Source organism: Tamandua tetradactyla, chromosome 20 (genome assembly GCF_023851605.1).
Source record: "Tamandua tetradactyla isolate mTamTet1 chromosome 20, mTamTet1.pri, whole genome shotgun sequence".
Taxonomy (NCBI): Eukaryota; Metazoa; Chordata; class Mammalia; order Pilosa; family Myrmecophagidae; genus Tamandua; species Tamandua tetradactyla.
Window position 1 is genome coordinate 43,150,775 of NC_135346.1, and position 288,358 is coordinate 43,439,132.

The following is a 288,358-nucleotide window of genomic DNA, read 5'->3' on the forward strand; positions in this document are numbered from 1 at the left end:
ACAGCCTCTTTGGTGTCTTTTCTCATTAATTTAAATATTTTGGACCTTAGAGATTTTGAATTTCTAAATTTAATGTTGTCCTATTTTGTCTTTATATGTAGTTGCATATCTCTTTTATTCACCTGCATTTTTGCTATTGCTAAATTAGTAAGATCTCCCAGAAAATAGCATTAAACATTTAAACAAGCATGACAGTAGTAGGTAATTATATAGTGTTCCTGATGTGTCAAGTATTTAACAAGTATTACATATTTAGAAATTGGCTTGGAATATATATTCTTAAATGTGTTAAACCAGTGTTTTTCTTTTCCAGGTTTCCTTGATTAATTTAAACAAAGTCTATGTCTTTGCATCTGCTTATTCTCCTCAGATTATTCATTGCCTTAAGTTGATTATTTTCATATACTATTTTCCTCCTTAGCTATGTACAAAAACCATTCTAATATATTTCTCCTGCCTTGGGCAAGGATTCCATGCATTCAGTAAAATATAATAATATATTGCCATGCCATGTAGTAATAAACCATACAAAACCTCAATTATGCATGGTTAAAAACCAGAGAAGTTTAAATCTTTTGTATTAAGTACTGAGAACTCCATGGGAAAAAGAATAAATATGAGAACTGGCGTTTATGTTCAAGCTAGCATCAATCTGCTTATGATACACGATTGTTACATTTTCAAGAATTTGGTGAACCTGCTGCCATCACAGTAGTAGCTTCATATTGGCCCCGATGGTAGTAATTACACCATGTAAAACAGCAAGCCTTACAAAACTAAGCTTTCTAAAATTAATGGACATTACTTTTTAGAGTAGTTCTGGGTTTACAGAAGAATGGAACAGAAAGTACCAGGAAATCTCAAATACATCCTCTCCCACCAGGCACACACAAATAGTTTCCACTATTATTAACACTTACATTAGTGTGGAGCATCTGTTACATCTGATGAACCAATACTGATTCATTATAATTATTTAAACTCCATAGTTCACATTTGCATTCACTCTTCGTGTTGTATGTTGTGTGAGTTTTGACCAATGCATACATCCCTTCCCCCTTGACTCTCCTCCCTGCTGGTAACAACATATCTTTTTATGATTTCTAGAGTTTGACCTGTTTCAGAATCTTGTTTCCCTGTCTTGCCTTATTGACTTAGGTAGGACTTCCAGTACAATACTGAACAGGTATGGTGAGAGGGCCAGGCTTGCCTTGTACCCAATCTTAGGAGGGAAATATCTGCTTTCTCAACAGAGATGTAGGTTTGTGAAAATATTATTTATCAAATTTAGTAATTTAACTTTTATTCCCAATATGTTGAAAGTTTTTACCTTGAATCGATATTGAATTTTGCCAAATAATTTTTTCCTGCATCTATTGATATGATCAAACAATTTTTCTTATTTGCCCTGTTGATGTAGTAGATTGATTACATTAAGTGATTTTCTCCTTTTGACCCAGCCTTGCATACATGGGACAAAGCTTACTTGGCTATGATGTATAATTCTTTTTATATATTGTTGAAATTGATTCTTAATGCTTTGTTGAGGATTTTTACATCTATGTTCATGAGAGAGATTTCCTTTCTAGTAATATTTCTTCAATTATAATTATTAAGTAAATTTCAAATTACTGGATATAGCAGTATTTATTTCTACATAATAGCAACAATTAAAAAATGAAATATTAATTTACAAAAACAGGAGAATATTAAACATCTAGAAATAAATTTAATCTAAACTACTGAACATTATTTCAAAAAATTGAAGAAGGTCGAATTGAACAGGGAGATATACCAAACTGATCTACGACTTTTATGCAATCATAGTCATAATGCAAGCAGGTTCTCTTTATTACTATTGATAAAATATTGAGTACCAATATCCAGACATGAAAAATGTATAGGACTTCATTAATAACAAATTTCTAGCCTAGTCAACATTAAAATATGATAAAGGAAGAAAACATTGTGTTTCCATTTTAGACAGAGGGGAAGGGATGGTTTAAAAACTGGCAGGGCATAAGGCAGACTGTCATCATACTGACAAAATCACATGTCCTGACCTGGATGATTTTTTTCTAGATATATTCATTAGAAAAAATCCAATGAGCTTTGGCAATTAAGGTGTATTTATTTTATTCAATTATACTGTACTTCAATTTTATATATACATACACAAGCATAAAAGATAAATGTTAACCTACCTTGAATAAAATGTATGCATCTTTTAAACAGAAGGAAGAAGTACAAAAGAATGACTGGCAAAACCCACAGTATTTACTTCTTTTGAATATTTTCCTGTGATAATCACTGAATAAATGTTTCAGTTTGCTAAAGCTGTTGGAATGCAATATACCAGACATGGATTGGTTTTATAAAACGGATCTATTAAGGTACAAGTCACAATTGTAAGGCCATGAAAACATCCAAACTAAGGCACCAGCAAGAGATTTCTTCTCGGAGGAATGTCAACATCTGGATTGGGTCCTCTGGCAGCTGGGAAGGCATAGGGCGTCAGCTGGTCCTTGCTCCTGGCTGGGTGCTTTCTGTTCCTGATTCCAGTGGCTTTCACTCTACGTGTCTGGATTTCATCTCTTAGCTTAGCATCTCCACATGTTTGAGTCCTGGTTTCATTTCTCTGCTCTTGCTCTGTTGGTTCTGAGCTCTTTCTCTCTCCTTCTATAGATAGATACCCTTTTTTTTAAATAAAACCAAGAATTTTTCTGTATACCAATCAGGAATGTTTCAAGATAACACAGAAAGACCTGTATTTGGTCATTTTTATACAGTTTCTTTCTGATAAATGTAGAAAATAGAGGGACAAATCAATATGTAGTATTTTGATTTTCTGCAAATACTTTTGTTCAATGAAAACTATTGCTGAAAAGTAGAAAGATAAATTATATTACTCTGGGGCATTTTTTGTACATTTTCATAACTGTACACTATATGTAGCTATTATCTATAGTTAATATGAACAGCCATGATAATTGTCAATAAAAATTTGAGAGGAAAAATTTTTCCCATGTACAATCTGAGATAAAATTTCATAAATTTCCCAATAATAAATGTTCTAGTTTGCAAGATGCTAGAATGCAATATACCAGAAACAGAATGGTTTTTAAAAATGGGAATTTATTAAATTGCAAGTTTACAGGTTCTAAGGCTGCGAAATTGTCCAAATTAAAGCAAGGCTATAGACATGTCCAATTTAAGGCATCCAGGGAATGATACCTTGGTTCAAGAAGGCTGATGACGTTCAGGGTTTCTCTCTCAACTGGAGATGCACATGGTGAACATGGCAATGTCTGATAGCTTTCTCTCCAAGCTTCTTTGCTTCATGAAGCTCCCCTGGGGGTGTTTTCCTTCTTCTCCAAAGGTCTGTGGCTGCATGGGCTCTGTAGCTCTCAGGGCTCTGAAGCTTTTTCCAGAATGTTTCCACTTTTAAAGGACTCCAGAAAACTAATCAAGACCCACTTGGAATGGGTGGAGTCACATCTCCCTTTAATCAAGATTAATACTCACAGTTGGGTGAGTCACAACTCTGTGGAGATAATCTAATCAAGTTTTCAACCTACAGTGCAATGGCTGCCTCCGCAAGATGGATCAAGATTAAAACATGCCTTTTCTAGGGTACATAATTCCTTCAAACTGGCGTAATAACATCAAATCATAGTGATCCTTTATGCACTTATTGAAATAGTAAGTGTTAATATCAATTTAAAATATCTTCCCATTTTCTCCCCCCCAAAAATTCCCTGAGTGAGATATTATTAGAGTTGAGGTTTGGAATTTTTAAAATCAGTTTTATGGTGGCATAATTTATATCTAGTAAAATTCAAAAATTTTAAGTTAATATTTCAATGAATATCTATCATCTATCTATTTACATCTGGTAAAATTTTACAATTTTAAGTGTATATTTACATCTATCTATCTGTCTATGTATACGACCACTCAAGTTGTAGAGCCTTAGTGTCATCTAAAAGTTTTCTTACTGCCTTTTTTCAGTCAATCCTCTCCCCCTACTTCAGGCCCCTGGCAGTGACTGATCTGTGTTTGTCACTCTTCTACAATGACGTCTAAATGGAGTCATATAAAATGCAGCATTTTATGTACTGCTTCTTTCACTTAGTATGATTCTCTTGAAATTCATCTATAATAATTTTGCATAAAGCAAAAGTTTTCTTTATTTCTGAGTAAAATTTTATTGTGTAAATATACTACAATTTCTTTACCCATTCACCACTTGATGGAAAACTTTCTCAAGGTAAATTTTCAAAATATGTTTTCTTTTCAAAATCTGAACCAAGTAACATGAGAAAATACACCTAAAACCCATCCTCTTCTAAAATTTCCGTCATCTTCCAAAATCTGCAATAATGGTAGTCACAACAGCTTTTATAAACTGAGGGCCTGCTGTCTTCCAGACACTTTTGTAATTTACAGTGTATTATTTTCTGAAATTGTCAGAAAACAATTAGTATTTGTCTGGAATTTCTTTTCTCAATTTGGTTTTGGTAGTGAACCTTCTAATTCCAAATCTTTCACAGTCACCTTGGGAAGAGGTTGAATTTCCTTGAATTATATGGGAGTCACTGGGAACAGCTTTATTGCTAGCAAATACCGACTAGGTCAAAGTAACCTGCTGAAATGTTAAACAATTAAGCATGTCTCCATTTATGAGAACAACAGAGCAATGTCATGGCTAAAGAAGCAGGCTGTAGAATGTTCTTGTTTGATTTTGAAGGTCAAACCTGCCACTTATGAGATGAATATTTGTCGCAGTTACTCAATGTCACTGGGCCTCCTCCACCTACAAGCTGAAAAAATTATAGTAGCTATCTCCTAGGGGAATAATTACATGAATGAATACATGCTACATGCTTAAAACAGTATCTTTCACATACTTTTTTTTTTTTTTTTTTTTTTAACATGGGCAGGCACCAAGGATCGAACCTGGGTCCTCTGGCATCGCAGGCAAGCACTCCTAGCTGCTGAGCCACTGTGGCCTGCCTCTATTTCTTTTTTTTTTCACGTGGACAGGCACCAGGAATCGAACCTGTGTCTCCGGCATGGCAGGCGAGAACTCTGCCTACTGAGCCACCGTAGCCCACCCTCGCATACTACTCACATACTAATTTTTAATACTAGCAGTTATTAATTAGAGAATAGACTTATTTATGAAAATCTGTGTATTTTTGATGTGCAAACTGCATCCAACACATAAAAATATAAAAGAACTTAGTTCTTAAAATCAAACGTAAGCAAATAATTCTACAAAATGCTTTGTTTCATTTATTCTTTATATTTCAAATAATATTTAACTAAATAAAATGCACTCAGAGGATTAAAGAATTTTAAACCCTACTGAATCTAGATGGAACCATTTTCCATGGGTTTGTATTCAGTAATTTGTCTGGTTTGCTCTTGGAGAAATCCTAGGCCTGTTCTCATATTCATGTATATATATATTTTTAATAGGGATGAGAGAAAACAGAAACAGTGATTTCAGTTAGCAACAGGGGTAATAAGTAATGAAACCAGTAGTTCAAGTTAGAGCTTAGAGAGCTACTTGTAACGGTCAGGTGCTGGCAGGCACAAAGAGTGGGAGAAAGCCAAGCATATACACAAGACAAAAAGAATCTGAAGCCCTCAATAGAACAGCTGGGAATAGAAAAACAGTTCAGGACTGAGAAAACGAAGAAATGACTGATAACACCAACTTTAAAGCTTATGAACCAATGCATGTTTCCCTCACAAGCGATGCACCGTTCCTGGAGGTACTGCAATACCAGGTCGAAGCGTGGAGTGGACGGAGCAAGCTCCTGTTCCATCTCCCTGCTCCAAAAATCCATTTACTATATTGTCCTCAGATAGAGGACGTATCAGATATTAAATTGATAAGAACAGATACTACATTTGATCTTAGCCAAAAGGCCGAGAAGCGATCATATTCATATTTTAAATGGAATCTCTAATCAGCCACCTTCCTCCAAGCCCAACCCCTGCAGGCCCAAATCCATTGGTCCTCTTCTGAATTAGGTTTTCTTTCCTTTATCATAATAAAGATACTGAATCTGCTCATAAAGACATTCGCAGACCCTTTTGAAAAAACAAAACAAAGAAACAAGATCCCCTTAGAATGCATATTCCTCCTAAAGAAAATAATTTAGTTCTTCATATTCATAAATACTCACCCAAATCAGAACTACAGATGGCTTATAAATCATAATCCTTTTATCCAGAGTTTACAGTTCCATGACTCATTTTCTTTTGGCATTTGCTTCTTGCCCTATAAACTTTAAAATCGATTTTTTTAAAGCCTCTTTTATAATCAGATTTTCTATGCCTTTTATTCCTACTAATGTTGATTGTCCCACATTATTCCAGAGTCTGGCTTTATCATTCAAACCTAAGTCTATGAAACAGGTTTAATTACCGATTTAAAGAGTCCATTGCCAGTCTAAGCTTCCTTAAATTCTTGGCTTTGTTATTTCAAAGTCATTTTATGATAACAAGCTAAACAGATTATAGATCCTTTCAGGCTAATGTGTTTTCACTTTGACTTTTCACTTTGACTTGGACATTTGAAGTAATTTCATTGCGGATATTTGTTAGAAAGAAACTTCATAAATATACATTATATTGTAATTAATAATGAAAATATAATGGGCGGGCCATGGTGGCTCAGCAGGTAAGAGTGCTTGCCTGCCATGCCCGAGGACCTGGGTTCGATTCCTGGTGCCTGCCCATGTTAAAAAAAAAAAAAAGAATATAATGCTAGGTTTTCATTCTTGTATAGTCTGAGATAAAAGTAGAAGCATAAATCTCCTGTCTTTTGAGTTGTTAAAGATTTTGCAAAGTGTTGCTAAAAATAACTCCATGCCATCAAGTTTGACCTTTTGAAATTCAAAGGGGTTTCAGTCAATCTCTTTACTTTTCTGTTACAGGAACCAATAGCTACTCTAAAGAAATTGAAAGAAAATAGGATTTAACTTAAAATATCTTCAAATATACTTTCCTGAGTTTAGAGCTTTGTTTTCTATTTCTTTTTTCTTTTTCCAACTCAGTGATTTCAAAATACTTTTAATTTCAGTATCATTGTTACATCATATTTTTGTTTTTCAAGGTCAAATAACCACTACAGATTACAATAGAAAGATGAACTAAGCTTCCTAAAATAGAATGCATAGTTACATGTTCATATATGAAAAAAAAAAATGTCTAAAAAGTCAAGCACAGGAGCCTACATAACTCTCACAGAGGAAAAAAAAAACATTGAATGCATTTGGTGATTACAAAATTTTTTTCGCTAGATAAATGAATCTTCTTCCTAGGAATGTTGGTCCTGCTTCTGTTTTCTTTTCTTTTCTTTTTTTTATTTTGTGTGCTATGTGGTGGGGGTCACATTTCATTCTTTTTTCATGTGAGTATCCCCTTATTGCAGCATCATTTGCTGAATTTTTGTTTGTTTGGTTTTTCGTCTGTTTGTTTGCTTGTTTGTTTGTTTGGGAAGTGCGTGGGCCAGGAATGGAATCTGGGTTTCCCGTATGGCAGGTGAAAATTCTACCACTGAACTACCCTTATACACTCCTGCTTCTGTTTTCTTAATGAAGCATTAACAGTGTTTTGCTTTGTCCTTCTTAGAGGAGCTGTCCATCAGCTTCACAGATTTTTCTCATTCATCAGAAAACAAATGAACATTCACTCTGAAATTCCATGACCTGTAAGGGATGTCTGGCCAAGGTAAGGTTCTGAAGAAATAAACAATATTTATTTTTCGCATAATTTAACCAACTCTTGTTTTCTGAAATAACTATGTTTTTCAAGTTATTGCAAAAACAGAACACAGAACCACAAAGTTTGGGTTTTATCTAGCTATCTTTTTTTCCCCCATATTAAATCTATGTAAATTAAAATTGAGTTTCAGTGTTTCTCTGTCACTAAATTATACTTATGTACTGGATAGATTTTCACCAAATGTGGAGGAGTATTTAGAATGGTCCCACTTAAAACAAAGGCTGAGTCATTTGTGAAACTCACTTGTGATAATGAGGGAGAAGTGTGGTTTCCTGGGAGAATTTCAAAGAGATAGCTGGTTCTCCACAGCAGCTGAAATTGAAGGGCACAGAAACTATTATTCTGATCTAAAAAGATTTTCTATGCATATCAAGATAATACAGAAGATAATGACAAAAAGTTTCATATATACACTCTAAATCAATAGCAAAAACAGTTGTCCAGAATCACAGGTAACAATTTGTGATTGAGAAACTTTTTTTTGTTGTTACATTGGCAGGCACTGGGAATCGAACCCAGGTCTCCAGCATGGCAGGCTAGAACTCTGCCACTGAGCCACAGTGGTCCGCCCAATTAAGAAACTTTTCACATAAGTTTCTCTGATATATTATACATCACCATGAGTGGCAGAAGGGATTCACATTTTGAAGCAAAGAAAGGGAAGAAGAGAGAGAGGGAGGGAGGGAGAGAGGAAAGGAGAGAGGGAGAGAGGGAGGGAAGGAAGGAGGGAAGGAGGAAGAAAGAAAAAGATTTTTTAAAATTAAAACCTAAGCAACCATTGCCAAACACAAGATCCTGAGGATGCTCCCTGACATTTTCTTCCAGGAGTTTATAATATTGGCTCTAGTATTTAGGTCTTTGATCTATGTTTTATAATAATGCAATTTCATTGAAATATATGATATATTCATATACCATGTAATTGTCCACAATATATAATCAATGGTTCACAATATCATTGTATAGCTGTGCATTTATCATCACAATTGACTTTTTTTTCTTTCATGTGAAAAATAATATATATACCAAAAAAAGCTATAAATTTCAAAGCATACTGCAACAAATAGTTGTAGGACAGATTTCAGAGTTTGGTATGAGTTACAATTTCACAAATTTAGACTTTTACTACTAGTTGCTCCAAGACACTGGAGACTAAAAGAAATGTCAATATAATGACTCAGCAATCATACTCCTTTGCTAAATCCTACTTTTTCTGTATAACTCCACAATTACCTTTGATCTTTCTCCTTTGATTGTTTAGAGTTATTTAGGCTATGCCATTTCTAATTTTGTTCATGTCAATACTATGGGATAGGGAGATGGAACTAGTTGATGTTCTAGAGAGGCCAGGCCCTCTGCATTCCAGGATTTATCTGGTCCAGGGACCCATCTGCAGGTTATAGGTTTCTGGAAAGTAACCCCGGTGCATGGAACCTTTGTAGGATTTCATGTAATGCCCTAGGTGTTCTTTAGGGTTAGAAGGAATGGTTTTGGTTGGGATTTGGTAAACTATGGTAGGTAGTAATGCCTAACTGAAGCTTGCATAACAGCAGCCTCCAGAGAAGCTTCTTGACTCTATTTAAGCTCTCTCAGCCACTGATACCTTATTTGTTACACTTCCTTTCCCCCTCTTGATCAGGATGGCATTGTTATTCCATGGTGCCAGGGCCAGGCTCATCCCTGGGAGTCATCTCCCACACTGCCAGGGAGATTTTTACCCTGGATATCATGTCCCACATAGCATGGAGGGCTATAATTTCACTTGCAGAACTTGGCCTAGAGAGGGAGAGGGCATATCTGAGCAACAAAAGAGGTCCTCCAGAAGTAATTCCTAGGCATACCTATAGGTTGGTTAAGCTTCTTCACTAAGTAAATAAGTTTCACAAGAGCAATCCTCAAGATCAATAACTTGACCTATTGATTTGGGTGTCCCTAATGTTTGACATGGTTAAGCAGAGGTGGCCAGCGCCTGTCTTAACATGGTATCAGAGGTTTCACTCGTGGTAAAGATTAATATTTCCATATTTTTCTTCCGTCCTTCAGGGGACTTTGCGAGTACTTTTTGATTATCTGTCTAATATACTCTGGGATGTATCCAGACATTACATTAAGTTATACGAGATTAAAAGTCCTCATTCTTATTCAGAGCTCCCTGTGTTTGGTTGTTTAAATGATCTATCCAGACAAATTGAGTTAGATTATGTGCTACAGAAAATTGAGGTTCTGGATAAAATAAACCTCCTCCTTTAGTCTCATAGAGTAAGTAAAGTTCTGAAACACAGAAAATATCTTCCTTACCCGTGTATTCTGAATTACCTTAATCCTGACCTGATCGACTTTGATCTTATCTCTAAATACCAGGTTATACACATATAATACAGCCTCTCCAAATCCAGAAATAACAATTACTTCTTCAGACTAAGTGTGACTTCTATAAGAGCTTACAATGGTAGGCCCCAATTTTCTTATAGGTAATTTATAAAAGAGACCATACAATATTTGCTCTTTTATTTCTGGCTTATTGTGTCTCAACAAATGTCCCATAGGTTCATTCTCAATGTTGCATGCCTCACAACTTCATTCCTTTCTGTAACAGCACAATATTCGATTATATGTACACACCATCGTTCACTGTTATACTTGCATCCATTGGGCATCATGTATAATGTCCAAAGTCAACGGTACATCAACAGTCTCCATTTTAGATAATTTTGTTGCTCCCAGAAGAAACATACCCTCACCAAATAGAAAATCCAAGCCTCTCCTTAATTCTTGTCCCTTTTCCCATTATTTACCACTGGTATTGCTGTGGCACTGTTGATATTTTCCTATTAAACATAGCCCATATTATGTAATAGCAGTTTTCTCCTATATCCTAAATTATACACTTTTGTACAAGATTCACACCTCTGAAGTAGTTCATGCAAGAACTTATGCGCATTTGTACTGTTAATTGATGGGTTTATACAACCCCTTTCAGTCATATTCACTTTCAATATGGCAATATGACTTATAGACCCACTAGTGAACTGTCTTCACTTATATCTATTTCCTTACATTTAAGTTCAACCTCATTAGCTAACCATTCACACATCTCTAGCTTCTGTGTATCTCCAGGCCCCCTATACTATATATTATAAGCTTCTGAATTTACCTTTACCATGGTCAAAAGAGTGGAATCATACAGTACCTATCTTTTTGTGTCTGGCTTATTTCACTCAGTATTATGTCCTCAAGTTTCGTCCATCTTGTCATGGACTTCAGGACGTCATCTTACTTACTGCTAAATAATATTCTATTGTATATATACACTACATTTTGTTAATACACTCATCTGTTGATGGACACTGGGATTGTTTCCATCTTTTATCGTTTGTAAATAATGCTGCCATGAACATCGTTGTGACAATGACTATTTGTGTCACTGCTTTCAGCTCTTCTGGGTATATATCGAGTAGTGGCATCGCTGGGTCATAGGTTAACTTGATATTTAGTTTTCTGAGGAACCTCCAGACTGTCTTCCATAGCAGCTGTACCATTATACATTCCCACCAGCAGTACATACATGTCTCAATTTCTCCATATCCTCTTCAACATTTGTAGTTTCCTGTTTGTTTAATAGTAGTCATTCTTATATGTGGAAAGTGGTATCTCATTGAAGTCTTGATCTGCATTTCCTTCATAACTAATGAAAAGGAGCACCTATTCATGTGCTTTTTAGCTAACTGTATTTGCTCTTCAGAAAAATGCCTATCGATATCTTTAGCCTATTTGATAATTGGGTTATTTATTCCTTCACTGTTGAGTTGTATGATTTCTTTTTGCATGCAGGATATCAAACCTTTATCTGATGTGTGATATCCAGATATTTTCTCCCATTGAGTTGGCTGCCTCTTCACCTTTTGACAAAGTCTTTTGAGGCACAAAAACATTTGATTTTGAGGAATTCCTATTTATCTATTTTTTTTCTTTTATTGCTTGTTCTTTACTTGTAAAGTTAAGGTAGCTATCTCCTATTACTAGATCTTGAAGATGTTTCCCTGCATTTTCTTCTAGGAGTTTCATGGTGCTTATATTTAGGTATTTGATCCACTTTGAGTTCATTTGATTATATAAGGTGTAAGGTAAGGGTCCTCTTTCATTCTTTTGGCTATTTATATCCAGTTCTCCATGCCCATTTATTGAAAAGACTATTTTTTCTCAGATCAGTGGATTTTGGGGCCTTGTCAAAGATTAGTTACGCATTGATTTGATGATCTATTTCTGCACTCTTGATTTGATTCCACTGGTCAATACTTCTATTTTTGCACCAGTACCATGCTGTTTTGACCACTGTGACTTATAATAAGCTTTGAAATCAAGAAGTGTTAATCCTCCCACTTTGTTCTTCTTTTTTAGGATGCTTTTAGCTATTCGGGGTCTCTTTCTCTTCCAGATGAATTTGTAAACTAGCTTTCCCAAGTTTTCAAAGTAAGTTGTTGGAATTTTGACTGGTACTGCATTGAATTTGTAGATCAATTTGGGTAGAATTGACATTTTAACTACATTTAACCTTCCTATCCATGAACAGGGAATGTCTTTCCACCTCTTTAGATCTTCTTTGATTTATTTCAGCAATGTTATATAGTTTTCTGTGTGCAGGTCCTTTACATCCTTAGTTAATTTCATTCCTTTATACTTAATTCTTTTAGTTGCTGTTTTGAATGGAATTTTTGCAATTGACTCCTCAGTTATGTCGTTACTTCTGTATGGAAACATTATTGAATTTTGCACATTGATTTTATATTCACCACCTTGCTGAATTTCTGTATTAGCTCAAGTAACTTTGTTGTAGATTCCTCAGGATTTTCCAAGTATAGTATTATGTTCATCTGCAAATAATGAAAGTTTTACTTCTTCCTTTCCTATTTGTATGCATTTTATTTCTTTTTTCCTGCCTGATTACTCTAGCTAGAACTTCTGGTACAATGTGGAATAATAGTAGTGACAGAGAACATCCTTGTTTTGTTCCTGATCCTAGGGGGAAAGCTTTCAAACTCTCACCATTGAGTTTGATGCTGGCTATGGGTTTTTCATATGTGCCCATTATCATATTGAGAAAGTTACCTTTGGTTCCTATCTTTTGAAGTGTTTTTATCAGAAAAGGATGTGGAATTTTGTTGAGTGCTTTTGCAGCATCAAACAAGATGATTATGTGATTTTTCCCTTTCAATTTGTTAATGTGCTATATTACATTAATTGATTTTCTTGTGTTGAATCATTCTTGCATTTCTGGTATAAACCCCACTTGGTCATGGTATATAATTCTAATGTGTCATTGGATTCTACTCTATTCTTCTAATGTGTCATTGGATTTGATTTGCTAGTATTTTGCTGAGAAGTTTTGCATCTATGTTCATTAGGGAGAGTGGCCTGTAGTTTTCCTTTCTTATAGCATCTTTACGAGGTTTTGGTATTAGAGTGATGTTTGCTTCATAAAATGAGTTAGGTAGTGTTCCTTTTTCCTCAATTTTTTTGGATAAGTTTGAGCAGGATGGGTGTTAGTTCTTTTTGGAATGTCTGATAAGATTCCCCTGTGAAGCCATTTGGTCCTTGGTTTTCTTTGTAAGATTTTTGATGATTGATTGAATCTCTTTACTTGTGATTGGTTTGTTGATATCCATTTCCTTGTGAATCAGCATAGCTTATTCATGTGTTTCCAGGAATCTGTCCATTTCATCCAAGTTGTTTAGTTTGTTGGCATGTAGCTGTTCATAGCATCCTCTTATAATTTTTCTTTTTATTTCTTCAAGGTCCGTGGTGATGATCCCTCTCTCATTTCTGATTTTATTCATTTGCATCTTCCCTCTTTTTTCTTTGTCAGCCTTAAGAGTTTTCCATTGCTTTTAGTGATTTTTCAAAGAATCAACTTTTGGTTTTATTGATTCTTTCTATTGTTCTTTTGTTCCCCCATTCATCTACCTTTGTTTTAATCCTTCTTATTTCTCTTCTTCTATTTCCTTTGGGGTTAGTTTGCTGTTCTTTCTCTAGCTCCTCCAGGTGAGCAGTTAAGTTCTTGATTTTTGCTCTTCCTTGTTTTCAATATAGGTATTTAGGGTGATACACTTCCCTCTCAGAACTGCCTTTGCCACATTCCATAAATTCTAATACGCTGTATTCTCATTTTCATTCATCCCCAGATAGCTGCCAATTTCTCTAGCAATTTCTTCTTTGACCCACTGGTTGTTTAAGAGTGGATTATTTAATCTTCATATATTTGTGAAAATTCTCATTCTTTTGTTGTTATTGATTCCCAGCTTCATTCCATTGTGATAGGAGAAAGTGCTTTGAATAATTTCAGTGTTTCTGAATTTATAAAGATCTGTTTTGTGCCCCAACATATGATTTATCCTGGAGAATGACCCGTGAGCAGTGAAGAAAAATGTATATGCTGGTGTTTTGGGGTGTAATGACCTATATATGTCAGTTAAGTCTAATTCATTTATCAAATTGTTTAAATTCTCTGTATGCTTGGTGATCCTGTTTGGTTGTTCTAGCTATAGAGGAGAGTGGTATATTGGCATCTCTTACTATTATTGTGGAAACATCTATTGCTCCCTCCATGTTGCCAATGTTTGTCTCGTACTTTGGAGCTCCTTTACTGGGAACATAAACATTTATGATTGATATTTTTTCTTCGTGAATTATCCCTTTTATTAATATATAGTGCCCTTCTTTGTCTATTATGATATTTTTACATTTAAGGTCTATTTTGTCTGATGTTAGTATAGATGCTCCTGCTTTCTTTTGGTTACAGCTTGGATGGGACGTGTTTTTCCATTCTTTCATTTTCAATCTATTCGTATCCTTGGTTCTAAGATGAGTCTCTTATAAGAAGTATATGGCTGGATTATATATATTTTTTTTTTTACATGGGCAGACACCGGGAAACGAACCCGAGTCCTCTGACATGGCAGGCAAGCATTCTTGCCTGCTGAGCCACCGTGGCCCGCCCTGGATTATATTTCTTAATCCATTCTGCCAATCTGTATCTTTTAATTGGTACACTAAGCCTGTTACCATTCAAAGTTGTTACTGTAAAGCCTCTCTTGAATCCACCATCTTATCCTTGGGACTTTATTTGTCAAATCTATATTATTGTCTTTCATTCTTTTATCCTTATTTTACCCTTACTGGTAATCTTCTGTGCTGTGCCCTTGTTCAGACCTCCTGTACTGTTCTATTTTTTAGCTGACAGAGCACCCTTTAGTATTTCTTGTAAGGCCAGTCACTTGTTAACAATTCTATCAGAACTTGTTTTTGAAAATTGTTATCTCCCCCTTAGTTTTAAAGTACAATTTGGTTGGGTACAGAATTCTTGGCTGGAAATCTTTTTTTTTCAGTATCTTAAATATATCAAACAACTGCCGTCTCACCTCCATAGTGCCAGTGTTGTAGTCTAAGTTAAATCTTATGTGGTTTCCCTTGTCTATAGTAGATGATTTTTCTCTTGCCATTTTCAGGATTTTCTGCTTCTATCCAACATTTGACAGATTGATTAGTACGTGTCTTGGGACAGGTCTGTTTGGAGTTCTTCTATTTGGGATTAATTTGGCTTCTTTGAGTTGCTTTTTTTTACACGAGCAGACACCAGGAAACACAAACCCGGGTATCCATCATGGCAGGAGCGAACCCAGCCTACTGAGTCACCATGGCCCATCCTGATTTGCATACTTATGTCTTTTATAAGGATTGGGAATTATATCCTCAAATAATCTTCCTAGTCCTTATACTCCTCCTCTCCTTCCTGGACATTGATGATTCTTATATTTGTGTACCTTGTTTTGTCCACCATTTCCTTGAAAGCCAATTCAAATTTTTCCATTTGCTTTTTTTATCATTTGCTCTTTTGTGTGTTGTGGTGTGGGCAGGGCCCTGGTGAGAGTGTGCAGGGGTAGAGGGAGGGGTAGGGCAGGATTCAAGTGTGTGCAAGGCACAGGCTGTGTAGCACAGATGGGCATGTGATCACCTGCCAGGTGTGGGAGCAGAGTGTTTGTGCCAGGGGGTGGGCCAAGGTTGTGCATATGTGTGGACAGGGGGTCAGGGTCCAGGGGTCAAGAAGTTGGTGCATGGATGTCTGGCTGTCCAGGAAGACAGTGTTGGTCTGTGTGGGTGTGTGGCCTGGGGGGTGGGGCCCTGCATTCACATGGCCTGGGGAGGCAGGGGGCAGGAGTCGATGGTGTGGGCACCAATGCATGAGTGCCAAGGTGGGCAGAATGTGTGTGGGCACATGCATGTGTGTGGGTCTTGGGGCGCTGGATGCTTATGTGGTCTGTGCAAAACTTGGGATGGGATAGGGCAGGGTTGTGTAACTGCATGTGTTGGGACCTGGTGTGTCCCAGGTACTTAGTAGAGTGCCTACAGCCTGTATGCATAGGTGAGCACCTGCAGGGTGGCAGGAGGGGGAAGGTGGGGGGTGAGGGGCTGGCCATGGGGGTGTCTTGGGGGGGGAGGTGAGAGTGTGCATTTGCACGGGAGAAGCAGGCTGGAGCAGGCTTGTGTGCATGCACAGAATGGGGTGTGTGGCAGGGCTGTATGGGTGGGGGGATTAAGGTGAGGATGCTTGGAGCATGGTGGGGCAGTGGATGTTGGGGTTTAGGCATGTGGGGTGTTGGGGGGGGTCACAGGTCGAGGGGCAGGGGTGGTGCACATGGGTGCAGTGCATTCAAGGAGCATGGCTTGGCTCACTTCCTAGTCCCTGACTCCCTCTCTGTACACTCCTGAGGGCTCCGTCCTCCATTTGGAAAAAGGTGCATTAGGCTGTTTCCACTAACTGGATGGTCTTCAGATCTTTGCATCTCAATTCTTCAGCTTTTGCAACAGCAACTCCCTGTGTGGTGTACAAGACCCTCTCAGTCACTTACACCATGGAATTGATGTCCAGGTGAATTTTCTATTACTTCTCTAGCTGTTCCTTGGGGCAGGAGCGAACTCAGTATATCACAATCTGCCATCTTCCCAGAACTCTACTTTGAACGATTTTGAATTAATTTTTGTATTTGGTGTGAGATAAGGGACCTCTTTCATTCTTTTGCATATGGATATCCAGTTCTCCCAGCACAGTTGTTGAAGAGATTATTCTTTCCCAATTGAGTGGAATTATCAGCCTTGTCAAAAATCAGTTTGCATTAGATATGAAGGTCAGTTTCTAAACTCTTATTTTGATTCCATTGGTCAATATATCTTTCATTGTATCTTTGTAACATGATTTAAAGTCAGGAAGTGTGAGCCCCTAAACTTTGTTCTTCTTTTTCAAGAAGTTTTTGGCTCTCCAGGGCCTCTTAGGATTCCAAATATATTTGATAATTGGCTTTTCCATTTCTGCAAAGTAGGCTGTTGGAATTTTTATTTGAATTGTATTGAATCTGCAAATTACTGTGGGCAGGACTGACATCTTAATGATATTTGTCTTCCAACCTATGACACAGTAAGTCCTTTCATTTATTCACATCATCTTTGACTTCTTTTAACAATGTTTTGAAATTTTCAGTATACAACCCTTTGCAAACTTTACTAATATATTCCTGGATATCTGATTCTTTTTGTTTCTAGCATAAATGGAAAATATTTCTTAGTTTCTTCCTCAGTTTTCTCATTCCTAGTGTATAGAAACACTACTAATATTGAATCTTTTTCTCATACCTGGCAACTTTGGTGATTTCATGTATTTGCTCTACCAACTTTGTTGTAGTTTTTTTTTGGGGGGGGGATTTCTGTATATAGGATCATATCATCTGGAAATAGTGAAAGTTTTACTTCTTCCTTTCTAATTTAGATGCATTTTATTTCTTTTATGTGCCTTATTGCTCTGCCTAGAACTTAGATAAACTTACAATAAAATGTTGAATAGCAGTGGTGATAGTGGGCATTATGGTCTTGTTCCAGATGTTAGGGGAAAAGCTTTCAATATCTCACCATTGAGAACGATGTTTGTGTAGAGCTTTTCATAAACATTCTTTATGATGTTGAGAAAGTTTCTTTTAATTCCTATTTTTTCTAAGAGTTTTTATCAAGAAATGATGTTGAATTTTGTCACATGCCTTGTCTGCATCAATTGAAATGATCAAATGTTTTTTCCCTTTGTTTTTTGAGTTGATTTTCTTATGTTGAACCACCCTTGAATACCTGGAATAACACCCACTTGACTATGGCATATAATTCTTTTAATTTCCTGGGGATTCAATATTCCAGTACTTTGTTGAGAATTTTTGCATCTATATGCAACAGAGAAATAGGTCTATATTTTTCATTCCTTCAGAAATTTTCAACTGACTTTGGTATTAGCATGATTTTGGCCTCATAGAATGATATAAGCAGTGTATCCTCCTCTTCAATGTTTTGGAAGACTTTGAGTATAATTGGTATTAATTCTTTTTGCTGTGATTTGTAGAATTCACCTGTGAAGACATCTGGGCTTGGAATTTTCATTTTGCAAAGTTTTTTTTTCTTTCTTTTCTTTCTTTTTTTTTTTTTTTTAGGTGCACGGTCTGTGAATGTCTCCTACATGAAAGGTAAGCATTCTACCACTGAACTCCCTGAGCACCCTCTTTTTGGAAGCTTTTTGATGATTGATTCAATCTCTTTGCTTGAAATTGGTTTGTTGAAGTCTTCTAATTCTTGCACAGTTAGTGTAGGTTGTTTCCATGTTTCTAGGAATTTGACCATGTCATCTAAGTTGTCTAATTTGTTGTCATACTGTTGCTCATAGTATCCTCTTATGGTCCTATTATTTCTGTGGGGTCGGTAGTAATGTCCCCCCTCTCTTCTGATTTTATTTATTTGTGTCAACTCTCTTTTTTCTTTTGTCATTCTGGCTAAGTGTTTGTCAATTTTACTGATCTTGTCAAAGAAATAACTTTTGGTTTTGTTAATCCTCTGAATCATATTTTTACTCTCAATTTTGTTTATTTCTGCATTGATCTTTGTTATTTCATTGCTTCTCCTTGCTTTGGGATGTTTGGTTTTTGTTATGTAGTACCTCAGGTGTGCAGATGAGTCTTTGATTTAATCTCTTTCTTCTTTTTTTGAATGTAATTGTTTAGGTCTATAGATTTCCCTCTCAGGACTGCCTTTTCTGTGTCCCGTAAGTTTGATAAGCTGTGTTTTCATTTTCATTCATCTTAAGGTATTTCCCTTGCAATTTCTTCTCAGACTCACTGATTATTTATGAGAGTGTTATTTAACTTGCATAAATGTGTGGATTTTCCAATTCTTCACCTGTTATTGATTTCAGCTTCATTATATTGTTGTCAGAGAAGATGCATTTTATGGTTTCAGTCTTTTTAAATGTATTGGGACTTATTTAGTGACTCAACATGTGATCTAACCTAGAGAATGATCCATGTGCACTTGAGATGAATGTGTATCCTACCTGTTTAGGGTGCAGTGCTCTGTATATGTCTGTTAGGTCTAGTTCATTTATTATGCTATTTGTGTCCTCTGTTTCCTTGTTGGTCTTCTATCTAGATGTTCTTTTGGGTTGATGAGAGTGGTGTATTGAAGTCTCTAGTTATTACTATAGATTAAGCATCACTCATTGCAGAAGACACTCCCCTTAGCTGATTACAAGTGGAGTCAGCTGTGGATGTAGCTGATGTGATCATGATTTAATTCTATGAAATGTCCTCATTCAAATAGACAGGCCAACACTTGCCCAATCAGACACACAGGTACCACCACTTTGCCAAGTTGACATATGAATCTGACCATGACAGTTAGTTAACTAATATCAATATTATTATTACTCTTAGGTAATTTTTATAAATCTTACTTTAGTTTTGGTAATCATGATATTATTTTATTTTTAAAAACAGAACTCACATAATATTGTTACATTTTTATTTTAGTGCTTTCTGAATACCAAAATGATGAAATAAACCAAATCAGTCTTCCAAATAATACTGGTGAAGAAAGAAGGTATATAACTTAAGGGATGGGGTGGAGTGGGGGCAGCTTTCTTTCTCTTCACACATTTCTAGTACATCTATCAAATATACTTCAACAAATAGCAATATATAATCCATGAATATCCATCACCCCACAAGTATTTATTAACAATCATCATGTGAATATCTACTTAATATACATAAATATAGAGTGGGAGCTATTTTAGGGTATGAGGCATGGATGGTTTATTCCTTTAAGGAATATGTTTTATGGCTCAGTTAAAGAAGACTAATCAACTCACATGATTTAATCACGAGTAACATAATGGACTATAAATGTAAGGACTAAATGTTGTGACATAAAGAATTGATTCTTCACGTACTGGTAAGAAATCCTCCAGTTGCTAGTGATGAAACCCAACCCAAATTAGACAAATAAAAAATACAAATTTATGGCTCACATAAATGAAAGGGCCAGTGTAGATTTTGGGGATAGTTGGATGAAGGGGCTTAAATAATTTTATAAGTAATCAGTTTGTCGCCAACTCTCCTTTCTCTTATCACATGAGTTGGCTTCATTTGCATGGAGGTCCTCACTATAAACGGTCCAAATGGTTGCTGGCATCTCCAGATTCATAGACACAAAATGTATCACGCCAAAACCTGAGAATGCATCTCACTGATCTGAGATTTCATGCCCACTCTAAACCAATCACAATAGACAAGGAGATGATGGTTTCTAGTCAGGCCTAGGTGGTTTCTCATACTGGAGCTGTAGAACTGGACATGGGGACTGAGAATGGTGGAGAAGTCATTTCCTAAAAAAATTAAGATATTATCTTGCTCTGATATGCATTACCTAAGAATAAAAATTGTTTTCTACTTTACCAAAATATGTTACTATATTTAAGGATATTAATAAATCTATATAAGCCAATAGAGTTCTTATGGAAACATTCCCAGATATTCTAAAAATGAGCTGATTGGTGGTGCAATACACTGTCATGACAAAGTTTCAAAGACTATAGGAATTTTTGTCTTGTTGTCTAAACCAAAGGTAATAAAGATTCCTAGAAAGACTTGGACTCCTTAGATACTTTAACAGCAAAGGTGTTTATTGCTTGTGCCTTCCCTCAGTAGCTCAGAAAGATAATAAAAATACAAAAAAAATTCCTACAAATTAATGTGGGGAAAGGTGATTTAAAAGATTACAAGGAAATAAATTACATGTCAGTTCTTTTCAGGTCACCCAGTTTAATAGACAAAGATGTTGAAATCCTTAATCCTGAGGGCTTCAGATTATATACATACGTAGATAAACAGATGACACATTGATCGATGAGAGATGGGAGGTATGTAGATAAATATGTGAATCAGTAATCTTTGGCAATAAGCAGAAAGAACTTTCAAATATATTTATCAAACAAAGTAGGGGACAGGGATTGTAATATCCATCTTAATTTTATCAAAGATAACAATAACTCAATACTTAATTTACATATACCATGTATGAAAGTGTACTAAGTAGTTCTATGAATTAATTCTCAGCTCACAACAACTCAGAAAATTTGGCAATAATATCCCCAAATTATACATTAACCTTTGATTTATAAGGATTAAGTAACTTGCATAAAGTCCTATCACTAGAAACCAGTAGGCATATTTGAGTTCCAATCTGTCTGGAGCCTTGAAGGCATATAAAAGGAAGAGATGTACCAAGAATATGATAGACATGTCTTAAAACATGCTAGGAGAATGTGTTCAGAACAGACAACATACGGGTTCAATTGTATTTGTCACGATATCTTTCTTAAGTTATTAAAGATCCTTACTTTTTTGAAGAACCAAAATATGGTAGAATTTTAAAATAAATATTTATCATTCTACAATTAATAATTTAGCATCAAAATATATTCGATGTGTAAATTATATTTAACTACTTTATTTATATTTTTAATTAAAGAAAACTGGAGACCAAATGTAAGGTATAGCATGATTCTTTCCATCTAATGTAATGGAGAAATAGGTAGTATATGAACTTTTGACCTTGCCATTTTGTCCTGATTTTTTGATCCAGCACTTTTAACTCCCAGTTTATTAGGAAACATTTTATCACAATTATACCCCATGAAAGGACCAGTTTCAGAAACAGCTTTATTGATATTCAAATAATATCACCACGTCTTTTCTCTCTCTTTTCTTCATATGCATCTATCTTTTAGTTGGTTTTGCTTGACTTGTGTTAGATGAACATTCTTTCATGTTCTCTTTAGTATGTGGCCCCTGGCAGTCCAAAGTTACATCCCGACCACTTTAAGGGCAAGAGCGAGAGGGTGGTAATTTGGAGGCTTTAGGGACCCGAGAAAAGATCATGCTCTTAAAGCTAATCTTTTCCTGTGGGTGTAAACCCGTTTAGGCTATTTTTCAGTTGAGGCATGCCCCAGGTGAGTTTTAATCTTTTGACTGGAGTCCTCTAAAAGAGAATGAAATTCAGAGCAAGAAACTGAGAGAAAGCCACAGAAGCTGAGAGATAAAAGCCAAAGAAACAGAGAGGAATCAACTGCAGCGAGAAGCTGGAAGCAATGAAACTCAGAAGAGAAGGGGGAACAAAGACACTATCGTGTGTCTTGCCACATAACAGAAGAGCCCAGGAATGCTAGCAGCTGGGTTCTCAGGAAGAAGGTATAGTCTTGATGATGCCTAGATTTGGGCATTTTCACAGCCTCAGAACTGTAAGCTTGTTAACAGTACATTTCCATCCTTTAAAACAAGCCCATTTCTGGTATTTTGGCAGCTTTAGCAAACTAAATCAGATGATAGATAGATAGAAAGACAGACAGATAGATAGATATTTTTTTAACCATCTCAGAAAAAAATCCCACGACTACATCATTAGTTCTGGTTAAGCAGAACTGTCTATCCCTAAACTCATCACTGCATGTGCATCAGTGCAGGGCAGAAGGTACAGGCTTCCATTGCTTTGATTGGCCAAGTCTGGGTTCCATGAACACACCTAGAGACAGATGTGAATTCAATAATGCCAGAGACGATCAGACGGGTTCTCTTTATGGAAGGGGTCATTCTCCAGTGGAAAAATCAGGAAACCTAGAACTTTCCAATATGGATGCTCTTTATGCTACTGAAAACAGGTTTGACACCAGATCAGTAATTCTTATGATAGAAACCCCAGATCTGTTAACTGTTCTTTAAAACCTACTTAATAAGTCAACTCAAAGCTGATGGCAGTGTTCTTTCAAATACTTTAAGATAATTCATATCCACATCAGTACTGTGAGTTAAATAGTATTATTTTCATAGTGCAGATGAGGAAACAAATGTACCTGGGGTTTTTGTATGTCCTCAGAGCAAGTGATTTACTAATTTACTCTTTTCCTCGTTAATTTAAGGACATAATTTTTCCTTCTCTGAGTTTAAGTTATGACACATAAATTCTACTGCCTATTGAACTAGGAAGGTAATATTTCATGGAATAAACAGAATAGAGGTGAACAAAATCACAAATGCACACAAGTGGACAGTTTTACTCATTCCCAGGTTATTCTGCCATGTGAAAATGCAAGCTATATATATCAGGTCTTAAATTTTCTAAGAGAGGGTGAGTCCAAATGCATGAAATTTTCTCAAATTTAAAATTTGACTACTTAATTTTTTTTTAAAAAATCTGTGTGGGCCACACAAAATATTCCTTATATTATTCATGTGTGGTCTAGCATTTTGAATACTCAGTGCCTTGGCTCCCACTCAATGTTAACATTTATCCTGCAGAATCAGGAATATTTGCTCCACCCTTCTCAACCTGCTGTTCCTAGAATAAATGAAATTCAGAAGACTACTGCACTTCTCTTTAGATAAATGAGCTGTTTACTTTAATCTTGCTCTTCATCATTTCTCTTTACACTCTGCTTTTCTGGATGCATTGTTATTAAGTCCCCATAAATCTTGAAGGAGGTTGGAAGAAAAGGTGGATAGTATGAAAGAAAACAGCTAAGAGGAAGATGAAAAAGTCCTTTCTAGTTACATGGGGATGCAAAGGACAATTTGAGAAATGTTTCAGAGGGGAAATCAAATTATTTAATCCCATGGGGTAGTTGAAAGAAGGGAGAAGTTGGGAAATTCTCCTGGCTTTTACTAAATGAATTAATTGAGGTCAAGCACTTTTTCAAATCCACATGGTCATTTGATGGTATAGACTTAAACCCAGGAGTTGTGATTTCCAGTCATCTGTTGTCTATTTTTTAAAACCCCTCATAGGTTCGATTTCATTCCCTATCCTCATCTACACCCCACCCCCACTCTCTCTAAATGTTACACAGTGAGGTGATAAAATAGCACAGACATGTTACTTATTTTTGTACATGATCATAAGGATATATGAAACATGGGAAATGGATATTGGGCATAGAAACAAGTGGAAAGCAAACAAAAGAAACAAAAAATAAAATATACACTTCAACTTTCTTTCAGTAATCCAACTCATTATTCTGCAGTTTCAAAATTCACTCTACCTCCCCAGAGGATGCTTATGTAAAGGGACAGAGAAAAGCCAGCATTTACATTAACTGACCTCTTTACCCGTAGAAGGAAATGTCTGGAGAGAGAGAATTAATTCATTTTCTTTAGCTTTAATTATGGAGATACTGTGGGGTTAAAGGGATTTGCCCAAGTTCATTTTAAATATTTAAGGGTGTCCTGTTTCTCAGTCCAGTATTTTTCTACTTCATTTTAAAATGTTTTCCCAAGTTTTGAGCTTATTGATGATGTGTTGAGGCCACCAAACTAATGATAAAAGATGAACCAAAAAAGACAGATGTGTTCTGAAATTTCAACAGAGAAAATGAGGCTAGTGCTTATATTCTGGCCATCCATGAGTTTGACCCCTGAGAGCTGGTTTCCTCTGCTCATGGGCTTTTCATTTTCAGTGAGTCTCCATTAGTGAAAGAAGACAAATAAACCATCGGAGGAAACTAATCTATCCTCATTCAATTAGACTGCAAAGCAATTACTTCCCCCACTAAGAGAGTGCAATTAGTCCCCTTTGAAAATTTCTTCCAGCTCCATGAGAAAAGCAGAACCTCTGAAAATGTGTGATGAATGCAAAATTATTTGGAAGAAAATCTCCACAAGCTTTTTTTTTTTTAATCCATCTGCAATTTTGATTTTCCCTCTTTAGGTCCAGCTTCCTCATGTTTGGTCTTGGGTGCCTCCCTAAGATGACTCTCTACACATCTCCTTTTCCAGTAGTGACTTTTTTCTCATAGTCAAAAGAGGCACCACACTCAGAGCTGAGAAGGGTTGGAGGCAGCACGATGTAATGGAAGGCGACAGGGTCTTGAAGGAAGGACCTATGATTTCTAGCTGTCTGTGTCACAATTTTAAGCAGACTAGTTTCCTTCTTTGGCTTTCAAAACCCTCAATTTTAATTTGAAGTATTTTGATTCAATGGGCTTTAGTAACAAAATACTTTACAAAAAATCCCATGAAGTATTATGAAAGGAAATAAGAACTTGGGATCGTTCCACTTGAAGTAGACGCATTGGTGGTGGGGTTGGGCAGAAGGGGTATTTTCTCTTACTACTCTCCCTAACAGATCCTGGGCAAATAGGGAACAAACCACTGAATTGCATAATCTCTGCTGTTATTTCCATACTAATAACTCTGACTTCTCCTAGCTTAGTGGTATGCTCTATAGATATCTTATAGATCAAAGTTTGAATTCAAGGATCTGTGACCCTCAGAAATTTATTTATCTTTTCTGTGCAGATGGTTTCCTAATTTGTAAAATAGGGAACATAAAATAAATTTCACTGTTTGATTTTTAAATAAACATTAGCATATTTTTTTCCTGAAACTTGCTTTCTTCTAAAATATCTTCGCATCCTTTCTGGAAAAGTGCATAATTCTCCTTCATCTTATAACTATTCAGTACATTTAAACAGCATCAATATATGGTGATCTGCATGCTCTATTTTATGGAACTTCAGGGTATGCCTTATTTTTTCTATTGCAAATAATGTTGCAATGAATATCTTTGTATATGTCTCTTTCCACATGAGCTAATGGATATCTGAGCTCTGAACCCAAAATGGAACCATCTATTCAGATTCTTCATCATAGTAGGTAATGCTCCGTTACTACTCAGAATTAACTTTGCTAATTTACAGTCCCCGTGATCTTGAATTAAACTATTTGCTTAAATAACCCTACCAAATTTTTATCAAAAATTTAAATGTGGGAAATATCTTAATTATAACTATATTTCTAAACATGTGTGAAACCTAGCACATATAATATGTTTATAAATAAATCCCTAACCTGGGCAGACATGTAAGTTTGCTAATAGTAGACATGAAACTATTCTGAAAATAATAAAGTGTTACATAAGTGGCAATTTTTCTTGCAATGGCAAGCAATTATTTAAAATTAAAAACTTGTGATTACGGCTAATTATGAGTTAATGTTAACAAACGTCATGATTGTTAAGGCAGGCTTAGCATGAGACACAGCTCCAAATTGAAAACTTACTTTAAACCTTGACAGACCTGGGTTTGAATTTCAGTTCTACCCCTTATGAGTTATGTTACCATGAACATTTTACTAGGCCATACTACATCTTAGTCCCTAAGTTGTAGAGTGGAGTTTGCATAGCCTATTTTTCAGGGTTGTTTTAAGATTCACATATAATGAATATAATAATCCTGATCTGGCCCATAACAGCTATGATGTATTACTGGTTAAGTATATACACCATGCCAGTCTAAAGGTCTATGCTAAAATTTATATATGTTTTCCTTTACTTCTCCCACAAACTCCATGAGACAGATACAAATTTAAATTTTTGTGTGTTGGAATTGGGAATCACATTGTTCATCTGTCACTTCCCCCAGTAGAAGTGGAAAAGGCCAGGTTTCACTTTGGTGGTTAACGACTTTTGGAAGGAGCTTTGGCTCTAAGTCTGATTGCAGAATGAATTGTTGTTAGGAGTTTAAATAAGGACATGCAAAACTCAGGCATTTGTTTATCCATTTTTTGGAAGAAGGATCTAGAGAAACTTATGAGTTGGAAATGGGACAAAACACCGTGTGATTTGCTAATTATTTTTAATTCCACAAAAAAGTCACCAGCCATCTGGCATTTGGCAAAGGAAAAATTCATTCACTTTGGGTCCTGGGAAATGCTAGGGGCTTAAAGAACGTCTTAAAAGATGAAGTCAATACTCTGTATAGATAAAAGAACATACTTATTAACTCAGCTTTCTTACCCTGGCTTCTACCAGCATCTGACACCCAGTATTCTCACGACCGAAAGTGAGGCATTTACTTCCCAAGTGGTTTTCATCATGACACTAGAAATATCAATTTCATGGCACACAGAAAATATTAAAGTGAAACAAAACCCCTCCAGGCAACCAAACATAGACCTAGTAAAATGTCTGAGCTCTCTTGATCACACAGGTTCTTCAAGTTTTCCAAATCACAGGTAACTGCAGACCTTCACGATCTGGAAGATTTCTATCTTCTAAAACTGGAAGACCTTCTACATCTTCTACTTCTCTCTGGATGTCTAGGAAGTTCATGACTGTGGCTGCTGGTCACTGCCTGGCCCTTACTGTGACCTTCTGGACGCTGTCAGTGTTTGATTACAGTATTTCCCAGCCTCTAACAGGGCACCTCTCTGATTTTGCCCTGGCATGCTAACTTCTGGTGGGGGCTCCGTCTCTGGTCTTAATTAAGCTTTGTGATCTGCAAGTAACTTTACATTTTATTTTTGGCTCATCCTTTGCTCTCATGGCTCTATTTCAGTGCACATCATTTTATTACATGCATGCCCTAGAATAAGAGTTAGATATGTTGCATTGCCTATTTGCCCAACTCTTATCATTTCTCACTGTTTCCTATATCTGTTATATTGCTTTGTCTCATCCTTTCTTTCCATATCTCTTATATATTCCATTCATTTGTAGGTTGTTATTGTATGACTAGATTGTCACTATAGCCTCTTAGTAAAGTTTTTCATTATGGACTTTCCCTTCTGGAGAATATTCCAAAATTGCAGCTGAAATTCCTAAAATCTATTTTCAGAGGTATACTGTGGAAAAGTTCCAAAAGCACCCTGTTGACCTCAGAAAAATTCCTATATTTCATTATCTTATTGTCAAGACCTTTTAATATGGATCTGGCTTATTATCCAACTTTGTTCTCTTATATGAATTCTCAAAACTAGTCTGACTTTTCTGTTTCTGCTCTTAAAAACATCCTTTTTATTTCCATTTTTGCAAGTTCAAAACACGCCTGCATATTAAATTAAAAAAGAAACAACCCACAAGTTGTGTACTGAGAAAAGCCAGGGAGGAAAATATACATTAATGTTAAGAATCACATGTCTTGGGAAAATTCAATTATGGATGACATTTCATGTCTTTTTTTTTTTTTTTTCTAGTTTACAGTGAACACACTCTTTAATGAAGAACTATCACTTTTATAATTCAGGGAAGCAAAGTCAGTCATTTTCCTACCTCAGTATATGTTCACCTCTTCCTTCTTGGTACTAGAATTTGTTCTTTAATATTAGCATATTGCTTCACATAATAAATGACTATATTTCCCAGTCTGCCTTACAGCTAGATATGGCCATATGGCTTCGTTATTGCCAGTGAAATGTAAGGGGAAGTATTGTGTGACATTTCTAGAAAGTCTGCTCATTAGGAGCTAAATTCAGCTAAAAGAAAAACTTTTTCCTTCTGTTTTCCCTCTTCCTTTGTCAGGCAGTGAATTTTCATTGGTCCACCAGCCATTTTGAATCATAAGGTGACCTTGAAAACAGAATCTTCATGCTAAAGTGAAGGAGCAGAAGAACAGGGGACCAAATCCTGACTCATATCATGGAAACTTCTTTCTGGTCTGATTTGTCTAGCTGCAGACTGTTTGTACATAAAAGAGGAATAAAATTCTACCATTTTTGGTGGTTGTTGCTACAGTTCTTTTATTTATTTGTTGTTATATGCAGTGAAACCTAAATGTGACCTATAAGTCACATTGTACAAAACAACTCAACTAAACCACTTCTTGATTCCTGACCCATAAATTATAAGTAACAACAAAGAGTCAGTCCATTTGTTAAGGAATTATTTGTTATGCAGCAATAAATAACTTAATTGTAGTACATTAGGCAAAGGGTACCTGTGTGTAGGGTGAAATACGCTGAAAGTAAACAATGCGATGTTCATTTTTACTAAGAACTTAAAAAAATCATATTGTGCAGTTTCTCTCCCACTTGCAAAGTGTACTCTTTTCATTGACCCTTAATTCCTGGGGAAAAAAGTCGAATACAATTTCTTATTCATCCTCCAGGAGGTCATGGTTTAACACAGAGGCAGCAAAAAGCATAAGGTAAGTTTATTTCACTAAGGGCCATGCTCCAGAGCAGTGTTTCTCAACCGCACACAATTTACATTTGAGGCAGAACAACTGGATAATTCTTTACTGTGGGGGAGTAAGGGACTGCCCTGTGTTTTGCAGAATGTTAAACTGGCCCCCTGGCCTCTACTAGATTCTAGTAGCAAATAGCCTCTACCCCCCTCCGTCCCCGCCACCCCTCACCAGTTATGATGACCAAAATTGCATCCAGACATTGCCAAACATCTTCAAGATGCCGGGATAAAATTGCCTCTGGTTGAGAAATCGCTGATCTAGGAAGGGATGGCAAGTTGGCTCCTTACGGTCTCATGCATATGTACATGCTGGTGGTTTCACTCTCAAACTACCTTTCATCTTTCCAGCATTCAAAATTCTACCTCTGTTTTTTTTGTTTGTTTGTTTTGTTTTTGTTTTTGCCCCTTTTGTTGCTTGCATTTATGTCCTTAGTGTTCTGAGCTATTGGCAAAGGGACGAGAAATGATTTGGACACTGCTGGGCAAAGTCTCAAGTTAGAAGGAACATCCTTTCTGAAGAACCTGGAAGTGGAGACCAACAAGTCTTCGCTGAGTTATAATGTCTCTATAGGTATCAGGTGTTTCTCACTGATGTATCTGTGGATGTGGCTCAGCCATGCCATGCCACTGGCTCTCAAGTAGTCAATCATTGCTTTTCCTAGGCAATCTAATTTGTCTTGTCCAGGGTCCCACAGAAATTTCCAATCTCAATGGGTGCCTTTCTAAGACTTTAGGAGTGAGGTCAGATTTGTCTGCCTTTATTTTCTTTCAAATATATTTTTCGTGATATAAAATGTATGTCCTTCTCCTTTCATGGATTAGTCTTTTGAATTCTAATTAGCCAGCTCATGCAGTCTAAAACCTTTTGCTTTTAAGGATTAAATTATTGGAAAAATGCTGCAAGAGCCTATTTAATTTTTGTTCTATATATTTGACTTACCACTCTGATCTACTTTAAAGCAAATAGCTATATAAAAATAGGGGGTGATAAGGAAATACATCCCCCACAGTTATTATATCAAAGTATAGCCCCTCTACAACTTAAAACAGATTATTGTCATGTATTATAAAAAGTGTAATATTAAAGTGTTATATGGCTATGAAGCCATAGACACTTGGTTATGAAACCATTATGAAACCATGACTCACATTACTCAATCACTGAAGATTATTGCCATTTTGAACAAGATTCACAACCAAATATTAATTAAAAGAGATTCTATTATTTCTTTGCATATTCTGGAGGCTGTTTCAGAGAATCAGATTCACATCTGCCTAACAGGTTGTCTAGTGCATCCTGTTAATCTCCAAGAATCCAGATGCACACCTTCTCCTTCTCTGGTCCAATTTACTTCTAGGTTAAAGACGAAAGCCACCATACCCAATCAAGGGACAGCATGTTCCGACATGTGAAAGAAAAAGAAACAGCTTCAGTGAAGTTGGGATCCTCTTTACACAGAGACCTAGAAAAAAAAGGCTCAGAACACAAAAGTAATAACGATCTGTGCTAAGTTCTGTGAGAGCACAGAGAGGAAAATTCACTCTCAGTCTTTGAATGGAAGAAGGTAGAAGGGTGGCCCAGGGAAATTTATATAGAGTAAGTGACAGTAAGTAGGGTTGTGAAAGAATTTACCAGAAGGAAAGAAGGTAAAAATGTGTAATACATCCCTTCTCCTAACTCTTGATACTGGTATATTATGAATAGAACTGTGTCCCCCCAAAAAAGTATGTCCTGACCTGTGTTCTGTGAATGTCATCCTATTTGGAAATAGAATCTTTGGGGATGTTATTATGTAAACAGGAAGCCAAGCTGCATTAAGGTAGACCGTAATCCAATGTGAATGATATCCTTATTAGAAGAAGAAAGTTGGACACAGACAGACAGAGAAGATGGCCATGTGCTAGAGAGAGAAGTTAAGTGATGCCATAAGCCAAAGAACACCACGGATTGCAGACAAGCTACCACCGGTACCATAAAGGCTTAGAGGAAACATGATCCTACTGACACTGACTTTGGACCTCTAGTCTCCCAAACTGTGAGACAATAAATTCCTGTTGTTTTAAGCCACCCAGTTGTGGTACTTTATAATGGCAGTCCCAGAAAACTAAGAGACTCTTTGGTCCTGAGAGTGTGGGGTTGTTATTAAAAATGACTAAAAATGTGTAACTGGCTTTAAAATTGAGAAATGAGCACAGGCTGGAAAAATTCTGAAATGCTCGTTAGTAAAAGCCTGGTTTGCCTTGAAGAGACTTTTTGGTAGAAATAGATAATCAGATAAACAGAATGTTGCTAGAAACATGAACATTAAAGAGATTTCCGATGAGAACTTGGGAGGAATTGATGAATACTTTGTTGGTAATTGGAAGAAAGCTGATACTTGTTGTAAAGTAGCATAAAACTTGGTGAAATTGTGTTCTGATGTCGGCTGGAAGGCATAAATTGCAAGTGGTGAACTTGAACTTGGGTATGTAGTTGAGCATTTCAAGCAAAATGTGGAAGGAACAGCCTGATTACTCCCCGCTGTGTATAGTAAGATGTGAGCGGAAAGAGATTAATTAAGGAATGCGCTGCTTAGTGAAAAAAAGAAAGCACTTCATGATTTGGAACATTCTCATCCTAATCAGATAGCTTGCTCTGGAAACAGGATCAATGATAGAGCTAGGAAACTGTTTGCTAAAGAGACTAAGTATATGACTCATGGATCTAATCAATAATCTCCAAAAAGACTAGGAACAGAGATCTGTGGAAGATCCTCTTGTCAAATGGCTTGGACCTCTGTGAATTAAATGGAAAGGGAACATATTTTTTACAATTTTATATCAGAAGAATCAATGTCGCTCTGAGCCGAAAGTGATAGAGATGGGACAAAATGAAAGGAGAGACTTTAAGGTCTAGACCATGAATGCAGAGATCTGGACTAAAGAAACATCTTTGAGTCAAGAAATTGGGGCCCACCCCCTTCAGCACTTAAAGAGGATGGAGTTGCTACCCAAGAAGGCCCAAAAGACAGCATTGAGTGACAGACAATTATTCTCAGGACTTGATATCTAGTTTAATTTTCCCTGTTGGGTTTTAGAGTTGCTTGGGACTGGGGACCCCCTTTTGCCTTCCAATTTTTCACTTCTGGAATGGGGAAGTCTATTCTGTTCCTCTCATGCCATATTTTGGAAGCAGCTAACTTGTTTTATAGTTACACAGGTCCACAGATGGACAGGAATTTCACCCCAAGATGAATCATACAAGAATTTCATCCATACCTGACTGAATCAGTTTAGAAGGTGAAATGTGAGACTTAGAGTTGATGTGGGATGGCTCAAGAATTTGGGGGATATTGGGATGGGGTAAATGTATTTTGCACGTGCTAAGGATGTGTGAATTGGGAAACGGAGGGGTCAGATTACATTGTGTCCCCTAAAACAGATATGCTCAAATCCTAACCCCCAATCCCATTAACATGACTCTATTTGGAATAGAGTCTTTGAAGTTATTATTAATTAATATGCGGGCTATCCAGATTGGGGAGGCCCTAATCTGCTATGAGTGTCCTCATAAGAAGAGAAACTTTGAAAACTGACAGACAGGGCAGATCGTCTTGTGACAGAGGCAGAGACTGAGATATGCTATAGGCCAAAGAAAATCATGAAGTGTTGGCTAGCCACCACAGAACCCTACAGGCTTAAGAGGAAGGATGGCACTGCCACAACATTGATTTTTGACCTTTGAGCTTCCAGAACTGTGAGAAATTTTAAGCTTCTTACTTAAGCTACCCAGTTTGTGGCACTTTGTAACAGTAGTTCTAAGAAATTAAGTACCACATTTCTCTCATTCCTATCTATTACCTCATATAATTTATGGTACATGTGGTGTTTATGAGTGCACATTATCTCATCAACTTTGGTATGCATTTCCTGAAAGTAAGAACCATGTATTACTCTTACTTATTCCTAAGAGCTATTTAGTGAATTATATGAACTTAATAAAGGCTATTTTTTCTGTGCCTACTGATGAAGAGGTGATAAAAGTTCATTCACCTCCTGGTGTCCTTTCTCTTTCCTGAACCTAATCCTCCTAGACAAAATTCAAGTTACATTAAACAGAGAATTTCAGAGTCTTTGGGCCATAGAAAGAAACTGTGGAACTTTAACACAAAAAGTTTCTTTACTTATGTGGAACTTGGAATAGAAGTCTGGAGGAAGGAAATTCCTCAAATGATCACAGACATATTATTTTCAGATTAGCTAACATATGGCTGGTTTAAATGCAGTTCTAAAGAGGCAGTAAGACAAAAATTGATGGCTCACTTTTTCAAGTTTCATAGACCCTTTTAAACAGCATTTGAAAATGTCAGAGTTTTGGTTGACACTATCCAAATTACCTAAATAATTTTTTGTAGTTGACAAAGAGAGCTGGAAATTCCACAATAGTTAAAACTTTAGGGGAAAAAAAAGATTTTTAAAAGAGTGCTGTCTTCTCATTTATGTGGTAAATTCACAACCACCTTTCTGTGCATTTTTTCCACCTTCACTTTGAGCAAAACCACAAAATAGGAAATAAAATCACATTGCTAGAATGTGAAATTTATAATCTCCTTTGTTGTTTATCTTGAACAATAGAAAGAAAATGGGAATTCAGAAAAATAAAATTAGCAATATAATCTTATCACTGGAAAATATCATTCAAAATCCACCTTTATATGTGTCTCAAAAGTAAGGTACCCTCTCTACTCTGGGTTAGACCACACTTTGATTCATTTTTTTTTACAGTAAGACAGAAATTTCAGAACTCCATAAGACAGAAATGGGGCAAAAGATTTCACATGATCATGATTCCTTATTGTGATGGTTTGAAGTTATTTGCACCCAGGAAAAGCTTGTTTCATTTTAATCCATTCTTGTGGTTATAGGCTTATTGTAGCTGGGACTTTTGATAAGGTTATTTTGATTGTGATATGACCCACCTCATTCAAGGTAGATCTTTATCCTCTTACTGGAGTCCTTTGTAAGAGGATAAAGCACAGGGAAAAAGCCTGGAGATGCTGAGAGACCACACAAGAAAGCAGAGGGAATGTCACTGTAGCCAGAAGCTGTGAGCAAGGAAATCTGGGTATTCTGGTTTGCTAGCTGCTGGAATGCAACACACCAGAGACAGATTGGCTTTTAATAAAAGCGGATTTATTTCATTAGTTCTTCAGAGGAAAGGCAGCTAACTTTCAACTGAGGCTCTTTCTTACGTGGGAAGGCATAAGGTGATCTCTGCTGGCCTTCTCTCCAGGCCTCTGGGTTCCAATATCTTTCCCTGGGGTGATTCCTTTCTGCATCTCCAAAGGCCTGGACTGAGTCACAAGTGCTGAAATGAGGTATGCTGAGCTGCTTGGGCTGTGCTACATTGAGTCTCTCATTTAAGCACCAGCCAATTAAATTAAACATCATTCATTGCAGCCGGCACGCCTCCTAGCCGACTGCAGGTGTAGTCAGCAACAGATGAGGTTCACACGACATTAGCTCATGTCCACAGCAATAGATCTAGGCACCTTCACCTGGCCAAGTTGACACCTGAATCTAACTACCACAACAGGAGAGAAGGACCAGCAGATGCTGGCCATGTGCCTTCCCATGTGTCAGTGATATCCTGGATGTCAGTGGCCTGTCTTCAGAGTCTGGGTATTGTCCTGTTGATGCCTCAAGTTCGGCATTTTCATGGTCTTAGAACTATAAATCGTAAATTAATAAATCCCCATTGTGAAAACCAACCCATTTTTGGTATATTGCATTTCATCACCTTTAGACAACTAAAACGTATCAACTGCAATGTCCATTTTATTTCCACATAACACTTTTGTAGTTTTCAAATCCCAATTTAAGGTCAGCATCTTCCACTTTATGGAAGGTCAATAACCTCATAGCTAGCACTGCACTTGTCTGAGGGAAGGGAAGAGTGGATTGGCCAAGACTCACATCCAAGATTCTGGCAAGCTCTACCAGGTTATAATTCCATTGTTTAAAGTTTTGGTTCATAATGAGACCCAGTTATAATTTATTTTTACTGTATTTAAAATCCCTGTGAACCAAGTTTCTCCCTAACCTATTTATGGGAATATAATTATCAAGGGAACAAGTGAGTAATATTCTTAACCCGAAGTGAACTTTAACTAAGAGAAGAGTGAATATCAATTCTCTTCCCTCAGAACATTCAACCAATTATTAAAAAAATATGAACTGATACTTTGGCTTAAGGATTTTAATTGTATTTTATTTATTAAGGATTTTACTTGCATTTTATTTATATTTATAAAAATAAATAATACAGCTTATTCTAAAGAAAAAAAATATGTCTTGCCAATACCTAGAAACCGTATGCTAATTATAAAAGGTATAATCAGGCTGATAGCGTGTGAGAAACTGTTCTGAATGATTGTTTCATACTCAATTTGCTAGTTTATAAATACGGAATATTACAGTATTGTTCATTTGTCTTTTTCTTAAAAAGTCTTTTTGGGAGAAAATGCAAGCTAGAATATTGCAAAACCACAAACCAAAGGGAACATTTTAGAACTTTCATCTGTAAAATTCTAAGAATGCACATGAATTTCTGGCATCATTTTATATTATCTGTACATTATCTGAAATTATAGTATAAGTGACCTGAGATTGTGTTTTTGATTTTCATTATCACCTGTTACTTGTTTTAATTTTACTTTTTTTGTGGCATTTTTTTTTGTGACTACATGAAAAAATACACCAAACATGAATGTATACTCCTGAATTCTGTGGTAATCATTTCTGCTCCTTCTGTGGGCTATCACCCCCTATCTCCTCAGGCTTTTTATTAACAGGTTGGCAGCTCTGTGTCTCTACTGAAAGTCAACAGAAGATCCCCTTTAGATATTCCACAGTTTTGGTCTTAGCTCTTTAGCCATAAGTTTCAACATTTGGCAAACATCTTGAGCAGCCACAAATGGTTTCTTAGTCTGCTCAGCAGAGTGAGAGGATTAGAAATTTCACTCTGAGCTTTTCTTTACCTTTCCACACAGACCCCCAGTGCAAATAATGCCCCTTGTGGAAAACCAGTGTGCATTTTAGGTTCCCCATTTTTCCAGTTTATCACTACAACCCTGTGCTTTCAGTAAAACTTTTCAAGTTTCCAGCATAAGCCTACTTAGGATATGCTGGATCCTCGGCCTAAAATCAGAAGTGACAGAGCACCTGTCTTAGTTTCTTTGGGCTGCCATAGCAAAGTAACACTCACTGGGTGACTTAAAACAACAGAAATTTATTGTCTCATGGTTCTGGGGCATAGAATTCTGGAATCAAGGTGTCAGTAAGGCCATGCACCCTCTGAAGTCTGTAGAAAAGAATCCATTCCTCTCTTCTGGCTGCTGGTGGAGGCTGGCAATCCTTGGCAGTGCTTGTATTGTGACACAACTCAATCTCTGCCTCTTTTGTCACACAGCCACCTTCTCCCTCTGAGTCAGAGTTTCCTCCTCCCTTTACATGAGGATGCCACATTGGGTTAAGTACCCTCCCTACTCCAGGATGACTTCATTTTAACTTAATTAATTTCATCTGTAAATGCCCTATTTCCAAAAATCTTTCACATTCTGAGGAAATGGGTACCAGGACTTCAACGTATCTTCTTGGGGGGTAACAGTTCAACCCATAATAACTCCCAAGGGTAAAACAGTAATGGCAGCACTAAGAAAAGCAGCTGCCCAACTGACAATTATCCCATTCTCCTCTCCAAAATGTTAGAGTATATGTCCTCCTGGCTTCTCCAGCTCTCTGGTGCCTTTAAAGATACAGTGTTGGTAATACATACAGCTTTATCCTGTTACCACAGTGGAAGCTTTGGCCTGTAGTAACTGCATTCTACTTGGAAGCAGAATTCTGGTGAAAGTTTTGTAAATAGATTTTATTGGGTCAAGAAGTTTCTTTTTTCTTTTTCTTGGCTTGCTAGCAATTTTTTAAGTGAAATATGCTGAGTTTTATCAAATCATTTTTAATGAAATATGCTGTTTTATCAAATCATTTTTATAAATCTCTTGAGATCAGATGGTTTTCAATTTTAATCTCTTAATTTGAGAGTTGACATTAATTGATTTTCCAATGTTAATGATGCCAGTAACTCGATTAGCATCCATTTTAAGTTGCTGACTCTAGTTTACTATATTTGGTATGTGTACACACACATACACATATTTTGGAGTTTTGTTTCAAGAATATGTTAGTTTCATAAAATGAGTTATGGGTATTCTCTTCTTTTTATGTTATCTGGAGGCACTTTTGCTAGATTGTAAATGCTTCTTTTTTAAAAGGCTTTTGAAAGAAGATACTAAGGAAGCTATTTGAACTTAGAATTTTCTTTTGGAAAGAAGCTTAACTACTTATGCAATCTTGTCAATAATTGCACAGTAATTTAGCTTATCTATGACTTCTTGAATAAAGACTGCTAACTGATATTTTAAAATATTTTCATCCTGTCCTTTAAATTCCATGTGCTCAAAATTGTTTGTTATATATTTTAAAATCTTCAGCTCCTTAGTTATAGTCACTTTTAATTTGTTTTATGAATTATTAAGCTCCTATTTTTTCTTATACATTTAAAAAAATTTTATCACTTGACAAATTTCATTAGATATGATGTATTAGTCCATTTTTATCTGTCAGAGTTTGTTCATAAAAGCAGAGCCATATGAGATGGAAGAATAGATAGATAAGTAGATAAAAGAGAGAATTTTTCATGTAAAAGCTCTCCTCCTTTGCCTTTCCACGATCCTAAAACTAGCTCCACGAAAACTTTGCTATATATCCCAGTCAGAAAGAGCCTGAACACTCATATTCATGAAACGGTATCAAGCTATCCATAACTTTCTTTGATTGTCTTTTCTCTTTTAAATGCTTCATAGAGGAAATTCTGAAGGACAATCAAACTCTCCTGCTTTAAAAGGCAAAAGCATAATAGTAGCCAGTAATTTTTATTAGTACTTTGGAGATATAATGTAAGAAATCAAGGGAGTCAAATTCTAAATTATCTCTGTATAAAAAGTAATTTTATTATTTTTCTATAGAATAGAAATAATCTTCAAAATGAACCTTCATCACCTTAGTATAAAATAAACCAAGCAGAATTGTTCAATTATGCTTATTAAGACTTCATTTAATACTTCATTGAGATATGTGTAACTCTTTTTTTTGCATGGGCAGGCACCGGGAATTGAAACCAGGTCTCCTGCATGGCAGGTAAGAATTGTGCCTGCTGAGCCAAGGTGGCCTACCCAAGGTGTGTGTAATTTTCACTCAAATTTGTCATCATGGAATCATGATGACAGAAAGTGGTGAAACACATTCTCTACTTTAGAAAATACTAGGAAGAACATTTGGTGCAAACCAACAGACCTGTGAAATAATGTGTGAAATTTGAACTTTTGATTTTGAAGCTACTTTATTATTTTCAAAAGGACATGAAGAATTCTTATGCATCAACATCTGTATTCCTACTGACCAGATGGTATCTTGTTCCTGGACTTTCCTCAAGGGAAAGCAAAATTCTCATAAACTGTCATTGTGTTATCTCCAAAGAAGGGATTCTAGTTTTAGTAGCCATCTATTAGTAAGGGTCTAAATTAATTTAAAATGACTGTACCCTGCCATTGAAACTTTACGTTTCAATGGGATTAGGATTGGACTCAAGATCTTGTAGTATTTGTATACAAATAAATTCAAATCTTTTAATTTGCCCAAAGATAAAGGACAATTATATTTATTAATTTGTGATTGCAATGTTCTCAATATCTGGGTGTCACTTAATTTTCTGAACTCAACTGAAAGCTGAACAGATCAGGCGTGTTCTAAGGAAAGCATCACCTCATTGTTGTTTTCTTAGTATAATATTTTTATTTGAATGTTAGTTTCCATTTTTAACGTATAATATGTGCTCATTGCAGAAAGCTTAGGAAACATGAAATAGCAGAACTTTAAATTTTAAAAAATTCACTCATAAACTACCACTCCCAGAGGACAATTGCTAACATTTTGATATTTTGAATTTTTCACCCCCAAACGTATGCACATACAAATTGTGTGTGTATGTGTGTGTACATACAAATGTGTCAGTGTATATATACACATATGGTAATGTTATAATTTCTATTTTGTAGCCTGCTCTTTTGTTTTATTTATTATTAATTATATGTAGTAAACATATTAATGAATAGTAAATATGCTCATTCAACCTGATTTTCCACAGCCATATGACATTTAATTCCATTGAATTAATTTAAATCTCATGCTGTTACATACTTAAGTTTTACCTTTTTCAATTTGTGCCATTATAAAATTTTTGATCCCCAATATTTTGATTTCCACAAGACAAATAACTAAAATTAGAGTTGTTGGGACATAAGAACTATAATTTTGATACTTGTGATACAAAATGAAAAGCATTTATTTTTACCAAGATAAGGAAATAAAACAATACATAATTTATCAAAGCATGCATGTACAATGGAAAATACATCACATTCATAAAATGGAAAGATAGGAATTTTTTAATAAACATATGAGTTTAGGATTGAAAAAAATGACTTTTCTACAACTTTGGAAAACAAAATAAAATGGGATATTTCTTCAGGAAACCATCTTTTACTTTATTTAATTGTTTACAGAGAAGAAATTAAAAACCATACTTCAGTTAACAAATTATTACTTCTACGAAAAGTTTGATAACTTTGGCTTCTCTTTTGGAAATCCCTATTGTGAATAACTTGTATTGGACATTTCTTTTATGTCAAACCCCATTAAGTTTAGTTAAATGAATTTAGTTCTAACAACTATTTTGAGAGAAAACTTTTGTGCCCATTTTATAGGTAAGAGAAAACTGAATTATAGAGATGATAACCCATCCACAGTCAAACAGAATGGAGATCAGAATCCTAATTTTCTCAATTCAGAGCTCAAAATAAGGAGTTTGTTTATTTGACCACATGCCTATACTTTATCCTTCCAATTCCTCTTCCAGATAGCTATTATAAGGAAATTAAATTAAAAGGATAAAATAAAGATCTAGGCATAGAGATGGGGATTGCTGACTCATGCATATAAATATATGACTATAGATACAATAAATAGTTTTATATGCTATTTTAGTTTGAAAGCTGCTGGAATACAATAGACAAGAAACAGAACGGCTTTTTAAAACAGGGAATTTATTAAGTTGCAAGATAACAGGTCTAAGACCATGAAAATATCCAAATTAAGGCATAACAAGAGGTTACCTTCACTCAAGAAAGGCCGATGAAGTTCGGGGTTTCTCTCTCAGCTGGGAGGCATATGGTGAATTCTGCTAGCTTTCTCTCTGAGCTGCCTGTTTCATGAAGCACCCCTACAGGTGTTTCCCTTCTTCATTTCCAAACGTATCTGGTTGTGTGGACTCTGTTGGTTCTGGTGGCTCTAAAGCTTTTTCCAAAATGGTTCCCTCTTAAAGGTCTCCAGAAAGCAACCCCACCTTAAATGGGTAGAGACCATCTCCACGGAAACAATCGGAAAAATCCACACAGCAATATTGAATGAGGATTGAAGGACATGGCTTTTCTGGGATACAAACTGGCACATATGCATTGATACAAATTTCAATTTATATAATTATTACCTTACCTGCTTACCTGTAAGTTAATTGATATTATTGATTGCTCTCTTAACTTTTCCAACATTGCTATAACATATGTATTAAAGCGCACAAACCTTAGATGGATAGCCCTATGATTTTTGTACATATGAACAGACCCTTGTAACCACAACCCTGTTCAAGATGCAGAACATTCCTAAAGACTGTAGATGGATCTCTAATCTGTCTTCCAGTTAGAATCCCCATCCAAGGTACTCATCCTTCTGACCTCTATCATCGTAGCTTAGATTTACCTCCTAATAAAAGCCATATTCATGAAATCATATGATATGTGTTTTCTTTCATGTCTTGCTTCTTTCGACATACACAATGCTTGTGAGATTAGCCCATAATATTTCTAAAATTTCTAAAAGTAATTTCTGTTTCATTTTGGTAAGTGAATAAAAAACAATTCAGTTATCCATTTTACTGTTTGTATGATAAATATTCAGACTATTTTCAGTTTACACTGTTGTTGTAAAAAAAGTCTACCTGAATACATTCTTTGTGACTTTTAATAAGCCTAAGAACTTTTTGTAAGATTTATGCCCAGTAGTTATATGGGTTATAGAGCACATGTAAGGTCCGCTTTACTAGAAACAGCTAAATAGTTTTTTAAGATGGCAATACTACTATGCTTGCAATATAATTGTCAATGCATTGGTGACACTTGGTGTCATCAAACTTTTTAGTATTATTCATTCTGTTGTGTGTCATACCAAATTGTGTTAAAGATTTGTAACTTCTGTGGTTATTAATAGCGTTGTTCACCTTTCATTTGTTTGGCATTTGATAATCTTGAGAAGTGTTTGTTAAAGGCTTTGGACAGTTTTTTTTATGTTTTTCTTTAGCAGATTTTTTATTTCCCTTGGCTACAAGTGGCTTGCCATTTTTTTCCCTTATTAGTTATAGTTAGTGGTTTTTTTTTTTTTTTTTATTTAAAGCTCTTTGTTAGAAACATTTTTATCCCATGGTCATTACAACATTCTATGTTTTCTTCTAGAAACTTTATAATCTTAGCTTTTATATGTAGGTATTCAATTCAACTTGCGTTATTTTAGAGTCTCAGTCAGAAAGAAAAAAATATGTCAATCTACTCCAGCACAAATGTCAGAATGGCCAGCAGAAGCACAATTTACACAGACTCTGCTGGAAAGACGTTTTATTTATATAGAGAAGAGATAGGGCAGGGTCAGCCATTTAAGGGGCTTTGGCTCCCCATAGCCAGTTGGTCTCAAACTGTGACCAATACAGGGAAATATTGTACACATAATACCTCTCTCTTTTGTTTGTGGGTCATAGTGGTGAAAGATGCTCTTTCTCTACCAAGAACAGATATACCACTAGGATGGGAGCTGACTTTCATAAAACATGCCCACCAGAATTAGACTGTCTCCAGCGAATATTTACATATGCTTGGTGCAATAGAAGGAATGTATCTGGCAGTCCCCTTATCTCTTGGGAAAGGGCGACACACTTGGTCTTAAGCACAAGCCATATTTGTGGGTCACCAGAAAAAGTGGCAGGCTGCTCTGGAACTGCTCCCTACCACGATGAGTATGGTGTGAGATAGGTGTCAGGGTTATTTTTCCCCAAGAAAATTTCCAGTTATTCCAGCACCATTCACTGAAAAGGTATTTCTTTCCCTCTTGAATGATATTGGTTCATTTTTAGAAAACCAGATGATCATGTATGTGAATCTATTTCTGCAATTTCTATTCCTTTCCATTGGCCTAATTACCCCAATATCACACTGCCTTAGTTACTATAACTGTATCTTAAGTCCTGAAATCTAGTAGTGTTACTCTTCCAATTTGTTCTTTAAGATTGCCTGGCTGTTTTTTAAGATTGCCTGGTTTTCAAGGTTCATTTGATATCCATATAAATTTAAAATAAATTCATCAGTTTCTACCAAAAAAAAAAAAAAAAGATAGTCAGGAAGTCATGTGATTGACTTGAATCTATAAATCAATTTGAGAAGGCTCAATATCTTAAAATTGTTTTGTATTAAAATCTACAAACTTGTAATATCTCTCCAGTTATTTTGATCTTAAATTTCTCATCATTATTTTAAAGAATTCAGTTGAGTGAATATATGTATTTTTTTTGGTTAAATATATTCCTTGATTTTTGGACTTTTTTGATGTTATTATAAATGGTGTTTTAAATTTTATCAATATTTGCTTTTAAGATATAGGAAATAAATTGATTTTTGTATTTGTTCTTGCATCCTGCTGCTTTTGTATATTTGCTTATTAGTTATAGATCTTTTTTAATTGAGGTAAAATTAAAAAAATATATAAAATGACACACTTTAAGGTGTAAAATTCATTAGATTTGGCATATACACAAAGTTGTGCAACCAATACTATTATCTAATTCCAGAATATTTTCATCATCCTAGTAAAAAACCACCTGTTTAGTAAGCAATCACTCTACACAGCCCCTGGCAAGCACTAATCTGATTTCTATCTATTTTGGATACTTAAACCAAATCGTATTAAATAATGTGTGGCTTTCATGCTCAGTTCCTTTCACCTAACATTATGTTTTCAAGGACCATCCATTTTATATCATGTATCAGTACTCCATTCCTTTTTCTGGCTTAATATCCCATTGTAAAAATATACTACATTGTGTATTATCTCATCAGTTTATGGGCATTTAGGTTTTCACTTTGGGGGTATTTTGAATAATGCTGCTATGAACATTTGTGTGCAAGCTTTTGCATGATTATATGTTCTCAATTCTCTTGGATATATGTCTAGAGGTAAAATTGTTGAGGCACATGGTAACTCTATGTTTAACCTTTTGACAAATAGTCACATTGTTTTCCAAGGAAGCTGCACTATTTCACATTATCATCAGAAATGGATAAAGGTAACAATGATTCCATGTTCCCACCAAAATGAGTTATTTTCTTTTTAAAATTATATCCGTCATAATATTTGTGAAATGTTCTATTTCCCTAACTACTAATGATGCTGAGTATCTTTTCAAATGATTGTTAGCCATTGGTATATCTTTTTTGGAGAAGAGACTATTCACACATTTTGTCTGTTTTTAATATGTTGTTTATCTTTTTATTGTTGAGTTGTGGAATTTCATTACACATTCTCTATAAAAGATTTGTACTTCTGTGATTTGCAAATATTTTCTCCCATTCTGTGGGTTGTCTTTCATGATAATGTCCTTTGATATAAAATAGTTTTTAATTTTGATGAAGTTCAATTTATCATTTTATTTCTATTGTTGCTTGTGCTTTGGGTGCCATATATAAGAAACCATCACTTAATCCAAGATCATGACAATTTACATCTTTTTCTTTCTGAGAGTTGATAGTTTTGATACTTACCTACAGGCTGCTGTAGGTAATTTTTGAGCTAATTTTTGTATATGGTATGAGGTATGGGTCCAACTGCATTTTTTGTAAGTGGATATATAGTTGTTTCTGCACTAATTGTTGAAAAGATTATTGTTTCCACCATCAAATTGTCTTGCCCCCTTCTTTTACATCAATTAGTCAAAAACAGATGTGTTTATTTTTGTTCTCTTAATTTTATTCCATTGATCCATGTATCTATGTCCAAGCCATACTATTTTGATTACTGTATCTTTGTAAGTTTTGAACCCAAGAAATGTGAATCCTTCAACTTTGTTCTTTGTTAGGATCACTTAGATATGTTCAATTTTGAAAAAAAAGGCAGTTGAAATTTTCACAGAAATTGCATTGATTCTATAGATTACTTTAGGGATTAATGCCATGTTAACAATATTAAGTCTCCCAATCTATGAACACAAGATGTCTTTACATTTATTTAGGTCTCCTTTGTTTTCTTTCAGCACTGGTTTATAGTTTCATTATAGTAATCTTGCACTTTTTTTTTTGGTTATATTTATTCCTAAGAATTTTATTTCTAATTGGAATTGTTTTCTTAATGTAATTTTCAGTAGACGTATTGCAAGTATACTGAAATAAAACTGAGTTTTTATTTTGATTTTGTATCTTGCAACTTTACTGACCTTGATTATTAGGTCAAATTATTTTGTGGACATTTTAGGATTTTCTAAATATAAAACAATGTTACTGCAAATATGGATAGTTTTATTTCTACTCTTTCAATATGGATGCATTTTATTTGTTATTCTCTAATATTCCTGGCTAAAACGTCCAGTATGGTGTTGAATAGAAATAGAAAGAACAGACATTCTTGTTTGTTTCTGATTAGAGGTTAATTTTTTAGTCTTTCAGCTTTAAGTATGGTGTTAATTGTGAGCTTTTTATCAGTGCTTTCAGGATGAGGAAATACTCTTCTCTTCTTAGTTAATGTGTTTTATTTCATGATGTAGGAGTGTTGGATTTTGTCAAACACTGGTTCTGCATTCCCTGAGACAATCAATATGGTATATGACACTAATTAAATTTTGAAACATTGAACCACTCTTCCATACCTAGGATAAATCCCACTCCTGGTGTACAATTAATTTTATATACTCTTGATTTCAATTTGCTTGTATTTTTTGAGGATTTTTGCATTTATGTTTGTAAAGGACATTAATTTATAGATATCTTTCCTTGTGCAGTGTTTTTTCTAGATTTATTATTAAGATAATATAGGCATCATAGGAAGTGTTAGGAAGTGTTCTCACATGTTATTATTTATAGAAAAGATTTAAGGAGGATTGACACTAAAAATTTATTTAAACATTTGATAGAATTTGCTAGTGAAGCCATCTATCTAGTCTTGAGATTTCCTTTGTAAAATGTTTTTTATTTTTGACAACTGATTCAATCGTCTTACTTTTTATAGTTCTATCCATGTTTCTACTTCTTTTTAGTCAGTTTTGGGAGTTCATGTGTTCTCAGCAATTTTCCATTTCATTTAATTCACTTAATTTGTTAGCATATAATTGCTCATATTATTCTTTTGTAATTGTTTTTATTTTTGTAAGGCTGATATTCATGTCTGCACTTTTATTCTTGATTTATTATTCTGAATATCCTCTTTTTTCTTTCTTAGAGTATCTACTTAAAGGTTTTTCAATTTTGTTGATTTTTTAAAAACTTTTTTATTGTATAATATAACATATACACCAAGCAAAGAAAGAAAAAAAAACACAATAGCTTTCAAAGCACTCTTCAACAAGTAGATGCAGGACAGATCCCAGGGTTTCTCATGGGCTACCATATCATCATCTCAGATTTTTCTTTCTAGCTGCTCCAGAATTTAAGAGGCTAGAAGGAATAAAATTTTTTTATCATCACAATCAACTCTCTTTTCTTTTTGGTGAAAGATAACATATGCAAAAAAGCTTCAAATTTCAAAGCACATTACAACAATTAGTGGTAGAACAGATTTCAGAGTTTGGTATGGGTTACAATTCCACAATTTTAGTTTTTTACTTCTAGCTGCTCTAAGATACTGGAGACTAAAAGAAAGATCAATTTAATGATTTAGCTATCATATTTGTTTGTTAAACCTTACCTTCCCCGTATAACTCCACCATCACCTTTGAATCTTTCTGTCCCACTCTTTAGGGGTATTTGTACTATGGCCATTCTAACTTTTTCATGTTGGAAGGGCTGTCAATAATATGGGGTAGGGAGATGGAACTAGATGATGTTCTCGAGAGGCTGGGCCCTCTAGTTTTCAGGACTTATCTGGTCCAGGGACCCATCTGAAGGTTGTAGGTTTCTGGAAAGTTAACCTAGTGTATAAAACATTTGTAGAATCTTATATATTGCCTGAGGTATTCTTTGGGATTGGCTGGAATGGCTTTCTTTGGTTGGGGTTTGGCAAATTAAGATAGGTAACAATGTCTAACTGAAGCTTTCGTAAAAGTACCTCCAGAGTAGCTTCTTGCCTCTATTTGAAATCTCTCAGTCACTGATTCTTTATTAGTTACACTTATTTTCCCCCTTTTGGTGAGGATGGAATTGTTGATCCCATAATGCCACGGCTGCAATCATCCCTGGGAGTCATCTCCCAAGCTGCCAGGGAGACATTCACCCCTGGATGGCATGTCCCACGTAGGGGGAAGGCAATTATTTCACTTAGGTGCACTTAGAGAGAGTGAGGCCACATCTGAGCAACAAAGAGATCCTCCAGAAGTAACTCTTAGGCATACCTATAGGTAGGCTAAGCTTCTCCATTACCTACATAAGCTTCACAAGAGTAAGCCTCAAGATCAAGGGCTTGGCCTATTGATTTGGGTGTCACTAATGTTGACACAGTATCAGGGATTTCCTGACAGTAAAGCTTAATAGTTTCATTTTTTTCTCCCATCCCTCAAGGGACTTTGCCAATACTTTTTGATTATCTGCTTAATATATTCTAGGATGTAACCAGGGATTGCATTAAGCTATACAGGATTCAAGCCCTCATTCTTATTCTGGGCTCACTGTGTTTCAGTTGTTCAAATGAGCTATCCAGACAGGTTGAGTTAGATTATGTGCTACAGAAAATTTAGGTTCTGGAAAAAATAGGTCTTCCTTCCTTTGGTCTCAAAGAGTAGGTGCAGTTCTAAAATGTAAACAATGTCTTCTTCACTCTTGTGTTCTGAATTACCTTCATCCCAACCTGATTGGCTTTCATCTCTAAACACCAGGTTATAGATATATAAAACAGCCTCTCAAAATCCAGAAGTAGCAATTACCACTCCGAAAGAAATGTGTCTGCTCTAAGAGCTTACAACATAGGCCCCTGTTTTCTTATAAGCGTTTTCTAAAGGAGACTATACAATCATTATTCTTTCATTTCTGGCTTATTTTGCCTCACCAAACGTCCCACAGGTTCATTCACACATAGTTGCATGCCTCATGACTTCGTTGTTTTGTAGCAGCACAATATTCGATAATATGTATACACCACTGATGGCCAATCTACTTCTTCATTGGTGCATCCTTCAGCCACTTGCATTCATTAAGCATTATGTGTAACGCCCAAAGTCCACAGTTCATTAACACTCTCAATTTGAGATAATTTCATTGTTCCCAATAGAAAGATAACCAGTAAACACACCCTCACCAAATAGGAAATCTAAATCTCCCCTTAACTCTTGTCCCTCTCTCCATTATTTACCCCTGCTGTTGCTATAGTACTGCTGATGTTTTCCTTTACAACACAGCCCATAACATGCTATAGCAGTCTTCCCCCCTTTATCCTGGACTTAAACATTCTCTGTACACGAATCATACCCTTGAAACAGTTCTTACAATAACTCATTTATATTTCTAGTGTTAATCAGTGGGGCACATAGGTCTATACAACCACTTTCAATCATGTTCGCCTTTAATATGATAATATTACTTACAAACCCACTAGAGAACTGCCTTCACTCCTATCTATTTCCTTACATTTGAGTTCAACCTCATTAGCAACCATTCACCATATATAGCTTCTACATATCTTCAAGTCCCCTATATTCTGTATTATAAGCCTCTAATTTTACTTTTACCATGGTCATAAAAGTGTAGTTATTCAGTATCTGTCCTTTGTGTCTAACTTATTTCACGCAGCATTATATCCTCAAGGCTCATCCATTTTGTCGTGTGCTTCAGGATGTCATTTTGTGTTACTGTTGCATAGTATTCCTTCATAATATATATACCACATTTTGTTAATCCACTGTCTGTTGATGGGCATTTGGATTGTTTCCATCTTTTGGTCATTGTGAACAATGCTGCTGTGAACATCGGTGTGCAAATGTCTGTTTATGTCACTGCTTTCAGCTTTTCAGGGTGTGTACCAAGTAGTGCTATTGCTAGGTCTTAGGGCAACTCGATATTTAATTTCCTAAGGAACTACCAAACTGTCTTCCATAGTGGCTGTACCATTATGCATTCCCACCAGCAGTGCATAAATGTCCAAATTTCTCCACATCCTCTCCAACAACAGTTTCCTGTTTGTTTAATAGTAGCCATTCTTATAGATGTGGGGAGGTATCTCACTGTGGTCTTGATCTGCATTTCCCTTATCCAATTTTGCTGATTTTTACAAAGAATGAACTTGTGATTTCTGAGATTTTATCTGCTCTTTTTCCAGTCTCTAATTTTTCATCTCTAACCTTATTTCCTTTCTTCTGTTTTCCTTAGACTTAATTTGCTCATATTATTTCTTAAGGTGATACGTTAGGTTATTGACTGGAGATCTTTTTTAAAAATTTTGCATATGCACTTGCAGCTATAAATCTTCCTCTGAAAGCTGCTTTTTTCTGTATACCATAAGTTTGGTATATTGTGTTTTCATTTTTGCTTATCTTGATTAAAAAAAATTCTTTGGTATTTCTTCTTTGGTCCGTTACTTATTTAGGAGTAATGCTTTTTCTTTTATTTCTACATATTGGTGAAGTTTTAAAATTCATTCTGTTTTTGATTTCTACTTTCATCCCCTTATGGTCAGAGAAGATGTCTTGTATGACAGTAAATTTTTTAAGGTTATTGACACTGGCTTTGTGGCATAACTTATGGTCTGTCTTGGAAAACATACTATGTGCACCTCAGAATGGTCTGTAATGTTCTTTCCTTTTAGTACCTTTTTCTGGCTTTGGCATCAGGGTGATATTGGCCTCATAGAATGAGTTAAGTAGCTTTCCTTCCTCTTCAATCTTTTTAAACAGTTTGAGTAGGATTGCTACTAATTCTTTCTTGAATGTTTGACAGAATTCAAATCATCTGCTCCTTGACTTTTCTTTTTTGGGAGTTTTTTTGATGACTGATTCAATCTTTTTATTTGTTGTTGGTTTGTTGAAGTCTTCTATTTCTTCTTGAGTCATGTTGATTGTTCTTTTTTAGGAAGTTGTCGATTTCATCTAACTTGTTTAGTTTGTTGGCATATATTCATAGTACGCTCTTCTTATCTCCTTTATTTCTGTGGGGTCAGGGCTATCCCCCTCTCCCATTTCTGATTTTATTTATTTACATCCTCTCTCTTTGTTTCTTTGTTAGCCTAGTTAAGGGTCCATCGATTCTATTGACTTTCCCAAAGAACCAACTTCTTGTTTTATTGATTCTATTGCTTTCATGTCCTCAATTTCATTTATTTCTGCTCTAATATTTATTTACTTCTGTTTGCTTTGGGTTTCATTTGCTGACCTTTTTCTGGTTCCTTCAGATGAGCAGTTAATTCTTTTAGTTTCAGTCTTTCTTCTTCTCCTTCATTTTTAGTATAAGGGTTGAGGGCAATAAATCTCCCTCTCTACACTGTCTTTGCTGCAACCCATAAGTTTTGATACGCTGTGTCCTCATCTGTAAATATTTTAATATTTGAGATAGTTACTGATTTCTCTTGTAATTTCTTCCTTGATCCTCTGGTTGTTTAACAGTCTGTTGTTTAACCAGCATAAATTTGTGAATTTTCCAGGCTTCTGTCTGTTACTGATTTCCAACTTCATTCCATTATGATTTGAGAAAGTGTTTTGCATAATTTTGATATGTCCCCACTTTGTTTGTCATCACTTCTGTTATGCCTTTAATCCCCATGAATTTTGCCATTTGTTTTTTCAAGCTTTCAAATTCTTCTGCATGAACACTTTGTGTCTGCTTTATATCCTTCATGTCTTTTTCCATATTTTTCTTGAACTCATTGAATTGATTTAGAAGATCTGTTCTAACATCATTAATCAGTTATTTTAATTCCTGTATCTCATCCGAGGTGTCAGTTTGTTCCTTTGGTTAGGCCACATTTTTATTCTTCCTGGTATGAGTCATGATTTTCTGCTGGTGACAGGTTCTAATTATTTTGCTTAGTTTATTCTAGAAGCCATTTTGTCTCTTTTGCCTAGGGTTTTCTTTTCGTTGGATTTGTTCTCTATTTGTTTTTCTCCCTCACCAGCCAGTTGTCAGATTTGTTCTGACCCCCAGTGTCTCCCAAACACCAGGTACCTACAGCAGCCTTCCTCAGGGGTGGGAATAGGCACTTGGCAACACAGCAATGTTTCATTTTTGTGGGTAAGAGAAGCCTACTATCTCCCAGTGTTACTCTATTTTGCTATGTCCTACAGCATCTGGGTTTGTTTTAGGGCAGTGCTTTAACAGTTGGATCATCGTGTTTCTCAGCCCAAACAAGGGCAGGTTCACACGGAGGGGGTCTAGACCCACTCCAGTCAGCCTGAAATAATTTTTAGGATAGTCTCTGAAAAAGCCTTTCAATTCTCTGGCACTTTCTGTTCTGCCCAGAAGGTGGCACTTTCGATAACAAGGAGCACACCAACAGGCTGACTTCAGGGTTCCTGTTTCTTTTCTTTGTTTGCCAGAATCTGGCTCAATTGGGTCTGCATCCCCCACTTTATTTGTGGTGGAGTACACCCCCAGCTTTCCCAGTCTTTAGTTTTCTGCCTGAGAGGGATCAGGTCTTTCGTTGTTATTTCTCACAGGATGGGGGGAAAACTTTAGGTCCCAGGACTGGACACACAGCTTCTGTCCACATTTTCTCAGACTTTTTGTCTCTCATTGACCTAGGCCTTGAAATGCTTTTCCCTGTCTCCAAGCTCTCCAAAAGGCAAAGGTCTGTCCCATTACTGTGAGACAATTAATGTTCTTTGTCCTTATTGGGAGGGGTCACTCCTGCTGTTTCTCTGCCCATCCCATGATGTGAAACAGAGTGAGGGGGAAAGGAAAGGATTGGGTAGTCTGGAACAGAAATTTCCTACTTCTTCATATTATTCTACTTCTTCAATTTGGGATTTGTAGGGCCCCTCTCCAGTCCATATACTCCTCCATATTTCCAAATAATTCAGAATTATTATTTTTTAATGCTGACTCTCAAAGGAGAGATTTTCAGTAGCTGATTACATTTCCATATTGAGGATGTCCTTCACCGTTTTCTTTCATTTCTAATCCAATCTTGTGGGGGCAGACCTATTGCTTGTATGAGATCTTTTATTTTCTTTTTCTGGTGCATGGTCAGGGAATTGAAACCTGGGTCTCCCGCATGAAAGGCGGGCATTCTAACCACTGAACTACCCATGCACCCTGAATGGGATCTTTTGATTGTTTTTTTTCCAAGGAGATATGATTCTCCCAATTGTGGGTGGGACCTTTTGATTGGATTATTTTCATGAAAATGTGAGTCCACCCATCAAGGTGGGTCTTAATTAGTTTACTAAATTCCTGAAAAGAGCTGACACAGAGAGCAGATGCCAGACATAGATGTTTGAAGATACAGGAGGAAAGAAGCCTGGCAGGAGCCAGAAGGACCCACAAGAGCTAAGGGAACCATTTTGAAATCAAACCAGGAGGGCCAGCAGAAGTTGTCATGTGCTTTCCCATCTGACAGAGGAACCAAGATCTGCCTTTCCTCTGAGAAGTTATCCTCTCGTGGTGCCTCAGTTTGGACATTTTCATGGCCTTAGAATTGTAACTCGTACCTTAATAAATCCCCTTTGTAAAAGCCAACCCATTTGTTGTGTATTGCATTCTCGCAGCTTTAGCAAACCTGTGCTTCCATGTGGCATTATTTTCCTTGAGCCTTAGGAAGTTTTTATACAGCTTTTTATAGTTTAGTACTGCTGGCAGCAAATTTTTAAAACATATAACCTTTTCCATCTTAAAAAATATTCCTTACTGAAAGCAAAATTTAATTGCTAAGTAATATTTTGTCTGTGTGGAATCTGAGTTGACAGTATTTTTTTTTCTTTTAGCACTTTAAAGACTGATTTTCATATATTTTGTTTAAAAGTTTGCCATCAATCTTATTATGTATCCCTTTTCTTTATGTATTTTTTATCTGGCTACACTTAAGATTTCTACTGTTTGATTATGATATATCTATTTTGGGTTTTTTTGTATATATGCTGTGTGGGATTTTGCTGAATATCTTATATCTGTTATTTGATGATTTTCAGCATCTTTGGAAAATGATTGGACAACTTATTTCTTCAAATATTTTTTATGCCCTAGTCTTATTCTTAACCTCTTTTAGGAACTCCAAGTATAGTGTACATCTTGATGTATCTAGATATTTCTTACATGCTATTCATTTTAAAGTTGATTTTACATTCACACTTCAGTTTAAATTTTTTTATGAATCTGCTTTTTCATACACAAAGCTTGTTTTATTCTTTTTGCAGTTAGTTCTTAAAAGCTGCTCAAAGAGTTCTTAATTTAAGACAATGTATTTTACAGTCCTAAAGTATCCATTTGATTTTATGTAGATTTCATACCTACTTATGTTCTCTGTTTTTCATCCATTTTGTCCATTGTTTTTTCAGTTGTCTTTAACATATTGATGATATTTTATGCTTATGTCTTTGTCTACAATATCCAGGATCATACTCATCTCTGCTTATTTTTCTATTGACTTGTTTTTCCCTGTTGATAACATGCCATTTTTCTTTCTTCCTCATATGCATATTGTTTGTTATGTGCCTTATGTACCTTGGAAAATATATATTACGTTGTCTTCCTGTAAAGTGCTCAGTTTTAATCCTTTAAGGCAGCTATATAGGTAGATCTCCTTGATCAAATGAACTTTTAGTTTCAGTCTTTTTATGGGTGTATTTATTTATTTTTCCTTTGTGCTATAGGATGGTTCTAATTCCCAATCGATGGCGTCTCTGAAGTCACAATTGAAATCCAAGATGTCTGCCTTACAGATTCCAGACCTCAAAATCTGTCTCCCTAAAACTTTGTGATCTCTAAAATATATGCTCAAATTTCTAGCCTCCCAATGTTTCCTCTCTCCTAACCCTCCTTGCATTTTCACCTGTGGATGTATAGCTTAAGAATTGGCAAAGAAACCAAGAAAGGTGTTTTGCACAGATTTGCAGAACTCCTTCCCTGTTTCTTATCTCTAGAAACTTGTTTCCCAGGGCTGAACTCCAATTCTATGCCCTCTGCTTGTAGAGACAACTGTTCTGTACTTGCAATCTATTTTCCTACACATTTCAGAACAGAGGTTAACAAACTTTATACGGGAGTTGTTGTTTGCTGACCACTCTTTTTACAACATGCTCTCAGGAAAAAAGCAAAAGGGAATGTGGCAGTTAGATTCAGTTGTCAACTTGGCCAGGTGAGGGTACCTAGTTCTGTTGCTGTGGACATGAGCCAATGGCATGTGAACCTCATCTGTTGCTGACTATATCTGCAGTCAGCTAGGAGGCGTGTCTGCTGTAATGAATGATGTTTGATTTAATTGGCTGGTGCCAATTAAAAAGAGAGCTCAACGTAGCACAGCCCAAGCAGCTCAGCATACCTCATCTCAGCAGTCATAGCTCGGTCCAGGGCTTTGGAGATGCAGAAAGGAATCACCTGGGGAAAGATATTGGCACCTAGAGGCCTGGAGAGAAGGCCAGCAGAGATTCCCTTGTGCCTTCCCATGTAAGAAAGAACCTCAGTCGAAAGTTAGCTGCCTTTACTCTGAAGAAGTATACATTAACTGAATAAATCCCGTCTTATTGAAAGTCAATCCATCTCTGACGTGTTGCATTCTGGCAGCTAGCAAACTAGAACAGGGAAGGTGAAGTTATCACCTATGCTTCCCTTTTCCCAATAAGCATACCCTGTTTTCCAGAATATGCAAAGTAACAAACATACTTTTAAAAATATCTTGTCTAGCTTTTATAATTTTTTATATAGTTGGATGGTTAAGTCTTATGCTGGCTATTCCATTTTGTCAGAATTCTGCTTTTTTTATTCTTATTTAACCATAATTATTTATGGTTTAATTAAAAGATATAGTAAATGTCAACTATTCTGTAATGCTAAATTTCTTCTGCTGTCCTCAAAGGATTATGTGAGACATAAAGTTTAGAGAAAGTAGGCAATGAGAATGAAGGTAAAATCAAAAAATGGGAGAGTGACTCTTTGTTCACACGTTATTATTCTGCATCCAACTGTGAAGTTATATTGTCCCTCTCTCAAAAACTGAACATATTTCTAAGTAGCAGGTTTTTACTTAAAGCTATTTTATTTGGTTTGAATAATTTCTCATTTAATCAATATAAACATAGATATCAGATTATTCTGATCATAGCAATATATAATTATCTCAGAACAATATACAAATAATTTGAAGCATGCTTGAAGTTTGATTTTCATTAACATATACAATTAAGAGATGCTAAATAGATACAAGTTATTATATTCTACTGATTCTTTTTTTGTAAAAAAAAATCTGTACTTTGTGAATGCAAAAACAAGATTATTTCTGAGAAAATTGCATTGCATTAAAACATAAAATGTTACTTGAGAAGAAAGGTTACCTTCTACTAGAGTATGTAACTCAAAGCTCAAATATCTTAAAAAAAATTTTTCCTTAAAAAGGTTGTTTTCCAAATGTAAAGAAAATAAAATAAGTGATATTTTCCCTAGGTAGCTAGAAAGAATTGGGGAAAAATCCCACAAAAATTAATTAGAGACAAAACTTATGTCTCAAGGTCATGCAGACATTTGAATTCTGGGCTTAATTCAGTTCACATCTTTCTCTCCACTCTGAAGTGATGTTTGTGGATGTTAAAAATAAAGCAAAGTCATTTGCACTTAACAGCATTGCATTTGTAAAATCACAAACCTATTGCCAGTAAATGTCCTTGATTTATCATTTGCCTCTGATGAGTTCAATCCAATATGAAATAAAGAATACTCAAATGGCACAGAGAGACATTCTTAGTTTGATCTACCTAAGGTAGATTCATGTAGGAGAAAGCATTGAAACATTTCCAAAACAGGTGATCAAGAGTATGTACAGTCTCCCCTAAGTATTGTGTCCCCTACTTACTGTTCAAATAACTGATGTTCTCACTCAAATATAAGCTCTGACATTTAGAATTAAAAATTAAAGAAGTCAGAGAAAGTTCTATTTGACATTTGTATCCTGCAACTTGTTGCAATTGATGACTTAGGGACAGATGAACTTACTTTGCATTGAAAGAGTCCCACAGATTCCTAATAAAAATTCAGCACTTAAAAAAAATTCAAGTAGTTTATATAGGATATCTATTTTAACTCTCCCCAAACCACATAAGTGAGTACTCTTATCCCCATTTTGTAGCATATGAGACTGAGGCTCAAGATGGAAGTGGCTTGTCGTAATCCTGAGAACTAGTTAGTATTGAACCAATACACAACTCAGGACTCTCTGGAGTCAAAAATAAGGATCTCAACTGCCAAAGCCTTTGCCTAGCTAAAATAAGAATTATGCACAACTGATCTGGTGAATTTTTAGAATAGCCAATTAAACTTTAAGCTCATAGAGGGAAAAGCTGCTTCTATATACCTCCATCTAGTATTTATCTGCATTATTTTATTTGCTCTTTTAATTCATTTAATAAATATTTTTGAATACTCATTTCCCTGGGCATTATAAATTTAGAACAAGAAAGACAAAATCTGTCTCATGAAAATTACATTCTGGTGGGGAAAAATGAGGAAAGATAAGGAAAACAAGTAACTAAATATGAGGATTTCTAATAGTGATAAGTTCTATCAAAGTTATGAAATATAATAGAGAGAAATGGGAGGTGATTTAGTTAAGGTGGTCAAGGAAGACCTTTTCTCAGAAGTAACACTGAAATTGATATAATGTACAACTCACCATCAAAATGTTAAAGTATGAATTTTGCCCCTGCCAAGTCTTGAGTTTGGTTAATTAAAATGTGAATTTGTCCTCCATTACTTTAAAATTGCTTAGAATGAAACAACTGAGCTCCTCAGATGGAGACACCTCTTTTGATTGCTACTATTCTTCATTTCAATCACCAATATCACTTTATAGTAAAAACAATGTCTTGAAAAGAATAATTGGCTCCTGGGACAGTGTCACCTCAGGGAAAGAGTGATTATTTTTCCATTGCTGGTGCCCTATTATTTTAAAGGATTTGTTTGGGCTTCACTGGTCTTGCTGAACATGATTCTAATAGTGAGAGAGATGCCATCTGCTTCAGTGGAAGGGGTATTTTATTTCAGGAGACGGTGGTGAATTTTTTTCTTCCATAATATGTTAAGAAAAGCTTTAATCAACCACATGTGAATGGGAGAAGTTTAGTCAGAATACCTCTAGTCATTTGGACACTGTCATTTTGTTGGTTTTCCTAAACTGAATACCTGTTCACAGCTCCTGTGAACCAAACTCTTCCCTACAGTGTACCATGAAGTAAAATTCAAGTAAATTCAGGTAGTATAACAAAATCACACTTCTGTACTTATTGCCTGCTCACTTTACTATATTGACCTCTGAATTAAAATTTTCTCTGTCATATTTGCTGATAGCATTTGATAGTATAAAATAAAGGTCTGTAGGCAGAGGCACCTGAAACTTGCCTCACAATGGGGAAAAAAATGTACCAAGAAGAGAAAGACTTTAACAATGTTCTTTTTTTTAGGAGAACATGATCTTCAAAGTGCATTCAAACTCTGAAAAGTAGCATTATAAATTGTAATTACATATTATTTTACTGTGACCAAACTATGATTAAAAGAATATTTATATTCTTATTACCAGAAAGGTACAACACAGTTTTTCTTTTACTTCCTATTAATTGAAGTGATAAAATCTCTAAAGATGAGAGTAAAGCCATCTGTTCTTTTTTGCTTCATTTAATTATTTTGAATTGGCTTTGACAAGGTGTTACTGGAGATTTATTGCAAAGGATTTCACTTCACTGGAGCTTAGGCTCTATCTTCAAAACCAGGAAGAACCTGCATTTTGTCACTTGTCTATCTGGTTTTGAAATAGCTAGAATTTCCAAATCAAAATTCAAATCTGTAAAAGAGGCATAATATGCCAGGTGTCAAATACAATGAATAATTACTGTGGACAAGATTTGGTAACTAGAATTCCTTTATTTTGTTTACTCCTTTATATCTTGTTTGAACAATCAATATGTCTTCCTAGATTTTTGTTCCACAGATGTTCAGCACTGATTCTCTAAGACTTTCTTTGGAAAGCCCATTTGGGTAGGTGATTTGAAGAAAAAAGTTTGTTTTTCACCACCTGCTGTCTCTTTGTAATGGTGTTGAATAGTGATGCCTCCTCCCCATGAGAATGTTCTAAGAATCCTATGGTTTCATTTGCATACCAAGCTACTTCATTTAATTTATTCAATTGCCTGAAGTCCCCAGAATAATTCAGTGTCTCATCATTATTTACATGAAAACTCACTTCCCCATTTCCTACCCTTATCCCCTTCAACAAACCACGGCACACTTGAGTGTTTCCAGTGAGACATTAGGGGACCAGAAAGCTAAATGAAATTGTTATCTATCCATCTACTCAAAATTCTCCGTCTACATCCTTAATCTACATCCTTCCACTGTAAATGCAAAAAGAAACAAAATTGAGCAAAGACACCTTCACAACTAGTCTTGAGGCAAAGACACTGTCTTAACAGTATGTAAATATGGTGAAGAATTAAGGTAAGGCATTGACTTAAATATATTTATTATTGTGGGAAGGTAACATTTTGTTTATCTCTGACTTTTGGTTATGGGAAGTAAAGAATTTCCTGGTGTTTAAATAATCTGAAACTAACAATTTTTATACTTGCAGCCCAAAGTAGACTATACAACATCACAAACACTGCCAGTGGTAAAGCATGTCATTGCAACATGTTTTGTCTAATGCTCAGTAAATAGCTGTGACAAATTTAATATATACATATTCCTTGACCCATTACCAAGTGTAGAAATCTAACCTATGAAAGTAAAGTATGAAATCATATATATAAGAATGTTTATTGTAGCTTAATTTAGAAGTTGTATTTGTTGAATGACTGGATTATGGATTTATGCAATTTCCCACCTCACATCAGTCAGACTTTTCTATCTGTACTGATTGCTATTAAACTGAATGCATTGCATTTCTTTTGAGTCTCAGTTCTATATAGGTAGAGAAACTTTACTTCTAAAAATAATACTTATTCATAATGAATGAATTTGGTCTTTACACATGCTGGTTAAATAACAATATGGACCTTTAATGCCTTCAATGAGGGAAGAATATTTTTTATTTTACCATGTTTTATGAACTTCAGAGAGTTAACCTTTTCTTTTTTGGTAAATAAGGGATATAAAGATGAGAAGTGAAATCACTTTCGAAAGAACTTACAAGTCTTTGAATATACAACTAAGAAATCCTGAGTTGAAAGTCAGCTGATTTCTTCTATTATTCTTTGTCTATACAGAAGCATAAGTCAACAGGTATCAAACATGTACAGGTATTTTAAAACATTGCTTTAAGTAGATCTAAGTTATAAAACTTTTTGAGTAGCACTTATATAAATTAAGATCTATCATAATGGTTATCTTTCAGTAACCCATTCAATGTAATTAATAGAAAGAAGAAAGGAGGAAGGCAGGAAGGAAGAAATAGAAAGGATAACATATTTTGACCTACATAAATTCATAAGGTTACCGCCGTAGTGGAATCATTAACTCAGTTAAAAAATATATGTGTAACTAATAAGAAATAAGTAAACTTTATAATCACCATCTTTTAAAAATCATTTGAAATAAAAAGAGGACTTTAAAACAAATACAAGGAAATATTGATGGATTGTATTAAATATACATATTGGTTAAGCTTTCATTTTAATTTCTCTTTTTATGTCTTGATTTTTAGGGCATATTTATTGATCAATAACTGAATACATCTTAATCTTAAATATGACGCATTCAAAATTTAAATTAACAGAGGTTACACAAATATCATAGCAAATTAGTTCCTTTGCACTAAGTATATATGTATGAATCATTTGTGAGTAACATGCACAAATGTTGATAAATGTAAATGTTTTCTAAATAAGTGGAGATAATGATTTTGTATTTAATCACCGAGAAACTATAAAAGGCTAATCTTAGTTGTTGTTTTTTTTTTCCCCCTCAGTAAACTGAAGTAGATGGTATTGGTGATCCTTTTGAGCTATTGAAATAGGTTTCTGCAAGGAGAGTAAATTGGTATTACAACTTTGAAATATAATTGAGCGTTACCTGATAAAGTTGAATTTGCAGAAACCTTACCTCTCAGCAATTCCATTCTTGGGCATATGCCCTATATATTCTCAATCCTTGTATATGCACACCAGAATAAAAGTCTGAGAATGTTTATAAAATCACTTTCTTCATCAGATATCAGTACATAATCCAAACAACCATCAACTTTAGAAGAGATAGATAATTGTGATATATTTTTACATTGGACTATTCTACAGCAGAGAAAATAATTGTATTATAGCTACATGCTTAAAAAATATAAAATAAAATTCCATTTAAAAAGAGTTCAAATGCAATAGGAAACTCTTAGCTTTCTAAATTTATGTAGCTAAAAAAATAAAGATAATTTTTATCCTATGTATAGAGTTCATAAATACAATTTTTTCAATATTTAAATATTATTCTCAATATTTAATTTAAAATTATTTAATGGTGAATAGTATGAAATTGTGTAATATTTCATTTTAAATAGGTAATTGTTCTTGTAAAAATAAGATCCCAGACAAAATTTTAAAAGATAAACAAAACAAATAAAATTACTTAGGATTTCAGCATTTATCATTAGCTCTTTGTTACCTGTGGCGTGGTTGGCGTGAAAATGTGAACTTCACCTATCGCTGTGTCTTGTTTCTGGCATCAACTCTATTAAAAACAAAACAGATAAGAACTGGAATTGTTATACCATTGACTCTCACTTATACCATTGAAATTCCCATTCCTAGGCAACACTAAATCCTGTATTTCCTTTAGGGTAGATGCGCACCTGTGTATATGTGAGTATACACGTGTGAGTATGTACTCACAAACACGTACACGTTATCTATCTCAGTGATGACATTAACTTCCATGAGCTGTGAAATGTTTGGTGAATCAAACGGAATCTGATTGATTGATGAAATATCAACATTATCATGTTGTGAATTGTCCATCACAAGGGAAGTTAAAGCAAATGAGGCCCAAAAATAAAATAGTAGGAAACATTAAAATCAACTCACCCAAGTTTTTTTTTTTTTTTCTCTCTCCTGTATTACAAGTCATATGCTCAAGTTCCAACTCAGTGGGAAACATGGGAGGTCCTGAAATTTTAAAAGAATCTTTAAGACGCCAGTCCAGTCAAGACTGAAGATTTAAATAATGCTCAATTCTTAAACTACCAAGAAGTAGATTCCCCCTAATGAAACGTCCGCAAAATATATTTTCATAGGTAAATCAATGTGGAAAATACATTGTCAAAAAAAGACAGCAGGTTTTTTTCTTTCTTTTTTTTTTTTTTACTGCAGAACATTTCAGAGCATGTAAAATACTAAACCACATTTTTTATTATCCACTTAGGAAAAACACTGTGCACGTTGTTTATCAAACTCATTTGATTGCTAATGGGAGCGTATATCTCATGGGATTAGAGAATTGTGGAATTGACTGAGAAGCTTTGCTACAAATTATTTGATTATATGCTCTAACTATTTAAAAGTTACAGTAATTAAATAATTTAGGGCATGTCAATATAATATTAAAATATATGACAGAATGGGAAGAAAAAAACTGGATAAAATTCTGTGTAGTTGTAGTCTGTATGAAGATATTAGGAAAAATAACCTATAGAAGCATATTTATCCTTTTTAAAAATCTTTTGAGATGCTATTAAAGTATTTCCTTGACTTTTATAGTTCCCTTTCATCCTGTTGTAGCATTTCTTTTTTCTGACCTAGACCCTAAAACATTAATCTAGCCCCTTGAGTTAAAAAAAAAATAACGCTCAGAAGCCTTTGAATACATTCACTTTCTTTTTAATCAGGCCAAAGAATTTTCACTTTAAATATAGAAGTGTGTCTCACTCATGTGTCTCTACAAATATCATGTTGCCTACATCCTATTTGGCTGGTTTTAGATCCTCAGTCCCCAAAAAAGATAAAACCAAGTGGTGAGAAAAGTCAGGTGGATGTTCTGAATGGAATGGAATAAAAAACCACTTAACACTCCATATGAAACAAGGTTTTCTTTAAGTACTAAATCACAGAAAAATATACTGTCATGTTGTTAATGTTGTCTAATATGTATTTTCAGAATTTCCAAAACTAGTTCACATCTTCCAGTTTCCTCCACAACTTTATAAGGGAGTACATGTAAAAGATTGTTATTTTTTAATTTCTATTCAATGATCAGAAATGTGTAAGACACAGCAAGTTTATAAAACCTGTATAAAGTCACATGAATACTATGAAATTCATAAAATAAGAAGGTTGAATTATATGTCATTAAGGGCTGAATACAAATCTAATGTTAGAGGTTCCATACTGTGATAAGGTTCTTTCTAGTCACAGCTTTATCCCAGTAGCGTGAAGTATGGCAACATGTCAAATGTAGTATATGGATGTCTGAACTCGAATCCATTGCTTGTGTTCTATTTGTTTGGGGATGGGTAGAGGGATATTAAAACCTTTTGGTCTACAATGATGAGAGGTAGATTTTTGTCTGCTGACAGCGTGCAGACTAGAATACAATGGCATTCAGATGTTGAAAAGGTTAAGTAAAGAAAACAAATATATAAAATAAAGTAAATGATGAGGTGATCAATCGGCTTTGATTCTATGCTTTGTTCTGGCCTTTGGAAAAGTTTGGCTGCTGTGGTCTAGTACCCAGATTCCAGATCCCCATTCACAGTTGAAATACTCATAATTCTAGCTACTGGGATTGTTGGCTGCTAAGGGAACATAGATGAATCCCTTACTGGGAATTGCCCTTGGTTGTAGGACGGTACCCCACCCAGGAATGCACATTTTTCTCTGGATTGGCAAGTAATTGAAAGATTCAATAACAGGCTCAGGTAAAGAAGAAAAGACATAGCATTCTTGGATCAGTTGAGGATATCTCTAAATGCAATCTCAGCTCTTGAGCTCTGTGGGATTGGCCCAGGCCTTGGCTGCAGTTAAACCTCTCCCATATCCCACCCCTGACTCCTTTACAGGTATTACCCCTGTGAGTAATACCCAAATGAAACTCTTAACCCCAATCTCTTTAAAGTCTACTTCCTGGGAAATAAGGCATAAAAAATTGTTACCGGGAGTGGTCCTATCAAGTGAACTCTAAAATGGAATTTTGGAAATATTTACTCCCTGATTACCTGGCAAGAAGGACTTTTTCATGGCATGCTTTAAAGGTACAGCTGCTAAAACCTTCAAAGGGGTTGAATTGGAAGGTGATACCGATGGAAGAGAATTCCTGATGGGGCAATATCTCAGGCACTTGAGGAGTTGAAGCGTAGTAGTGTTCACAAGAACGATGGAGGTAGAAGCTTGCTGTTGGGGCTTTGAGTGCATTGGAGAAAGACAATGGAATTGTAGAATGTGAAAATCACCTGTCTGAGGGGAGTGCATGGGTCTCCTTAGCAGCATATAAAAAGATTCTTAACTCCTGCAGTCAGAGGGTAGAAAGTGTGAGCATGAGGCCCAGGATTAAATTATAAAGTTACAATTATGAAGATGATCAGTTTTTATTTGCAGTTATTTTTGTATCCATAGACCAAACCTTACCTATATTCTGTGATCCAGTTTTATCAAAAGTATGTTAACTGGAACAGGTGAGAGTTTCAACTTAGGAATTAGAAAATCTGACAATTGGGGCCTCCATCTTCATTCAATAGAGCTGCTGGCCAGAGCAATTCCCTTGATTTTCTGCTCCTCAGATTCCTCATCTATAAAAATAAAGTGGGCTGGGGCAATGCAATGGTGGTTCAGTTGCAGAATTCTCACCTGCCATGTGGAAACCAAGGTTCAATTGCTGCAGCATGCCTGTTCTAGTTTGCTAGCTGCTGGAATGCAATATACCAGAAACAGAATAGCTTTTAAAAAGGGGAATTTAATCAGATGCTAGTTTACAGTTCTAAGGCCGAGAAAATGTCCCAAAGATAACTTGACTCAAGAAGGCTAATGAAGTCCAGGGTTTCTCTCTTAAGTGGAAAGGTGCATGGCAAGCACAGTCAGGGTTTCTCTCTCATCTGGAAGGACACATGGCGAGCACGGCGTCATTTGCTAGCTTCTTCTCCTGGCTTCTGGTTTCATGAAGCTCCCTGGGAGGCGTTTTCCTTCTTCATCTCCAAAGGTCTCTGGCTTGTGGACTCTCTGCTTCGTGGTGCTGCAGCATTCTCTGCCCTCTCCGAATCTCCATTCTCCAAAATGTTTCCTCTTTTAGAGGACTCCAATAAACCAATCAAGACCCACCCAAACGGGTGGAGGCATGTCACCTAATCCATCTTAATGACCACTCTTGACTAAATCACATCATCCAGGGAGATGATCTGATTATAGTTTCAAACATACAGTAATTGAATAAGGATTATTCTACCTCTATGAAATGGGATTTTGATTAAAACATGGCTTTTCTAGGGGGCATACATCCTTTCAAACCAGCACACTGCCCATGCCAAAAAAAATAAAATAAAGTGGGCTGAATATTGCAAGTTTCCTTCTGGCTCAAATATTCTATAAAAATAGTTAAAAATAAATAAATTATATTTCATCTTGATAAAAAAGAAAGTAACCACCAGTTAACTTGAAGAATTAAATGCTCTTAAAAAGAGGAAATGAAAAAAGAAATTATTATCATTTAATATGCATAGAACTTATTTTTCCAAATAATTCAAAGTACCTTTCATTATAATCTCATGGATATTATGCCAAACTCATGAGGAAATCTCTCAAAAAGTTGACTCTAATATACTCTTTATCCAATGCATAAAGATTTCCTTATTTTAAAGAAAATTAACAAGGAAATTGTGTAGTGAACAAGTTGTTATTAAAAAAATCCAATATTCCAAGTTTAAAAATTCAAAAATGGTGGAGTAAAAAAAAAGACAAATATGCTCCCAATGGTAACTTGATTAGAATGAAATAGGGAGTTAAGAATCCTAAGGCAGTATGGAGGTGGTTATACAGTGAAAGAATCTATGTTTTTCACTGAAAGGAGCAGTCAATTGTAAAGAAATATTCATTTTTTTAAGAAGAAAATAGAAGTCAAAACTTGGAAAATACAAGTGCACTAACCCCTTAGTTATCTGAGTTGCAAAGCTAGAATACAACACCCTATTAAACTTTGTACTGCTCATTAAGTACCAAAATATTGGACTGAGGGCTGTTGAGAATAGTCTTTCTAAATTTTACGTATGAAATTTCTGACAAGATAAGTAGAACTCAAGTACATTTAGCATAACACCACCTAGAGAATTCAGCCTTAGCTTTTATCTTTAACTTATTAAATGCATGGATGATAGGCATACGTTAAACTGGAAATACAGGGATGTTTTACCTGAATGTGTCCTTTCTGTTCTAGCTCTAGCCACAAATGAATGGGTCATGGCAAAGGGGAAGGTGGCATTGGTGACAGAGCATCTGAACCAGTTCCTTACAAGAGCATGGTACAATGCTCAGTCTTTGGCATGAAGAAGATCTAGTTTCCAGGCCATGCTTCTCAATTTATTAGCTGTGTTACCTTGTGTCATGAGTTGATTTGTGTCTTACACAAACATAGGTTGAAGACCTAACCCCAACACCTCAGAAGGTGAACTTATTTGAAAATATGGTTGTTGCAGATGGAGTAAGTTAAATTAAGATGAAGTCATACTGAAGTAGGGCAAGTGTCTGATCCAATATGAAAAATGCCCTTATAAAAAAAGAGAAAGACATACACAGAGATAAGGCTGAGGCAGCAATTGAAGTGCTTCCGCAGCAAGCCAAGGAATACTAAGGTTTGCTGTAAAACCAACAGAAGCAAGGAAAAGACAAGGGAGGATTCTTCCCTATGGGTTTTAGAGGGAACATGACACCACCAATACCTTGACCTCAGACTTCTACGTGCCCAAACTGTGAAGCAATACATTTCTGTGGTTTTTAACTACCCAGTTTGTGGTATTTTGTTGTAGGCAGCCCTAGGAAATTAAGACACTTGGTGAATATAATTTAACTTCTCTGAACCTCAGATTTCTCCTCATCTGTGAAAATCGTGTAACACTATCCCCGACTTCAAGAAACTGGTGCAAAGACTCAATAAGATAATGTGTATAACCAGCTAACCTAGTTCTTGGCATGAAACATTCACTAATTTCTTTTCTGAGGGAGCCAATACCTGGGGTACCTATTTCTGTATTTATGTTGCTGTCCTCTGGCCATAGTTAGTTCCCAGAGAGCACATAACTTACCCGTGCTGGTCCAGTTAGCATTCCTCTCAGGAATTCAATTTTTAGAATAGAGAGAGAGACACAGCATCTTGCAATCATTGAAATAAGGTAGGACAATCATTGGAAGAACCACACTAAGGCAGGATTTAGCAAGGATATTTATAAGGTTTCCAGAGGTGCTCTGGCTCCATTTCTTCCCAATTGTTATCTGTTTAGGTGTCCCTGTGTTTCTTTGAGGTACAGGATGAATTTTCTAGTTTATTTTTCTATATAAATTAGGAGTTGAATCGCATAGCTTGAAATTAGAAGTACCTAAACTTCAAGGTACTTAAAATTTCAAGATTGAAGCCTCAAGAAATACTCCAGTTCTCAACTGCATATTATAATTCCTATTTTTTTATTGGATGAGAAATAGAAAGAAATTTTTAAGGAATATATGACTTAAAAGTGAGAAAGAAGAAAGGAAAAGGTTAGAAATAAAATACAGGTACAGCAGTACATCAGCTGGGGAGTTGAAGTAAATGGATCCTCTACTAGTTCCCCATTGTGTATTTTCATTCCCTTTTTTATCCTTTGTAAAGGAAAAATATTGTAAGAAAGCATATATAATTGGTACTTTTCTCTTTCATTTGTTTCGATTGAGAAAGCATACATAAAATTAGCAGTCACAGAACAAAATGAACGTTCTATCTCCAAAGCAAAGTTTTTAATGCTCTTTAAAGTCATAGGTTAAGTAAAATCTTTGAGAAATTATTATTGTAAAATTTTAAGTATCATTTTCTCTTTTAAATGTATTTGAATGTCTCTTTATTCTGATTACTGAAATAATTAGTTTTTGGAAAGGTTGCAAATAACCACTTTCAGATATTTTTCCTTGCGTATTCTTGTGCCAGTCCTCAAATATCTGTCTTCCAGAAGTTCACTACTGTAAAAAAAGGAAAACACCTAAGGGATAAGAGTTAAAAACATTGTGAAACATGCATGCATTGTGCTATTAGCACTTACCTAAAATGAAATAAATCAGTATTACTGGAAATGAAATAAATTTGTATTACTGGCATAAAGCAATAGTCCTTCTAAATTATGGGGAGGCAGGCATATTTAAAAAGATATATATATATCTTTAAATATATATATATAAAACTTTGTCTAAAAGAAAAACAAAATGACATGTCAGTTTGGTTTGAAGTGCTTCTCTTGTAATTACCATTAAGCTAGATTTTTTATTTTATCCACTTGTAAGCAATTGTCTTTACTAAAGGAATTCAGTTCATTAACATTTATTTTAATAATTGAAATGTTTAATCTCATCACTGCCATCTTATGCCTTCTGTTTGTTATGCTCATTTATTATTTCCTCTTCTGTTTTACCCTATTTTCTGACTTTGGCTGGAATGACAATATTTTTGGCTGCTCTTTTGTTTGTGGCCCTTCACCCCCACCCCACATGCTTCCCATTGTCATGACTTGGAAGTCATATTACTCCTTAATCAAATGAAGAGATTGGATTGAATTGTTTGTCATCAAGGTCCATTCAACAAATAACAGCCTATGGTTCCATTTGAAAATAATAGTATACACTTCATAATTCATTTTCCTTATAGTGAGCAAATAAGTCCTCAATTCCACAGGTAAGGTAAAATATGAGCAGTTTAAAAATAATCTTGAAAATCTTGAACATATTCATGAAATTCATTTTATTAAAAATAGAGCCACATCAAATTTGGCAGAATGTAGGAAATGAAGTCACACTGTGAGCAGCATGTAGGAAATGAAGTCAAGGGAATGACTTCGTCCCCTGCTTCCTCCTCGTTGTATAGCTTCACTGGTAGAGATCATGGTAAATGGTCTGAGCTGCCGTCTCTCTGCCTTGAGCCTTCACTATCCTGCACTTGAGTCCAGCCTCACTGTCTTACCTGTACGTGCTTCCCATCGTAAACAAACTCACCTGTCTCTGTGACTCCATAGCATCAGTTGTATCAATGTCCTTATCCCTTTCACAAAGCTACACGTAGTAGGTGTTCAATAAATGTTAGTTAAAACAATTAAGTCTTTTAATGTTTTGTGCGTTTACATTGAGACTCATTTGAACATTTAACGTAAAGTTATATGATATATATATATAGAGAGAGAGAGAGAGAGAGAATGATTTGGAAATAGTAATTACGGTAGTGAACACATAGTGCCTGTCTCTATGCTAAGTATTTCACAGGGATTACCTCACTTAATTCTCATAAGGACCTATGAGCTAATTACCATTATTACTTTCATTTTAAAGATGAGGCAGCTAAGGCTTAAATAATAGAGGTTAAATCGCAGATGTTAAAATGGAATTAACATAATGGACCCTGGGAAGTGGAAGGGGGGTGCAGCAGGTTTGTGGAGGGACAACTAGGGGCCATGGGCAGCGACTTGTCCCTGCGCAAAGACGGGCGAGACTGCGGGAGCAGCTGCTCCATTTCCACTCGCACTGCTGAGAAACAGGCTTTCCTGCGGGTGGGGGTCGAGCTGCGCCTGCGCAACTTTGCGTGGCCAGGGGCAGCCGCTACCAAGCCAGCCTGGTGTACCGGTCTGGCTCAGCGCTTAGTCAGGAGGATCAACAATCTGATGTTTGTTAATGTCCAATAACAGGAAGGAGTTCTGTAATGCTTGTAGAAAATAGGATCAAGGAAGAAATGGAAACCACTCGGGAGAAGTTCTAGCAGAGGTCCAGAAGAGAAAATTAGTCACTTATGTTCAATATAAGTTGAAGTAAATTGCTTGCATTTCAGGAACACAGTTGTGCGTATCTACACACACAGATAGGTGCAATTGACATAGACCTAGTAAATTCTCCCCGAGACTCATACAGTCAGTTCAATTCTGGCCGTCATAATTTATTTCTTCTAATTATCTACCTACCATCCATCCATATGTCTTCCATCTCTATCTCTTACCTAGCTATGCATTTGTCTTTTTGTCTATTACTTAATTAAAATCATAGAATAATACCTTCTTGAACCTACTTATTTAGCTAGCAGTATATCACCAATATTTTCCATTTCATAAAATATTTAAATTTTATCAAAACGACACGTTTCCCGCTATTTTTCACGTTCTCTTTTAAAAAAATTTTTTTTTTCTTTGTATGCTGTATGGCAGAGGTCACATTTCATTCTCTTTCCATGTGAGCATCCCCTTATTGCAGCACCATTTGTTGAATTTTTGTCTTTTTTTCTATCTCTGTTTTGCTGGTTTGTTTTTGGGAAATGCATGGGCCGGAAATCAAACCCCCGAATGCCACATGGCAGGCGAGAATTCTACCACTGAACTACCCTTGCACCCTGACTTTCTCTCTTTATATATTATCATAATGAGGCATGTTTCCCGTTTTTTCACATTCACTACCTCTTTCATCAAATATAGATTGTGATATTTTTATTTCCTTGATATTCATTTTGTGCCTGGAACCAAATTAATCTTTTAGATTTCAAAATATCCAAGAAGATGGAATTTTCCTCAAGAATTTTTTATAAACTAAGTCCAATGTGACCCTGAATTATGTATTTATAAATTCGGAATGCTAAAAGAATAATCCCTTTAAGGAGCTGCATATCACATGAGTTTGAATTTTCCAGGAATTTTCATTTTTAAGGAGCTGCATATCACATATGAGTTTGAATTTTCCAGGAATTTTTCATACATTCAAAGTTTGAAGTCCAAAGTCTGAAATAAAATTATAATTGAACAGACTTTCCACAGGCAGCTAGAGATGATGAGGTTAATACAGTCTAAAGGAAAATGAAAAATAAGTGCAAAGCTTGAAACATTTTTTTTTTTCTTTTTCTTTTTTGTTTTATATGGGCAGGAACCAGAAACCGAACCTGCGTCTCCAGCATGGCAGGCATGAAATCTGCCTGCTGAGCCACTGTGGTCCACTCACAAAGCTTCAAACTTTTATGTTAGAAAAGAGCATTTTGGTTTTCACTTTTCTTTGCTCATATTAAAGTCTTTATGTTAGCCTAGTTGAAACTAGCAAAATTTTCTCAAATACAAATGAAGTGTTTAACCCAGGAGTATAAAATGTTTTTTACATAGCAACCAAAATGAAATATTTAGTTGTCAGTTGGGTAATTACCTGAGTTTGATGAGATTCCAAGAGAGAGATAAAAGAAGGCTGTTTTTCTGAAATAAAGAGTAGGAGGTTAGAATGTCCCTAACACAGTGATCCAAAACAAGCTTTATTATTAAACTAAAACCTAATCAACTGAAACAACTTCATTGAATCTCCCCTCCCTCTTCTCATGATGAAAAGCACACCTTTCATATACAACTCTGGTATGGTGTAATGATCACTGCTGCACTGCATATTAGAAAAGGTAAATGTCTAGACTCAACAAAATGTAAATCATCCTTTGAAAACTGGATTAAATAAACAGAAGGCAAGCTCAGATATTTCAAGGTATTGTGTAAGAAGAGTTGAAACACAAATACTTTCTGAGTTTAGCCTTCACTGTTGCTTTAATCTACAAATTGTAGTTGTTCTCATGTGCAGGGATGGGGAGGCAGGGTGGGACTAATGGCGTGTTGAAGAAATGTGCATTCCTATTCAGGCTCTGCCATTAGCCAGCTTGTTAACTTCAGACAGTCATTAAATCTCTCCAGACCTAATTTCTCTTTTTGTACAAAGAGAAGTTTAGGTCAGATATTTTCCAAAATTAATGTCAATTCTGAAATTACATTAATAACCATTTCACTGGGTAATTAATTTGGTATTGATTAATAGAGTTATAGATAAAGTAACAAAATTACCTTATTACCCTTACTTCACAAATACTACACCAATGTATTATAAATTTCCAAAAATGTTTGTTGACAGTCTATCCTATATCAAATCCCCACAGATAGCCATGAGAAATCTATTAGAATGCCAATGAATACTTTACCTCCTTAAATCATTTTCCTAAGATGTATATATAGTGTCCTTTAAATTGAGTACCAGCCTGCCTTCATTATGCCTCTTTGTGAGGTGTGGAGGCAGAGACGATGGTTTATTTACCTGTCTCAAGGATTTATTAGATTAATGAACAAATGAGTTGATAAACTGATTTTAAAGCATACTTGCTTGTTCAGGTTTCTAGAAAACTTAGCTCAATGAAATTGTGGTGAATTAAATTATGTAACCCAGTTTAGACATGTCTATTGTTTTTGATCCACATTCCTTTGAATCTGAGCCTATTGTGAATAGGGTCTCTTGAAGATACTGTTTTAGTTAAGCTGTGAGCCAATTGAATGAGGTTGGGCTGTAGTCTGGGCTCCTGGAATCCTTTACAAGCAGAAAAAATTCTAACATAGAGACAGAAAGCTATGGGAGGGGCCGAAAGCTGGATATCAGCAGAACCCAGAGGAGGGAGGAGAAGACCTCACCAAGTGACAGAAAAGCCAAGGAACCCAAAGATTGCTGAAAGAAAGCCTTCTAGCCTCTGAAACTGTCAGCCAAATTTCTGTTGTCCAAGCCAACCCATTGTGTGACATTTGTCATAGTAGTCTGGCAAAACTAAGATGGAAGTTTTCTGGCATAAGTAGAATTCAAGCAAGTGGGAACAGTTGCTATACATCAGTGAAATAAGTAGTTGCTTTACTAATATGAGCTGAGGCATTAATGTCCAAGGAATCCTTTCCCCGACTTATTGTACCTACTGTTATATTACAAAACCTTCAAGTCCAATGTGATATATAATATCCTCTGGGAGATTTGAGATTTTCTAATTATCATTATTTAAACCCAACCTATACAAAGATTCTTTGATTTGCAAATAAAATCAGAAAACCAAGGAATAGGAGATAGCACAAGAACTAGGATTTGGGCATGCCACTTAGTCATCCAACTTTTATTCTACTGTGCAAACAGATGCCTATCCTCATGGAACTTATACTACTAAATGTAAAGACAAACACTATATAATTATATATGATCCAGTACACAAGTATAAGTGTTGTATTTCAAAGAAGTGTAAATTCAGAATGATATGGGATTACATTTAGTTGTGTCTTAAATTTAATTACACTTGCATATCATGGGAAGCTTTACTGAAGAAAATATGTTTAAGCTGAGATCTGCATAGTGAGTATGAGATACCAAGGCTAACAGGAGAGAAGAATATTAAAATGCAGAGGGGACAACATGAGTAAAGGCACAGGTGCTGGGGAAGCTTGATGTATTCCATGAAGTAACACTGTGGCTGGGGCAAAGGGAGCAATTTTGAAAGTAGCCTGAAATGAAGCTAGGGAAGTAGGGTGGAATTAGTTTGTGTGGGTCTTATACTGGCATGTTAACAGTTCTCGATTTTATCTTGTGGTGAAAGGATATGTTCAATTGCTTTAACAAAAGATATCAGCTGCTCCAGGTTGTGTTTTTACAAGATCATCCTGACTATTCTGAAGGCAGGAACTGGCATGTGGTCAAGGATAAAAGGATAATGAAGAACTAGTGTGAGATGATGGTGACTCATATTAGGGTAGCGACTGGGGATACAGTGAATTGATTAAAGTTGCATTTAAGGTAAAGGATTAAAAGTCTTTGTGTTCATCTGTGCAGAGTGAAGGAGAGCATTATCAATGATGTCTCCCAGTTTATGCCTTGAAATGCCAGTTGGTGCTATTTGAGGTGTATAGAATCTTATAAGAGGAATCGTCTGTTCCTGCTTTATGCTGAGGCCCAAAAGTTGCTCAAAATACAGAGTTTCAGAACACTAATCCAGAACATGCTAAAAGAATGCAAAACTAAGACGGCAATGTGTTACCAATAATTCTCAAAAGGAGTACGTTGGAAACATGTGAAAGGTTTTTTGGTTATCACAATAATTTGAATTTACTAAGTGCTGAACAGGGCAACCCAATGAAGAATGATTTTCCATCCCACAAGACATTCTAATGCCATGTTATACTAAATCTATTCCAAAACAAATCATATTTTTTAACAATACTAAGTTTTACTTTATATGAAAAGCTAGTATTAGGAGAAAATCATTATTGCAATGGGAGCTTAAATGAAAAGAAAATTTAAAATTTTAACTCAAATGTCTTGAAGATTTGCTTATAGAGCACATTCTGTATCCTGAGTACATTTTACCATCTTGTATTGCTAACTCCATATTTACTTTGCAATATTGCAGACATCGAAAAAAAATTCTGCAATTGTAAATATGAAATGGATACGCTCAAAGACTCACATATTTAGAATCAATATTATTAAGTTAGTGGAGACACAAACAATACTTGGCTCTTCTTCAATTTCAACAATAAATTTTGTTTTAAAAATATTTCAATCCTGCTTTATTACATTGTTGACTAGTAGAGACTAATTATAAGAAATCTATGCTGTTATAATTACATAGTGAAATTGTATACAGATATATTTCTTTGTTTTGGAGAGCCTGTCTTTTTCCATTCTTAGTACTATCCTCACATGACTACCATAAAACCTCTATATAGTTTCTTGAATATATTTTCTTGTCTTTTCTTTTCATACTTCTTCTTTTCATTTCTTTCATCTTCTTTTCTTTTCTCTTTTTATATAACAACTTTATTGAGGAAATAATCTACCTAACATAAAATTCATTATTTTAAAGTGTACAACAGTGTGGTTTTTAATGTATCTTCAACTGTGTAACCATCACCACTACTTAATTTTAGAATATTTTCATCATCCCAGAAAGAAATTTTATGCTTATGAGCAGTCACTGTCTGTTCCTCCTTACCCCAAGTCTCTGGCAAATACTACTCTATTTTCTGTCCCTACTGATTTGATTATTCTGGAATTTCTTATAAATGGAATCATACACTTTATAGTAATTTTGGATTGATTGTTTTCTCTTAGTATAATGTTTATAAGATTCATCATATTTTTCATATGTAAGTATTTCATCCTTTTTATTGTCAAATAATCTTCTACTGTATGGATAGATTACATTTTTATGCTCCACTTATCTATTTATGGACATTTAGGTTGTTTTCTCTTTTGAGCTAGTATGGATAATACTGCTATGATATCTATGTAAAATAGAGATGCAAAATATTTTATATGAACATATGTTTCATTTCTTTGTAGTATATAAATGGAGTGGAGTTGATGGGTTATATGGTAATTAAAGCAACTGTAAACTGTTTTCCAAAGTAACTATATAATTTTATGAAGGAATAAATGAGAATTCCACTTTCTACACAGATCCAGATATCTGATATGAAAATAGTGTCTCTCATTCTCTAAGTTGTCTTTTCTTTCTTGATGATATCTTTTGCAGCATAATTTTTTTTTTTTTTCACATGGGCAGGCACTGGGAATTGAACCCGGCAGGTGAGAACTCTGCCACTGAGTCACTGTGGCCCGCCCTGCACAAAGTTTTTAATTTTACTTAATTCCATTTTATCTATTTTTTTTGTCACTTGTGCTTTTGATTAACATATATAAGAAACCATTCCCTGACCCAAGATTACAAAGCTTTAGTCTTATATTTTCTTCTAAGAATCTAAAAAATTCAGCTCTTATGTTTAGGCTTATGATTCATTCTGAGTTTCTATACGATGTGAAGGTAGGGACCCAATTTCATTCCTTTGCATAGTCCACATGGAAACTTTTAAAGGAACCGCCAAACTATTTTCCAACGTGAATGCAGAATTTTAAAATCTCAACAGCAATAATTGAGGGCTCCACTTTCTCCATATTCTTGCAAACCCTTTTTATTGTCTGCATTTTTGTTTTTGTTTTTTCATTTTAACCATCCTGGCAGCAAAAGGTGTCCTGATGCCATTTGTGAAAAGGGCTATTAACTCCACATTGATAGTTTTAGCATCGTTGTTGAAAATCACTTTATATATGTATATATATATATACATATATATATATATATATGTATATATATATATACACATAAGACTTTCTTTCTGGATTTTCCTTCTACTCCATTGATGTCTACCTCACTGATGACATGGAAGTGTGGTGCTGATGTACTTCTGTTATAGTAAGCTTTGAAAAAAAGAAGACCATCTTCAATTTTGTTCTCCTTTTTCAAAATTGTTTTGATTATCATGTTTTACTAGCATGTCTATATGAGTTTTAAGATGTTTGTCAATTTCCGCTAAACAGCCAGTTGGAATGTGGTAACACTCATTGATCCCACTGCAGTGGCGACAGCGGGCGCAGGGTGGCAGCACTGCGAGCACCAGTGCACAAGGCTGCGAGCCGCCTGCCTACCCTGTACGCCTGGCACGGGGGTGGGAGGGAAGGAAATCTTGGATTAAAAAGTGGAGAAATGTAGGAGAGAATGGGGTGAGTGAATTTGGGGGTGACTGCACTGGGAGGATACGGCAGAACGCTGGGAAGTGCGGGTCCAAAGGAGAGGACCATTCCTTCATTGCAGCCTACCCCCATAGCTAACCTGGGAGATATTCGCATGCAGCTCCACAGCTGGGAGCTCCCGTGGGTGGGGAACCCGGAAGAACGCCCAGTCACCCACTATAACCAGCTGTTCCACCAGGCACGGAGATCTGCCGCCCTAGCCAGGGTTGGGACTATCCTCTCCGCCATGCCGAGAACCAGCAGCCAGGCATTTCCAGGCTGGTTGTAGGCAGAGGCAGGTGAAATATCCACCCCCACAGCCCAAGGCCATCCCAAATGGGATCTTGTGGGCCACCAGATCCATCAGGTCCATAAGCAAAGTCTCTCTTGAAGAGTACACTGCTCACCTCCCCCCCCCCCCCCCGCCCCCACCACCCCTCGGGATTGGTGGCTCTCAGCATGCATCGAGATCAGCAGCCCTGGCAGGAATTATATCAGGTGTCCCACTTGTTCAGTCAGCTACCAGTCAGGAAGAAGCAGGCCTGAGGGGAAGATGTGACTAAAGAGCCATCTATTAGGAAGCCTCAAATAGAACTGCAACCATTCCATAAACTATGGTCCTTAATCTGGTGGGGAATTATTGACAAATCAAGTGCAAAAGGGGACCTTCAAGGCAAATTAAAGGAAATACAAAGTGAGGGAAACCAACTTGCAAAACAAGCCTGTCAAGATAATCAAATCACCGAAAATCACAAAGCACAGAATTTGGAACAACTAATCAAGGATCTTCATAAGGACATTAAGGATATCAAGAAGACACTGGAAGATCATAAAGAAGAATTTGAAAGAATAAAGGAAAAAACAGCAGATCTCACAAAAATGAAAGATACTATAAACCAAATTAAAAATATGCTAGAGAGAAGCAACAGCAGATTCAAAGAGGCAGAAGAAAGAATAAGTGAGCTAGAAGACAGGAAAATAAAACTCAAGTAATCAAAAAACAGATAACAAGAAAGATGGAAAAAATAGAATAGGATTTCAGTGAAATGACTGACAATATGAAGAGCACAAATATAAGAATCATTGATGTCCCAGAAGGAGAATAGAAGAGTAAAGAACTAGGAAGGTTAGTTGAAGAGATAATGGGGGAAAACTTCACAACTATTATAAAAGTCATAAATATGCAAGTCAAAGAATCCCAATGAACCCCAGATGGAATAAATCCAAATAGGCCGAATCCAAGTTATATATTAATCAAATTGTCAAATGTTGAAGAGAAGCAGTGTTTTGGTTTGTTAAATGCTGTGGGAATGCAATATACCAGAAATGGAATGGCTTTTAAAAAGGAAACTTATTAAGTTACAAGCTTACAGTTCCAAGATAATAAAAATGTCTCAACTAAGGCGTGGAGAGAAAGATACATTGACTCAAGAAAGGTCAATATCTGTCACTTCAGAAGGTACACGGCTGGCATCTGCTGGTCCTTATTCCTGGTTGATTGCTTCCAGCTTCTCATGCCAGTGGTATCCTCTCTAAGCATCTGTGGTGCCTTCACTTAAGTCCTCCAGGACTCAACTCTGGGGTCTCTCTTGTTTAGCATACCATGGGAAGGCACATGGCAACATTTGCCAGGTTCTGCATTTACAAAAGTCCTGATGGAGGCATCTGTTCTCTGTTGGCACTCTGAGTATCTTCAAATGTGTGCATCTCTTTTGGCTCTAAAGCAACTGTGTTTTCTCCACAATGTCTTCCCTTTTAAAGGACTCCAGGAAATTAATGAAGACCCACATTGAATGAATAGGGTCTAATCTCCATCTAATCAAAGGCCATACCCACTATTGGGTATGAGGCATCTCCATGGAGTAATCTAATAAAAAAGTCATGCCCAAATTGAATGGGTTGATTTCCATGGAAACAATCTAATCAAAGGATTCCATCCTACAATATTGAATCAGGACTAAAGGACATGGTTTTCAGGGCTACACATTACTTTCAAACCAACACAAGCAGAAAGTCTTGAAAGCAGCAAGAGAAAAGCAATTCACCACATACAGGGGAAACCACATAAAACAGTTTGGACTACTCAACAGGCACCATGAAGGTGAGAAGGCAGAGGCATAATATACTTAAGATCCTGAACAAGATAGACTTACAGCTAAGCATTCTTTATCTGCCCAGTGGTCCTTAAAAATTCAGGAAGAGATTAACATCTCAGACAAACAAAGGCTAAGAGAATCTGTCAACAAGAGACCTGCCTTACAAGAAATACTAAAAGGAGTTCTGTCAGCTGCAAAAAAGAAACAGGAGAGGGAGGTCTGGGAGACAATACAGAATTGAAGAGTACCGGTAAAGATAACTTAAAGGATAAAAAGAGGGTGAGGGGGAAGCCATATAGATCAGACAATGATAAGATGGTAGACTCAAGAACTGCTCCTACAGTAATAACTTTAAATGTTAATGGAATAAACTCACCAATTAAGAGATACAGATTGGCAGACTGGGTTGAAAAATATGATCCATCTATATGCTGCTTAAAGAGATTCATCTTAGACCTGAGGATACAAATAGATTGAAAGCAAAAGGAAGGAAAAAGATCTGCTATGCAAGCTGCAACCAAAAGGAAGCAAGAGTAGCTATACTAATACCAGATCAAATCAACTCTAAATGTAAAGATGTCTTAAGAGACAAGGAAGGACACTACGTGTTAATAAGAGTATATTATTTTTTATTCTTTTTTAAAAAGTATTTTATTTGAAAAGAAAAGAAAATAACAAACATAATTGTTCATAATTCAAAAAGAAATAACAATTATAAATGTTTATGCTCGAAAAACATAAGTACCTGAAACAAAAATCAGCAAAACCAAAGGGAACAATAGACATTTCAACAATAATAATGAGAGACTTCAATACACCACTCTCTTCTATAGATAGAACAGCAGACAGAGGATCAACAAGGAAATAGAGAACTTGGACAGTGTGATAAAGGAATTAGACCTAATAGACATATATAGATCATTATACCCCAAAACACCAGGATACACATTCTTCTCTAGTGCTCATGGAATATTCTCCAGGATCGATCATATGCTGGGAAACAAAGCAGATCTTTATACATTTAATAAGATTGAAATTGTTCTCTCAATTTCATTCATAACAGAATGAAGCTGGAAATTAATAACCACCAAAGAACCAGATTGTTCACAAATACATGGAGATTAAAAACACACAATTATATGATCAGTGGGTCAAAGAAAAAATTGCTGGAGAAATTGGTAAATATCTGGAGATGAATGAAAATGAGTATACAACATATCAAAATTTATGGGATGTGGCAATGGCAGTGCTGAGAGGGACATTTATTGTCCTAAATGTCTAGGCTAAAAAGGAAGAATGAGCAAAAGTCAATCACGTGGAGAAACTAGAGAATGAACAGCAAACTGTTTACCAAAGCAAACAGAAGAAGAGAAATAACACAGATTAAAACAGAGTTAAATGTATGGGAGAACAAAAGAATAGAAAGAATCAATAAAGCCAAAAGCTGGTTCTTTGAGAAAATCAATAAAAATCAATAGACCACTAGCAAGGCTGACAAAGAAAAAAAGAGAAAGGATGCAAATAGATAAAATCAGAAATGAGAGTGGGGTCGCTACTATGGACCCTAAAGAATTTAAAAAGTCATAGAGGATACTATGAACAACTATACGTCAATAAACGAGATAAGCTAGATGAAATGGACAAATTCCTAGAAACACATGAGCAACCTACACTAACTTGGGAATAAATAGAAGAGCTCAACAAACAATTACAAGTAAAGAGATTCAACTGCTCATCAAAATCTTCCTAAAACAAAAAGCCCAGGGTCAAATAGCTTCACAGGAGAATTTTATCAAACATTCAAAAAAACTAACACCAATTTTGCTCAAACTCTTCCCCAAAAAACTGTGAAAAAAGGAATGCTATCTAACACATTTTATGAGGTTAACATTACTCTAATAACAAAACCTGGTAAAGACGTTACAAGAAAGTAAAACTATAGGCTAATCTCTCTAATGAACCACAAAAGAACCAAATATTTCACAAATACATGGAAATGCAAAATTCTCAATAAAATACTAGCAAATCGAATCCAATCACACATTAAAAGATGAAAGACCTATATCTCACAGTCAAGTGGGGTTTATACCAGGAATGCAAGAGTGGCTCAACACAAGAAAATCAATCAATGTAATGCAGCACATTAACAAATCAAAAGGGAAAAAAATAACATGATCATCTTGATTGATGCTGAAAAAGCATTTGACAAGATTCAGCATGCTTTTCTGATAAAAACACTTTGAAAGGTGGGAATGGAGAGAAACCTCCTCAATATCATAAAGGGCATATATGAGAAACCCATAGCCAGCATCATACTAAATGGTGAGAGATTGAAAGCATTGCCCCTAAGATTGGGAACAAGACAAGGATGGCCATTATCACCACTGTCATTCAACACTGTAATAGAAGTTCTAGCTAAAGGAATCAGACAGGAGAAAGAAATAAAAGGCATCCAAATTATAAGGGAAGGAGCAAAACTTTCATTATTTGCAGATGCCATGATCCTGTATTTGGAAATCCTGAGAAATCTATGACAAAGATACTTGAGCTAAAAAAAAAACTTTTAGCAAATTGGCAGGATACAGGATTAATGTATAAAAATCAGTAATGTTTCCATACACAAGTAATGACCTAAATAAAGAGACAACGAAAAAATTCCATTCAAAATAGCAACTAAAACAATCAAGTATCTAGAAATAAACTTAACCAGGGATTTTAAGGAGCTGTACACTGAAAACTACAAAACCTTACTAAAAGCAATCAAAGAAGGACCAAATAGGTGGAAAGACAGTCTGTACTCATAGATAAGTTTAGATGTCGTTAAGATGTCAATTACCCAGATTGATCTACAGATTCAATGCAATTCCAAAGTTTCAAGACCCTACTTTGATGACTTGAAAAAGCTAGATATCAAATTTATTTGGAAGGGAAAGGTACCTTGAGTAGCTAGAATTTTTCACATACACACAAAAAAAGAGCAAAGTTGGAGAACTAACACTTCCTGACTGTAAAGCTTATTATAAAGCCACAATGGTCAAACCAGCATGGTATTGGAACAAAGACAGAAATATTGACAAATGGAATTGAATTGAGAGTGCAGAATAGGCCACCAAATCTATGGTCAATTGGTTTTCAACAAGGTTATTTATTGAAATATTCTGAAACAGAATAGTCCTTTCAAGATATGGGCATGGGAGAATTGGATACCAATAGCCAAAACAATGAAGGAGGATCCTTACTTTGCACCCTATATAAAAATTAATTCAAAATGGATCAAAGACCTAAATATAAAAGATAAGAACATAAAACTCTTAGAATAAAATATGGGAAAATATCTTCAAGGCTTAGCAATAGGAGTTAGTTTCTTAAACCTTACACCTAAAGCACAAGCAATGAAAGAAAAAGTAGATAAATGGTAACTCCTCAAAATCAAAGCTTCTGTACCTCAAAAAGGTAAAATGGTGCTAACTCCATGGGAGAAAATACTTGGAAATGACATATCAGATAAAGGTTTGCTCTCCTGTGTACATAAAGAAATTATACAACTCAACAACAAAAGAACAAACAGCCCAGTTATAAAATGGATAAAGGATATGAATAGACACAATTCTAAAGGTGCTCTTTAAAACCAGGGTTTTATCTGAGATTCTACAAAAGTTTCATGCACTAAATTTACTTTTCAAAAACCTAAAATCTCCAGATGGTTCCTAGACCAGATAAGTCCTGAAACCCACAGGTACCAGTCTCTCCAAGAACATCAACCAGTTCCATCCCCCTACCCCATATTGTCGACACCCCTTTCTGACATGAGAAAGTTACAATGAGCATAGCCCAGATATCCATGAAGTTTGGAAGAAGGATCAAAGAAGAAGGACGAATTATAACAGAAAAGTTAGATTTAACTAAATGCGTATGACTATGGAATCATTATATTGATATTTCTGTTTAGTTCCATTGTCTTGGAGCAGCTACAGGGACAAACCTGAAATTGTGGAACTGTAACCTATACCAGACTTTGAAACCTGTTCTATAGCTACTTGCTAAAATTTGCTTTGAAATTTATTGCTTTCTTATATATGTATTATCTCATAATTAAAAAAATTTAAAAAAATTCATTGCTCAGTTTGAGGAGTACTGGCATCTTAACAATACTGCCTTTCAAACTATGACCACAGATATTTTAACACCTATTTAGATCTCCTTCAGTTTATTTCAACAAAGTTTCATAGTTTTCATTGTACAAGATCTGCACTTCTTTTATCAAATTTATTCGTAAGTAGTCTGTGTTTTTTTGAATTTTGGATATTTTTAGAAATTTAAGTTGTTCCAAGTGAATGATTCAGTTTTGAATAGGTCATCCCAGTGTATAGCAATATAATTGATTTTTGTATATTAATCTTATATTTCACAACCTTTTGAGTTTGTTTTTTGTACTAGGGGATTTTTAGTGGGCTTCTCAGGTTTTCTACATGCAACATCATGTGGGCTGCAATAGAGATAATTTTACTTCTACCTTTTGATCTGAATGTCTTTTATTTTTCTTACTTGATTGCATATTGCTAAATAGAAGTGAAGAAATTGCACAATGTCATTTTATACTTTATCTCAGGAAAATACGTTCAGTTTTCCACCTTTAAGTATGAAGTTAGTTATTTATTCTAAGTAGATGCCATTTTTCATGGTAAGGAATTCCCTTTTATTGTTCATTTGTTGATAGTTGTTTTTTTACCATGAATGGTGTTAATCTTTTGGCAAATGATATTGTCTGCATATGTTCAAATTAGTAATTTCTGCAGTTCATCTAGATCATCTAATTTGTTGGTATACAATTGTTCAATGTATCTCCTTATAATTCATATGTAAGATTGGCAATGACGTCCCCGATTTCATTCTTGATAATAATTTGAGTTTTTTCTTTTTATTGTTCATTCTAGTTAAAGGTTTACCAACTTTGATGATGTTTTCAAATAACCAGCTTTTGGTTTTCTTGATTTAGCTTGTTGTTTAATTCTCATTAATTTCTATTGTAATATTTTTTATTTCCTTACATATGATTATTTTGAGTTTTTTTTTTTTTCCTAATGTCTCCAGGTGAAAGGTTAGATTGTTGGTTTGAGTTCATTCTTCTTCTTCAATATAGGCATTTACAGCTATAAATTTTCCTCTCAGCACTTTTTTAGCTGTGTTCTATAAGTCCTGGCATGCTGTACTTTTGCTTTCAATAATTACAAAGTATTAGCTAATTTCCCTTGTAATTATCAATTTTACCCATTGAGATTTTAGAGTTTGTTGCTTATTTACCACATATTTATGACTTTCTAAAATGTACTTTTCTTATTGATTTCTAATTTCCTTTATCATTGATGAAACCATGTGTTGAATAATTTCAATATTTTAAAATTTTAAAAAATATTTTTATTGTGAAGTATAACATATTTACAAAGAAAAGAAAGAAAAAGCAATAATTTTCAAAGTAAACTTCAACAAATAGTAACAGAACAGATTTCAGAGTTTGTTATGGGTTATCATTCCATTATTTCAGATTTTTCCTTCTAGCTGTTCCAAAACACTGGAGGCTAAAACAAAAATCAATATAGTGATTCAGCAGTCATACTCATTTCTTCAATTCTATTTTCTCTGTCCTAACATCTCCTTCAACTTTGATCATTTCCCCAATCATTAAGGAATGTCTATTCTGACTTTTTCATGTTGAAAAGAGGTGTTGACACTAAAGGATAGGGGTATGTAATTCATTGATAATCTTGGAGAGGCTGGTCTCTTTGGGTCTCAGGATTTATCTGGCCTGGGCACCCTCTGGAAATTATAGGTTCCAGGAAAGCAAATTTAGTGAAAATTTAGAGCCCTAGATATTCTTAAGTGTTAGCAAGAGTGGTGTTGGTTAAGGTTTAGTGAACCATGGAAATTAGCACTATCTAATTGAAGCTTTCATAATATAGCTCACAGAATAGCCTAGTCACTCTCTTTGGTCTCTCTTAGCCACTTTTGCCTTATTGTCTTGCACTTCTTTCCGCTTTTGGTCAAATAGGCATTGCAATCCCATGATCCCTGAGAGTCAGGTCTCATGTGGTCAGGGGGAATTTCACACCTGTGTCCCACAAGGGGGGAGAGCAATGATTTTCCCTGAAGAGTTAGGCTTAGAGAGAAAGACCACATCTGAGCAACAAAAGAGGTTTCCTAGACGCAACCCTTAGGCATTATTATAGGTAGTCTTAACTTCTCTACTACAGAAATAATTTTTATAAGGGCAAGTCTCAAAATCAAAGGCTTAGCCTATTTTCTTAGGAGTCACAATGGTTGAGAGGGTACCTGGAATTTCCCAGATGGGAAATTTTAATAGTTCCACATTTTTTTTTCTTCAGACCCTCAAGGGACTTCTACCAAGACGTTTTAATTATCAGCCCACCATAGGCTGAGATTTATCCAGGTATTGCATTAAGTTTTACAGAATTACAAGGCTCATTCATGTTTTGAACTTCAGGAGTTTGGGTTGTTTAAGCGAGCAACCCAGACAGGTTGATTTAGATTGTGTGTTACAGAAAATTTAGGATCTAGAACCAATAAGCCTCTCTGACTTTGGTCTCATACAGTAGGTGGAGACCTAGAGAACATACATCACCATCTTTTACCCTGTGCTCTGAATAACCTTAGTCCCAGCCAGACTGGCTCCATTATTATCTCTAATTGGAGTCTGATGTCTTTTGTGGTTACTTTTACTACTATCGTATATAGCTATGTTAGCTGTAAGGGCTGCAGCACTCTATTTCTGGGTCTTAGGTGTCACAGAGTTTCTCAAAGTTCCAGGGAAATACAAGCTGATACACATATAGCTCAGTGTATTTTAAATTTTTTATGGCCTAAAATATGGTCTATCCTGGAGAATGTTTGCTATGCACTTGGGAAAAGTAAGGATTATTTTGTAGCTGGATGGACTATTCTATAGATTTCTGTTAGGTCTAATTGTTTTATACCATTGTTTAAGCCTTCAATTTCCTTTCTTATAATTTTTATTTCAGTACCATATAAACAGCCTAAAATTTCTCCCTTTCATCACATTCAGATATATGATTCAGTGGCATAATTGCATTCACAATATTGTGTAACAATCCCCGTTATCCATTACCACAACTTTTCCATCACCCAAACAGAAATTCTTATTTCTGATCTAAGAATTTGCCAATTCTAAATTTCACATCAGTGAGATTATACAATATTTGTCCTTTTGTGTTTATCTCATTTCATTCAACATGAAGTTCTTAAGATTCACTTTTGATCTTTTGCCTATTTGTTCAATCAATTACTGAAAAATGGGTTTGTAGGTCTTTTCCTAATGTTGAATTTCTTCCTTCAATTCTTTAAGTTTTGACTTCATGTGTTTTGTTGCTCTGTCTGCATATACATGTATCTATGTAGTGTGTGTGTGAGTGTGTTAAAAATTGCCACATCTCCCTGATTAATTGACTTTTTATCACTATAAAATATCATTATGTCTAGCAACAACTGTTTTTCTTACAGTCTATTCATCTGCTAGCCATTTCAGTACTCGTTTCTTACTGTTTGTATAGTATATCCTGTTCCATCTTTTTACTATGAACCTACTTGTGCCTTTAAATCTAATTATGTAAAATTTGCCATCACGCTGTTGGATTATTATTTTATCCATTCTGCCAGGCTCTGCCTTTTGATTGAAAAATTTAATTGTTTGATCAATTTGTGTTTCATGTAGGATTTACATCTATCTTTTTTGCTATTTATTTCTATTTGTCCCATGCCTTTATTTTTTAATCTGTTGTTTCTTTACTATCACCTTTTGCACTAAATCAATATTTTCTAATGAATCATTTTAATTCCCTTACTGTATTTTTGAGCTACTTTCTTTGTGGTTGCTCTGGAGATTACAGTGAACATCTTAAACCATAAAAATCTAGTTAGGATTAATATCAACTTAATTTCAATAATGTTCAAAAGTTTAGCTCTGTTCTTTTCCCCAATTGCATACTATTATTGCTGTAAATTTATATCCTTATATATTATATGTGCATAAGAGTAGTTTATAATTATTGCTTTATGTTGTTGTCTTTTCTAGGAGGAGGAGTTACATAAGAATAAGTTTATACTCTGTGATTTTTATGTGTAGTGACATTTACTGATGCTCTTTGTTGATATGAATATTTGCACAACAATGTTTATTGTGGCATTATTCACAACTTCTAAAGGATGGAAGCAATTCAAGTGTCCATCAACCAGTGAATGGATAAACAAAATTGTGTATGCACGTATGATGGAACATAATTCGTCCATAGAAAGAAATGAAATTCTGAGACATTCAACCACATGAATGAACCCTGAGGACATCAGGTAGAATTAAATAAGCCAGATGCAAATGTACAAATATTGTATGATCTCACTTAAATGAAATAATAAGCATAAGCAAATTCATAGTCAGAAACTAGAATGAAGGTTTACTAAGGACCAGGATGGGGGTAGATAGTGGGAATTGATGCTTTAATTGTACAGAATTTCCATTTGGGGTGATGAAAAGTTTTGCTAATGGATGGCAGTAATGGAAGTACAACATTGTAAATATAATTAACATCACTGAATTATATATTTGAATGTGGTGAAAAGGAGATATTTTAGATTGCATATAAGTCAATAGGGTAAAAAAAATCACAAGACAACAACACAAATAGGTAATTCTAATGGAAACCTGGACTATAGTTCATAGCATAAATACAACGATGTTCTTTCATCAATCATAAAAAATGTACCACATTAAAGCAAGGTGTTAAGATAATATAAGGTTTTATGGGATCTCTATTTTCTGTATAATTTTTCTGTAAGCCTACAACCTCTCTAATAAAAAAGATCAAATGAACATATACAAGTATACATTCTAGACTCTCTAATTTGTTCTCTTAACATTTTATAAAACGACATGAATCAGTCATTTATTTAAGCTTAAAATCAGTGTGAATCCTTCTACTTTGAAAAAAATTATTATTATATATACATACCTGGCAGGGGAGAAACCATGACGAAGAAGGTGACTTACCCAGGGCGAGGCTTATCCATTGCACTCTGGATGTGCTGACTGCTGAGCTTTCCCAAAATGTGAGAAATTCACTGTATAATTTGTGGTAGTGGGGGACTGTGTTCATAGTCTCACCTGAAAAAAATTAAAAAATAAAAATTAGTAAATAACAAGTATGAGAGAAGTTGTGAATTTACAGGACAATAGTGCATAAAACTCAGTTTCCATACCCCCCATACCTTGTGGTGGTGGAGAGCACTTGTCACAATTGATGACAGCAATTTTTGTAGTTGTAAAAATTTTTGAACAACAATTGTCTCTGTTTTACAACTGATGAAAAAATTGCTGAACAGTACTATTAACTATCATTCATAGTTTACATTAGGAGCATTCTTTTCTATATACAATCCTATTAATAATCCTTGCATTAGTGTTATATATTTGTTATAATGCATGAAAGAGGATTCTTATACTTGTACTATATAGTCCATCATCTACAATAGGGTTCAATCCTATGTTTTATCTTTTAATGTTTATCCTAGTAATATTTACGACTTGGAGTTTCCCTTTTAACCACATTCACTATATAAGTCAGTGCTGTTAATTACACTCACAATAATGGGCTACCATCACCACCATCCATTTCCAAACCTCTACAATCAATTTAAGTAGAAATTCTGTACAAATTAATTATCAACTCCCCATTCTGCAACCTCAATTTATCCTCTGGTAATCTATATTCTGGATTCTTTATGCATTTGCTTATAATATTTAGGACATATCAGTAACATCATACAATATTTGTCCTTTCGTGTCTGGCTTATTTCACAAAACATGATGTCTTCAAAGACTTCAGTCCTATTTGCTGCTGCATAATATTCCATTGGGTCCACACCACATTATTTTGCCTTTATAAAATATTCTGGGTTTTTTTGTTTTTAGAATTATGTGTTAATTTCTCTAAAGACTTTTGGCTGTACCTGTTATACTTTTAATGGTGCTTTAAATATTGTCCTATGAATTTTTTTTTTAACCTGGGCAGGCACCAGGAATCGAACCCATGTCTCCAGCATGGCAGGCGAGAACTCTGCCACTGAGCCACCATTACCCACTCTGTCCTATGAATTTTTAACGTATCAAAGATTTTACTATTAATATTATACTATTTCATGAAATATACAAGAAATTCGCAAAAGCATACAATTTTATTTAACCCCAATTATGGGATCTTTTGTTCTTTTGACATCTAGTTTACATGAAAATATTATAAGCTCCAAAATACACTGTTCCAATTTTTTTTTCTTTTCTTTTTTTTTTTTACATGGACAGGCACCGGGAATCGAACCCAGGTCCTCGGGCATGGCAGGCAAGCATTCTTACCTGCTGAGCCACCGTGGCCCGCCCTTTAGCATTATTTTTAATGCAGTTCTGCTGGTGACAAATTCTCTCATCCACTATCTTCTTGGAAATGCCTTTAATTTGCCTTCATTTTTGAAGGCTGTGCTTACTGGATGTAGCGTTCTATGTAAACATTTTCTTTTAGCAACTTAAAGATGTCATCCATTGTTCTCTGGTCAATTGATTTTGATATGAAGCCAATTATCTTTGAAATAATCGTCCACCAAAATGTAATATTTTATTTTTCTCTAGACGCATTCATAATCTTTCAAAATTTTCACTGTATCTGTAGTTTTATGTTTGATTATAAAGTTCGCATATGTAGTTTTCATTGTTTTATCCTGCTTGAGGTCCATTGAGATCCTTGCATTTATATGTTAATATTTTTTACCACATTTGGCAAAATTTTGGCCATTAGTTCTTTAAATATGTCTCCTTATTCTCTCTCTTTCTCTCTCTCTTCTCCTTTGTCTCCTTCTACACAAGCATATTAGAATGCTTAGCATTATCTCAGTTCTCAGTGGATCTTTTAATTTTTTGTACTCTTTTCTCTGTGCTTTTTTATATTATATAAATTGGATAACATTTTTTATCTGTAACTTTACTGATTATTTCTTTCTACCATTGCCAATCTCGTATTAAAGCCTGTGCAGTGAATTTTTCTTTTGAGATATTCTAAAAGTAAGTTCTTGACTTTTTATTTTTTTAATACTTTCCATTTCTCTGCTGAGATTCCTTATGGCTCACTCATTTGATCATATAAATCATCATGATCATGACCGTGTTTTTTTATTTAGTCCTTGATGTATTTATACTGCCTTGATTGAAAACAATTCTCTAATGCCATTATCTTGGCATGCTCAGGATCTGTCTGGGTTATGAGTTGAACTGTATTCCCCACAAAGACATGTTCAAGTCCTAACTCTGGTCTTATGAATGTGAATTCATCAGTAAGTAGGAACTTCAACAATCCTATTAGTTAGGACGAGGCCAAAGTGAATTAGGGTGGACCTTAATCCAATATGACTAGAGTCTTTATAAGCAGAGGAAATTTGGACACAGGAGGACGAGACATATGGGAAGAAAGATGTCTCTGTGAGGGGGGCAGACATTGTATTATGGATTAGCTGCAAGCCACTATCAGAACGCAAAAGACTTCAGAGAAAGGATGACACTGTGACACCTGATTTTGGACTTAAGGAAAGTTTGTATTTAGCTTTGGACTTCTGGTCACCAAAATTTTGAGACAATAAATCCCTGTTTAACTCAACCAGTCTATGGTACTTTGTTACAGCAGCCCTGGCAAACAAGGGCAGTCTGCTACTTTTGACTGCTTTTCTAAAAAAAAAACAGTCTCCCATATTTTGTATGTGTCATAATTTTTAATCATGTATGTGATATTTTATATAATATATTATTTAGACGCAGATTGTTTTTTTATTTCCCTGAAGAATGTTGACTTTTGTTCTAGATTATTAGCAAATCACCTTAATCTTGTGGAGGATGGTTTATACCTTTCTCAGGTCTATCAGTTTCAGTTTCCCACCTTAGCTTATAGCAAATTCTTAGTGTAGAAGGTAGAAGAGTTATGGCCATTCCAGGTTTAAAAAAATGCTTGAGAAAGTATTAAAATTCTCTAGCATATCAGGATTCAAACTCCAAACTCTGTATATCCTGCAGTGTACAGAAGCCAAATTAATGGCTCAAGTCATTTTTGCTCTCTGGCAGACACCTTGGAGACTTCTCTCCCCCTATTGCCTTAACCCTTCCTCCAAGAATGTCCAATTTTGAAATCAGCCAAGGATTTAAGGGCAGTTTATATATAGATTTGGAATCTCACTTTTTTGTTGTTTCTTTTATTCTGTGATTTTTCTCTTCATATTCAACTGCTTTGGTGCCTCAAACCCCCCTCTTAAACCTCAGGTCAATAGGAGGTTTGCTTTCTGTTGATTTTAGCTATCCTATATCACTGAGACTGAGGGATTTTCTAGGATATGGATTTTCAGTGCAAAACCCAGAAAAGTCCCAGCCAAACAGGGACACATTAGTCCCTCCAGGAAAAGACACATAATCTTAGATCACCTCCAACACAGTTTCTTCTGTGTTGTTCAAATCTTCTTTACTTGCTGTGTACTTTTGGTAAATTTCTAGTACTTCTCAAAGTTTCCTTTGTATATTTTATGTACTATTTGCAAGTGTTATCCCTGAGGTAGTTTATGGGATAAAAGTTAGTCTGTCATTACTAGAACTAGGATTTAATTAATAAATGTTAATTTCACAGGTAATGAAAGCCTTGATAGCAACAACCAAACTCACTTTTGGGTAGAGTTGCTATAACTAAAAAATAACAATAATAATAATACGTTAAGTTAAAAGTAAAAATGAAACTCCATTCCAAGAAAATATAACCTGCAAAAAAAATCCCCAAAATATTGTCAGTGTTTTGTTTGGATTATAGGATTATAGGTGATTGTTTTTTTATAGTTTTCAATAATTTCAAACATTATATATGTATATGTATGCAGCATAAACATATAAAAATGCTATTTACAATGAAATTATAAGCACCATATTTACCTAATACTGTTTATTTAAATCTGTATTATAAAATATATCTTTTTAAAAAATGGCAAGAGGAATTATAGTTAAGTTCATCATAAATATAATTACTAAGGTAGCTACCACGGTGGCTCAGCAGGCAATTTTCACCTGCCATGCCAGAAAACCAGGTTCGATTCCCGGTGCCTGCCTATGCAAAAAAAAATAATAAATGTAATTACTAGAAGAGATCTCAGGCAAATACCAGTAAACATAAAATGTTGCGGATTCTGAGAAAAAATACTCAATTTTTTTCAAACAGCAGCCTACCAGATAACGAAGATGAGCAGAGGCATATGAAGTGTACTGGCAAAAACTGGCAGTGTTAAAAATTATATACCGATATTATAATAGTAAAATTTCCTCTAGTGATTGTCTTAATATACTGGGGGTATTACAATATTTAAATAGATTGCAATTATAGGAATCATTACGATAGGATACTTCACTGTGTGAATTATTAGTTTATGAACACGAAAGCATTTATTCTTTAAGTTTTCTTTTACCTGTCACTAAAGAAACTCACGTGAAGAAAAGTTATATTGAAGGTTGGGAAAAAATGTTCTGTTGGTTAGAAGACAAAATCTTTTTAGATAGTCTGTTACAAAATTTGTAACTAGTGCCCCGCATGTCTGTTTGGCTCAGTCTATTCTGTGTCTTAAAAAATGGACCATTTCACTTAAAAATTCTCATATACAGTTCCTCTGGCCACTCTGATAAGAAATAAGCAGTGGCACTTGCAATGTGCATGGTCTCCCCACTTTACTAATTCAATGACAACCAATCTTTCCTTACAAAGAAAAAGTATTTATGTTTTCTCTGTCTTTTTTTTTTATGCACAGGGAAAGGAAAGAAGTCAATTGACTACATGTGAATGTTACCTACCCCACCTCCATTGAATTTTGTCCAAATGTCATAAGGTATAAAAAGCCACCCAAGATTTCAGTGTGCCTGTGAGGTCATTTTTGCTTCATGCTCTGAATGTATCTCCCTTAGCCTGTGTCATTGGAAGCAACTACCAATAATTCTTTCTGTTGTCCTTGGGTGCATCTTAGAGTTAGCAATGAATTGGGGACTGATTATTTCATTTAATTCCTGTCTGCTGACTCCTTATTCGAAGCCCCTACCTGGAAGACTTAATTCTCTCAGAAAAGGCACTGATTGTGAGATGATTTTCTTAATAAGGGGCAGGCGTGTGATTTGGTTCACTTCGTCCGTACCTCCATAGGAACATCTTTGCTATGTTCTCATGACTCTATAGGAACCACTTCCAATTCCTTTTCCATGATGAGTGAATGGAGTTTCCTCTATAGTGGAGGAAAATAGATTGACATAGAAGGTTATCAGTATCAGTATCCATGGTAACATTCTAGGCGAGAAGGAAGCAAGCTAACCCCATTCAGCAACCCCAGGACTTTTTCAGGATATCATGAAGAAGAACAATAAAAATAGCCCATCTCTACATAGCAAATGTCCTCCTGTACCTTCAGTGTACCCTCTCTCCCTTGAGAAGGTAGTCCTCTATTTTGTGGTCTGAATTCTTTACTTCAACAACAATCCCCATGCAGTTATATTCTTCCACCTACAAGCAGGTTGTGCAAGTACATTTTTATTACTATTGCAGAGAACACAGAAGAGAGGAAGTGCAAAATTTTTCCATGTATTTTAATCCTTTCACTGTTTTCTGTCTTTATTTAATTTGAACCCACCAAATCTGTTTTCCAAGGGATGCCTTGGAGAGAAACAGCCACTCCTCTGCCATCGTCTGCTCCTATTATCCCAACAATATAATCATGATTTCTAAGACTGCAGGATTTAAAGTAAGGATTCTTGGCATATCTGACCAGAGTAATCTATTATTGATGATACTGGGTTTGGGATTTATTAAAGAATCCCTTATTCCCATGAAAGCCAGTCCTTGCCTGCGTCTATGTGCAGGGAAGGGTTAAAAGCCCTGGAAAGACACCACGCATGTGTTAATTCGTGCTGCAGCAGCCGTGCCTCACTTCCACTTTGACCTCATAGTTAATCTGCGTGATAATCATGCAAAGCCTCTAGTGATTTTTCTTTCTTTTAAATACACATGCATGCACACACACATACACAAAAGCAAACACACACACACACATTGGTCCCTAGCTTCTTTAAAAGAGAAATCAAACTAAAACAAGCAAATAAGCAAATAAAAAACGATGGACCTTAGGGAGGATGCGTGAGTTTGAGGGGTATGAGTATGTGTATGAGTGTGCCTGCCTTTCTCTCTTCCTTATTTGCCTTGGCATGCTTCTCTCCCTGCACCCTCCCCCCGCCTCAATTATATTTCCTCAGACTTGGAAGCCGCTGCCTGAGCTGACGCTTTGATCATATCTGCATGCGTTTGTGCTGATCTTACTTCTGCCCCCTGAATATTAATTCCCGAAGCTGGGGAGCAATACGTCTCCCCAGTGACGGGACCCACTAGAGACAGGTGGGGGTAGTCACCGTCAGATCACAGCTTAATAAAAATACAAAGGGGAGGGATCCTTCGGCAATCGAGGGGAAAGAGGCCAGAGGAGGAAAAAAAAAAAAAAAAGGCGATGAGTTCGCCAAATATATGGAGCCCAGGAAGACTAGTCTACTCGATTCCTGTATTTTCCCAGAAAATGACGGTGTGGATTCTGCTTCTGCTATCGCTCTATCCGGGGTAAGATACTCTGTTTTCACCATCGTTTTCTTCCGGAGAGGTGGGGGAAGGGGTGGGGATGTGGAACTAAGGAGACCACCCAGATTGATGAAAACATTCACCTAGGATTTGGGGCTCTATAATTTACGGAATTTGGGATATATGGAGTGGAAAAGGGAGTGAGAGAAGAGGAAGGTCACTTTTGTTTATTTATCTAGTTATTGGACTTAATTTTCTTTGTTTTAGAATGAAAATGCTAACGTCATAAATACTTTGTGTTTGGGAGTAGCGTTTTGATATTACTGCAATCTCATGTCCAGGTGGGCTGTGCTGATACACGCAGGCATCTGAGGCCATGTTGGAGGCGTTTTGGATAGGGGGTCGAGAGGAGATAATTGCAAATGGGGTCCTGGCGCACACTCGGGAGATGATGTGTGAGGAAGAAATGGGGGGCGGCTCTGCTCCTGTATAATGAAGTGTTACTCGTTTCTACACCTGGGTATTGTTAAAGTCAGCCAGCCAGCCAGGTTTTCTATCCTGCCCCATTGACCCGGCAGCAGACATCCCGAGGAGAAAACATGGTTCAGCACCAGGGACAGCAGCCTTGGCTTGGGACAAATGGAAAGAGGATTTTCTAGCCCAATAGGACATCTCTAAATCTAGACAGCATCCATGTAGTGTGAGCAGAAGGCACCTGAAGCCAAAGATCTCTAACGAAGTCCAGGGCCCTATTCTGATTAGTGCCCCCCGCCCCTTCTGCAGAACGGGAGGGAGACTGTTGGGCTTGATGTGGAGAATGTAGTGAATGAATGCATGGGGGGAAATATGTCTGGAAAAGAACTGGCCTTGCTGTAATGCTGAAAGATATGCTGAACCAGGTGGATATGATGCCATAATTGTCAAATATGCATTAATGCCTTAGAGCCTTGCTGCACTGAATAGAGAAGAGGGGAAGGAGGAAGGGGGAAAATGCATCCAGAAGACTCAAAACGCTAAGCAGGTGTGTTCTCCAGAGTGCTTTGAACTGAAATTTTCTTGAACTCCCTCAGAACAAAAGTATCAGGGGAGTGTCTCTCCACATTCAACATTCATCTACCCACGTCAACAGTTCCTCTCAGGATGTTGAGCCAGGCCCAAAAGCATATTAAAGGTCACCATTTACATTACTTGACTTTTTTCTATATTGACATATTTAGAGCTTTTTATTCAGAAATAAAGCTCTACAAGGAATACCCTCATGCCATCCCACCATCTCTGAAACACATACACACACACACACATTCACACACGCAACCAGCTATAGAAGAAAGCAAGGCAGTACCCTTAGGTTTTCCTTAGAGTTGACTCTCTTTATGTACTAGCTGTGATAAAGAGAGATGAAAGGGATAAGGAGAAATATTACTTTATTTTATAAAAATACTTTTTCATTTTCTCTGGCCCCTCTTCCCTTGGGTGTATTATGAGAAATCCAGATTTATGCTGCAGAAGAGACCCAGTCGAAAAGAGGAGTGAAAACCTATCATTGGAGTTTCAAGGAGAGGGATGATCAGCTTAATTTTTACAGCACTTCTCACATATCCCTCCTTTACTATAAAAATAATGTATTTTCATTGAAAGCTTAAGATTCAGTAGATATCTCAGAAAAGTAGAGGACCTTTTACTTTCATGGTTTTACATGTAGTACATTTTGATGTAACCCTGGAAAAACAAGTTTTCTACTCAAAATTTACACACTTTTTTCTATTTAATATTATGTATAGTTTTAAAACTTGATTTGTTTCAGAAATAAGTCAGACATTGTGATGGTTTTTTTGAAGATAAAAAATTATCGTTGGCCCTATTCTTACCATTTATGAAACCTGTGGATTAGAATCTAGTTAAGAAAAAGAGGAATACTTCTTTCCTTCCTACTACTTATATCCATTTTAATAAATGTTATTATAACCAAATAAATGAGGATGTTTTTATGCGTCTTTACTTTCAATGGACCCATTTTAACAGAAAATGTGTAATTTTATTATTTCTCATAGTAGTATTCTTTTTAAGATGTCGTCTTGTGGGAATAGCTCAACATTTTCTTTTCCAATAACATGAAAAGCAAAACTTACTGATACATTTTCATTTTACAATTTTGCCATAGTAGTCTAAATGGGCTTTTAAAATAGTTGTAAATAATTACAGTTGAAAGTGTCATGAAAACCCTCTAATAGGGGCTTTTTAAACAAATAGTTTTTCAATAATCATAGAGAATGGAGTCACTATAGTATGGTACAGAGAATATGATCCGAGTTTCTGTTTGCTGCAACCCTATAAAAACTCCATTGGAAGAGCTGAGTAGGGGCTGGTTGGAGTGAGAAGCTTTGATAGCTGAAGCTGGGACCCCAAAGAAGGAAAATTCATGACTGGGAAAAATTTGAGATTCGAGGAGCCAAGATACAAGAGTCTAATGGAATAATCAGTGGCAGCAGAATTAGCTAGAACATTAAAGAGAAAAAAAAATAAACATTTAATTGACTCTCATTTATACAACTCCAAAAAACACATCATTTCCCTCATTAAATTGGCTACATTATTAGGTTGTATCTACACAAAAGTAAAACAATGAGGAAAATAAAGCATTTGAGTGATGATATTAAAAGCAAACATTTTTTCCTATAAGTGAAATAAGTTAACTTCTGAAACACAGAATTTTCTAAATTGTCACATACCTTGTTTACAGTGCTTTCGTAAGAATCACCTGAGAAACTTGCTAAAATGGAGATTCCTGGGTCATACACACAAAAATTCTGAATCATTAGAGTATAGCTCAGGAATGTTCCTTTCCAATACATACTATAGATCACACATTGAAAAAACTGGTCTATCACAATATTTAGTTATCACAATATTTAATATTTACAAATACATTGATTATTGCTACTTTATTGTTCAGCTGAGCTCAACAAAACAATTTCATGTCCAAAATGTTTATTTGTATGTAACTCATTACAAACATTAAAGGCTAAGGGGCATCTATAAAGAATTTTAATAAGCCCATGTCATGTATGAGAAGTCATATACATATATAGGTGTGTATGTATTTATATATTCATATTATACATATATACTCCATTCACACACCATATGTGTTCAATTTGAAACCACATTCCATAATTTTATAAACCGTATTATGAGGTGAAATTGCCTTAAAAAGAATGAAAAAAATCAGGATGCTACAGAAAATTATTTAGAGTGATAGGAACATGTGCCATAAGTAATTTAATTTCTAATACATAATTTAATTTCTAATACAGTTTTCAACTTTAAGAATCTATGACCACGTGTGAAGAGTGAATATTGTGTTTCCCCAACGTATTCCTATTTCTTTGCAAACCTGACCTCTACAGTCAAGCTCATTATTTACTATCTTTACAATGCTCCACTTGGATTTAGTTAAATAAAATGATTTCTTCAGCATATTTAATTGATAAGTGGTAGACATAGCATTTCAAATTGTCTACCTTGAAGCAAACACCTACCTGAGAAAAAAAAGGAATATTAATCACCCCATATTTCCAAGTACTCAGCTGTCTTCTACCCTATAACAAAACTGAATTAGAGGTAGGAATTTAAGACTTGGCTTTTAATTTAAATAATTGCAGTTATATAAATGTCCATACGATAACATAGCTGATATCTCCAAAATAATTGATTTAATGAAGACTTAATTTAATAATAGAGATCTCTGTATTTAAATGTGCTTCATGCCAAGGGTTTTCATTCTAAGTGGGAAGACATTAAGACTGACTATAAGGATATTATCTTTGTCTAAATATTATGTGGTTAGGGCTGTAGCTACCTCTTACTATGACAGTGCTATTTCCAAGCCATTCTAAGAGAGACTTTATGCAATTCAATTACATTAGTCTTTACTGGAATGGCACATGTTTGTAGTTCTACAAAGCACTCCAGCTGAGTTGGCTGGTCACAGAAGCTCAATTAAAAGTTGAGCAGTTCCAGAGCTATTTGACTATTATGGTTGTCAGTGCAGTTTTAGTGCTTAAAGGGTAGGGTTAAAATTGGGATGGTTATTCCAGATGTGACACCTTCTTAAGGTAGATGTAAAGAAAATGATTCATTTCTCTACTCTTAAGATACAAGTGATCTATGTAAAACAATGAGGAAAATAAAGCATTTGAGTGATGATATTAAAAGCAAACATTTTTTCCTATAAGTGAAATAAGTTAACTTCTGAAACACAGAATTTTCTAAATTGTCACATACCTTGTTTACAGTGCTTTCATAAGAATCACCTGAGAAACTTGCTAAAATGGAGATTCCTGGGTCATACACACAAAAATTCTGAATCATTAGAGTATAGCTCAGGAATGTTCCTTTCCAATACATACTATAGCCCACACATTGAAAAAACTGGTCTATCACAATATTTAGTCATCACAATATTTAATATTTACAAATACATTGATTATTGCTACTTTATTATTTAGCTGAGCTCAACAAAACAATTTCATGTCTTTAAAGTCAGAAATTAAATAAGCACTACACAGTATCAACTTAAAACTTTTGGACTTCTCATGCCTACTTGTATCATGTATAAATACACTGAATCAGATTAAATATATATAAGTTTTTGTAAACATATTTACAATAACTATGAAGTAGCATCATCAAGCACATTTGACAAAGTACATAACCAATATTACAGAAAGATTCAATTATTTGCTTAAAAGCAACAAATAATTAGAAGCAACATTATATAAAAATAAATGTTTGTATGGATAGATACATATCAATGCTTATGTGTATATATAGATGAATAAATATAAGCATATATATTATATACAGAGTATATATAATGTATAATTAAACTGGATTCACTTCTTATCTATCACTAGTTATCGTATGTGGTCTCTGACTAGTTTAATTTCACCAATAATAGTTTCCTTATATTTTAAGGGTAGTAACTGATATGTATTAGCTGTAAGATTTGTATTAGTTTATTCTTATGATTCTCTGTTTCTACATTCAGATAATAGAACGTAAAGTATGTACCCTAGATCCAATCAACCCTTGGAATAAATAAAAATATTCAATTTACTTAGTGACATGGCTTGAGATTCACTGTATCAATCATACCATTGTTAATTATATCTTGTTTTAAGTAGAAGCACTAGGCAATAATAATTAGAAATAATCTGCTATTCCATTATTAGGTGAGCTTGAGAACCTGCTAAATGATATTATTTATACCTTGAACCAAAATTATGTTTAGAAAATGTATTTCTGAAATGCCACATCTGTGTAAATAAAGCATAGGTCAATCTGCAATCCAGTCATTACCCAGGAACTTAAATAGTGTATGTCATCCCAATATTTCTAAAGAGAAGATCTTTCTGTCTGTTGATCAAACTTACAGGCTTAATGTTGCCCTTCAGAGTTCCCAAAAAAATTATTAGAAAACTGAAAGACAAGATTTAAGCAACTATACTAAGTATTAAAGTATGAATATTACCATTTTGATATCTGGATATCTAGATCTTCAATATGTAGATATTCAAGGATGATATATTTTTAATTACCTCAACTAGACAACTATTATTTAACTCACTTTCCTATATGATGACAAATATAAGGAATCTTAAGAAATTACAATTTCTAGAAATAGATTTGGACTCTACATTTTCCTAAGAATGGCTGCATCCACACTCATAGTCTCACAATAGTTTCTAAGAGTTGAATGGGGAAGATAATATTTTCTCCTTCTGAAAGCTGTAAAAAAAATACGACGTAAAGAAATTAAGGAACTAAGGTTCCTTAGATATTAGTTGTAACACCCCTGCCTCATCATATTCATTATGCAATACTCTACATTGCCCAATTATACTCACCTTTTTTTCATAAAAAATAAAAAAAAACAAATTGGATTATTTTGAGATGCAAAACGCTCTATTGTTTGACTTACTAGGAGGGTGACTTACTAGAAGAGTTATTTACTATTCATTTCCTCCATATTTTAGAGAATAAATATCCTTTAAAAGAAAATCAAAACCTCCTTATCAGCTACACATTAGTGCGTTATAGTAAAAATGAAATTTAACTCCAGATTCTATTAATTCCTATAGTATTATGATACAAGAACACAAAAATACAGTAATAATTCTATATTATTATACAAATCATTGTATAACTCTGTTTAGATAAAGTGCCATGTAAGTGTTAAATAAGTAGCACTGACATTACACTCTCCACCCATTCATAATGAAAACCATATGAGTACAAATAACATAATAGTGGGGAACACAAGGGGTGTTTTAAGCAAAGATCCTTTGTAATTATTGAAGTCTTGCCACCCTCAAGTTAAGTAGTAAAATGAAAGACTATGTAGTGAAACAAATATGCACAGAGTACTGAATGTATTTAGACATATTAAAATAAAATGATGGAAGCAAAGTGGATATAGCATGTCAATATAATCTTTGTAGGAAGAAATAAATGACTGAATAGGACACGGTGCCTGACTTGAGGGAGGTTATGATCTCATGGAACAATAGGCTATGATTAAAGAGGTATACAAATAATTTAAAAATTTCAACTCTGATAAATGCTACATCAGAAAGGCACATGGTTCTATGAGAGGGTATAACAGGTTTCTAGCTTGGTAAAGGCATAAGACAGAGATACTGAAACCCACAAATGAGCTGAAACTCATCAGCAATCATCCAGTTCGTTTTTATTTTAATATTGCAATACTCTTTTACTAGAAGAGTCTTTGTTTGATTAAAGACTGTTATCCTCCTTAGGAGACGTTTTCATTTGCAAATAAGTTGTAATTATTGAGGAGTTAAAATTGTATTAATTATTTAAAAAATATCTATATGATAGACAAAGTACTGTACTAAGGACAATTAAATAAAACTATTTGGTGCTATATAATATATCTAAAGGTTGACCCAATTTACTAAGCAATAACCAATTGATAGGTTTTTGAACCACCAGACTTCTAAGCAACAGTCTATATACGCTTAAGATAATGCCTTCAAGTTATGCACAAGCAGCTTGATCTATTTTTCTGCATTCACCTCCTATGGACATAACTTTGAATTTTTGTCAATTCAATGTGAATATTCAAAAACAGTAAATATTTTATTGTTATATTTATCATTTGTCCCTTTACAGGGTAAAAAGAAACATGAGCACATTAAATGTATATATTCATTTTGAGATGAAATTAATTTCAGAAATATTAAGACATGAACAATTGGATACCATAGAACCAAGAAATAGTGATCTCTGGGAACTTTTTTTGTATTCAGTGCAGAATACACTAAATAAATCTATAAAAATATGTACAGAAAGAGGAAATTTTAGTCTTTCCATCTTTTTTCAATATTGATAAATTATATTCCTTTGCTAAGACAGAAATAGTAGATGCTAGTAATTATTTATTAATAAATTATTAACTTGTTTTTTCACCCCTCTTCTTCCAAAACCCTCTCTATCTTATTCTTCTAGAATGGGCAAGCAAGTTTTCAATTCATATATACAATTATAATCATCCTAAAAGCAAGGTACCATATAAAATACACATGTACACAGAAATCTGCAACATTTGGAAAGTAGTGTTTATTTTGATTTTTACCTCATAAAACAACATTTCCCATTAGATAAAGAGTTGAGTGGATATATATTACTATTAAGGTCTTTCAAAATGATTGGACAAAAAAGCATGCTTAAAAATTTGAGGCTGTATTCAAATAGTTCCTGTTTCTTCATAGGAAATTGATTTTCCCTAGTACTTCTTAACACGGCAAATTTGAAGGAACAATTTGTTGAATCAATAATAACAACATGTAGATGACACCAGTTTAAAACTATATTTAACCAGATCATCTGCTTTTAACTTCCTTTTGCTCATAGAAGTTTAAATTCTTTGTTTTTAATTTACTTTTTTGAAATATTTTCAAAAAATTACATCTCATTTTTGTTAAAAAGAAGCATTCATTGGGGCGGGCCGCCGTGGCTCAGCAGGCAGAGTTCTCGCGTGCCATGCTGGAGACCTGGGTTTGATTCCTGGCACCTGCCCATGCAAAAAAAAACAAAAAAAAACAAAACAAAAGCATTCATGGGAATTGAATATTATCTGTTCAATTCTACAACAAACAACATAAATAATTGTATGAATCATTTAGATGATCACTTCATAAACTTCATATACCAATACTTTATAGACAAAGTTCTTATAAGTAGTTAAAATTTAGATATTTTTGGTTTATTCTTAGTCCAGGTAATTTTTATAAGTTAAATTATCTTGGGGAAATACCTTAACCCTATGGCTAACATTTGATTATACTTACAAGACATCTAGTTGAAATTGATATATGAACATATGTGAGATCTTCCTCTAAAAGTCTCTGATATAACTCAGTATAATTTGGATATAGGTGGAAACTGTGCAGGATAACAGAAGTGCAGCTATATTTAGATATTTAAAATAATCAAAAGATCATTCAATTTTATGTTTTCTATTATAAGATGAAACTTACGTGCTCGAATTTCCCCATAGCTGATTTGTTGACTTGGAATTGCCTAGATATTATGCTCCTCTTCAAACCTCCTCGGTTGAATCTTTCTTCCCCACACCCGTACAATATCTTAGATAAATTCTATTTACTTTAGGATTTAGAATTGTCCATTATCAGGTTTTATTAAAGTGTCATGTAAATTAATCCTTCAAACTCTCATTCAGTTTAACCCTTTTCCTTTCTCTGATCTGGCCTGATCTTAGATTTCTGCATCCCAACCATTTCTTCTTATTATGCTGCTTGTGACTTTTTCAAAGTTGATGGAGGGTGAGAACAGAGTTAAAGGAGTATAAGGATCTTACTTTGTATCATCTTGGTGACAGGTGCTTACATGATGGATCATTCTTTTTGGAGTTGTTGATAGATTCTATGGAAATGACCCTTTATACCCTTCCTTCACTAGTGGGGACCTCCTGCATTTTCTGCTTTTTACCATGGGTTATGGTGTATGGTGACAGATATTGTATCACACCCCTCTCAGTTCCGCTCCAAAGATAAATCCACTCTGACTTTTTCTGCTAAATTATCTTGGAAAGTGGACCATCTTTTCAAGATGGTACCAACATGTCTATTTTTTCTGTCATTCATCCAGTTACCCCATGAGAAAAAAATAGAAAAGAAATCTCAGCAGACTTGCCTGTTAGATTCTGGAAATGAAGGCCTTTCTCTTTCAGATTCACTTGGGTACATCAAACCAATCTATTATCTTTAGACTTTTTCCAGAAAAATAAAGAATCAGGTCCAATTACCTTAAGAATACTCTGTCCACAATCTGTCAGAGAGTATTAAGTTGTAACTATGCATCTTTTGTGTTTGGGGTGAAGAAAGGGAATTATTCCATCAGTTTTCCCTCATGTTAGACACCTGTAAGTGGTTTTCTTGAATTCCTTTTCACTTGAGTAGAGATGACAGTGGAAGCAAATATTCTCATAGGAAGATGGGTTATAAAATTGCCTACCTCTTTCTACTCTTAGGTGAACAACTCTGTTCCAAAAGAACTCCTTTCTCATTGAATCCTTAAATTTCTCTTATAATGCTAAAAGTTGGGTGAAAGATAAAGAACCAATGACCGAATTTTGGCCTTCTCTAGCAAGTTCTGTCTCTTAGTAGTCTACCACATTTGTGTTAAATAAAAGTGCAATAATTGTCACCTAACATTGTCTCAGCTCTGGAACTGCAGTCATGCCAATGACAGTGGAAATTTCATTTGATTCATTTCCTTATGCAGCGTGTTTTCTCCCAGATATTCACTGGTTGATTCACTTCCTTAAGTCTTTTCTCAAATGTCCCCTTTCCAATGAGGCCTACATAGATCTCTCAATATAATGCAAGCTCCCCTCAATCCTGTACCACCACAAATTTCCCTTATCCTCGTAAATGTTTTTTTTTTCCTTAATACTTAAACAGCATTCAGTAAGTAATCAGGCATTTTTATGTTGTTTGCTTATTATTTTACTTATTTTTTCTGTCTCTCAGTCAACTTCCATGACCTCATACAAACTCAGTTTCTTCATATTAAAAATGAAGATAATTATTTATGTTTATTTTGAGTCATAATTGATAGAACACATGTTAAGAATTGGCACACAATATGCATTCCTTGTTGCTGCTGCTACTTTTTTATTTTTTATTTTCATTTTATTGTCACTACTTCAGTCATTATCATTGGGGATATTATTAGAGACACAGTAGCCTCTCCACCCCTGTTAAACTCTACATCCTGAGTGGGTGCTAACCAAATCGAAAAGAATATATTAATAATTTTTTTCTAATTTTCTAGTCTCCTGAATCAACTTCTGAAAAATAAGTCAATTGAATAAAAATCCTTATGTTTCTAGAATGCCTCTATCCCTCATTCATTTTAATTAGATTATTGTAAACTTGATAATATCTCTTATACTTGTGTAGGTCCCAATTTAAGGAGAAAAGACCTATTGCCACATGGGACTCCTTTCTGAAGACAACCTCGCTAACCATATGTAAATAAATGTCTTTTCCTAAAGAGCATGCACAATTCTTATTTTTGAGCTTCTTATCAAAATTACAGAATCCATTATTCAAATAAAACCCAGATTGCTTCTCTTAATGGACCAGGCCCTATTCGATGACCTGAAATGGAAGCAATTGCAATCCAATCTGGAGAGTAATGAGAAAAGAGACAATCCAAGCTGATTTTTTGCTTTGCAAGGTCATGAATAACTCTTCTCTTTTCTTTGTGTCTCATAGATCTGATCATAGAACAAAACTCACCATCATCTGTCTCCTAGGTTACTGCATCAGCCACCTAAAGTATCTTTCTGAAGCCAATTTTGCAATCTTGCAATTCATTCCCTACCCTGTACAGACATTCTTCTTCACAACAATTTTTTAAAAAAATAAAGTCATAAGTTAGATTCAAAAAGCTGTTCAGAAAAACTGACTACACTAAGTGTGTAGTCAGAGGAGTTTTGTCAAATATATGTACCAGTATAATCAACACCCCTATATATATTATTATATATGTAATTTATATATATATAATTTGCACCACACCAGCAGGCTCCCTCTTGCTCCTTTCCAACCAATCATAATTCCCTTTTCCCCTCACTCCATTCCCCAGTAGACTGTCTTCTGATTTATCTCACCACAGATTACATTTTTCCTGTTTTAGTAATTCATATAACTGAAATTGATGGTATGCAGATTCTTTTATGTCTGACCATTTTTGCTCAACATAACGCATTTTAGACACAACTATCTTGCATAGATTGTGAGTTCCTTTTTAATGTTGAGTGATATTCATTCAACATTATAGTTTACTCTTTCTCCTGTTGACTCTTCCAGTTTGGAACTATTTGGACAAAGCTGGAATGAACATTATTGTACAAGTGTTTCTGTGAACATGTTTTCATTTTTCTTGGAGGGGTTGCTGGGTGATAGATTAGGTGTATTTTAACATTATAAAAAAATTTGCTAAACTGACAAATACCAAACTATCAAAACAATTTTCCAATGCCAGCTTGAGTTGCTCCAGATGCCTATCTGCTTTAGAGATTGCCGGTATTTTTGTTAGTTATCCATTTCCGCTGTCAGTTATCCCAAATTTTGCAGTTTAAAATATGAAACGTTTCTTATCTCACAGAGTTCCTGTGGCTTGGGAATCCAGAGGGGGCTTAGCTTCATGATTCTGGTACAGAAACTTTTATGAAGTTAGAGTGAACTGGTTCACCAAGGTTCTAGTTATATGAAGGTGCTGGAGAATCTGCTTCCAGGCTCACTCATTGTGGTTATTGGCAGAGAGCCTCAGTTTTCTCCATAAGAGAGGGAGTAAAGGAAGGAGAGACAAAAAGAAAAGGAGAGCTTGAGATGGAAGTCACAGTCCTTTATAATGTAATCTCAAAAGCCACGCACTAGAGTCTTCTGAGCCATTTCACTGGATGTAAAGTTGCACCTATTCAAGATTCTGTTGCTATTGCTTTTGTTCTTTTGTTTATAACATTAACTTGTAGAGGTGCTTCATGTCCTTTGTATATAGGCAGTGTAAGTATTTTCCCCATGTTTGAATTGCTCTTTTTTTTTTAATGAGCAAAATGATTCATTATAAAGCCTAATTTATCATGTTATTCCATTATGATTAATGCTTTAATCTGTCCTCTAAGAAATATCTGCCTCCCCCAAGGTTGCAAACATATTCTCATATTTCTTCTAGAAGCTTCATAGTTATAACTTTTTCGTTTAACTCTAGACCCATCTCAAATGATCATTATGTTTGTTTAACATATGCTAGAGGTTGAGAGTCATTATCCCCCATACATTCATCCAAATGTTTGAGACCCGTTTTTAAAAAGATTTTCCCTTCTCATTGGTATTCCTTGGCACCTTTGTCAAAGTGTTGTGAACTTCTGCGTGTAGGTCTATTTCTGGACTCTGTATTCTGTTCCTTTTGTATATTTGTCCATCTTTATGCAAATACTAGATGGCCATGATCATCATAGCTTTATAGCAAACCTTGAAACCAGGTAACGCAAGTCATTCATATATTTTCTTCTTTTGCAAGATTACTTTGCTTATTTTAGATTCTTCAGATTTCCTCATACATTTTAGACACAGTTTGCCAATTTCTAAAATAAAAATTAATGACTGTGTCTTTATTTAGATTGCCTTGTATACACAGATCAATTTAGGAAACATTGACATCATAATAATTCTGACCCTTTCAATCCATGAACACAATTGATCTCTCTATTTACTGAAGATTCCTTGAATGCCTATCAATAACTTATTGTATATTTAAGTGCAGAGGTCTGTACATTTTCCTTAAATTTATTCTTTAGTATTTTGTGAACCTTATTCTATTTTAAATGATGGTTTAAAGTTTTTATTTTATGATTTTTTTTCCAGTATTTTACACAAATGCAATTTATTTTGTATCTTGACTTTGTATCTTGTGCTTGTGAAATTCATTTAATATTTCTAATAGTTTTTGTAGATGCGTTATGATTTTCTTTATACAATATTTTCATCTGCAAATAGAGACAGTTTCACTTCAGAGTGATTTCTTAAAACACATATGATTATGTGGTTATCACATTCAAGCTTTGTAATTATTTCCCCTTAGCCTTAAGGTAAGATCCAGTCTTCTTAAATACACTCATAGGTTGTGAGCATATATTTGTTGTTCAAATTGGGGCATTTTCATAGTGAAGGAGGGTGCAATTATTAATAATTATGCCAGGATCACAGGTGTGAATGGGAAATGTCCCAGGCAAGCTGGCCATATGATCACTCAGTCTGGTCAAAGCCAACCTCTCCATGTCAACTTGTGACCCTCCATCAGCCCCACTGGAATTCTTTAGATTTCTTCTAAATACCATTCTTATTTCCTTACTTTCCTTATATTAACTCTTTTCAGAGAATCTTAGATTCCTCCTTTTTTTGACTTTTAGTCTTCAATACAGAAAAATATCACAGGGTATGAGAGATATTTTATCATTAATCCTTTCTGTATTCCATGGTTTAAAAAAGAGATATCACAAGGTGAGTGATTTTAACTAAGATACTATTTTTGAAGGTATGAAAAAATATTCAAAATAAAAGTGACTCTGCCTTGTTGAGGGGAAAAAAAAATCTTTCCAGTCACCCCACATGTCAACCCAAATCCATTATATAATAGAAATAAACAACAAATCAAACAATCCCAGTGCCATAAAACCAAGGATATGAGGGCATTCAAATACTCTTCCAAACATTATGGTTGAATGTGATTTTATGGGTGCTTTAATGTTAACAGGCCATTCAACAGCATTTCCAGGATAGCAGTTTTTTTTTTTTCTTTTTTTTGAAGATCCACTGCTATTTGCACATTTGTAGCTCAATTTCTCTGATAAAAGAGCATCAAAGTAAACTTTTTAGGATGTCACTTCGGGAAGGATTTTATTCTCTCTGACTTCAGACCATGTAATATCTGAGACAGATTCATAACATATGTTTAAATATCAGTAAACTAGATTAAGAAAAAAATTAGAGGGACATAAATCAGGGGACTGGGTATAAGGGTTACACACTCCGATTTAGATGATCAGAAATATGCAGTTCTAAATTCACTTTACTTTGTGAATCACATTTTGTTTATTTCTTACCCATATGTTCCTGGCAGTCTGCCAGGTGCTGTAGCTAGAGCATTGAATATGGCCAACAAAGTTCTTTCTCTTCAGAGATTTTGCATTCCAGAATAATGATATACTTTTATAAAATTAACTTTTATAAATGTACCTATGGACAAGATCTATGTTATGTTGATGAACTTCATTTATTGCCTCTGATTCAGGGAGTTGCATGACCAGATGCACATTGTACACTGAACCATTTTTAAACCCATCATTGCATATAATTCTGTCCATTTTTTTGTTAAAATAGGCTAGTGTGGGAAATCGTGTGACTCTTGTTGAGCACTAAAGCTCTGTGTCAAATGTAGGGTGAAGATAAGTGCAAGACGGACAAATTCCTCCCCTTCCTAACTTCCTTCCTTCCTTTCTTCCTCCTTTCCTTTCTCTCTTCCTCCCTTCCCTCTTCCTTCTCTCCAGCATTTCTTCTTTCCCTGCATAAATGTTTATTAAATTCCTATGACATGCTAGGCACGACACTGAGGGATAGGGATAAAACAATGAGAAAGGCAGACATCTTCTTTATCATTGTGACCTTTCAGTCTAGGGAAAGGCAGACAATAAACCAGTAAACAGACAAGACAAGCACATTTCAAATTGTGATAAGTGTTAAAGAAAAAAAAACTAAAAAGTTTGTTGTGATGAAGAAAATCAAGAAAAATCTACTCTATATAGGATGGTCATGACAGGTTACTCTAAGTAATGGATATTATGTTGGGACTAGAAGGGCATGAAAACTATCCAGCCATGGAGGACTGAAGGGAAGACCATTCTCATTGTAGGTAACAGCAGGTTCAAAGGCCCTGAAAGGAGGAGGAGCTTGCTATGATTTAGGAACCGAAAGAAGACCTGGATAGCTGGAGCTCAGTGACTAAGGATTAACGTGTTAGAAGATGGGATCTGGTAGGCAGGGAGTTGCTTCCTAATTCATGCTCTTGGAGGCCGTAGTGAAGAATTTCAATTGAGTTCTAGGTGAGGGGTTTGGATCATGGGAAATACTTCACATTGTAATTCTATCAGTTTCACCCTTAAGGAAGCGAGGTTTTCATATGTTGTGGGAGAGTGGTGAAGTTGCAGTTGACCTATCAATGTCCGTTTGCTTGGCAATTAACTGAATTCCGGAATGTTAGCTTCCTACAGCCTTGCAGTAATATGTTTCGCTGCTATGCATCCTACTGCAAAGCCTTAGCAGGACCAAAATCTTGTTATAGATTCTATTTTGCTAATTATTTGAAGTATAGTAATTATCTTACAGCATCATTGTGAAACTGCTGCACAATATTTAACTAATGTATTTGAAAAGACATATTTTATAAAGATGCTTTGCATTTAACAGATAGCAAAGACTGTTCCTGGATACCAATCTAACCGATATGACTTAAGGCAGTTTACTGGATGATAGACTTTAAAATTTTAAGGGATTCTCAAAGTGAGCACTTACAACAGTACATGTTTTTCTGTCCAGAAAATATGATGTTGGAATTAATCTGTGTATAGCAAACACAGGAAAGGTTGTATTTCATCTAAATGCTGTACATCAAATTAACAGTAAGACAGAGTATATTTTACTAATAAAAATTTTTCTCCCCAGTAGATTTAAAAAATTTTAGGCTTGATTACCTCATACTTCAATGGAGGGAAATTTTACAAAATATCAGGTCAGACATATTTTGAATAAATTCAGCGAGGCACCTTATGGAATAATTGCTTTACTTTTGTTTTATTTTAAATTAACATACAACAAAATTTGACATTTTTTGGAGTAAGTTCTATGGGTTTTAAGACGTATGTTGTTCTTATCACTATGGCTCACCTCAGGACGTGGATGAGGTCTCTCTCCTCAAAAACATTCCTCATGCCACCCTTTTATACTCACATGCTATTCCCATTCCCCACTCCTAGTGTTGGCTAGTCTGTCATCCATCTTGAAAAGATATGTCTTTTCAAGAATATCATGTAAATGGAATCACACAGTTCACTAAGCATAACGCTTTGAGATTCATCCAAGTGATTGTGATGCAAACAAGTAAGTACATGTAAAGAGGTTCAATACCTTTAGCCATTAAGAAAAGTCATTGAAAATATAGTATGACACCACTACACACATATTAGAATGACTAAAATAAAATTACTGGAAAGTATTGAGAGGATGTGGAGTAACTAGGGTTCTCATATATTGCTAGGAGGAATGAAAAATAGTGCAGTCTCTCTGGAAAATAATTTAGCAGTTTCTTATATTGCCAACCATTTGGTTGCTGTATGATGAGCAATCTACTCCTAGATATTTGCATGGGAGAATTAAAAACCCATGTTCCAGAATAATAACTTTAAAAAGAGTGTTAAGCTAGATAATTTTTCAAGAAGGATTATATAAAAATGATCACATGAAGTTTCCCAGGAAAATGAATATTTATTTATTTTGACTAGAAAGTGCACTCTTGTTTGAATTATTCATGAACATTTGATGGTTATACGATCTGCTTTGATAGGGCTGTTGATTACTACCAAAGAGTATCGGAAAGACTAGAAAGAATAATGATGCATGAAATGTGCAGGAGACAGGAATGGATTTCATGGGAAACTATTTTTGTAATTTGTGTATTAGAGTTGCAGACTCTTGACAAAAGGTAAAAATATGCCACAGAGAAAAGAAAGTAATGTACTCTCTTAAAACACTCTCTTCATAATATAAATTAATTCTGATGTAAGGAGTCTAGCCTTATTGAATGATAAGATATTGCACACAGTAGAATTGGTCTTTCTTTTCATGAAGTTGCTCTGACTGATCTTTAAACTATCCTAAACCTGGGGCAGTTTAATCTTTGGTTCATGGACCACGAAAAGATACATGGAGGTTCTCCTATCTATTTGTAGCCTCCCTGCAGATAGGTCAACAGTTTCTGAACTTGACCATTTTTCTCCTGGGAGAGAGATAAAAATTTACTCAGTTTCTCAAAATGTCTTGTGCTCAAAAGAAAAATATCCTTTTACCCAGAGAAACCAAGATTTGGAAGAGAACCTGGAGGCACATTGATAGAAATAACCTTAACATCAAATTGAAGGTGCTGACAGACAGAGATTAGTCATGTTCTACCATGTGACAATGTTTTTATTATTGTCTTGCATTGTTTTTGAAGTGTTGCATTTTTTGGCTGTTCGTGTATTTGTCTTTCCTCCTGAAATAGTGAAATGTGTTTTGATATAAGCATTGTACTTTGCACTTCTTTCCATCAGCATAAAATTTACTGTGCATAAAATAGAGCCTCAAAACATAAACTGATAAACTGAAAGTTCAAGAAATGTAAATCTATAAGGCATGGTTTTGTCAAATTCAGCCACCTTCATGTTATGTGCCACATCTGAGTTCATCTGGTCATTATTTAATTTTTCTTATACAACCAATTGCATTTTAATATAACTTTTATTAAGGTATTTCATAAAGTTATTTAATTAAAATCAGAGTCTCTTACGTTAACAGAATATAACTGTGAGGTCAATGTAATAAAACCAAAACAACATTATCAGATTTTAACTATATATCATTGTCTAACAAAACTACTGAGATTGTTCTTGTTCTCTTAAAAAAGTAGATTACCAAATTTGACAAAGTGGTTAAAGATAAATTAAAAATAAATGAGACTTTGCCCTTAATGTGATAAAACATGCTGAAAGAAGATTAAAAAGGGAAAGTGTCCTAATTATGTGTTTCATTATCATTTATTTCTATGTCTATGTGCCACTTAAAGTTGTCTTGCATCCCAGGGTCAGGCATCCCAGGTTCTGGGAAATAACTGATTAGTGACAATCTTAGTAGCGCCTAAATATTGAGGATAATGCTCTTTTTAAATTTCCGGCATACCTTGAAGTATTATAGTAAATAGTATTGAATGACCAGAAATCACTTACCAAAGTGATTACTTCAGAAAAAGAAAGCCCAGTGGGCTCTGTCACATGTGTCTCCCAGTGGCTCTCAATTCCTGCCACACCTTAAAATCAGCTTAACACAAATTAGAGCAATTAAATCAATATCTCAAGAGGTAAACTTTCTTCAGTGGCATTTTTTTAATGCACGCCAGATAATTTTAACATGCATCCAAGACGAAGAACTACTGGTTCATATCCTGTAGTGAACATTCCACGTGTACTGACATTGCACAAACTTAATGCTTGATAGTCTTCATATAAATGAAGAAATGCAATATAGTCTTCCTTGGTACATTTCTTGACAATAAATAACTATACCCTTCTTGCACATTAGCTTTTATGGTTTGCAGTAGTTTGTGTTTAAAGTTGATCTTGAATTTCCGTACTCAGCAGATGGAAAGAATTGTAGACCCCATACATGTTTCTGGAGTGAAGGAGATGAGCACCCAGGTTTTTCGTGATTTAGGTTTTCAATCTGTTGTCATTATAGTCTAATCACATTGAAATGCAGGGTCTAAGCCTGCCCTCAAAGGCACATTTTACTGAATGAGGCCAACACACTAATGGCCCCACTTCAGGTCACTGCCATTTAAAACTTCCTCTTTAGAGGAGTGTGTAAAATGAATTACCCCAGTTTTCTCAAAATATTTCAGTTTTAAAACTCCATATTTAATGAAACAAACATTTTTCTAGCTTCTATTTTGCAGCAAAGTGTATACACATGAAAAAACATTGCCTTTGTATATTGTAATTAAAGTGATTTATAGATAAAGAGATAAGTTTGGAAAATATTAGTTTAATAATCATTATTATTTAGAACATAGAAATTCCTATTCCATTTGTGTTTCTTTCTTAAAACATTCAGCATCAATATTTTCATTTATGTCTTGTCTAATAGCCCCAGAAAAAATCAAGATGGCTGTATTTAATTTCTTGTTTTAACCTTGTGTTTCATTTTAATCTAAAAAAATATTTTTGATGTAAGTTAATTAGGTTTTCAAATCTAGGAAATCAATATCCTTTAACAAAGAGAATGATAACAATAATGCAATGATGATTTTTATAGGTGACTCTTTTTAACATTAGCTCTAATGCTTTTGAAGTACAATGTACAAAAATTCCATATAATATCAATATGGCTCAATTAAATATCATCAACTGAAATGAGCACCCATGTAACCACGAAGGGAATGTAAAAAGAAATATTATCAACCCCCCCCAAATCTCATCCCCCTCCTGATTTCTACCATCTCTCTCTTATTTCAAAGTAACCTCTGTCCTGACCTTGAACACTAAAATTGAATTTTGCCTGTGGTTAAATTTTGTATGAACAGAAGCATACCATATTTATGTATGCCTGACACCTTTTGCTTAGAGTTATATTTTTCAGATTCATTCAGCAGTGATTCATTTATTCGTATTGTTTAATAACATTTTGTTATGTGAATACACCAACTTTATTTTCCAACAATATACACCTATATTGTTGATTTGGTTTTTACAGATTTCTGGCTATTACCAATAAAAAATCTATGAATATTCTTGCATGTGCCTTGAAGGAATTTTTTGGGGGGATAAATGTGGAATGGGCCTTCTGGGTTATAAGATAAATAGGTGTTTATCATTAGAAAATAATGGCAAAAAGAAAACCAACTATAGCAACAGCAACAAGAAAAAAAATCAGAAAAACTGGAACGAGAGGGTTAATCCAGAGAAAATGGATTTTAGTGATAATCCTAGAAGATAAACTGGCATTAATAGCTTTTCCTGCTTGCCATCCTTTCCCCATGAGGGCTGTAGTTGCCTTTTCCACATTTTCCTTTTTCGTCCTCCTAAATTCTCTAATTTTTGTTTGGTGTCTGTGAAGCCCACATGCTTTCTGGAAAGCTGATTCCACCATTGATCTTACTGTTGGGAATTAGACCTAAGCTAATCAACATATTAACATTCCTTAGCTGTAAATATTGGTTCCATATATGTGACCTGTTCAGACTAGTGATACACAAAGTGGTGCTTCCTGGAGGTCTTCAGAAAAGGTGGTAACTCACTCTTTTTGAAGGAGCTCCTGGAAGAGTTTATCTGTTTTCAAGGAAGTGAACAAAAAATGAAGCGCTGAGCAGTTCTTCCCAGCATTGTGTGACCATAAATTCAAGCCAGTTTGGGGCTGAAGCTGACACCATGGGAGACAGAGAGGAGAGCTAGAAAGAACCTTAGTTTTAAAATGCATAGTTGAGAAACGGAATCAGAGTATCCTGAAACTATCCTACCTCAGGTTTCACAATTGTATGTGCTAATGCATCACAATTTAATTTAAATGTCTGATGCATGCAGTCAGATTATTTTAACTAATACAATTCCACAGACATTTCTCTGATATGGGTTATTGGTAACCATTAATAAAATATTCTGTTTGCATTTTACACATTGTAATGTATATGTCCGATAATTGACTCAGTCAAATAAGCATACTTATTGACAGCTGTTAGCCTAATAGCAAAAAATAAAGCTAGGTTCGAGGTAAGGAAGTTTGTTATAAGTAGGAAAATTCTCTATCAACATTCTGTACTTTTCTCCTTCACCTTACTCTCTTTGCATATGCACACTCATGTTACACATTCATGCATAGAACACCCTCCCCAACAGTCTCCGCATGCATCACTCACCTGCATCTACCAGGAGATATAGAATTCCACTGGCCACTGAAAGGCCCTGCATGAAGCAGCAACTGGTGCCCTAACTCTCCTGTTCACTGAACAAAATGCCTGTCTCCCAAGAACTTCCAGTTCTGGATGGTCTGGAGTGGAATCTTCTTCTCCCATGATCATATGCTGAGTTTTCTAAGCCCTCTGAATATTGCTACTCACCGACAACCTGCCTCTACTCAAACTTTGTCCACTCTTTTGCAATGGCTGGAAAGCACCCTTTGAAATGAACTGGCTTATATGTATGCCTTGTCCCTGCAGTGTGTATCGTTTTGCAAATCAACAGAGTTTATATGGGGCAGCTTGTATTACATCCATTAAGTTCAGCTGCAAGTTTTGCTTTTATTCCTTGGTGTAAAGAGATCAAATCAATGGTGCCCATATGGGTGAATTTATGAGATATAGATGTTATTAATTTTGTGCCGGTGGTGTCGTATTTTCATTGGGCTGAGACATAAAATAACATAACATTGTCCCAAGAGGAAATGAGCTGGAGCCATCAGTTTTTGATAGTTCTAGAAGATTCTCTGGTCCCAATTTCTTTTGCAAAGACATGCAGCATAAAGCTTAAATATTTTCATTATAATAACCAAAGTAACTATTGAAAAATATCATTGTTTCTTCGGTTTTTAAAATGGGGATAACTGGGCAGGGCATAGTGACTCAGCAGGCAGAGCTCTCGTCTGCCATGCCGGAGACCCGAGTTTGATTCCCGGTGCCTGCCTGTGCCAAAAGAAAAAAAAAAAAGAGGGGGAGGATAACTGTAGGAGCATCAGTATTTTAAGGATTAAGTGGGAAAATGCTTTTGAAGCCCTAAATGTTATCCTGGAACACAATAAATATTTAATGAACGGTAGCTATTATTGATTTTGCTATTTCTCTGAGGAAAGCTAGTTGACCGAATAATTGATTCTTTCCACAAATCTGCATTCAACATGCCCTCATGGAGCTGATACTTTACTAATGGAAGTAGACTCTAAACAAACTCATAAATACACACTGTGATAAATGCTATGAAGCAATCAAGGGAATGATTAGACCATAGCAAAGGTGGAGTGACAAAGGTAGATATGACAAACAGAGAAATCCTCTATGAAAAGGTGATGTTTGTGTTGAAAGCTGAAAGATAAGGAAGATAAAGTCAGATCAAGGACTGGGTTGGGGAAGGAGGTGGGGCAAGCTTGTTGGAAGACGGAACTGCAAGTGAAAGCCTGCAGTTTGTCCTGGATTCTAGAACTTCAAAAACTCTCAGGTGACATGAGGATGTAAGGAACAAGGCATTTTTGTGTTCTTGTGCTAAGGATGCTTGTAGAGTGTGGAATTCCCTCTGGATTCTATCATCTAACTAGAATTTGGGGTAACGGATCTCTGTGAGAGTGGCAGGAGAGGAATAGAGCCTTGTGGTGTATAAGCAATGAAGATCCAGAAATAGAGGTAAAAGAAAAGGAAAATCCAATGCATAGGGATTTTTAGTAGAAAACTTTCGAAGGTTTCATTTTGCTGGCATATATGTCTTGGGAGATTTATTTTAACATGTAAGAAACTCTGCATTCAACTCATTGTGTCTATAAAATAAAAGTGAATCAATACAAGGACCTACAAAAGATCAGTGAAAGCAGTGTTGTGAAAGAGCAAAATACTACTTTAATCCTTTAAAAATATTTCAAACGTGAAAATAAATGTTTTTGTTATTTTAATTCTCAAATACTCTCCGACCTATGTCTGAGAAAGAAAAATAAATATTCTGACTTTGCGATGTTTGAAACCAATGGATTTGCAAATATCAGAACGGAAAGAAAGGCTCTGGGGAGAGTTCAATGGCTAGATTATTCCTTCATTAACCTTAGAGCTTTATCGAATCTATGGACCTCTGAAAGATCTGGATTAAAAATTAAAATTCTATAAATACATGCTTAATTTTCACAGAAGCAAATATCCATAATATACTCAAAAATCCAAATACATAGAATCATCTAAATTGTGAGCAACCTTTCGTTGAATAAGTATACTCAGTATATCTTTATATATCTATATATATATATATATATCTTTTGTTTTTTAAGCCACTTTTTCTTCATAAAATCGATTTGTGCTTGTTTCTGATTACAAACATTAAATACCCTCATTGCAAAAACAAAATCAAATCATGCATAAAACTGTAAAGATGCAAAAAAAGGAAAAATCAAATTTGCAACATGGAGATACAGATTCAGAAGATCTAGGGCAGGAATCTAGAAATCTGTATTTTTAAAGCCTACACTAAAGCACACACAAACACACACACACTTACATGTTCAGCCAAGAACTAGGCACCAGTGATATACACAATCTAGGACTGAAATTCTCAAATTTTGATACATGTATTGATGCCTTGAGGATCTTGTTAAAGTGACATTCTGATTCAGGAGGTCTGTGTGCCTCCTATAGGGTTTTGCCTTTTCTAACAAGCTCCCAAGTGATGCTGATGCTGCTGGTTCAAGGCTCAAAGTCAGATGACTGTCTACCACTTGTGAAAAGCTTGCAGCGATGAAAAGTTCTATGACATCTTCTGGCAGTATCTCTCAGAAACTATCACTCAGATCAACAAAAACGTCATGGCTAGTTAATTTAAGAGTAATTTCAATTTCAGTTCTTTCTCTCTAGATTACTTTTATCTTTTAACCAAAGGACCTAAGAAGGAGTAATAACTTTTTAAGGTTTTTACATTCAGATAAGTGCCTTTAGGCAATTCAAGTTTACGTTTACTCTCAGCCCACTCAACTGTTAAGTCAATTTTCTTTAATCGTTAGGAATCAGTCTCTGTCTGGGCATTATCTTGGAGATTGCAATTGCACAGAATGACTCAGTGATGGTCAGACTTCATGGTCTGTAGATGACCCCCCTGTGAATATGGAGGTGCTTGCCTCTGAAGATTTCCAGAGAGAAATAAACAGCCAATGGTGAATGAGAGAGGTTCTGTTTTTTGTTTTTTCTTTAAAGACAAATCTGGAAACCATCCCAGATTATGTATCAGCCCCTTCAATTTAGACCTCAGCTGGTAAAGCTCCAGGGAAGAAAAACTTCATTTATTTATAATCGAAGGGTTCATTATTTTTCTTCCTGGAAAACATTTGTTTTTAGTTCTTCTCAGTATCTAGTGGATAAAGGCCTGAAAGTAGCATCTGTAGGTTCAGGTTTTAGTTACATCGTTGGTAGTTATTGTGAATACAACAGTAGTCACATCATGAAAATAATTATAATGGACCTATTTTTCAAGGCTATGTGTCACATAGTGCTAAGCACTTAATAAGCAATCTTAAACTTACGCAAAAATCTGATCTAGGTATTAATATTATTTATATTTTAAAGATGAGGGTTATGAACCTTATCAGTGTTAAATAACTACTTCAGAGTTTAGGACCCTGACAATAAAGGCAGTGACAGAGGGAAGACACAAGTCTAGAAAGCAGACCTAGTACTTTCTAACCCCCAAGTTTATGCTCTTTATTTCTTGCGTTGATTTACATTTCTCTGGCTAAGTAGACATCCTGAAACGTGAAAAATTCTGTCAGAGTCCCTTCTATATGAAATAATCAACTTGACGGTATCTGTCATTAGTTTTGGCATACAGTAGGCACTGATTCTGAGGTATTTATTGGTGCAATTGGAAAGTAGTTGTCTTTCTAAGCAATTATCCCTTATCTCTTCCTTTAAGGTATTTTCTCTCCTATTAAACTTCATTTAGTCTGCCAGCTAGCTGTAATAACAGTAATACAGTACCATAATACTTGGATCGTTTGTTTATTGGCATGAGGAGGTGCCAAAACCACACAAACAAAAGAATTGAATACATCTTCTCTTCTCTTAAAGACAGACAAAAAAGAGGGGTGATTTTTGTGAAAAAGCACTTTTGCATGGACAAATTATTCAGTAGTAAAACTCCGTTACTGTGATATCCAATGGGCCAACTACATTCTTTTCTCAATGTGTTATTGAAAGGATTTGGAAATTTCTTTGTCAGTGTTTTTGCTTTTGATTTTTTTTTTTAAATTGGATAAGAATTAGGTCATAGGATTATTGTTCTGTTAGGCACTGTTCAACATGTTCTGGGGAAATTATGAATTTAGGCCCAAGGGGAATCTTCTTAGCAGAGAATGGTTTTCATGTCTGCCATGACTTATCTCCCTAAGAGCTGGTTCAAGCTTTTCCTGCCTCATAATACCTTTTTTGGAAACTCTTTGGAATTCAGTGCTAGGTTAGAGTTCATAAGCTAACTGAAGTGGAAGATGTGAGACACTAGCTATATTAATTTTTTGCTGGGAAAGAAGATATGTGGTTCATATTTTGTAATATTTCCTATCTGTGAAGCTTTAAAGAAGTAATAGAAGAGGACCTTATTGTACTTCTTAGCAAGTTGAACCATGACAGTGGTTATTCTTAACACTTCAGCTCCTCATTTTCAAAGCAGATAAGACAGCTTTTTCTATTTCACTCAATGTACATATATGTGTGAGTGTATGCGTGTGTGTGTGTGTATATATATATATATATACACTCTCATATCATACTCTGTATATATACATACGCAAATATACATTCACATTCATGCATGCATATATATATTTAAGATATATATAGTGGTTTAGTTTGCTAAAGCTATTAGAATGCAGCACACCAGAGTTGGATCAGCTTTGAGAAAGAGGATTTATTTAGTTACAAACTTACAGCTCTTCAACGGAAAGGCAACTGGCTTTCCTCTGGATTTCTCTCTCAATGGGAAGGTACATGATGGACATCTGTTCAGCTTCTCTCCCAGATTCTGGGTTCCAAAGGCTTTCCCTGGGGTCATTCTTTTCTACATCTCCAAATGTCTGGGTCTGAGCTCCAAGTACTGAAATGAGGTATGCTGAGCTGCTGAGCTCTCTTCTAACCTCTCTCCTTTAAGCCTCCAGCTAATTAAATTAAACCTCACTCGTTGCAGAAGGCACTCACCTTAGCTGACTGCAGATGCGATCAGCATTAGATGAATTTCACATGCTGATGATTTAAGTCCACTGCAAAAGAACAACAGGGCATTATCGTCTGGCCAAGTTGACATCTGAATCTAACTATCACATATAGCGTAGATATATAATATATATACACATATACTCACACTGAATTATGTATACACACACAAACATACATATACATATATAGAAGAAATATGATTAATCTTCTTTTAGAATATTTATATCTTACATTTATATTTACATTCAGGATAATGTGGTAGTAAATTTGATGCCTAACATTATCCATTCTATACCACACCTTTAGGAAAATTTATGTTTAATTTTACATTTTTATTTTAAGTCTGTGTTCTTTTGTCATTTGATGAGAATCACAGAAGTAATCAATAAGTATTGAGTGCTGATGAAGAAAGTGGCAACTATTCAAAGGGTGTACATAGCCTCTAGATCAGTAAAACATAATTATTTGTGGTGGGAAGGGAATCAGAAAAGGGGAGGAGTACAATACAAGAATTTCCATCAGCTTCCAAAGTCAGCTTAATTTCCAGCCCAATTGTGGGGAGTTTTCTGAAAGGTTTGGGATTATAAAACTGAATCATAGGATATTATGTGGCTTTATGGTCAGTCAATATCAATAATTTCATTTCTATGATTTTAATACACTTACCATTTGTATGGCTTTCCCAGTGCAGAATTCTTTGCTGTAGTGAAGGGTGGTTTAATGTCTGCAGCTACATTAAACCAGGTTTTTTTTTTCATAGTACCAGGTTCTTAACAACCAAAGATAAATGAACCGCCCTTGCCTTCAGTACAAGTGAGGAAAAAAAATTACACACACATACACCCTGGGGTAAGAAAAGGCAGCAAGACTGAGCACTTCTTAGTAGTTCAATTGAGGGGGGAGAGGCATGTCTGGCAGCTTGTGGGAGTGAATCTAATTATCAGTTTCTTACTTTCATTAATAGGATGGAGTAAGTTAACTTCTCAAAGGAGGAAGAAGCAGACGTTATGCCTGAATTCTTAGACTGTCTTAATCATTTGAGCACCGCTTTTACAAAAATAGTTTTTTTTATAAGTCTTTTATGATGCTAGGAAGTAGACCTGAAGAAAATCAAATGTGGAAAAGACAGAAATAGCTTGAAAAACATGTTATAGTTATAGACGGGTGGGAAGAGCATTTTGGAAAACTGGAGAGTGCATTTGTGCAAGTTTTCATCTCTGTACAGTTTAATTAGTAATAATAAGCCTCAGGGGAAAATTTTCACCATCAAATACATTATGTATTTATACCAGTGGTCTGTGGGTAAAAGTTTACTTGGGTGCATCTGCATGTCCTTGACGAGCATTTTTGCCTTCTTAGGCTCAGTAGCCAAAAATCTGACGATGACTATGAAGATTACGCTTCTAATAAAACATGGGTCTTGACTCCAAAAGTTCCTGAGGGTGATGTCACTGTCATCTTAAACAACCTGCTAGAAGGATATGACAATAAACTGCGGCCTGATATTGGAGGTATGTTAAAGGATTTGTGGTGTGGTATAGACATGAACGCATGAATACACCTACCACAACGGAACAAGTATCAGCATATTTCAAAAGAGCCAGAAATATCCTGATGACACTTTTATTATATATTTTGAAAACAAATAAACAAAAAGTATGTAAATGGTATTTAGACCTGGGGAGACAGGAACATTGATAAATGTGAAATGAATAAGTACCGTGATTTTCAAGTGAGCTTTGAGATCTAGAAAGTCATAATTGCTTCAGTACACTCTACAGAGGCTGAGAAGAAAAGTGACTGTCACAAAAACAAACAAGAAGAAAAACAAAGAGAGATTATATCAGTTACCTGTTGCCGTGTAACAAACCACCACGAAATCTGCATAACATTTAACAGTATACATTTATTTTGCACCACACTAGCATGGATACTCTAGGCTGGGCCAGTGGCAGCTTTTCTCCAGGTCTCTTATTCTACACCTGGGACTAGCAGACTGGCTGGAAGTAGCCTTCTCAAGATGATAGCAAAAAGAAAAAGAAAAAGTAGAGGCACATACGGCATTGATGTCTGGGCTTAAAACTGGCTCACTGTCATTTATGTCCATTTATTATTGGCTAAAACAGGTCTCATGGCCAAGTCCAAAGTCAAGAAGCAGGAGAGTGTCCTTGCTGAGGCCAGGGCAAGAATGAGGTGTTGGGAACAATGAAAAATCTATCACAGAGAACCAGAAAATAGAACTTTCAAAGAAAATGGAAAATGATGAAGCAAATGTGATTGTTGAACTGAAGCCCAGAATGATATTATGACTCCCTGTTCAGTAAATGTTAAATGAACATGGAGCACATGGTTTTGGTCATGGACGTTATAGCACAGATTTTTAATATCAGTCCCCTCTGACAAATCGGTGCGTAATGCCTGCCGTATGGTTTCCTCGTATTACTTGATGAATCACAGCATCCAATAAGTCACTAAGGAAGATTGATTTTGTGCGGTGTATGAGTAAAAGTGGTCATAGGAGGAATTTTCAGAGAGCAATGTTCCAAAAGCAATTCATATTTAGCTCTTGCTTCTTATATCTACTTCATGTTTTAAATGCACAGTTTTTTATAGGTCACTGAGTAGTTGTATTTCTTCTTGGGTCAAGCCAGTTACACTGTAGACATAGATTCCAAAGCTTGAGGAAAAATGTTAAAATTCAATCTACCTGAAAGATAGATGAAGGAAAGAGAGGAGTAGTTTTTCACTTTGTACAGTTGCAAAAGTATAATCAGTTTCAAAATCTACTATTTTGGTTGCTTGCAAAGGGGTATTTCTCTAAAAGAAAAGCAATTCTTCAAATTACTATATAGTGAATTAGTCACCGATACCAAATTAGTTGTGAATAAATCACTTCTGATATATCTAGAGAAATCTATTTCTAGAACGACAAAGTCTGAAGCATTAACATTTTGCATTTCTCTATATTCATGTATCTCTATGGTTCTCTTTACAGTGAAACCAACATTAATTCACACAGATATGTATGTGAATAGCATTGGTCCAGTGAATGCTATAAATATGGTAAGTTGCTGACAGTTTATTTTATTAATATGTTCAAGAGGAAATGTGGCATCATGGTAATAGCAGGGAACATACAACAGAAAAATTAGATGCACAACTTTGGATAGAACAGATATAGTCTTTCAGTTCAGCACTTTTTTTCTCTCTTGCAATATGAGTATCATTAATTTTTAAATTTTTGTTGCGAGAATTCATATTATATGTATAAATAACTTTGTGTAAGTACGCCATACTTTTCAACAGTTATATACTTACTCTGTGCTACCTGCTACCAAATAAAATATAGTGCATCGATATTTTTTACTTTTCATAACACTGACAACGTGAAGAGGGAATTAATTGCTCTCATTTGGGGTGATAAAAAGTGTGCCACTACCCTCATACTCCATACATGTAAGTTTGCTTGCTTAACCATGAAACAAATTCCAACATGGTTTTTCTTTACATCAAGAATTCCCAGAATCTTGCAGGCCACGGTGGCTCAGCAGGCAAGAATGTTTGTCTGCCATGCCAGAGGACCTGGTGTTCGATTCCCGGTGCCTGTCCATGTTAAAAAAAAAAAAAAAAAGAATTCCCAGAATCTTTACTCTTTTGATGTGCAGTGTAAATATCTAAGAGGGAGAAGCTCTAAAGGTAATGTATTTAAACTTAGAGTTTTTTGTTTTATGAATACTAGTCCCCAGAAGTAATGTCCCAGGATCACAGTTTACTAAATACTGTTTCAAAATATCAGTACTTTCATTTGCACTTTTTTTTCCAAAATATAGAGCAGAAATTATTTAATTATGCTATCTACTGGGACATTACTAATTAGTTGACAAAAGATTTCATAAAATAGATTCCCTTCCCATTGCTGGCAGATTGCAAATACAGGACTATTGGAACCATTTGTACAAAGGTAGCGTGCTCACCTCCAACACGAGCACGATTAATCACCGTGACACACTGTGGCAGGCAAGGCAGGAGAAGAACACAGAGCAGTGTGAGTCAGGCAGGAAAAGAAGCTCCAGAGTCTGGATCAGACAGGTTCTGTATTCTTGGGCAAAACAATAATCTCCCTGGGTCTTCGTGTCCTTCATCATAAAATGATAGTGGACGGAAGGGACCCAACTAAGAAATATGGAAAACCCTCGCCCTCCAGCTCTCATAGCTGGAGCTTTATTAAAAAATGCATTTCCCATGTATTGGCATATTTAAGATCATGCTCTAAAATGATGCAAGGCAGAATTAAGATTCGTTCATTGAAATATTGTAAGCACCAAGCAGTTTAACATGTTTATTATAATTATGATTTATTTCTTGTTTTTCTTGCTTGTATAAGGTAGTTTATTAAATGAAACAATGCATGAAAATTGTATAGCAGGAGTACAGGCACAAAGCAAGCATTTGATGAATAATAAAATTAACAAGAATAAAAAACAGTAGTATCTTTATTCATGATGAAGAGTATAATAATGGTGATGATGGAGCTGAGAAGCAAGGAAGCAAGTTACTGTAAAGCTGGAGGTGACGTTGGCCCAGAGAATAAAGGTGTTTTCTCCAAACACTACCTCTAAATGTAATAATCAAACCAGAAATCAGGTGTTCTATCTCCAGGAATAATGGTCTGAATTTCATGCCACACTTACTTTTCTTTGGTTGAAGACAACTATGTTCCACTTTAGGAGATATACTTGAAAGAAATCATCTTTTATCATAATAGCATTTTAAAAACATTCTCCATGATAATATTAGAACATTGGAGATTATTTTAAATGGGTTAATTTCATCTCATTTAGAGCAAAGAACAAAAATTATAGTTTTAAACAAATGCTCACCTTTCCTAGGGGGCTTGCTATCCCCCAGTAATGGTCTGGAATTTGTCATGTGCATTCTCCTTTCCTATAGCACATGACCTTTAGGATGCCCATTTTATTATTAGGGAACTGGGCCTTCCAAGCTCTAATTTAGGACAATTTGTACATTTCAGACTTTGTTTCACTCAACAACAGTTGTTCTGAAGCTGGGCAAGTTTGTTCCCCCACGGACGTTAGGCAATATCTGGAGATCCTTTTGGTTGTCACAACCTGGGGGAAGGATACATTACTGGCATCTAATGGGTGGAGGCCAGGGGTGTTGCTAAAAGTCTGTTAATGCACAGGACAGCCCGCACAGCAAATAATTATCCACCTGAAACTCCCAAGGCTGAGGAACTCTACTCTCCAGACGCAGAATGAGGAGGGTTGTTTTGAGTGATGATCTTCTGCCACAGCTTATTTAGCCAGGGTCTATTTTTCTTGAAAATATTAAATTGGTCTACAAAAATGGGTGGGTCGGTAGTCATGTCAGCAAAGCTCTTACTTCCTTTTGTATTATGCAAAGCCTAAAGTTGCTTTGTATCATATTTGCAATGAGAAGGAGAGTGAGAGAGAGAGAGAGAAATATAAATGAATGCTCTACAATAGAAGTCTCTGTGTTAAAAATGTTGTTTCATCTTTTTCTTTAAAACAGGAGTATACAATTGATATATTTTTTGCCCAAACATGGTATGACAGACGTCTGAAATTTAACAGCACCATTAAAGTCCTCCGATTGAATAGTAACATGGTTGGAAAAATTTGGATTCCAGACACTTTCTTCCGAAACTCCAAAAAGGCTGATGCACACTGGATCACCACCCCCAACAGGATGCTGAGAATTTGGAATGATGGTCGAGTGCTCTACACTCTCAGGTAGTCTTTTAGAAAAGGAAAGGATTAATGGCTAGGAATAAAACAAATATCAACCCAATCTCCTTAAGACAAAAGGAAAATAATTGCAAGCCTTCATTAGGGTTGACCAGTGTTATCAAATAACATGTGACACTACAAATTAGTTTCTATTCTCATTTCAATGAGCTTTTTCAAAGTACTAACCATAGGTGAAACTTATTTTCTATGATTGCTGTGAGAACTCTGTTTACTCACAAGTGCCTGAAATTTCCCCTGCCTTTGCCAGATTCTCTGAAGTTTTCACCAATATTGGCTTTGGGTTTGGGTGTCTGATGCTTTAAGGTATAAAAACTAAATGGCAATCTGTCATCCTTGCAACCACCAGTTGCTTTGCTTGGAGATGCCTCCATTTCTGAGGAAACAAACCATTACTAGAAAAGAATTTTTGATGTGAAAGTCTTCATACATTCTTCTCTTTTCAGCTGCACAATGACAAATAACTAGACTGAATTATCTTCCATTCCCTGACACCCACCCCTCATTATATTGAGAGGCTGTTTGACTTAATTTACCAGCTATTTTGGGAATAGACCTCTGTTGGGAAAACTTGAAGGAGCTATCTTTTATCATTTGAGCTTAAATATTAGGCAGTATTTGGAAGATTTTTCTATTTAAATTATTCTTTGCCATTTATCTTAGCCCTCCATACTTACATGCACTTAAAATATTTTTTTAACTTTTTTTATTAATTAAAAAATAATAACAAACAAAACATTAAGATATCATTCCATTCTACATATACAATCAGTAATTCTTAATATCATCACATGGTTGCATATTCATCATTTCTTAGAACATTTGCATCGATTTAGAAAAAGAAATAAAAAGACAACAGAAAAAGAAATAAAATGATAACAGAGAAAAAAAAAGATTATACATACCATACCCCTTACCCCTTGCTTTCATTTACCACTAGCATTTCAAACTAAATTTATTTTAACATTTGTTCCCCCTATTATTTATTTTTATTCCATATGTTCTACTCTTCTGTTGATATAGTAGCTAAAAGGAGCATCAGACACAAGGTTTTCACATTCACAGAGTCTCATTGTGAAAGCTATATCATTGTTCAATCATCATCAAGAAACATGGCTACTGGAACACAGCTCCACACCTCCAGGCAGTTCCCTCCAGCCTCTCCACCACACCCCGAACAACAAGGTGACATCTACCCAATGCATAAGAATAACCTCCAGGACAACCTCTCAACTCCGTTTGGAATCTCTCAGCCACTGACACTTAGTCTCATCTCACTCTTCCCCCTCTGGTCGAGAAGGTTCTCTCAATTCCTTGATGTTAATTCTCAGCTCATTCTAGGGTTTTTCTCAGTCCCTTGATGCTGAGTCTCAGCTCATTCCAGGATCTCTGTCCCTCATTGCCAGGAAGGTCCACACCCCTGGGAGTCATGTCCCACGCAGAGAGGGGAGGGTGGTGAGACTGCTCGTCATGTTGGCTGGAGAGAGAGGCCACATCTGAGCAACAAAAGAAGCTCTCATGGGGGTGACCCTTAGGCCTAAATTTTAAGTAGACTTGACCTATCCTTTATGGGGTTAAGTTTCATATGAACAAACCCCAAGACTGGGGGCTCAGCCTATAGCTTTGGCTGTCCACACTGCCCGTGAGAACATCAAGAATTCAACCTGGGGAAGTTGAATTTCTCCCTACTCTCACCATTCCCTGAAGGGGGCTAGCAAATACTTTTCCAGTCACTGATCAAATCACTCTGGGATTCATCGGGGCATCACTCTGGACAAACCAACAAAATCTCATGTCCTACCTGAGATTCCAAGTACTTATGACATTCAATCAAACTATCTACAAGAGTTATATTAGGAAATGCTCTAGTCAAAATATAAATTTTGTAACAAATAAACATTTTTTGCTTTAGTCTCTCACATAGGATGACATTTTAAAGTATCAATTACCATCTATTTTCAGCACCCTGCAATAATGACACTCCTCTGCCCCTTCTCATGCAAAAACATTTTTAAAATTTGTACATTGTACATTTCACAATTATTATACACTATAGGCATTCCTAGATTATACCATCTTGATCTTTACCATCTATCTTTCTTTCTGATTTCATTTGTGTCCCCAGCCCTCCTCCCTCTATCATTCTCATATGCAGTTTCATTCAGTGTTTTAACATAATTGTATTACAGTTAGGTAATATTGTGCTGTCCATTTCTGAGTTTTTACATTTAGTCCTGTTGCACAATCTGTACCCCTTCAGCTCCAATTACCCAACATCTTACCCTATTTCTATCTCCTGATGGTCTCTGTTACCGAGGAGATATTCCAAGTTTATTCACTAATGTCAGTTCATATCAGTGAGACCATACAGTATTTGTCTTTTTGTTTCTGGCTAACCACACTCAGCATAATGTCCTTAAGGTCCATTTATGTTGTTACATGCTTCATAACTTTATTCTGTCTTACAGCTGCATAATATTCCATCTTATGTAAATGTTACAGTTTGTTTAGTCAACTGTCTGTTGATGGACATTTTGGCTGTTTCCATCTCTTGGTAATTGTTAATAATGCTGCTATAAACATTGGTGTGTAAATGTCCATTTGTGTCCTTGGCCTTGAGTCCTATGAGTAGAGACAGCATATAGATGGGTCCTGTTTTTTAATCCATTCTGCCAGACTATGTCTTTTGATTGGAGAGTTTAATCCATTAACATTCAGTGTTATTACTGCATGGGTAGTACTTTCTTCTACTATTTTGCCTTCTGGATTTTATATGTCATATCTAATTTTCCTTCTTTTTACCTTTACTCATAGGGTTCCTTTCTACACTCTTCTCCACACCTCTCTCTTCTGTCTTCATATCTGTTTCTAGTGTTCCCTTTAGTATTTCTTGCAGAGCTGGTCTCTTGGTCACAAATTCTCTCAGTGATTTTTTGTCTGAAAATGTTTTAATTTCTCCCTCATTTTTGAAGGACAGTTTTTCTGGATATAGGATTCTTGGTTGGCAGTTTTTCCCTTTTAATAATTTAAATATATTATCCCACTGTCTTCTCGCCTCCATGGTTTCTGCTGAGAGATCTGCACATAGTCTTATTGGGCTTCCCTTGTAAGTGATGGATTGCTTTTCTCTTGCTGCTTTCAAGATCCTCTCTTTCTTTTTGACCTCTGACATTCTGAATATTAAATGTCTTGGAGTATGTCTATTTGGATCTATTCTCTTTGGGGATATGCTGCACTTCTTGGATCTGTAATTTTAAGTCTTTCATAAGAGTTGGGAAATTTTCAGTGATAATTTCCTCCATTAGTTGTTCTCCTCCTTTTCCCTTCTCTTCTCCTTCTGGGATACCCACAACACATATATTCATGCACTTCATATTGTCTTTCAATTCCCTGAGTCCCTGCTCATATTTTTCCATATTTTTCCCTATAGTTTCTATTTCTTGTCAGATTTCAGATGTTCCGTCCTCCAGTTTTGAAATCCTATGTTCTGTCTCTCGAAATCTACCATTCTAGGTTTCCATTGTTTTTTTCATCTCTTCTACTGTGTCTTTCATTCCCATAAGTTCTGTGATTTGTTTTTTCAGACTTTCAGTTTCTTCTTTTTGTTCTTTCCTTGCCTTCTTTATATCCTCCCTCAATTCATTGATTTGGTTTTTGATGAGGTTTTCCATGTCGGTTCATACATTCTGAATTAATTGTTTCAGCTCCTGTATGTCATTTGAACTGTTGGTTTGTTCCTTTGACTGGGCCATATCTTCAATTTTCCTAGTGTGATTTGTTATTTTTTGCTGGCATCTAGGGATTTAATTACCTTAATTAGTTTATTCTGGAGATTGCTTTCACTTCTTTTATCTGAGGTTTTCTTGCTGGATGAATTTGTTGTCTATCTGTTCTTTGACATTCCATTCAGCTTTATCTGGACCTTCAGCTTAAGTTTTGTTTAACAGAGGAGAATTTTTCAGTTCTTGTTTTCTTGTTTCTTGCCCTGATTGTGTGGTGCCTTCCCTCTCACACACACTTAGGAGGGTCTACTTAGATATTATATACCCCAGCCAGATTTTCCCAGACCAAACTGGCCTCTTATCAGGAGGAAAGAGTCACCTGCATCGGTTTTCCCTGAGGGTGAGACCCAGAAGGTTGAAAGACTTTCCTGTGAAGTCTCTGGACTCTGTTTTTCTTATTCTGCCCTGTGTGTGGCGCTTGTCTGACTGCAGGTCCCACCAGCATAAGATGATGCGGTGCCTTTAACTTTGGCAGACTCTCCCTGCTGGGGGCGTGGTGGAGACAGAGTAGAGGTTGTAGGCTGGTTTTAAGAGCTTCAAATTACCAAGCCCTGGTGTCTGAATTCCTTGATGGAGGGATTCCACCTGAGTTGGGCTTCACCCCTCCCCTGGGGAAGGCACAGGCTCCAGACAAGCCCCCAAATGAGCTCACTTCTGCCTATGCCTGGGGCAGTTGCAGCCTGAAAAGTCCTGTTGTTGTATCCAGAGGCAGTGAATCCTTTGTAGATACACAGCCACAAAAACCTCTGTTTCCTTCTTTTTTTTTTTTTTTCCCCTTTTTCTGTCAGTCCTGCCCCCTTGGTGCTGGGGCAAAAATGAGCAACCTCCACTTTGATCAGGTTCACCTAAACTGGGGGCCTATTTTTACTAGTCAGAATTTGTTAATTAGTTCCACAATTGGCATTTGATTGTGCCCAGTCCCTGCTGCTGGTAAAGTCCTTTCCTTTCCCCTCTGGGAAGCGGCCTGTGGGGGAGGGGCACTGGCCGCCACAGCTTTGGGAACTCACGGTTCGGGGGGGTGCTCGCAGCCGGTCCAGCTGGTCCAGACTGGGGTACGCTGTGTGTCTGGTCACTGACGTGGCCCCAGGAGCTGTTCTGTACTGTTTCTGGTTATTTTGTCATTGTTCTGGAGGACAAACTAAAACACGCACGTTGTTAAGCCGCCATCTTGACCCGGAAGTGCACTTAAAATATTTTTACATTTAAATTTCTTCTTGGTGAGAGTACCTTTTTATACTGCATAATGGATAAGTACATAGACTTAGGAGTCATTCCAAACTGGCTTTGTTTCTTAATTCTTGTAGCTTACCATCTGTATGAACTTGGGCAACTCTGCAGAAATACGAGGGACAAGTTAACTCATCATAGTGGCCTTGGTGCTGGAAGACTTACCTCAATGCTCTGTTTAAGTGTGATGTTTTACATGGGTTGCTTTTATATTGAGGGGGACTAGGCAGAAATTGATAGAGATTATTAGGAAAGAAACCACCCACACCCCACCCAATCCCTACACACTCACAAGGCAATCTTGGCACCATAACTGAGAAAGCTATTTTTGCTTTCATTTTCTCAATTTTCTATAAATTAGAGGTAATGATGTTTACCTTACAGAATTGTTTTAAGGACTAAATGGGATGATAGGTAAACTGCTTGACATAGAGCCTGATACACAAGGAGCATAGCAGATATTGAAATCATTTTTATATATTTTCAGTTACAAATATGAAAAATATACTAGAATTCTAATATACTAGAATTTCTAGCTTCAAAATGATTCATGCTGAGTGCACTTGTGGCATAGATTTTATGCCTTATGTACTATCTAACATATTTGATGTAATACTTTAATATGGCTCCAAATTTTTGTCAGAGGAATTTCAGTACTAGGAAAAATGGCCACAATTACAAAAGAAATTGATTGTGTATTTTGTATCTGTCACAGATTTCATTAAATGAGAGATAAGGCAACGACTGGAATTAGAATCTAGTGGAAATCAAAGTCTGTCTCATAAAGCAGCGCTCAGCCTCACTTGTGAAATACTAAGTTAGTCATACTCTCTGATGTCCTATTATCTTTCTCATAACATTATAGTAGTTTTGAGTTCTATTAATTTGTGGAATCACTGCAATTATGGGGACCACCTCAAAGATACCATTCATGAGATTCAAGCAAGCTTTGAATGAGTTATCAATATATAAAGATGATTTTATTCAGGTTATTTACGTCATCTGTGAGCTTATGTGTGCACATGGATCTAAGATCTATGCACATTCTTTACAATTTGCTAGAAATAACACTAAAGAAGCATTAAATGTGAGTTAATTTATAAATAAAATGAGTATTCTTTTTAGAAGAGCATATAATTATTGAGGAAAAAATGAGTAAAGCCTCTAGCTTTGGAGATGAATTCTAATCTCAACTGTGCCACAGCTATGGGACTTTGAACAAGTTCAATTACAAGATGAAGATAATAACACTTATTAAATGACAAAACAATTCACTTTAAACTGCCTTGCAAGCAAAAAAGGGATCAATGATTGATAGTTAGATTTTAAGTTCTGTAGTTGGTCTGTTATTACACCCTAGAATAATAAAACCTCCCCAATAAAAAATTAATCCAAACTGAAGACTTTCAAAAAATAAATAAATTTTCATGAAATAGCATATTATTATTTCAACATTGATATCTCTATATTGCTAAACATATAGCTAACAAATATGAAAGTTTTAAAATCATCAAAACATCTCCATTACTAGTTTGGAATACATTCATATTTCTCCAAAGACCTGTGGAACATCTGTAACTCCTTTAAATCCTCTGCCTCTTGGAGTCCCAACCTATATTGAGAAACAGAAAATCTATGTGTTTAATAAGTCTTGAGACACAAACTGAGAGTCACTGAAAAGCACTGAACTAATATATCTGTGTATATATGAATGTGTTCATGTGCGTGTATTTAACATTCTTGTATGCCATTCTTCTACTTGATAGCAGCCTATTTAATGGCTTCAGAGTATTCTATTGTAGAAAAAAAACATCATTGTTGTATAATATAGAGTTTTTTAAACTCACATATAGTAATTCAAAGTGAACAGCTAACAAGCATTTACAAATACCAAGTCCTGATTTAATTAGTGGATAAGATCTGAGATAATTAACATTCATTTACATGCAAATGATAAATGAACCTAAATTCTTAAAATACTTTGTTCCCTTAAGTTAAAGTATTAACTGAGCAATCTCATGTGTGTAATTATTTTTTGGGGGGGAAGGGAACAAACTCAAATTTTTCATATATTGTGGATAAATGGAGAGTTGAGGTGAACAAGATGCCATTGCTTAGTCTGTGGAAATGATTTAACTACATGAAATCTTAAATACCTTTCTCCTGGACTTGGTGAATTTTTTCAATGGGATTGGCTTTTGAGCTAGACTCTTCAGGAATAAAGACTGACTGAAGGTCACTAGAAATTATCCTAATATACTTTTTAAAATTATGCTTAAAATATATGTATTTCTTTTTAGGTTGACAATTGATGCTGAATGCCAATTACAGTTGCACAACTTCCCAATGGATGAACACTCCTGCCCTCTGGAGTTTTCTAGTTGTAAGTACTAATTCCTTCTATATTCTGTATCTCCTTTTACTAGTAGTCCATCTGGTTGCAATGTCAATTAAATAGGAGGGTTGCAGAAATGTCTAACATTATATTAAACAATGTTGTTGTTGGTTTAGAAGATTTGGGCAGTCCTTTCATCATAATCCCAACTTGTCCATGTTAGGGAGATTCTTGCAAAAGAATGGATTTTTCATGAATCCCAAAAAAGTTTCGTTGGGGCGCTGACTTGTAAAAAATTTCTGACTGTTCCCCTAGAGCCCTTTGTTGAGAAGGATTGTAAGGCCAGTCCTGGACTCAAAAGAAAAGTGCAGTGGTTGATTACCCATCTCCCTGATGGGCCCAAGAGAGGAACATGGCAGCATATTTGGTAGTTATTTATGCCCTTTACTCATTAGAAAGTTCAGAGTTTCAACAATGTCATTTGCTGATTCTAATTTCTATATGTCTGTTTGATATAGCAAAATTAAGAATTATGTCTTCTACATGGAGTTCAGTTATATAAAGAATGACTTATCCACTATTGAGTAAAAGACTGGACTTTTGGTGCCAGTGGGTCCAGCTTAAACTCCAACTCTGTCACTTTGTAACTATAGACTTTGGGCAAATTCTTAAACTTCTAAATCTATGTGCTTTCCCAGTTGCCCAATGAAGGTTATAAAACTTGCCCCACAGTGGCGTTGTTGGTTGATATAATATATGTAAAATGATTCATATACATCTGGCACTAAACCAGACTCAATTAAAAAAATCTTATTTTTATGAATTATTATTATCAGACAGTAGACTACAGCAAGAGGATCAATGATAACTCTCACTTTTGATTAAATTTTAGAAACTGTCACAGCCTCAGCTTCTTAAAAATGTTTGCCCTATTATTTTTCCAGCATCCATCTTAAGTGGCTCACTTATTCCTTATTTTTGGTCTGGCACTTGTGCATATTAGGCAGAACTATACATTGATTATGGATTCTACATTTATATTTTTATCAACATAATTTTCCTAGGACATTAGAGATACTTATAAAAACCAACTATTTCATAATAACCATACTTTATAAAGAATAAATGACCAGAGAAGCGAGCATCTGTTAATCATTACATTAATGCCAGAGGGAACCAGAGGAAAAATATCATTCTACATCATGTATATTTGAAAATATTACCATTATAAATCTCAATTCATTTATTTTCCACAGTCAAAAATGGAGCATATTTAATTATAAAGGTAAAGCCTCCCAGATCTTGAGTAAGTTAAGATTCTTTATATTTTCCAAGTGGGTCTACTCTTCTCCTGGGTCAACTAAAGCTCAAGAACAGGTGCTTTCTGGGCTATCAGACCTCCAATCAATAATTGTCCTTCTGTCCTCTCCACCCAAATGCAATGTAACATAATTTATTGCTAGGAGAAAAATTCACTCTTATTAAATTCTCTAAAGAATATTCTCAAATATCATTCTTTTCCTGAGTTTCACCCCCCCCCCCATCACCTCCATAATTCTCTAGGGAATTTCCTTTCTTGCTTCTCTCTTCTTTATTAATAAGAATGAAATAGACACAGAGTTGTACCAAAATTACTGTAATGGAAAAAACTTAAGGGGTCTGAAGTCAAGCTGTGAAAAGCTCACATAATCTGTATATCTTTCTGTAGCATTTTTTTCAGTTTGCTAAAGCTGCTGAAATGCAATATACCAGAAATGAACTGGCTTTTAACACTGAGTATTTAGTAGGTTACAAGATACAGTTCTGAGGCTGTGAGAACGTACAAATTAAGTCATCACAGGGAGATACCTTCTCCTAAGAAAGGCTGCCAGCATCTGAGTCACATGGGAAGGCGCATGGCCAGCATCTGCTGGTCCTTCTCTCCCGGATTTCACTGCTTTCAGCTTTTGGCCTCAGTGGCTGTCTTAGTCTCTGCAGGCGTGTCGTTGTCTCTCAGCTTCTCTGCGGCTTCTCTGAACTCTCTGGCCTTTTTCTGTCTTTTCTCCATTCACAAAGGACGCCAGGAAGGGGATTAAGACCCACTTTGAATGGGATGGGTCACGTCTTAATGGAAATAACCTAACCAAAAGGTCCCACTTATAATAGGTCTGTACCCATAGGAACTGATTAAAAGAACATGGCCTTTTTTGGGGGTTCATAACAGCCTCAAACCACCACAAGCTTTATTACTAGACAAATCTTTAATAAATATATATTGAACCTCAATTCTTTGAGGTAAATACTGTTCTCAAGGCAATGAGTGATTGAAAGCAAAATGAAAATTATCCAGGGTGTTTTTTATGGTAAGGAAGTGGCACTAGTAACCAGTCCATTTACCCACCTGTCAGTGCAGTGCTCTTTCATGAAGCCTTTATTCCACTTGCTGAATGGGACTGATCCATTATGACTCTCCATAGTGTTCATTGGTATCTGTTCCTTGGCAATTCCAGTCACTGCTTTTACTTGTAGGTCTCTGCTTACATTAAAATGGAGTCACAAGAAATGGAGAGAGAGATTAATGTGCATGGTTGAGGTTATTTACCCCAACCATCTTCTATGCCAGTTGTATTCCTTAGAGAAGGATTTGAGTTTGTTCTTCTCTCATTATCTTCTGTTTCTGCATAACTCAAAACCTTGCCCTACTGACTTCCATTCACTGTGAAGCCATATTTTTAATATCTATGATGCATTATATACTGGGCATTTTTATACATTATCCCAGATGATGTAAAGGACGCATATGTGTAATTCGTTAAATTTCATTTTTAGTGATTCTAATTGTTGTAGAATATACATAATACAAAAATAATTTTAAACTTTTTAAAGTGAACAATTCTGCGATATTAAGTACATTGATATTAACCTACACTGTAGCTCTCACCACTATCTATTCCTCTACTACTTTAAACGTCCTAAACCAAAATTCATACCTATTAAGCAATAACTCCCCAATCCCTGCTCCTAAAACCCCTCGTAACTACAATTCTGCTTTCTATCTCCATAAATTTATTTTTTCCAAATATTTCATGGAATATTTGTCCTTTTGTGTCTGGTTTATTTCATTCAACATGATGTTTTCAAGATTCATCCATGTTGTAGAATGTGCCAGTACTTCATTTCTTTATATGGTTAAATAATATTGCATTGTATGGACATATTACATTTTGTTTATCTATTTCTCTGTTGATGGACACTTGAGTTGCCTCTAACTTTTGGCTATCCCGCATAATGCTGCAATGAATGTTCAAGGGTAATTTTGACCTTCTGACTTTAGACTCTTCTTTTCATTAAGATACAGTGTCTTTGTAGTAATTTCCTTGATTGTGATGTTCGTCAATCTAGGAGTCTCATATAATTCCTAACTCTGTATCTCTCTAGACCTACCATGTTCATAGGTGTTGCTACACAGGCTCATTTGTAATAAATTTAAATGTGTGCTTTCCCATCTCATGGCAGATGGCTATCCACGTGAAGAAATTGTCTATCAATGGAAGCGCAGTTCTGTTGAAGTGGGTGACACAAGATCTTGGAGGCTTTATCAATTTTCATTTGTTGGACTGAGAAATACCACTGAAGTCGTGAAGACAACTTCTGGTAAGATGTGCTTGAAAAGAACATTAAGTCACCCTTTCAGAAATAAAATTCTGGTAGACATGATTCAGAAGAACCCATCACCTGTCTATAAACGATATTCAGATGATGAAAGGAAGTGTTTTAACTTCCTAGAGAAAATTCTAATTGCTATTCTAGAAAAATAGATTAATGTAAATGTATGCTATCAATTTCAATCAAATAGGATTCAAATTGAATTAAGGGATTATTTAATTTCTTTAAGCAAAAATGAATAGCAATTATTTAAAAAAAAATAGGAAAGACTTGTTAAAACATGGGTGAGCAAGTATAGGTCTAATATTTCCTTTTAGGAAATATGTTTATATAATATATTGGAAGAGAAGTATTTGGAATACTGCAAGAAAAGTGACCATAGTGACTATGAAATAATTTCCTGCTCAGTAAATTTAATATTAAATTCAATCTGACTCCATTGTTGATTAAGGGACTGGGCTTTGAGGTGACACAGTTCTTTCTAGGTTCAGATCCCAAGCCCATAAGTTAATAGCTATAAATATCAAGCAGATCATTTCTACCAGAACCCCAATGTGGATAAAAAATAGCTGCATCATAGGATATTGAGTGCATTGAAAACAAAAACTAAAATGCTTAGAATAGGGCGGGCTACGATGGCTCAGCAGGCAGAGTTCTCACCTGCCATGCTGGAGACCCAGGTTCGATTACTGGTGCCTGCCCATGCAAATAAATAAATGAATAAAAATTTAAAAATGCTTAGAATGATATCTAGCACTTAGTGAGCATTCAATAAACAGTAGCTATTACTAATATTAACTATGCTTATTGAGTGTGCATGAGGCCTAATGTTGTCAGGACCATAGATTTCTCAAGAGAAGCTAAAACTCGTGTTTCTTATAAGAAATATCAGAACTTTAATGGTATTAATTCAATTTATTTAAAATCCCAGGTAGGTCAAATTAAACATATTTTTAGATTATACCTGTTTCATGAGTGACTGCTTTGAAACCTCGGCAATCCTGGGTATGGAATCCATATAAATTACCCCATCTACTCCTTTAAAAAGTCTGTGAATTTAAATATGCCCCAATTCAAATAAAAACATTGTTTTCTCAGCTTCCCATCTGTTAAGACAGTCTTTTGAAATATATTTCCACGAGTTGAGTTGTTTTCTGGTGATTTACTCTCACATACCTGATCTTTTTTCTAGAATTCATAGGATATTTTTGCATTGACTAATTTGGAATCAGACCTTCATCTATTCTGTAGAAAGAAGGAAAATTAACATGCTACACAAGGATCGATTCCAAAATTCCACACTCATATTTGCCATATTCTAAATCTAAGAGTTATCTGACCCTAATGTTGTGTTCAGCATTTGCAAGTTTCTCCTAAATGCTCTCTTATTTTGCAAAAAGTATTTGAAAGACAGGCAAAGTAATACTCAGGTATATATTTTAAAATGGCCTTCTGTTCCCATAGTCATGGGAAATTCTGTTTATCAAGTACTAGAACAGTCATTTATTTGACCCATATAAATAGGTTCAGGCTTGCCTTAGAACTGAAGTCTTCCATCTGTGAAATAAAGAATACTTGTAAAAATAATCTCCAATTCTGCATGCTTACCGAATGAGAGAGTGGGCATTAAATTCTGCTGTATTTTCAGATTTTTATAATTATCCTGGCCTCCTAAAACAGAACCCACAAACTCAAGGCTAGCAGAATTTTTGCTTAGCCATATAGAGTCCAGAGAGGCATCAGGACCAAGTAAATGATGGTGAGAGCGTAAGTGAATTGATGGGAGAGGAGGCGATTTTAAATCACAGAGTTTAACATCATTTTCTCCTTAATGTCTTATTGAGAATGATGTAGGGCATTCACTGTTCATTAAGAGATACTTCCAAAAAAAAAAAAAAAAAAGATCTACTTATAGCATGGCAAGAATTACCAAGGCTTCCCAAGGCAATTAATGTTCCTGGGGAAATCAGGGCAAAACTGCATTGGATACTAGAATTGCCTTTGAGTAACATTGTTTAATTGATCTCATTGAATCCCTTGAGAATTGTATGATGGTTGGTTAGCCTCCACATTGGCCTTCTTTTCCATGCCTTGTTCTTGCTGATTTGTATTTTGTATACAGTGTCATTCTATTTGCCTCTATAAAGGGAAAAGTGCTGAACTGAAAATTAGTGTTCATACTGAGAGGTAGCCTGATTGTCATGCCAGTTAATTTTGCAATAACTTGAAAGTTTCTACTTGATTTTTGTTTGGCTTCTGATGTCATTCAGCTCTCCAAATCATAGCTCAGTAATTAGTTAATATCTACTAGGAAGTTATGTTAAGAACTGTCTTGGAAAACCATCTGAAGATCAAATTTATATTCTTTTTGAATCTTAGCCATTGTAATATTATCATGTAGTTTCTCATAGATTTACAGTAAATGTATCCCCCATAAGAACCCTATGTTGTAACTTGAGAAGAATATTTCCTAATATTTGACATAGCTGAGTGCAGTATTTTCTAGGCTTCATTCATTCAAACTCAACTTTCATGACTGGTATATCCTAGTGGTGCCTGTACTATTGCTTCTTTAACATTTTTTTAAATTGATTTATTGTTTTTTAGTAAGATGAATGTGTTTTAAAAACAAGAGTTCTTATTAAGACCATAATGGGAAAAGGAGGCTCTGTTGAAGCAAATAGAAATTGATGCAAAAATATAATGAAAACCAAACAATTATGTTATTTAATTTTTTGATAAAAAGCAGCTTTATTGAGATATAATTCACACTCATATACTTCTACCATTTCAATGATTCAATTATACAGTTCAATGATTTTTAGTATATTCAGAGTGATGTATCCATCAACCCAATCAATTTTAGAACATTTTCATCACCTCAAAAAGAAACCTTGTACCAGTAGCACTTACACTCCATTTCCCCTGAAACCCTCTGATATGGACAATCATGAATATACTTAGTTTCTCTATATGTTTGCTTATTCTTGGCATTTCATATAACAGAATCATACAATATGTGATCTTTATGACTGGCTGGTTTAACTTAATGTTCTTTGGCTCATCCATGTTGTAGCATATATCAATACTTTATTTATTTTTATAGCCAAGTAATATTTCATTGGATGGATACACCACATTTGTTTATTCATTCTTCAATTGATGGACATTTGTACTGCTTTCCTGTTTGGATCTACTATGTATAATGCTGCTATTTATATTCATGTGCAAATGTTTGCACAGAGATACATTTTCATTTCCTTTAGGCATATACCTAAGTAGAATTGTTGGGTCATAAGATAACTCCATGTTTAACTTTTTGAAGAACCGTCAGGCTGTTATCCAAAGTGACTGCCTCATTTTATATTTCCACCAGAAATATATGACAGTTTTGAATACTATATATCTCACCAAACTTTTTAACCTATTTTTTAAAAAGTATACCCAACTCAGTGCGTGTGCATTTGTCAGGGTTCTCTAGAGAAAGAAAACCAGCAGGATATATATGTATGTGAGGCAGGCAAGTCAGGGTTGGGAGAGCCAAGAAGGAAAATTGTGGTAAAAGATATATGCAAGTCTTCAGTCTGAATTCCTTAAGGGAAACTGGGATGCTAGGGAAACTGGGATGCTAGAAAATCAAGTAAGAGTTGATTGTCCCGACCAGCGGGACAGACGAACCTGGACCTGAGGGAGGAAGTGAGAATGGGGGGACAAGAGACACAGAGAATGGAGACAAGACAGGATTCTGATCAAGTCTCGTTTATTGAAGGCGAATCCAGGGTATTTATGCAGCAAGAAAGGGGAGGTGACTTGTATCGGGCGTTAGCAGAGGTTGGGCGTTACCCTGTGGTTAAGCAACCAATCAGCAGAGACTAAGATGGGAAAGGCAGTTTAGCCAAGGCTGGTCAGCTGATTTCAGGGAAGGGCAGAGCAGAAGCGAGGAAATAGAAACTTAACTTGAGATAGAAACTTAACTTGAGTTAGTACCTAAGATGGCGTCAGACCACAAGATGGCCGGCACACTGCCGGTGCCATAAGCTGTTTCCCACAGTTGATCTCTGGAATCTTCAATTCTTGGTGTTAAGACCTACAACTGTTTGGATGAGGCCCATTTACATTATGGAGGATAATGTAATATATTTAAGGTAGTCAACTGATTGTAGATACAAATCCCATCTACAAAATACCACCACAGTAAAAAACTAAGCTAGTATTTTACAGAACAAATGGACACCAAAACCTAACCAAATCAGCAGATAAAATTAACCATCACAGGGTATAAAGTGCATTCATACTGTGTATTTGACCTGCATTTCCTAATGCCGTTTAATTGTAAGGGCATATATTCACGTCACCCAGACACTAGATTCATTGAGAAGAGAGAGAAAAGAGAGAGAGAGAGAAAAAAAGAGGTATTAGAGAGAAAGTAAAGTGTACATAGCACCAGAGTAAAGCATTCTTCTTGGTATAAACAGGAGTAGACAGAACATTTAACACAACAGAATTTTCTCACCAATGCTACTTGATAATCCTTGCATTCACCACCTAAATCATCTGTTTTACCGCGGGTGATATTTTACCACCCTTGACAATAATAGAGTGATATAATGGTAAGACTTGAAGATTAGCCTTAATTCATAGTCAATACATCAAAACAGATTATGGATCCATCACTTCTCCCCCCAACCCTCACCTCTTCCATTTTGCTCTCTTTCTAGTAGAAACACCGTCGTTGTCTCAGTAAGTCAACTGTGAACATTCAAACTCATCTCTTTGCCTCTCACCTCTAATAAATCACGATGTCACTTATGTCTCTAGAACGTCTTAGGTACAGTGTTCTCTTTTCTTCTATCACCCCTGCCCTATTCATAATTTTGCCTTTCTCATCTGTTAAGTTATGAACCTGCTGTCAGCCTCGCTTCTACATCACATATACACATTGATCATAAAAAGTAGTACTTATAAGCACTAAGTATATGTATTGTGGCAGGTGTTTTATGTAAATGACCTATTTTAATTACCATAACCATAGTCATGTTTACTCTCATCAATGCTGATGGTTCCTCTGCAGATGAGGAAATGGAGAATTCAGGGTTCATGTACTTGCAAGCATCAAGTGTGGGAGCTGGGACAGAAGCTCAACTCATCTGCTCACAGAACTCGTGTTCTTAATCACTACATCATATTCTTCCACTGTGACTCAATGAATCTTCCTGAAGCACGACTTTCATCACAGCTCAGGAATTCAATAGATTCCAGTTGCAAACCACCCCATGACCACTCCATCTTCTCCTCTTCCACAGCCTCAAAAATTAAGCCAAGCTGCTGTTTCTGATATGTAAGTGGCTGATCTCAGGAAACTTTCTGGTTTGCATTATTAAAATTTCTCAGCTTGTGTCAGAACTAATCTGCAAATATTTTCCTAAGTAAAAGTGGTCAATCCTATAGCCATGTTGACTTTCAGTCTTTAGCTCTTGAATGGCTTTGCAAATCAGCCCTACGTTGTCCAAGTCTTTAAGGATTATGAAGTACTTTATATTGATAGAAATATCCATCTATCATCAGGTAAACAAGCAGTGGAGGTGCTTAACATATACTTTACCACTGTGTTCTGTTTACTATAAAGTAGAGGAGTTTGCCATGGCCAGTTTACAAAATATTTCCATGATTTTTGGTATGAAGCAGAATATGATCACCCATGTTCTTGGAAGTATAAACTAGAAAGGTGGACAAATGAGTTTTCTTAAGGAAATCTTTATTTTTCGAATTCAAGTATTATCATTATGAACCAAAAATGAATATATCATATTCCTCCTCTATTCAAACATCATTAAAGCTTCTATATTGCCTAGAGTAATACATCCCAAACGTCAATGTTTCATGTAACCCACTCATAATGTTGGCATACCCATATATATGAACAATGCTTTCTTTCATATTTGTCCTTAACTCTTCCCCCACTTTTTAGCTCACATTTCATGTATTGTATTTTTTCTAATTTTCATTGCAAGAAATACATAAATATTAATAGTAAAATCTTATACAGGGCGGGCCACAGTGGCTCAGCAAGCAGAGTTCTTGCCTGCCATGCCAGAGACCTGGGTTCAGTTCCCAGTGCCTGCCCATGCAAAATAAATAAATAAATAAAAAGAAGGCTTAGATACCACCGAATCCATCTTACATTCCACCACTGGCATTTTAGAAACACTAGCACTGCAAATAAAGTCCATACTTATTGCTTGATCTCTAAAACATACATAGTCTACACTATCTCTTTAAACATTGCCCATCATTTTCCCACAACACGCTTTCCTTCCAGAGGTTTTCTGGGTAGATTGCACCTATTTTAGGTCTTTGCTCATTTTGACACCCCATTTTCATTACTTAATATCAAGTTCAACTCCATCCTTCTCTCAGTAAACCTACTATGCCTGCATCAATATATACTTACTCATCAAATAATACCCTAAATAAAAAAAAAAATGGGGCGGGCCGTGGTGGCTCAGCGGGCAAAGTGCTTGCCTGCTATGCCGGAGGACCTCGGTTCGATTCCCGGCCCCAGCCCATGTAACAAAAACGGAGAAACAGAATACAATAAAACAAGAAAATGTTTAAAGATGTTTCCCTTTCTTCCTTCCTTCCTTCCTTCTATCCTTCCTTCCTTCTCTCTGTCTTTCCTTTAAAAAAAAAAAAAAAAAAAAAAAAAAAAAAATGAACTCATCTCCTATTGGTGTTTTATCAGATATCAGCTTTACTGAGCTATAATTCCGGCAACATGCAATTTACTTATTTAAAGTGTACAATTCAATGTTCTTTTGGTATATTTACAGAGTTTTACAGCCATCACCACAATGGATAAAATGTGCATTTTTTTAAAGCACTGGAGACCACTTATAGTAAGAAAAATCATAAATATTTATTTTAGTTTTCCCTAGCTTAAGTGAAATGAGTATCTTAAGAATCTGGATGCATATTCCACCAAACTATCTTCCAGGTAAAAAACCTTACTGGGGTGTATGAAATTGTCTTGTCTCACGTCTCATTGCATCCATAGTAGCATTAAGCATTATCAGTTTTTTAAATCTCTATTTAATAGCTCTCCCCATTGCTTATTTGCATTTATTTTATTTAATCATTATCTGTGCATTTATCCAATGTTTTAGCTTTTGAATTATTTGGAAGACATTATGCTGCAAGAGTTAAGAGCTCAGGCACTTATGAGATTTTTGTTTGAATCCCACCTCTGCAGTTGAGTAGAGGGGTACATCAAAATCAATGGGCAAACATTCACCTTCTGAGTCTCAATTATTTATAAAATGGTACAAATACTGTTATATTTTTAACATTTATAAAATGCCCAAGCAGCATTTAAAACATAAGAGGAGCTTACTGACATACCATGTTTTGATTTAGAAGTTGTTGGTAAATCAGGAGACAACTCTTCTTTAGTTCAGGAGCATATATGCAAAAATTTACTCATCAATAAGGTAAAAAATTGGGGGTTAAAAAGGGAAAAATAAAGAAAAGCAAAGAAACCCATTAATGATTACCTATTCATTGAAGAGGTTAAAAGGAAAAGAAAATCCTAAATGATAGGAGAAAATTAACATCTACAGCATCAGTTATGTAGTCTGTTGCTACTTTTTGAGTCAGAGTAGGTTGTGAGCTTATTTAGTCACAAATAAATTTTTCAAACTACTTCTAGCCACGTAATATGTTAAAATAAGCCAGTGGATGACTGTACAATAATAGATAATTGTTTTATTTATAAGCTTTAGTTTAGAGAGGTTAACTCTTGATTTTAGGAGAGTATAAATTATGAACTATGTAAAAAGATATAGGCCAGGAGAGGCCCTGGAGAAGTCACTTGCCCTCTACGGTATATAAATAAATGCATTTGACTAAATGCACCTTTGACGTCCTTGCACTTAGCACTTATTCATAGCCACCATGATATAACGAAAGTTACAATGTAGATGTCCAAAGAGCTACTTTCTTTATAAATTATTTTTTTCATAGCATTTTTTCTTCATCAAGTTCTCCAAATGTTTTCAAAGCAAGTCAAATGCTAAAACAAATTCCTTGACATTTAGGTTTTTAATTTAGTGGAAACAATGCACCCTCTCCATCTATTTTTGTTCTTAGGGATAGGTTGTTACAAACATAAAAATGTGTGTTATCCCAAAACCACAACATATTTTATTTCAGTTATAGTACCGGAATATTCATATGCTACATTTGAAATCACACGTTCAAATTTTAAATTCCAGTGCGGCCCTGACATTACATTGGGAAGATGGAGGTTGAGAGGCAAAGGGATGGTATACGAAGAGGTCACGTGATCCACAGAAAATTTCTTGGATTCAAAGTGACACACATCATTCCTGCTTACAGTCAGTTGATAAGAACTAGTTGTATATTCCCACACAGATAAAACAGGTGTGGGGAATGTAGTTTGGTGGGGTGCTAGGGAGGGCAAATAGGTTTAATGATACTCTAAGTTAGCATGTGCAATATGCATTATATCATTTTACCTCTCACAATAGGCATCTGAGAAAGGTATTGTTATTTTTCCATTTGACAGATAAAGAAACTGAAGTTTAGAGGGGGCAAAGTAATTTGTGCAAGGATATAAAGTTAGGAGAGTTATTGATTCAGATCCTAAATTTTTGAAACATACCTCTTATAAATATGTTAGGTAAAGAGCTGAATTAATTAAAAGAAAAAGTGTCAGTCCTAATATTGATAATAGCTAATTTTACAAAGAAAATGCAATGAAATTTTAATACAGTAACCATACACATATTCAATGACATAATAATTATCTGTAGAGATAATAATTATATTTAGATACAGCAGTAACATTAAGTGAGAATCTTAAGTTAGCAAAGAATATCCTTTCACATTTCAGGAACATATTAATGTTAAAGAGAACTATCGTTCACTGGTCAAGGGACCTATGGGTTACCGTCCAAATTCATACTGAATTAAGAAATTGTTGGGTACAGTTTGTACAATTGTACAAATGTGTTAATTTATAAAAATCTCACCTGAAAAAGAAAGCTAATAAAATAACTGAATTACTGCTACTTACAGTAATTTAGATGATTAATATCTTATTTTGACTGCCTATTAAAACTTTTTTTTACTAAAACAATCTATTAAAAAGTCAGGTCAAGAAAACCTTAGTTCTTATACAAATTGGTGGAATTCCTTAATTCAGTTGAAACTCTATTATTTTGCTACATTTAATGCATCCACATCAAAGGAACATATATAATAGATCCTTCTTGTGCAGCCACTTCCCACAAATAAATTTGAAACATTAGAGAAAGTTATCAAAATATTAAAATTTGAAAGAGATAATGGAGATTGAGCCAACAGAGATCAAATTTTACATATCAACTCATTGAAATCTCTTTTTTGATTTAATTAAATGATTGCTTATTATTTTTGTGTTTTCAGAAAATAATGCAATGTTAGCATTGCAGACATGCAAATTTAAGAATGTCTAAAGCCTAGAGAAGGCAACAAATAGCAATGAGGAATATAATTAAGGAGATTTTTTTTTTGGTAATTTAAAATTCTTTAAGAGGGAGGTCATAACACATTGCAGTGGCTGAGCAGCATTTGTTTACAATACCTACCATGACTGATGTAATCTGTCACAATTTAGAAAATCAAACACATTCCAGAAGGGCACAATTAGATCAGATAATCCCAAGGAAAAGAGGGTTAAAAATATATTAAACATGATGTAAAATCTTATTTTTCACTTACGTTTACATATAGGTGACTCTACTGTCAATGTGTTACATTAACATAGAAAACGTATCATAAATGTCAAAGATTTCACATCTTTTGTCCTCTTAGTCAATCCAAAATTAATGCCTCTTTGCTGCACACTATGTCTCAGAATGATGACAAAGAGGAATAATAAAAATAGCATTTTCTTCAATTTACAGTCCTTCTCCTCCTTCCCATATACACTTCTCTGTCAGCTCTATGAGATGATGACTTCATTTATAAATAGTGGAGTCTAATAAATGACATTGCTGATAAAACTTAAAGAGGAAAGCTTCATTTTATAGGACTGTATTCACTGGAACAGTTTCCAAACAGTATTTCTAATCTGGTTATAGTCAAGTGACTACAAGTACCTTTCATCTTGATTTTCATCGTTGTATCTATTTTTCAGTGGTAAGTGGTAAAGAACTATGAAATAGAAAAGAAATTGTGTAATCCATGAGCTGTGTAAAAGCTCCTTGTTTAAGAGACAATGCAATCACAGACACCCGTTGTCACCACCTAATGATCACATTTCCTTAGTTGGTGATTTCTTGTTGCCAATGTCAGTGACTGAAATTGAAATTAAATTGATATATAAATTAAATTTTAGGGCTAAATAATAAAAATCAAGACCAATTGTAATTTTATAGCTGGGGGAATGAGTCCAAAGATATAAAATCAGAGGTTGCAAACTGGCAGCCAATAGTCTAACTACAGCCTAGAGCATGAGTCATTAGGCTTGAAAATAGTTAAATTTTATTTATCGTAGCCATCTTTAAAAAATGAGATATTTCCCATGAAAATCTGTTTGTTCTGTTCCTCATAAACATGTGGGCCCTCATTCCAATGTGAAAACAATCAGTTAGCGATTGTCCCTGACCCAGTCTCCAATGAACCCATGTCCCTACTACTCAAGACTATAGCTCTTTCTTCTCGAATAACTGCTTATTATTTTAGGGAAGTTATTTGTGGGCACCCTGTCTCTATCAAAAGTAGGAAAAGCAAAAACTAACCTCAAAATGAGAGCATGTATATGTTAGTGGAAGTGAAGAATGCTATTTATCTTTTATAGCAATAGTATTTCCATTAAAATAAAAAAGCACAAGACTCTAAGAAATGAATGTGAAACCTCTAACTTCAGCCAAGGTTTGCCTGAAAGAGATATTACATGAGTTGCAGAGAGGAGGCACGACCTAACCAACCTAGGTTTCCCTTCTGTTTCACATTTTAAACTAGGTTTATGTATCATAAACATCTAGCATAAGCAATGCCAAAAAATCATAAGTACATTCAGTTTATCTCCAGTATCCAAATGAAGATGGATTTTAAATAAAAATAAAATTTTGAAGGTCTAGATACATCTGTGAATATAGATTTCTCTGTATTTTTCCTTTCTTTTTCATCTCCATCTAAGCAACAAAAGGCTTTACTTCCTTTTCCCTGCACATTACCCTCTAGCCATCTTGCGTAGCCCATCAGTACTTTGTTGTGTTGTGTTGTGTTTCTCTGAAAAGCTACACAGTGGGAAATTGTTTTCTCTGCAATAAAGACCATTCTTCTTTTTCTATGATGAAAGGAGACAAGATACAGCAAAAAGAGAATGATTCCTAATTAAGGGTTGAAGTATTGGTCTTGTCACATGTAGTTGAATGACCTTGAGCAAGTCATTTTCCCTTTGACCTTTGCTTCCTTCATCTGTAAAGAAGAGATCAGACTAGTATCATTTTGAAAGTCCTTTTTATCCTCAAAATGATGTTCTGCATTTCCTGATATTTAACACATTTCTCATAGAGGGTTAGTTCTTCTGTGCCCCCAAGAGTTCCTACCCGAAATGTCCTCATGTTTCTCATTATGTAAACTTCAGAAATCAGCTGATTGTTTTATCTGTCATGTATAGAGATGGCACCTGTGCAGACAAGGTGCTGAAGGCATTGTTATAGAGACGGTTGGTTAAGTTAGCTAAAATCCGATGAAACAAATTTGGCATGGGGAAAATCGGGCTACTCTGGGTGTAAGAAAAAAGGGTGCATGTCAATTGAATTTATTGTGAATGAGCTATTGGGAGGGGCCGAAGTTAAGACAATGGTTGTGACAAAGGTTTCAGAGAGGAGAAAAATAGACATTTGGTGCTCTCAAGCAGAAGGAACATTTGAAGTCAACAGCACAACATTATAGACTTATTTATTATTGTTTCATTTTTAATAGCTTAACTATATACCTTTGGCCTGGTGTGTATAAAGCTGTGAACCAATAGTCCATTAAAATAGTAATGATACTACTATCTCTACCATTATAGTGATAATTAGGTGTGCCAGCATCTGTAAGCCCTTCATATGCATCATTTCACTCAGTTCTCACAGCAATTCTATAATGTGATACCCATTTTCCAGATAAGTACATCTTGTACAACAAACCTTGTAGAAAAAGTGGGTAGACATCCATAGAAGGAAAATCCTTGTCTAAGATCACAGATTGTTACAAAACAGACACCCATATTTCTTGACTGACTCCAGTACAGTGATATGATATTCAAATATGGTAGGGTTGTTTCTGAATTTCTGTTCGCAGAAAGATTTGCCCTTGGCCCTATTTCTTTAGTTAGCATATAATTTGTTTAGCAGGACCGTAAGGTTATGATATATATATATAAGAAAGGTTTACTCTAAAGAAAAATACCCTCCAGTCATGGAAATATTTCTCACTCTGAAAATTATCCTCTTGAAAAGAGGTTACTGGGGGTCAAGCCTAACTCACTTTGTCAATGACCTAGAGCCATGATTTCCTATATATATATATAATTGGCTTCAGAAGGAAGAGGTGAAAAGACAAGCTATTAATATGAAAATGATTGTAGGGGGATAGCAGCTGTCATGTTTTATAAACATGGGCGAGACTTCTGCTGTACTCCTCGGACACCTTTATTAATTACAACCAACCACAAGCTCCCAAATATGGTCCTTTTCTAAATTCAATTTTACAGATATTAGGCAGTAATAACTTTTGAGAAACAGTAAACCAGAGCCTGGGAGTAGGAAGAAATAATTGAAAACAATTCAATAAAGAATGGCTACAAAATAATGAAAATTTGAGGCTGCCTTGATTGCAGCTATTATTTTTCCATGGGGAAGAAAAGTCTTATCTGTCTCTAATAGTCCTGGTAAGAAAAGAATTGATCAAATAAAGTAGTTACAAGCAAAACTCAAGTGCTTTCTTGTATTTAATCTTAACAATGAGCCATAATATTAGCCCTTTCATCTATGAAACATTCTTAAAAGTAATTCTGTTCCTCTATTTAATAGATCGAGTATCTGAAGTTTAGTGTTATTATAAATTTAAAGTAATGGGACCTGGAAAGTGATTGGTAGAATTGGAGCCAATTACCAAACATTTGGGACCACAAGCCACTGCTCCCTTTCCTAGGCACCACCTAAGACTAAATTAATACAAAAAGGAGTTTCCATTTCATTGGGTGATACTGGACAGTTGAGTGGAAAGAGGTATTTTGGTCTTAGAAATCTCCACAGACAGGAGGAGCTGATAATGACATTATTGGGCATGTCATATGTGCTGGACACTGTACTAAACTCTTTACAAAAATTGCATATATCCTGCAACAACTTTACAAGGTGAACCTTACTTTCATTTCCATGATCATATACCTGGTAAGTGACAAAGCCAGGATTAGATCTCATGCTCTGAGAGTGGACTGCAATCTTTCTGTTTGGTCACATTTGTAGGTGGTGGTGATTTGATGCAGTGATCTTATTAAGGAAAAAGGTCATTCATGTGTACATGTATTCCTATGGTGTATGTGTAGTGTGTTATCAATATGATGTATATTATTATATATTAATTAAACATAATGAAATATAATAAATATATAATAAAATGCATGTTTCAAGGTACTTCCCACCAATTGCCTACTGTAACAATCTAATATATTTTGTTACTCAAGTTGACAGAAATATTTAGAATTTTGATAACTAACTCAAACCTCATAGGTCCAATTCTCTTTTTACAAATTAAGAAGTGGGAAGTACAGGAGACCTTGATAAAGGATAACTAAAATGGTTCCCACAACTAGAAGTATTATCTATGACTCAACGGAAAACTGTGTAAAATTATCTGAGTACTATATTATTAAAGCATCTCATTTAGTAAAATTCAAAAGGAAATAATACTGATTTAGAAGTTAGAAGGCTTGGTCCTCAGTCCTAGCTGAACTTTATAGTTGTAAAAATTTTGGTAAGACATGTAACCTCTCTGACCTCAGTTTGCTCCTCTCTAAAATGGGAAAATAATTATTGCCCTGCTACAGTTGCTTTGGGAATTAACTGAGGTATGTATCTGAAAGTGCTTTGTAAATGGTGAATAGCTTTGAAAGCAGGTGAGAATATAATCCCATCCCATCCCTTTCTCTGAATCTGGAACTCCCAAACTTTCTACCTGACAATCCCTGGACAATTCTAGGCATATTTAACGGCTCTGAGAAAATAAAGGTTTGTTGTAACATTATAGAAGCTAGTGATCGATGCAGGGATCCATCAAATTCTGCTTGATCATCTTTTTAGACTTCAAAAATGAGGGACATCTGAATTGTGCCCACAAGAGGCAGAAGCATGTACATGTGTGAGTGAGTGAGTGAGTGTGTGTGTGTGTGTGTGTGTGTGTGTGTGTGTCTGCGGGGTGAGCGAGTGCTCCCATTAAACTCCTGTGAAGTGGTTTTGGATGGAGAATGCCTGAGGACTTTGGAAATGGATATTACGTTGACTTGCTGATTAATGGTGACTAGTTCAGGGGTGTCTCACAAGCACATACACAGAGACACACACACACACCACACAACACACTTGTTAGATGCATCGGGGAATTTAATTCTTTTCCATTCTATACTATTAACACTTTATGCCATAATTGTATAATAAAGACAAAAACGCACAAATCAAAGAGATCCTGGGCTTGCTGAGTTAAGACCCTTTATTTCCTAGATTAAAAAGTTGAAGTCCAGAGAAGTGAAATGACTTGCCTAAGGCTTCCCAGGTGATATCACAGAAAATTAAGCATATAAATATCTGTTTCCTGTTCTCATTCTAACGGACCTCTGTTTCATTTTGCTAAAGTTGCCAGAATGCAATACAACAGAAATGGGGTAGCTTTTACACTGGGGGTTTATTAGTTTACAAATGTACAGTTCTAAGTCCATGAACATGTCTAAATTAATGCATCAAGAGGAACCTGGCTTCTCTGAGGAAAGGCCGCTGGCATCCGGGGTTCTTTTGTCACATGGGAAGCCACATGGCAACATTTGCTAATCCTTCTTTCCTGGGAACTGGTTTCAATCGCTCTCTCCAAATGTCTCTGGAAGGTTATCTATCTCTGAGCTTCTGTCTTTTACCCTCATGAAGGACTCCAGTAAAGGATTAAAATCCCTTGAACTGGTTGGGTCACATCTCAATTGAAACAACCTATCCAAAAGGTCCCACCTGCAATAGGTCTGCACCCAGAAGAACAGGCTAAAGAATGTGGCATTTTCTAGGGTACATAACAGCTCCAGACCAGCATACCCTCTCTCTTAGCAAACCTCCGTTGTTAAGGTCTTTAACTTAAAAGTTTGCTTTCACAGGTCCTTCCTTGTATTAGATGTTGTTGTAAAACAGAATGAAGAAAAATAAAAATCAAGAGAAGAAGAAGGATTGAATTAACAACATGATCTAATTCTAGATTTATTGGAAGATATCAGTATCCAATGCTGTCTGAGAAATGTTACATATGACTTAGAATTTTTTATACTGTTTATTAATTATTAGTTGGGATATCATGAAGAAAATTAGAATAATTGGCTTAGCATCTAGTTTCCTGGGCCAGGCCTGCCCCTAACTTACTGTTTTACATTGATCAAATCTCTTTTATCCCTTTGTGCTTCTGTTTCTCATGCAAAAAAAATGTGTGTGTCATTAGCAAACTTCCTTTCTCAGTGATGTATAGAGAGTATCAATTGAGATGGTGGTGGAAAAATACTTCAGTGCATGCTGGAAGTGTTGCACATATATAAAGCATCATTATTATTGTTGTAACAATTATCTATAAGGCTCCCTAGAGGTCTGAAATTCTAGGGTCATAACTTTGAATTAAGGCATAAGACACGCTTCTTTGTATATGCCAGTAAGGGAATTGAGACCCAAAGAAAATGAATCATTTGCCTCAGCTCCAAAGAAGCAAGGCTGGGAATGTGACTCAAGTTTCTTCATCTCACTCCTGGGTGATCACAATTTGTCATCAGGGTTTGAGAATAACAAGCTGATCACAATCAAGGCTATTGTTACTGCAACACGAAAGTCAAAATTCTGACATTTACTACCACTCTTGGGGGAAAACTTATTAAAAGATCAAGGCTAAATGTGGAATTGAAAGGATGAAAGAAGCTACACTCAAAGAAAGACTAACTTTGGATTGCCCGTAGGATTAATTTATTTTCTCCTAAAGCCCATAAGTAACCTATAGCATTTGACAGTTTTGTAGTCCCCAGTTTGAAGGGATGTAAGATACCTGCACCAGACTAAGTACAGTCCTTTAACTGTCTTTGGAATTGAAAGTTAAACTTTCAGATGAGAAATGTAGGATGGAAAACAATTTGGAATTAGATTACAAATAAAGATTTAGAAACAGATTTTCAAAATAATTATCTTTTCATTTGAAAACATCCAATGCACTCTCTTGCCTCTAAATGCAGATGCAGGGAAAATTACAATCTGCATTACTGCTAGTCTTTGGTCTGTATGGGATTTGGAGAAATAAACGCTTATTTCTTGAAAACTGGTAGTCTTGCTGGCCATTTCCCACAGGATAACTAATGCTCATATCAAGACTTCATAGCTACCCAATGTTGTAATACTTAATAGCCTGTTTCATTTATTGAAAACATACTATGCGCAACAAACTGCCCACAGCAATCAGAATAAAGTATTTATCCTAATCCCCATAAAGACCCCAAAGTAGATATGATTACCAGTCTTGTTTCAAAGATAAGGTTGAATTTTAAGGAAATTACATAATGCCCAACCACTCACAGCCAGTAAGCAAAATAGGGATATTGGAATCAGATTTAATGGGTTACCTGTCTCATGTTCTTAAACATTCTGATCTGTATTATTCCTTAAGAAGATGCTTCTCATGAGAATGCATGCAGGAACATACAGGATGAAGGCAAAGGGGGAACAAATAATTCCACACTTAAAATGTACTTCAGAAACCACTGTAAACTTAGACCCAGAAGACCTGGAAGACATTTGTCAAGTTGCTACTCAATTTTTGCCAAAGACAGGTACAATAGAGCTATTTTATCCCTTACTATCGTTTAACTTATAAAAAGAAAAATGTCTAAGGTCTTTAAATTAGTGATAGATACCTGAGTGTATCAGCTTCTTTATTTTTTTAAGGATTATTTACTGTTGAATTTCACCAACTGTGGGAATAGTTAGACATGAAATATAAGTTTGGAACTCATGCAAATTGGTGAATAAAAGCACTAAAACCTATCATATATAGAAGTGGTTTCCACATTGCTCATCTTTTAACCAGCTCAGGATTTTTGTTGTGCTAAAAAAAAATATGCCTCACTGACTGGGAAAAATTGGAAAAAACTCCAAAAGACATTTATTTTTTACTATTTCAATGATAATTTGTTTCATGGTATTACTTCTATTTAATTTTCTTAATCACTCCATGAAGTGGGTTTATTATAGCCATCTTACCCATAAGGAAATTGAGGCTAAGAAAGATTAAGTAATTTGCCCAGGGTCATATGACTAATGAGTTTAAAAGCTAGAATTCAGACTCACTTCTAACAGCATACTTATACATTTGTGCAACACTGCCAAGTTTTATGGGACTAACTGGAATCAGGGGAGCACTTCTGTGCTGGTTTGGAAGGATGTATGTCCCCTAGAAAAGCCATGTTTTAGTCTAAATCCTATTTCATAAAAACAGAATAATCCCTATTCAATACTGTATGTTTGAAACTGTAATCCTTGGAGATGTGATTTAATCAAGAGTGGTTGTTAAACTGGATTAGGTGATGACATGTCTCCACCCATTTGGGTGGGTCTTGATAAGCTTTTGGAGTCCTATAAAAGAGGAGAAATTTTGGAGATTGAAGACGATTCAGAGAGAGCAGAGCAGAATGACATAGCCCTGAGAAAAAGAGTCCACCAGCCAGGGATCTTTGGAGATGAAGAAGGAAAACTCCTTCTGGCGTGCTTCATGAAACAGGAAACCAGGAGAAGCTAGCAGATGATGTCATGCTTGCCATGTGCCCTTCCAGATGAGAGAGGAAACCTGACTGTGTTCACCATGTGCCTTTCCAGATGAGAGAGAAACTGTGGCCATGTTTGCCATGTGCCCTTCCACTTGAGAGAGAAACCCTAAACTTCATAGGTCTTCTTGAACCAGGGTATCTTTCCCCGGGTGCCTTAGATTGTGCATTTCTATAGACTTGTTTAATTGGGACATTTTCCCAGCCTTAGAACTGTAAACTGGCAACTTATTAAATTCCCATTTTAAAAGCCATTCTGTTTCTGGTATATTGCATTCCTGCAGCTAGCAAATTAGAACAACTTCTCTTTGGGGTCTTAACTCAGTTCATTGATTATTACTGGTGCTATGTTCCAAGCACCACTAACACAGTTTAAGAATATAAATTAGACATGACCCTTGCCTTGGCACAGCTCACAGTTCAATGGGATTGTCAGTAACTTGGATATAACTGAATTTTAAATAATTCCTACTTGATTTTCTATATGAAAAGCCAGATGCAGCATACACACATAAATCTATTAGATTTACTACACGGGAGCACATTGAATGCATACACGCTTCAATAGCATGTCACTTTTTTCTCAATGAAGACATCATTATCCTAAAAATATCTCAAATTCTTAAAATACTCTAGTATACGTTTGGAATATAATGTGAGGGTATTGGGTACAGTCATTATCCTGTTTAAGAGCTATTGTAATCCTTAATTGTGATTGCTTTCAGAGTGGGCTCATTTTAGTGTAGTTGCCTACCTTCACCGACCCTTCTCTCTGGCTGTCGGATGCTCGCCCCCATGCTTGCGAAGCCTAGTATCTCAGACTCAGGCTGATGGGAGAGAGTTTTCTGCAGAGACCAGCTGCCAGCCTCACACTCTGACAATGGGAGTTTCCTTGGGAACCTTTGCTGAAATATCAGCCAGTAGCAAAGGTGGCATTTCCACGACTATATTAGTTTTAAGTGAGGTGGTATGCTTGCCTTCCCTATTTTGTTTTACATTCCATTTTTGACTTGTGGAAGTTCCAGGCTGGAGCATTGCATCCAGACAAATCTTACCTGTTTAGAGCAACAGATATGTTAGGAACTTGTTGTTTTGTCCAATCCTTCAATCCACTCTCAGTCCATCAGGGTCCTTTCTCAGGACTCAGAGAAGGTAACAATAGATTATAATCGAGGGGCATATTGAGCTCTTTTTGCAGTCCATCACTCTAGCATTGCAATTTTTTGTCTAAAGATAAAATTATACCTATTAGAATTCTCTGTACAGTGGAGACAATATGAAGTTGCACTTTGCAGTCAAGCACTGTAGCTTTTATTTGAATAATGTTTCCTTGTAACCTATTGTGTGGACATGAGAATATTCTGGATGTGTTAGATAACGTGAGTTCTGGTTCTATCTCTGTATGCTGTGTGGGCAAGACTCTAGCCTGTCTGAGTCAGTTTTCATGTATATAAATAGGAATTGGGTTAGTCTATTTAGCCAACCATATAAAATTATTATAAAAACAAATTAAAGTCTACAAAAATGGCTTTGTGATTACAAAGCATTACAAAATTTTGACTGCATCATATAAAAAGGGAACTAGACAGTTCAAACTAATGATTCCTATTAAAACATGGTAGGGAAATCTAACCTTGTGTTAATTACCCCAAGATATCCTGCAGTTAGATAGTTTATTCATTATTTGTTTAGCATTTACTGAGTAAGATGAAGCCTCTTCTTTTAAGAGGCTTCAAGTCTAGTTATTTTAATTATTTATTCAAATAAATACAAATCTGTAGCTTCTTACTCTCCTTACTTAATTGACTTATGGACAAACTTAAACAGCTACTGTGTCCATTAATTCTGTTCCAAGTAGGAACTGACAACTGTGGCTATCTGAATGCTTGGGGCTCATGGGCAACCTATTACACAGCCATGTAATTCTGTTGAGTTTAATATTTACCCAAAATCAGTTGTGTTCCTTCCCAAACCTGTTAATGAATGTTGAATTATTATTTTAATGATATAATGCAAATATTGTACATTATTACCTATTTAGATGTGGCCCAGCTAATTGTACATAAATGATAAAAAATAGTTAATATTTAAAAGAATTGTACACTTAATATTTTTGAAGTGGATAATATGAATGTGATTTATGTACGGAAGTGACACATATAACCAATTATCAGATAGTATAGAGTCTATATTTTCTAAAATGTCAGATCAAGTGTGTATTTTATAAATTTTAGATTAATTTATTTTTCAAATACTGAATAAATCATATTCAGTAATAACCAACACTGTATCATTTTCAATTACTTGGCCTACTACAAGATCTCTTTGTAGTTGATAAAAGGGTGTCTTTTTTATAAGATGAAGTGACGAAGTGTGGGTCCAATGCCAGGCAAATCCAACTCCATCATGAGGGCCTTAGCAGCAAGCACAGGTGTGCCCCATAAATGCCTCTAGTTGAGTGCAAAGAGAGAAAGAAAGAAGTTTCATGGAGACGGAATCATTTGAACATAATCTTGAAAATAAGATAAATTAGATAAGCTAGATATATGGAAAGGTAGAAAACAAGGCATAGTCTTGAGATGACCATGTAATTTACCTAAGATTTTCAAGTATATCTCAGAAACTACTTCAGAATTCTAGGCAGGCACTGCTCATAATTGTTGACCTTTAACAGAAATCGAAGCTATGACAACAGGAAAATCAACTGTTGTCTTTGCTGAAAGATCTGAGTTTTGAATTTGAAGTTCTATGCCTGTAAATTGCGGAATAGTTAGAAGTCAAAGGGTCTCCTAGAAACTGCAATCACGCATGAATAAATTAATACTCTCCCTAACTTTGCAGTATCTTAATGTTACTGAAGGCAAAAAGTTAGATTTAAAAAGCTCTTTACTTTAAATTCCTTAAAGAAGCATAAGAAAATTATGGAATTGGTTGAGAAGAGTTTTATATACATATATATATTTTCACTAGCCTGAAGCTTGAAATGTTGCCCAATACTATAAGATATATGCACACACACACACACACACACACACACACACACACACACATGCAGAGATATGCTTATTTTGAAATATGACAAAATACATGCTTATGTACTTTTAAGTAATTCTGAATTATTCCATGTTAAAAGAAAGTTGCAATGCTTTAAATGTAGGAGACAGTTGAAATTTTAAGTCGAATTAACATATTCTGGATCCGAATAATTTAAGACTTAACCCTTTGCTGGAATGTCGCAAGCCAAACTAAAACTAAACTAACTGAACAAATCAAGCCACAAAATAACTTTAAAATTTACAAAGATAATAGAACAAATTAAAATATTTTTAAATGGAAATGGTGTTTCTTCCACTGGAAGTACATAGGAGAAGATAAAGAACCCATACAATCCACTCACCATGCCAACCAGTAAAGGTCTTTGTCAAACATAGGGATTTGGCAGAGGCAGTCTACTTTACTTTTCAGATTATTTAATATTATTCTATCTTTACACGAACCTGAAGAAGTGGTCAGTATAAGTCATTGTCTAAATGAGAAAATCCAAGCCCAGCATGATTTGCAGAACTCTTACACACATAAGTACCTTACTTAAAGACCGGTTAAGTAAAAATGGAATGTTTTACATAACTAAAGTTCTAAAAATAGATCTGGCTTCAAACATGGGTGAAACCTAGGGATCAAATTGTAACATCAAGATTCAGTCTCGTTTCTTCAGTTTTGAAACTTCATTTTCCTCTAAATTCTGAATCCATTCTCAGAAAAACTCTTTTGCCTTGTAGTGGAAAAATGACTGCCTGTAGTTCCATATTTATGGTACTATTCTCATAGCAATCCAAGGAACAGAGTATGCATCTTCTCTGTTAACTACAATAAAAATGAGCCAGAAAATAAAAATGCAAGACACGATGCACCCTGCCCAGTCTTTTTTTCCCATTTTACATTTTTATTCCTTGCAAGTATTACCTACATAACATGCCCAGTTATAGGAAGACTCAGAGAAATGTTTCCGTTAGGGCAATTCCTCACCTAATTATCAAGCTACCTTGACAGATGAGCCACCGTTACATGCTGAATATAGTCTTTTATCAAAGACAGGCAGTCAGAGCAGTGCAACAGAAAAAAAAAATACAATAAAAGTACTGGATTTGAGTCTATATTTATCAATTGTCCTACATTGGGGCACTTGTCCATGCCTGAACCAAACATGGCCATGTGCCCAATCTTGGAGCTGAGGTGTGGTCAGTCAAGCCACATGAACTAAAAGTAAGGGAAGATGTTCCTCCAAGAAAATTAGGGGGTCAGTAGAAGAAATGAGTTAAGTTCTTAACACATGCCACATATCTACAGCCCATCCAATGTTCTCCCTAATACACCAATAAACATGAAATTCTTGATGTATCTCAACCTCCTCCACATTCTACTGAATCCAATCACATATTTGACAATGCCTTAGAATCCTGAAGAAGTTCATGTGACTCAAAGAACTTAATAAAGGCAAAGAATTAAATCAAAACTAATATTCATAATGAGTTTTTGCCTCAGAGTCTCATGCTCCAGCTGTCTGGGGAAATCTCACTAATATAAGTTTGAAGTAGCTCTTGATTTTCGATTTGAGGGTTTACACTATGATATAACTGAGGGTAACACCGAATTTTGATGTTGGGCAATTCACTGGTTCAAGTGCCTGATTCTTGAGATCACTCACTAGCAAACTTCAGGGTGAATTCATTAAACAAATATGTTTTGTTTTCCTGGTATGCTGTTAAGAAAATATATTAAGCAACATTATAAAAATATGGAGAGTTTTCTCATAAATTTAGATTTCCACATTATTTTAAATAAAAGATGGAAACACTCACTAGTACTTGACAAGTCGTTACAATTGGCTGGAGCTATGTAGCAGCTGCTTCCTTCAGATCTGTCTGGTTTATTTAGTTTGCCACAATCTCTGTGTAAATCTGCTCTATTTCATTAATTTTTATTACCTTCTTGGCTCTTGTCAATTCCTGATGTCCATAATTTATTGTGGACAACAGAGCTGCAGTCTTACAACACTGTTCTCAGTGGAATTTTCAGGTTTAGGTAATTAATTAACAGGCCATATCATGTATTAGTTAAGTTTGCAAGCAACATAGTCAGAAAAAAACCTCATTAATTTCCTGAATTCACCATTATAGATGGTATAATATTGGGCAAATGATTAATCACTTTGAGTTTGTTTCCTCTTCTGTCTTCACAGAAATTCATAGGCAAATGGTAGAGAGAGACACTAAACAACTCTAAACAAATATGGAAAAATATATAATAAAAATTGCAATAAATTTTATCATTGATTTTCCACTAAGTCTTTCGTTGAACTTTGACTTTTATTCAGAAGAAGTAATTCCTGATTTAAATCAATGTACTATTACCAAAAACTTAGTGCTTTGCTATCTTTATTATAATTAAATGCAATCTCTACTATTATTACTTAATATTTTCCATCTAAACTGATGTTTGTTTGTTTTTTAAACTTTGAGTTTAAAACCATAGGACAATGTGATGGTTAAGGGCTCAGATTCTGAAGACAAAATGCCTGGGATCACCTACTTCTAACTTCACTGGCATCTTCTAATCTCTCAGTTCAGTGATTTCTTCATCTGAAACAATGGGGATAATAGCAGTACTCATCTCATATACTTATACAAACATTAAATGAGGATTAAATGTAAAGTGCTTTGAAGGGTGCCTGGTATGGTTGTTTCAATTGTTGTTGTTATTGTTGTTGTCATTATTATTGTTATTCATTCAAAGAATAAATCCTTAAACTTGCAGGTTCAAAGAGCAGGCAGGCTTATGTTTTTGTAATACGAATTTAAAAAGGAAATAATTATTAAAATAAAAATTTAAAGTCCATCCTTGTAGCATGTAGAATTATCCTGCAAATCTCAGAGATCATATATTTTGGAAAACACTGTACTGCTTGTACTGTCTTCCTTTTGCTCAAGAAATTAGGAAACCTAGCTGAAATGGACTAATTCCTAGACATATACAAACTATATACACTGACTGGAAAAGAAATAGAAGATCTCAAAAAAACAAACAACAGGTATAGATATTGAGTCAATAATCCAAAACTTCCCAGCAAGAAAAGCTCAGCTCCAGATAGAATTCCAAGAAGAATGAACACCAATCCTGAATATATTTTTACAAAAAAAAAAAAATGAAAAGGGAACACTTCTTAATTTATTCTATGAAGCCAACTTCACCTAATACATGTCAGATAAAGATACCATAAGAGAAGAAATTTGTAGACCAAAAGTTCAATCTGCAAAAATTGTAGTGATTCTGCACAAAGAGGAAATCCAGAAAAAATGTTATTTATAATAGCAAATAAAAATATCAAATGTTTATTCTTTTAAAGGGCGTAAAGGACTTGTACGTGGAAAACTACAGAACATTGTGAAATACATCAGGGAAGACCTAAATAAATGGAAAGACATTCCATGTTCATGGACTATAAGAATAAATGTCATTAAGATGTCAATTCAACCCAAAGCAAGATTCAATGCAATTCTAGTAAAAATTCCAACAGCCTTCTTTGCAGAAATTGCCAATCATCAAATTTATATGGAAAGGCAAGGAGTCCCAAATAGACTAAATCATCTTGAAAAGAAGAACAAAGCTGAAGGACTTGCACTTCCTTTTTTTAAAACTTACTAGAAAACTATATTAATCAAAACATTATGGTATTGACACAAGGTCAGACATATAAGATAATGGAATTGAATTGAAAGTTCAGAAATAAACTCTCAAATCTATGGCCCAATCAACTTTTTACAATATTTTTATTGTACACTTATTTTTGTATTTTTATTGTACACTTATTCACACACACATACAGTCCAAACATAGTGTATAATTAATGGCTCACAATATTGTCACTTAGTTGTATATTAATCACCATGATTTAGAACATTTGCATCACTCCATAAAAAGAAATAAAAGGAAAAAAGAAAAAACTCATACATCCTGCATCTCTTACCAGTCTCTCCTATTGACTACTCATTGACCTATGTCACTCTACCCCATTTATTTTACTCCTTATCCCCTTTATTATTTATTCATATTTTACCCATATTTTTTTACTCAACTGTCTATACCCTGGATAAAAGAAGCATCAGATGCAAGGTTTTCACAATCACACAGTCACATTGTAAAAAGTATATCATTATACAATTTTCTTCAAGAATCAAGGCTACTGGAACACAGCTCAAAAGTTTCAGGTACCTCCCTCCAGCTACTCCAACATGCCATAAACTAAAAAGGGATATCTATATAATGCATAAGAATAAACTCCAGGATGATCTCTTGACTTTGAAATCTCTCAGCCACTGAATCTTTATTTTGTCTCATTTCTCTCTTCCCCCTTTTGGTCAAGAAGGCTTTCTCAATCCCATAATGCAGGGTCCTGGCAAATCCCAGGAGTCCTGTACCACCTTGGCAGGGAGATTTATATCCCTGGGAGTCATGTCCCACATAGAAGTGAGGGCAGTGAATTCTGTTGAGTTGGCTTGGAAAGAGAGGCTACATCTGAGCAACAGAAGTTCTCTGGAGGTGACTCTTAGGCATAACTTTAACTTGGCTTAGCTCATTTTTTGCAAGAATAAGTTTCATAGGAGTGAACACCAAGATTGAAGGCTCAGATTTGGGTGTTCCCACTTCTCGTGAGAATATCAGAAATTCTCCAAATGGGGAAATTGAATATTTCCTCCTTTCTACCCGGTCCCCCAAGAGGACTTTGCAAATAGTTATTTAATTAACATCCAAACTGCTCTGGGATACACTGGGGCATCACACTGACCAGAACAGACCAACCAGATCTCATGCCCTATTCAAGATTCCATGTACTTATGGTATACATAAATTGACCATATGTATCAAATTAGGAAATACACTACCCAAAACATAAATTTTTCACCAACTAAACATCTCTCCCTTTGGTCTCATACAGAAGTTGAAGTTTTAAAATATGAACAATATCATCCTTTACCCTGTATTCTGATCTACCCCAGTTTTATCCAGATCAGCTTCATTCTTATCTCTAGTTGAAGTCTGATCCCTTTTCCAACTTTTTAAATGATTCCTTTATGGGGTGCTGCTGACTTTCATAGCTTCAGAATTCTAACTCTGGGTCTCAGGTGTGACATAAATACCCAAAGTTTCGGGAAATGACCTGGTTATATACAAATGGCTCAGTATCTCAGAATTTAAAAATAATAGTTACAACTCCTGAATAAATGTGATTGCTGTAAGAACTTATAATCTAGGACTGTTTACAACAGGTCCCAACCTGATAACCCATGCTCTTGACTTCAGTCATAGTTAGTCCATATGAATGAGACATAACATTTTTTGTTTCTGACATTTCTTTCAACATTCAGTCCTTAAGGTTCATTCACTTCGTTGCATGCCTCACAACTTCATTCCTTCTTGCTGCACTCAGTATTTCATTGTATTTTTACAGCATAGTTCCCATTCCATTCCTCAGTCATAGTATCCTTAGGCCACCTCCATCCATTATGAATCTGAACACTGCTGCAATAAGCACCAGTGTGCAAATGTCCATTCGCGTCCCCCCACTCAGTTGAAATGAGAGCCCTAGGCATCTATAAGTGGAGGATAGAAACAGGAGAAAATTATAAACTAAGGTAAATGGTAGTAAAGGAACACCTTCCCAATCCAACCTAACATAACCCATGTTTAAATTCAAATTTATACTGAGATGCTAGACATAAAAAATGACCAGATTAAAAAACTAGAACTTTTTGGAAAGTGAAACTTTTAAAATGACATTGTAGTTTATAATCATGGTTTAGGCTTATTTTGTCACAACTATCAATAAGTGAGGCAGCAAAAATTCTTGGAAGGACCTTACGAAATAACCTCACTTTATAATATATGGCAATATTATATACATAGTATTTAATCATGTGCACTCTATAGGCAGATATCCTGGGTTCAAACACCAAAGGTACCTTTTACTAGCTGTGTGAACTTAGGGAGTCCCTAAATCTTTATGAACCTCTATATCCTTAATTCTAAAACAGAAATAAGAGCAAGTTTACAACTTCCTTCAAAAGAAGCACCAGATATCTACTTTCAAGCAACATGGATTGACAGGGACTAGATTTACCCCCTAAATGAAACAAAAGAAAAAAACGGGCAAAATATATGAAAGAACAGTTTTTCAAACACTGGTACTTGGCAATGATGACCAGTGATCCTTCAGTAGGAAACAGATGAGATGAGCCCGACCATTGTCTCAGCTTAGCGCTCTGAGGAAACTTCAGGCTCTGGCACAGAGAGGAGCCCAAGAGGAGTTCTTCATACTCACTGAGCTGAGTCCGGCAAAACCAAAGTAGTTAGAGGTGACAGGACACCATGCTAGACAGGAGAAGATGGACCAGAGAGAGAACTCAAGAGATGTGCAGACGGTTTCATTTGAATATTGAGCAGAATACTAATCAGTATATTTATGTGAGGACACTGCCTGAACTGGGGAAAGGAACACCTAAGAAGATTAGTGGGAACAATACTTGACACTCACACAGCGCTAGGGCTAGAGTCTGTCCCAACAGCCAGATGGGAAGATGTCATAATTCATTGGGCACAAGGCAGAGGACTCAGAGGGGTCTTGACTCCGTAGAGGGGAATACACAGCCACACAGACCAAACAGGCTTTTCTGTCCCTACCTAATAAAATTTTAAAATGAAGCCCAAAACCCCCAAATATTCTCAGTCACACTAGATCAAAACTAAAGAATATTTGTAGCAAAGATATAGGAACACAATCCAGAAAGAGGACAAAAATCAATCACTAGAAACAAACCTGGAACTGATGCAGATGCTGGGATTTTCAGAGAAGGAAATTAGAACAGCTATTAAACCTATATTTTATATGTTCCCAAATTAAGTAGAGACATGGAAATTATAAACAATGTACCAAATTGAACATATAGCAGATTAAAACCATGAGTGAGATAAGAAAAGCACAGCATTTAATTAATGGTGGATTAGATGTTTGCAGAAAAACGGTTTTTGAACTTGAACATACAATAACAGAAACTATCCAAAATGAAACACAGCCAAAAGAGAATTTAAGTAAATGAACAGAGCATCAGTATACTGTGGTAAAACTTCAATCAGCCTAATGTAATTAATGTGTAATTAATGCGTATGTGTGTGTGTATATGTATATATATTACACGTAAGTATGTATATTATGTCTGTATATATATGTATGTGTGTATACACACACATACACATATATACGTATCTTATCAATTTGGTTTCTCTGAAGAAATCTAACAGAGCAAAATATTTTAGAAATTAATGAGAAGAATTTTAAGCTTGTTTTTATATTGCCACCGAAACACATTTTTCGTTCTTTCTTAATTTAGTTCTGACTGAGAGGATTTCTGACCGATGAAGTGTAGCCCCAGAAGATCAGCATTATTGAAGTCCTATCAGCCATGGTCGTATTTTGACTAGCTTGCCCTTGATCAAATCACTTTTCCTCTTGGAGTTTCAGTTTCCTCACCTTTAAAATGAGAGCAATTAGACTTTCTTCACAGGGATGTTGTGAGAAATAAATGAAAATCATATATAAAGTACCTAATACTATGTCAGGGGAATACTAAGTACTAAATAAACTGTAGCAATTATAGGTCCATAGTGTCTTGTCCAGAATACTGATCTTAAGTCACAGTATTAATTTGAAAATTATAAGGTTTTTATTTTCATTGTCATAAAATAGCATGATCTGAACTTCCTTAGCAGAAAGAATTGACCTAACAAGATAGTAGCTTCATATACACTTTATCCCATTTAGTATGAATATTCATACATTTTCCTGCAGAGATGTTGACAAGTTTAATTATAGCTGCTGCCCAGGCCCCTCTGCTTATTTCATGTGGCATATGCCTAGTGCTCCCTTTGAAAAAGCTCATGATGTGTTATGGGCAAACTTGCTTTACTGGTGTTACTTACCCCAAATACAGATCTCCAGGCCACATGGCAGACCTGCCTGAATTCGGATTTCCAAAGATATGGTCTTGGAATCAGCATTTCAAACAGGATCCCAAGGTGATGCTTAGGCACACTGAAAAAGTGCTGCCTCAGAGGCTAGGTATAAGCCTTAGTTCTTGCATAATCATCTAAACAAATTTCTTCTCTGGACATATTGGATAATGTATTCTGTTTTCCTACTTCCAGAGGTATCATTTGAAGTCTCTTCTATTGTATTTGATAAGCTTCTTTATTCCCCTGGCACTTTGAGCTGTAACTTTCTTATGGCAAATGGTTGCCACCTGAGCTTTTTTAAGTAGAAGTGTTGGAACAGTTCCTGGAAAAGGAGAGTATATTAACCTTCTTCAGAAAAATAAACCAGGGAGAGCTAGGCACACTAAAGAATCTCCTACTCTCTTTTCAGAAATGGAAGGAATGTAACAAAAGTTATAGCTTTTCACTTACCCAACATCTGATCTCTGGTAATAGAGGTGTGTGATGATTTGGGGGTTCTCTATGGTCAAATTATATTATAGGGCTTCAAATGTTTCAAAGGAAAGCAGCAAAGTACCAGAGAGTTGTTACCATAGAGTTATTATCTTCCAACTGCCATTGTTTCTTCAAGCTTGGGAAAAGCTCAATAGTCAGAAAAATTGAGGGTTGAATCCCAAGCCACAATTTTCCAGCTTAGTAAATTACTCATCTTAACTATCTATTTTAAATGAACAGTTCTTCATCTAAAAAATTGATAAAGTAACATCTACCTCAAAGTTTATTTGGATTAAATGAACAATATGTGGGGCAAAATATTGTGATTGGCATTTCATATTTCTTTTAAAGACAGGTCAATCCTCAGCCCATTCTAGAATTGGATTCTTTTCTTAGGGAAATACATGGACTTAGGAAAATCCAGATATAATTGTGAGAACACTCAGAGATAGCACAGGTGGAAGTTACTAGTCCCAAGATAACGGGGGACTATCCCAAGACAACTGTGTGTTGAACTATTTATGAATAAATTCTGTGGGTTTCAGTAGCAACATGATTGGTCAAACAGAGATGAATATGGGCAAAGAGATAAAAAACTATTCATCCAACTGACTATTTGCCAACTTTATTGGCACAAAACCATGAATGGCAAAATACAGATGAGCTAAAAGGTATAACACATGAATCCTTTGAAAGAAATCCAAAAGTCAAATTCCATAAGTTGCTCCTTTGTGACTTTGTCCTAACAGTTTCTCATAAGTAAGTTATGTTATATATTTTGAATCTTGGACTTAAAGTTCAATAATTTCTGAAGAGATGGAGGAAGAGAGGTTTAATGGGCAGGACTTAAAGCATCATGTCTTGATTGATGATATATTCAGTGTTGTTCTCACTGTATGATATGGGTCATGCCACAGAATGAAATTTTCACCATAAATGTAGACTATTAACATACATTATGAGTTTATTCTTTGCTTCCTTAACCCTAACCCATGATTGTATACCTTAAACTTCATTTCCATTGGAGGCCTTCTCTGCTAATAAAATAGAAGAAAATAACAATTTACCATGGAGTCCATGAAATTCCATGAAATGGAAAAGACCTTTGTTAATGAAAATGCCATCTTATGACCTCTGGAATCTAATACTTGGGTTAATGTAGCCTTTCAGACTGAAGCAATATTTTACTTTATTTTTTATGACTATTTGTATTGAAGAGTAATACACATAAAGCAAAAACTAAAAATGATAAGTCTTCAGCTCAGTGAATTTTACGAAGTGTACATACCTATGCTGCCACCACCCAGATAAAAGTATAAAATATTGTCAACACCATAGAAGTCTCCCTCATAGTTTCTCTTAGCCAATATCCCTTTACTGCTACTCTTATCGCAATTTTTTTATTTTATTAGCTTAATGTTGTCTGTTTTAGAAGTTTATATAAATGACATCATTCAGTACATACTTTGGTACACCGGATAACATAAGCTTGATGCATTTGTCCATGTTGTTATATTTAGCAATAGTTCATTTATTTTCATTGATGATACTCAATTTCATTAATATACTACAACTTATTTGTCTACTCTTGAACATATTGGTTGTTGCATTTTTTTGCTACTCTTAATAGCGGAATCTCATTATGCATGTAATTTGAATTTCCTGAATGATTATTGATGTTGTGCAGCTTTACATATGATTACTAGCCATTTGCACATTCCAACTTTTACCTGTTCAAGTCTTGACCCCTATTTTTATCTTTCAGTGTTTTTTATTGGTTTGTAGGAATTCTTTACATATTCTAGATACAAGTCTTTCGTCAGATAAATGTATTACAAATATCTTTTTCCATTCTTTCAATTGTCATTACACTTCTTAATGACTTTTAATGAACAGAATTTCTTAACTTTTAAAGAAAAAGTGTTTTTTTAAAAATTTTATCCTTAGTATTTTTGCCTCTTATTTTAAAATCTCTGCCTAATTCCAAAGTCGTGAAGAACTTCTCCTATGTTAGATTCTAGAAGGTTTATTGTTAAACATTTCAAATTTAGGTCCATGATCCATCTGGGTTGTTTTTTATGGTGTGATGTAAGGATCAAGATTCAAATCTTTATAAATGGTTATTGCATGTCAAAGGCAACTTTGTAAAATACTAAGTAACCACATATATATTTCTAAGACTCATTCTGGTCTGATTTTCTACCTTTGTTCCAATATCACATTGTCTGGATTACTCTGGTTTACAAAGGTCTTTAAACCTAGTGGTAAAATTCCTCAACTTTATTCATTTCCTTGCTAATATTAATCCTTCAAATTTTGATATAAGTATAGAAATTATCTTATCAATTTAAAAAAGCTCTATTGTGCTTGACTCTGCATGGAATCTATAAATCAGTTTGTGGACAACTCACATTTTTACACTATTTATTCTCCCATGAACAGAGTATATTCCTCCCTTTATTTAGATTTTCTTTAATTTTTTCACAGTTATACTTTGTGATTTGAGTGTGTGTGTGTGTACAAGTCCTGCACATTTTTTATCTAACACATTTCATAGTTTTTGTTGAGTTCTGATGTGATTTTAAGTGGTATCTTTTAGATTTTGTCTTTCCAATTTCTGATGCTATTACACAGAAATATATGTTTAAAATGTGATATATAAGGCTGACCACAGTGGCTCAGCAGGCAGAGTTCTCACCTGCCATTCTGAAGACCAGAGTTCGATTCCCAGTGCCTGCCCACGCAAAAAAAAAAAAAAAAAAAAATTAAATGTAATATACAGATGTTAACAAAAAAAAAGCTAGCTTAGCTACACCAAATTTCAAACAAGAAATTTTGGAACAAGAAATATTAGCAATAGAGACATTTAAGAAAAACAGGAGTGTCAATAGCGGAACATTAAGTAAATTCAAAATTTTTGTGCAACTAGTTAAATGTTCATACACGACTTAAGCAAAAGGCAGAATTAGAAGGACAAATAGGATATTCCATAATTTGGTTTGAGAAGTAAACAAATCTTTCAATAACTGACAGAACCAAAAGATAAAAAACATCGGTAGAGGCTGACAGAATTGAATATGACTAGCAAACTGTATATATATATATATATATATATATATATATCACTGTACATAGTATATATGGTATATATTTTGCTGTGTATAGTATATATATCACTGCATATATATATAATCATAATAAGTATTACTGTACTCAGTATTTCAGAAACAATTTATTTTCATATGCTGGTGAAAATGTTATCAAATTGTGTATATCCTAAATCATAGAACAAATTTCAACACATTCAAAGATATTTTTCAGAATATCTTTTTTGGACTTTTGTGGAATTAAGCTAGTAATCAATAGCAAAAAGGTAGCCAAAAATTTCCTAAGGGTTTGACAATAAGCAATATATTATTAAATAAAACGGGCAATAAAATGAATGATAACAGCAATTAGAAAACACTTCGAGTTGACTTATATATCTTTATTTATAGTTTTAAATGTTACATGTCACAAAAGAGGAAATGGAGAAAATCCAGTTAAGCCTACAAAATATAGAATAAAAAAATAATGAAGACAGGAGGAAAACCAAATGAAATATAAAATACTTGTTAAATATAATAAATCAACAAGCCAAAAGGTGATTCTCTAAAAATAGTAAATGACTGATTAATCTCTAACAGAAGTTTTAAAGGAAAAGGCTAAAGAGGAAGACACTTATTTTAATGCCTGGAATGAAAAAGAAGATATAGCTATAAATATTATAACATTAAATATATAATAAGAGAATATTAATCCAAGCACATTGAACATTTTAATAGACAAATCTTTTGAAAAAAAGAACTTGCAGTAAGTGACGCAAGAAGAAATAGAAAATATGAATGTACTTATATTTATTAATTTATTGAAATATAATTTAAGAAAGGGAGGAAAGATGGAGCTTCACAAAGCAATCCCTGGGCGAATGTCTTCTCAGTGAATACTTTCAAACATTTAAGAAAAAAATAGTATTCTGATAGATATTATTCCAAAGAATTTAAAGAAAGAGAGAGACTACTCATCTTAGACCAATAAAATCTGGTATCATAATGTAAAAACACATTATGAGGGAAAAAAAGGAAAATGTAGGTCAGTCTCTCTCATGTACATGCAGGCAGAAAAATCCTAATCAGGGTATTAACAAATCTACTCGAATGTTACATAAAAGGGTATTATATCAGTTCATGACCTAGTGGAGTTTTATTCCAGGAATGCGAAGTTGACTTAATATTAAAAAATCAATCAGTGTATTTCAAATTGATCACATTCAGAATTAAGAGCAGAAGGAGGCAATTTCTGTGGATGCAGATAATTCATTTTATGAATACCTAATTCCCATTAATGACACAAAAAATCTATTAGTAAACTAGGAGTAGTAAAGGACCTTCCCTAATATGGGAAAGGCTATCTAAAATAAAGACCTCCAGCTGATATTATATGTAATGGTAAAAATGAAAAGATTTTCCCGTGGAATCAGAAACAACAAAAGCATTTGTACTATCGCTATTTCTGCACAACTCTGTTCTAGAGATTCTAGGGAGGGCAGTGAAGCAAGAAAAATAAAGTGTAGGAAGGATGAAATAACTATAAATGGCACGAATGCCTACACAGAAAATATAAAGGACTCTGTGAAGTATCAGAATTTAGTATGGTCACTAAATTAAATATTAACCGAGAAATCATTTTTATTTCTTTATACTGGCAGAAATAACCAGAAACTCCATTTAAAGCATAAGTTATTTACCAGATTGCCTCTTACCGGACTGCCCAGAATTACTTTTTTTTTACCTGTAAAGTGCAATAATGCCATTGAAAATGCAAATGATAAGTGACTACAGTTTTCTTCTCTCCAGCATTCTGGCTACCTCCTTTATTTCCTTGATGTTTTAAAATAATGTACTTTTATTTTCTTTTTGTTATTCTCATCAGGAGGTTCAGCGTGATTTAACCTACTCCTTCATAGCTTGACGTGGAAGTCTGTATGATAATTTTTTTATTATGCCTACCATTATTAATATCTCTTTAAACAATAATTTAAATTTATTTCTTCAATTGCAGTTAAACAAAAACCCACTTTGAATAAAAATAGATCCTAAATATTTGAAATGTTTGATGCTTTTAAGCCTTATCTTTGTTTCAGGCATCTACCTTGTAATTTTTATTGACATTAATTAGAACAGGAACACTGTCTTCGTCTTTATTTTATGCCTTGACATAGAATCTGATGGACATTCTCAATAAAAGTATCTGAAAAAAATTATCTTATTGTAAGCATGATAATTGTTATCTATTTGAAAACAAAGTATTTAGTCCTTATAGATCAGAGATGACTAATTAAATATTTGGATATTCTACTAAGAGTAACCAATTATGTTTGGGTAAAAATGAGCCATAAGATATCATCTTTTTCCTATTTTTTACAAGTTGGAAAATCGTTTTACTGTATATTATTTATTTTCTAAATTCTTATCCCTTTTATTTTCAATATGCATTGAAACCTATTATAGTTTGCTACAGTTGCTAAAATGCAATATCCCAGAAATGGATTGGCTTTTACAATGGGGTTTATTAACTTATAAGCTTACTGTTCTGAAGCCATAAAAATGTCCAAATCAAGGCATCAACAAGATGATACCTTGTTTCCTGAAAGACCAGCTACCTGCGATCTTCTGCTTCTCTGCCACATAGCCAGGTTAATGGCAATGTCTGCTGATCTCTCCCTTTTCTCCTGGATTTCTTTACTTCCAGCTTTTGGCTTCAATGGCTTCCTCTCTGTTTCTGTGGTTTCTCTCTGTTTTCTGTGTGTTCTCCTTCTCAGCTTCTCTGTCTTTTCTCTCAGTGTCTCTGTGTGCTTCTATAAATTTTAGCTCTTACGTAGGACTCCAATAAGAGTATTAAGATCCATCTGGGGCAAACCTCAACTAAAAGAACCTAATCCAAAGGACCCACTCACAATAGGTCTACACCCTCAGGAATGGATTTGCTTTAAGAACATGATTTTTTCTTGGATACATAGCAACTTCAAACCATCACACTCCATCCTCTGGACCACAAAACAACATGTTTTTCCATACGCAAAATACGTTGTTACATCACAGTATTTCAAAAGACTTAAATCATTTCAGTAACAGTTGTAAGTACAAATGCTCATCAAAATCAGTTACACATGTGTTCTATCCTGGCTCATAATTCCCCTCAGGCAATAGGATTATGAAATTTAGAACAAGCTATCTGCTTCCAGTTTACAAAGGAGGGATAACCATGGATTAAATATTCCTGTTGCCTTAGGGAGAAATAGGAAACAAAACAGGGTCACCAGTCTTAAATAGTCCCAAACCCTGCAAGGAAACTCCATTCGATTTCAAGGTCTGAGAATCATCCATAGAATGATATCTTTGTCCTTGGGGCTTGGTAGAGCATCAGCACCACCCTTTCCAAGGGCTTGTGCAGTAGCCCTGTGCTCCCCAAACACTGGGGTAATGACTCTAACCTCTCAAGCATTGAGTTGGTGGCTAGGTTCCTGCCCTAACTCATCTTTCTGAATCTGCTTTCTCAAGCATCAGACTCTCCCTTATCTCCAGATCACAGGCTCAGCCTTCTTAGTAGAGTGAGGGGGGTGGTAACCAGACTCTCCCCAATCCCTGGGGAATGTGCTCCACCCTCTCTGAAGACTGAGTGGCAGCACTCTTCCTGAACACTGAGCAGAAGTCTGCCCTCTGCAAGCTCCAGGGCATTCTCACTCTTTCCACTTAGATGAGTGGGCCTGCTTTCTCGGCCCAAGAAAATGTCTTTGCCCAAGACCTCAGCTTCCATGGTTCTGCCTTTGTAGTTGTTTCTCCTTTAATTTCCTCTTCTATCCCTTTTAGTGCAGGCTATCAGTGGTTCTGTTCATACAGATCTCACAAAAGAAAAAAAAAACAAAACACCTTGTCAGTTTTGCATGTACTACACAGAGGTCCCAACCAACAGAAAGTAGAACTTTCAACAAAATGTTTCTAGGTAACTACATTTCCAATCCTGACATGTTGAAATGGCTGACTTGTTCTGTGTTCAGTTAAATCCTCATGTGGGGGCACTATTCTCTGGGGATATACTTTCCAGAATTTTCTAAACCATCAATTTCTGTTTTCTTTCTGCCCAAGACTTCAGTAACCAGCTTATTCCTTTCCTGTCACATTTTACAATAAACTATAAAGAGAAGCCATGTGGCTCTTTCCACATTTATTTGAAAATATCCTCAGCTAAATATTCAAGCTCACCACTTTCAAATTCTGCCTTTTACCTGACATCAATACTTATTTTTTTTCCAAATTCTCTGCCATTTTAAGATAAGGATCACCTTTTCTCCAGTTTGCAATGAAAAATTCATCATTTCTGTCTAAGGCCTCATTGGAGCATCATATTTCTACCAACAATCTCTTCAAAGCAATCTAGCACTTCACAGTTCTTTCAGAATCCACCCCTCATCCACTTATAAAACCATTCCAGAATTTTTGGTATTTGCAATCTCAGCAACACACTCTTCTGGTACCAAATTTTAGTTGTTAAAAGTGCTGAAAACCAATATACTAGAAATGGACTGACTTTGGGCAATGGCGATGTATTAACGTACAAGTTCACAGTTCTGAAGCTGTGAAAAGGTGCAAACAAAGGCATCAACAAGATGATACCTTATTCCTGAAGGAAGACTGCTGGTGATTCAGGACTCCTCTGTCACCTGGGAAGACACATGACAGCCTCTGCTGGTCCTTCTTTGTCAGTTTCCATGGTTACTCCATATGTGGCTTTCTTTCTGGACTTTTGTATGTTTCTCTTTTTAGCTTCTGACTCTCTTAGCTTCTCTGTCTGCTTCTCTAAATTTCATCTCCAATATAAGACAAGTAAGAGTATTAAAACTTATCTGGGACAAGCCTCAACTGAAATAACCTAATCAAAAGGACCCACCTACAACAGGTATACATCCACAGAAATGGATTAGCTTTAAGAACATGATGTTTTCTTGGGTACATACTAAGCTTCAAGCTATCACAACACTCAAGGGTACATTTATTTAGGGTTATTAATGGATGGGATTACTCATTTGTATTGGGGTCTTTAAAGAGTTTCTATATATAGATTAATCTCTCCTCTATCCATTCATAACTATGTTTGGTATAATTATGGAATTGTCATATTATACTTGCTTGTATTTAACCACATTTTCTCATGCAATATGGTGGGCATTAGGCAGTAAAATCAATTATGAATTTTCCAAACATATTTTTTAAAATCCAATTTACCTCAACCTGTCTTGGAAGCTATATCACAATGGGAAAGGAATTTACATATGCGTGTGTATATCTGTGTTTATGTATGTATGTATGTATATCATAAACACTAATGGTGGCTACCATTCATTTGGTACTTGGTATGTTAGGAGCTGAGCTAATTACTTTATGGCTTACCCATTTGATCATTACAGTAAGTATGAGGGATTATATTATAATTATTCTAAATATGAAAAACTTAGCCTTAAGTTGCCTAAAGTTGCTTTGGGTCAGCTAATACATGGCAAGGTCAGGACTTGAAAACGGGCCCCTCTGCCTTCAAAAAATGTGTTTATAATCACTGTGTTAACATTTTTGCTTATGTGTTAACCATCTGGAAGAGTTACCATTAGATCAGCAAAATAATGGCCATCAACAAATCTAAGCAAAATATGATTCCCTTATGTCTGCATGGGTAAAATGTAGTGCTTTTGTTTGTTTGTTTGTTTGTTTTACCCTTGAGACATATATTCATGAGGTGCCAGAAAAGTCTTTCTGAAAGAAAGCCCTTGAGATGGGTCTTTCTTGAAAGTTTGACAAGTTTTGGATAGGCTAAAGAGAGAGGAAGCATTTAGGTGAGAATAATATTATAAGTAAAGGCTCAAAGGTAGAATTAGTAAGATTATCCAAGCAATTGTGAATGTCGAGTGTTTAATGGGTCTAATAAAGTAACAACCCTCCTTCGATTTCTCGGTTCTAAAACAGCTAAATACTTAAATTAAAGAGTAAGGAGAAATAGACCAAAACCCCGTCCTTATTACCAGTAAAGTTTGGTGAAAAATCTCACATATACCGATGAGACAGTGGGCTTTATAATACTAAACCTAGAATTATCCATGCAGAAAAATTAGAATTACCTATTCCTAGAGTAACAGAGCTGAACATGTGTGCTCTTTAGGCAGTTCATGTCCAAGTGGAAGGATGATCAGAAAAGGGTTGGACAATGCATATTTGGTTTCTCCTTCTAAAGCTCATTCATCACTTAAGTGAGTCATCCTCCCCGGGGGTGGGTGGAGTGAAAAGAGAGATTATGAGTTTTACTCTATAGGAGCTCCTTCCACAGGTAAGAAAACAACAAGGGAACTGATAAAGCATCCTTTCATCTCAAAGGTCACTAGGACTCACTATTTTCTTCATTCTCTACCTGTAACACAATGTTAGAAGTCCAGCCCTTCATTTCTAGCCATTCATAAATATTCCCAATAACAGATAAACAGTAGAACTGAAGTGTACCTTTATAAAATGGCTTGTGGGATCTCCTAGATCACCTCTAAAGGGTATTATTATATAGAAAATCAGTCTTCAAATAAACAATATGCATTGTCCTCTGCTTCTTTTGAAATGAAACACGTGTGTGAATTAATAACTAAGCCTATGAAAAACTTCTATCAAGCAGTAAGTCATAAAAGATGATCATGGAAGATTAACCACTAGATTTATTGAAGTGAAGGTCATTATTAATGAGCTTAACAACAGCAGTTTTGTTGTTTTGGGGATGAAAGCCTGGTTGGAGTGAGTTTGGAAGATAATGGGAAGAGAATAATTTGGCACAAAAAGTATAGACAGTTCTTTGGGAGAGTTTTGCAACAAAGGAATCCGTAGTAAAGAGCAAGAAACGGGGCAGTAGCTAATCAGGAAAGTAAGGGAGGAAGAAAAATAAGATGAAAGAAATAAAAGCATGTTTGGGGACTTATAGGAATAATCCAACAGAGAGTGAAAAATTGACAATGGGTAGAAGAAAGAGAGAATTGAAAGAGTGATGCTTCCATAAGTAGGAGGTATGGAATATGAGTAGGTCACAGGTATAGAGATTGAGTATAGAAAATAACACAGTGGTTAGCAAAGGAAAGTAGGATATGTGGGTGAAGATACAATTAGGTGGATAGATATTGTGGAGGGAGTATGGGGAATTTGTCATCTAATACAAGGTGAAGTATTAAAAAAGATTTCATTTGAGAATTAGGAAGAGGTAGGACATATTGGAAATCAGAGAAGAGAGAAGGTATGAAACAGTCATCTAAGACAGCAAGAGAATTAATGAACTAAAGCATTATAGTATTATTGTTGGATAGCATGAAGGGTCTAATTGAGGATTTTGTCATGTAGTGAAAGTGAAATTGGTAAATGTGTTCAAATATTGTCCTTATTATATTCACTGGAGGTAGGCAACAATAGGAAGGGAATTTGGATTTAACCATGGGGGTTGAATGAAGGTGAATATGACAAATAGTTATAGCTAGTAGAATGTGAGAGAGTGCTTACAATTAGCAACCAAAGAATTTACACTGAGTAAGGAGAGAGAAAACTGAGAGGGATGAAGGAAAATAAAAAGTGCATAGAATCAATGGATTAAAGATCTCTGTAAGGTCAAAAGATATTGGTGTCTGGATTGTTAGAAGAAGGTAGCTAGAGGGAAAAAAAGAGGTGTTTGTCATAGTAGAATTAATAGAGTAGAGATTATAGAAAGTCACAGTTATTAATTATAGCAAAGATATTAGTCATGCCATGCAAGTGAGTTAATGAAATATTGTTGAGAGCAACACCCATGCATCACTGGACAAGAGAAATTCAAGGAACTAAGAGGACAGAGCTTTGTAAGGATCTTTTAAAACTCTAAGAATTGATACAAAAGAGTTATTGGAGACTATCATAGAGGGCCAGGAATTAACATCTTCAAGGAATGGAAGGGAATAACATGGGCATTTTAAGATTAGACCTGGTAGATCTAAAAGTTGGCTAAAGTTGGTGAGCCTGTAGAGGGTATGACAGGGGAAGGGAATCTTTGACTTTGTCTTCACTTCTGTAGATGAGGTAAGTCATTCTGGAGAATCATATGTTTAGCCCACTGTGCAATACAGCCCCACCTGCTGCTCTAGTTGACCCGGATGATCATGATGATATGGGGTAGCAGTGGGAATACTTTGTAAAGACTGATTTGTTAGCTATAGCCCATTATAGAATTGAACACTGCTGCTTTAAGATATTTACTGGTTCTTTTTACCATTTTAATGAGAAGGAAGATACTTTTGATGGGCTTTTAAGACCTTTATTCTGAAAATGGAGAAGTCCCCTCTCTTTTCTTGTTAGTCATGTCAGTTTCTGTGGAATACCTGCAATCACCCTAGTGTCAAATGCATCAGGTGTACATATAACTCTTCTTTTGCACAGAGACAAGAAAATTCTGGTGACATAAACATTCCCCACAAACCTTACTCCTCAATGCCAGTCTGGTCATTGTTCTTATTAAGAAAAGGCACTGTTAAATAAGGAATAATACATAAACAGACCAGTTTTGCTCCTAGCTCTAAAATCTTTCCTTGAACCACTATCACTTTAGAGTCAATAGAAGATACAACCAAAGGAAAGAAGGAGAAAACATATACCTTAGACTAATTGGAATTATGAAGAACATCCAGAATCATCTAATTCAAACATAACTGTAGCTCAGAGAGTTGTAATTATACACCCATAGTCATGCAATTCATTAATACCAGATCTATGATATAGAATTCCAGTTGCTTAATTCTTAATTTAAAATTTTCTCATAATGATTTTCCATTTAAAGCATTGCAGAGATTTTCTTGATCCATGCCACTGAAACAAAAACGTAATAACCATGACCATGACCTTATACAATTTTAGATAGCATCTTGTTTAACTCTTTCATCTTAGAAATGAGGGCCCTTTATTCCCCATCCTGCCTTCTAGGGTATTGGCAGAGAGTGAGAGTAGATGAGACAGAGGAGCTCGGCATTGGGAAAAATTGATTATCTGTCTGCAGATTGTTGATCTTTGAACAACAGCATTAGGAACTGCTGATGTTTCCCTCGTAGATAATAAGAGAAGAGAAACCAGGGCAGTTTCTAGCATTGTTTCGTAAAGATTGGTGGCATGCTGTTAGGTAAAACAAACCCAGACAAGGAAAGGAATGCCAGAAAGAAGTCTCATCTCATATAGTCAACTGTCCTCCAGGGAGAGATTGACAGTGTCTCGCTGCTTCCAGGAGTGGAAGAATGCCACTTTCTGAGTAAGGATTGAATGACCCAGATGAAAATCTGAACTGAAATCCATACACCTTCTCACTCTATCTTGGCTGTGAGGAAAATAACTCAGGAGAGCAAAGCTGATGAGATGCTCAGGTTGGCATGTAGCCCTGTTCTCTAATTCCCAGGACAGGAAGGGCATTCAGGAAATTGGACCAGTTGTTATATGGAAACATCACAGTTTTCCTTCTTTCTGATTTATTCTGATGACCTTTATTTATTCTTTATGCTAAACAAAAGCATAAAGACTGAATTTGTGACATGTTTTCACATTTCTCTGGTCCTCTCTTCTTGAAGTTCTCTGTCCCATGTGACCAAAGATCTGTTTTCCATTCCCTGCTTGACTTTACACAGGGCCTCTACCAAGCTTGTTTACCATGAGTAAACTATGGGCTTTATGCATATTTCATGCCAAAAATCATGTAGACTTTGAAGTCATATCTGGATTCATATCCTGACTCTGGTTCTTCTTGGGCGCATAACTTTGGGTTAGTTACTTAACTCTTTGAAACTTCAATTTTCTTCACATCAATACTCAGTTCTCATCTTTGTTGCATTTATCTCCCTTTTCGCTGATTATGGAGAAAGAAGACAATAGATTGGGTATCTCATGACTGATAAAATCTCAATGAATTGTATTTCCTAAGAGGTTTGCATTTCATAGAAGATTCTTGTAGACACAATATTTTAATTCAATGGGCAAGATTTTTAATACTGGGATTTCATGATAGATATGAGACTAAGATCATTTACAGAGCCCCTAAAACCACATCATAAGAAGTCTGACTCTAATCTACCTTATAAACCTAAATCTCGATAATGTTCACTTTTGGGGATTTGAGTTTCCAATGATGATTGGACTACATGATAAATAAAGATACTTTCAGATCTATGATTTTTAGAAGGAGTTATATATTGATGTGAATAAAGTCTACAAAATGTACCTTCTGTAGAAACTACTTGAAGAGTGAGGTGTTTATTTGTTTCACGTGTGTGCGCGTGTGCATATGTGTGTGTATGTGAGCATGTGTATGCCCCTGAAGGGAAAGCTATAGAGGGAAAGAAAGGAGTTTTAATCTGTTCATTAGTTAAGCAATAGATTTCTTTTCGAAGAGGTGACGATTTCATTAATGCCACCCACAAATCCTCCTTCAGACATCTCTCCTGATCAACTAGCTGAAGGAGCTGTTACCTCTGGGAGAAAAGTATTGCTTTAGCAAATACTCTTTAAAATTGAGGTTTTATTTTTTTTCTCTTCATATTCTTTGCAAACAAACAAAAATCCAGGATTGGTTAACTTTTAATTTTATTCAGGAATTCAAACATGGAAAACCTATTACACCTTGAATGCATAAGGCCATAGCTCAATTTCACATAGGCCAATTTTCAGCTTATAGTTTAGTTATTTAAATAAGTGTTAATGAATATAAGAAAGCACTCAAGGATGAATGGAGAGAACTGGCTTCCAATGTAGGTACAGTGGGGTAAGCAGTGACCTTTTTCAGGCTGCTATACCTCTGAAGGCCTGGTTTTCCCATCTGTAAAATGAAGCGGATAGCCTGAGCTCTAAATTTCCTTTCAGCTCTGAAAATGTAAGATCAAATCCAAATTCTAATTTAGTCATGCAAGCTCTGAAAAGTCCCTATAAAATGAGGGCAGAGACAATTTTTTTGTTGAGCATCATGCCATTGTTCTTGATGCTGATTAGACACTGAATACCATCTGTGAAAACAAAGCATGTGCCAACTCTAAAAAGGATTTAGACGGTCTGTGATGATTCCTTATATCAAATCCTGAAATAGCAGAATCCAGAAGTGGGGCAGAAGCCTATATTTCTTTGGATCATGTGATCCTTCCCTCAGAGCATTTGCTCCCAGAAGACTTCATTTTTCCTTCTTATTCTCTTTTTATTATAAACTTCAAGCACACATAAGAGCAGAGCATACGCTACAATCAACCTAGTACCCATTACCCAGTTTCCACAATCACCAATTCTTAGCCAGTCTTGTTCTACCTATAAATACCCTACTCCTTTCTTCCCCATCCCAGATTAAATTCTAGACATCAAATAGTTTATTTGGCAAATATTTCATATAACTCCAAAAATAGTTTTTTTAACCATCGTAAGCCTTAATAAAATTTGTAGTAATTCCTCCTTCATATTAGCAAATATCCAATCAGTATTCAGATATAATTGGTTTTCTGACTAATGTTTTCTTTACAGTTGGTTAAAATCAGGATCCAAATAAAGCTTATATATTGCAGTTGGTTGATAAACTCTCAGATCTCTCTAAGTCTCTCTAGGTCACCCCTCCTCCTTTCTTTTCCTTTGCTATTTATTTGTTGAAGAAACTGGGTTGTTTATTCTGTAGCTTCCTACGATCTGGATTTTGCTTATTGCATGCCCAAGTGGTAATATCCATGTTACTCTCCCCAATATGCTCCCTGTAAATTAGTAGTTAGATCTCAAAGCTTTATTTATTTATTTATTTATTTATTTATTTATTTATTGCTTTACACTACTTCCTCATGGTTGATTTGTACTTCTGTTTGAAGGTACATGGTGTTTGCTTGTCCCTTTCTTGTGATGTTAGCAGCCATTGATGTTCATTGCCTAGATCCATTCTTCCATTAGAGGTTGCAAAATGGTGTTATGCTGACATCTGCCTTTGTTTGTTAGCTGGAATATGTCTGTGAGAAGATGCTTCCCCTTATCAACTATTTGGTTACTTTAACTATGATTCATACCAGAAAGTGTAAGGGCTTTATTCTTTCCTTTTATTTGACAGCTTTCAAAATAATGATTTGGTTTCTCCCAACATTCTCTAAAGGTAACAAATAAGTTTGTCTTTTTCTTTTCTTTTCTGGATGGCAAGCTTGTTCTGGTCTCAACTTGTAAATTTCCTGCCCCAGACTTGGAATCAACATTTCTCCTTAGAGCCCTGACTTCTTTTCATTAGAAATGGATTTAAAGATCATAATTTGGGTGCTGGGGGTGCTGATTACTACTGAATTGGTCACTCTTTCTATCCTTTTTCATAGACTGAGCTAGGAGATATATCCTTTATTTTTTACGATGAAATTCACACTCAGGACTACAAGTCTTTCACTTCACCTCTGTGTTCTTACATCTGCATCTCCTCCTCTTGTGATAATATGACCAAAGCTTTTCTAAAAGCAAAGCTCTCTACTGTGTCTCCCATCAAGTAGGAAGTGTGTGAGAAAGATCTTTCTTCAGAAATAAAACTGGAGTCTGTTAGGAGCTGGAGACTTCTAGAAGGGAAAATTCCCTTTCCTGGTCTACAAGGAACAGCATTTTCACAGCAGAGGAACCAGCTCCCTTCACGATCCTGAGTGTGTGGTCCTTCTCATCTGGCTGTTCTCAATCCTGGCTACACATAGGAATTAAAAAAACACCCACAAACCCTCATGCCTTCCCAGTCCCAGACCAATTAAACCAGAATTTCTTGGGCCAGGACTCTGACATCAGAATTCTTTTGAAAATGTGCAGTCAACATTTTGAATCATTGCTCCAGTCCCTGTTTCTTAGGAGAATGAGGAAAGAAAAAAGCAAGGGATGTGGTAGAATATATGCCACCTTCAAAGCTCACTATCTTGGGTTTGAATTCTGGCAGGGCCAATTTCTAGCTGTGAAACATCTGGAACAGCACTGATCAAAAGAACTTTCTGCAATGATGGAAATGTTCTATGTCTGCATTTTCCAATATAACTATTGCAGCCTAGGAAGTGAAATTTTAATTTTATTTATTTATTAAATTCCCTTAATTAGAAAAGTGGTAGGTTTACAGAAAAATCATGCAAAAGATGCAGTATTCTCATATGCCCCCTATTGTTGACCCTTTCAATTAGTGGTATGTTAGTTACAATTGATGAAAGAATATTAAAATTGTACTATTAACTATAACTCATAGTTTACATTAGGCATATTTTTTTCCTGTAAACCACCCTATTATTAACACCTAGTATTAGTGTGGTACATTTGTTACAAGTCATGAAACAATTTCTATATACTTTCTCTATGAACTGTAGTAACCCTTTCAATAGGATTCACTGTGTTATACAGTCCTATGCTTTATTTTTAAATTTTTATTGTAATAATGTATATATAACCTAAAATTTTGCCTTTTAGCCACTTTCACATATATAATTCAGTGTTGTTAATTAAACTCACAAAGATGTTCTACATCACCACCAACCATTTCCAAAACTTTACATTCAACCCAAATAGAAATTTTGTACAAATTAAATATGAGCCCCTCATTTTCTACACCCAACCCAGCCCCTGGGTTTCTGGATATAAGATCATGTCATATGGAAATAGTGAAAATTTACTTCTTTTGTTCCAATTTGGATGAATTTTATTTATTTTTCTTGTCTAATTTCTCTGGTTAAGATTCCAGTACAGTATTGAAAAACAGCAGTGACAAGTCCAGCAAATAAGGCTTCAGTGGCTGAGAGGCTTCAAATACCATCAAGAAGCTATTCTGAAGGCTACTCTTATGCAAACTTCAGCTAGATATTGCTGTTTATCATGGTTTGCCAAACCCCAACCAAAACCATTCCCACCTAAAGAATACCTAGGCCAAATCACAACCACAACCATAAATCCCAGAGAACATTTAGGCCTTCTATCTGAGAGTCTGCAAAGTTTCCTCGTACTAGTATTACATTCCAGAAACCTGCAACCTACAGAAGGGTTCTTAGGCCAGATAAGTCCTGAATTTCAGAGGGGCTAGCCTCTCCAGAACATTAATGAATTCCGTCGCACTATCCCAAAGTATCAACAGCCCTTTCTAATGTGAAAAAGTTAGAATAGGCATAGCCCAATTATCCCTAAAGTTTGGGAAAAGTTTAAAGGAGAAGGTGGATTTATAACAGAAAAGATAGGATTTAACAAATGAGTGTGACTTCTGAATCATTATATTGATATTTCTTTTAGTCTCCAATGTCTTAGAGCAGCTAAAAGGAAAAACCAGAAATTGTGGAATTTTAACCCATACCAAACTCTGAAATCGGTTCCATAACTAATTGTTGTGGTATGCTTTAAATTGTGTTTTTGCATATATGTTATTTTTCACATGCACAAAAAAGAAAACTAGTGGTAACAGTGGGCATACTTGTTCTTTTCAAGATCTTAGAGGGAAAGCTTTCAGTCTTTCACCATTGACTATGATTTTAGCTGTATATCTTTTCATATATGCTCTTTCTTACATTAAGGAAGTTTCCTTCTACTTTTATTTTTCTATGTGTTAATAAAGAAAGGATGCTGGATTTTGTCAAATTCCTTTCCTGCATCTATTGAGATGGTGTTTTTTTCCTCCCTTCATTTTGTTAATGTCATATATCACATTGATTGATCTTTGCATGATGAACCATCCTTGCATACCTTGGATAAAACTCACTTCATTAAGGTGTATATATATTTTTATTTGATGTTGGATTCAATTTCCACATATTTTGTCCAGGATTTTAGCATCTATATTCATGAAAAAAATGTATCTGTAATTGCTTTTTGTTTAACTTTTTTATTGTATAGTATAACATATATACAAAGCAAACAACTAAAAAAGAAATAGTTTTCAAAGCACTCTTCAACAAGAAGTTACAGGACAGATTCCAGAATTTGTAGGGTTTTTATCTGGGTTGGGTATTAGAGTGATTTTGGCCTTATAGAATGAGTTAGGTAGTGTTCCTTCCTCTATAATGTTTTGGAAGAATTTGAGCAGGATTGGTATTAATTTTTTTTGGAGTGATTGGTAGATTTCACCTATGAAGTCCTCTGGTCATGGGCTTTTCTTTGTTGAGAAGTTTTAGCTCATAATTTTTCTTGTTTCTTCTATTTCTTGTAGCATCAGTGTAGGCTCTTCATGTGTTTTGAAGAATTTGTGCATTTCATCTAAATTATCTAATTTGTTGGTACACAGTTGTTCATGTTATTCTATGTTCCTTTTTATTTCCGGAGGATCAGTAGTAAATGTGCCCCTCTCATTTCTAATTTTATTTACTTTTGTCATCTTTATTTTTAGTTTGCCATTTTCTCTAAGGGTTTGTCATTTTAATTGATCTTTTCAAAGAGCCAACTTTTGGTTTCATTAATTATCTGTAGTTTTTTACATCTAAATTTCATTTCTTCTTGGTCTAATCTTTATTTCTTTCCTTCTGCCTGCTTTGGGGTTAGTTTGCTGTTCTTTTTCTAGTTCCTCTGGGTGTGCAATAAGTCTTTGATTTTAGTTCTTTCTTCTTTTTTTAATGTAAACATTTAGAGCTATAAATTTCCCTCTCAGCACTGGCTTTGCTGCATCCTGGGTTTTGATATCTTGGATTCTGGGTTTTTGCATCTCAAGATACATACTGATTTTCTTTGCAATTTCTTCTTTGACCCACTGATTGTTTAAGAGAGTGATATTTAACTTTTTGGATTTTTCAGTTCTCCAACTGTTGTTGATTTCCAGTTTCATTCCATTATTGTCAGAGAAGGTGCTTTGTATGTTTTCAATATTTCTAAATGTGTTAAGACTTGTTTTGTGACCTAACGTGTGCTATCCTGGAGAATGATCCATCTGCTCTTGAAAATAGTGTCTATCCTGCTATTTGGGGATTCAGTGTTCTGTATGTGTCTGTTGGGTCTAGTTCAATTATCATATAATTCAGGTTCTCTTTTCCTTATTGACCTTCATCTAGATGTTCTATATGTTGATGAGAATGGTATATTGAAGCCTCCAACCATTAGTAATTCTTGTATGTCAGGTCTCTTGTTGAGAAACTCTCCCAATTTCACATTCTCTGTGAATACTTTTAAATTTCCCCCTCTCATTTATACTGACAGTTTTGCCAGTTAAAAAACTTTTAGAAGGCAGTTTTTGTCTTTTGGTACCTTAAATATATCATAACACTGCCTTCTGGCCTCCGTAGTTTCCAATGAGAAATTGACACTTATTCTCATTGAGGATCTCTTATATGTGACGAATTACAGTTCTCATGTTGCTTTCAGAATTCTTTCATTTTCAGCATTTGACCTGCTGGATTTCTTTTGTGTGTGTGTGAAAAGTAACATATATACACAAACACAGTTTAAAACATACCACAACAACTAGTTATGGAACAGATTTCAGAGTTCGATATGAGTTAAAATTCCACAATTTCAGGATTTTCCTTCTAACTGCTCCAAGTTTCTCAGTAGGTCTATTAGGATTTATTCTGTTTGGAGTATGTTGTACTTATTTGCCATGTAATCTTATGTCTTTCAGAAGAGTTGGGAAGTTTGGGGCCATTATTTCTTCAAATTTACTTTCTTCCAGTTTTCCTTTCTCTTCTCCTCCTGAAATACTCTTCACATTTATTTGGGTGTTGCATTCTGTCACTCAAATCCCTGAGAAACTTCTCAATTTTTTTCTATTCTTTATCTGCCCTCCTGACTGAGCAATTTCTATCATCCTGTCATCTACCTTGCTAATTCTTCCTTCTCCCTATTCAAATCTACTTGTGTGCCTTTAGTATATTTTTAGTCTCTGCTATTGTGCCTTTCATTCCCATAATTTCTGCAAAGTTTCTTTTCATATTTTCAAATTCTTCTTTATGCACACAACTTGTCTTCTTAATACCCTTTATCTGTTTCTGTATATTTTCCTTCATCTTCTTGAATTGATTTAGAATATTTGTTTGAACATTTTTGATTACTTATTAGTAATGACTAATAACTTCTGAGGCTCTTTTAAAGTTTGATTGTGTTCTCCCGACTGAGCCATATCTTCCTGTTTGTTAGTATGGTTTGTAATTTTTTCTGTCTAGGCATCTCATTCCCTTGACTGGTTTGCTCTGAAGGTCCCTCAGTCTTGTCTAAGGTGTTATTGATTGGCTTTGTGTTTAGGCTTCTTTGATGCTTGATCTAACTTATTCTAGATCTTTAGAATAGTCTGTGTTTAACTCTTCAGATATTCTCAGCTCTTCATCTGATTCTTGCCCTGTGGTACAATTTTCAAGATTGCATTTTGTATGCAATTGTCTCACCTCCTGCAGAGCAAGAGAGAGCTTCCTTTCTTCAGACTCTTCTCCAGAAATCTCAATCTGTTGTTTTTGTGCAGACGTTTATTTCCAACTTCTATGATTTGTTTAAATTTTCTCCCTCACTCAGTGCCCCATTTTTCTTATAGTTCTCTGTTTTGGCACCAATTATGCTCTTCCCACATTTAATTTAATCCCCTACCTCCCCACTTTTTATTCTCTTGAGGCTTTTCTGCTTCTAGTTTCTTCCCCATTTGGCTATCCTGCCTGAGGGGCCAGATGGGATCAATCCAGAAAAGTAGGTCATTCCAGAAATGTTTGTTTATGTTTTGGTGGTCCAGCCAACAGAAACTGGATTGAGTGTGCACACCTCTTAGCAACAGGTCTGCCTCAATCTCTCTCTTGTATTTTTCCCACTGGCAACTCTTTTGTATGCAGCCTGACTTAGTGGCTTATGTGCCTCACTGGGTCTCTGTTGACTTGGATCCCTGTGCCTGGATATGTGTGGGATACAACTCACTGCTCTGAGGGGCTCCATAGTCTGTATCCAGGGCTGGAGGGACGTGGGCCATGCTGCCTCTCTGTGACACCCATGCTGCATGGGACTAAGTGAGGAAGAGGGATCCAGACTGGTGGGTCTGAGACAGAAATTTCCTGTTTGAACTGGAAGATCGTTTTACTTTTTCTTTTTGTTTCCACATTTGTGGAGTTACTTCCCAGTCCCTTTCATCCTCCATAGTTCTAAGCAAGTGGGGTTTGTCCTTTTATTATTTGATTATGAAGAAAGACTTTTCCAGGGATGTCTTACATCACCATGTTGATGACGTCACTCCAGAATCTGGGTATTCTGCTCACAAAAACAATCCTCATTTTCCTGCGGAAGATAATATCTGACAATAGGTCCCTGCTCTAGTCTGTCTTTCTTTAAAATGAAGGGAACACAACAATCCATGCAAGAAACAGGTTGACATGACAATTAATTCTTCAATATAAAAATCAAAAACAAAGATGTCTAAATCACAGATATAATCTGAAAAGTATGTGGTTAATGCTTTTCTTAGTCTTCACATTATTTTATTGTATCTCACAGTGATGTCATGATAAATTCTTTTGAATGGATAGAAGGAGGCAATTGTGGGTAATAGTTGAGTAGAGACAGGAAAGATGTTGTTTTGCCAGTCCTGGGAAGGACACTTAAGTCTACAAAGAATCAGTCAGAATACGAGACCACTGCCCTCTTTTAGCGAACCTTCCTATACCCTGGCTCAACTGTGGTTGATTGACAATTTCTTTCTTCTAATGGAGCCTTCTCAGGGGCAGAATGAGGATGGATTGTGCTGTTTTATTGACATTGACCTCAGGTAGGCATTGCACTGCAAGAGTGGGGAACACTGATTATGTTCTTGCACAGCTGCAGAATCATTAGGTTTAAAGGTGGAGAAGGAAAAAATGGGACTAAATTTTGAATATAATCGTAATAATAATCAGTAACATTTATTAATATATGGCACAGTCTCTATTCCAAATAATCTTCTGGAGTCATTTAATTTAATCTTCATCACAGCCCTGTGAGACAATGGTAGTTATTTTCCCCATTTTTTCCATGTAAAGAAACTGAGACCAGAGAATTTAAGCTATTGATGCAAGGTATTATTGTTAATGAATGGCAAACTAAGTAATAGCTGGGATTAATTAATTTTGGGGGGGTTGAATGTCCTGTTCCTTTTTTGCATGTAAATTTTCTGACTCTTCATGCTGAAATTTGAACATATTTTTCAAACACGCATATTTAAATAACAACATTAACAGTAGTGTTTTTAATATGCAAGGCATACTTAACATTTTTCAAAATGTTTGTGCTAGATGTATTATGTCATTTAATTAGTTATAGTCTGTAGTGAAATGAAAAAGACAACCAGAGAAGATAAGGGATTTACACACAAGGTCACACAAAATTATCACTGTCAGGCAAAAATTATGAAACCTGTCTGCTGACTTAGAGCTCAGTGTTCTTTCCAACAAAAAAAATTTCCTTACTCAAATAAGTTTGAGTAATATCTCTAAAATTTTTATAATCATCTCTAAAAAGTAAGTCAAGATCTTAGAAAACTGCTTTGTTCAATAAATTAGTTAGAACAATAATCATGTAGTATAATATAATTTACAAAGAATTTTTTCATATTGACAATGATTTTCTGAAAGGTATCTTTAAAATAACCTTGAATATCAAAAAATATGAAACTCCTTGAATGAGAGAATTTTACTGGAAGAGTGGGTAAGAGGGGACAAACTTTCAAATTGAGTGCTTGGGCATAGAGTAAAGAGCAAGCAAGGTCAAGTGTTTAAACCTATAATTTTGAAGAGTATCTCTAGGAATGATTTGATGTCTTGGGGAACATTCCCTGAATTGACCTTTTGCAACTGTTGCCTGCTGTTACCTGAATTTCAGCATTCTTTTTTCCAGCTGCTTTCACACCCATTTTAGAAAGTTTGGTATTCTGATAACAGTATGTTTCTCAACCTCTGTGGAGCATTTTCTTCAAGAAAAATGTCAGTGCCTGGTTTAGATTAATCAAGCTTGGCTTCAGACACAAGACCCATCGAAAGAATAAAATCAACAACAGAAAATAAAGTGCTTCTAGTTATATGCCTGTTTCTTCAGAAAAGGTTTTGGGGTTTTGGGAATAGTCATTTATAACATCTGTTTGTCTCCTGATTTTGGAACTGTGTGTGAGATATATTCATAAACTGGGCAGATAGAACTCAAATACTTTCATTGTTGCAGCATTGGTTTTCAGGATTGGTTTGTAGTCACATATGGGGTTCTTACAATTTATCCTCTTGGTTAAATCCTTTCAATTAACCAACACAAGGGAGAGATGTGTGTGTAAGGCAGATGTACTTGCCCAGAATAGTTTCCTGGCATCCACTGAGTACCCCAAGTAGGGACTGAGTCAGACAAGCCTCTAGATCAGCCTCAAAAAATTAAAATGAAACTTGACTCAGTGTGCTTTCTCTCCCCTGTGTGGGTTAATTGAAAGGATTTGATCAAGAGGAGAAATTGGAGAACAAAAGCAATAAATTATTAGTTCCATCCAGTAAGGAGACATTGAAGTGGGTGGGCAAGTCTCCCAAGTTGATCAATCAGATAAGGAGAAATTAATAAAATGAATGGAGAGGAGAGTAGAATATTTCTCCCCAATGTTACTAGAAGAGTAGAATTTCCTGTTTAGTAGGTCAGGAATAAATAAGGGAAGATGGAGAAGACTGTGTCTCCCAAAAAGAAGTGTTTATTATAATAAGTTCTGCTGAATACTTGTATTGTTGCTATAGCAAGTGTTCTCTAAAAATAGGGTTCTATGTTCACATATGCTTAAGAATGCTAGCTTAAAGGCAGACATCTTTCCCTACTATAAAACCACATCTATGTTAATGTGCATGGTGAACCTATATTAGTGTAGCATGCTATGCAATGGAAATCAAAAGTTCCTGACTGAAGAAGCCATTGTTTTCAGTTTTTTATGGAACCAATGCTCCATTAGACACAGTCTTAGAAATATTGCTTTAAGACTACTCCCAGTTAATTTTTTTCTTCTTCCTCCTCCAACATTTCCTTTTTCCTTCTTCTCTAATATTCTCATTTCCAGTATCTCTCAAACTTTGGCAGAAATTTTTTTTAAATGAATGAAAGAAAATATAAGTTGACAAAAGAATATGACTATGTACTGTACTGTATAAAGACAGCAAATGTTCCTAAAGAGTAAATATATGTAGAATAAGCATCTATAAAGACATAAATGCTTATTTTGGAATATAAGGCATTAGCCATCTAATTATAACTTAAACCATATTTCATGACTAAAATGCCCTTCCAAATATTTGTACAGCCTTTCTGAACTTATTGCATATGTTATTAGAATTAGTGGAAAATAATGGGCAAGCCTTGAATTTAGAGTCAAACTTTGATTACATGTCTACTTCCATATCAGTATTTAGAAGCAAGTTACTAGAAATTATGGAGATTTTCTATACAAATCAGTGAAATTTGTCTAATAATAATAAAATGTAGGTTTCTAGATGGCATTCAAAGTGTCTAGGAGGGTCTTTGGCACATACGGGGTACTCATAAATGGTGGCAATTATAACAATAATTTCAATTACTCTGTGAAGTTGCAGTGGAAGATTCTATCATCTCTATTCCATAAGAAATTAAACTGAGTCTCTGACTGGTTGGTTAAAATAACTTCCTAATATCACATAGTTCTTGGCCAATGTGTGACAAGTACCCAGTTCTGACCATGAATATTCATGGCTTTTTACAAATCTGTGGATGCCAAACAAACTTCTGTCATCACAGTAGATGGAACAAGTAGCTGCCCATGACTAAATGCTTCATTTTCTCAGAACAGATCTGTGGACCATGTCTTTGTCTTTTGGGAAATCTTGTTCCCTTCTACAGGTCACAAATAGCATTTCTACCTATTTCCTCTTTGAAGTGCAGCTTCATCATTTCTATGCCAAAATAGCAAGTGGATCACAAATGTGACATACCAATGATAATCTCTACCTCCATGGAGCATAGAGTCCTTCCTCAGTTAAATGTGAGTGTTTGATTGGAGGTAAATGACTTTATCCGGATTTCTCAGATGTTCATTGACACTCCTGTAGGTAACATTTTCTCTATTCAATTGGTTTAATTTTCTTCCTAGAATTAACACTGTACTGTTATATATATTTTTTATTGGCGTCTCTCTGTTGAATTGCTGAAGATATCTCTAGTGAATGACTTAGAGCACAGAGTGCTGCAAGTGGAATATGATTTCACATTATTAAATCTCTCCAGAAATGGGGCTTCTGAAAGAGGCAATTTAGGAGATCCGTTGGTTTCATAATCATACTCTAAAGCAAGGAGTAACTACACATAAAATAGTGTGTTTTTTTTTTAACTTTGATTACAAAATCATGTTGAGAGAATTGAAGTCAAGAGCATGGGTTGTCAGGTTGGGGCCTATTGTAAAGGGTCTTAGATTATAAGCTCTTATAGCAGTCATGTATACTCAGGAGTTATAACTGTCATGTCTAAATTCTGAGATACTGAGTGGTTTGTATATAACCTGGTCGTCTGCAAAAACTTCAGGTATTTATGCGACACCTGAGACTCAGAGTTAGAGCTCTGAAACTATGAAAGTCAGCATTGTCCCCTACAGCAACTATTTAAAAAGTTGAAAAAGTGATCAGACTTCAACTAGAGATATGAATGAAGCCGATCTGGATAGGACTAAGTTAAATCAGAATACAGGGTAAAGAATTATACGGTCCATATTTTAAAACTTAAACTTTGTGTCAGACCAAAAGGAAAGAGGTTTAGTTGATGCAAAATTTATATTTTGGGTAGCACATTACCTAATTTAACTTGTATGGTCAGTTTAGTTGAACACCATAAATGCATGGTATCTTGAATAAGGCATGAAATCTTGTTGGTTTGTATGGGTTAGTGTGATGCTTCAATATATCCCAGAGTAATTTGGGCAGAAAATAAAAAAGTATTTGCAAAATCCTTTTGGGGGAACTCAAGAAAAAGGAGGAAATATTCAGTTTCTCCATTTGGGGAATTCCTGGTTTTCTTGCAAGCATTGAGAACAACTAATTCAACAAGCTGAGCCCTCAATCTTGGAGTTTTCCCCTTTGAAACTTATTCCTGCAAAGGAGAATCTGAGTCTACTCATAATTATGCCCAGTCTTTTGTTGCTCATACTTGGTTTCTCTCTAAGTCAGGTTGGCAGGTGAAATTACTGCCTTCCCCTCTGTGTAAGTCTCCCTGGCAACCTGGGATAGAACTCCCAGGATGAGCCAGGACCCAGAATCATGGGATTGAGAAAACCTTTTTGACCAAATGGGGGAAGAAAGAAATGAGACAAAATAAAGTGTCAGTGGCTGAGAGATTTCAAAAAAGTTGAGAGGTTATCCTGGAGGTTATTCTTATGCATTATAAAGTATTCCTTTTTAGTTTATGATGTATTGGAGTGGTTGGAGAGAAGTACCTGAAGCTATTGAGCTGTGTTCCAGTAGATTTGATTCTTGAAAACTATTGTATACTGACATAGTTTTTACAATGAGACCATGCAATTGTGAAAACCTTGCCTCTGGTGCTCCTTTTATCCAGAGTATGGACAGATGAGTAAAAAAATAAGAATAAATAAATAAATAAATAGTAGGGCGGGATAAAGAGTAAAACAAAATTGGGTAGGTTGAAATATTAGTGGTCAATGAGTGGGAGGGTAAGGGGTATGGTATGTATGAGTTTTTCTCTTTTTTCCTTTTTATTCCTTTTTCTGGAGTGAAGCAAATGTTCTAAAAATGATCATGGTGATGAACATACAAGCAAGTGATGAAATTGTGAGCCATTGACTGTATACCATGTATGGACTGTATATGTGTGATGATTTCTCAATAAAATATTGAAAAAAGTAATCATTTTGATACCCAATTTGGCTACATTGCAGAGTCTGAGTTGAACAAAGGACAGCATACTTTCATTGACATAAGTCCGTGAGCAATATTAAAATGATTAGCGAATGTTAACAGTTTACATGGATGTGGTATACATTGATGCTGTATAAACAAAGGGCAAGGTTGATTACTTTAGTGGTATTAGGGAAGGTTGGAAGTGGTCTTTTAACAAGGGCCAAGAAATATAACTCAGTAAGGAGCTTACCTACCATTTCGTAGAAGGTATTTTGTGACACACCTGTCCTCAGGAACGTAAATGTGCCAACTCATCTACACATGGTATTTGAAAAACTACAAAACACTTTCCCTACCATGGGTCCATTTGGTTCTCCCAATACCCTTAGCAATAGATGTGCTTATCCCTATTTTATTTGGGGAATTTAAACTACTTAACCAAGTCTCTCCACCTTGCTAATGGTATCTGTAGAACTTGAATCCTGGGGCTTAATTCCTGTATATTTTATGCTACTGTGAATTACTCTGCACTTACGTAAAACCTGTTTTAGTAACTCATCAGATGTCTGTAGGAATTAGACTTAATTATGCCAAGAAAGTTCACTCCCCTGGATGGATCCAAATGGCAAATATATTCATTTGTATCTTCAGCTTTGGATTTCTGAGAGAGAGTTATTTTATTCATATAGATCCCAAGGTAAATTCCTTTGCTGCAGATCTGGAATCTGATGATGGATGCAGAATAATGAATAGTACTACAAAAAGCTGCTTTTCTTAATAGACCAAAGGCTTGGTCTAAGGATCTGGAGTTGCTTTTTTTGCAGAGTAAGAAGCTATTGCACTAAAGATGAGAAATGTCTAATAAACGAGTGCAGAGAACTGAAACATTAGCAAATACTTCACCAAGTGAACCTAGGAAAAACACACATCTCTGAAAGCTGTGAGAATGTTGAGCTTCTTTTCATCTAAAGCTGTTCTCCAAAAAGTGAATTCTACTGTGTTTGTTGAGCCAGACAGGCTGGTTTTCCAGACAAATGAGTTTCCACTTTCTGAAGGTAATATGTCCATTATCTAAAGATCAAGAGCAAATGAAAGCATATTTTCTCTTTGTGGTTGGAATCCCCAGTTTTCTAAGCAAATTTTCTTTATTAACCACTTTCAAAAATTGTTTCACTTTAAACTGTTTTGTCCTTTATGTCCATGACCCTGATCATGGACTCAAAATGAAGAGGCTGTTTACTACAGAAGGAGTCCTGGTTTGGGAAGTACGAATCATGTGCCCACTATTAGGTAGCTCTGTCTCCTTGGACAAAATACCCTTCTTTTCCTGGTGGGTCTCAACTGCTTACTCTTTAGAATGATACAGTTAGATGAATTCTAATAACTTTCCAACATGAATTCTCTTTTAATATTTATTAACATTTATTCTACACTTCTTATGTACCAGAATGGTGTTATTATATAATATTACAATTATATTTTATATATTACAATTATGTTTTACTATCTGCCAGGAATTGTATCAAAATAGTATATATATATATATATATTAACTCTTTTATGTTTATAATACCCCCGTGAGGCAGATGCAAGTATTACCCCTTCTTTATGGGATTTGGAGCTCTGAGAATTAAAGAACTTATCCGAAAGTAAACAACTAGTTAGTTGTTTAGGACTAAAATTTGGGTCCCTCCAGCCGGACACCGAAGCCCTTAGAGTATCTTTGAGGCCCCTTCTTGATCATCTTTCTGAACTAATGAACCCATCCCTACTGGTGCTGTGAGGGTCAGCTGCGCACGCTTCACCACTGCCCTTCTCTGGAAAACTGCTTTTGGCCACAAAGACATACCTCACAGGACCACCCACGCCCACCCAACCTACAATGTACATAAAACTGGCCCCACTGTTTCATGGGAGGACTAATTCTGCTGTCCAGTTTATTCCAGAGCCTTCTGTGAAATCAGGATGAACCATATCCTTGCTAAACTTTTACTTCTCCCCAGCCCTAGCACTTCCCCTTTGTAAGCTCAAACCCAACAAGTCACTCTTAAAAGATCTTGGACTCAATTTCCGCTTCTAGGGAAGCTAACTTAAAGCAATTCTCACCCTTCACTGTGATTCTACACTTCCTCTGAGTGGACAAGTCAGAGTGGGTCTTGAAAAGTGATTTACCCCTGAGAAATGACCATATTACCCTTTTTATTTTTCATTATACATTCCCCAATTGCTATTTCAAACACATGAGTTTAAACGTATCACAGACGAAATGAAAAGAGTAAGTTCTGAAGAGAAAACATACCAATTAGACTTCATTTGAAACACTATGATGGTTCTGTTTCAGGAGCCAAAGCCCCTCTGTTCTCTTCTCTCACTAATTGCATCTGGCTGAGAAGTTCAAATCACCAATCAATACTTAAATAAGTATAAAGCAGCCACTCTAATGAAGCTGATTTCCCTTCCCTATTTTTGTTCTATCTTGGCGAGGAGTTACAATTAACAGCTTACTGTGACCTTCTAGCCACATCTCAGAGGATTAAGCTCAGCAATTCATCGAATAAGAATATTCCCAGATGCAATAATATCTAAAGTAACAGTTTAATATTTTTAAAAGTCCATGTTGATCTTTGCCTTGGTCTTAAAGACTTTTGGTGTATAGTTATTCCAGGATTTTCCTCATGGAAATATGAGCTACAAGTTATTGGTGAACTCCTTTTATGTAACAGACTCTGTGCTAGATGTCCATAACAAAACATGTAAAGCTGCTTTCCTCATGGAGCTCATGGAATAACTATAGTCGACAGTGCATCCAATCTTTATAGTAACCACATGCTTCAAATAGTTAGCACATGATACTATGAGATCTTACTGAGAGTTTTTCTGATGATGTGTAAATGAACTGGTATCTGAAGAATGAATCAAGTAATTAAGTAAAGAGAAGGAATAATAGAGCTTGATCCACGGGAATCAGAATGTGAAAACGCCTTGTGGCAAGAGGTAACATGGGCATTCAGGGAAAGCGGGAACCCCAACCGAAGAGTGGAGACACACTTTTTAAGGTAAGGCTGGAGATGTAAACAGGGAAAAGGCCATCCAAAGACTCACAGAGCAAGTTAAAGGACCTTGGTGCGTCTTGATTTCCATGGGTAATTATTGAAGGATTTGAAGGTGGTTAAGTGCGTGTGTGTGATATGATCAGAGGGGGAGAGCACTCTGGAAGTTGGGGCCAGCATATATAAAACCAGAACACAATAAAGAACAGTACCCCTTGGGAGAGTGGAAAGTTTGGGATAAAGTAGAAGACTGTAAATAGTGTGAGACAAAGCTGGGCTCATTCAACATGGATCAAGGCAAAATGGACCATAATCATGTTTTGTTAAGCAGTGTGGATCATATACTGAGGGGCTTGAGAGAAATGACGTGTATGAATATTTATTCTAGAAACACTAGTCTAGAGCAGCACTATCCATAATGTTCTGCAATGTTGTAAACTATTCTACAAACAGTACAGCCCACTATAGTAATCTCTACCCACAGGAACCAAAGAAACACTTGAAATGTGGCTTATGCAACTGAGGAATTGATTTATTATTATCTTAACTCATTCAAATTTACATACCCACATGTGTCTAGTGGCTACCACCTTCGATAGTGCAGGTGTAGACACAGTGTGGAAAGTCTGTATGCGGTTGGGGAGAGGAAGGTTGGAAGGCTGGAATGAGGGAAAACAGGATGGAGATGAGCTTGAAAAGAGATAATGCCAGGAAGAATAAAGAGACAGAAAAATAACAGCATAGAAGCATGAAATGAAAATATTTCCTTCACTTTATCTAGAGCTTAGAGAACTTGAAGGGCATAATGCGAAAGAAAGATCTAAGTTAAACTCAGATTATAGATAGCCTTGAAAGCCAGGTGAAGGAGTTTGGACTTTCTTTGAAGAAGAACGTGGAACTTTTTAAGGTTAGTGAAGAGGGTGATACTTAGAACTTTCAGAAATGTGCTTGCCAGAAGTTAATCTAATAGGCCTGTGCAAGAGCAGTTAACACGTATATATTTCATTAGAACAATGTGCCTTCTTTTTTATCCTAAGGATTCCTTGATGGCAAGAACTATATTTATTTGTTTCTTCTCTAGATTTCTCAAGACCTGGTTGCTGAGAGATTGTAGAATGTGATTACAGAATAGTTAATGAGAGGTTAAGACACCACTGGAAGTGGTGGGAAGGTGATGGATACAGAAACTACATATAAGCAGAATGCATACAAGTTAGCTCCTGATTGAATTTGAAATACTGCTTTTCTCCCCTGCAGTGTTCTAGATCCACTTAGTTCAGGGACAATTCTTCTGCCCAAATGTATTAATACTCACACCTCTAGATGCACAGCAAATCTTAAGAAAAATTTGAAAGGCAATATTTGAAATCCAATTTTTTCCCCTTCAGAATTTATCCTAGAAATGTAGGAGTAAATGTGTGTTTTATATACTTTCAGATGAACTTCCAAAAAATTTACACCAATATATACCCCACCAAGGATGTGTGGCTGTGTTCGTTTTCCATATCTCACCAACAACAGATGTTGCCATCAGGTTAATTTCTGCCAATCTGATAGCTAAAAATGAATAATGTTACTTTACATTTCATTCCATTGGTCAGTGCTAAAGTTGAGTATCTTTTCATATGCCTATGAATTTCTATTCTTCTTTTAGTCTGGTTAAAAATTTGGGCTTCTTTCCCCAATAACCATTGGGAATTATTTATATATTGTTGATATTAATCTTTGATTAGTAGTTGGAAATATTTTCTTCAGGTGTGGTATTTTGCCCTTTATCTCTATTACAGAATTCTTTATAATGCAGAGGTCCTAGATTTTATGTAGTAACCTGTATTATCTTTCCTGTATGCCTTTTATGTTTCATGCTATGCTTAACAGAGCCTTTTCCACACTAAGATTATAAACATATTTTTTAAATTTTTAAATTCTTTGTAGTGTTTATATTCATACTTAAATTTGTATCTTCAGTCCATCTAAAATGTGTCTTTGTGTGTTTGGTGAGATACAGATATGAGTTCAGAAAACACTTTCCCATGTGTAAACTCAAACAATCAACTCTCCTGCCTGTTTATCTGTGATCAAAACCAACCTCATGGGATTATGCATCTGATTCAAATGCCAATGAGGGTTGTTAAAGGTAGATCTAGTGTATTGTCTCAACACATCTGTCTATCTGAGTGTAGTCAGAAAAAAAAAAGATAATCTTGCTTCTGTTCAACCCATTTAATTAAGAATCAGTTGTAAGGTCCCATGGGTCTTAACCTCTACATCATCTAATAGAGTGCTCTGTGCAGAGCAGAGATCAAATTTATTTTGCTGCATTAAATAAAGAAGGAACTATAAGAAGGTATATAAAAAAGAGTAAAGCACGAATTATGCATGAAAAGTGACCTTATTGAAGTAGTATAGACTCTACCTTTGAGTCGAATAAGGCAACAATCTTGAGAAGAGAACAAAGTGAAATTACATCTGAGTCTTAGTTTTTTCACCCTCCTGACAAAGCCTTTATGATATTTAGGGATAATATTTGCAAGCCTTTCAGCCCAGTGTTGCATGGCATAAGACTTCACTACTGATAACTAGAAAATAATTACTTTTATTATTTCAAGGGTTCAATGAAAGGAAAGAACTCTCTATCTTAGAACCTTCATGTTTTTAAAAGAAGATAGTTTCATGTGTGAAATAAGAACCTAGCTAGCTCAATAAATGCTTAAATTTTTTAAAAGTTTTTTTAAATAATAATAATTTTTGAATTGAATAATAATTGAAACCACATATTTTACTGATGCTGATTTTCATTTCTCAAAACTAGATATATGAGGTACATACAGACACAAAAAGATGGACGTTAATAGGTATTATTTCAAATATATATCTTCTTTCATCAATCTAAGCCTCTGTCTATGATGTTCTAAATGAGGTCAAAACAGGAACCAAACTAATCTGGAAAATGCCATGACTCTAACTAGCCTATGTTAAGATAAATCAATAAAGATTTAGAATAAATTTGAAGTGGCAGATATAACCACCTTTGGCTTGGTTGGCGTTTAAACCTTTGGGGCTTGGTGAATCACTGATGTGACACTTAAAAGGGATTTGATTTCATAGACTCCTTGGCCCAAGAGTTTTTCAGAATACAAAAAGTGATGTGGCCCAAGAGATAAGACCTGCATCAGGCTGTCACTGCGAAGCTGCTTTGCTTTTTAAACAGTCTGTTCCCAAGTTTGAATCCATAATCCAGTAGTAAAAGAGTTTTGGATTTGCTGCCACAGATGAAAGATGCTCAGAGGTTATTACTTTACAGTAGAAATTGATAAGTAGGCCATTGAAGTCTAAACTCCAACCAAAAGGGAAATAGAAAGTTGAATTGAGATAACTATCTTACTAACTTGAAGCAAAATTAATGTTCACCTTTAAAAGAGTCAGATCATTAATATCAATTGTAGAGTCTCATTCACTTACTGAGGAGGAAAAAAGTTTCCAAATTGTCTAGATTTATTTAAAATATTATAATATGTAACATTTTGTTTAAGCAAATTTTTAGAATATGCAAAAGAACTCTTAAGGATTTGGAAAATAGGAGAAAAAGTACACTGAGTATTATCATTTAATAAAGAAAATCCTCTTTCTCCATTTGATTTTCCTATCTAGAATAAGAGTGCTGATATTTGTCTCAAGTCTCAAGATATGTTTACATTATATCTTTTGTAATTTCAAAAATTAAAATTCTCTAAAATTTCACTTGGAATTATCTGAAATGAAAGATATGGAATTTAAAAAACAACTTTCAAATCACAATTCTAAAAAACTTAAATTGTTCTCATACATTGCTATATGATTTTTCTTTTATTCTTATAATAGTTTTTATTTATATACTGTATGCATGATCCACATAAATTCCTTTTAACCCAAATGTCCCATAATGCAGCTTCTTCATTTTCTTCTTTCTTTATGCCTAAAATTTATAAGTGCATGGATTCATTTGTTCATTTATTTAGCATCATTAGTTCATTTTTTGAATGCCTATTTGGAGTCAAGCAGTATGCTAGTTTCTAATGGTGCCATGATGGGCTGAAATAGGCACTGTTTGTGAACTCAGGCCATTAAAGTCCCACTGGACAGTCAGACTTGACAATGAACAATTATATATTGAAATAACTGTGAAGGAGAACTATGTTTCAATGAAAACAGAAGAAGAATTCTTAAAATAGGAATTTGGTTATAGATTCAGTATAAAATATCCATTTGTCAATGACAAGTACCAAGATGTTGCCATCTGGTTTTTATGGACAAAGATCCTATGAACAACCAGAAATTGTTACAATGATTGCAAATAAGACAGGCACAGTGTTGAAACACCATTCTCCATTCATCCTACCTGTTTTGGTTTGCTAAAGCTGCTGAAATGCAATATTCCAGAAGTGGGTTAGCTTTTACAAAGAGGATTTATCAGTTTACAAATGTAAAGTTCTAAGGCCATGAAAATGTCCCAATTAAGGCATCAACAGGATGATACCTTCTCTGAAGAAAGGCTGCTAGCACCCAGGTTTCCTCTGTCAGATAGCAAGGCACATGACTGGAATCTGCTGGGCCTTTGCGCCCAGGTTTCATTGCTTTCAGCTCTTGATTTCCAGTAGCCTCCTCTCTCAGCTTCTGTGGGTCCTCTCTTAGCATCTCTTAGCAACTCCAGGGTTTTTATTTCTAAGGTCTCTCTCCAGGGGCTTTTTCTCTAAGCTCTCTTTACAAACTTCTCTGGATATTTCCTCTGAGCTCTCTGTGTTTTTCCTATCTTTTATCCTCATAAAAACTCCATTAAAAGGATTATGACTCATCTTGAATGGAGTGGGTCACACCTCAATTGAAATAACCTAACCAAAAGTCCCACCCACAGTAGATCTGTACCCATAGGAATGGATGAAAAGAACATGGCCTTTTCTGGGGTACATAACAGCTTCAAACCAGCACAAAACCAAACAACACAAAGACAAAGTAATGTCAGAGAACACAGGAAAGAAGAAAATATGATCATAATGCTCAAAAAATGATTCCTTCCCTCTATTTGTTATATTGTTTCTAAAATGATCAGGATTCAGTTCAGGTTACTTCTCCCCCCACCTCACCCTCCTTGGATAGAAGATAATTTCTCAGCACACTTCTTGAATAGAACATAGAACATTTAATTCATATGTGTGAACATGGGTGTTGAATAAATGCTTATTTAAAAATGTTTTCCAGTTGTTTTCATAAGGGTTTGCATGGTGTTTCATTTGTTCTGTTCCAGGAGATTATGTGGTCATGTCTGTCTACTTTGACCTGAGCAGAAGAATGGGGTACTTCACCATCCAGACCTACATCCCCTGCACACTAATTGTCGTCCTGTCTTGGGTGTCTTTCTGGATCAATAAGGATGCTGTCCCAGCTAGAACTTCTCTGGGTAAGGAGTCTTCTTTGTAGTGTCTCAAGATAAGTATCCAGTGTATACCATCTTTAATTTCCTTTCTAAGTTGTTTTGCCTACGACTTCAGCCAGCAATTACATAGAAATGCCAGTTGTTTCATTTAAAAAGTAAACTACCAAATCTTTTTAAAATAGTGTTTAAATAACCCTCGTTCTGGCTTCCTTAATTTTCTCAATAGGTTTTATTTAGCAAGTTTTCTTACAAATGAATTTAAATGTATTAAAAATAGTCTTAAAACCACTCTTTTCAACAGATTTTTGCTTTGCTTGAGAAATTTTGGAAAATTGAAACCATACTTCATTTTTTTTCCCACTCTGAATGTTATCGGGAAATCTTTGTAGCTGGTGAGAACTGACATTATGCATGTGTTCCCAAGTTCATTGGTAGCTTGAAATTAGCAAGATGGGAGTACTTGTATCCTGGAGATATGCAAACATTCTAAATTAAGGCCTTGTTTCTTTTTTGTTTGCTTTGTTTTGCTAGAGAATCAATTGTTAAATGTTTACCAGCATACCACTGGTTATTGGTTAATTCTAGCATGCATAATTGTTATGGTGATATTTGAAGATATACAGTACAATAATTAGCTCTTTAGAGAATAGTCACTGAAAACATTATTTTTGGAAGAGAAAATCCATTTACCTGTGAAATTTTGGCAAAACCCTCCCCTTTTTAACTACTTGCTGTTTGCTCATTATAATATATGTTCATATTCCTCTGGATTTTGATGTCTGTTTCCTCACATGAATAAGAAAGCACACACGGACTAAAACAAGGCCAAAGACTCACAGCAACATTGGAGTCCAGGCCCATGAATGAAATGTTCATATTACATAAAATTCCTAAGCGTAAACTAAGTATAGATGTATTGAAAGCTGAGTTTTAAAACCACAATCCCCTATCATTAGCTATGTGAAACCTAGAGCCATGTCTCTTGCTAACCCGCTGTCTAGAGTAGTGTATTGTGAAATAATTAAGAGCTTGGATTTTGGTGTCCAACTAATCTGGGTTTCAATAAACAAACAGAGTATGACCTTGGGAATACCCTTTAATCATTCTAAATCACAGTTTCCTCATATCTTAAACACCTATGATCCTTGTACCTAACTCAGGGGGCTTGTTAAGGGTAAATAAGATGGTCTACATTTTGTACATGGAATTATTTTAATCAGGCCTCAGAAATGTTAGCTACAGTACTCATTTTATAACAAAATGATCTGCACCAAGTTATCAAAACTGAGTACAGAAGTGATTTCTAGAAGAAGAACAAAAAAAATACATCATTTGCATGTGTACCCTCTTCCAAACCTAATTTAGTTTCCCATCTGCTTCAAAATAAATTTATTTTGAGTTTTCCTGTCATAAGATGTACTCTCTTTTACAAGTCTTATTCAACAATCATAATATCTCATCTATGCCTCATGCCGACAAAGAAACAAATATATTGAGCTTATTACTTCGGGGCTATTACTATGGCATTACATGCCTACATGTCTGTCTCTCACATCAGAATGTAAATGTCATTTTCATCTCAGCACTCACACAGTGCCTGGCACATGCAGGAACTTCGGTGATTGCTCATTCAATGTGTGCACTTACGAATGGAATGCACAAATGCATTGATGTGCTCTCATATACCTCTCCTCAAACTATTTGAAGGAAAATATTTCAAATCAATTTATCCACTTGCAGCCAGAATGCCTACTGGCCCAAATCTCTTCATGGGCACTTTGGTAGCTCATTTCAGCCATTCATTAAACGGGTGTTCCTTGGCAAAATGCCATGGTGGGAGACAGGATCAAGGGGAGTGAGCTGAGGACTGAGAGGACTCTGAGCAAAAAGTAGATAGGTGTTCCTGTTTGTAGGTCACTTACTGTGAGTCAGGCAAGTACCATGTGGCTCCTGGGCCTTTTTGACTCATTACACAAGCCTAGGAAGCAGTTGCAATGATTATAACACTTATCATCACATTTGTATTAGAGCTGAAGAAAGCAGATGCCCTGCAAAGGTGACTGAATTACACAAGGTCACACAGCCAGTTGGTAGCAGATCTGCCCCTTGGCTAATGAGACCTAGATTTGTTCTGGGTGTGATGCTTTGCTGCAGGCCGGTGGTGGGGGAAATGGAAGGGAACTGGGCCCAGTCAGTTTCTCTATCTTTAACTTTGCTGCCTAATCATCACACTAGATCAGTACTTCTCAGAATTAGCTGCATATTTAAATCATACTGGATCTTTTAAAAATAAAGCTGCCTTAGTCCGACCCCCAGAGATTCTTATGTAATTAGTCTTAGGCCTGGCCTGGGTAATAGGAGTTTGAGAAGTTTCCCCAGGTGATTTTAATATGCACTCACACTGTGTCCCATTACCTTTTCCAGCGTTTACCATTAAGAGTTTAACTAGATGACCTTAAACCCTTGGGCTCAACTTTGTGCCTTTAGCAGTTAGAGCCAGGTTATTGATCAGCAGGGGAAATATATCCACCAGGCTCGGAGCTCTGGCTCTTTTCTGAGCACATAACACTAGAGCAAGAGGAAGAAAAGTCATTTTGGAGCTTATAACACATGAACATAGTTTGGTACACAGGTGGTAGCTGGTGAGCTTTAATCATGGTGCAGTGATGACAGATGGAATATTAAAATATCAATTGGCATTTTTCATACAAGTAATCTGAGGTGGATTAACATCCCTGGAGAGTTTATTTCCCCAAACCAGAATTTGGGGAAATGATGAAAGCTGTTCATATTTTATCCTCTCCTACAAGTAAGAGAAATCTAAATTCTTTGCTTAGCAAAATTGGGCTTGAAAATCACATCAAGCTACTTTGCTGCTGGTTGGTGAATCAGTTAAATCTGTCATTCTTTTTGTTTTATTGTTGATGTGTGATAGCTGTGGTTCTAGGTAGAACCCTGAGAAATTCATGAAGCAGTTCTTCAAGATCCCAGTTTTACATGGCTGCCATAAATTTCCACATAGCTTGAATAACAGCTTCCCATTTGCAAGACCAGTATTTCCCTTACATGTCAGAATTTCTTTCAACTAAACTATCACCTGCTGGATTTTTTAGGGTGGACACATTTGTGGTATATAGCATAGACACTGACATTTTCATGTTTCAGAGGTCAGGCACGGCTTGAGGTCTGAATGCGAAATGAATGCCAAGGTGCCAGTTTAGACATTAACTTCACAAAGATACCAGCTGTAATTAGATATAAGTAAGAACTCCTCTATGCATTAATGCACAGACAACCTAAAACAAGAGATACTTTGTTTTATAGTTTGAGAAGCCAGACTTTTTGTCTCTGAAATTAACCATAATTATACCTTACATTTATTGTGACTTTGTTAGACATTGGCACTTTATACATGTTACTTAATTTATTCTTCATCGGAACAGTTCCTATGAGGTATTTTTCTCTCCTCCCCAACCCTGCAGTTTGAGGTAAGAAACTCAACCTTCCTAAAGTTTCCACCGCAACAGTATGGCAGTCTCACAGACCCATATGACATTTTCAATCAGGAATCTACAATGGTTTCCCAACCTCCTTATGGTTTTGGGTTTTGTTTCTGTTTTTGTCATGGGCAAGCACCAGGAATCAAACCCCGGTCTCCTGCATGGCAGGCGAGAATCCTGTCACTGAACCACCATTGCACCGCCCCCAATCTCCTTATGTTTAATGACACATGTAAGGTATCCATTATTTAGAAGGGAAATATAATAGTGTGGTCCAGAGCATAGGATTTGAAGTTTGCATCTCATCTCTTCTACCTACTAGCTTAAACCAGTTTCTTAAACTTTCAACGGTCAGATGTTTTTTAATCTTATATAAAAAAAAGAATTAGAACATACCCCATAAGATCTTTGTGGTTATATTTGTGGGGTAACTTATAAAGTACCTAGCACAAATGCCCTACCAAAGGAAGAAATCAATAAATGTCAGCTGCTGCTATTTACCATTAAAGATATCACCCATAAATCATCTATATGACTCCATCTTCTCAAATGCAAGTTGAGACCCTTTGATATTTTATATGTATGCTATGCATTGAACATAGATTTATTCAACAAGTATTTATTGAGTCCCAGCAGTATGCTTGACTTTGGGGTTACAAAGGTCATCAAGACAGATATCTTGTCTGTCCTCACAGAACATATAGACTAGAAAAGTCATGAACTGTTGAATCATCAGTAATAATAGTGTGGGAAAGGGGCTAAAGGACTTTCTAACCACAGTTCCTTTGATTACCCCTTTCCTCCATTAAAGCCTACTTTTCTGTGAAGTTATTTTAACTCACCCTCCTGTGGACTTTTATAGCACAAAATGCTCTTAGGAAAGTTGCTATTACGTTAAGATTAAATGACCCAGGAGAGCCACACCATTCTCTTAAATGTAGCTAAAACCCTCAAAAAATGGCTCTGAGGAATCAAAACTTGAGAGATTAAGAAGAGATATGCCAATTTTGATCTCTACTTAACCCTTCTTCAAGGAAGTTTTGACTCCACTTAGCCACCTTCTTAGCTTACTATATTAGTAACGCATGTCTTCGAGAGAAAGAAAAAGCTTGTTTCCCCTTTCCTGTATGGTGCAGCTGTTCTGCTCTGTTGCTTCTTTCCCTATTCACCCCCAGATGTATTGGGCTTGATTACTTCTGTTTCCCCCATCACCTCCATTTGAGCATGGGAAGCTAATTATCTTTCAGAAGGCTCTTAGTCATCCATTATACTTACAATCACACACTATTGGATTATGGCATATTTCCCCCCATCAGAAACGTAAATTGCAAAGTTGAAAATGGTAAATGCTTGGGTTACTGCTTCTGGAGAACAGAGAGAAGCTTTTAGCCATGATAAGAAGGGCTGAAATAGAATCATAGAATTGTAAGAAATGGAGGGACCTTCAAAGTTTAATCCAGCAGGGAGGAAACTGCAGCCTACACTGTTAAAGTGACTTAATGAAGTCCCTACAGCAGGAGCTTGTACCTATTCTAATACTGAATCTATGTTGTCAGAAACACGAAGAACAGCTTTCACAGGAGAACCACTGATCCTCTTCTGCTTAACACATATATTACTTTAGCTTTGCTCCCTGTCTCTATAAACAAGCATTGGGAAGTGCCAGTTTGCTTAGGTCCTGTTGCACAATAAGTAAAAGAGTTTTGATGCCAGGCATTTAATTTCCCTCTTCTTCTATTCTATTAATGAATGTGGAGCTGCATCTTTTAGCATCATTTCCTTATCTATAAAATAAAAAAGAACATACCTGCTGTGAAGATTCAAGGAAACAATGTACATATAGTGCTTAGCGCAACAGTCTTCAGTAAATATTAGTTACATTACTTCTGAGATACTTTTTTTTCATCCTATAATAGTACTTGGAAATGCAGAAATCAGATCGTATGACCCACACCCACCTGCCTCCTCTGTTTAACACCTTTTAATGGTTTCTCTTTGCAAGTTCCCCTGCATGTGCTGTCTGTTATGACTTTTTATTTCACCCACTTCACCTTGATCCCTGTGCCTATCCCCATAGCAGATATTCTGAAAGTTCCAAGAATGGAAGCTTTCCCTTCATCAGAACCCAACTGTAACTTACCTCCTCTGTGGTTAGTCAAACATTTATTTTCTTCTATTTTTTAGGTGTCGCCTTAAATATCACCTCCTCAAAGAGATCTTTCCTCAGAATTCTTTCTAACTAGGTTCTCAGCATCCTCGCTATTTTCCGGGTGCTTACCGAAATTTTTCATTAAACATGTCTTCATCTATTTGATTTGTAGTATTTCTCTTTAAAATTTAACGTGCAAGGGGTGGGGGGCATGCTGGCTCAGCAGGCAGAGTTCTCACCTGTCAGGCTGGAGACCCAAGTTCGATTCCCAGTGCCTACCCATACCAAAAAAAATAAATAAAAATAAAAATAAAAAAAATTAAGGTACATGAAGGCAGGAACCATGTTTATTTTATTTCCCAGTGTATATCCAGGTGCCCATTAAGGTGGCTGGAACGTAATAGTCAATCAGTTGTGGACAGAATGAATGAATTTCAATGATGCCAGTCCATTCCAAAAGAAATCACAATGCAACTTCAGTTTTGATGGTGACTAATGACCCACCTTGCTGATGGGGCCCCATGATCTGCTCACTGTCTTGTGCCTCTGTGCAGGTATCACCACGGTTCTCACAATGACGACGCTGAGCACCATCGCCCGGAAGTCGCTCCCCAAGGTCTCCTACGTCACAGCGATGGATCTCTTTGTGTCTGTCTGCTTCATCTTTGTCTTCTCTGCTTTAGTGGAGTATGGCACCCTTCATTATTTTGTCAGCAACCGGAAACCAAGCAAGGACAAAGACAAAAAGAAGAAAAACCCTGTATGTATCTTTTTTCCATTGAGGCCACTGAAATACTCATGTAGAAAGACCACCTGGTTGTGTGCTGGTTTGGTTTGAGTGAGCCTGTCAGTAGGTTAAGCGTCAACACTTTGCCCTCCAAGATGAAGACATAATGTATGACTCTAAGGGTCCATTCCCGTCAGTGGTAACTTGTGACAGAGCTAATTCTCTAAGACACACTCCCTCAATCTATGTGCTCTTAGTCAGGCAAATGCCGAGACTTCCCCTTCATTTCAAAGGGAGTATAACCACTGTTGAGAAATGGTTTCAGACTGTGTGGTATTAAAGTAAGTTTCCTTAAGTTTTACCTTCCTGGTCCACTTACTATGTTTTAAATTCCCGATGTTTTTAATTAAAAATTTCAACCAAGACACACCACTAGGAAGCCACTAGGTTCTTGAAACTTCAAGCATCACCACACTTTTGCAAATAATTTAATGTATGTATGTATGTGCATGTATGTATATGTTTCTACAATAGGTTTTATATTGATGTACTACTTGAATGTATCTGATTTCTCTTTAAGAGGTTTGGGCAAGTTCCTCTTAACCTCCCTGTGCCTTAATTTTCTCATATTTAAAATGAGTATTATAAAAGTACATATCTTATAGGGATGTTGTGAGAAATAAATGCGGTAATAGAGGTCAACATCAATACGTAGCACATGGAAAATCCTCACCATTAGTAGTTGGCAAGTATAGTTGGTAATGATTCTGCAATAAACAAACGGGATTGATCCCAGAATCCACATGGTTTGGAAACAGGGAGAATGATTTCATCCTGCCACCAAACTTCAAGTAGAGATGATGAGTCACACAGATTAACGCTTAAAGTAATTGTCTTTTGTGGATTTTGAGAAGCATGCATCACTACCCATCTGTCCACCTGAACGCAGTGCCTATTACACATAAGAGCCCCGTGAACTGTAAGTTCCATTCTCTTCAAAGGAAATTCTGCTACCCCCTAAATACATGGCCTCTCCTGCTCTCCTCTAAGAGCCATGAGAGCCATGAAAATGACTAGCTATCTGAGCCAGACAATTTTGGTGATGAATTACACTGAGGGAATCTAGCTGAGTCTAGGTTGTATTCTGATGCATCTCTGGGAACCCCAGTGAAATGATAAAACCTGCACATATGTATCTGAACGTTACTCTTTGTAAAAGATCAAGAAAAAAGGATCATTCATGATGATTAATACAAATGTTTGCCATTAATTTACCAAGTATATATTAGGCTTTATGCAGTCCTTGCCTTCACTGTTTTGCCTCTCTCTGCCTTCCCATGTTCTTTATCCTTGTTTTACTTTCCTTGTTGTGTTGTTTGTTGTTTGCTCACCCTTCTCTTTCCATTCTGCTCTTCCCCAAATACTCCCCAGCTTAATTATCTGCCACTGGTAACAAGGGTGTGAGCAATAGCCTTCAGATGAGCTTTGAAGGAAGCTTGGCCCTCTCTTACAGCTAGGCCATTGCAGATCGGATATTGTTGCAGAGATAGAAACATTTGGATTCCTTTATCAAGGACATGGAGAGAGCAGAACAAGAAAAGAAGACAGAGGAAAAAGGGGATTAAGGAAATAAAATTACTTGGGAATTTCATGCATTTCTCCCTTTAAACCAATTGGATGGTTTTTTGGAACTAGCAAGAGCCTAAGCTTTGAATGAGAAGCTGAAATTTCATTTTCCTGTCTACTAGATCCTTTGGCTCATTATGTCAGGACTTATCCATTAAAGGCCTGCTTGATTATAATTAAATACATGTAATCACAGTATCCAAAAAGAGAAATCAGACAAAAGAAAGCATTTTCACAATTGGACAACACTGGCTTTTATAGTCAGTAATTGTGAATTAATTTATTGTGGATTTCGTTAGCAACCACAAAATTTCATTTTACAACTTTAGGCATTTACTTTATTCCAAGCTTACAACTGTCCCTCTGTGTTTATAATTTCAGTTCCTCTCACTTACCATGTTTTCAAAATGTATTTTTAATTTATCTTATTTTGTCTCCTCTTTCTTTTCTTCTCTTTCTTTCTTTTTATAAAAAAAAAAAAATGTGATTCTCTTTTCTGTCTACAAACCCAAAGCTTCTTCGGATGTTTTCCTTCAAGGTATAATGTTTTTGGAATGGAAATTCACTGCATGCAACTGCTGAATTTAACTATTAATGCTTACATGGTGTTTCATTTTTTTATGAGTAGACATTTAACTATTCTACTAGGGATAACACAGTCAAGGTGAAGCTAGCTCTATGTATTTCTAGAATTGATACAGCAACCTTACAATAATTCACAGATGTTTTGAACTTACATGGACTTACTTCAAAAGCTATAAGCCCCATGAAGTTTCATTAGGTAAGGGGGCCTCTTTGATATCAAAGCCAAGGCTGACCATCTCTTCTCAAATGAAAATGGATCCAATTTCACCAGCTACACCTACCATATGCATACCTTTTCAAACCTGATAATTAACTCTGTAAGTCCTTATTCAAAACGTAATTATTTATTTGATAATTAAATGAATAATCTCTATTGACCTGAACTCTGCCTCAATTCTATGAGAACAAAACTTTCTTCAAAAGAGTTTAAGTGAAAAACACCCATCCCTTCCTTCAGGGTGTTCACTGGTCTTATTGGTGCTAATTAATATGCAGTATTACAATGAGATTTCTATGCCCAGTTGAATTCTGATTCAATTGGCACTAAGATTTCTGTCTATATTATCCTAAAACTGGCACATCTGAATTAACATTAAATAAATTATATAATTTTATAGCAACTTTATAATTGGTCTGGCAGAAAAGCTAGACTAGCATATATTTCATTGGTACTAGATCCTTCTCAAATGCTAAAAAAAGATGATGGCTAGGTCAAGACAATTTTTCTGAACTTGTATTTATGCATAGGTAAACATTTCAGACATTCTGAAGCTTCTGTGTGGTGAATGTTAGACGAAGTATTATATTCCCTTAAAATAAGCCATACCATTATGGTATAAAGCCAGGAAACTTCTAAATTTGCATATATACATATTTTTTTAACATTTTCTATTAATAGCATCTTTACTCAGTGTAATAGTATTTACTATTTGACTATAAGCATGATTTCAAAATTGATGCATTTTTATTTCTCTGTTCTACTCACATGCAGTACCATTAAATGCCTTCATATATCCAACTTCACATCTAATAGTTACTAGAAAAGATGCCATGTAGTTGTTTATTTAAATCTTAATCTTTGAGTTCTTTTGGTGTTCAATCTTCTTGCTATAGCTTGATGGTATTATTTTCAGCTGCACTGCTTAAGCTCAATATTTGAAATCCGCAAACGTGCTAAGTTCAAATTTACCATCATAGATCACGATGTCATAGCAAACTCCTGAGTAACCATTTTCAGATTCATCATTCACATTGGTGACATTGTGGGCAAAATTTCTGGGATTTGTCATGTATATCTAATGCTGGTCCCTTCTCTCCCCTACCCTTGCTCAGGCCCCTACCATCGATATCCGTCCAAGATCAGCAACCATTCAAATGAACAATGCCACACATCTTCAAGAGAGAGATGAAGAATATGGGTATGAGTGTCTGGATGGCAAGGACTGTGCCAGTTTTTTCTGCTGTTTTGAAGACTGTCGAACAGGGGCTTGGAGACATGGAAGGATACATATCCGTATTGCCAAAATGGACTCCTATGCTCGAATCTTCTTCCCTACTGCTTTCTGCTTGTTCAATCTGGTTTACTGGGTATCCTATCTTTACCTGTGAAAGGAAGGGGAAACACCGATAAGGGTTCTATTCGCTGAATCTCATGGAGAGAAAACGTCTTCTCTAAGTCCATTTAAAGTGATCTCCTGTGTGGTGTATAATGATCCAAATGCGTTTTTATGTCCAAACCTGGTAAATTGCGTTAATGTCATATTTTTTGTGCCCAACTCTCCTTTGGTTAGCGTACTTTGAAATTTACTGTTTGCTATGTTTAAGACCTGCAAGGCAAAGTGAAATTGGAGCAGAAGCATTGAAACCAAACAAGATAATATTTAGCTCCTGCAATTGAAATAGTGAAATCCATGACTATTGATAGTGGTGGTATCCTTACCCACTTCATAATACAATTAGATGCAAAAGGCCCAAGAGATGTACCGTAAGTTAACTTGTGGCCACATTTTGTTAAGTTGGATCCCATTAGAGCTAACCCCTCATTTGAGAAGAATCACAGCTTACGTTAAATATAAGAGCCTAGACTAGAGTTGTATTGCACCTGTATCCCAAGTCAGAAGGAAATTCTCCCCGGCAACATATGTACAATGATGTAAATATTTCAGTAACTTAGATTGCTTTAAGTTTAATGCATGCATCTCTTTAGATCCAAAAATAAATGGATTGGAGTTCCCATCATAAAGTATTGTCTTTTATTTTGTGTCTTTGAAATAAAAAAGGAATCATGAATGTCATTACAAAGGTTTGGGCTTGGAGTTGGAGGGAGGAATTTTTTTCTGCCTTTTCCTTCATGCATGAAGAATCAAACAGCTTAATTTTTATTGTATGATGTATTTCAACACTTTAAGTAAACTATTGATTGAATAACCAACATTTGCCACCTCTAAATATGCCCACTTTCATAGCTAGAGTACAAAGTAATTTTATGTGCTTGCTGCTATTTTTCTTCCTTTTTGGATGATAGATTGTAATACAATTTAGTCTCTATGTAAAGATCTGCTTCTAGTGATTGTGAGTGCCTTGTGGGCAGAATCTTTGTCATTTCTTCTTTGGATCCTCAGCACCTTGCATAGTGCCTGGCACACAGTTGGTGCTCAGTAAATGTGGTTTGAACTGAATTGACCTCATATTCTGGTGACTCTCTCAGTTCTGACTTGGAACTAAAGATTCATCTTTTCACATAAGCATTATTAAGTGATATTTGATTTTGTGGAAATAACAAGAAGGATCCAAAGAACTTTGGCTATTTATGTTCATTGTCAGAAATTTATTTTAGGCAGAGTTCATACTCCTTTTGAAAACCATGCTTATCTTCCATGTTTATGCAAAGAAATGACACTTCTAGGGCATAATTAGAGTTTGTGTATTGTATTATTTTTCCAGGGTTGGGGATGAGTCATCCCAGACCCATCCACAATTCTGCTTGTGAACATATGACAGATATAATAAGCAAGCGTCATACCTGACCTGTATTCAGGATGTCAGAATGTAGTTTTCTTTACTCTGAGAGGTAGAATATATATATATACACATATATATATATATATATATATGGATTAAATAAGAGAATGAAGAAACAAATGGGTGACTTACAAGGAGATTGAGCTTTGGGCTGTGGCCTCCTTAGACCACATTGTAATCAAACGAAGGGGTTGTTCCAGACTTCAAAAATGATGAGTTGAGCCCCATCTTCATGTATTCATCCTGCGTTTTATTTTTCCTAAAATAGCACCCTTTGTCAATTCCTTCTTATGACAATAGTTGCTCTAAGTCAGAATTAAGTCATAGCTAGTATAGATTTTATAGATAATCTAAAAACATTAGAAAAGAGCAGAGAGTGACTTTGTTAATATAAAACCATTGACATCATCATCAAGTCACCTGGATGAATCTTGAAACACATTTAGCTGCCAACTTTATAAACATTTAATGTACCAGTGCTCTAGTGTATAACCTCAAACATATGTAAATAGAATGAAATATTTTCTTGTTTTTGTCAAGATATCAAATGTTGACTTTTTGGGAGAGTTGTTGGCAAATTTCAATGGTGAGAAACGTTATTACTGTTGATTCAAACTGTGTTCTGTAATGGGGACACTCAAAAAGTTAGCTTTCCAATGTGTGCATAGTATTGGCAATACAAATATATATTATATATAATCCAATTCTTAATTATCAGCTGCTCCCTGTCTATGTATTTGAAAACCTTTTCACAAAGTTATTGCCTAACATGTGGGCTTTTACAATAAAAATGCTGCATTTTAAACCATGGTGGCATCTCAGTGGTCTGGTTGGACTTGTTTGTCTTAAAGATTGTGTCCATGCTTTCCTCTCCCATTCCCCCATACTACCTTTCCTTTAAAAAACCCCTATTTGAAAACCAAGTGACATTTTGCATGGTGACCTTCTTCAAAAATAATTTTGAGATGTGTTTGGCATGAGGAATGGAGAAGGAAGGCAGAAATATCACGAAGTAAGTAAAGATCAAGTCTTCTACCTAAGGTGTTTAAGAATACAGAATATGGTTTCAGACAGAATTGGGATCACAGTTCTACCAGTTGTTTGACAATTGTCACCTCACTTAAACTAAATCTCCATTTTATTGGCTATAAATTAGGTAAAATAATATCATTTCATGTAGTCACAGCACTCAACAAATGGTTGGAAGTTCTCTGCCTTATCTTACCATTAGATTGCATGTTCCTCCTACCTTTATCAAATCAGCTTTTCGGAAAGAATCCAGCAGTAGTCATCTATGCCTTAATATGACCCCCAAATCATGATATTTCATTTTTAAGGAGTATTTCATTATAAACATTCTTATAAACTGCAGATTGAAAATCTAAGTCTCTTGTTGAAAGAATCTCACGTTTGATCAAATATTTTTAAGTCCAAATGACCTTCTTATATATCCCCCAAACTTAAAAACTAAGAGTTTATTAGCTTGAAGCTATACTCCAGAGACAGAATCATATTTTCTTCAAGTCTTTTGATGTTCTCAAAAGGAAAGGGAAGTATATTCTTTTATAAATACAGCTGCCCTAAAATTCCTTTTCCTGACATTCTGTTGACTCCCATTACTCCCTGCATCCAATTTAAACATCAATTTCTCAATTTCCAGACATATTAAAAATATAGTTTTCACTGAGGTTTGTCTGCTGTTTAAGTCAAAGTTCTTATCTTTAGGTGACTGTGTATTCATTGTATGGTAGTCATCTCTTTTTAAATCTCTGCATTATTCTCACTCAGAGAAAACTTTTTGCCTGTGAAGGTCAAATTAAATTAATCAAATGAAGCAGTCTTTGGGCACTATGGAAAAAACTGCTATCTCTATACTTTGTCACTGCGGATTTTTCTCAAATGTGTAGGAGAAAGGAGGAATGATCAAGACCAAGATGCTCTGATGCATTTTTCAATGCTTAATACATTCCCAAAGGTCACACAGCTAGGAGAGACATCCAATAATTGCTCTTTCCACTATGTTTCCTAGTGTTTTGGTAGTTGGAAGTAAAAAATTTGGAATGCTTTCTCTCTCTCTTAGTGCTTTAAGATCTGTCAAACTTGGCAATGCACTCTGTCCTTGATCTTGACCTCACTTTGATTCTTTTATTGTAATGAGTCAAATTTTAGAATAGTAAGCAATAAATAAGTCAATAGATTTTTCATTTCCTTAATTTCCTATCAAATATAATGACCAGTCAGTTGTCTGGAATTATCCACATTACATTCAGTATTCACTATGAAAGAGAGGGTCTTCAATCATCAGAAAAATTCTGCACCTGGATTTGGCCTTTGTCTTCAGGGTTTGGGGCAGTAGACAATGGAGGAATTTCCCACAGCTAGTCTCTGCAGGCTCATTCTTTCTACCAATTCAACAAAGGATGGGAGTGGTCTGACCACTACTACACTTCTCAAAGTTAAAAATTACAGGTCAATTGCAAAATCCACTTGTGATTTCCTTCCGCCAAGTTTGGGACACTGAAGAAAAGATTCCTTTAATTATTGTTTATGTAACAAAACAGAAAAGCAGAGGCTCTTGAACCATACAACCTAATTTCAAATTCTACATCATGCCAAGATTTGTTATGAAAGGTTTTTCTGCCTCAGTTTTCTTCTTTAAAATAAGGATACTAATGGTGCATCACCCATATTTTTATTGCAAAGGGTAACTAAGTCCATACCAAGGAATGACTGGATGTTATTCATTTTTCTCAGGACAAACAGAGATAGGAAGTATCACAAAAGAAAGGGCACAAGGACTGTGCTCTACCTTGTTTAAGAACAATGTTTATGATCCATGGGGACCCTCTTTTGACAAAACAAAAAATAGTCACCAAGGTTAGAGATTTCAGATCACATCTGGGGAGTTCACTAATTACCCCTAACTGGTGAATTACCCCTAAATGGGATGCAGTTTCTCATATGTAAATGAGGGGAGTTGGCCCCTTTTTCTTCTAGCATGCTTTAATTCTATCGCTAGTCTGCTGATCGTTTTGGTGTGATGTTATTTATCATAATCTAATATTCAAACTCTACTAAATTTTACATATTTAAAAACTCTACTAAATTCTGCATATAGAATATAAATTCTACGTATCTCCATATAGCTGTCTTGGCTGATTTGTCCTACTTCCTCCTTTGTGTCTTCTCCAGTGGATCGCCATGTTCCTAGAATGCCTTTCTATGCTTCACACACTGAAAACGTTCTTCTTACGATTCTACCTGGTCCATGAAATCCTTCCAATTTGACTAAGGTATGATATGGTAGTTTCTTTAATCTCTTCCGGTCCTTGATGTGCTTTCTGAGTGGCATAACTCCAGATGTTTACCCCAGCTAAGTACTTACATTCATCTAATCACCTTAGCAAACAAACTTTAAATGAAAAATTATTTGACAAGTATATATAAATAATTCACTATCTATTTACATCTTAAATTGGGTTGTTTGTCATCTAACTCCCCGTTATATGAAATTGCCTTCTTTTTTTTCTATAACTTTGTAGCTTTTATGGATCTGAAAATAAGTCCCTCATCCAAGAAATTTTGATGAAACATGCATAAATTCAATTCAACGTCATAATTTTAGTAAACATGTAGTCTGGGCCTTACATAAAGCTCTGTGAATACAGCAGGAAATAAATTTTAGATACCTCTCTCTCAAACACTTAAAATATTATAGAGGAGTCAGATAAGAATACCAAGAAACTATACTGAAGCTGTACACAAATAGTTGTAGGGAGAAGAAATCATTATTCTAACTGTGGGTGAAACCGAAAGGGCTTTACCTATAATACAAAGCATTCCACTATACACGATGAGGTCCCATTTACTGATTTCAAACTTTGTTTCTTTCTGATTACTAATGAAAATCTTAGGATATTTGAAAACTATGAAAAGATACACACACACACACAAAGATTCTTAATCCACCAGCAAGAGTTAACCACTAGAAAATGTTATTTATCATTCCCTTTTTCTTTATCTTTCCATGCATATTTAAACACATTTGTACTAGATGACAGATAAGTATGGATAGACAGATACAGTAGGTAGTTTAATTTTTTACACAACTATGCATGTGTGTATATTGCATATGTAGCATAAACATTTCCAGCATTCTATTAGGACTTTTATAATTTATTTAGTAAGTCCCTTATTTCTGAAAATTTGCATTATTCTCATTTTTTTGTTGTAAATAATGCTACAATGTCTTTGTCAGTCATTGTACATTTCTCCTTTTATTTCAATAGAATTAATGCCTAAATGTAGTTTTGCTGAATAAAACTGAACAAGTCTTTTAAAATTAGAATCCTAGCAATAAACAGAAGGTACACAGGAAAGGGCAATTCAAGAGAAATGAATGATGGGTTTACTTACACTGATGTGGGCAAGGTTAAGGTCCACCAACAAAGGATGGTGCCAAGCACAGTGGAAAGCCATTATCTCCTGTATTAGTTTCTGATTGCTGCTGTACACAAACTTAGTGGCTTAAAACAACCTAAAATAATTATCTTATAGTTCTGGAAGTCAAAAGTCTCCATGGATAAAGACAAGGCATGAGCAGGGCTGCATTCCTTCCAGAGACTCTAAAGGAGAATCCATTCTTTGCCCTTTCCAGCTTCTAGAGAGCTCCCACATTCCTTGGCTTATGATCCTTTTCCATCTTAAAAGCCAAGAATCACATCGTTATGACCTCTGCTTCTATTGTTATATCTCCTTCCTTTACTCTGTCCCTTCCTCTTCCTTCTTATTAGGACTTTGTGATTACATTGGACATACTCAAATAATCCAGGATAATCTCCTCATCTTAATACCCTTAATTATATCTTGATATGCCTAATTCTTTGTTACCATGTTGTTCTAGTTTGCTAGCTGCTGGAATGCAACACACCAGAGACGGATTGGCTTTTAATAAAAGGGGATTTATTTCATTAGTTCTTCAGAGGAAAAGCAGCTAACTTTCACCTGAGGTTCTTTCTTACGTGGGAAGGCACAGGGTGGTCTCTGCTGGCCTTCTCTCCAGGACTCTGGGTTCCAACAACTTTCCCCGGGGTGATTTCTTTCTGCATCTCCAAAGGCCTGGGCTGAGCTGCTTGGGTTGAGATGAGGTATGCTGAGCTGCTTGGTTGTGCTAGGTTGAGCTCTCTCATTTAAGCACCAGCCAATTAAGTCAAACATCATTCATTGCTGCAGGCACACCTCCTAGCCCACTGCAGATGTAATGAGCAACAGATGAGGTTCAGGTACCACTGGCTCATGTCCACGGCAACAGAACTAGGCACCTTCACTTGGCCAAGTTGACAACTGAATCTAACTACCACACATGTAAAGTACAATATTCACAGGTTCCAAGAATAAAGAACAGGACAACTTTGGGGAGCCTTTATTCTGCCTACACATGGCCCAAGTCCTGAAAGTTCAAGAGTAGAAACCATTTCCTGGGACCTTGGACTAGGAGAGAAGCTAGTCAATAAGTGATTACCGCAAACAGTGACAAAGTAGGGATGGTGGGAGGAACGGTATCCAGAATTCTCTTTTCTCCTACCTAAAGGACCAAGGTCGAAGTCTAATGGAGACTAGAGGGCAAGGAAACTCAGATGCTGTGGGCTGGTGAGGTCAGTCTCACACAGCATGGTAAAGAAGGGTGAAGAACAGATCTAAAGAAATGAATGAAATTATCTAGCAAACCTCACCCCCCCCACCACTACCTCCAAATTAGCACACAATGGATGAAAGAGACCTTTTGTCTGCAATTTAGTCATCATGAATTTCTGATGATAATGGTGAAATTTAGGTCTTTCCGGTTGGATTACTTGTCCATAAAAAAAAGTATTTGGAAGGAATCACATTGTAATATTAGAAGAGACCCATATATTTTATACAGTATATTCTGTTCAACAAGAATAACTTTAGAAGTGGCTTTATAATAATCAAATAAATACCTTTATGAAACTAGTTAACATAGGTTAATAGACATGCCCTTCTGATGAGTCCATGGCAAGGTACCAAGTCAGCCAAATTACTGTAGGTCAAAGGAACTTTTACCAGTTTTAACAAAGAGCGGAACTTCTGAGCTGGTATTCCTCATCTGCTATTGCTGAGTTTAAAAAAAGACAGGCCCTCTTAGTCACTGAGGGCCCAAGAGTACAATTCTATACTGGGTTGAAGACTTTTAGTAAAGCCACAATCCTATTTCTGTAAACAGTCCGCTTATGGGAACAATTAAAATTAAATTGGTACAACTTAACCTAAGGTGAACACAACCATACCATTTGGAAAACACATCTGTTTGTTATTAATACTCTGACCCCAGTGTTCTATAGAGTTCAAGGGTATTACTGCCTCATTGAAGAGAGCCTCCTAAAAGTCACAGGAGGGACTGAGTTCTCATTGGGGCCAGATTTGAACACTATTGACCAGAAGAGAAGGACAACTCTACATGAAACTTAGATTTAGTTCTTCTCTTGGAAGCCTCTATTTATTTTGTCTCTCCTTTTTCTATTATTTTACCTTTTTTCCCTTTATTTTACAAAAAAACTTGATATCATTGTGAGGTAATGAGGATTTGACTCAATTCAATACTTTCTTTGAATGCTTACCATATGCCAAGCACTGTAATGTACATTAGAGATATCATAGCAAAAACTATTAAAACAGGCCCTATCTATCCTTACAGACTTTAGAATACAATGCAGAAATAATGCAATAAATTTGGTATTTGAAAGGTGGTGAGAATTACTAATAGAGAAGTAAAATCTTGACCACAAAACCTTACTACCTCCCCAGATCCTATCCATGTGGGAAGGTTGCCTTAAACTAGCACTCTTCATTAATTTTAATCTTTTTATGTATGCTCTTTTGAATACACATGGATTTCCAGACACAATGAATTTTACCTAGGAACTAAAAAGAGAGAATGTTGAAGTGCTCTGAAAGGTGTATTGTATTAAGTAAGTGACCTCCCAAGTTTTGCAGTGGAGAATCGACAAAAACTATTAAAGTAATAAATTCCTGCTGCTACCATGAACGCTGTCGTTTTAAAACTTGTAGCAACCCATCTTAAGAAATCATTTTATATTACAAAATAATATATAAGCATGTACACATTCTTATATTTATAAAAGGTTTACCTGATGGTCCTTCCTATAAAGTTATATAAGCTTTTAAATAGTAGGGCTACAGTTTTCATCTCTAAATCTTTATTGCCTTGCAAAGAGTCTGACTCATGATAGGTATTTGAGAGATGAAGCTTTTAAAAAATATATATATAAAACTGATCTCACTGGACTATTATTTGCAAAATATGGCACTCTTGAAATAGGAATCAGTTTATATATGTGTGTATGTATATACACATTGCATATTTATAACTATCTAACTTATCTTTTTTTATTCAACACAATCTTCCAAGGCTCTTACCTCAGAAAATTGCACTAACTTAATAAATAAAATCAAAATAATCTTCAGATATTAATATAAGAACATCATTAAACCAGCAGAATGAAATTTCAGAAAACTTAATGAGGTTCGTTATTCACTAATTATCCATCAACGGTAACCAATAGACCCAATTTCTTTTATGTGGAAACAAGAAAAGCATTTCCTGAAATTAAACATTGCCAGGGAGATTTTATCCAATAATGGGCAGGGCTAAAAATATTTGCCTCCTTGATAAATTAGCAGTTATTTATAATTTTATCAATAACTTAAAGTCTCCACCAAACCAATTTTGTGTAGTTCTCATTTTCATGCATAATATTCCAATGTCTAATTGGAGTTAGGAACATAAAGTTATGTTGATTTTCTCATTATCCTCTATAACTTTAAAGGGTTAGTTTTACTATTTTGTACTATTTACAGAAACATAAGAATTAAGCCATCTTTATGTTTTCAGAGTGAGTGAAAGAAAGCAGAAGACCAATGGTAAGTTAGAGAAAGCAAGAGAGTACATGACACACTGGGAAAAGAATGAATGAATTTAGACTTCTTTAACCATTAATTCAGTAATCTCTGGCGTAATTTAACTAGGGTTTAAATGTAATAAATCTACCATATCAGGATTTTATTATTATTTTTGAAATTTATGAGTCTTGAAATAATTTGAACACACTTCATAATTTTCCAAAATGCTCTGCTGTTTATGTTATAACACAGTATAATACTCTTAGCTGAGTAAATGATTACTGGCTGCTTTGGTGACAATAATAATGACATAAAAATAAAATTCTCTAATAAAGGTATATGTCTATTTTGTTGCATGTTTTTGCTTAGACATTAACATTTTAGTTCTTTGTTATGTTTTCATATTATTCCATTTCTCTCCTAACAAGTTTTCCCTTATAGCGCTATGTTGGTATAAAATTCATTGAAAGCCTCAAGGGGGCCTTGAAAGAGAAGAAGATAACTCAATTAAAATAGGAAAAGTGCTACCCACTATGGGAACAGATGATGAATTGGGTTATACTAAGATTAGGAACTTTTCTTCAAAAGACACAATTAAGAAAGCAAACTCACAGAGGTGTTAGAAATCATTCAATATGCATGTATGGCAAAAATCTCATGTTAAAAGTATAAAAGAACTCCTCAATTGATGCAAAAAAAGACAGACAATCCAATAGAATTTGGGCAAGCTATTTTAACCCTCTTCAAAAATGATGATACCTAGAAGGACAATAAAATAATTTCATTAGCCATCAGAGATATGCAAATTAAAACTACAATGCCATACCACTATAAAACCACTGACACTGGTAGAGAATTTCAATTGTTGGCAAGGATGTGGAGCAACTGAAACTCTCATACTCCAGTTGAGGAAGTGTAAATTGTGCAAGTTTGAAAAACTGTTGAAACAATCTACAAAAAATAACCTGCATATACCCAAAGACCTAACAATTCTTCTCCTAAATACACAAATATATTCACCAAAAAACATTTTCTAATAACTCAAATCTTGCAACCATTCAAATCCCTATCAATAGTAGAATGTATGCAAAAAGTTGTAATATTTTCTCACAGTATCAAATTCTATCTGGAAACCTCAAAAAGAACACCTGTAAGACTTCAGCTATATGAAATTCAGAAAGAAGCAAAAACAATCTATGGTATAGAAGTGAGAAGAATTCTTTGGGGAGCAGGTAGTGACTAGAAGCAGACACAAGAGGGTCTGATCATGTTCTAGAATATTAATTATATTCTGTTTCTTGATATGTGTTCTGGGTACATGGGTAGGTCATTTCATGAAAATTATTAAGACTCTACACTTTGGAATTACAACCCTTGCTACCTCCATATATAACTTCAAAAAATACTTAACAGCATATATTTATCTATACATATTTCCTATGTTCATTTATTACTACAGATACTGTCAGTCTCATAAATAAATAAACACACTCCCTGACTTGGAATCAGGAAAGCACAATATAAAGACTCTTGATAGAAAATCACATTAATTATATTCTAGCCTTGTTTTTTTGCAGTTAACTAGCAATGTGACCTTAGAAAAACAATAGCAGGCCCAGAGTTTTCTCTTGAGAATCTTGGATCTAAGGAATTCTAAGTTTAATTTCTAATTCTTATATTCCACGAGCTATGCATAGAATTTCACAAAGTATAAGACAGAGAATGGATATAGCTTTTGAGTATTAATAGATACATTGTTATGCTTTTTATGCCTATACTAGATTGCTTTACAAAATGCATTTTGTAAATGGTCATAAGTTTTTAAATATACCAATATCTATACCATATTTACGTGGTAGCCTTCTTTCTATGCTTGAGAGAATTAACCCTCACCAAACAAGGGAATCCTTGATGAATTCTGATGCATGGTATTGACATATATATATGTCAAATGAGAATTAGGCACATAAAAATTAATGACTGCAATTTGGAGAGTTTGCCTATGGGACAGTTTATCTGAAATCACTTTTCTCTGTCTACAGCACCAGTACCCATGGGCCCTATCTTCCCAGTCCAGAGTCAAACAGTCTTCTGGCCATGCTTAGATCTCAGATGCTCTGAAAGTCAGCTCCCAAGGTTAGCTCTCCAAGCCTTCTGGCACCCATCTGAGAGCAATTGCAAAACTTGCCCATGTTCAAAGCAAGCCATCATGTGCAAATTCTCTGGTTTCCTAATCCTTGGACCCCCAAAGGGAAATTTTGAGCATGCTACCTAAACATATTTTAGATCTGAAAATCATAAAGATAACATTTAAATTTGATAGATAGATATATAGATAAATAGATGATTGAGATGGGTAGGTAGATGGATAGATAGATAAAGATAGAATGATATATCCATAGATGGGTGATAGATCAATATAAGAAGTAAATGATAATATTTACGCTGTTTTAAATTGGAAATCACTGGTGATTTTTTTTTTTCAAATCACTCTGAGTTTTCTAAAATCATTCATTTTGCATGTGAATTAATTTTACAGTCAGAAAAGAGGTATATTATTAAGTCAGAAAATTGCCATGATAAGACTCTGGATTTTTAAAAATACAACATATGAGGTTAGTCTAGGAATGAACTTTCTTAAAGTACAAGAAATTTTACCTAAAAATTGCCATTTAGCAAACTAGACCACAGTGCTACATATGAGAGTCACTAAAAAAAAATTAAAAAAAGGTTTTTAAAATGTCAAAATGTTTTAAAATCTAAGCATCGAACATGTTCGCTTTCTACTGTTGTTTTCCCTTTGTCCTTTCCTCCAAGCCCTTCCTGTTACAAATGGCATTTCAGGGAGCTATTTGAAGACTCAGCCCATCCCACACCTACACCTCCACTTTCAGTTCCTTTTATTTTTGAAAAATACAAAAAGTGCTCATGGAAAGTGCTAGAATAATAGTTCCAGGGACTGCAGTTCTCTTTACTTTTCCATCATTAGGGGAGCTCAGGTGGTGGTAGTCAATTTATGTCCCACCATCCCATGGTGTGATTTTAAATGTTCTTGAAATGACAAGACTTAAAAATTGGGTCATTGTAGCCCTCCTCCAATTAGTCACAACCACTGTGCTGTGAGGCTGATGAAAGAATGTTGCAACATCCCTCTTCCCTGGGCTACAAATGATTAAATAGTGTGTTTTGCTGTCAGTAGTGCCTAGGCTGAGAAAATAATAAAATGATGGGTTGGAAGAAGACATTGAGGAAAATCCATATTGCATTTTTTTTTTGAGGGGGTGTGGTATATTCCAGAATTTCATAGCTTATAAGGACCTTGAAAATCATCTGCTTCTTTAAGTAAATTATTTATTCATTTAAAAAATATTTATTTAGGTCTTACTAAGTGTTAGAAATGGTACTCCATGGTAAGGATAGAATAATGAACAAGTTATAGAAACTGACTTGTTTCCTTTTAATTTTAAATTATTCACTTATTTAATAAATATTTTTGAGCACCTACCATGTGCCAGATACTGCAAAGCATTAAGACTGAAGCAGGCTGCAAGCCTATAGCGGATGCTGCAGATGCCTTGCTGATATCCACTGTCCATATTCATTGCACCTTAGGCCAAACTTCGACTGCCTGCTCCTGCTTTTCTTCACCTGAGGGCTTTTGGGTTCCTGGAGTTCATTGTGCAGTCAGTACAACTGGCTGGAAGTGTCAGGAAATTAATACCTCCTCCCCAATAATCCTCCTGCCTCTTGGCTGCCTTCAACCAGTAACTGATGGGAGTTGTTGCTGGGGTGATTAACTGCTCTGGTTTGTCTGGGACTAAATGATTTCACAGCATGCAGGACCTTTAGTGCTAAAACCAGAATTTTCAGTACAACTAGCATAATTTATCAAACTAGTGGGGTTGTGAGTATAGTCTCAGGTAGGGTGCAATAAATCCGAGGCACATGTGCTTTGGGTCCCTGAGTACCTCAGCCTACTTATCTCTGCTCACCCATAGTGCTAATGGGTTTGATGAGGGGCTCTCTAGTGACTGCCCTTCCTTTCTCTGTCTCACTCCTATTCTCAGCCAGCAATGTTTCCTAGGATCACCTTCAAAATTATTTGCACTTGAATCTTTCCCTCAGGGTCTGCTTCTGGGGAATGCTAACTAAAAATGAAGCACATGACTCCCGTTGAAGGATCATGAAATGCACTGGTGGAGCCAGGAAGAAAAATATGTAATAATGATGCACTGCAATAAATTTTCTTTAGCAGACCATAGTGTGGTCTTGGTGGGTTAGGGAAGGCTTACAAGAGGAAGAGGCAGCTAAGCTGAATTAGGAAGGATGAGGTGGAGTTAGCCCATTGAATGGAGGAGGAAGGGGAGAATTGTTAGGCAGAAGAAAAAGAACTTTTAAAAATCTTCGAAGTAAGATAAAGTGCAGTCTGCTCCGGCAACTACAAATAGTGTCCAATAGTTGGAGTTTAGAATAAACTGAGTAGCTTGGATAAAAGAAGGCATAGTTTTAAGCAGATGCTAGGTCATGAGTAACCTTGCCTGCCCTGGTAAGGAGTTTGCACTTTATCCTGAGAACAATGGAATGGCATTGATAGATTTTTAATGAGCAAAGAAGTGACATGATCAGATTTGACTTTGGATAATCATTAAGACTGCATTGTGAAAAATGGATTGGAGAGGCTATGACCCGCAGCAGGGACACCAGTTAGAAGTCGCTGCAGTGATTCAGAGGGTTGTTAGCAAAGTTTTCAAAGTGGGAATAGAGAGAAATAGCTGTATTTTTAAGGTATTAAGGAAGATGAAACTATAGGATTTGTGATTTATTAGATCTAGTCTGTAGGAGAAAGAGATAAAGCCCAGCTTCTTTTATGGTAAATTGGTAGAGAATTGGAAAATCTTTGAGATAATAAATGAAATGGAAGATTTTGGTTTAGGACCTGCTGGATTTGAGTTGTGATGTGGAAGCCCCTGCAAAGTTATCATTAGAAGCAGTATGAAAAATGTTTAAGAGTGTGGCAATGGGAATCAAGTACATTTAGATTCTAATTGTACACATGGAGTAATTCAGTAGATAAGCTTCAGTTTACTCATCTTTATATGGGGATAATATTTGAAATCTCCCATGTAATGTTGGGAGAATTCACTCAGATAATCCATGAAATGTTTATCAGAGAGCCTGGTCCAGTTATTCTCAATTTTTATGATTCTTATGTTTAATCATGGTATTACCATCAAGATGTAACTAGAGCACTACCCTTGAAGTAACCAACCCTTAGCAGGCATTCCAGGAAACTTTCCCTACTCATAACTTCCAGGAAACCCCTGGCAAAACCAAATCTGCCCCAGCCCACAGGGCAGTCCAATGAGTGTCCTTGCATCTCTCTCTGGCAGCTGCATTCCTTCTATAACTCCTTTTATTCATCGTGTGCCCTCTGGCAGTTGTAGCCCCTAGCAGCTACAATTTTGTGATAAGTTCCCCTTATACAACATCTTCCCTCTAGCATTTAGAGCCCTGAATCACTACAGCAGCGTTTAATTTTTAAATCCCACCAATGAAGAGTTGCCAACTGCCAACTTATCATCCTGCTTCCAAAACTAATGGAAACCTGCCAACTTCCCACTCCCAAGCTAGAAGAAAGCTCCCTCCCTTTCCGTACTTCTTAACAACAATCCTGTATAAGCTGTTCCCCTTCCCCTGCTCCCTGCTGTCACCATCTTAGGCTACAGCATGCTTGCGAATAGCCTCCCAATAAAGCTCCTTTGATCAAATTTTGGCTTTTTCTCTTCCTTCCAGGTCAAAAAACCTATCAGGGGTAATACTCAGTAAGCACCTGTATAGATTGGAGCTAAGGAGAAACAGTTTTAGGCTGCAAATAGGATCTAAATTATTAGATATAAAAGAATATGCGAAGATCAGGGAGTGGATAAAATCGCAGAGGGCAAGTGTTTAGAATGAGAAAAAGAAAGGATGTACCCGGGATGTAAAAATGAAAGGAAATTTCAATTAAGGAGGCTTAGAAGAATATATAGCAAAAAGGGCATCATGCCACAAAAACAATATTCCCCCCTTCAAAAAAAAATAGAGTGTACTGCAAGAAGAGGTTGCTGGGCTGCTCAAACCCTGTACAAAGTTTAACTAAAATCATGATTGAGACATTTCTGTTGAATTTAGTAGTAAGGAAGTCAATGGTGAATTTATCTACAACAATTTCAGCTGAGAAGAGGTGGCTGAAGCCAGATTGTAGTTGTCAGAAGCACAAATTGAAGTTGAGAAAATGGAGACAGAAATTATAGACAACCACTTTAAGACACTTGGTTGTGAAAGGAAGGAAACAGAGATCAGAAAATAGCTGCAGGGGGTCTAAACTAGGTGAAAGAAAAGTTTTATCTTTTAAAGAAGGGAAAGAATTTCACTGTTGGTAGGGAGTCAATAAAGGAGGAAATGTTGAAGATAAAGAAAATAAATTATCTCTAACGACCCAAGACTCATAAGAAGATTGAATGTGGTGAGATCCAGTGAACAGATGGAGAAAAAACACCTTTACTTTCATAACTAAGAAGAAGAAAAGCATGATGCAGGTGTGCTGAAGTGCAAAGGTGTTTGTCAAGAAGAATAGCCAAGATGTTTGTCAAGAAAAATACAATGTAACTGATTGACTCAGGATGGCTAGGCAGGGGAGTGAAGGAGGTCCTATAGAGTGAAAGAGACAATGATAGAGAAAAATCACAGATTCCCAGGTACTAACCCATATCTTGATCCAAGATTCTTCACATTTACAAACCTCCTTAGGTAATTCTTTTAAAATAGAACTAGATCTAATTCATGGAGAAGCATTTGGGGAATAGTGACCCAGCTGACATTAAAAAAAAATAGGTTTAGAAAGGGAATGAAATGACGAACATGGATGTTTAGATGAAATAGATCAGATAATAGCAAGGTCCCAGTTGGTCGTATTAAGTGAAAAGCAAATGTCATTATAACTGAGATGATCAGTTACAGAACTGAGATGATGTAACAGAGATATCAGGACTTAGGGGATAATTTTAATTGCTGAATTATTATATAGATATTCCTTTTTGTTTTCTGGTGCATTGACATGGACAGAGGGAAATACCTGAAATCTCTGAACTGTATTCCTGCTGTCTTGATCTCTGATAATGATTGTATAGCCCTTATCTTCTGCCCCTGTGATTGTGAAAACCTTGTGGCTAACCCTCATTTGTACTCAGTTATCCAGTGTTTCAATTTTAGAGTCTTGTAATCGCTAAAGAGAGACTCTAGCATTTATTAATGAATGGTCTTGGTTCAGCCCAGAACTAATCCACCCAAGTCCAAATTTATCTTGATAAGAAGGACTGGCTCTAACCAATGTGAGCCCACCTGGCATGCACAGTACAGCAGATTTTAACCTACAAGTCACCTACACCTCATTCCACTATTTTCTTCCATACGTTCTGTGACTAAGCAGGTAATCAATCTGCACATGCTCAATAATTAGGTAACCTCTATCTACATCACCTAGGGCCACTATACTCAATGCCTTAAATCCTGCCCATCTTTTTTTCTAATAAAACTATCAAAAATTACTGCAGTTCGGGGAAACAGATTTTGGGTCACTAGGCCATCTACTCTCCTATTACGCACCTGGTAATAAACTCTTTCTCTCTTTGAGACCCTGATGTCTCAGGAATTGTTATTGAACGTGTCAGGCAAGAGAATCCACAGCCTTTGTCCAATAGCAATCAAGGGACTCAGAAGCTATGTCGTTGGATGAGTGACCACAGAGATTGTGACAACACTAAGTATCTTAAGTCTTGGGGTTAGAATCAAGGCAGTCAGATGATTAAGCTAAATAAGGGGGCGGAAATAGGAAGATCTGTAAATGTCTACAATGAATAGAAGTAAACTGTGACATAACTGAAAGGCATGTTTCTCAAAGAAATGTTTTTATTTTATTTTGTATTTTTAAGTAGTGTCATAAAGAAGCAATTACCTTAATTGCCTAGAAGTATTTTTCCGAATGAGTATAATTCTGACCTCATCAAGCAAATTTGCTGGTACAGAAAAATAAATGGTACCTGAAAAGTAAAGTGATTTTCTAAATACTAGTTCTAATTGTCTGTATTTCCACTGCAGTTTTTTCTCCCTTATATCCCTTCTATATTTTACATATGATAAAACAAAGTCCACACATTTAAGTAGCTCATCAACAGTTGCAAAGTTTGTCATTGGAAAATTATGGTCTAAAACATAAGTATCAAGTGTTCTTGCCAATATACCTCACTGGTTTATACTTAATTTCTAGAATCTCCCCTAGCTGTCACCAGTGGATTGCATTGTAGTAAAATTTATCATGTCTCGTTGATGGAGCTGTGCAGGTTTTGTGACAATTGAATGACACAAACTTAACCAGATCTAAGGAACAGACATTCTGTCCCATCACTTCACCTGAGCATCTGGGAGATCTTATCCCTAGGAAGTTAAATGGCCTCCACCTTTTGTATCAATTTCAGCAAGTTAAAAGTGATTCCTTGAAATATCATTTGGAGAAGGATTCATGCACAGGAAAAAGGATCCTGAGAGGAAAGACTGGCATTTTATATACTAAGAGAGGAAGAGGAGTTTAGGAAGGTGGGAGTTGAGATCACACTTTTATGTGCCATCCTTGTTAGCTTAACAAGTAATTTCTTCCAGATGATGTTACTGAGCAAGGGCTCGCTGCCCAATGCACATGGAAGCCAATACTATGACATCAGGATTTGAAAAAGGAAAGACTTTTATTGTGAAGTTTACAAGCAAGGAGACAGAAGGTAAGGCTCAAATCTGTCTCCCCAGTCTGGGAGTTAAGGGAAACTTTATGGGATTGGGAGTGAGATGTGGGGACAGGAGTGGGAAGGCTTGACTTGGCATAGTCCAATTGGTTAATTATAGAGTTGTCCATATGTGGTAAAGTGGATTTTCAGCCAGATCTTCCTTAATGAAGGACCTCTCACATTTTATTTGTTGCCTATGTCTCCCTGTCCTCATAACCTTGGTTCCCAGGGAGGTGATCTTAGTTATGGCGTCTCAAAGGTCATCTAAAGGACAAAAGTCAGTGTTTTCTGTTCATGCTCATATTATATTACCTACTGTTAAGCAACCTCAGAAGAAAAGATTACAGGAACAGGGGTCATCCCCTCAAACTGGTTGATTTGGCCTGCCCATGGTTTCCATGATACTTTTGAAATTTATATTTATAGCTGTTTACTTAATTTTAATTGACATTTTAGGTAGCTTCCAATCAACACATTTATTAACCCAAATCAATATCAAGACTGTTAACATTATCGTCCATGATCTGCCTTTTATCTAGAAGAACAGCAAAGATGAAAATTAGAAGAGAGAAAGCTTTGTTCCTTAGTCTACAAGTAGCTTTGAGATATCTAAGTTGATTTCAGTTTCCAATAAGAATTCTTCTAGTCAGTGAGTATTTATTACATGATGTTTTTAGTTTCTCAACAAAGAAATCACATCATGGATGATGGGTACAAAAGTTAATGGACACCTTATACCATATATGGATACATTTCAGGATTCCGTGAATCTTCTTAACTAAAGTGCAAACATGTCTTCCCCCCATCCCCAACGCATGTGAATCAAAGGAAAATATGCAGTATGTATCCCTTGAAAGGAGATGTTGAGTTATGTTAGTCAGGGTTCTCTAGAGAAACAGAACCAACAGCAGAAATCTGTAAATGTTAGATGCATAAAGTTGTCTCATGTAACTATGGGAAAATAAGAAACCAAACTCCACAGAGCAGGCTATGACACTGGCACCTCTGATGAAGGGTCTGGACAACTTCACAGAAGAAGCACACTTCTGTGAAAAGAAGGAGTGAAAGAGTCTTCTCCTTTTAAGCCTTCAACTGATTGAAGTATCTTGCTGTGGGAGCCTTAGTTGGTCGCAGATGCAATCAGCCACAGATGCAATAAACTGACTGATGATTTAATGCACCAGCTTTCCAGTTTATCAACCAACTGCAAAAAGCCCTTGCAGCAATTGTCAGACCAGTGCTTGCCTCACCAGACAACTGGACATCATCAGTTGGCCAAGTTGACATCAGAACCTAACCATCAAAAGTGATATTCATCTTGTTCCTAGTTTTCTATCTACTAACAAATATTTCTCCAAAGTAGCTGCATCTGTTTATACGCTTACCAGAAAAGTATTAGACAATTATTTTTCCCTACTCTTGCTGAAATATATTATTTTAAGACCTTTAATATTTTTCAAATCTGTTGGGGATGAAATCATGCTGCATTGTTTTAAATTGCATTTTCTTCTTTATTCATGAAGTTTCAACTATTTTTGCGTTTATGCTCATTTGAGGTTTTACTTCTGTGAATTGTTTGTATCCTTTTTTCACATTTCTTCTCTCCTGGTTTTGTTGATATTATTCTTTTTTTTTTTGCTTTGTGGTCTGCATATTTATCATTTGTTACAGATGGTTTTGTATCTTCACTTGATCTCCCCACTGTTTTTTAGACTTTGTTTCTGTGGCATAAAGAAGTTTCAAATTGCACAGTAAATTTATTCTTTTCCTTAAGAAAGCCTACCCTATACAGTGGTCATAAAATTTATGTTCATATTTCGTTGTTCTGCATTTTTTTAACATAAAGCAATTAATCCTTTTGGAATTTATATTATATGATTTCAAATTGATCTAATTAAATTTACTCCATATGCAGAACCATTAAGCTCAATAAATCATCATTAATCAATGATCCCCCCTACATGTATGCTACCTCAGTCATGAAAGATTACTTATATCTAAGGATGTCAGTCCAGAATATTCTAATCCATTGATTTACTGGTTTATTATTGCAGTATAACATAACTTCCACCAAGTTCATGAAGAGATGTGAAGAAGTATATGCCTTGCTGCATTTTTCTTAATAATGTAAGCTTGGGAAATGACCATTAAGAGGAGATTGATTTTTATAAGCATGTTATAACCATGCAATGAGTAACTATGCACCTGCTAAAGTGATATCATGGATACAAACTCCCTGATATTAAAAATTCCATAATATATTATTAAATGAATAGAAAATTCTAGGATTATGTATCTGTGTGTGTGTGTGTATTCACCAAATTGCCTTTTTGTATATATATTCCATATAGTAAATAGGCATATGAATATATGTCCATAAATACACAGATTATAAAGTAAGTATATGTTTTAAAATATAGAAGAAATGATATTATATTGTTAAGAGTGGTGATCTCAGCACAGCTTATCAGGTTTGGGGTTTGGAAAAGGAAGAGAGGCAAAGCAAGAGAGAAGGGGGAAGGTAGGAGGATGATTGGAAAGGAGTTGCTCACTGTATTCTTTCTACTTGCAGGTTTGGTTTTAAGGTGATGCAGTGAGCATGATATACTTTTATAATCAGAAAAAGAGCAAAGAAACATCTATGTTCTAGTCTGCTAGCTGCTGGAATGCAATGTTCCGGAAATGGAACGGCTTTTAAAAAGGGGAATTTATAAGTTGTTAATTTACAGTTCTAAGCCCGAAAAAAATGTTCCAATTAAAGCAAGTCTATAGACACATCCAATCTACGGCATCCAGGGAAAGATACCTTGGTTCAAGAAGGCCGTTGACGTTCAACGTTTCTCTCTCAGCTGGAAGAGCACGTAGCAAACATGGCAGCATCTGCTGACTTTTCTCCTGGGTCTACCAAAAGGACTCCAAAATGTTTCCTTTTTTAAAGGATTAATGGGTGGAGTCACAACTCCATGGAAACTATCTCATCAAAAGTTACCCCCCACAATTGGGTGGGGTACATCTCCATGAGAACAATCAAAATACTCCCAGCCAGCAATATTGAATGAGGATTAAAGGACATGGCTTTTCTGGGGTCCACCAGATTAAAATTGGCACAATCTATATAATTAGATATGTATATATTGGTTTCTGTTATCATAGTCATGGTCATAACTGTGTATTAAATTTTAATTGGTTATTATAAACTAAAAATAGAACAAAAACTGAACCCTACCATCAATAGGCTAATAGAACACATGCTATTGTATTGGCTGAATTGATGTTGGAGAATTATGCTCAAGCCTAATGGAGGTGTTATTTGAATTGGCGAGGTCAAAATATCCTCTTTCATGGGATAACACTTGAGCAGAAATCTGAATTGAATAGAGTGGGAGTCTCTGCAGAAAGACTGTTTCAAGCAGAGGGGACAGAAATAGCAGGATCCCTGACTATGGCTACTCCAGGAGCTGCTTGGCTGAAGACAGGGAGCAGGAGGTGAATAAAAGGACATGCCTTCAGAGAGGCAACCACTGCTAAATGAGGAAAAGTCTTGAGGGCATGGGACTGAAGGAAGGAATTCAGAATGTGATATTTCACTGAAAGGTTTTAGCAAGTGTGATGTGGGGTGAGAGAGACAGGCAATAAACAATAAATAAATGAATAAGATAATTTTAGAAAGTGATAAGACATGTAAGAGGAATAAAACAGGAGGGTGTGAGAATGAATGACCCTGAGAAGCAGGTGTTATGGGGCCACTAATTTTGACTGGATGTCTATAAAGTGTCAGCCATTTAAAAGAAGCAGCCTTTTATTTGCAGCCTCATTGCTTCACTTTTGTGGTTATATTAATTAAATATTCTAAAGTCCTCTTCTTTCTCTAGCTAAAGTTCCTTGAGTGTACTGATTTATCATTTTGTGACTACCAATTAAACCTAGTTTATTTCCATCTTCCAACATATTAGATTTCTCTTTTGAAATCAACTGCCCAATAGCTGGTGACTATATTATCCATTTTTGAAAAAAGGAAATTGAGGCAGGGAGGAGAAAAGAAACATGTTTAAGATCACTCAGGGAGTCATAAAGTTTCCACACAAGGTCCCAAGCAGCTTCTTTATGGTCTGCCAGTGTTGGAAAAACTAATCCACCAAGTCATGGCTTTCAGCAGGATTTTTAGTTTCCATTTACACCAGGGACTGGTCTCCTGGTTCTGATCCTGGGTCATTGATTAATCCCAAGATTAAAATGACTGATTATCCTGATCCCCAATCCTCACTTGCTTCTTGGCATTGTTTCCTTTTTTTTTTCTTTTACTGTGTGGGTCCAACTTTGTTGTAAAATAATTCTGATATTTGCTAACCAGAACCTCAAGGTGTCTGCAGTCAAAATTATGCCAGAACAGGAACTTAATGGATTTGTGCAATTGAGGAAAAAAGATATATATAGTATATATTACATATACAAGGAATGTAAAAATGTAGGCTCATTTTCAGTCTTACAACAGTAAATCAATTTTAAATAAACATTTAGGTACAACCTAGGCTTTTTCTTTTTCTGCTACAAAGATCAATGATCTTGTTGTGACTGATATAATGTTGTTATGATATCCTTTGTTCTCAACTTATTTTTACAATGAGGAACCTCATCAACATCCCTGAAAATATCTGAATTTTCTTCTAGCATGGTGGTTTTTCTGGTTTTAAACTAAAGGTCTAAAATACTTGTTTCAAGCCTCTGACCCTGTCTCTCATTTTAAAATATAATTTTCAATTATTGCACTTTAATATTTTCATTTGAAAAATGATACTAAAATCCAAAAAGACCAAATGCTTGTAGTTTCTATTTAATTGCATGTCAAAAAATATTTCAGTCTTTCTCCCTTTGATACTAATAAAAGAATGCAATTTATTTCTCCATATTTGCTTTATCACGACTATCCATCTCTCCACAACTATTCATCTAAACAGGCAATTAAAATTTCTAAACAGGGAAATGCACACATCTTAAGTGTACCATTCTGTGCCTGTAGACAAACGTGTGCACCTGTGTATTGCAAATCTCTTTCAAGAAAAAGAATATTATCAGCACCCCCAGAGTTTGTTCATGCCCCTCCCAGGAAATGGCTATCATCAACCTCTTCCTGCAGAGGCACTCAGTGGTCTGATTTTCTTCAGCATGGTTTGTCTTTACCTGTTGTTTAAAGTCATGTAAATGGATGCATCTCCTATCTTTTGACTAAGGCTTCTTTCACGTGGCACATATTTTTGAGATTCAACCATGTTATTGCGTAAGTGGTATTTGTTCCTTTGAATTTCTGAGTTGTAGTCTACTATGTAAATATACCACCTTTTGTTTATTCATTCTTCTCCTTTCCGCTACTGCAAATAAAGCTGTTTTCAAATCATTCTGGGGCATATTCTTTCATATATATTGGGTAACTCAAATAATGAAATTGCTAGGCCATATAGAGTAGATACATGTTTAGTTTTATAAGAAACTGCAAGAACTTTTTTCAAATTGGTTGTCATATTTGTCTGTTCCACCAACAATGTAGAAGAGTTCCAGTTACTCTACACCCATGAAGCATTTATTTTAACCATTCTTTTTATTTTAATCATATTGGTGGGTGTGTCTCCATGTGGTTAAATTATTTATTTACTTATTTTTCTAAAACTGCTTGAATGATATTGGGACTTTCAGAAAGATATGGTATGATTACCTTGGGATTTTTCATACCACCTACATGAAACCATTTACCTCTGAGAACTACACTTCAGTTTTGGAAGTATAGCACAGGTTAAGTTTCTTCGGTTTCTGAATTCATTTCAGCAAAGTAATGCAACATTCAATGGTCCAAGTTCTCAAAGTGGATTTATTAAGTGTAATTCCATTGAGAAGGGAAATTTTAGAGAAGCAGATTTGAGGAAAGCCAAGTGTATTTTGATTGGTTGACTCATAGTCAATGTTGTGTTTTAATGTAACCAGATATGTAGTATTTTTGCTTATGTCTCTTACAAATAAACCAGTCTATTAGCTGAGTTACAGAAACAAGTATATGAATATTGCAATTCTTATAAAATGATTGTTTCCTTGCTTTCTTGGTTGTTCACTAGTTTTTTTAAAGCTATAAATCATGAAGTATATTACATAGCATATCAATTATGCAATAACAGAGTGATTCATTGATAACTTGTAGGGATTACCAAATTGCTCCTTATGAAATTACAGTTCACACTACCCACTATTTAAATGAATTATGTGAATTTCCTCATGTGCTCAACTATAACCTGTCTTGTACCATTAACGCATGACTTCCAAAGAGATGGCTGTTAAAATACATTGTATAATTCAGTTGCTTGTGATAATTTTCTTATGGGTGTAAAGAAAGAGCTGTGAGGATTGAGGTTTCTAACTGTGTGAAACATGGTTCTTTATTTTTCCTTTAGTTTATGTTAGTACTTTTTTTTATTAAGGGAGTTTCATAGGGAATCTTAAGTCAATCAATGGAGAAATTGAAGAATACATATATAATTTCCATTTAACAAAAGGTGAAAATCAACCACGGGAATTTGAATAGTGGTTTTATATTAAGATTCCACCAATGATCGATATGAAGGCATGATCTGGAAACTAGATTCTTATTATCACTATTCCTTTACTCCATGGCATTGAAGTAGAAAAAAATAATATTCCTAATTGTTGGGTCCTACAATGTTGCATTCATTATCTCATGTTAATATTTTTCTGAATAGTCATTTTCTTCTGTTAATTTTTTAATAATTTATATTTAAGAGAGTATCACTTGGAAGCCCGGGATTTTGAATTTGCCCCTGTCTATTTACAACTTTCAGCTGGTGCATTAGCCTCTGTTGCACACCTTTATCTCTTTATAGAAACCTTCTGAAAGAGCTGATATGCTCTCTTTTGTAGGAAGAAACAAAGATGTTGTGGTTATCCCACGGGGACAGAACAGAACCCTCACTCACAAAGTAATTTTGATGTTGTTCTAGTTTGATAGCTGCTGGAATGCAATATACCAGAATGGAATGGCTTTTAAAAAGGGGAATTTATTAAGTTGCAAGTTTACAGTTCTAAGGCTGTGAAAATTTCAAAGTAAGGCAAGACTATGAAAATGCCCAATCTAAGGTATCCAGAGAAAAATACCTTCACTCAAGAAGTTCAATGATGTTCAGGGTTTCTCCTCAACTGGAGAGGTGCATGATGAACATGGCAACATCTGCTAGCTTTCTCTCTAGGCTTCTTTGTTTCATAAAACTCCCCCAGTGGCATTTTCTTTCTTCATCTCCAATGGTCTCTGGCTATGTGGGCTTTGGTGGTTTTAAAGCTTTTCCCAAAATGATTCCCTCTTAAAGGGCTCCAGTAAGCAACCCACCTTGAATGGGTGGAAACACATCTCAATGGAAACCAACTGTGTGGGTCACATCTTCATGGATAATCAAAAAAGTTCTCACATAGCAATATTGAATGGGGATAAAAAGACATGGTTTTTCTGAGGTACACCACAGATTCAAACATGCACAGATGTCAAAATTGATGATACTACACACACACACCAAGAGAGTATGACAAGTCTCATTACTCACATAATAAGGCTTTCTGGGAAGAGCAAGAACAGCCTCCTAAACAGGTCTGGAAATGGCTTGAGAGAAAAGGAAAGCATTTGGCTTTTATGCCGGCTAGTTGGTGGCTGGAGGTGTGGGTTTCATTGCACAAGCCAGGAGTTGTGTGGTTGAATGCTCCACTGCCTCCAATGGAGGGAGTACCCAGTCTTTCTTATCAACTTTCCCAGGCATATGGCAGAAAAGGAAGGGGAATGAAAGAAATTAAAACTATCAGTTGTCCATCATCATTAATGGAATCAGACATTTCTTTTTGGCAGAGCACAAAATACGTAGGGAATGCCGTGATATTCTGCTAATTAAGTGAGCATTAATCCTGGGGTTAAAAGGCTCAAAATCAAAAATAAAAATGCCAGAGAAAGTGGCATTTATGCATGTGCTATGCAGGCTGAAGACGTTTTTTATCTCTCCCTGAGCCCTTATTCCCAGGCTACCAAAATTCAGAGTGGTTGCATGTTAGCTGAATGTGAAGACGATGCAGCAGGACCTAATTCTAAGTCAAGAGCTAGGATTTTAATGACTTTTCCCCACTTCATCATGACTCAGTGAACTGTCAAGGTTTTAATGGAGCTTTGGCTTCCACACGTACCTTCTTACCAGGAACAGCAAGTGTTGTGACACAGCTGTCATTCTTCTTGTCAACTCACCTATGGAATCCTAGCTGTCATTGCCCTCTGTTTTGGTTGCAGTCCTTTTTCACAGAAAGGGCTGTGGTCATCAATCCAACTCTCACCCACACTCATGCGCACAAACACAAAAGCCATCACATTATATGTGGGCCTGTATAATATTATTTTAGCCCTGATTGGACAAAGCAGAGTTGCTACACTTGTCTTTGGAAAGAGTGGAGCTGCCACTCTCTCAAGCTCTGAGGAGAAAACATCGTTTTGTAGATGATTCTCAGATCTTGAAATCTAATAAAGTATGCCCTGAAGGTCTTTGTAACTGTTTGGGTTTGGTGACCCCTGTTTTCTTTCCAATTTCTCCCTATGAAAATGGGAACATTTATCCAATGGCTGTCCCTCCTTTGTATATTGGAAGCAGATAACTTGTTCTAACTCTCACAGGTTCACAGCCTAGGGGAATTTTGCCTGAGGACAGAGTATGGCTGTAACTGATTTTAATATGATTTTCTACTTAATATTGTTACTTAACTGATTTAAGACTTTTGAGATATTGTGATGGAATTAATGCATTTTGCATATGGAAAGAACATGTTTTGGGAGGGGGTCCAGAAGGTGGAATGTGCTTTTTTGGGGCTGTTATGTATGCCAGAAAAGTCCATGTTCTCTTAATCCATTCTTGTGGATACAAACCTGTTGTGTGTGGGATCTTTTGGTTAGGTTGTTTCAATTGAGATGTGACCCTCCCTTCAAGTGTAATCCTTTCACTGGAGTCCTTTATGAGAGGATAAAGGACATTAAAAGAACAATACAGAAGCAAACAGAGAGAAAAGCCCTGGAGAAGCTAAGAGGGTACCTATAGAAGCTCAGAGAGGAGGCCATTAGAAGCAGAAACTGAAAGCATGAAACCTGGGAGAGAAGGACAAACAGACACCAGTGATATACCATGTTACCTGATGGGAGAATTCCAGATGCCAGCAACCTGTCCTTTGAGGAGATAACATTCTGCTGATGCCTTATTTGGGAAATTTCACAACCTTAGCATGGCAAACTTATTAGTTTAAAAATCCCCATTGTAAAAGCCAACCATTTCTGGTATATTGCATTCCAGCAGCTTTAGGAAACCAATACACCATCTCATCTCTCTACCATTCTTGACCTTGGTTTCATACTGTTTGCTATATGGATCTAGGAGCTTCAAATTTCATGTACAGATACATCAATATTTGTTATCAGGTGTTTCAACCTCAGAAATGCTGAAGCCGGATAATTCTTACTGTGTGTGTGTGGGGGGGGGGGGGGTGAGGGTGTTCTGTGCATATAACATGCCTGCTCTCTACTCAGCAGATCTCAAAGACAACCTCCTACCCCCTCAAGTTATCCCCAGTTAAGATCACCAAAAAACATCTCATAACACTATTGATGGCCCCTGATATTGGTGAGGGATGAGGAGAGGGCCCCCAGTTTAGAGCATTAGAAAAGAGCATCTCTTTAGGTGGGTTTGCCTTTTTCCAGGGGTTCCTCAAAAGTCTATCCCTCATGCTGTATAGGCCAGGATTAGACTAGATATATGCGAAACAAATGAAAGTACTCCATAGTCACATGGATCTTGGGGATGGAATCCCGAACAAAATATTAGTCTTTTATAAGAAGGGGACGGACGTAAAGAACCAGTAAAATCCTACATATAATCTGCATTAGAGTGGTTTACATTAGCTGCCACACAGACAAAACCCAAAATCTCAGTAGCTTCACACAATAAAGTTCTATTTCTCCTTTGCCTAAAGTCTTTTGTGAGCTCTATGAGCTTTCTGCAACTTCTGGCTGCACCATCTGGAAGACCAAGGACAGAAAGAAATGGAGGAGGCATGTGGCTATATATTTTTTTAAGTTTTCATTCTGAACCAATTTTAGACTTACAGAAAAGGTGCAAAAAAGTTACAGAAGGTTATCTTTACTTGGTTTCTGCCAATGTTAACATCTCACCTAGTATAATTATCTGAACCAATAAAATATATGGCACAATATTATTAACTAAATTCAGGCCTTATTAGAATTCCACCAATTTTTTTTCACAAATATCCTTTTGTTTAACTGCCTTGGCCTGGAGGTGACATGGATCACTTTTGCTCAGAGGCTGCTGGCCAGAACTCATTATATAACCTTAAACAACTGCAAAGAATAGAGAAAACAAGGGAAGAACATATATTCTTCATAAGAATAAACTACCTCTGCCATACCATTGAGTTTAGACAGTTTTTTCACTACATGAAATTCACCTCTGCAGAGATTCCAAGAACACACTGAGCCAGAGGGTGCTGATCTCTACAAGTACGTAGTCATCTATCTGGAAGGTCATCCATTTTTGCTCTCCCTGTTTACTGAATTGTGATGCTAATTGACACTTGATGAAAAGGCAGCTAGCTAAATTTCATTGTATCATTTTCTCTCGTCCATTCTCCAGCCCATTACATAGCATGCACTGGTGCCTCCATTGCTCCAAGCAACTAAAGAATTGGACAATTGTCTACACAGAATTTGTAGATGACCATCCTCCTAAGTTTAGCATTCTTTAAAATGACCTTAAATGAGTGGCTTGGCTCTCTGAAACTCATTCTCTTCTTCTGAAAAATGGAGACCATAAAGTTGTAGGATCATTTATGAAATAATGTAAATAAAAGTAAGTAGAGTGCTTCAGCTATAATACACATTTAAGAAATGAAAATTGATAGCATTATTATAACAAAAGTGTTTTTCTTGAAGCACCAACTAAAGCAAATTATTCAGTGTTCTAGTTTGCTAGCTGCCAGAATGCAATATAACAGATATAGAATGGCTTTTAAAGAGGGGAATTTAATAAGTTGCTAGTTTATAGTTCTAACACCGAGTAAATGTCCCAATTAAAGCAAGTCTATAGAAATGTCCAATCTAAGGCATCCAGAGAAAAATACCTTGGTTCAAGAAGGCCGATGAAGTTCAGGGCTTCTCTCTCAAGTGAGAAGGCACATTGTGAACATAGTTAGGGCTTCTGTCTCAGCTGGAAGGGCACATGGTGAATACAGGGTCATCTGTTAGCTTTCTCTCCTCACTTCCTGTTTCATGAAGCTCCCCAGCAGGCGTTTTCCTTCTTCATCTCCAAAGGTCACTGGCTGATGGACTCTCTGCTTTATGGTGCTGTGGCATTCTCTGCTCTCTCAGATTCTCTCTTTTCTCCAAAATATCTCCTGTTTTATAGGATTCCAGTAAACTAATCAAGACCCACTCTAATGGGTGGAGACATATCTCCACCTAATCCAGTTTAACAACCACTCTTGATTGAGTCACACCTCCAGGGAGATGATCTAATTAGTTTCCAACATACAGTACTGAATAAGGATTAGAAGAAACAGCTGCCTTTAAAAATGGGATTAGGATTAAAACATGGCTTTTCCAGAGTACATACATCCTTTCAAACCAGCACTTCCAGTAAGGTTCTTTTCTGACCTTTAGTCTTTCTAAGGTCTAAGTATGTTAGAAATGGTTAGAAGATTCAGCAATATTCCATAGACTTTCATATCCTTGTTACCATAATATTTGAAACAGCATTGTAAGGTGTTTGGCAAACTCCAAAACAAACTAGGGAAATGCAATGTATTATCTTGGACTGGAAAGTAAATCAGCTGCAAAAAAAAAAAAAAAAAAAAGGATTTAAAAAAATAGTATTCAAACAGAATTTCAATAAATTCATACTCCAGTTCTCTGTGGGTGCCACATCTTTTTATGTTACTTTCTGTCAGGGTCAGGTTCATGTGTCAACTTGGCCAGGTGGTGGTACCTGTTTGTCTGGTTGGGCAAATGTTGGCCTATCTTTTGCTATGAGGGCATTTCACAGAATTAAATCACAGTCATATTGGCCACATCCACAGCTGATTCCATTTGTAACCAGCCAAGGGGAGTGTCTTCTCTGATGAGTGATGCTTAATCTAATCACTGGAACCTTTTTAAGGAGGATTCAGAAAAGACAGGCTCTCTTCCTGCTTCAGCCAGTGAGCCTCTCCTGTGAAGTTTGTCTAGACCCTCCATCAAAATTGTCAGCTTCACAGCCTGCCCTACAGATTTTGGCACCAGAGAGTGGGATGCTATTGCAGTTTGCAGATACCAAACATGTTGGAATGGTTTTTTAAATGGATAAGGGGAAGAATCTGGAGAAGTTGTGAGAAGCCTGACAGAGAAGGCCTAGAACACTTTCAAGAGAATTTTGGTAGAAATGTGGACTCTAAAGCTACCTGTGACGAAGCTGTAGTCAGAAAGGAGGCATGTATTATTGTAGACTGGAAGGAAGGAAGCCTTGTTTTAAAATGGCAGATAATCTCACAAAACTGACTAGATACTTTGGCTGGAGAGCAGATTTTAAAAGCCATGAACTTGGATATTTAGCAGAAGAGATCTCCAAATTAAATGTCGAAAGTGAAACCTAGTTTTTCCTCATAGTTTATAGTGAAATGCGACAAGCAAGAGATAAGCTGAGAACTGAACTCTTGGCTACAAAGAAACAAGAAATTGGAGTTCAGGAAAATTCTGGGCCTCCAGAAAGGGAGACCCCAGAGAATAGTGCCTCATGTGAGGATTTGGCCAAATGTGGAACCAGCCAGCCATTTCAGAGAAAGCCAGGGCAGGACATGGAGTTATCCAGGAAAGATTTGTGGAAACTCCTATGTCTGATGGGCATGATCCAAGGCTACTGCATAGAAAGCCAACAAAGTGCTGTGGGACCTATATAAACAGAGCCGCTGCCAGACTGGACTCGGGGGTTCAGAGAAGGGATACATTGGAGGAAAAATAACTTCAGAGGCAAAACCTTAGAGACCGAGGTCTGAAGTCAAGAAACAAGGAAAGCAGACCTACCCAAGCCCATGGAGAGGGTGAATTTGCCCCAAAGACAGAGGATGGGCCTTCCACCTCAGTGCAGTGAAACAGTCATGCTGCCTCAGGCCTTGGAGTGGGTGAAGCAAATTCCTTGGGGTTTAGGGAGAGCCTGGCTGCCACCATATGGAGGGGTTGAGCATGTGCCCCAGAGTTGGCAGGGAGCTTGAGTGCAGCCATGACCCTTGGAGAGGGTAGAGCCAAGAAAAAGGTGGTTTCCCCAGTATTCCCCCAAGCTTACGTTTGGAGAGAGGCAGGTCTCTGCATAGGCCCTGGGAAAGTGTGGGACTGATGCCTTCAGAAGCCCCAAAGTTAAATGAATCTCAGACTTTGAAATCTAATAGACTTTGCCCTGTGGATTTTCGATGGTGACCCCTGTGTTTCTTCCTCCCTATGGAAATGCATATATGTATCTCATGACTGTTCCTCCTTTGTATGTTGACTGTAAATAACTTGTTATGAGTTTTCAAAGGTCCAGAGACAGAGGAGAATTTTCCTGAGCACAGACCACTCTTGTAACTAACTTTGATGAAACTTCGTACTGTTTTTAACCTTGTATTGCATTTGATTGTTACTGAAATGCTTTAATGTTTTCTGATATTGTGATGAAATTAATGTGTTCTGATATGAGAAAAACATGTCTTTTTTAGGGTCCAGAGGGTGGAATACACTGGTTTGAAAGGATGTATGTACCCTGGAAAAGCTATGTTTTAATCCTAATCCCATTTTGTAAAGGCAGCCATTTCTTCTAATCCTTATTCAGTATTGTATGTTTGAAGTCCCTGGAGATGTGACTCAGTCAAGAGTGGTTGTTAAACTGGACTAGGTGGAGATATGTCTCTACCCATTCGAATGGGTCTTTATTAGTTTACTGGAATGCTATAAAAGAGGAAACATTTTGGAGAAAAGAGAGAATCTGAGAGAGCAGAGAATGCCACAGCACCACAAAGCAGAGAGTCCAGCAGCCAGTGACCTTTGGAGATGAAGAAGGAAAACATCTCCCGGGGAGCTTCGTGAAGGGAAGCCAGGAGAGGAAGCTAGCAGATGATGCTGTGTTTGCCACATGCCTTTCCAGATGAGAGAGAAACTCTGACCCTGTTCACCATGTGTTTTCTCACTTGAAGAGAGAAACCCTGAACTTCATTGGCCTTTTTAAACCAAGGTATCTTTCCCTGGATGCTTTAGATTGAACATTTCTATAAACTTGTTTTAATTGGGATATTTCCTCAGTCTTACAATTATAAACTAGCAATTTATTAAATTCCCATTTTTAAAAGCCATTCCATTTCTGGTATATTGGATTCCAGCAGCTAGCAAACTAGAAGAATTTCCATTGATTTTTCCCCCCTTCTAACAAATAAAATTGCATTTGCTTCTGTAATATGTTTTTTTCACACTATCCACAGAGAACTGGAAAACTGTGATATTTTTAATATATGCTTTTATGCTACCCAGAAATTGGGCTAAAAGAAGGTGAGAATCTATCAGAGTTGCCAAAAGAGAAATGTTTGGTGATAAATTATCTATCTCAGCATGTACAATGGACACACAAGATATCCTGAAGCTGTCAAACTGAATGTGCACATGATTAGAATAAAGTTGCTCAATGTCAGGGCCTTGCTTAAATAAAAGTGACAAATTCCGACAGAACCTCTGCCTGGTGTAGATGAACGACTGAGAGAGCGGCAATGAGATGAATTCTGAAGTGTTATTTTTTGGTCAAAGAAATGTTAAAAAGTCAAACTTTTTCTGCAGTACACAATCTGCAGACAATGTCTTGGAAGTGAAAAACACCACTCTCTTCCAGGAGCTGCACTCTGATGGTGTGATCCATCTTTCACCTTAGTTCGCTCCTGGCTGGTCCTGAACTTTAACCAGCTGTGCATAAACGGACACTTCAGTTTGGAAGCAACATGGGGAAGTCAGGTCTGGAGAACAACTGTACCCTGCTCCCCAGGGTTTGGTGTTTCCAGAGGCAGTAATTTCTCTTTTAGAGAAGGGGAGGACTCTGGGATTATAGGGGTGGTAGACCCTGGGTCTTTCACCCACCAAGTGAATGATTTAAAAAATCCATTTGCTCTCTCTTTGTAACACTTTTATTTCTTATAAAATCAGAATGATGCTTTCAGCAATTCAACAATTATTAAATTCATGCTACATGCTCAGCACTGTGATAGACGTGGAAAATGTATAAAATGCCTGTCTGCCTCAAGTCTCCACAGTCCATCTGTTTACTGAGCAATTGGAGATGATTTATGGTGACATTTAAAATACAAATCTCATATCAATGCAAAGATTCACCAATGTATTTTCTCATGAATATATACATGTATGTATGTACACAGGTATGTGTGCATAGTATATATTTATATACATATGTATTCACATGTGCATATGCAGACACAGACATACTAACAGAGAGAAGATACAGAAAGACTGGAAGAAAATAAAACCTTATTGTTACCTTTTTTTGGTGTTATATGTGATCTATGACTTTTATTTTATTGTGTTTAATAAAGTGAATATGCATTGCTTTTGTAATAAAAGTTATTTCATCTGTGTCCAGAAGAATAAGGCAGTCTTACAAGGCTACAATTTTACAATTTCCATTGTCACCTGACTCTCACGTTCCCTAGTTAACACAAACATTGCCTAATTTCTCTCTTGCAGACTACTTTATTTTTGGTTAAAGGAAATGGTAGAGGATGCTGTGATGGTTAATTTTGTGTATCAACACAGTCAGGTTATGGTGCCCAGTTTTTTGGCCAAGCAAGCACTGACTGGCCTGATTGTTACTGTGAGGATATTTTGTGGACTTAAATCATCAATAAATTGATTGCATCTCTGGCTAATTACATCTGCAATCAACTGAGGAGACTGCCTACAAAAATGAAAGAAGTCTCATCAGTTGGAGGCCTTAAAAGGAGAAGTGATCATTTCAGCAGTCAGAAGAGAGAATTTCCATCTCTACTTCAGTTAGCCAGCTTCTCCTGGGGAATTCATTGAAAACCTTCATTGGAGTTTCCAGCCTTAGCCTACCATGCAGAATTTGAACTTGCTAATTTTTACGATTGCATGAGACAATTCTTATTTAAAAATCTCTTCTTATGTAGGTTTGTTTTCTTAGAGAACTCTCACTTTTACAGGTGTGACAGATTGTATATAAAAATTTCACATTTGAGACCCTCATTCTATATAACTCTCCTTTCGGTTTCTTGTGATTTGTGTACTTTGCGGCAATAATGAAACTATAATCATAAAAAATAATAATTTGGGAATTTCTAGGAGTCAAGTGAGCAGAAGGGGACAGTGAGACATGACAGCCGAAGAAAACCTTACCTTGTTCACAGATGACCTTGTACTATCCCCAAACTCAGCATTTAGCACATACACAAAAATCTTTGCTGAAGCAATTTAACTGCGGGCTCCTGAGCCCCAGTAGTTTTAGCTGTGATGCATGAATCAGCTGAATATTTTTAAGTCTTAGTAAATGAAAAGCTAGTTTTGAAGATTCAATTATTTCAGTAGCAATATTTTGTAGTAAGAGCCTGTGACATAGATATAAGCAAACACTCATCTCTATTTCCTTCCTGTAACACTTTTCCAACCATCTAGGAATCAAAGCAAGGTAAAAGGCTTAATTTAAGGGACGTCCTCATTGTGACAATATATAATATTAGCTATCCATTGCTGTGTAACAAATTTCCCCAAAATTTAAACAACAAAATTTTAAAGTCTCACACCATTTCTGAGGATCAGAACACCAGAAACAACCTGGGTGGTCTGGCCCAGGATTTCAGTGATGCCTGTGCTTGAACTATAGTCATCTCAAGGCTAGGCTGGTTGTGTTCAGAGCTTAGTGGTGTTTAGTTTTGCTTTATTTTGAATGTTTTACTGTGATAATACATATGCAATTAAACATTTCCTATACTAACCACTTTCAAGTGTACAATTAATTAAGTAGTATTAGTTACTTCCATAGTGTCGTGCTATGATCAAGACTCCCTTACCAAAACTTTTTCATCATTTCAAACAGAAACTCTGTACCCCTAAGCAGTGGCTTGCCATCATCCTCTCAACTCTGCACAGCCCCTGGTAACCTGCAATCTACTTCCTGCCTTTATGAATTTTCTAATTCTAGGAATTTCATTTATGTAGAATCATACAATAGTTTCCTTTTGTAGCTAGCTTATTTTACTCAACAATGAGGTCTTTAAGATGCATCCATTTTCTTGCATATATCAGACCATCATTCCTTTTTAAGGCTAAATAATATTCTATTGTATATTTATGACACATTTTATTTATCCATTCATCTGTTGACAGACACATGGGTTCCTTCTACCTTTTGGCTATTAAGAATATTGCCTCTATGAACATTGTTGTACAAGTATCTATTTGACTCACCATGTTCAATCTTTTTAGGTATATGCTCAAAAGTATTCATTACCAAGTGGTATGATCATTACATAGTTAACTCTCTGAGGAATTGCTAAACTGTTCTCCTCAGTGGGTGTTACAATTTACATTCCCAATGAACAACTGATTCCTGTTTCTCTGCACCCTTGCCAACATCTATTATTTTCTATTATTTTAATAATAACTATCCTGGAAGGTGTGAAGTAGTATTTCATTGTGGTTTTAATTTGCATTTTCTTGATGACTAGAGATGTTGAGCATCTTTTCATGGGATATTGCCATCTATGTATCCTACCCAGGTAAATGTCTATTCCAGACTTTCATCCACTCTTTAATTCAGTTGTTTGTCCTTTTGTCGTTGATTTGTGGGAATTCTTTGGATAGTAAACCCTTATTAGACATAAGATTTGCAACTACTTGTCTTTTCTCCCATTTTATGGGTTGTCTTTTCTATGTCTTAATAATTAGTCCTGTTTTTCAGTGACTTTTGACCAGAGGCTCCAGGTTTTTGCCATGGGGCTTTCTTCCAGGCAGCTCATATCATGGCAGCTTGTTGCCTCCAGAGCAAGTGATGAGAGAGAGTGAAACAGAGACAGAGAAAGAGAGAGAGAGCGCCAAAGATCTATCAGAACACTTTATGACCTGTCTCAGAGTCACACACCATCACTCGCATTTCATTCTACTTGTTAGAATCAAAACCCTAAGTCCAATTCAAGGAAGGAGTATAAAAAATTAGCGGACATAATTTTAAAGCCATCGCATATGGACTCAATTTTGTGGGGGAGTTGGGACCATAGTGAACTGTCCCTCCCAAGGGCTGGTGTCAGTTGCAGCCTGATTCAGTTACCATTGCTGAAATATCTGTCCCAACACCTCTGTGAAGATCCTGATGACTAAAAAGATGGGTTAAGAATCCATAGATGGAATGCTCACCTGTCATGTGGTAGACTCAGGTTCAATTTCTGGCCATTGCATTCCCCACCCTCACCCCATCAAAAAAATGAGCCCATAGAAACCACTTTTCATTTTCTTGGATGGTTTCACTAACATTCACATAATTCCAAAAACATGACGAAGTTGTTTTTCACCCTTTTATTTGTTTATACTCACCTTTCCCAATTGATGTTTTGCTGAGTACCCCAAAGGAAACTCAGGTTATGCCCCAGATATAAGGGGACTGGAGGATTTCTTTCTAAGTTAAGTAATTGTTAAAATTTTGCCTTCTGTTCTCACAGCCACGGGGAAAACTAGATTATCAATAAGAAGAGAAATGCCTAATTATTTTATTAATTATTAATAATGCATTTTATGCAATATTCCCTTCTTTTATGCTCTCTCTCCCTTCCCCCTTTAATATGTGAACATATTCACAGTGGATACTATCATTTAATAAGACTTCCCTGCAAATACTACATATGGAAGCAATGCTCTGCTTCCTGGGAACTAAAATAAAACTCTTTATTAAAGAAAAAAACAACATGCTATTGCTAATCTTAGCTTGTGATTGCTTAGCACTTCACAGTTTATAAATAACTGTATAATGCAGTTTTATTTGATCATTTATTTGTAGGAGAAAATAAGTATTAATCTCACCATGTAATAAATGAGTCCACAAAGATGTTTGGTATCTTGACTCAGGTCATATAACTGCTACCTTAACTATATTTTCGAATAGGTTGGTGTAGAGAGAAAGAAAGAATGAAGAGAGAGAGAATGGGAGACAGAGATTAAAATCAATATTCATCCCACAGCTGGTACCCGAAAGACCCCATGCCAAAAACCCTGCTTTTGAAGCCGCACAACCGACTCTCAAGTTAATACAGTTTCCATTTAATAAAAGAAACTGTAAGAATGTTTTAGGCATGGTGAGTCACAGCACTGTAGAAAAAGTTGAGCCTTAAACCCTGCACTTCATCCTGTAATTTCGCTTGCATTTGCTGGTATACTGGTCTCTGTTAGTTACAGTTAAAAACAAAGCAAAGCAAAGCAAATGATAACAAAAAACAAAGTTACATACTACTTCTTCTTGCCTGTGAAGATTAACTGCATGAATCAACTTGGCTAGATTATGATGTCCAGTTGTTTGGTCAAGCAAACACTGGCTTAATAGTTACAGGGAGGGTATTTCACAGTAGATGATTTCCATCATTTAGTCAGGGATTGCATCTATGACTGGTTGCATCTGCAATCAACAACGGAGATTGCTCTCAGCTACGAGGAGAGTCTCCTCATCTAAACAGTTGGAGATCTGAAAGTGGGAACTGAGCATTTCAGCGGGCAGAAACAAGGATTTCTGCCTTTTTATTAGTCATTCAGCTTCCCCTGGGGAATACAATTTCCTCTTCATCAGAGTTTCCAGCCTGTGGCCCACCCTACAGAGTTTGGACTTGCCAATCCCCATGGTCATGTAAGCCAATTTCTACAAAAAATCTCATATATACATATATATATATATATATATATATATATATATGTATATATGTATATATATATGTGTATATATATGTATATATATGCATATATACATATATATATCACATAAATCTCACGTATATATCCTAGCAGTTCATTTTCTCTAGATACCCTGACTAATATATTACTACCCAAGTCAGTCTATGATTTATCCCAGTGGTTCTTAAACTTGAACAAGCATCAGAACGATATGAAGAGCTTTTAAACTACAGCGTGGGGCACCTTGCCCAGAATTGCTGACTCAGTAGAACTCTAGTGGGACCTGATCATTTGCATTTCTACCAAGTTCCTAGTTGATGCTGATATCACTGATCTTGGGGTCTGACTTTGAGAACTCCTAGTCTATTCTACTAGTTTATGTGCTCCTTGAGTCCTTACCCTCCTTTCTACATTGTCCTCATATCTAGCCTCTGTTAGAGCATTGACTCCTTGGGCTTCAATTCTGCCTCAAATAGGGTGGCCTTTTATTTATTTTATCATCTAAACTGGGATATTTTTGGAGGGTGAAAAGGGCACTAGTAATAATCACCCTGGATCATCCAGGTAAACAGAAACATGCATCCACACCCTAATATCCCTGCTTTGACTCAATTCTCTACATACCTTATAACACAAATGATCCTTTAAATAATTAAGTGTAATGATCAATAGGAAAATGTCTGCATAAATGGATTATGATACATTTTTCCTGGGCAAGTCATGAAACCTCTGTGTCCCCAATTTACTTCATCAGTAAAGTTAGGGATCATAATAACTACCTCCTGGTATATTATGAAAATTTAAACAAGACCCAGCATTTTAGGTGTTAAGCTAAGTTCTTGGCACATAATGGTAGATGCCATGAGGAGCACTGTCAGAAAGGATGGATTAATTCCCTCAGCTCCTGGTGGCAGGTAGCTGACAATTCCTTCAGCCCTCTTAGTAGCTGGCCTTGGATGAAGCAGAGTGTCTCCCCTAAGGCCATGTCTCCTTCCGTGGGCAGCCTGCCCCCTGTGACTGATCAACACAGGGGCATTTCGATCCTATTCCCTTTACCAAAGCCAGGGCAACCCCGAAGAGCTAGCCAGCTCCGGGGAGTTCTCCTCGGGTTGCAGAGGCATGTGCTTGGCTGTATCATCACTCACTCCCTCTTTGCCCAAAACTGCTTTCTTCCCTTCCTCAGGTTTTGGCCCTGAGAGATGTCTTGTGCATCAATCTCCATCTCAGAGTTACTTTCTGGGAACCTGATCTGTGGCATTCACCATAAGCATTTGATAAGGATGGGCTGTTCTTATTACTATTACTGCTACTACTGTCTCAATGACAAGGACTCTGAGTACGTGTTATTTTTTTCCTTTCTCAATTGTCTCAATTTGCCAATGGCTCCCTTAGCCATCATTAGATATTGTACTAGTCTTTGATGTGTGAAAGCTACTAAATGACTGCTATGTTTCCTAGGACTAAATAACTAGTCTTCATAGGGTTTACATGCTGACTTTACAGTTGGTAAATAATAAAAGCTTCATCCTGAAGTATAATTAAAGCCTGCCATCAATGAGAAGCTGTGCCCACACAATGCCAATCACTGGACTGATATGGCAGACAAACAGTTGTGCATTTCTTTAACCTGTGGTTTTTTAATGCTCACTATGACTTCTAAAGGTGAGTGTGGGTGGCTGACTCAGAGATGGGCAGCAGATGATGAGGTTTTCCCTGAGGACTGTCCCCAGGTCCACGTGTTGTCCTTTCAATGGTGGAGAGATGCTAATTCACGTTGGTTGACAGGAATCTCATCTTGCAAGTTGGGGGCAGTTATATTTCTGGAAAGTATTTAAGATCAGGCTTAAAAGGGAGCTCTGAATTACTTAATCATTTGCAAAAGCGAAGCTTTCTTTTTGATGGCAGTTTTCAGGGCTCTTTTACTTTAACCTCCTTGCAGTTTAAAATGGCTTGGGACTCTGAATTAAAGTTTGGCCTCACAACGACATCCTCTTAATTCTTGTTGACAGATTTTTAGAAAATGCAATGAACAATTAATCCCCCTCTCTCTCTGGGCTTGAGAAAAACAGTTCTCAAGTCTGGCTCTTTCTGTGTGAATGCTTTTTTTTTTTTTTTCCCCGTAAGAGCTTTAGGTATAACCCTGGGTACTTTTCAGCGACTTGGTTAAAATTCACCTGAAAGAGTTTACAAGGAGAATAAGCAATGGGACAAGGGGAAGAAAGGAACAAAGAGAAGTAGAGAGGAGAAGGCATCACATTTAGATCCAGGATTCTCCACCTTGGCACTGTTGGCGTTTTGGTCCAGCAGTTTTTGGTGTGGGAAGTTGTTTAGGGATGCTGCTCCACATTGAAGCAGGGTTAGCAGCATCCCTTGCCTCTTCATGTAGATGCCAGCAAGCCACAAATGTCTCCAGACCTAATTCCTGGGTGGGAGAAGCGGGGAAATTTTCCCTGAGTTGAGAACCACTGATATAGATGTTAAGAGGCAAATGGATGTTGCAGATAATGCGACACACCACCAATGCTGCAGATGATCTCTCTATCCCAAGCAGCAGGACAGAGGCCAGAAAACCAGTGATCCAGCCTCCATTTAATAATTCAAAGAAACATTTATTGAAGAAATGCTGAATGCATTTCCTGGCACTGTACAAGGTCTGAAAAACATAGTTCCTATCTTCAAGGAGCATACAGTCAAGTGGGGGAGGACAGAGAGTGAATTTATAACCCAGCAAGTAATATATAATTACCAACTGTGAGATGCTTCTGAAGAAAAACACAAGCTGATGTGCCACAGTAATAGAGGGGGTTCTGTCCTGGAGTGGGGGTCATGGAAGTATTCTCCGAGGAGGCAATGTTGCAATGAGTATCTGAAGACCTAACAAGAGTTAGCTAGAGAGTTTTTCTTTGCTTTCTCATGTGAATGGATACACAAATTGTTCTAAATTGCTCTATCCACAAGGTATTCTAACTCCTGTGTGTCAGTCAGTGTTCTCAAGAGAAACAGAACCAACAAGATACACTATGCACATGCATACACACACAAACACATGCACATGTGTGTGTATGAAATGTATTTTAGGGAATTGGCACATGCAATTGTGGGGGCTGACAAAACTGATTCTAAAGGACAGGCCAGAGAATAGAAATCCCATCGAGTTAATGTTGCAGTCTTGAATCTCAGATCCGTAGAGGAGGGTAGCAGGTTGGAAACTCAGAGAGGGGTAGATGGTGTAGTCTTATTTTTTTATTATAATATATATATATATATTTTATATATATTACTTATATATTTATTTTTTATTTGAGAAGTTGTGGGTTTGCAGAACAACTGTGCATTAAATACAGGATTCCCATATACCTCCTTACCACCAAAATTTGTTACAATTGATGATAGTACTGTTTTTTTTAAGGGTAGTTGTATTTGTTATAATTGACGAAAATTGTTAAAGTAGTACTATTAACTATAGTCCGTATTTTCATAGGAGCGTTTTTCCCCATATCCCCAACCTATTATTATTATTATCATGATTATTGTTATTTTCTTGCATGTCTTTATTTTATTATTCATCGACCTATACACTAGATAAAGGAGGTGTCAGAAATAAGTTATGTATATATAATATAGTTATACAATCATTATAATTCCCTCTAGCTATTCGAATGCATTAGAAACTAAAAAGAAATATCTGTGCAGTGAGGCAGTTGTCATAATCATGTGTTAAATCTAAATTTCTCAGTTACACCTTCTTTCTCTCATTTGATCCTTCTCTCATCTCCAGGGCTATCTGGGCAATGATCATTCTAACTTCTTCATCCTGGAAAGGGGCGTCAACATTATGGGGTAGAAGAATGAGACTGGTGTATGTTCCTGGAGAGACTGATACCTCTGCGTTTCAGCATTGACCTGGCATGGTAGAATGGCATAACCTTGTGACAGAATTTCTTCTTCTCTCTAGAATCCTCTCTTTTAACTCTCTTAGGGCCTCCAACTGATTGCATGAGGCCCACCCACATTATCAAGGGAAATCTACTTAAAGTGAACTGATTGTCATGCTAACCCCATCTATAAATTACATCTAGGCCAGTATTTGACCAAACACCTGGATACCATAACCCAGCCAAGTTGACACATAAAATTAATCATCACAACTTCCTTCTTCAGTTCTTCTTTCCTCAGTCCTTTCTGTGTAAGTGGCTTATGTTTGCTAGCATGAGAGGACAGGATTAGAATGGAGGAGGCTCAGTGCTTTCTGCTCACACAAAGCTCATTCCTTACCACAGCACATACTACATTCTTGAAGCCCCCTGGTTGGTTAGGCCTTCCCCTCTGCTTTTATTTGTTTGTAGGTTTGTTTGTTTTAACACATACCACCCTCCACTCTGGCTTCAGAATCATTAAAATGTTGTGATTTACTATTACTGAATACATATTAATACTCTTTCTAAAGGCAAATCAAAGTGATTATACTATTAGGTCTACAATTTCACCCTGCTTTCCACCCTTCCTTCTAAATAAAATTCTGCATGGGGCTTTTCCCTCAAAAGTCTCCAAGCTGAGAAACATGGAGTGCAGCTTTTCCACTATATCTTTACATGCACAGCTGTATGACCTAAAATAGATGCAGGGTAGAAAAAGGTACTACTCCTTCCTCTGGGTGGAAAAATAATCCCCCTACTATTTTGTAACTAGGTCTAGATTTTACTGCATTAGCAGCTACTTTAGTTTAGCCCTAAAGGGTATAATGAGATGCAAAGTTGACGGATGGGGTAATACCTTAAACTTGCTATATTCATTACCAAGAAAATTGACAAGAATAAGTGAGTACATTAAGCAGCAAATAACAGGACCCTGAGATAATAGCACAGAGAAGAGCTTTATGTCTGGTAGGGGTGATAGGAGTGTCAGAGACAGGCATCCTGCCACCAGGAAAGCTAGGGCTGAGAAAAATACCTCCAAATTCTCAGCTGGTAGGGATGTAAGAAAGGAGAGTGGCAGAAATGCAGGTGGAGTGCACAGAGAATAGAGAAGTAAAGTGTTTTCAAGACAAGCTTTGCCTATCATGCTTTTTTTAGAAAACAAATTGGAAGCAAAATCCAAGCCCTTTTGTAAATAGGCCTTAATTGACAAATATCTGCAAGGTTATGAAACCTCAAATTTCTGTGCATCCTAGAGGCTCACCTTGGAAGGAGAATGTGAGCTGCATAAAAATGGAACACACCGTGTTATTGGTTAAAAAGAGTGTTCTCACAGGCAGCCTGAAAAATGGCCAGAGGCCTCTTCAAAATTAAAGTGCAAGAGGACAGGGCCTTCCTGAAGCACTTTCCAAACAAAATAAATGAACAGATGTTCATGCTACCCGATTTTGCAAAGAACTTGTTAGGTAGCTGCTAAGTGTTTTCTTTAAAAAATATTTAGCTTTGCCATGTTAGAAACTGTAATTTTTTCTAAAACTGCAAAGTTTACTGCAGACTTAAATAAATATTCCTTAAACAATGGGGCAGAATAGGAAGCTAAGTTGCAGAAAGTTGACAGCCGTGATATCTTACAGCTCTGTGTAGGGAGAGAAGGTAAAAAACGTTAAGTTAAATAAATCAGAAAAAGTTGGTGGACAGAATGAAAGTACAAAATAGTCAGGATTCAGGAAAAACTTCTCTCCAAGAAGCAGAAATGGATTCGATAATAACTGTCACTTTGGGGCATCACTTTATTTGATCTACCTTGAATCCAATTAAAAGGAAATGCAAGGAGCATTTCCACTCCTGTTGTGGAATGATGGAGACATCCTTTGAAAATAACAAAAGTTACTGAGCATTTATTTTTTGCAAAGCACTGAAATAAGCATTATTTCACTATTTTCATTATTTGCATTAACTGATGTTAATCCTCAAAACAAACCTACCAGGTTGTCACTATTATTCACATTCGTAAAGGAGTATCTTGAGGTTCATAGAGTACATGACAAAAACAGTGGATGCCGGCCAGTCTGACCACAAAGCCAGTGCATGTTGAAGGACTATATTGGATTAAGTCAACAGAGGGGTTAGGATACCTTCACTCTTCCCGTTAGTCTAGCACCACTCATGCGCTGGGAAGCAGAAAAGAGGGGACTGGTAGGGGTGGAGGGCATACAATGAAGCCTAGAAGAGGAACTCAAAATCAAAGCAGACATCTTCCTAGCCTTTTATTCCTTTGTTAAGATGACTGTTTTTATTACATATCTTGTCTTCAAACCTTATACATTATTTGTATAATGGAGGTGCTTGTCTCTTGAGTTGGAGACCCTGACTTTGATTCCCTGTTTATTCCACTCAGATTTTTCAAAGATCTTACCCCATCCCTAATCCCTTTCTGAATCCTAAAGTTCTGTTTCTAGACAACCAGCATTATAGTTGGTTCATTACTAGCTGTTTCCAGGCTTTCTAATGTCTTATTACTTACAAAGTTAGCCTATTGCATTTAGGAAACTTCTGTATATGAACAACTGAAAGCTGTAACTCAAACTGATTTATCTAGTGAGTTTGAATTAATTAAGGGGGTAGATCCAGACTTCAAGCATGGCTGGGAGTAGGGGCTCCACCCCAATGATGGCTCTGGACCTCTGCCCTCTCTCTCTTGAACTTGCAGCTCTCTTGCACTGTGCTGACCCAGTCCCAATAGGGTCTCCCTCTGTGGTTATGTAATGGCCAATAGAAGCATTGAGGCAAAACCTTTCCAACTTCTGCTCCAGTGGAATTCAATGGGTGTCTTTTCTGGTATTCTTAGCAGGGACTCCTGGAATAAACTCTACTGGCATAAACTGTCCTGGTTTAAAATATCCTGTGTCCATCCTGATTCATATGAACTGAGAGGAGAGAATGCGCATTGGGACCCAAAGGGATCCACAAATAGAAATGGAACTGCTTTTTAGAAACAGAATAATTCTGTGGAGGCAAACAGAAGTGGACACTGTCACAACTATACCTGAGGTCTATCTGCTCTCCAGCTGGCCTCAGTGTAGTCATTCCCCTTGGGAACAAGCCGGACCAACTTCAGAAGAGCCAGTACACTTGGGAGTGGCCAAATAAGGGCAGTAAGCAGAGAAAACTCACTTGATACTTGGGACTGGAGGAAATTGAGATGAACTGTACTATCATTCTACATAAATGTCAAAATATTTGAAGCATACCTAAGGCTTCTCTGCCTGTACCCCCTCAGGCATTACCACTGTCTTGTGCAAGTGCCCTGACTTCCAACTCCCTGAGGATTCCCTCTGGCATCCAGAGCCTGCTCTCCTGAGGTCCCTGGCAGGCTGGAGGGACCTGAGGGTTAGGGCACCTGAGAGCCACCCTCAGCCAATGACCCCTCCTGCAGGATGACTCTGAGACATGGGCCACAGTGACCCCAGGGTTCCCAGTGAGAGAGTAAGACCCAGTGGATTGACCTGATAATGTATACGTTATGGCTGCTACCCCTTCTCTGTCTTACTTTCCTCACCATCTACCTGTGCCTCCGGGGGACACCTGCCCCTGAAAACTTGTTTTACAGCCTGCAACTGATAGCACAGAGTCAGACTTCTCAATATTTTACAAAAACACATATGCTCTATTGTAATGTTCTCCTTAGTAAAGTATAACATTGCATTAAACTGTTTCAAACAGTAATTCCATCTTTGAACTTCTTCTAAAAATATAGCCTGCAATTTATAGATGCAGGCTATATTTAAAGGATGTTGTTCTGGTCACTGAATCTATCAGGGATTAACTTGGACTTGGTTAACTACCAGCAAAGATATACATGAACTCTTAGCTAATGGAGAAATGTTACCAGTACTAAAAGCACAAGTTTAAGGGGGATATTTTTATCCCCAAGGTGGGCAACATTTTTTATAAAATGATCTGATTAAAAACAACAAATTAGTAGGCAATGATTCAATATTTCTGATTATTAGGTTGGAAATTGTTCAGGAACCAGGGATGGAAGAAATGGAGAAATATTTTTCTCAGGTATTTTTCAGTGACTTTAAAAAATAACTTTGGAGACACTGTTGGAATAGCTTTCCACTTTGAGGTGATTAAGAAAAAAATTCCTGGTCTATTTTATAGTTTTCTTTCTGAACATTTAAATAATTGATTCCACTGATATTTTCATTGGAAGCATGAGTTTGCCAAGAACAATTTGATTATCTATAGATGGCATCTACAGTTTCTGGGATCTCTTACAGATGAACTAGAAGAAGAAGCCCATAAACTGAAACACATAATATTTTCAAAAGAGATGATCACCCAAGTTAAAAGCAGAAACGGTGCTCCTCACAGGAGTTCCCTCGGCCCTCAGAGTCTTATATGATGCCAAGCAGTGAAGATGATTAATCCCTCAGCTCAGCAGAGCCTGCCATATCTTGAATCTGAGTTATTGCCATATCACAGCCCTTTTAGACTTGCTACTTTAATCATCACTCTGGAAAAATTTATGAAAATATAGAGAAATATTCAGTTCTCTTTAGAAGCAGATCCATAGCATCACCTGGGGGAGAAAAATTAAGGTATTGTCCACGTGGTTCTCGACAACATCTCAGTCTCTACATTTCCATCATTTTGAAAATCTGTATTCCTCAACTGGCCATTTGTCTTAACAGAATATATTTAATTGATCTCTTTCCTAATTATGTGCTGTACCTCCTGTACCAAAGACAACATTTCCTTGGTTACCAGAATGTATTTCTGGACACTATTATGTTTCATTTATTTTTCTATGTATTTCTGTTTTGGTACCACTCTGCTTTAACATGGAAGCTTGCTATTATATATTTTTCTCTGATAGCTCCAGTTTTATCTCCTTATTCTTATCAAGGAATCTTTGTCATATGCATGCATACATTTTTTTCCATAAACTGGGAACTTTTATCTTTGTATTGCAAGTAAGGACATTGAATTTCAAAGAGCTGAAATGTCTTGCTCCAAGTCAACAACTGGTAAGTGCCTGAGTAAGGATTTGGACTTGATAGCAACTGACTCCAAATACTGGAGACTTTGGGTCTGAAATCTACGTGTTGTAATCTTGATTCTTTATTGTTTTGCATTGTTTTCTGTCTTTTTATTGCTCTTTTTTAGTATTATGGAAAATGTGATTAAAGTGTTAAAACCTCAGTTGTGAAAATTGTATCCCATTTCTGGGATAGAATCTGAAACGACTGATTTTAAATTGGAACGGCACTTTTGTGGGCTCTGTGTACCAGTGATTTGTGAGGATCAAAGACAGAAAATGTGAAAATGGAGATAAAATCAAGGGAACAGACTCATTAAGCTGCTTTTCAAAACCTTTTTAATTGGAAGTAGTTTAAAACTTACAGAAAGTTATGATAATATTTAGGAATATCCTCTCTATTCTAGTTGAAAGCTGCTGGAATGTGATATATCAGAAATGGAATGGCTTTTAAAGAGGGGAATTTATTAAGTTGCAAGTTTACGGTTCTAAGACCATGAAAATGTCCAAATTAAAACAAGGCTATAGAAATGCCCAATCTAAGGCATCCAGGGAAAGATACCTTGGGTCAAGAAGGCTGACGATGTTCATCATTTCTCTCTCAACTGGAAAGGCACATGGCGATATCTGCTAGCTTTCTCTTCAATGGCTTCCCCAGGCTGTGTTGGTTCTCATGGCTCTAAAGCTTTTTCCAAAATAGTTTCCTCTGAAAGAGCTCCAATAAGCAGCCCCACTTTGAATGGGTAGAGACACATCTTCATTGAAACCATCTAATCAAAAATTGCCACCTACAATTGGGTGGATCACACCTCCATGGAAATAATAAAAAAAAAACTCCTACCCAGCAACATTGAATGAGGATTAAAAGACATGGCTTTTCTGGGGTACACACAGATTCACATGCATACACTTCTATACCCTTTACTCAAATTCACTTAGTTTTAGTGTTTTGTCCTATTTACTCTGTTTCTGTACATGTACATATTATCCTCTCTCCTGAACATTTGAAAGTAAGTTGAACATATCGTCTTTACACCTAACTACTTCAAAGAGTATTTCCTAAAAAAAAGGAATTGTACCCACACTACAGTTATTAAATTGAACATTTATACTATCTATGCAAGCTTTTTAATTTCTCTGCTAGCTGCATTTCAATTCATCCAGTAATATCCTTTACAGTATTTTATTTCTTCCAGTACAGATTATGGCCTATGCTCAGGTATTGTACCTTTAATTTACAAAAGTTCCCAAGCCTTTCTTTGTCTTTTATAATATTGTCATATTTGAAGAAAAAACTAATGGACCATTTGATAGCTCCTAACATCACCTTGAAAATCTCTTTCCAGAGTGCATGTTTATTCAAACTGGGAAGAGTGTTGTTACATAGAGGATTCTTGAGTCTTTAAAAGTCACTCTGCCAGAGTCAGGACATCAGTGACAATGCTAGAGATACCAGGATGATCAGAGAATATTTTCCAAACAGAAAGATTTCCTTCAGAGAAGGTGGAGTAAATGAAGGGGATAGATTGAAGCCTAACTTTTTTTGGTGGGGAGGTGACTAAGGAAAAGCTGCTATTAAAGGAGAAAATATATAGAGAAAATAGCTTTCAAGGCTGGTAAAAGTTCTGTCATATGGGTGAAGAATATTTGGTGCTCAGGGACAAGACTGATACATTAGGATGAGGAGAACTGAGGAGTGTTGTAGTTTCCAAGCTGCTGGAATGTGATATACCAGAAATGGAATGGCTTTTAAAAAGGGGAATTTATTAAGTTGTAAGTTTATAGTTCTAAGGCCATGAAAATGCCAAAATTAAAACAAAGCTCTAGAAATGTCCAATCTCAGGCATCCAGGGAAAGATACCTTGCTTCAAGAATGCCAATAACATTCAGGGTTTCTCTCTCAGCTGAAAAGCCACATGGCGAACATAGCAAGGTCTGCTAGCTTTCTCTCCAGGCTTTTTGTTTCATGAAGCTGCCCTAGGGGCATTTTTTTCTTCCTCATCTCCAAAGGTCTCTGGCTGTATGGGCTCTCATGACTCTCATGGCTCTGAAGCTTTTTCCAAAATGTTTCCTGTTTTAAAGGATTCCAGTAAACTAATCAAGACCCATCTAGAATGGGTGGAGTCACATCTCCCTCTAATCAAAGGGTAATAGCCACAACTGGGTGCGTCACGTCTCCATGGAGATAATCAAATCAAGCTCCAGCCTACATTGTTGAATAGAGATTAAAAGATGTATCAGGATTAAAACATGGCTTTTCTAAGGTACATAATCCTTTGAAACTGGCACAAGGAGATAGAAATAAGTAAATGATGCCCTGCTTGATTTCAACAGCCTGCAATCTTTATAATGAGGCTGTCCATAATACTCCTGTAGTATGCATGGATTATGTGGGGAGAGGTACACACAGGGTCATGTCTATCTTTATTTCTATCTCCACCTATACCTCTATAACTCTGTCTCTAATTCTTTATCTCTATTTCTATCTCTGTATCTTTATCTATATCTATTTCTATACCACCAAATAAATAGCATCTTATAGCATCTATGCTGTAAAATAAATCCATTCATTAATTATTTTTAATAATATTGGAAGACCAATAGTAGTTTTGGTGAAAAGTAGGGATAGAAGAGAATAATCAGGAAATCACTGACCAATGAAGTAAACATAGATTTAATTAATCATAAAACAAAAATCCTGTCCTGTATAATTCCAGGTGTTCTCAGAAGAGATCAGATTTTGCTAAAGAGAAGGCCTTGTCCACTCTCCAAATCAGGAAGACTTTAGTTATATAGCCAGAGTTAGTGGGGAATGCAGAAGACCTGCATTTTTCAGAATGAATATGGGAAGCTAATTACATATGTTAAGAGTGGAAGGAACCTGGGAGAAAGGGACCAGCGGGGTGGGCCTTTCATAGATTGGAGGGGGGGGGTGCATTTGAAAAACATCAGGGACACAACAGCCCAAAAGGGACAAGGAAGACCAACAATTAGTAAATGAGGTTGTTAAATTATTTGCCATGGTGTACGCCAGCACCTCCCTCCAGTGTCACCACACTTAACACTATCATTAATAGAGACTACATTGCCAACTCATTCTTTCTGTAGAAATGGATTACTTGGGGTAAACTTAAAGAGTTGCTAAGTTCTATTTCTGAGTGTGTGTGCAAGATACTGCAAGGAAGCTGAAATTGAGGACAGAGGAGATCCTGAGAGTGTGTAAAGACTTGAAATAGAGCAAAACTTCCTAGGGAAACATGAGCCTTTCAAGGCTATGGAATCAGTATTGACATAGCTGGTATTTCCAAAGGTAAAGCTGGACCCAGTTAAGATAGCTGTATGGGTTATAAGTAGGAAATTGTACCAAAACATATATGACATTCTAAAAGGTTAGAGATGGAAAATATCAAGACCCAGAGAAGAATGGAGGGATCCATGAACCCAGAGTGACAGGATTTTGTGGATTGCATGGCAGGAGAGGGACTGGGAGTTCACCTTTCCTTCTTTTGTCTCCTCCCTTAACTTCAAGCCCTGTTCATAGCTCTGTGATGGGGATCTGGACCTCAGGCCCTGTCCAGTTGCCTGTGACCACAATATGCTGCAGAATATGGAGACAGATCTCTATTTCCTGAAATAGAAAAAGTCTATTGCCCGGCACATGAGCTCAAATGCACTGGGGCATTTTATCTATTGTTTTCTTCCTTTGGAGGGTGTAACTCCTCATTCTTTCTCTATACTCTCTCCAGATGAGTGATTTATAAAAAAAATAAAAATTAAAAATAAAAAAAAAGACAGAAATCAGGTGAGAGAACTGTATATCCAACCCTTGAGTAGCTGGCTCTTTTTCTAATGTTCCTCTTCACATTTTACTAAATCAAGACGCAGGAGATATGGAACACCTCCGCAAAGAAATCAGGAGAACATGTTGGGTAGCAGAGAAATTAAGGTGGAGACTAAGTCTTCTAGCTATAGATCGTAGATAAAACAAGTTCCCATGATGGAAACCTGATACTTATAATGCCTCTTATGGCAGAAGCAGATGGGAAAGTTATGGAATTTACCCTCAGTGATCCAGAGATCTCTGGAAGCCTTTAGTCCTCCAGCCTTCCCAAGGACTGCCTAGCCTTCCAGTCTTATGTGATAGTCTTCACCCTTCCGTAAGAATTTGCTATTAGCAAGGAACGTTGGAAGAAACTGCAACATCACCTTCAAAATAAACTCATAGAAGAGCAAAGGGGTCTGGCCAGCATGCTTCAAGAGATGCTGGTATTAATACGGCCTCCGTATAATTTACCTGGGACATCTCAGCTGAAGGACAAATGTGGACTTTTATGGCTTTCTGAGTTTAAAGTTCAAAGTAGCATGGATGTAAGGAAAATTAGAGTGAGACATCCAGGATCCTTCTGTGTGAGGAGCCCCCAAAACCTCTATCAATGCAATAAGCTGGGAAAGGGTCTGGGACATTCCCTGTTATCCCTTCTAACCTCAGAAGATAACCTTTCAAGGGGTCCTAAAATATATACAATTAAGGGCCAGGAAGCTGATACTAAGAAAGAGGCCCAAAATGATATCACTACCAACACAATGAATAAATTATCTAGGGATCCAATGAGAATTTAGACCAGAAGTATCCTGAAAACAAAACAAAATATACACTCAGGAGGACAGGGAAGATTAATCAAGGTATACAGACTCAAAGTGTACTTTCTTCATGGATCAACACCCACTCTACATTGCCCCCTCTCGGGAAGTCCCATACACATATGGAAAGCAAAACTGGGTCACTCTTCTTAGGTCAAGAACACTACCTCAATACTTCTCGGGAGCTTTTGATCCTTGATCTAGGCACTCATTAAATGCTAAAAGTTCATTTGATACTGTTTTTTTAGTGGTAAAGGTGGGGCCTATCTCTCAAGGTCCTCGTATCCACAGAAAAATGTATCAATTGATACATTTTGAACTCTGGCTTGGGCAAGCTTTCAATATTTCCTAGCCTCCACCGGAAAATCTGACCACTCATGTTCTTGCTCTTTTGCATTTAAGAAAAAGTAGTCATTCTCCAGTAGACAAAGAGGTGGATGGCTTTGGGGTAGGGATATGTATCTGGATGATGTTGCCATGATGTATACTGAGATGGTTGGAGTAAATATAAAAAAAACAGAGGCACAGCATAAGGATATTTAATGTCTGCAGTGTTAATCTGTTGGAGAACAAATCTGGGTTAGAAAATGAAGGTTGCTTTGGCACCTTCTGGACTGCAAGGTCCTCCTCATGAACATTTTTTGCAAGGTTCCTGGTTTGATGACTTAACTGCATGGTAAAGGATCACCCAGTTGCACCAGTACCTAGTACAAAATGAGACAGAGGGTGAGAGAAAGGTTGGGGTTACAGTAAGTGGGAACACAGGAATAGAGGATGAAGAGGGAATGAATAAACTATTTGATGTGAAGAAATAGGGATATTTCCATTATCCCTAATCATGCTTCTCTCAATTTTCCCCCTTCCACCAATTTACACCAACAACCAACCAACAAAACTCTAGCCCCAACTTCATGTGGATGCTCAGGACACTGCAGAGCACATTGGTACCATGTCATTAAAAGTGTGCATGGACTTTGAGCACAAAGATATACCTGTATGGATATCATCAGACCTGGCATTGCTTTCTTGGAAAAGGGAAGCTTCCTGTTTCACCCAGTTGTGCTTGAAGAAAATATGTTGGATCCTGTCCTCTTTCTAAATACTTTGCCCCTCAGGTTGTGGGTCTTTCTTTTAATATCCATGTATTTGGCAGAGCCAAGATAATTTGCATCCTGGAATATCTTCAACCAGTGCAACACTGAGGGGTCATGCACCATCCTTCAAGGATACAGTGGTACAGGAAATCACCTAGGACTCCTGCTCAGTTTTTTGGAGCCAAAATTACCATAAGTACCAGATGTTTCACCATCTTCATCTATATTGCCTAGGACAAGCCATGAAATGTCAAAAGAAAGCAGCTACTGGCAAAGAAGCAAAAGTATTGTGACGGCCCTCATGAATGATGAAATGTTAAGAGTCACTGGAGATTCCTAATGTGTCTTCATACATAGAGGGGTGTAGAATTTAGGGGAAGAATTTAGTGGTCTGTTTCTTTACATTGCCCTAAATTCTGGATAATGGGCTTAAAACAACAACCTTGGTTTTAATCCATGAGTTTTTACTACATTTCTTGCTTAAAGACCCAAATTTTGTAACTGAGGTAATTGAATTACTTGTTTTATGGCTGGGAGACTTTTCCCAGGTGCTCTTTCTTGTATTCCAGATCTTCTAGGACTTGGAACCTGGCTTTTCCTCCACAAAACATTAAATCCTTTTTCTAAAAGACAACCATTATAATTGGGTCACTACTATCTGTTTCCAGATTCTCTGATGTTTAATTTTTTATTTGTGGAGGATTTAGTTTTCTGTTGCTACTCCCCCAAATTACCACATACTTCATGGCATACTTCAACATGAATTTATTGCCCCACAGAATTTGTAACTCAAAATCCTGAGTGGACTCAGCTGGGTTCTCTGCTTCGTGCCTCTCAAAACTGTTAACCAGGCTGGGTCTTCTCCCATTGTGTAGGCTGTCTTTTTACTTTCTTGATGAAGTTCTTTGATGCACAAAAGTGTTTAATTTGGAGGAGCTCCCATTTATTTATTTATTTCCTCAGTGTTCTTGCTTTAGGTGTAAGGTCCATAAAACCGCCTCCAATTATAAGATTCATAAGATATCTCCCTACATTTTCCTCTAACTGTTTTATGGTCTTAGACCTAATGTTTAGATCTTTGATCCATTTTGAGTTAACTTTTGTATAGGGTGTGAGATACGGGTCCTCTTTCATTCTTTTGCATATAGCTATCCTGTTCTCTAGGCACCATTTATTGAAGAGACTGTTCTTTTTGGGAAGCTTCTTAATGACTGATTCCATTTCTTTACTTGTGATTGGTTTGTTGAGGTCATTTATTTCTTCTTGAGTCAAAGTTAGTTGTCCAAGCCTTTCTAGGAACTTGTCCATTTCATCTACATTGTTGTATTTATTAGCATAAACTTGTTCATAGTATCCTGTTATTGCCTCCTTTATTTCTGTGAGGTCAGTGGTTATGTCTCCTCTTCCATTTCTGATCTTATTTATTTGTGTCCTCTCTCTTCTTTTTGCCAATCTTGCTAAGGGACCATCAATCTTATTGATTTTCTCATTGAACCAACTTCTGGTCTTATTGATTTTCTCTATTGTTTTCATGTTCTCAATTTCATTTATTTCTGCTCTAATCTTTGTTATTTCTTTCCTTTTGCTTGCTTTGGGGTTAGTTTGCTGTTCTTTCTCCAGTTCTTCCAAGTGGACAGTTAATTCCCCAATTTTTGCCCTTTCTTCTTTTTTGATATAGGCATTTAGGGCAATAAATTTCTCTCTTAGCACTGTCTTTGCTACGTACCATAGGTTTTGATATGTTGTGTTTTCATTTTCATTTGCCTCGAGATATTTACTAATTTCTCTTGTAATTTCTTCCTTGACCCACTGGTAGTTTAAGAGTGTGCTGTTGAGCCTCCACGTATTTGTGAATTTTCTGGGACTCTGCTTATTACTGATTTCCAACTTCATTCCTTTATGATCTGAGAAAGCATTGTGTATGATTTCAATCTTTTTAAATTTGTTGAGACTTGCTTTGTGACCCAGCATATGGTCTATCTTTGAGAATGATCCATGAGCACTTGAGAAAAAGGTGTATCCTGCTGTTGTGGGGTGTAATGTCCTATAAATGTCTGTTAAGTCTAGCTCATTTATTGTAATATTCAAATTCTCTGTTTCTTTATTGATCCTCTGTCTAGATGTTCTGTCCATTGATGAGAGTGGGGAATTGAAGTCTCCAACTATTATGGTAGATGTGTCTATTTCCCTTTTCAGTATTTGCAGTGTATGCCTCACATATTTTGGGGCATTCTGGTTCGGTGCATAAATATTTATGATTGTTATGTCTTCTTGTTGAAGTGTTCCTTTTATTAGTAGATAGTATCCTTCTTTTTCTCTTTTAACTGTTTTACATTTGAAGTCTAATTTGTTGGATATTAGTATAGCTACTCCTGCTCTTTTCTGGTTGTTATTTACATGAAATATCTCTTCTCAACCTTTCACTTTCAACCTATGTTTATCTTTGGGTCTAAGATGTGTTTCCTGTAGACAGCATATAGAAGGATCCTGTTTTTTAATCCATTCTGCCAGTCTATGTCTTTTGATTGGGGAGTTCAGTCCATTAACATTTAGTGTTATTATTGTTTGGGTAGTACTTTCCTCTACCATTTTTCCTTTTGTATTTTATATATCATATCTAATTTTCCTTCTTTCTACACTCTTCTCCACATCTCTCTCTTCTGTCTTTTTGTATCTGTCTCTAGTGCTCCCTTTAGTATTTCTTGCAGAGCTTGTCTCTTGGTCACAAATTCTCTCAGTGACTTTTTGTCTGAAAATGTTTTAATTTCTTCCTCATTTTTGAAGGACAATTTTGCTGGATATAGAATTCTTGGTTGGCAGTTTTTCTCTTTTAGTAATTTAAATATATCATTCCACTGTCTTCTCGCCTCCATGGTTTCTGCTGTGAAATCTACACATAGTCTTATTGGGTTTCCCTTGTATGTGATGGCTTGCTTTTCTCTTGCTGCTTTCAAGATCCTCTCTTTCTCTTTGACCTCTGACATTCTAACTAGTAAGTGTCTTGGAGAACGTCTATTTGGATCTATTCTCTTTGGGGTGTGCTGCACTTCTTGGATCTGTAATTTTAGGTCTTTCATAAGAGTTGGGAAATTTTCAGTGATAATTTCTTCCATTAGTTTTTCTCCTCCTTTTCCCTTCTCTTCTCCTTCCAGGACACCCACAACACGTACATTTGTACGCTTCATGTTATCATTCAATTCCCTGAGCCCCTGCTCATATTTTCCCATTCTTTTCCCTATAGTTTCTGTTTCTTTTTGGATTTCAGATGTTCCATCCTCCAGTTCACTAATTCTAACCTCTGTCTCTTGAAATCTACCATTGTAGGTTTCCATTGTTTTTTTCCTCTCTTCTACTGTATCTTTCATTCCCATAAGTTCTGTGATTTGTTTTTTCAGACTTTCCATTTCTTCTTTTTGTTCTTTCCTTGCCTTCCTCATGTCCTCCCTCAGTTCATTGATTTAGTTTTTGATGAGGTTTTCCATTTCTGTTGGTATATTCAGAATTAGTTGTCTCAGCTCCTGTATCTCATTTGAACTATTGGTTTGTTCCTTTGACTGGGTCATATCTTCAATTTTCCTGGTATGATTTGTTATTTTTTGCTGGAGTCTGGACATTTAATTACCTTAATTAGTTTATTCTGGAGATTGCTTTCACTTATCTTACCTAGGGTTTTCTTGCTAGATGAGTTATTGTCTATCTGTTCTTTGATCTTCAGTTCAGCTTTTTCTGGGCCTCTAGCTTAAGTTTTGTTTAACAGAGGGTAAATTTTCAGTTCTTATTTTCTTGCTTCTTGTCCTGCTTGTAAGGTACCTTTTCCCTCCCTACCCTTAGGAGGGTCTACATAGGTATTACAGACTCCAGCCGGGTTTTCTCGGACTAAGCTGGCCTCCTTTCGGGGGGAAGGAACCACCTGCATCAGTTTTCCCTGAGTGTGAGACCCAGCAAGTTGAAAGACTTTCCTGTGAAGTCTCTGGGCTCTGTTTTTCTTATCCTGCCCAGTATGTGGCACTTGTCTGTCTGCGGGTCCCCCCAGCAAAAGATGTTGTGGCTCCTTTAACTTTGGAAGGCTCTCCCTGCTGGGGGCATGGTGGAGACAGAGGAAAGGTTGTAGGCTGGTTTTAATGGCTTCAAATTGCGAAGCCCTGGGGTCTGAATTCCTTGAGAGAGGGATTCCACCTGAGTTGCGTTTCACCCCTCCCGTGGGGAAAGTTCGGGCAGGAGACAGCTCTGAAAGCAGCCTGTTTCTGCGTATGCTTGGGGCCGCTGCAGCCTGTGTAATCCTGCCACTGAATCCAGAGACAGCCAAGCCTCCATAGAAACAGCCACAGAAGGCTCCATTTCATCCCCTTTCCTCTCCTTCGGTTAGCCCAATAGGCGACCTCTACCTTGACCAGTTTAGCCTGAGCTGGGGGCCTATTTTTAGTAGTCAGAATTTGTTTATTAATGTCACTATTGGTGTTTGGTTGGACTCAGTCTCTGCTACTATTAGAATTTCTTTCTTTTCCCTCCAGGAAGCCGCCTGTGGGGGAGGGGGACCAGGCGCCGGCCGCTGCGGCTTGGGGAACTGCATGCAGCTTGGGGAACTCACTGTTCCGGAGACTCGCAGCCGGTCCAGCTGGTCCAGACTGGGGTATGCTGTGTGTTTGGTCACTGTCGTGGCTCCGGGAGCTTTTCTGTACTGTTTCTGGTTATCCAGTAGTTGCTCTGGAGGACGAACTAAAATGCGCGCACATCACTAAGCCGCCATCTTGGCCCCCCCAGGCTGGGTCTTCTTACCTACAACCTCAAGATAGTTTGTTGGCAGAATATGTATGCTTGCAGTTATATATCTGAAATTCTCATGTCCTTGCTGCCTGTCAGCAAGGGATTGTTTGCAGTTTTTAGAGGCCAACTGCATTCCTCAGCTTGTGGCCTCTTTATCTCCAAAGACAATAACAGCTCTTGGAATCCTTCTTGTGCTTTCAATGGGTCTGACTTACCTTCTGCTTTCTCCTTCCACCACCAGCTGGAGAAAACCTTCTGCTTTGAAGACCCATGTGATTCGATTAGAGATAATCTCCCATTATTAAAGTCAAACTGTGCTATATAACAAAATGGAGGGATATATCATAGCATTCATAGGTTCAGAGGATTACTATGTAGAATCTTGAGGGTTATTTCTAGACATTCCACCTACAGAAATGGGAATTTGTCTATGTCCGAAAATGTACCTTATAGGCTTTACTACTACCTATGTACTAATGTCCTGGTTATCTAAAGAGCTTTGAGGAAACTTCAGGAGACAAGTGACCAAAAGCCATTTCTGAAACTGTTTTATGTAGTGAGGTTCAGGTAACCTGAGGTAGATTCGGACTTTGGGCATGGCTAGAATAGAAAAAGAAACTCTAATATGTGACCTCTGAACCTAATCTCTTTCTCTTTCTCTCTTCCATCGGCATCTCTTTTTTACTGTGTGGATCTCATTCACGTATAACATCACGTCTATCATCATGAAATGGCAGTCAGTTGCCTCAAGGGACAAAATATTTTCAAATTCAGCGAAAGGACAAAGATCTGAGTATTGTTCCTGGATTTTTTTTGCAAGGGTTCCTGGATTTATAGTGTCCTTTATAAGAAAACTCTGAAGTACTGAGAAATCCCAATGAGGCCTTCACATGTCCTTGTTCTCAGCAGCTGTTCTTTCCCATTCCTTTCTGACAAAATCAGATTGCGCAAGCAAAAGACTGCTAATCCTCAAAGACAATTCCTCTTTATCTGATAAAATTCAGATTACCCAAGGTGTGGCTGTCAGTCTGCAAAAACTATTTTTCCAATCTGCAACCTCGGTGAATGTCCATAAAGCTTTTCACCATCCTTCCCTAAGTCAGAATCTTTTTTGAGCCTCCTCATTCCAACATTATAAAATAAAGTCTTCATTAAGGGTATTCTACTTGATTTTTTCCTATGGCTGATATGAACAGTCATGTATTAATCCTAATGCTGGTGAACTTAGAGTCTGTGGAGGGAGGGCTATTCCCAAAGAAAAATTGAGGCTATTTCTCAAAGAGGAATACATTCTGTTTTCTCCCTCCCTGTACCTGAGACCCACCTGGCTCTGCACCTGTCATCAGAGTAGTTTATTCCACTCCTAGACAATTCCTGTATGGATGACTTGAGCAGCTTCAGCAAAGCCCCTATCATGCAAGCTTGGCAGAATCGGGCATAAATGAGAAAAGATGTTATTGAAAGCTTCAGAAAAGAAGTTATGACGCTGCACCATTACTCTAGCAAATGTCAATGTCATAGTAGTTGACCTGAAGTTTCACCATCTATGTACCCTCAATTGATGTGTGTTCTCAGTTGAAACCTACTGGCTTGGATCATTCTAGATCTAAATTATAGAAATAAGATTATACCTAAATCACATTTTAGATAACAACTGAAACTATGGCTTGTAACAGTATAGTTATTGCTCAATGCCATCAAGTAAGATACCAATATGGACAGTAGGAGCGCTGACAGATCTCGAGGAGCTTCTCTTGAATTAAACAATTTTTAAAATATGTATATTAGTAATTTTTTACATATACAAATTTAATTTAGAGAAAGCTGAACACAACTATGATTTGAAAATTATCTTCATGAAGGTCATCAATAGAAACGTATTTTAAAATCCTAAATATTTCTAGTACTTCTCTTTTATAATTTTCCAGGGACCCTATTGGAAATATCAAATATATTTTTACAAGTAAAAGTTTTCCTAAAAATTTTATTTTATTTTATATTTAGGATCTGAAATTCCTAAGACAAAATATTAAAAATTGTTAGGAGATTTTAACAATTAAGATGGGATCATGGCCGTGGTTGTCTGAGAACCAGTGGTTGATCCTCCCATTTAAAAATGATAATAAAACATTTACAATAAATATTCATAGTAACATGGTTGCAAAGATTCTTAGCCTTTCCTAAGTTAGAAATCTTTGCCTTCTTAAATGACTGAGAAAACAATACAGTCAACATAAAGCACTTAAAATTATTCTGATGAGACATTGAATCTTGACTAGCTTGATAGAAAAATTCCAATCTTCACATGTAGGCAAAAGCAATAAATGGTCACTTAAGGAAATAAGTCCATGCTCTGTGATGCAGACTCATATCTTTAAGCCAAAGTCCATAAAACAACGTAGATTTAGAGTTGAAAGCGTGCGAGTTTGAAATTACTGGAAGCAAATTTTTCCTTGTAAACCAGTATGCAATCCATTGAAATAATCTATAACTCTAAAGAATGCTAAATACCAAAGAAGTTCATTAGTAAATATCCTCTCTCTATTCTTCTCTTCTGAAAATTCTCTCTCTCAATCTTTCCCCAGGAAAGAGAAATAAAATAAAATTAGGTGAATGTTTTTTAAGGAGGCAAAACAAAGTTTTGCAAAAGACTTCCAAATTATTTTTCTTCCTAGAAATTCTGATATTTTATTCAAATAAATTTGAACAAAACACTTTTTAAAATATATTGAGTGAGTTCTATTTTAAAATAATTCACCAGTAAAAAATGCAAAGAAACAGTGTTTCTTCTTACTTACGTCTCAGACTCTGCTCTGGATGATTCTGCTTCAGGTTCTCAACATGATATTCAGAATTCCCAGGCAATTGTTTGTATGTGTGTGTAATATTTAAAAACCATAACAATCTAAATGACAGCAAAAATCTGCCAAGAACAAGATGATCCGGGTAATGTGAACATTGAGCACCGTCATTACTAACAATATATTTGCTTGTTATGTTTCTGGTACTATACTAAGCAATTAGAATAAATATCATTTTATTTAAGCTTCATACCCACTCCATGTAATAGTACTATTATGAACATCCCTATTGTATAGATGAGGAGTTGATGGATTAGAAAATTAAGTAAATGCCTAAAGAAATACAGTTAGGAATGAGAGCAGCCAGAGTTCAATTCTAAACTGACTTCAGATAGACTTCTAGAATCCTTGCTTTGCACCATTGTTCTCTCTCTACACTGACTGAATAGTTCTTCATTATCAAGAACTTCAATGCTTTTTATGTAATATCTAGTTGAAAGATGATTTAAATAAGTTATATTTTTATTTTAAAAATTTTTAAATTCAGTATGTTTGAACACAAGTTATGTGCAAAACACTTTGAGACTGAGAAAACAACTAATGTATGATATTTGTCTTCAAGAAGTTGACAATCAAATTGGGGAGACATAATTAATTGAACGTATGATAGTACAAAGCAGTATTTTGTTTAATCGAATGCTAAGCATGATGTGGCATTAGAATGTTTCAGTTTCTGGTCTCTAATCAGAACAGCCATAATCCATGGGTTATTTATAAATAGTTTAAACATGTAGTATGCTAGATAGTAATGTATTTTATTTAAATGAAGGAAAACAGGGGAATGGCCTGTTGAAGAGGATATTTCGAAAACCTCTTGCCTTTGATTCTCATTTTTCTTATCAGAAAGGAATTATTTTTAACCATTTTAATTACAGTGTGTTCTGAGAAGGAAAATATACTCTAACCATTTTGCCATCTGGAAAAAGTTCCCTATTCATTCCAGAAGATACAATTTGAACCAAATTTTCATTATGTTCTGCATTTTTCCATGTTTTTCTCAAAGAAACTTTGATGGCAGGAATGTTTTCCCCTTTGAAAATGTAATTTATTTGAAAAGAAGATCTGCACCCCTCAAAGAATTCAATAATGAATTAACGACCGTCAAGCATTTGAGAACAGCTAATATTTGAGATACTGTGATAAATGCATTGACTTTTCTTCCTCCAGATTTTCTAAGCTGTAACCCAGAACAATGCTGAATTGTGGCCAGCAAGTAGGGCACTTAAATTAGGTTTGGTGATCTTTTAATGATTTTTCTGATAGTCTAGGGGTTTTTCAATTGTAGCATATTGCTGGGGCTATAAGAAATTACAGAAGGTACTCATATAGAATAATACTTTAAATATTGAAAAATATATGTATTTACAGTCAACTTTGTGGTGTTGATGTAAAAATATACTTCTCTACAAATTAAAATATTAAGTTTAACATAGCTTCGATCTTACAAAAATGCAATAAAACTCTTGAGTGTTCAGATATGATTGAAGTTTGGAAACACAGAGAAAGAAAAAACCAACTTGATGTGTAGATTGCATCTTCGGCCCCCATTGTTCATGTCTGTCTGCATTCACACTCATTCCATGTGACTTTGCAGTTCTTCCCACTAGCGTATGCCCCTGCCCCTTGATGTCATTTTGATCACATGACTTTTTAGACAATAGAAAGAGGTGGGAATGGCAGTGTGCCAGTGTTGAGCCTCTCTGAAGAGGACTTGAACGTTTCTACTCACTGCTCTGTTATTGCGCTAATTAGCCCCATGGTTTCAGAAGAATGAGAGGAATACAGAGCAGAGCTGCACCAGCTGGACTTAGCCTAGACTGCCAACCTCTTGGCAAGTTGCAGATATGTTAGAATAATGACTGCATTTTAACCCACTGAGTTCTTCCTGAAGAAAGGTTGCTGCTGATCCAATTCCTTTGTCACATGACAAGACACATGGTCATGTCTGCTGGTCCTTCTCTCCCTGGTTTTTTTACTTTTAGCTTCTGGCTTCTCCATCGTGGCCTGCTTTCTGAACTTCTCTGTGTTTTTTTTCTTTTAACTTCTGTGTGAGTCCTTCTTTTTCAGCTTCTTATATAGGCCCCAGTAAGTAGATTAAGAGCCACCTAGGGCATGCCTCAACTGAAATATCCTGAACAAAAGGTTCCACCATAAAAAGGCAATTGTGATGATAAAAAAGTATTTAAGCCCTCTAGCCTCCTATATTCTGGAGCAGCTAGAAGGGAAAATATGAGAGGATTGTGTGGTAGCCCATGACAAACTCTGGGAGCTGTCCTGTAACTACTTGTTGAAGAGTGCTTTGAAAACTATTGCTTTTTATTTCTTTTCTTTGCATATATGTTATACTATACAGTAATAAAAGTTTTTTTTAAAAAAGGGCTCACCCACAATAAGTCCAAACCCAGAGGAATGAATTAACTTCAAGAATATGATCTTTTCTGGGGTGCATGCCGGTCCAAATCATCACAGCAGCAGATCCAATAGCACAGCCATTCTACAAATGAGGAAACTGAGGTTCTTCAAAATTCATTGAATTTCTTTTGGTCACACTCAGAAGTAGGTTATAGAAGAGAAAAAACTACTAAATTATAACCCTATACTAATTCATTATCTCTGGGAATAAATCACTAGGAAGTAAATCATTAATTTTGGTATTGTTTTCTTTGAATACTTCAGTTACTGTGAAAAATCCCACTTAGAGATGATGAGTCAGCTTTGGTTTCAACGTTAATAGAAAAATGTTAAACTATCCTTCTAGTTACAAGCATTTAGTTTCTTCACATATTTTTAAATACATATAATAATGCACCATGGAGCGTCTAAAAAAGTGGCTTGCATGAGTGAATCAGTTCAGCTGCATCACGCTCTCTTCTTCACCTGGCACTTTCCATTGGTAATTCATGGATACGAACAGCAAAGGGAGAATTAGAAGAGATTTTACAAAATGATAAGCAATATCTCAAGCAGTTGGGAAATAGCTGCTTAGCCACTACAGTTATTTTTCAAACTCTACCCTTGTCCTCTTTTTTATCCAAGCCCCCTCTTCCACTGTATTTATCTCCCACCACACTTAATGAATAATACAGGTGACACTGATGGCAGCAAAGACCCAAAACCAGCTCTGTCAGTGAGAGAAGAATACAAAGAAGGACCCTTAAAACCAACAGGTTAATAAGGTGGCTCACTGGATGATAGTTTCCCATTCTTTTTATTCTGAGAAATTTATTTCTGTTCTTCACATTTTTGAGTTCTTGGATAGACCTTGTTTCTTGTACAACCTTAGATATTTTCCAAGATTTCCAATATCTTTTCTAATGTCTTTATTTCTTACATGGTATTTTTGCATAAAAATGTCTCATGAATGATCGTATTAATCCTCATGCTGAGAAGTTGTTATTCCCATTTGACAGTTAAAGATTCCAAGTAGATAAAGAATGTACCAAAGACCACAGGATAGGCTTACCCTTTGACATCCCTTAGCATATGCTCCCCTCAGCAGTTAAAATCTTTGAAAAAAAATCAAGAAGAAAAAACATTTGTCAGATAATAAGAGTTTCCACTGAAAACCGTCTCGTGCTTTGCAATGTACTGAACATAAACTCCAAACACTTGCAATGCAAGGAGGCCCTAACATGATCTGGCCCTGCCAACTTCTCCAATTTCATCTTGAACCACTTCCTTACCATTCACTAGACTCCAACTACTATGTCTTCTTTTTGTTGCCCCAAAATGTCATGTCCATTCTTGTCCCAGAGCCATTGCCTTTGCTTTTTTCTCTGCATGGAATGCTCTTTTCTAGGGAAATCACAGAGTTGATTTTCTCATCATTAAGTCTCAGACCGAATATCTCCTCTTCCAAGAGTTCTTCCTGAAGCATGATATCCAACGTTGCCAGTTTCATTAGAAATACATGTATGAAAGAATAGGACAGAGCCCAGGAACAGACTGGCAAATCAGAATATGGGTTTTTCAAGGAGTGGGGGTGGGGTGGGGGTAGGGGGTTCTAAGCCATGGAAACAACCAAAGTCAAATGCAAGAGTTAATCACAACCTTTATCTCTAATTGGGTAAGTTTTGATCCAGGAGTCAAAACAATGAATGAGCATGTAATGGAACAGAGGAAGATGGTAAAGTCATGTACAAAACACATGGTTAAGAACAGAGAAAATTTGCAGTAATAAAAAGGTCAATTCAGGATGTCCTAGGAGGTGAAAACAAACAAGTTGAGAAATAGAGAGTAATTGATGAAGAATCTCAAATGGATTTGAGACATGAAATGATTTGATTTGCAAAGCAAGCAGGTTTTAAAGTACAGTGTGTTGCTAAATGTTTCTGAGTCTGAGAGAAGGAGTTCTTTAATGAAAATCATTTCTGACAAACATTTTGCTAACTATTTTTACAATGATCCAGCAGTTGTACTAATTACAGAAAATATATAATAGAAGCCATAATTGTATACTTGTCAAAGCAAAGAAACTACAGCTCAGTAATGTTTAATTTGACTGTTCTAAAATGCCACATGTGGCGCCTTGGGTCCTTGCTGAGCACAGTTAATGTCAATTAGGTAGATTTCAAATCACAAATGCCTATTTCAATCTGTTTCTCTGGAATGAATGTAACCTTACGGAGTATCTTGGGGAGTTAGTTGGAATCTCAATGAAGGCTTTCCTTTTTAGAAAAGTCTGAACTATTTTAATTAATTTTTGCTCTTCTTTATTTATAACTTTGGAAAGAGGCATCAGTATATAGTTGGAAGATCTGCCTTCAAATCTCAGATTCTTTATTTAGTAGTCCCTTAACATTAAACAAAATATATTGAGCAATTTTATACTCATAAGCTAATAGTAGTTACTGCAAAGTTTCTCAAAAGCCACATTTTCAGTATTTTAAGCTGTCCTTCAGATATCCAGTACATAGAATAGGTGAAGCACAGGAAGGAAAATGTACTATACCTGAAGTTTATACGATAACAATTTAGTCCACACCATACCAGGAACTTCACTAAGTGTTGAGGAATAAAATCAAGCATATGCTTAACCTTTAAGTAAATTATTGTTTAGTAAGTCAAAGTAGTTTCTGCAGCCCAATTATATACTATCCCCTCCTAAGCTATGAATACACTACTCAATCTCCAGCTGCTGAAAGCTATTTTATAAATCATGGAATATATTTCAAATAAGTCAAACTGATGGTGACAAAGACTAGGCCTATAATTCTAAAGTGTCAAATACTTCCTTTTCATTCTAGATAAATCACTCTATCAAATAAGAAAACATTTTGACATGACTAAGACATATTTAGAATAAAATACATGGTTTCATTTTGAAGTATTCTTGACTTTATAAGTGTTATTAAAATATAGAGGACAGGTTTGACATAAGCACATAATAACTACCAAAGATTATTTCCTTTTCATTGCATGGTTATTCCGATTATTTAAAAGAAAGAGAGGACATGAATAAAACAAATAAGTGGCCAAAACTTACTAAAATGTTGGCATCATGCCATGCCCTTTAATCATTTTTTGTGAAAATAGTAATAACAATAATACATTATAGTGAAATATTTTTATGTTAATAATATATTATAGTTAAATATTTTTATTATTATAAACATATATTGTTATGTGCTAGACACTACACCTTGAACATATATGAATATATCAAATTATTAAATTTGCATAACAAACCTATGGGGATGAAATTTGTAATGAATGCATTTGAGGTTCTTGACTAGTCCATTCCCCTTTATTGAAATGACCATTTATCAAAAGTAAAGAAGTATATTCAGGCACATATTTACATGAAATGATCCTATGCCCACAGTCACAGTTGAATGGAGCTCACTGGATTCTCTCTCCTGGGTGTATGGAATTGGACACTGGAAGAGGACCAGGAAAGTTACATGATAGTGTGGTCTTAAACTCAAATACACTATACAGGGCCAGAATCTGTGCCTTGCTTAAACAGAACCACATATAAACTGCAAACCTGAAAGAAATAGAAGCCATAAAAGCCAGAAAAAGCTGATATACAGCCAAAAAAATTGGTTATTAGAAAGATTCATAGAAGGAACCAGAGGCAAAAAGTTCAGTCACTGTGTGTGCTCACTGAATTTAGTTATTTTGATATCAGTAGAAATGATTATTGTACACTTCATTTGAACTATGTTAGCTGAGTGTCTATTACTTTTCACTGAATAGTCCCTGAACAAGAATGAGGATGCCAGCTATTCCTCATTCTTGTCAAAATTTGGGATTTTCAGTATTTATACTATTAGCCATTCTAGTTTGGATTAAATTATATACTTTTATAGTTTAAATTTCATTCTCCTAATAACTAATGACATTGAGTGTCTTTTACAAGTTTATTGGTCATCTATTTATCTTCTTCTGAAGTGTTGAAATCCTTTGCTTTTTTAAATTAGAGAAGTTGGGGTTTACAGAATAATGATACATAAAGTACAGGATTTCCATACTCAGCCCCACCACCAACACCTGGCATCAGTGTGAAATCTTTGTTACAACTGATGATAGAATTTTTTAATAATTGTAATTTTTCTTTAATAATAGTTATCTTTGTTAAATTGATAAAAGAGTATTAAAATATTACTATTAACTATCATCCATAGTTTACATTAGGTGTATTTTTCCCATAAACCATCTTATTTTTGATACCTTGTATTAGTGTCATGCATGTGCTATAATTGATAATAGAACATTCTTATAGTATCAACTATATATAGTCCATCATCTATAAGAGGGTTCACTGTGTTATACATTTTGATGTTTCATGTACTAAATTTTATCTAGTAACATATATAACCTAAAGTTTCCCCATTTAGCCACATTCACCTATATAATCTGGTGCTGTGAATTACACTCACAAGATTGTGCTAGCATAACTGCCATCCGTTTCCAATTCTTGCAATGAAACCAAACAGAAATCTTAAACAACTCAAGCATCAGCTCTACAATTCTCCAAATCCAACCTATTCACTGGTAAACTAGAATCTAGATTCTAACTCCATCAATTTGTTCATTATAATTAGTTCATATCAGTGAGATCATACAATATTTGTCCTTTTCTATATCACTTATTTCACTCAGCCAATGTCATCAAGGTTATTCCATGTTGTCACGTGCATCAGAACTACATTTCTTTTTAGAGCTGAATAATACTCCGTTGGATGTATATACTGCATTTGGTTTCTCCATTCATCAGCTGATGAACTCTTGAGGTGCTTCCATCTTTTGGCATCTGTGAATAATGCCTCCATGAACAACCATGTGCAAATAACTGTTTCAGTCCCTAATTTCAATTCTTCTGGGTATATATTTAGTAATCAGATTGCTGGATCATATGGTAATTCCATACTTAGCTTTCTGAGGAACTGCCATAGTTCCTTCATCTCCTTGAGTTGATTTAGGAGATTTTGATTGAACATCTTGGATTACTTTTTCCAAATTCTGTGTCTTCTCTGAATTTTTATTTGTTCCCTTGACTGAGCCATATTTCCTGTGTTTTAGTAGTTCTTGTAATTTTTTGTGGATGTTTAGGCATCTGATTATCTTGATGAGTTACCTCTGCACATTAGCTTCTCCCTCGTGTCAAGCGTTCTGTTGCTGATTGGCTTTGTGTGAAGGCTCATCTTTGATGGTCGGTCCAACTTATTTCAGACTTTTGGAATAGCTCAAGTTTTTCTGATCAGTTTTTTGCCACTGTGCTTCATCTAATTCTTGCCCTGAATATTGATACAATTTTTAAGTTTGCAATTTTTATCTAATTGTTTCAGTTCCAAGAGAAATTTTCTTTTCTTCTGTTATTTTTCCAGAAATCTTGATCTGTTCTGTATGTTTTTGTGCAGAATTTTCCTCCTGGCTCCTAAGATGATATGTTTAAATTCTCTCCCTCAGTCAATGCCCCAATTTTCTTACACTTTTCAGTTCTGAGACCCTGAAGTTTAAAAGCCATTCAGTTTAACACCCCTTGCCCCTGTTTATTTACTTATTTTTCTCAGTAAGGTTTTCTGCCTCTGGTTTCTTCCTTGTTAGGTTATCCTTCCTGGGGCAGCCAGATGGGGTTCATCCAGAATGGTGGGTCACTCCAGTAAAGTCTGTTTTGCATTTAGGAAGCCCCTGATGACTGACTTGCTTGATTGAGTACAGCACTCGGCTACCTTTCTGCCCTGGGTTCTCTGTCCAGCCGACACCTGGGTTCCATTGTATGCAGCTCTCCTGGTTTGCATGAGTTCTGCCTGGGGTCTCTACAGACTTGGGTCCTTTTGCTTGGATATGCATGGGGTTCTAACTCACTGCTGTAAATTCCTCTGTAGTTTTATGTGCCTGGCATGTGGGACCCTGGCTGCTGCCTTTGGAGAACTCCAAGTTGCATGGGGCCGAGTGAGGGGGAGGGGAAAGGTCTGGGATGGACGTTTCCTACCTCATATTTGTCTCTTATTCAGTATTGTGGAGTCTTTCTCCAGTCTCTAGTGTCACTCAGAACTTGCCCATTTATTATTGGGTTACCTTTTTTTATTAGTTATATGTAATATATAAAAATTATATATTATTTATTTATATATCATTCTTATTATATTATATATATTTATATTATCAATATTTTTATATACTTATTATTTATACATATTTTATTTATATATAATGGATTTGAACCCTTTGCCAGATAGATGCATTACAAACATTTTCCCCAGGGTGTGGTTTGTTTGCTAAATTTTTTCCTGATGTATTTTAATTGGAAGAAGCTTTAAATTTTGATGAAGACAATTTTATTATTTTTCACTCATGTATGCATTGTTTTTTGGCCTATCTAAGAAGTATTTGGTTACTTTGAGGCTACGAAGATACTCTTTCTTGTTTTCATCTAAACCCCCCATTGTTATAGCTTTTAGATTTATGTCTATGACCTATTTCAAATTAAGTTGATTATTAAGAGACTCATGGTATTTCCTTGCATAAAAGTCTCATTTTTACATAGTTCATTATAAAATGTTTAACACATTTTTCCATTGCCCTTATTTTCTTCTAATTTTCTAATTTCTTTCTAATTTTCTTTTCTGTAAAATTTCTATGCTAAGTAATTCCAAGTGGAACAAATGTGTATGTGTGTTAGGAGTGAACAATTCTATTTTATGTGAGTACTGCTTCCCTACACTCAGTTGCATTTCTTATCATTTCTAGGCTCATTATAATTTCTAGGCTCCAATATTTCTAGGAGGCTTTTAGAAATGGTTCAGAGAATGTACTGTTACAGTATAGCATTGCCAATTTTTCTGAAGACAAGAAATATCAGAAAAACACTTCTTAAAATTTATTCTTTATCAAATAGTTTTTCCATCAAAATGATCTCAAAGAATTTGTTAAAGATGAATGAAGATCTTTGAAGAAAGAGAGTCTTTGTATTTACCTTGCATGCATAAAAAGATCCTGATAAAGTACTTCTATTCATAATTTGTTTTAAAAAAGAAAATCTAAGGTGACTTCAAATACCTCCACTGGGTTGACATAACATTCGATCAAGTTTTTCACTCTAATTATTTATGATTTATTTCTGAGACATCCACTTTTTCTTTATGTTTTATTATGACAGTATGTTTAATAATTATGTTAACTAAAAAGGAGATATAAAATCATCCAACATAAAAAAATGGAGAAAATGCAGAAACTTGCTATCAAAACACGTATTCCAAAAATAATTAATTAAAAATGAGATTACTTCTACATCTAAATTTGTATTTTCAAAAGTTAGGACCGCCTCTTAGCATTAAAGTCGGAGATGTCTTGCTCTAAAAAAAGTCTGGCAAAAGCATAGAATGAATATCCTCACTATTTCAGCTTGTCATGGTGGCATCACTCTTTCACACTGAGGCTAGCAGATGGCCAACACAAACAACTTTTCTCAAGAAAATTCTCTGTCAAGCACTGTTCATTAATTCATCTATTCATTCATTCAACAAATATTTATTGGGCACATACTCTGTACTGTAGGGCACAGTAGCCAATACTGATTTGGAAAGCAGGTTTCAAGAGGAAATGAACTTCCAGCCTACAACGTGGTCAGTACTGACACAGAGTTGAAACCCATTGGCTACCCTTGCTATAGATGGTACTGAAAGAAAGACTGGGGAGTAACTAGTCATGTGAAACTATATTGACTAATGTCCTTTGATGTATGACATTTGTAGTTTACATGTATGGCCTAAAGTATTCTACTAGATCTATCTTGCATGCCATGAATCAGAGTCAAAAAATATTCTAGTATCAAATCTGTGCTTGCAGTTAATGTGGAATAAATGCTAAGAGTCTCCAGCAGAGGGAGCACCAATAGTCATTTTCTTGAATACCACCTTAGCTTTGGATGAGGGAAAGAGATTTATTGGATTCATGTTTCCATAGCTACTTAATGGAAAGCCTGACTATGAAATTTCATTTTACGAAGATTATAAATTAAGTATATGGCTATATATATGTGCTATATCCAGAGTCTTGATGATAAAAAGTATTCACACCAAAATTCTATAAATGGCAAATTATCTTGGTTTATATAATTTTCTTATGGTCTCCAACTTCTTCCCAGAAAGGATTTGTGGAGAATGTTGGAAACAAGTAAAATGTGCAGGGGCAGAGAAGCAAAGTTGGGTTAAGAATTTCTATAATCCAAATTGACCATAACCTAATCAAATAGATCTATAGCAGGAGAAACTGACAGATAGAATTGAAAACTGACCCTCAGGTAACACAGAGACTCGTAGCAGAGTTTGGTCAAAAATGTGAATAGTTTCACATTTCATCACTCATTCCAATTCTGTACTAGGGTATTATATTCTGAGTTCTTAATTAAGAAAAATTGTGCAGCCACCACTGGGCTCATTGGGAAAGAAAACTGTAACAGATCACTTGGCGTCAGCTAAAGGACAATACAGGACCATGTGCTTATGGTCCAGAGTAAGAAGTCTTTCAGAAGCAGGGCTTTCTACTAAGAAAATGACTCCAGATGTGCTTGCTCCATGTTACATTTGTTCTCTGTAGGCTGATTTTGGAATATATGAGATAAAAAAAACATTTAGTTTTAATAATTTGATATTATTTTAAGAAATATTAAACGTAACGAGTATTTATAGTGATTGAAAATAAAGCTTCTTTTAGGGATAAATGTATATACATAATGAATCTATTCAAGAAAAATATTTTTTAATTTAAAACTTTGAGAAGTAATGTGGTATGATAATTAAGAACTTAAACGCTATACTCAGGCAGCAGTATAGATTCTGGCTCTTCCACTGAAGTTATTTAACTCTTTAGGCCTCAGCTTTCTTATATATATAATAAGGATAATAACATGTGCTCATAGGATTATGTCCAAACATTTACTTATATATGTTTATATAACATATATATATACACTGGAGTGTCACAGGCACCCTGTGAGGGTTAGCGGTTACGGGAATCAGTATTGGTGATGCATGCACATAGCAACGTGGTGAAGGCTCTGCACAACAGTGCTGAGCATTATTAATATTTGACCATGATCAAAGTCCTGGTGCCTGAGAGATTGTTTCATAGAGAGTTGGGGTGCTCTCTAATCTCTTCTGTGTCTTCTCACATCTAGAGAAATAGTTTGAAATGTAAGTGTGAATGCTAGGTTGAACCTAATCCAATTTTATTTTGTTCCTGGTATAATACTGACTATTATGTGTCATGCATTAGTATAGAAACAATGGATGCAAAAATGAATAAGGTCAACATTTTTTTTTTAATCTTTTTTTTTTTTACATGGGCAGGCACCGGGAACTGAACCCGGGTCCTCTGGCATGGCAGGCAACCATTCTGCCACTGAGCCACCGTGGCCCACCCTAAGGTTAACATTTTTGTCCTTGAGAATCTCACATTATATATAGAAATAGCATGTAAATATGTAATTTCCGTATTTTAAACACATAATTATTGGGATAAACCCAGGTTATTAAAGGAACATGAGAAAGTGGCACAGAGCCCAGTATCATGTCATCTGGAATGTTTTTCTTTTCCATAGGTGGATACATTAAAACTGAATCCTGAAGGAGGAGAAAAGTTGTTAAATTGTAAAGTTTGCTGTATGGACCTTATGGATGCAATTTAAAACGTTGTAAAATAGGGTTACCCAATTCCTTTTCATTTCATTTCAAAGAGGTTTTCAATCAAAATGAAACACATTCTGGTAGTTTTGAATTGCATTGGTGGAACTGAAGCTGTCACTGAAGTACTTTCCTTAAGTGTCTCACTCACTTCAGCCCCACATATCATCTAATTATTGAATGCCTAAAAGCTGTACAGTTTATTCTGTCTGGGTTCCAAGAATGAACCTAGATGGAAGTTGACTGTTTTTTGTTTTTTTTTTTAACTGTAAAATTAGGAAAGGGGTAACAGTAATAATATTTGACCTGAAGGCCAATCCAGGAAGTCTAGTAAATCCCTGCTTTACTAACTGTGACTTTCATGCAAACCAAGTTATTCTATCATGAGAAGCTTTATGGTGATACTAATTTCTGAGATCTGGCCATGTGTATATTGGTCAGGTTTCCAGGAGGAAACAGATGGCACATTGAAATTAGGATAACTCAAGGGAGCTTAGTAAAGGGTGTATTTACAAAGATATGGTAGGGTGAACTCCAGGGCCTTTGGTGCCCTTGAAGAGGTGAGTGGACAGAGCACTTACAGCAATTCTTAAAGAGGATCATGTGGAGAGAGCCACCTGCAGAAGAGTTGTGACCTTTAGTTGAGGGATGCAGCCAGGCCAAGGAGAAACCACAGAGAATGGAGAATAAATATCCTGAAAACTCTCTCTCTACCTCTCCCGTTGTCAACCCAGTGAAAGAGAGCAAGGAATCGATAAAGGTCAACCCCTAAGAGGCAGAGAGCAGTGTGCACAATAGGGAAAGAGGATATAGAAGGCATAAGAAAACTGTCCCTCACAGTACAAATTATGCTTCAAAGGCAACCAGTTCATATGCATCCACCTAATTATTTCCCAACCTTTCAAACTTTTCTGTCCTATGGAATTCCTTAAAAAATTCTGAGGGAAGGAATTGCAGTTATTAAAGTCTTATCCTTATGTATACATATGTGTGCGCATGTGTGTTTGGAGGGAGGTGGTTCTATTATGCCTTTCTACTTGACCTGAGTCTATATTACTGGCACCTTAGTTGACCTATGTGTCACCACCAGGTTATCACTGGATTATCTGAGTGAGTTTTAATCTCCAATGGAAGTATCATATTAGAGCAAAAACATCACAGACCTCACCAAACATAATTAACCATCAGGACATGTTTTATAGCCCAATACACCTGATCGAACACAACTGGGTACTATTGGTATATATTATATATTCTCAATCTATGTGTGATGACTAAAGCCAGGCACTTTTAAACGGAGACATTCAATGGTTGAAGAATAATAGATGCCAACAAAAATGCTAGGACTCATGCCAGGGACAATTTTCTATTGGACAACTCTGAGATGCTAAATTTGATCCTCATCCATCGGCTCCTAGTCCAATTCCAAAGTACACATTTCCTGTCCTTATGAAAAGGCCAATGATAAATTTCAACAAGCACATCAGATGCTCTCCTTTTAGTTCTAGGAAATGCTAACCATATGAATCAACTTTGAAGGAATAGTGGGGCGATTATGAGAAAAGATGGCTGCCTTTTCCCATTTCCTGCTTTGAGAATTTAGTTCCTTTTCAAGTCATAAGCCTAATTCATTGTATGGTTCCTGGCATATAATAAATATTGAGGAAATCTTATTTGTAGCTACTACATAGCAGGCTTTAAATTTTCACCTCTTTTTACATCTCCTTTCTTCTTGTGTTCTTACATCTTTATCACGTCATATCTTTCTTCTACCCTGCTAACGTAGTGCTTATCTTAGGGCAAAGGGCAAAGATATTCTCTTTATTCTGTTTTGGATCCACATTATCATCAAGAAGTTAAAACAGTATCAGGCCCCTCTTGCCTATGACATTCTCCAGGGACACTTTCAGTTATTTTATTTTACATGGCTTTACTGCAAAGTTTTAGACAATACCAAATGTATAAATAATTGAAAGCACTTGAGGACAGGAAAATTTTGGACAGAATTGTGAAGAAGGGAGATGTTTGCTCTCATTTATTTTACATCATTTACTTTTCAGCTCTTTGTAAGATTATAGTTTACTACAGCTATGAAAACACAAAACCAAGAATTGTGTTTAGAGGTTATTTACTGTTGCCAAACATTTCCATCTGAAACACTAAATTTAGGTTGTGAGTTTCATCATGAGCATTAATGAAAGTCTATCGCTTGTAGACAGTTGTCTGTTAGACGTAGGGTGCCAAAGCTCATTTTAGGTGCTTCTGCTGAATCTGCCCAGGATATTTTTCTGGAGTGAATAACTTTACCTTTGGGAAATACACTGCTGGATTCATGTGTGTGCGTGTGACATATTTCCTGGTGAGATGGGGCATAAGTCTAGTGTAAAACCAAACCCATGGTTGGGTGCTCAGGATGATATAAAGAAAGTAGGGATTAACCATTTGAATATCTGAAGAATATTTAGAACAGTACATAGTGAGAAATAATATTATAATGATTATTATAATAATCAGCAACAACATCCTTAGTTGTAGTATAATAAGGAAAAGGAGGAAAATGTCCCCTGTAAGGGGAAAGGAGGCAGGAAAACCAGTAAGAATAATAATGGTAGTCATAAGAAGATACCCCAAAAGAAATTAATATGTGTTATATATTTTTCCCTTGAACTTTGGGAAGTCAGCATTAAAAAATAAATTTTTAATTTCTACTTTTACCTATACTGACCTTGAAATAGTAGCATTTTGTCACATCCCTGCAAAACAGAGACATAAAGAAGTCTGTAGCAATCCTGATTTTCCTACATTAAGAGACTTTTTTTGGATGTAAGCTTGAGATCCCTCTGTGGCTGAGTACCTCACAGAGGCTGAACAAAGATTTGTCAATATGGAGGTTTACTCAAGGGTCTAAATGTTTTAGAGAAAATACCATTTCTCTTTTTTTTTCCTTCATTCAAGTTTTAAACAAAAAATATATTTTAAGTATGAATCAAAAACTCCATGTGCCCTGCACTAAAATACGTTAATTGCCTACATTAGTGTCTTCTTTCATTGAGGTCAATGGGAAGGAAAAGTGGGAAAGGAGATGGGAACCAGTACTTATTTGAGCAGGTACTGGGCTAAATGCAATGTATAAATATAAATGCATATACGTTTTAAAGCAGAACACTGAGGTAAGAAGTAATAGAAAAGGAAATGATCACTTAAAGTAGTTTGCCCAAGATCAAATTACTGGAACATGGCAGAGATTAAGTTCAAATGCAGAGTACAATGACAGCCATCTGAGTTATTGAGAAGTCAGTGAACTGCTAAATTATATGATTCTAATGATACGTGCAACTAAGAGACAAGAAGGAAAAGTCAGCGTAGGATGGAGAGATAAGAGACTACAACCTGGAGTAGGAGATGCTTGCTGTGGAATTTACGGGATGGATATGGTTTGATCCTATGGAGGGAAGAACACGGATCCTCCAAATGAGAACACTGAGTACAACCAACTGATTAGAGCAAGTGAGCTCTTCTGCCAGTGTCTCAAAGGTTGAAGAGTAGCAACATCATTTTCCAATGAACTTGGCATTGCTCAAATGCAATTAAATCTAATAGATGCTAAGAAACATTATTGGAAAACTCTAACAATCTGGTTTGTGAGAAGACTTATGAAGAAGTTTCTCAGAATCCTCTTTGAAATGAAAAAGATTAATTAATTAAAATGAAGTGTAATTATTCCTCATTCAAAATTTTTTTTGTCTTAGAGTTCACTTTGTTCAGTACATTTTATTTTGGTTGCCATAGTGTTAAATAAAACCCAGCTTTAAAATACACAAGTATATATTTTACACTTCTATATATTTACACTTGTCCAAGTGTATTCTCATAGTAAATTAAAGATATCTATCTCTTCACCAACAGGAGTCTTCATTATCTTCCCAACACCTTTTTTACTTCTCTCTCTCCCTACCAAAAGCAATTCCTGCTAAAGCCAGAAGCCTTACAGCAATTGCTTTCCCAGGATTTTGAAATTATTATACCTCTCTTTTTATTTAGCTCTTTGAAAATAACCAGAAACTTCTTTACACAACCAAGGAGAATTGAAATTTCACACTCTGTGGCCAATGTGTTACCTCAAATGCAAAAGATTTTGTGAATTCGCTGGACTAACTTTTGTAATCTTTTACAAAAATTCCAGTTAAGGAATGTACAGTGAACAAACACTTTTTCAATGCAATCTTTTACTTCAAATAAATGCTAAAAGCCCCTTGTAGATAGAATGTCCTTATCGCTGCTCCTCTTTTCAATGAATTCCTAGGAGGAGGGTCAATATGTAGCCTTAGCAATGTCTTCCACCTGTCATGAAAACACACACAACAATTTACAGAATATAACTTAAGGCACTAAAAGGTTTATTGAAGGAGAAAATCTATTCACAAACGGAGTTCTCAAACCAAAAATGGAGTGGTAGCCATTTGATTCCAGTTGCTTTCTTTTTTCGCATGGGCAGGCACCGGGAAACGAAGATTCCAGTTGCTTTTAAAGGAATTCAGGGAAATTGCAAATGTGGGGGTTATACTGACAACTTGATATTAAAGTTCCTTATTACATAGTGAGGTCTTAGCAAAACAGAGAGAAGATAAACATTGATTAGTATGGTATGCTTGTCCATTCTGATAAGTTGTCTCTGCTGGACCAAAACTTGCTTATCATCAGGTGTGCTTAACTCTAAATCTGTAGAGCACATTCCATTTTCTTGGAAAGTCTCTGTGGTCAACTGCTTTTGTCTTCCTGGAAAATTCTTTCTTGGAAAGTTGTTCTGGCACCACCCACTGCAGGAGGCCATTTTATTTCATTTAACACACACTTCAAAACAGTCTTTTTCCCAGC

General features: G+C 35.9%; 1 protein-coding gene and 2 non-coding genes across 7 annotated transcripts; 2 read left to right on the forward strand and 1 right to left on the reverse strand.

The window, feature by feature from the left end:
• Nucleotides 1-5,761: 5,761 nt before the first annotated feature.
• On the reverse strand, nt 5,762-5,952 carry LOC143665069 (U2 spliceosomal RNA). The gene has a single exon (XR_013166744.1). It is a non-coding gene; the product is annotated as a U2 spliceosomal RNA (small nuclear RNA).
• Nucleotides 5,953-86,370: 80,418 nt separating this feature from the next.
• On the forward strand, nt 86,371-86,531 carry LOC143665101 (U1 spliceosomal RNA). The gene has a single exon (XR_013166775.1). It is a non-coding gene; the product is annotated as a U1 spliceosomal RNA (small nuclear RNA).
• Nucleotides 86,532-92,967: 6,436 nt separating this feature from the next.
• On the forward strand, nt 92,968-210,841 carry GABRG2 (gamma-aminobutyric acid type A receptor subunit gamma2). Of its 5 annotated transcripts, none has more exons than XM_077138092.1 (10): nt 92,968-93,074; nt 120,252-120,403; nt 121,888-121,955; nt 124,446-124,666; nt 131,991-132,073; nt 135,521-135,658; nt 200,518-200,670; nt 206,850-207,055; nt 209,163-209,186; nt 210,566-210,841. In XM_077138092.1, the coding sequence occupies exons 1-10, from the start codon at nt 92,968-92,970 to the stop codon at nt 210,839-210,841; spliced, it is 1,428 nt and encodes a 475-aa protein (XP_076994207.1). The 5 variants fall into 5 exon arrangements, with proteins under 5 accessions (XP_076994207.1, XP_076994210.1, XP_076994209.1 ...); XM_077138095.1 differs by having other exon boundaries at nt 200,521-200,670; XM_077138094.1 differs by having other exon boundaries at nt 120,261-120,403.
• Nucleotides 210,842-288,358: the final 77,517 nt, after the last annotated feature.

Excerpts from the sequence above, each read along its gene's own strand:
- GABRG2 (XM_077138092.1), top strand. The coding sequence starts at position 92,968 with ATGAGTTCGCCAAATATATGGAGCCCAGGAAGACTAGTCTACTCGATT. Across the intron at positions 93,075-120,251 it reads CTGCTATCGCTCTATCCGGG|GCTCAGTAGCCAAAAATCTG; the intron begins GTAAGATACTCT and ends TTGCCTTCTTAG. Across the intron at positions 135,659-200,517 it reads AGTCGTGAAGACAACTTCTG|GAGATTATGTGGTCATGTCT; the intron begins GTAAGATGTGCT and ends GTTCTGTTCCAG.